At 41.1% G+C, this 288,358-nt stretch overlaps 1 protein-coding gene across 2 annotated transcripts; it reads left to right on the top strand.

Annotated features, from left to right (window-relative positions):
• The first annotated feature begins 75,171 nt into the window (after positions 1-75,171).
• SV2C (synaptic vesicle glycoprotein 2C) lies at positions 75,172-285,200 on the top strand. 2 transcript variants are annotated; one of them, XM_032848172.1, is made up of 13 exons: positions 75,172-75,426; positions 122,185-122,860; positions 172,325-172,505; positions 186,240-186,391; positions 250,480-250,613; positions 251,191-251,280; positions 254,401-254,511; positions 255,017-255,105; positions 257,584-257,742; positions 261,240-261,373; positions 263,300-263,503; positions 263,979-264,138; positions 284,309-284,492. In XM_032848172.1, exons 2-13 carry the CDS (start codon positions 122,284-122,286, stop codon positions 284,490-284,492), a joined length of 2,175 nt encoding a protein of 724 aa, XP_032704063.1. In that variant the 5' UTR covers positions 75,172-75,426; positions 122,185-122,283. The 2 variants fall into 2 exon arrangements, with proteins under 2 accessions (XP_032704063.1, XP_032704073.1); XM_032848182.1 differs by lacking the exon at positions 75,172-75,426 and having other exon boundaries at positions 122,284-122,860; positions 284,309-285,200.
• The last annotated feature ends 3,158 nt before the right edge of the window (positions 285,201-288,358 follow it).

The raw sequence follows: 288,358 nt of genomic DNA, 5'->3' as shown, positions 1-288,358 counted from the left end.
TGTTATCTAAAGTTACTGTGGTAATTATTTCACAGTGTATGTCCACTCAGTATGTTCTGTATCTCAAACTTATACAGTGTTGTATGTCAATTATATTGCATTGAACCTGGGAAAAAAAGTTTCTTCCCAATGATCAGTTTTTTTAAATCCAGCGTTTCTCTAAAGCTTTTGCTTATAAGAATAGGAAGAATTTCCAGCCCTGGTTTCTTGAGTGTACATCCTTGTTCCCTTTCCTTCAGGAGTCAGGATTGTCTAGGTCAAAAATGCTCACTGTCTGAGTTGCTATGTCAGGGAGGGTGATAGCATTTATTCCAGTCCTTTCATATGAAGTCATCCTGGCCACTTAATCTTTCAGTGCAGTGACACAGTGAAACCCTCTCAGCCTAATGGGTTCAGACACATCTTTCCTGGGCTGATAGCCAGGAATGGATTGATGTGCGGGTTTGAAAGGAACAAGAAAGCACAGAGAATTTTTCAAGCCAAGAAAGAGACCAGAGAAAGAAAGAAATACAGTTTCTGTCAATGGCTTTAAGTGAGGATTTTCCCTTAAAGTCCCTATGATGCTCTACAATGCTGTGAGTGATTTTTTAAGGCCAGTGAGGATTGGCTGTGCTTAATGGGGTCATTTGATTTTAATGCCTCAGATGGGACTGCTGCTATTTTTGGCCCAATAAACGAGTCTGCCATGGTACACATGAACAAATATAAAAAGGTAAATCATGTTTGTACTGTGATCAGTTTAGAGGGGAAGGGTCCCAAGAAGAAAGCAGGACAGAAGATGAGATGTGAGGTGTAATCTTAGACGAAATGCATAACATTCCCTCATCTCTGGGGTAAAAGTGCATAAAAGGCAGAGGCATCTATATTTATAGATGTTCTGACTTCAGCTCTGAGATGTAATTTAAGGAACTCAAAGACCTGTCTCATTGGATATCTAGCCCTTGCTAAGTTCCTGGACTTCTTACCTTTATCTCGACCTCTTAAGTCTTTATGGATCTACCTTCGATTAGCAGTATGACCTTGAGCAGACTGTCTTTTCCAGCCTCAGCCTCTTCACCTGTAAAGCCAGAGGATCGAAGAAGAAATCTAAAGTGTCTTTCAGTTCAATGGCTTTGTGACTCTCTAAAGTTCTTCATGAGAAATGCTTTTAATTGGAGGGACAGTTTCTGTCAATAAATTAATTTTTTTTTTTAAAGATTTTATTTATTTATTTGTCAGAGAGAGAGAGAGGGAGAGAGAGCGAGCACAGGCAGACAGAATGGCAGGCAGAGGCAGAGGGAGAAGCAGGCTCCCTGATGAGCAAGGAGCCCGATGTGGGACTCGATCCCAGGACGCTGGGATCATGACCTGAGCCAAAGGCAGCCGCTTAACCAACTGAGCCACCCAGGCGTCCCAATAAATTAATTTTTAAATTTGAATTAACCCCATCCTTGGTGTACAAAGTATTTAAGGTGACTTGCTTTCACTTTATTTCTCTGGCATATATATATGAGGAAGTTTCTTATCTTCCCAGCCCTACACATAGCTACCTTCAACTAAACTAAGGCATGGTCTGGGATTTCTGAGGTTTTCAAGAGTTTTTTATATTCCTTCTTTGATTGGCAGCACAGATTAGCACATTACTGAGGCAATTAAGATTTCCCTATAGAAATGAACAATATTAAATATATAACATTGTTCATACAATAGCCAGTTAGAAATGCTGTAAAATAATTTGTAATGAAATATGAAGAAACATAAACACTTATATAAAATAACTATCTTTGTGCTCATTTTAAGAACTATTGAGCACTGCCTATCCACGCTTTATTTTCATCTCCAGTGTAGGTAAAAAAACAAGCTTTGACACACTACAAATATTTTCTTATGATAAGAGTAAATTGGTTATATTCATAGCTTACGTATGGCTCAAACTCTCAGAGGCTTTAAGACAACTTGACACTAAAAGCTCATCCAGGACTTCCAAGTTCTTATAAAATAATGACAGAACTTCTAACTCCTAACTTTCCGTACATCTGCCAAAAAGCGTGTATATCGTAAGGAGAATAAATTCAATAACCTATAATTCAAGTCTACAACAATACTAGGAGACCGAAAATAATACAGTTCTCTTCAATTTATATATAGTGGAGAAATGAAACCCCAGCACCACCAACTACTGAGCTATGCCAGAGTGATGTGTCAGGCAGCTTCTAGCAGTAGAGGAATAAATGTAAACTTCTTCAAAAAGAAGTTCTCCTTGTAAGTGGAGAAACCCTAAAAACACCGTATGGCACCATACCAGCTCCTTTCATGTGATCACCTTGCATTTTATGTGCCCAGAAGTCATGAAAGGAAGGTATTCCACATCAGCTATGAGGCATCCTTGCTGTAAATGTTTGACCTCAATTGAATTCTAGGAAAGAGAAGAATCTGGAACGTGGCATATTTTGTAGACAACTGACCTGTACTCTAAAGAGGATTCAACGTCATGAAGAACCAAGAGAAGTAGAAAGATGGTTTCAGATTGGGGTCAGAGGATAATGAGGCGTAACAACCAATCACAATATAGGAGTCCTGCCCGCATCCTGGATGGGCATGCAGCTACAAAGGCCATGTGGCCCATGGGAGGGGAGTTGCAGTTCAACCGTGTGTGATGTGATGTTACCCAACGAAAGCTGGTTTTTCAGGTGTGGTAATGGTGATGTGGTTGTGTAGGAGAAAGTCCTTGCTCCCGAGAGATGCAAACTGGAGAATTTAGGGGTGAACTGCAAGGAAGTCTGGAGTCTACTTTCAGAGAGTTTGGTAGAAGAGGAGTGCAGCTACATGCACTGAGGGGTGCAGTGTGTGTGATCAGAAAGTAGCAGCTGGTGGACCTAGTGTAGGATAGACTGTGGTAGTGACCTTTCTGTGGGCTTTCAATTTTCCGAAAGAAAAGAAAATTTCGGGCCTCTGAGTTTAAGCCTTCGAGACATTGAACTACGTCCTATGCACTTTCTGGTGATGTTTCCCAGGGACTTCTCCGTGTGTGTGTTTATCCTCCCTATGGCAGGCAGAGAGTGCAGAGAGGAGTAAAAAGAAGCTCATGAAGACTCCCAAGTTCCCAGCTGGCAAGTGTTATGTCTGCAGTTTCTCTGGCCCAGTATTTCTGGAAGTGTAGTCTGTGAACCACTGCTGAGCCTACATGATATTGGGCCTGCCCCAGACCTGCAGGAACTCTGGAGGTGGGCCTCAAGAATCAGATTTATAGCAAGTACCCTGTAATTCTTTGGCCTTAAGAAGCCTTGACTGTTTAATCAGGGAGCTGTTTCATGCACTGCTGTTCCACCAAATGTGTAGTGTGGCCTCTGACACAGATCTCTGACTCAAATGCATTAAAAGAATCACAGCTTCCGCCTCTCCTCTTCCTGTACCTGATGTCATTCCCCCAATATGATTATTCAGAACATTGATTGTCATGTTTAAATAGAACAACAGTGAGTCAAGATTTTATATTAACTAGGAGGAGGACATATTAACTCTATACCATCCACTGCAATTGATGAAACTAGTACCTAAAGGAGATAAGATATGGGACACTTAAGCTTTGATGGGGGTTGAGGAATGCACAGGCAGAGAGAACATACTGGAGGTGTGGAATTATATCTGAGCCTGTTGGCACACCAAAGTTGGGGAGGGCCCTCATAAGCTGAGGACATGAGAGGGCTCAGCGTTTTGAAAGGGAGTGGCATCTTGAGAGAGTTAAGAGAGAGGAAGGGGTGCCAAGGGTGGGGCAGAGGGTCCTGGGAAAATTTGTGTACAGACTTTTGATGGAATTATAAAAACCTCTTTTCCAGTTTAGGAATGGTTCTTGGAAAGAAGAAAAGTTCTTAATACTCTATTTCCAAGTTATTGGGTCCATAAAGACGTGTTCTTGGTTGTGGATTGTGGTTGTGGCTACTGAAATGTCACCCTTAGCCATTAACACTGGAATGCCTCCTAACGTAATGCCTCTTTGGCCTCTTGGAAGAGAGCATCACTCCCCCAACCCAATCAGGAACATGTGGGATTGAATGAAAAGCTAATCAAAGGTGAAATACCATTTCTATACATTTTGCTGCTCACTTATGATGGGTGAGTTCCATGGGGAAGAAGAAGAAGAGGGAATGAAGTAGATATGGGGTGTCTTCGGGGGCTTAATGAAAGTTCTACCATTGATTGTGGTGGTGGCTGTATAACCCTGTGGACATAGTAAAAACCATTCAGCTGTGCCCTTTAAATGAGCAAATTTTATGGTATGTAAACTATACCTCAGTAAAGCCGTAACATAATTTTAAAAGTCACTGGAAACACATCTAGGTTTGCAAAGAACAGAACATTCTTTGTGAATTATAATGTGACTCTCTGGCCAAACATGGACAACTGTGCATCAGACAAACTAAGGACACATTGTAGGAAGCTTATCATCCAAGATGGAAGAAAAGTAATTAAGAAACTTTTCAAGAAGTATAGATAAAAATGATGAAAATAAGAAGATCTGTTTCTTTTGCATCACCTACCCATTACTTCTGTATTTTTTAAGTAGGTAAAGTAACCAGAGGGAGTAGAAAAAGGAGGTGAGAATGTGGGCATATTTTAGTTAAAATTTCATTTGCTATTATTTTTTAAAGATTCTATTTATTTTTTTGGCAGAGAGAGACCCAGCGAGAGAGGGAACACAAGCAGGAGGAGTGGGAGAGGGAGAAGCAGGCTCCTGCCAAGCAGGGAGCCCGATGCAGGGCTCAATCTCAGGATCCTGGGATCATGAACCTGAGCCAAAGTCAGACGGTTAATGACTGAGCCACCCAGGCGCCCCTCATTTATTATTTTTCTTAAGGGCACAGTGTATCTCAAGAGCTGACACTGAGATGATGTGGGTGGTTTGAGATGAGTGGGATTGCTCCTGTACTGTTGTTATAATAATTGAATTTTCAGAAACAGAAATTCATAGGCAACCATGACTGTTAGCCTGTACTCCTTGCTGCCAGTTAATGCTTTAAGAATCTGAAAACCCTCTGTGTTGGTTTGTTTGTGCTTGTAGGGCTCACAGACAGTAGAGTCTTTTCTTTAAGCCTATCACCCAAACACTTCAGGGTTTGGAAGGTAGGAGAAGGGGGCAGAAGAACAACAAAGTGTTACTATGAAGTAGTGAACCTAGTGGCCTAATAAGCCTCAGAAATTGGAACGAGTGTTGAGCAACCCTAGCTTCATCTGACGCCCCTCGGTGAAGAACGGGGGTCAGTTGGGGTATGCAGCCTAGGCATCTGGGTCAGGATGTCCCATTTCTCAGGGCTAGGCATGTGGAGCTGAGAGAACATCAGAAGAGGCCAGGCCAAGAGGGAGAATCAAATACATAGGCTCTGGAAAGAAACTGCTTGAGAAAAGAGGGTTGAATCAGGAATTGGAAATGGAGCTAAGAGGCAATTTCAGTCATCAGGTGGGATGAAGAGGGGAAAAGAAGGGGAAAGAACTGTTGATGGCACTGCCTCTTCCTTGTTCCATCACAACTCTTACAAGGGCTGAATCAAGTAGTTCCATCCACGAGCTAGGCAGTCAGGAAAACCTCCAAGGGGAAAAGTATTGATGTTTAAGGACCTCCAGAGTGGTTGCCAGATTGATTGCTAAACCACCCTTACTACCAAAAAGTTCTTCCTTACATTAAAATGCACAGTTGCTATGAGTAAAACCCATTTCTCACCTTGGCCACTTACTGGCTGGGCATCCACACGCAGCTGGTGAAGGTGTGAGAAGCCACAGGCTCTCTAAGGGTTAGTCTCCTCATTTGTAAAATTGGCATAAGGGTCTGTAAGGGTCTGCCTTACAGGGTTATTGGAGAGATTGAATGAGCTGAGATTTATAAAGCATATAGATTAGACCTTGGCACAGGGTATGCATTGCTTTCAGCATTAGAATCAGTCCTAGTGTTAGTGTTTCTCTTGTTCTTAGTACTACTGAGACACATATCCTGCCCTAAAAAAAAAAAAAAAAAAGGCTCCTATCTGACAAATAATGATATTTGTAAATTTCTTGAAAATACTGCTGACCAAAAAAACGTAATTACTGGTTTGCTGAGTGCTCAGTGTGTGATAGGCCTTCTAGTGTGTTTTATTTAGATTTTAGATTGTCTCTTTCTATCTGTAGGATGACCCCTTGAATAAAAAGAACCCCATTTTACACATTAGAGGACAACTTGGAAAATTAAGTGACTTGCTCACGGTCCCCCAACTCGTAAGTTGGAAGTGGAACTTGAATCTAGTCCTATATAACTCCAAAGCCTCTTCTTAAGATTGAGAGCAGCCACAGAAGCACAGGGTTGGTATTTTGCTCATACAGTGACCTTAAGGACACCTTGAGGGGAGATGCCTGAGGATGATGCACAACCTCAATCTCAAGGTTAGGGCGGTACTAACAATTCCTTCACTTTCCGTATAATTTGTCATGGGTCTATAGATTTGCCCATTGTGGTTTTTAAAATCTTCTGTGTTGGAGGCTACGGCATGGTTGGAGTCGTGGATCAAACCAGGCCCTGACTTGTGTCTCCTTTACTGTCCGGACGCCTTGATAAGGGGTCAAGGACAGGAAAGTTGAGCAACACTGAGAAAGGGTCCGTGCGACGTGTCGTGCGCTTGCCTACGTGACTTCCCATACCTCTCCCTACAGAAGGGAACAATGTGGTCAGGGTCATGAATTCTTAGTTGGTCCTTGTTGTTCCTGTACCTCCCATAACCCACTCCCTGGTTGATTGTTTTGCTAATGGCTTTAGCCGAGACTACCTGGCATCACGAGTTTTGCTTGTAGTTAATGTAAACTTATTATAGAAACTTGCGGTCATATGACTAGGTACTGATGTATTACTCCTTCTATTGTGGTCTGCCTTATAAATGCTTGTAAGATGTGGAATAAAATCGGTACTGTTGGACATCATCCTCAGTGCTCCTCCTGCCCCTATCTCTTTGTCTCTTAATTTCTTTTCACCATCCTCTTACCCTCAAGTTTCCTGGTCGATTTTTCGCGCCGGCCGCAACACTTCTGGAAGCATTCATGTTTTTAGTGTATACTGGTCTTTATATTAACAAATTCTCCAAGCCAGTAGGTTTTTAAATAGTGTGGGGTTTTTCTCACATAGCCTCAGAGGAGGAGAAGACCAAGTGGGTACCTTTCCTAGTCACACCCCCTGTCCACTCCATTCAGAACTGTTCCACTTTCTAATAGTTTGTATTTTAGGGTTCCATGTAAGGAAATGCCTTTTAAGAGAAAAGAATTTTCTGCAGCTAAAAATATAAATGCTTGAAAACCAAAGCCTCAAACTATTGTTGGTACTACTTGTATTTAGTTTTCTCAAAACAGATTGTTCAAATATACCCTATTCATGTCTTGCATTTTGAGATTTCAGGAACAATTGTCTTGTTTCTGCTGGATATACCCTTCATGGTTTCCTGATTAATAGTAATTTCTATGTTAGGCATGTTGATTTTTCCCGACTAATATGCTTTCCCTCTAATGATACCATGTACTTTTATGAGGACTCCTTACCCTGCCTTGGCTAGTCATGTATCCCATGCCACAGGCAAAATGACTCGTCGAGTAATTGATAAATGGCCGAAGCAGAACAAACTTGAGTCTTTTCCTAGTTCAGTATTCAAAGCATTAGCTGGTGAATGAAATAATGCAGGGATAAGCAAAGCAGAGAATAGAGGGAAAATTTGAATCCTGACGAAATTGTTTGAGCTCCTGGATCCTTTTGGACCTGAAACCATGTTCATATCTGGATTCTCCATTTAAATGAGCCAAGACTTCTCCTCTTCCTGGATGTCTTCCAAGACATCCTGGATGTCATCCAGCAGCTGTATCTGCTCCATCCCTGGCATTTAAGGCTTTGCACATTACTCATTTGTGCCTGTTGAGAATGCTATTATAAAAAACTGTCCTTGCAAAAAAAAAAACAACAAACAAAAAAAACCTGTCCTTAAGTTACTCCAAATGTAGACGTCATCTGTTTCCTCAACCAAGAAGCAAGTTCCTCAAGGAAGGGATCATTGTCTCAACGTATGTAGCCTCTGAGAGAGTCTTAATGATTTGAGCATTTGACTTTCCCAGAGGGTAGTAGTGCATTTTGTTTGGGAAAATCTGAACATTTTGCTTTTTTTTTTTTTTTAAAGAGCAAGAGAATGCATGTGTGCATGTGAGAGGGGAAGGGCAGAGGGAAAGGGAGAGAGAGAATCTAGAGAATCTTAAGCAGGTTCCATGCTCAGTGTGGAGCCAGATAGGGGGCTCGATCTCACAACTCTGAGATCCTGATCTGAGCTGAAATCAAGAAATCAGATGCTTAACCTCCTGAGCCACCCAGATGTCCCATTGCCTGTCTATAATACAAACAGGGACAGTCAGCTTTTGAAAACTCTGCCCAGTGGTTGGCCTCATGGACACATGTGTTGTAACCACGTCCTCAGTTCTGATCTTTACCATTTGCCTTCACATACGTATAGTTTTCATGATCTACATTTATCCACCAACTCCTTTAACCTGCTTTCAGTGGGAGATGCTGTATGAGGCAAAAAGATTTTGTCTTTTAATTCCAGTATAGTTAACATTCAGTGTTATATTAGTTTCAGGTGTAAAATATAGTGATTCAATAATTCTGTACATTATTCAGTGCTCATCATGATAAGTGTCCTCTTTATCTCCATTACCTATTTCCCATCCCCCCACCCACCTCCTCTCTAGTAACCATCAGTTTGTTCTCTATAGTGAAGAGTGTGTATTTTGGTTTGTCTTTTTCCTTTGTTCATTTGTTTTGTTTCTTAAATTCCACATGAGTGAAAACATAATGTATTTGTCTTTCTCTGACTGACTTTTACTTCACTTAGCATTATAGTCTCTAGATCTATCCATGTTGTTACAAATAGCAAGATCTCATTCTTTCTTATGGCTGAGTAATAGTGCATTGTATAGGGACGCCTGAGTGGCTCAGTCAGTTAAGCCACTGCCTTCAGCTCAGGTCATGATCCCAGGGTCCTGGGATCAAGTTTCGAATCTGATCCTTGCTCAGCAGGAGCCTGCTTCTCTCTCTGCCTCTGCCTGCTACTCTGCCTGCTTGTGCTCTCTCTCTCTCACAAAGAAATAAATAAAATCTTTTAAAAAAATAGTCTATTGTATATATATACCACATCTTCTTTATCTGTTCTTCTATCAGTGGACACTTGGGCTTCTTCCATAATTTGGCTATTGTAAATAATGCTGCAATATATATATATAAGGGTGCATATACCATGTTGTCATATTTTTTTCAGTAAATACCTAGTAGTGGAATTACTGGATCATATGGTAGTTCTATTTTTAATTTTTTTACAAACCTCCATACTGTTTTTTATGGTGGCTGCACCAGTTTGCATTCCCACCAACAGTGCACAGGAGTCCCTTTTTCTCTACAACCTTACCAGTACTTGTTGTTTCTTGTATTTTTGATTCTAGCCATTCTGATAGGTATGAGGCGATATCTCATTGTGATTTTGATTTGTATTTCCCTGATGATTTGTGATGCTGAGCATCTTTTCAAGTGTTTGTTGGCCAACTCTGCCTTTGGGGAAATGTCTGTTTATATCTTCTGACCATTTTTTAGTTGGCTTATTTTTTTGGTGTTGTGTTATATAAATTCTTTATATGTTTTGAATGCCAGTCCTTTAGCAGTTATGTCATTGGCAAATATTTTCTCTTTTTCAGTAGGTTGTCTGTCTTTTAGTTTTGTTGATTGTTTCCTTTGTTGAGCAAAAGCTTTTTATTTTTATATAGTCCCAATAGTTTATTTTTGCTTTTGTTTTCCTTGCCTCAGGAGACATATTTAGAAAAAGGTTGCTATGACCAATGTTGGAGAAATTACTGCCTATGCTCTCTTCTAGGATTTTTAGTTTTAGGTTTCACATTTAGGTCCTTAATCTTGAGTTTATTTGTGTTTATGGTGTAACAAAGTGGTTCAGTTTTCTACTTTGCATGTAGCTGTCCAGTTTTCCTAACACCATTTGTTGAAAAGACTGTTTCTTTCTTTCTCTTTTTTTATCTTAAAAATTTTTGTCAGAGAGAGAGAGAGACAGAGAGAGGTAGGCAGAGGGAGAAGCAGGCTCCCTGCTGAGCAAGGAGCTTGATGTGGGACTTGATTCCATTCCTGGGATTGTGACCTGAGCAGAAGGTTGACACTTAATCAACTGAGCCACCCAGGTGTCCCGAAAAGATTATTTCTTTCCCATTGCATATTCTTGTCCCTTTTGTCAAAGATTAATTGACCATATAATCATGGGTTTTATTTCTGGGCTTTCTACTCCATTCTGTTGATTACTATGTCTGTTATTGTGCCAGTACCACACTGTTTTGATTACTACAGCTTTGTAGTATAACTTGAAATCTGGAATTGTGATATTTCTATCTTTGTTTTTCAAGATTGCTTTGGCTATTAAGAATTTTTTGTAGTTCACTGCAAATATTAGGATTGTTTGTTTTAGTTTTGTGAAAAATGCTATTGGTATTTTGATAGAGATTGCATTAAATTTTAGATTGCTTTAGGTAGTATAGACATGTTATCAATATTAGTTTTTCTAATCCATGATCATGGAATGTCTTTCTATTTTATTATGTTGTTTTCAATTTCTTTCATCAATATTTTTTAGTTTTCAAAATTCAGGTCTATACTTACTTGGTTAAGTTTATTCTAGGTATTTTATTATTTTTGGTACAATTGCAAATAGGACTGTTTTCTTAATTTCTCTTTCCACTCTTTCATTATTAGTACATACAAATGTAACAGATGTCTATACACTGATTTTGTATCTTGCAAACTTGCTGAATTCATTTATAAGGTCTAGTAGCTTTTTGGTGGAGTCTTTGGGTTTTCTGTTTAAAGTGTCATGTCATTAGCAAATACTGAAAGGTTTACTTCTTCCTTACCAATTTGAATGTCGTTTATTTATTTTTCTTGTCTGATAGCTGTGGCTAAGACTTCCAGTACTATTTTGACTAAAAGTGGAAAGATTGGACATCCTTGTCTTATTCCTGATCTTAGGGGAAAACTCAGTTTTTCACTATTGAATATCATGTTAGCTATGGGTTTTTCATATATGCTTTTCTTTATTGTGTTGAGGTATGTCCCCTCTAAAACTACTCTCTTGATAGTTTTTATCATGAATGGTTGTACTTTTTCAAATGCTTTTTCTGCATCTATTGAAATCCTCATATGCTTTTTATCCTTTCTCTTCTTGATTGATGTAGCATGTTGATTGGTTTGCAAATACTGAACCACCCTTGCATCCCAAGAATAAATTCCAGTAGATTGTGGTGAATGAATTTTTTTAATGTATTATTGAATTTGGTTTGCTAGTATTTTTGCATTTCTGTTTATCACAGATATTGGCCTGTACTTCTTTTTTTCTGTAGCATCTTTAGCTGGTTTTGGTGTCAGGGTAATGCTGGCCTCATAGAATGAATTTGGAAGATTTCTTTCCTCTTCTATTTTTTTTTTTTTTTGAATAGTTTGAGAATAGGTATTAACTCTTCTTTAAATGTTTGGTAGACGTGCCTCCTTAGCGTAGTAGGCAGCACGTCAGTCTCATAAATGTTTGGTAGAATTCACCTGTGAAGCCAGCTGGACCTGGACTTTTGTTTATTGATAGTGTTTTGATTATTAATTCAGTTTCATTGCTGGCAATTAGTCTGTTCAAGTTTTCTATTTCTTCCTGCTTCAGTATTGGGAAGTTATATGTTTCTAGAAATTTATCCATTTCTAGGTTGTCCAGTTTGTTGGCATATAATTTTTAATAATATTCTCTCATAATCCTTTGTTCTTCTATGGCATCAGTTATTTCTTCTCTTTCATTTCTGATTCTGTTTATTTGAGTTCTCTCTCTGTCTCTCTTTTTTTTAGTTTCTATTTCATTTATCTCTGTTCTAATCTTTGTTTCCTTCCTTCTATTAGTTTAGGGGTTTTGCTGGTTCTTTTTTTTCCTAGGTCCTTTTGGTATAAGGTAAGATTGAGGTTTTTTTTTTTTTTTTTTTTTCTTTTTGAAATAAGCCTGTATTGCTATAAACTTCCCTCTTAAAATCACTTTTGCTGCATCCCAAAGATTTTGGACTGTTGTGTTTCATTTTCATTTTTTGTATTTTTTTATTTCCTCTTTGACTTCCTGGTTGACCCATTCATCGGTTAGTAGCATGATATTTAACCTCCATGTATTTTTGCTCTTTCCAAATTTTTTCTTCTAGTTCATTGCATTGTGGTCAGGAAAATACATATACCTGGATTCCTTTCTCTTGATTTTTTTGCTTATCTATTACTGATTTTTTATTTGTGGTTACCATTATGTTTATATGTAACATCTTATGCATATAGCAATAGTAATCTATATTAAGTTGATGGTCATTTAAGTTTTTGTTTTTTTTTTATTTTGTTTTGTTTTGATGGCTACTTAAGTTTGAACCCATTCTTTACTCCTCTCCTCCCCACTATGTTTTAGGTATATGGTGTCATACTTTAGATCTTTTTATTTTGTGAATCCCTTGACTGATTTTTATAGATGTACTAATTTTCTAATTTTTACTGCTTTTATGCTTCCTACTTTTCTTACTTTTCCACTCAGAGAGTCCCTTTTAATATGTCTTGTAGGGCTGGTTTAGTGAGCATGAATTCTTTTAACTTTTGTTTTCTGAGAAGGTGTTTATCTCTCCTTCTTTTCTGAATGATAGCCTTGCTGGGTAGAGTATTCTTGCCTCCAGGCTTTTTCCTTTCCGCACTTTGCATATATTGTGTCACTTTCTTCTGGCTTACAAAGTTTCTACCAAAAAAATCAGCTGATAGCCTTATGGAGTTTCCCTTGTTTGTAACTGCTGTCTTTTCTCTTGCTGCTTTTAAAATACTCTATCACTTTTTACTATTTTAAATACTATGTGTCTTGGTGTGGACCTCCTTGGCTTGATTTTTTTGGTGGATCTCTTTGCCTTCTGGGTCTCGATTTCCATTTACTTCCCCGGATTCAAGTTTTCATTTATTATTTCTTCAAATAAATTTCCTGCCACCTCTTCTCCCTCTTCTTCTGGGACCCTTGTAATGCAAATGTTATGTTTGATGGAGTTGCTGAGTTCCTTAACTCTATTTTTATTTTTATTATAATTTTTCCCTCACCTGTTCGGCTTGATTGCTTTCCATTACTCTTTCCTGCAAGTCACTGGTATGTTCTTCTGTTTCCTCTAGTCTACCATGTGTTCCATCTTGTGTATTTTTTATTTGTTATTGAGTTCTTCATCTGTGGTTGTTTTCTGTTTTCTCTCTTTTTGTTGAGGGTCTCAATGAGGTCCTCCCTTCTTTTTTCCAGACCAGTGAGTATCTTTATGACCACTACTTTAAATTCTCTCTTAGGCACATTCTTTATCTCCCTTTGATTTTGCTCTCTTGCTATGATTTTGTCCTGTTCTTTCATTTGGAACATATTCCTCTGTCTCATAAATTTGTCTAACCCTCTGGGTCTGTTTCTTTGTGTTAGAAAAGTCACCTATGTCCCCTACTTTTGCAGGTAGTGGCAAGAAGAGGTCCTTTGGTGCCCAACAGTGCAGTGACCCATCTTCACCAGAACCTGGCACTTCAGGGATGTCTCCCATGTGTGCTGTGTGTACCCCATTATTGTGGCTGAGCTGCTTTTTCCTTCAGTCCAGCTGTCTGCAATGGATCTCTTTGCCTGCTGTGAGCAGGGTTTGGTCTCTATGTTGTTATTGGGCCAGTCCAGGGTCACCTTGGGCTTGAGTTAAGTCAGACCAAGCATTTGCCAGGGATGTAGTAGCTCCAAACTGCAGGTCACTTTCCCTGTGTTGTCCCCTGAGAGTTTTCATTGGTGGATGGGGTCTGTAGTCATACCAGATGTTTCTTCCCACCACAGGGGTGCAGTCAGATAGGTGTGTGTGGTTATGTTCCCCTCTCCCAGGGTTGGAGCCACTTTGGAGTGGTGCTGGCCCCTGTCAGGTCTGTTTGCATGTTGCTGTGGCACTGCTTTGGCTGGGCTCTGGCCAAAGGCATGTTTGAGGGTACCTGCAGCTGCCCAGACTGAGGCCAGCCTGGCTGGAGGGGTGTGTCTTCAGGAGACTGTGGGGGTGGGGCAAACTGTTAGCAAGCTAAGTGGAGAACATTGGTGCTCTGCTGGTTCCCAGAGGTGTCTAGGCTGGGAGGTGGGAGGGAAACAGTGCCTGGAAGCTCCCTTGTTCCTGGAGATGTCTCGTCAAGTTCCCTGGCCCTCTGAGATTAGTAAGTAAATCTTATTCCTGTAGACCCCAGACATTTTTCAAAATGCTGCTTCTATGCTGTATCTCCACAGGCCTCTTTTTTGTGTTGTCTTTTTAAGGTGGAGACTCATTTTCTTCTCACCCTCCCATCTCTCCTGGAGCTGAGCCCACTGATTTTTAAAATTCCAGATGTTAATCCCCACTGATTGTGAGAACTCACAGAATTAGGCCCCTCTGGTTCTCAAAGCCAAATGTCTTCCCTATACAGGTTCCCCAAGCCTGGGGTGTGCAGTAGGAGGATCTTTTTCTCTCCCTTCTCCACACCTATGGTGTCCCTCCCTCCCATGGACAATTCTCCAAATCCCTCTTAGTGGCCTCTTCTATACATGTAGCTGTGGAGAGTGTGTTCTTCCAGTCTTTGGGTCATTTTTTTATTTACACTGACATGGGTGTTATCCAGTTATATCTGTGGGTTGAGGTGAGCCTAGGTCTTTCCCACATTACCATCTTCCCCCCGGAATGGTTTTTGATTAACTAATATAATTTCTTATACAGTGTGTAAAATGAGACAGTTGATAATGGTGTTTTTAAAATGTGCATTTTCCACATGTGGAAACGTCTCTGATGATAGCATTCACTGTCACAACTCTTCAGTAGCAAAAATTAAGGTTCAACCCCTTACCCTGGTATTAGTATTGTGATCCGACCCTAGTCTACCTTCACAGCTTCAGTCTCTTAACTGCTTATTCACTGGTGTTAGGGGTTGGGGGTGGGGGTCACTTTCCTGGGAAGGAACCAAATTATACCTCAGGCCTGGGGCTGTCATTTAACAAAGCACACCTAGAACCCTTTATGCATGTCACAGCATGGAGAATCACCAGTCTACATTCCAGCCAAACTCTGACTGTTTGTCCTCTGAGATTCTCCAATTTTCAAATCTTCCATCATTCTAGTTTCTGTGTTTGGAATTTTCCCTTCATTGTTACTATCCAAGTACTACTCTTTCTTCCAAGGCCATTTCTTCTCTGAAGCATTTTTGGAACTCCTCATCATCAATAGCACATATATGTTACTTACTATGTGGGTATAGCTATCCTCAGTCAATTCTCACAAAATGTTACAAGTTCTGTTAGTATTCCATCACAAATGAGAAAATCAAGGTAAGTAATTTTCCCAGGACTACACAGCCAGTATGTGGCAAAGAAAGGATTGAATTTAAGATGCTGTAGAGTCTGTGTTCTCAATTACTTGAATTTCTCATGGCTCTTCTCAAACTCTGTCTTATATTTTCATTGTATGTATATACCTTCCTTCTCCTAGTCTCTAAGCTCCTTGAGGACAGGGTATAGTGAAATGTGCATAGCATTTGAAAGCAGAAAGAATGAGCTTGAACATGTGATTTATGGAAATTAGCTGTAATAGTTCAAAGCATAAGTATTAAGAACAGTAATGGTTTGCTTTCCTCACCCTTTGTTGGCAGAAAGATTCTGTTAAGACATGACTGCTGTTCACTTACATGTGAAATCTGAAAAACCAAACTTGTAGAAACAGAGATTGAATTGGTAGTTTCCAGAAGCAGGAGGTGGGGTGTGCAGAGATTGGGTGAAGGCGGTCAAAGGTACAAACTTCTAATTATAAGGCAAATATATTCTGGCGTTGTAGTGTATAATGATAACTACAGTTAACAGTGCTGTACTGTATATTTGAAAGTTGCTAAGACAGTGGGTCTTAAGAGTTCTTACCACAATAAAATTGTAACTATGTATTCATCCTTTCTGATGCCTAAGTAATATTCCATTGTCTATATGGACCACATCTTCTTTATCTATTCATCTATTGAAGAGCATCTCGGCTCTTTCCACAGTGTGGCTATTGTGGACACTACATCAAAAACTAATGATGTACTGTATGGTGACTAACATATTGTAACTATGTAAAGTCATGGATGTGAACTAAACATTGTGGTGATCATTTTACCATATACACATATATCAAATCATACTGTACATCTTAAACTTATGCTATGTTATATGTCAATTATATCTCAAAAACTGAGGAGAAAATTACAAAGAAAAACCAGACTGCTGTTCCTGGGGATACGGGGACAGGGAAACTGCCTGGTCCAGGTCAGTGAGGGAAAATTACCAGTGGCAAAAAGGTTACCTTTCTATTTGCTTTTTTTCCAGGAGGGCTTAGGCACCCTTCTAGCTTTCTTCTAGATTCTGGCAGGGTCAAGAGCTGTGTGAATTTTCCCCACAGCAGTGATGAAGAGAAAATGCCTCTCTTGCTCATATTCTTTACAGAATGATTACATGGCTTTATTTACTTTTTCTTTCTTTCTTTTTTCTTAATGAAAGCGGACATCTAAACTCACATTTTCTCTTAGGGGGAGGTCATAAAGACAGCAGAGGCTTCTGAGGGTGCACCCTAGTCCATCTCAGCTAGGACACCTGTGGAATTCGGATGAGTTGCATCCTACATAGCTGGTGTGGTGCACTACTCTGTGCTGAGCTGGCCTGTTGGCTCAGCTGTTCAGGGGGGGTTAGGAGGCTCTAAGGATGACAAAATATTCTTAACCGACAGAGCCAGACAATTCCAGGAAAAACACACAGAACTGAGTTGGAGACCATTCATTCTCTCAACTAGCCTAATGATTCACAGTTCCAGGCTTGAAACTTTGGAATCATTGTGGACCCTTCTGTCACACCCCATGTCCACACCATAGGAAGTTATGCTGGCTCTACTATCCATACATCCATAGATCCAATTGTCCCTTACCTCCTTTGCTGTTTTCACTCGGGTGCAAACCACCATTATCTCCCATTTTGAGCTATTGTAGGAACCTCCTGTGAGACTCCCTCCTCCCATTTTTGTCCCTGTGCAGGCTGAAGGGGATCGGAATATGCTGGCCTAAATTATGCTACTTTGGCAGAAGGATTACTTTAAGCAGAAGCTAAGCCAAGGCATTTGAGATTCAATAGCTGCAGAAAGAAGGCTTCCTGGAGCTTGCCTTATCTGACTAGAACCAGAGACTCCTGAAAGACGCCTGCCCTCTGTCCCTTATGCTGGGGGATGTGTTATGGCAAGGAAGAAGGCAGAAAGTTGCCCCCCGCCCCACAGACCTACACAAACAACCTTGCTAAGAAAGCCCTTACCTCCCACCCATCTCTACCATGTACTACCTTCCCACAGCTTGCAGCCCTCAACAGCCTGAACACCTCTTTCCTTTGTCTTGTTATGTCTCTGTGATTTACTGCTCTTTGTTGAAAATGGTATATAAGCTCTTAGGCTCACCCAGTTCTTTGAGTCTTCACTTTTTTCCCGTGTCATGGAAAAAGTAACATCAAGTAAAACTTGTATACTTTTCTTCTCTTCATCTGTCTTTTGTCAGTAAAATTTGCAGAGCCAGAACTATTGAATAAAAGAGGGTAGGGTGTAGGAAAAAGATTTTTTTCTCTTCCCTACACAGGCATTCTACATCCAGAGTGATCCTTTTAAAACTTAATTCAAGTCATGTCATTTCTTTAATCAAAACTGTTCAGTGACTCTCCATCCCACTCAGAGTGAAAGCCAACATCCTTAGGGTGGCCCACAGGCCCCCAAGGACCTGGCGCCCATGACCTACCTGGCCTTACCTCTACAAGTCCTCTCCTTACCCCCTTCACCACGTTGGACTCTGTGCTGTTATTCCAGCAGGTCTTTCCACAGAAGTTTCCCTCTGCTTAGAATGTTCTTCCCCTAGAGATCTCCATGGTGCACAGCTTCACCTCCTTCAAGTCTTTTCTCAGATGTCACCTACACAGTGAGGCCCACCCTGTCCCAGCTACAAAGACTGTATTCCACTCCCTGACACTCCCAGCCCCCCTCCCAGCTTTTTCTATTAGAATTTATCGCTTTCTGTGCATTATCAAATACACTCATGTATTTTGCTTATTGTCTGCCTTCTACTAGATTATGAACCCTATCAAGACAGGGATTTTGTTTTGTTTTGTTTTGTTTTGTTATGGTTTGTATTGCTCTATCTCTAATATCTAGAACAGCACCTGTTACACAGTAGAAGATCAATACAGATTTGTTGAAGAGTTTCTTGTTTCATCAGAAGGAATCCATTTGCCACCCGGCCTGCAGAGTGAGTGTGTTGAATCAGGCTCTCCCCAGGTTGTTTTTAGGACACAGAGTTCACGATCACTGGGATCTCAGTTCTGGGCTTGACCATGCTTCCTGCCTACTTCTCAGGATGAGTGACCACTGACTGTATGCTCATCATTCAAGGGAAAGATGTCTGAATTATGGCATTGTAAATTGCGGTAATTTTCTTAAAATTGGTTAATGTTAGTGTTAGCAGGGATGAATCTTATACAATTTCAGACTTCAGTCTTATGGGACTTTATAGGAGAGGAGCTTTCATGTAGAAAGGAAAATGAAACCCCAAATTCCTTTTTAAGAAATTATCCTTCTCCTCCCTCTTTTAATTTTTGAACGTTTAATGTTATGTTTGACTTCTGAGGGACAGAATAGGAAATTGAACAAGTCAAAAGAAAAGGTCAGTTTCCGTTATTTTGATGACATTGAGATGATTTGGAACTCTAACACTAAAGTAGGATAAAAACTTGGAAGTTTCAGCTTCAGTGTATTTTCTTTGGCATCAATTAATTTTCCCTCCTATGCCAGAGGGAAAGAAAGAGTCTGAGTAGTATGTCTCAGCTCTGCAAGGGTCCAGGATAGGAGTTGGAAATGTCTCTTTTGGGGCAATTAATAGCCACACTGTGTAATGAAATTTAGGAACAGGTGGGAGAGATTGTAAAGACATGGCCTAATTTAGTCTGGAATGCTCATCTCATGAAGCGTATTTTACTGATGAGATCATTAACACCTTGTATTATGTCTGACCCTAAAGCAAAGTAGAAACACATTTCCAGCCTATAGAGCAGAACTGCCTGTTTTCAAAGAGCCAGCCTCTGAAGGCAGGTAAAAATAGAGCCATCCTTTCAGACCCACCAAGATGGCAGCCTGTGTGGGTGGAAGGTGCATTGTTAGTTGATGGCATGTGCATAAAGTAACTATTTTTTAACAGGAACAAGAAAGTGGAGAGATTAAAAAAAAAAAAAATCTCAGGGTTCTATGTAAACACACTTTAACAGCTTTTACTTTTCAAGCCGACTTGACAGGGCTTAGCTAGAATTTGAGGAAATAGAAAACAGCTCCCCGCCCCCAACCCAGGAGACTAGAGAAAAACAAAGAGAACCATTTTCTCATTATCACGTAAGAGCTCTAAGGTTCTGAGACTCTAGCTTCTGTATGTTTTATGTTGCATTTTAAACTCTATTTATAATAGTAATTTAGAATTAATGGCCAAAATTCATCGTTGCTTGCTTGCTAAAGGCCAGGCACCAAGCTAACCATCTATCTCCTTTAGCCTTCAAAATGACTGATATAACAGGTAGTATTTCCATTCTAGAGTTGAGAGACTTCTACCTGTGAAGGTTTAGAGTAGTTAAATTATTTGCCTGAGGTTATGTAATAGAACTAAGGCTTGGGCACAGATCTACTTATCTCTGAACTCTGATTTTTAAACATCATGCCATATTGCTAACACATTGCTTCTCAACCTTTCCAGATCCAATTCCTTCATAGCAGATATTTTAAATGTTCCTTTATTATCCAAAGATCAAATTTGTAAGCGTTATTATTGACTACTTCATAATTTTGAAGAACACCTAGCATTTTAAGTGTAATAAAAATGGAAGAAGAAAGAAAAATATTTTATAATAATACGTTACTACACTATCTCAATAAGCAAGCTTGACTTCATTAGAAGGTAGAGTTATGTCATCAGGTGCCTGTATGTTTGTGGAGAATAATTATGAATGCAAATATCATTAGCAGTGTTGTCATCGGTCACATGAATTTTTGAAATAGAAAACATTTCTTGGGGTGCCAGAGTGGTGCAGTCTGTTAAGTGTCTGACTCGGTTTTGGCTCAGGTTGTGATCTCCAGGTTGTGAGATCGAGCCCTGCATCTGGCTCTGAGCTGATTACAGAATCTGCTTAAGATTCTCTCTCCTGGAAAAAAAAAAAAAAAAAATAGAACAAGAGGAAATCAGAGAGGGAGACAAACCATAAGAGACTCTAAAGCATAGGAAACAAACTTAGGGTTGCTGGAGAGGATGGGAGTGGGAGGATGGGATAACTGGGTGATGGACATTAAGGAAGGCATGTGATATAATGAGCACTAGGTGTTATATAAGATTGATGAATCACTGCCCGCTACCCAATAGCACATTATATGTTAATTGAATTTAAATAAAAATAAATTTTAAGAAATAAAAAGAGATTTTTCTCCCTCTCCCTCTGCCTCTCCCCCCCTTGCAGTCTCTCTCTCTAAAATAAATAAATCTTAAAAACAACAACAACAACAAAAGAAACCATTTCTTTGTCAAACTCAGGAAAACACAGTGAAACCTCCCTTCTCTTTATATAATAGTTGCATTCTTAGAAAATTTAAAAAAAAAAGTCCAACACCTTCCCCCATTTTTTTCTGTTTATATGAAAAGCGTATTTTAATTATATAAGCTCAGATGATGATAAACATGAATGGTAATTGGGGCTTTCAAATGTCAAGAGGTGCAGGACTCCTACCTACTAAATGCCAGTAGGGCCTTCCAATTATTTTAATGGACAAAACCCAAAAATAAAACACACCACCACAGATTTTCAAAACATTCCCTAAGGGGCAGTACCACCCCTTTGAAAAACTACTGGCAAACTTTAGCCCACCTTTAGAGTTCAGACTACTTAACAAAGACAAAAATGACTGCCATCCAAAGCTTTCTAAAAATACATCAGAGGATTTCTTAAGTCACTCTTCAGGTGTACACATTGCATCTTCCCTCACATCCATTAACATGAGGCAGACCAAGCAGGTACTCATGTTCTCCTGAGACTGAGGATGGACACCCATGGAAACATACACACACACACACACACACACACACACACACACACATACATTCTTGCCCATTATCAGTTTAGGTTCTTCTGGCTACTTGATTAACTGACTAAAAGTATATTCATCCCAATATAAGTTACCAGATGTAATTACATACATTCCAAAGTCACTGATTATCTTAATGTCTACATTTACTGCAGCCCATCTGATTGGTATAGAAAGTTGCTTTTTGAAAAGTCTAAAAGTAATACAAAAGTACAAGATATACTTGTAAACATGATATAGTCACATATGAGTCAAGGGAGCACATGCCTTCCATTCCATTTCTTTCTGTTCTCTGGGATATCTGGATATCTGTTCTGGGATATCCAGATATCCTGGAAGATGTAGTTATTACTCACCAAATATCCCGTGTGATTCACTGTCATTTTTCAGCCTTTCTTTTAGCTAAAACTGGGCTGCATGACTAATTTTGCCTCAGGCTGGGAGCAGCAATGATGTATGTTGCTTCTAGTGTGAGTCCTTAACCACAGCGGTGAGTTCTTCATTCTCTCTCTTCCTCTGCACAGCAGATAAGGAAGCTGAGTTTTCTAGATGGCTCAGCTACTAGTCGGTAGGTAGAGCCTCCAACCCTGAGTGATGGTGGAGCAGAGTCCCCGACCCACACTGCACATTTAGCATGAGCAAAAAAGAAAGCTGAGCAAAAGCCTGCTGAAATCTGGGATTTTTGTTTTCGCTTCTTGGCCTCCCATGCCTGATACATGCACTTTGTGAAATATTAAGTAAGAAGGAGCTGGTAACGTGGACCCCTTTTTCCCTACTGTACTTTGGTTCCCACTGCACCTTGCCTATCCTTAGTATAGTCTATGCTTTAGAGTCACCTTCCACGGGCAGTTGTTAAAAGTGTTGGTAAATTTGGTTTGAAATATTATTATTTGAAATATTTTATATCTATGGTCTAATTCTTAGTTTCACAAAGCCTTTTAATTTATGTCATTTATTATAGGCTTTGATGAGGGAGGCAGGAAGGATAAGTTTTTAAGAGTTAAGCTGTTATTAATGTGTAATAGACTATCTTGAGAAATTTCCTGTAAGATTTTACAACATTTTCAAGTCATTTACCTTGTGGCAAAATTAGTCAAATGTTTTCAAACTCGAAATCTTTTCAGTGATTGAATAATCAGTTTTACAGACAAACTACAGATTTATTCATTTAATTTTAGAGAGAATGAGAGTGAGCATAAGCAGGAAGGGCAAAAGAAGAAGGAGAGAATCTCAAGCAGACTCTGGGCTCAGCGTGGAGTCTGATGCGGATCTGGATCCCACGACCCTAAAATCAAGATCTGAGCTGAAACCATGAGTCAGACACTTAACTGACTATACCACCCAGGCTTCCCTAATTTTCTTATATACCTGAAAATTACATAGGTTCTATGGGCTCTAGGATGTCTGGATTTAGACACTTGGAAGATAGCATTAAGACCAGTTTCTCTCCATCTCTCATCTCTGCTTTGTCCTCTGTTGGCCTCACTCTTAGCAGGCTGTCTCCTTTTGGTACTAACAGGTTATTACCCATTATGGACACATGCCATCAAAATCCCAATACAGCAGAGAAGAGAAAAAAATTCCTCTTTTATTTTCTCCAGAAAAAGCCATATATTTCTCTCTGATAGGCTGTGGTCATGTCATATGACATTTCTGACCGCTGTGCCCAGGAGGACGTGGTGACTTGGTCGAGTGTGCCTGGGTCCCATGCCAACCCTGGGAGTGGCAGAGTCAACCCAGCCAAACCACAGGAGGCCTGAATGCTAGACAATCAAAGCCAACACATTTCCCCTGCAAATGCGGCCATCTGAATTTGCAGCCTCTCAGTACATTACTGTCTCCCTGAGCTTGTGTTGGTTACTTATCCTTTCTGATCCCAAGGTTTTCCATCTGTAAATAGGTGTAAGAGGTAAAGAATGCTGGCTGTCCAGGGTTCTTATAATGATGTAATGGACAGAACAATGCAAAACCCCTTATGCAATGTGGATGGAAGAAGGTACTCAGTAAATGGCAGCTGAAATTCAGTTCACTCGATATTAAATAACTGCATGAAACATTGCACTGTTACAATTGCTATGGTTGTAGAAAACCAGCAGGGTCTGGCTTTCTTCCTGCTCCACCCCCTCACAGAGGGAATCTCCTTGCTGGTTCAGTAAGCCAAGGCGATGGATGTCATTAACATTACAAAAATGCACACCTGCGTTAGCTGCATCAAAGCAGCTGTGTTTATTATCATAATTCACCAAACTTTCCACAGTAATTTTTCACTCATTATTGAGAGGTGGCGAAATCTATTTTACTTGATTATAAATATACCCCTATAATTTCATCGTGAAGAAGTAAACTTGACATTTAGCCCTCCAGAGCTTTCATTGTCTTTCTCTGGCTCGGCTAAAGGCTCTATTGGCCTCTAGCTTTATCTTCAGCATTATTTTATTTTTCTACTGAATATGTAATCTGAAACTGCCATTCCATGGGGCCCGATACTTTATTAATAATAATGAGCTAATTTTTATAAAGTTATCTCTATCATTGAGTTTTTTTAGAATAGGATTTTAGCAGTGCCTCTTAATCTTTGAATTTCTTCTGAAACTTCATAGTTAGCCAACGCAAAAAACATTGAACACCCAACTACAGCCATTTATTTTTCTTTTTTTAAAAGATTTTATTTATTTGAGAGAGAGAGCACCAGCGGTGGGGTAGGGAGAGGGCAGAGAGGGAGAAGCAGACTCCCCACTGAGTGCGGAGCCTGAGGTGGGGCTAGATCCCAGGAACCCGGGATCATGACCTGAGCTGCAGTCAGACACTTAACTGATTGATCCATTCAGGAGCCCCGATAGCCATTCATTTTTAGGAACTTGTTTCCATCTCACCCCGCTGTGGGTTAAGAGGGTAAGGGGAGAGTCTACCTCCCTCCTATTTATTTCCTCAGAGCTAAGCTTCCAGGTGTGATTTAGGTTGCAGTCAGCCTCACTCATGCAAGATTTGGGACATGGCAGTGAAGAAAACACGAGGCTTCTGCTACTTCTGCTGGCAAGTCCCGTTGGAGGGTTCATGGTCCTGCTGTCCAGTTACAAGCTTTGTGGGTTTGGGGAGGTGGGGCATGAGGTATCCATTTTGCTCATATGCATGGTCATGGTGGCAGCTTCATGATTTTAGATTGCCGCCTGATTGTGGCAGTGGTGGCCTTACCCTGGAGCTGGTAGCTTTCTGTTTGTAGGAGAGGCAGCAGATCTCTGGGTGGCCCTATTCTATTGAGTGATTGAAGGAATTGTCCCTGAAAACTCGTTCAATATTCTCTTTAACCATCTCAGTGATTCTGAAGCCATTTAATAGGTTGTAATCAATTCTATCTTCCTTAAACTAGTAACAGTGGATAGGGTCTCTGCAATGTAACTATCAAATTTTATTAAAAATTTGTCTTCAGTACTCTCAGTCCTTCACCTATCAAATTGTAGCTTGAGTGAATTGATATTTCTCTTTCCTAAAGAGTAAGAAAAATTTCTCAGATAATTATAGGTCCTATGGTTCTCTTCAAATTTCAGAACTTTTTTTTTTGTTTTTAACAATTAAAAAAATTTTTTATTAACATATAATGTATTAATTTCCAAACTTTTGATCTCTGTAGACTCCTTAATGATAATGTGTAAAGGAGCCTTTGAAGGAAAAAAATAGACAAATCAGTATGCTTGTGAAAAGGTGTTTGTGGAATGGTCTTAATTAAAAGTGATCATGTCAGGTACTACTAAGATATTTGAATTTTTAAATCCAAATTCCACAACATTTAAATCATTGAGAATGAATCTATCATTTTTCAGTCCAATAGTTGACTTTCCAATAATGTGTCAGTGTGATAGGATACTTCTCCAAAATTAGTGATTTTAATGATTTAAGTAATCATGGGAAAGGTCAGAAGGAAGGAGTTCAGGGAACATTGTTAAAGAAATATATTGATATGTCAGTTTTTGCAAGAGCTCTGAGTATTAGTTCAAAGGAGAAATCCTATTTGTACACCAACCCTAAGAAGTTTTAAATCTGATAAATGATGCCCCAAAGACCAGATTAAGCTTCACACAGAAACTGGAGAGATAAGACTACTGCCATTCACTGTGTAGTGCTGTATAGATAGCTCACCCCGAAACAGGTAAAGGTTGAGGCTTCTGAGGATTGCTCAGGATTGCTGATCTGTAGCAGAGATCCTCTTTCGTGTGGTATCAGGGGGTGTCACTTGATTATGCTCTCACCTCCTCCTGGGGAATTTGTCCCAATTTCCTTGAGGCTGAGGAGGCTAATAAAAAGAGAGAAAAGCAAGTACCATTAGAGAAAATCAAGTCCATAGCTGGATCATTCTGTCAGTTCTGCAACAAGAGGAAGAGAGAAAAGCGGGACGAGGTTCTGGAAGTCGAGAACAGAAGTGAATGCAGCAGTTTGCGGACCATTTGGTGACCTTACAGGAATTTCAGTAGACACGTGAGAGCAGAAGCTATATTGCAATGGGTTGAGGAGTAAATGGAGTGTGAGAAGTGGAGAAATAAGTAGGTGCCATCCTTTCAAGATGATAGTAAAAGAATGATGGGGCAGTAGCTGAAGCATTGTGTTCAGTAAATGTGAGTATGTTCCTTCAGGGAGAAGAAGCAGTGAAGAAAGAGATAATAAACAGACAAGTGCAATGAGGATAGAAAATATTTCTGTGAGAGTATTACTCTCCTCTTTTGCCTCACTCTACCTTCAGTGTCAAATGTGGGTATGACCTGCTTCATGTCCCTACCCCTGCCACATATTGGGGCCTTGATATATAGGTTGGGCAGATTGGGTAAGAAAACTCAAGAAACTGGGATGAGGGTTTTGTGTTTTGTATGCATGAATGAAAGAAAAAAGAGGGAGGAGGGAAGGAAGAAGAAGGCCAAACAAACAGGGAAAACTAAAAGGATATTGGTAAAGAGCAGAGGGTAAAGGAGAAAGTTTAAAACCCGGTCTACTATGGGAGAAAGGAAAAGGTATTTCAAGAAATATTGCCATGGATTATATGTCCTTGCAAATTCTTTGGTGGGCACAAGTAAATAGTGGAATTACTGTTAAGTTTTTTGTTTTTTTAAGATTTTGTTTTTTTATTTGACAGAGATCACCAGTAGACAGAAAGGCAGGCAGAGAGAGAGAGGGATAGCAGGCTCCCCGCCAAGCAGAAAGCCCCGTGCAGGGCTCAATCCCAGGATGCTGGGATCATGACCTGAGCTGAAGGTAGAGGCTTTAACCTGCTGAGCCACCCAGGCACCCCTACTGTTATGTTTTTAGTGATGGACTCGAGGACAGAGGATGTATGAGCTGTGTCGCTGAAGGAAGTCTCAGTTAGTGTTAAAGTTACTAAGGCAATATACCAGGCCCAAACTTCATGGTATAAAATAGTCAAAGGTCTACTGAGGCTTTGTGGAAACTGTATTACTGAGAAAACTATGAGCTCAGAACAAAATACCTTGACCTTTACAGTTTTAAAACAACCTTTGCGTCCCTACGCTTGCACTGGGCTATATGGCTTTGTAGGACAATGTAGTCCTTGGTTCTTCTTTCAGACGTGGCCACGGAAGATGATAGACAAGAAAGAACTTCCTAAAGGGAAGATCCAGGGGCCATAAAGAATCCTGGATATAGGAGTGCTGACAATACTGATTCCACCTCTGGCCCTCTGTCTTACTCTTTTTTTGCCAGATGACTTCTCTTGGAGCTCTGTGTTCGGCCCCTTGGAGATTAATATATGTACTTTAGAAATGCCTGTGGAGGCTGGGATCGAGGGAGGCTTGCTTTAGCCTTGCATGAATCTATTAGAGATAACATGGTCTTTCCCTTTCCTGACACACAGGTGGTACCACAAGATCTAATTCGAGGTTAGCTGTCGTCAGGTGCATGCAAATCCTTTGATCTCCCTGCAGTGCCCTTCTGTGCATTCCCTCGATTTATAAAATCTGTCACCTAAGGTCTGGACCTGGCAGACCTTTAAGAATAACTGTGCAGCTGCTGTGGATCCTCTTCCACCAGATCCCCCCTCAATAAGTTACCCAGAATAAAACTCTGTGTATACTGGATGGAGTCACCTGCTTTGTTTTCTTATCTCAAAATGTCTTCTGCATTGGGAGGGATACTTCACTCCTTCTTCCCCACCTTGTAGCAGTGGGCAAGGGAGTTCTTTCAAAATGTAGAATCTGGCTCAAGTCAAGGAAAATAACCTAATTCACAAGATACCTCACAAATATTTGTAGGATTTCATCACTGCTAGGGACCAGAGACCACTGCATGTTTTCTGCTCTTCGCTTTTCTTTCTTTCTTTCTTTCTTTTTTTTTTTTTTTAAGATTTTGTTTATTTATTTGACAGACAGAGATCACAAGTAGGTAGAGAGGCAGGCGGGGCGGAGGTGGGGGCAAGCAGTCTCCCCACTGAGCAGAGAGCCTGATGTGGGGCTTGATCCCAGGACCCTGAGATCATGACCTGAGCTGAAGGCAGAGGCTTAACCCACTGAGCCACCCAGATGTCCCATCCACTCTTCACTTTTCTTGATAGGAGTTTTATTACAGTTCTGTCCCTGATCAACCATTGTATTTTGGAGTGGGGGGCATGGAGTGGCAGAAAGCCAGGCTTTAGTTCAAAGGCAACTGCCAGCCAGGAAAACTAATATTAGACTGGAAAGAGAGCAAAAAAAAAAAAAAATTTTACTATGTTAGGCCACTGAAATTTTAGAATTTGTTCAGCAGCTAATGTTAATTTAATTAATAGAGTGAGTATAGTAGATATATGAAGAAATCATTGGCCTGTTTCTGTGATTGGTTTGGTTTTCCACCTAATGGTCCAAGCAAGGCTTTTGATTAGGTATCTGACCAAAAAGACAACAGTGTCTATTTTTATAAAATTAATATGAAGATTAATTAGATTTCTTTGTTTACAAGCTTTATTTACCCCAGTAAACAATAATGCAACTTTTGTTAAATTGTTAGTCTTGAATTCATATATTTACCATGAATACTCAATTACTTAATTTTTTCTATTTTATGAAATTTGAGCATGTGAATTATATTAGCTTAAAGCAACATTTCCAAGCACAGAATGAAGAGAATATTTGATCATAACAAATGAGTTTTCATTCTAGAAACAAATCACATTCTGTTATTAGTAGCATCATTTCTATTCAATTACCATGATACCGATTGATTTTTATCAATCCCTTTAGCTGCCTTCCTGGAAACTCTAATGCCCCATCTTCATGCTGTTTCACATTTATCTGCTATTCCCAGTGCCTAGTCAGGCTTTACATATAGTAAGAGCCTAATTGATATTTCGGAAACTGAACTTGATTTGAAAAGTAGGAAATTACAAGTGTTACAGGACAAGTCCAAAGATCCTTTAGGTATTTATTTGTCCTAGTTATAACAGCTTTATTGCTTTCTTGGAAAAGTCCCTTTGTAATTGAAAAGACAGTTTTGCTGATGATTTGTTTGAAACTTTTATTTCATGCCCTTAATTCCTTGGAAGTTTTCAGTCGCATAGTTTAGTATTCACAAGTGCATGGATATTGAATCATGCTGAAAGTTTTAACTGGCTTTTTATTGCATTAAGATCTTGTAGGTGAACAGAAGTTATTTGATCTTGAAAATAAACCACCCTCATTTAAATCATTGAAAATAGTAATACCATGTTTTGTCTTCTTAAGCCATTTTGGCATCTTTTCTAGTCCTCATTCTTCAAAACAGCCATTAAAAATCCCATGGAACAGGACAGGAAGCCAAGGTTAAAATTATTCATTCCATGCCCTTTTGCAGCAGCGGCAAGGCTAGGCTGAGAGATGGAGGCTCAGTAGGACAGTGTCTCCACTGCCTCCCACTCTCTCCCTGGCGCCTAACGCCTAACAGCTCCATTCACTCACTGACGTCATTTAGTGCATGGAAAGATGACTTGCTTTTCTCAGCATGCCTGGAGCATCAACAGATGCCCTTTTGGACTTAAAATTTCAAAGTACCCTGACAAGTACCTGCCTTCCTGTGAGCGACAGGTGCTGGAAGAACAGAGCAGGACACTTGTCAGCATTATGAGGCCCAGCCTCTGACCCACCTGCTCTCTATTTTCTTTTACCCAAGTCATCTCCCATATTACAATAAATTGAGCCCCCCCTGTGGAGTGTTTTCACTCTGTCACCTGCTAGGACTATCCCGTAACAATTTCTCTGTCTGTCCTTTACACAAGCTAAAAGGTCATCTGCTGAGAAACTTCATGTTGTCTCAGAAGGCAAAGGCATGAAGAATTGGCCATGGCAAGGCCATTGCTATGGAGTAAATATTTGTGTCCTTCCCAGTTCCTATGTCGAAGCCCTAATCCCCAGTGTGGTGATTTTTGGAGGTGGGGCTGTTGAGAGGTAATTAAGGGTTAGAATAGGGTCATGGGAGAGGAGCCCCTATGATAGGTTTGGTGCCTTATGAAGGGATGAAGGGACCCGAGTTTGCTCACTTTCTGCCTAGTGAGGACCTAATGAGATTTTGTCAGGTGCCTCTTGAAAGCATTGTTCCCAGTTTTTAGGTGCTATATTTTTCCATCAACAGTATTATGCCATCAAAATAAAGTAACTGAGAGAGCCCTCATAGCAAGAGATACTTGCTAAGGACTTCAATAGAAGGCAGCTCTCTCTTTTCCAAAAGATAATTTTTGGGGGCAAAAACTCAAAACTTTTGAAATTTTTAGATCTGTGGTGTTTGAGGCAAGAAACCTGGATTTTGGGTAGGAAATACAAATATTTCAAAAGCGTCCCGTGTGATTCTGATCAGCCGTCTGAAACTGAAAGTATAGGAACTCTTGTGTGTCTGTTTGTTCCCAGTGTTACCAGTTTGGTATAAAGTTCCATGCTTTACACCATGCTCATGCAAATATATATATATATATATATATATATATATACACACACACACACACACACACACACATACTTGTTTGGAGTTGTCTCGTTTTTTTTTTAATGCAATATTATAAAGTAGTCTTTTTATTTAATATTTTCTCAGGGACTCACCTTCAGTGCATTTACACATACATACACACAGGTGTCTCAGGATCAGCATTATTGATATTTTGGGTCAGATCATTCTTTGTTTGGGATGACTGTCCTGTGCACTGTAAGATGTTTAGAGATATCCCTGGCCTCTACCTACTACTTGTCATTATCACTCACCCCCTCTTGTGACAATCAAAATATATCCCCAGGGCACCTGGGTGGTTCAGTCAGTTAAGCGTCTGCCTTTGGCTTGGATCGTGATCTCAGGATCCTCAGATAGAGGTCCCTCATTGGGCTTCCTGCTCAGTGGGTAGTCTGCTTCTCCCTCTCCCTCTGCCTGCCTCTCTCTCTCTGTCAAATAAACAAATTAAAATCTAAAAAAAAAAAAAAAAAGTACATACCTTAAATTAAAAATACTTAAAAAGTATATCCCCAGATGTTGCCTAATGCCCTGTGGAGACCAAAGTCATTCCTGGTTGAGAACCAGTGATACGAAATAATGTGTTCAACCATTCCTCCATCAGTAGCAATTTAGATTATTTTCTGAACTTTTTCTTCTCCCACTTAGCAATAGAAATCCACATACATGTATCTTTACATTGTTTCTGTTTCTTTAGGGCAGATTCCCACAAAGAAGGTTACTGGCAAAGTCAATAGGCACTGTTAAATTACTTTCTTAGCAGCCTATAGCAATTCACGTTCTCACCACAGTGTCTGCAAGTGTCCCTCCCCCATCCCCAGCTCTGGAGAGTGGCCATGAAATTTTTTTTTTTTTTCCTATTTGCTAGTCAGATGCATAAACACCTGATATCCCAATGTTGTTTTGATTTTTAATTTTCCTGACCATTTGTGAGCATGTTGTCACTTATTTATTGGTCTTTTGCTATTCATGTGCCAGGAAACCTATCAACATCTTTGACTCTTTTTGTGGATTATCTGTGTTTTTTATTTTCACCAGTTTGTTGGAGTTCTTTATTGGAGATATTAGTTCTTTCCCATAAATACTAGAAATGGTTCTTTTGGTTTTTTGCTTTTCTGAGTCAATAATTTGTCTTTTGGCTTTTTTAAAATGCAATTTTGTTTTCCATTTTCCATTTAATGTAAGGAAAGTATAAGGTGAAAGTGACTTGCTCAAAATAGCACCTTCAGGTAAAGGTAGAGTGGGGACAGTATAAGGATCTCCCCCAAGGGCTTTCCCTTTACCAAATCCTATTCTCAGGGAGTTGTACTTCCCACTCTACCCTCGTCCCTCCCCACTCCATCTGTGCGTGTTTACAGCAACTAGTAGAATCAATTTGAAAACACAGGGCAGCCAACGTATAATAAAATATCATAACACAGAAACAGCCCACGTGCTCTCAGTACATAATAATTTTTCTAGGTTGCCCTTTTATGGTTGTCCAAACACCTAAGCAGTATCTGGGGAGACATTGCTCCCCCTGGCACAAAGGCAGGGTACAAGAGATAGAGCAGATGGCTATGGGGCATTCCTGGTTGGGAACTCTGCCAGCAAGCATTCAGTAAGGAGGTGCATAGATAGTCTGAGCAAGACAGCCAAGAGACTAATATGTTCAGATGGCATAATGCCTCCTCGAAAACTGCTGGGTTGTTTAGCCATGGCAGACGGAAGCGAGGCTTTCAGAAGCTCTGCCTACTGCCTTCCGCATCATATCACATTGAAATCCATTCCCTAGAAGAGAATGAACATATTAGGAAAACGTTCCCTAAAATATCATCACATCTGGTAAAATTCTGTGGTTTTGAAAACGAAACATCTATGTCTTTATTCTCTATATTGAGACGTTAAGCCTGCTCATTTCTACACGTGTGATTTGAAACGCTGTTGAATACACCCTTACAGCTGGATACCCAGAGAGATGCAGTACAGTGACCCAGAGTTTGTGTGTTTAATAACACATTGGGAAAAATGGAAGTCAGATGGTCCATCTCTGTAGTATTGCTCCACTGGATGGCTTCGGGGAAGCCGATCGGATCATTAATGCTTGTTGTGCCTGACTGTTACAAACATGTCGATGTGAAATGAATAACCAACAATGGGAAATTTGAGCTTAGGTGAGAAGTGTTTTTTACAAAGTCGTGTGGGTGAATAAGGCAGTGATTTTCAGCCAGGATGGTGGGAGGTGGGTGGAGAAGGAATTTTAAAACGACACCTGTTGGCCAGGATTCTGATACACCCTTTTGCAAGGCATCCCATCCTCTCCCTCCCTCCACCCCCAACCTAAAGTGACAATTAGGTAAGCCAGTTACAGCTGGGAGTGATGAGGAACTCAGGTAAGTAGGCTTAGAAAAAGATTGGTAACACTGATCCACAAATTCAAAAATATTTTTTCCAGTGGGAATCAGCCCAGCAAATTCTCTCTCTTTCTTTCTCTCTCTCTCTCTCTTTCACACCCTGCTCCCCCCCCATCCCATGCTGCTATTAAAAGGAGGCTGTGGGTGGTACTGTGCTAGGTGCACTGAAGTGTGCAAATGAAGATTTTTCCCCATGTACTTTTACTTAATTTTTTTAAGATTTTATTTGAGAGAGAGAGAGACAGTGCATGAGCAGGGGGAGGGATAGAAGGAGCAGGAGAAGCAGACTCCCCGCTGAGTCCGATGTGGGGCTCCATCCCAGGACCCCAAGATCATGACTAGAGTTGAAGGCAGACAGTTAACCGACTCAACAACCCAGCTCCCCTCCATGTACTTTTAATTAGCCTCCAGCCAACAAACATTAGCCCAGCACAGTACCATCCACCGTGCAAATAATTACTGAGGCTCTATGAGGCAGGAGATTATGTGCTAAAAAGGGTAAGACTTGATCCTTGCCCTGTGGAGGCTTACAGTCCAGTGGAGGGACTTAGCTGAGGACACAAAGAGTAATAAAAGGAGGCAGACTCTGCAGCTGTATCCTCCCACTGGAAATACAGAAATACTGGCTAAAGCATAACGAAGAAAATATTCTTAAAGACAGCCTAATCCAAAAGAGTTGAAGAGAAATCTATGGCAGAAAAGTGAGGCAAGACCTTAAAGCAAGAGCAGGGCCCAGATGCCTGGGGATGGGAACGTGGGGCTGGACGAGTACCCCGGCAGCCCAGACTGGGCTCCAAGATAGGGCTGTTAGAAGTGCGTAGGTAGGAAAGGGTGGACTTGGGCCTGTCAAGGATGAAGCTGTACCCAAGGCTGTTCGCAGAAAGCTGGGACTCTTGGACAGTGTCCCCTCAAAGATAAAAAGCAATTCACATTCCACTGTCTCAGGGAAAAGATCAAGAAGTGTGCTTTTTCTAGGGCTTTCAGAGGAGAAAAAAAGGGTCCTGTGAGAAACCAAAACATTAATTCTGTGTCTCTAAAAACAAAACCTATTTCTAGGTAGGCGAACCCATCTGTGGTACTCAACAGAATCCAAACAAAAACTACTAAGCAAAAAAACTTTCACAATTTATATTCAACTCATAAAGAAAACAAAAAACAAAAAACAAAAGTGAATTCATAAACCCAAACTACAGACTACACAAAATAATGACTCATCAAAAGTGAGACTCAACAGAAACAATAGACTAGAGGGTATAATCCTCAAGATCCTGAGATAAAGAACATCGGGAAGGAGACCAGCTCAGAGAAGGAAAAGTGGAGGCTGTAGCTTGGGATGATCAGGGAAGACCTGAGCGTGGAGAAGGGGTGACTTTGGTAGGCAGAGTTTAAAAAGAGAGCATTTAAGAGTTGAGGCAGACATAGGGTTATTAGATTTAGCAAACAGAAATACAGGATACCCCAGTTAACTTTAATTTTAAGTAAGCAACAATTTTTTTCTTGTATAAGTATGCTCCATGAAATATCTGGGTAAAATTATATTAAACATTCCTTGTTTACCTGAGATCCAAGCATAACTAGAATGTTCTACGTATTAACCTGGCAGCCTAAATAGAAAGCCCCTTGACAAGTTATAGCTAAGTGTTAGGATTCTGGGGGTGCCTGGGTGATCAATCAGTTAAGTATCTGCCTTGGCCTCAGATCATGATCTTGGGGTCCTGGGATGGAGCCCTGCATTGGGCTCCCTGCTCAGCAGGGAATCTGCTTCCCCCTCTGCCCATCCCCTCTGCTCATTCTTTCTTTCGCTTTCTTTCGGAAATAAATAAACAAATAAATATTTTTTAAAAGGAGTTAGGATTCGGCTATTAAAGTTCTATTTGAGGGTGTTACTAGTGTGTAGAACCTAAGGAGCGAATCCATAAATTGCACATGTAAAATATGAGAGGAAGGGGTAACCCGGAATGGTGACTTGCCTGGACCAAATGGGGAAGCAAATAAAATTACCAAAACACAGATCAGGAATGGAAATTATAACAAAGAGATAAGGACCTGGAAAGGCCACTTAATTTTGGAGATGAGAAAGATGAGGGTAACTTTTGAGAAGTTAATCAGTGGACGACTGCAGGTAGGAAGCCAAATTACAGGTATTTCAAGAGTCAGAGAAGGAAGGGGTGGGGGTGATAAGCCTAGGTTATGTTTTTATTTTGAAAGCTTAAAATAAAATAAATAAAGATGGTATCTAGAGAGACCTGGGGATGTTCAAAGAAACAGCAGAAGGCCCTACAGAAGGTCAGATTGAGGACGTCACCAGGGAGGTGGGATGGAGAGCACGAGGGCTAAGAGAGGAGGTGAATGGAGAGCACAGCTGGCTGGAGGGTACAGGTGGACAAGCACATCTCCTGGAGGGTGGCTCCCCCACATTTGCATTCATCCCTGCTCAAAAACAGTTTCAATGAGGCATAATTGACATCCAATGCACTGAATATATTTAAAGCATACCATTTGATACATGATAACATGTCACACCTGTGACCATCCCCACAAGGTAAAGAACGAATCTGCCATCCCCCAGTTTTCTTGTGCCCCTTTGTAATCACTCCCTCCTGCCTCTATTGGCATCACCCATCCCCAGGCAACTACTGATCTCCTTTTTATCTCTGTTTATTGGTTTGTATTTTTAAAATTTTTTATAAAGGGAATTATGCAATATTCGTACATTTTTCTAATCCAACTTATTTCACTCAAAATAATTAAGGTTTATATATATTAATCATGTTGACCAGTAGTCCATTCCTTTTATTGCTGGGTGCTATTACGTTACATGGACAGGGTGAAATTTGGTTATCCATTCACCTGTTGATGGACATTTGTATTAGTTCCAGCATTTGCCTTTTACAAATAAAGCTGCTATATACATTCATGTACAAGTTTTTGCATGGCATATACTTTCATTTCCCTAGATAAATACTGAAGAGAGGAATGGCTAGATCATATGGTAAGTGTATAACTTTTGTAGAAAACGCCAGCTGCAAACAGAAACATGGAAAGATACTCAACGTCACTCATCCTCAGGGAAATGCAAATCAAAACCACAGTGACCTATCACCTTACACCTGTTAGAAAGGCTAGAATCAAAAGGACAAGAAATAATAAGTGTTGGCAAGGGTGTGGAGAAAAGGAGCCCTCACCTTCTTTGGGAAATAAATGTCTTTAGTAAAGTCTCCCTAAATCTTCTGCCCTTAAAAAAAAACAAGTTCTTTGCTTTCTTACTGAGTTTTGAAAATTATTTGTATGTTCTAGATACAACTCCTGTATGAAATATATGATCATAAAATATGTTTCTGCCAGTTTCTCATTTGCTTTTTCATTCTCTTAAGAGTACCTTCTAGAAGCCTACATTTTTAATTTTGATGAAATCCAGTTTATCAATTTCTTCTTTTATGAATCATGTTTTTGTTGTCACATCTAAGAAATCCTTTTCTGACCCAAGATTACAAAAGATTTCTCCTGTGTTTCTTCAAGAATATTTATAATTTTAGGTTTTACATTTAGGCCCATTATCCATCTTGTGTTATTTGTAATATATGGTGTAAAATATGGATCCAAGTTGATTTTTTTTACATACAGATAGCCAATTATTCTGGCATCCTAGACTGCCTCATTTTCTAGGCAATCTTTTCTCCACTGATTTGCCTCTATGCCTTTTTCAAAAATGTTTTCCATATTTGGGTAAGTCTATTTCCAGACTCTATTCACTGTCTTGAATATTGTAGATTTATAATAAGTCTTATGATCAAGTAGTGTTAGTTCCCAAACTTTGGATGGTCTATATGTAGATAATTACATAGATAGTCTTAATGATTATGTCCTCATGATAAAGGCAATTGTGCTTCTTTTCTAATCTGAGTGCATTTTATTTATTTTGTTTTCTTTTCATTCGCTGGCTAGAACCTTCATTCAGTACAGTGTCAAATAGAAGCTGTGAGAGCTGGCATGTTCCTGATCTTCGGGGGGAAACATTCATTGAACATGATGTTAGCTGTAGGCTTTTCATAGATGTCCTTTACATGGAGTTGAGCAAATTCCTTTCTAATCCTAGTTTGCTGAAAGTTATTTTCCTGAATACATACTGAATTTTGTTAAATGCTTTTGTTTGCATGAATTGAGTTAATCAAATGGTTTTGGTTTTAGTTTATTAATATGGTGAATTACATTGATTGATCTTTCTTTTTCCTTTTTTAATATAGAGTGCCTATGTGCACCTGAGTGAGGAGGTATGGGAGTGGGGAGGGGTAGAGGGAGAGGGAGAGAGAGAATCTTAAGCAGGGGGGATTAAGATGGGGCTCGATCTCACAACCTTGAGATCATTACCAGAGTTGAAATAGTTAGATGCTTAACCACTTGAGCTACCTAGGCACCCCAATGTTGATAGATTTTTAAATGATAAACCTACCTTGCATTCCTAAGAAAAACTACACTTGGTTACAAAAAAATTCCCTTTTAATATATTATTGTATAATTTCATTTATATCATCCATAGCTCTCCTTAACTTTTTGAACATATGTAATACAATTATAAGTACTCTTCATTTTCTTGTCTACTAATGAACACATCTGTGCCATGAGTGTTCTTGAGCTTTGCTCTGGAATGCAGCTAAGTACTTAGAAACAGTTTGATCCACTTGGGAGGTTGTTTATAGGATTTGTTAGGTGGGACTAGTCCACTACTCATCTGGGGTTCATTTTTCTTCAATATTGAGACAGGATCCTCTGTATGCTGGGCCCCACCTTCCATGAGGCTTTCCATGGAAAACAGGTGGGAACAGGCATGGTTGCATGTTGAGCGTGAGCCTCAGGTGCTCTTATCTCTCAGGTGGTTCTTTCCCTGGCCTCTGGTGGCTTCTCAAATGCAGCGCTCAGCTGAATATGTGAGGGAATTCCTTAGCAGATGTTTGTAACTTCTCTGTGAGGCCTACTCCTCTCTGGGACTGTTTCTGCAAAATGTAGCCACTTTGGTCTCCTTGAGCTCTGAGGAATGTCTCCTCAATTCCAGAAGTCTGCCAGTATCCCCACACCACAGCTTAGAAACTCTGCAGGCAGAAAGCTGGAGAGACAGGGCTCACGGCATTTTGTTTTCTTCCCCAGAATCACTGTCCTTCATTGCCTATCATTCAGTGTCTTGAAAACTGTTTTCTTTCTTTCTTTCTTTCTTTTTTTCCCCCATGTATTTTGTCCAGGCTTTTGTTGTTGTTTCAGAAGGGAAGGTAAATCCAAAGCCTGTTATGCCATCTTGGCTGGAAGTGGAAATCCGCAACATTTTTTAAAAGATGGTAAATTGTTTATTAAGTATCATCTGGACTCTTGCTTAATTGAGCAATGTAGAGATGATCCAAAAACAGTTTGGCAATATATCTTTGTTTGTGAAATCCTGTCCCTGGAGTAACCGTATCATGGTTGCTGGAGCCTTGTTATGGCACAGGTGAAAATTCCTTCTGCTTTTCGCACTATAAATCAGGAGTTGTTTGCCACTAGCCTCTAATTATCAAGGCCCACACATTTATGTTTCAGCTCCACTTTTGAATATAGATGCACATTTGCCACACAATTATTTGGAGGATGTGGGTATTTGCAAAGTTTCCAGATGATTCTAATGATTGGCTGGCTAAATGAATCGGTATAGTGTAAATCAGAGATTCTCACCCTAAGCACTACTGACTTTTTAGGGTGTAGATTATTTTTGTTTTGGTTGGGAAGAGCACTGTTCTATTCACTATAGGATGTCTGGTAGCTTCCTGGCCTTTACCCAGTAGGTGTCACCCCCCATCCCCAAACAAGACAACCAAAAATGTTTCCCCAGATTGCCAACTGTCCCCTGGGGGGCAATGTTGCCCCCAGCTGAGCAACACTCAGGCATATTAAGTCCAGACCTGAAACTGCTGGAGAACATAAACTGTATTTTATTTATTTCTATTTTCTTAACACGTAGGAGAATGCACTCAATGAATACCTGTGGAGTGAACAAATGAGTGAATAACATGAATGAATGAATATCATGAGTCCCTGTCTTATAGGACAAGTATTCTCAAATCTCACTGTTCTTATTAAAAAGTAGATTTTCTAGCTATACTCTCAGAGAGTCCTTTAGGGCATGAGTTGTGGCACGGGAATTGCATCATTTAACTGGCATCATCGAGATTTCCCAACTAGAATCTGAGTAACCCCTGACTCTAATTACAGTGCTAAAAGGTATTTATTAGAGGGGAAAAAAACCCCCACACTATTTCCCTGTAACTGTAAAGCCAATTACAAAGCCTCTGGCCATTTTTATCCACCTTACTCGATAAGCAAATTTAATTTCAGGGACACATAAACAAATATTTGGCCTTTCCACAGGTCCAAGAAGAATTTGCTTTAAAAATATTCTGCTTAGGGCGCCTGGGTGGCTCAGTGGGTTAAAGCCTCTGCCTTCGGCTCAGGTCATGATCTCAGGGTCCTGGGATCCAGTCCCGCATCCGGCGCTCTGCTCAGCAGGGAGCCTGCTTCCTCCTCTCTCTACCTGCCTCTCTGCCTACTTGTGATCTGTCTCTGTCAAAGAAATAAATAAAATTAAAAAAATAAAAAAAAAATATTCTGCTTAACCTGCAACAATCCATTATAATGCCATTTACCATGCAATGTTTCTTTGGGGATAAAAATCTGGAAGTCAGCTTAGAATTCAACCTGACATCTTTCAATGAACAAGACCTCTCAGTAAAACCATCAACCAGAGGCTCTAATCAGAGTAAGCTCTTGAATGGGTTCAGTCTCTGCCTCAGTCACTTCTGTTCAGAGGTTGATTGAACAGAGCCCTTCAGTTCCAGAGACCCATTCTGGTCCAGGAGACCTCAGACTTGGTTTCTATGGTGATTATATCATAGGGTAGATGGGTCAGGGAAAGCACTTGAAAGGTAAGGACTTTAATGATTATCTGTTTCTTTTTAAAATTCAAGTGAATTCGGACAGACTACGAGAAAAAGAAGACTTTATTTCTTAATACATGCAACTGTCAAGGGACTCTGTATAGGAAAGAATATTTACATATTTTGCTTTGGTTTCATAATTTTCCAGCAAGACAGATTGGTTTGGTCAGAGGGTTGGTTTCCTTTATTCCTGTAAAGTTCTTTTTGGAAAAATTTGTATTTTATTTATCTAAGGAGTATAAATTTTTTGCCTGCCCACCCAAGAACTTTCAGAGGAGAAAGGGCCGTGGAGCACTTCACATACTCACTGGTTCCAGAACATTCTAGAAGTAATGGATCAAAGATTCAAAGAGATAGCTGCCAGCTGGGAACTATTACCTTAGCAATGAACCTATAGGAGTAAGTACTACTGATTTGCTCTAATAATGATGTGATATGCATTATGAATGGATGCATTCTTGATCCACGTATGGCTCCAAGCCATCACTTTACACAATTCTAGGAAGCAGCTTGCATGTGGTTAGAGCATTGGCTCTCTTGGGGCAGTCTAGCTTAGAAATCTGCCTCCTTCTGGAGTGGGGAGAGCCACTGGACCTTTTGCTTGGCTTTAATCTGGGGCCTTTCCATGGGTGATATCCAAAATACATAACAATACTGAACCATCAGCTTGGTAATATGAATTAACAAGTAAGTCAAACATTAAAAAAATTATCTTCCATTCTCCAATTCTGCTAAACAGTATCACATACAATTGCTTACTAGGCAATTTTGCAAATTATTCACCAAACCTAATTTTTGTGAAATGATTTGTTGCATTGTAAATATTGGTGGTGTGGTCTCCCATCTGACCTGGCCGTCCCAGACTTTTAAAATATGCCCTGTCTAAGCTCCCGTTTGGTGAAAGGATTGCGTCAAACTCTTCTGACCCTCTCCGTGTTAGATTGGTCATCTTTTGGTGCCTTTCCCCGGGGGCTCCTCTGCAGGTGCGGTGCACATTGCCCACACATCACAGCTGGGTACATGTTTGATGCCAGTGCTTTCCATACAACGTGACTTAGAGCAACTGTATCTCAGATTCTGCCAACAGTAGCACCCCACTTTTCATGTCACCAACTCCTCTGACTGGGCTGACACCCCAGTAATGCTGGCTGGCTCCGAAATAGCAGGCAAGCCCTCATTGTCCCCCATCGTGATCTTCTCCGTGCCATCAGGGCTCCTAGCAGGCCTTGTGACCCAACTCTACAGCTGGGCACTGTCATCGGGTGAATCATATTCAGGAAGTATGAAAATGCATGTCTCTTTTGCAGTGCTGAATCCTCTGCAAGCACCCACTGATCAAACAGCAATTACGTTCCCAAGATGTCTAGCCCATCGAAGACCGCCCGAGATGTGAATAAATTCAATATCCCTGTTATTACCTAGGCAGCTCTGCAGCAGCAGGCTGTTAGCAGTCAGAGTGATGTTCTATGACATTCAGCTTGAATTAATGAGCTGACATTAGAAGTTATATCATTAATTGTATCTGTGGCTCAGTTCAGCTACTGTTAGATTCTCTACAACAGGTGTAGAAGTACTCCACTAGTTCAGCAACTTACCCTGGCCCTTTCCCAACTCTTTGGTTCTCGGCCTCCCAGAAGCCAATCTGCTGCCCTGAGTTCCTTGAGGTAGTGAGTGCGTGGACTGTGTCCAGCTTGCATAAGAAGAAAGTAGCTTATTTATCAGTTGGTAAGACCCACAGCAAATCTAGTGAGATGGGAAGTCTCCAAATGTATTTGTTGCCAGTTTTGACTGAGCCTTTTTAAGTCTTTCCTTTGGGATGACATGGAATAAAAGTACATATTATTAAGTGACATAATTAATTATGAATATTTAAAGAATGCAGCTATTATTAACAGTTATTATTAACTGTTGCATAGAAGAAAAATAATGTGACTTCTTTAGGGACAGGGACTGTATCTTATTTATTCCTCTTCCAGCACTGTGTATGTAAGACCTGGTATACTAATTGTGCAAATTGGGTGTTTGAATGAATGAAGGAATAATAGATAAACAAAAGGCTCTTCGTTAAGCTAAAAGTAGGGGGTTTGAGGGTTATGGGAAAGTGCTCTAGATTAGAAATAGCTTGGGTTTTGGAGCCAGGCAGATCTTAGCCAGAATCCCAGATCTCATACTTACGAGTCACGTAGCTTAACTTCTATGGACTTTTAAAATCTGGAAAATGAAGATTATATGGTGGCAATAATATTTATTGTTGCAGAGTTGTCATATAAATTATAAATAAGACACAAAAAGCTCCAGGCACATAGTAAGTGATAACAATGTGGAAACTATCACATTACTGGTCACTCACATCATTCACTGAAAACATTAATCTGAAAGAGCAATTGAACCTCTTAGTAGATAAAGAAAAAATATTCTCAATATACCCTGAACTGATGGCCAAAAGTTGGATGGAATGAAATCCTTTTATATTTCACATAATTCTTGGATAGCTTATGAAGTATCTGTGCAAAGATTAAAGCTTTCTGCGAGGCAGCTCAGACTACATCTATCATCTCCCTTTTGTGTTAATGAAGAACTCTGTAACAGCTCAGAGGAATCCCATAATTGAGTCAATATGCAGCTTTGCTTTGTAAACGCTCAGATAAGTGCATGAGAAACTTCAATTAGGTCTTTTCTTTTGCAGAAGAAACGTAGCACAGCTCAAGATCCTATATGAAGCTTCATTTTTCAAGGGCTCACATTTTAGTGTTTCTAGAGTGATATTGACTATTATTGTTATTGTTATTGTTATTATTGTATGTTGCTTTACATGGGGCTAGGCATTCAGGCCAGCAGAAGATATAGCCACACCCTGGAGAAAGAAGTGAGACTGATGAGGCCCTAAGTCTACTGCTCAAGTGTGGTCAGCACAGGCTCCTGTCCTGTCCTTCCTTTCCTGGTTAGCCTTCAACATTGATGACTGGCTGTTGCCTGTGACATGGCTCACAGACGGAGCTCCTGCCATCCCAGTCCTGGAGTTGCTCACATCTCTTCCATGGAGATGTTAACCCTCCTGGAGCAGGTCATATGACCAAGAGGGAAAACCAGAGGCCCTCTCATTTGCATGCAGTGTATTGCCTTTCGTTGAGTAAGTTTCAGTGCACAGAATAGAAAACATTACAGCTGGAAGGAATCTTAACTGGCCCAGTACCCTCTTTATACAGATAAGCAGTGGAGGGGTAACTACTTGTGGGGGCTCATGTCAGTGGTTAGAAGTATAGCCAGTCTCCCTGCCAGGTCACTTGGGCATATGCCCATTCTATAGACTTTTAGAACTTAAAGGAAACTGGGGAAGAGAAAATGAGTATCACCATCTAACTCACTGCTGACCAAAATTCGAGCTACATATGCTCATAAGAGTTATTAATAGTGATGACATCTTTTATACAAAAAAGCATAATATGATGGGTATGCATATACTAATAAGTTTATTTACTTGTAAGAAGCTGTATACACCTAGCTCCTTGTAGAAAAAAGTAACTAACATATAAAACATATTCAATAGAATGGCAAAAAATAAAGGTGAAATAACTGAGTTCAGTAGCATTTTGAGTAAGAAATACAGGAGATAATTGAATCAGGAAACTGGAATAAGGTAATTACTATGAGTAATATTTAACTCTGAGATTCTGAGCAGCCAATACAAAAAGGAAAAATAATGGGTTAAAAAGTCAATTGTTTACAGGAATCATTCTAATCCTTCCAGTAAAACAAACTGTTTTCTGGTTCTGAATTATAAAACACATTTATCAATGGGATTTTCTTCAAAGGATACTGAATAGTGCAACAAAAAATACCTTTGGTATTGTCAAGTAGAATATGCAGATCTGGTCTTCATGTGCAAATTACTCACTTACGTAGAATTACAGTATTAAATTCTCTGAAGCCTTTTCCTGAATTACATTTGTAGGTTTATAAAGGGAGTTGGCACTAGAAAGCAACCCTGGGGAGAAAGAATGCTGTGGTCCAGAGGTAACCGTTTGAAATCCTGGATGCTTCTTTGTAAGTGAGTGGGCTCACCTTCAGTGTGGAAGCCAAGTCTCCTTCAGCACGGGATAAGTTGGAGGAGTTGGTGAGATGTGGTGAGAACAGCTGAGTCCTTATTCATAGTCTGTAAGGTTGCAGTAGTGGCTACCTTGAAAAGTTGTGGGTATTATTTTGAATGCTGCTCTTCTTGACATGTTTTCAAAGTGAGCAACTAGGATGCAGCACAGTTAAAAATCATCTGCTTTGGGAAGTAAGGGAAATTATGGCAGCATAGTCTACAATGTAGGCAACATTCTACTCATCTCGAGGCTCATGGCCAAGAAATGCCATCGTCAGGCCTGGGGCACTGGAGTGTGAGGTACTGTCAGGCAAAGTGTCCAGAGAGTTAAGCTGGCTGGGGACAGCAGGTGGAATCATATCCTCTTTAAACCTGTGCCTGAGTCAGGATTTATAGGCCCCCTGTGGAGGGTCTTGGGCAAGAATACAAATAGAGGGTCACACTCTGTACATATAAATATTTAACAGCACAGACAGACAGATAATAGGTAAAATATACACACTCCTCCTACTTTTGTAAGTATACCTTCAGAATGAAACTGGAAGGTCAGGTTCAAATTGAGAGCCTCCAGTTCTGTAAGTTCTGTTCCTGTCCCTCATCAGTCCTTCTCTTTCTCATCTGGCTTTATCCCTCATTGCAAAGGGCCTCATGCACATGCATATGAACATTCTAGCTTCTGCCTCCAAACGACTTCAATATACCCTTCAGTGGCATATAAGATGGCAGCTTCTAGGCTACCCCTCAGCCCTAGGGGCACACCGGGCAGTGACAGCGTTCACCTTAGGAAGGAAAGACCCAGATAAGATGACTCTGGAGACCTGAAAGTAAGTTGAAGGCATTTGAGCAGGGACTTCTGGGATGCCAGATATTTAGAGTTGGGGAATGGGTTCCAGGTGGGCTCATCTCTTTGGTCTGGCTGACTCCTCATGTCAGGAAGAGGTCGTAGCCCAAAGAGGACGACAACAAGCCCTCTAGTCTTGGTCTAAAAGTGGGTGTGAACAGTTAAACACTAGTTTTAAGGGCAATCTAGATGCAGTATTTGTTGCCAACACCCGCTTCCTGACCTCCACTGGGCACCGGAGTTGATTCAGCTGATCTGGGTCTCTGGTGAGGATGTTGTCTTCCCTCATGGCTCTGTACAAGTTCTTCCTGAAGCTGCATCATTCGTCAAAGCAGAAAACACTGACAGATCGAGGAGGCTCTAGGGTCCTCCCCCACAAGAACTCCCCCAAATCTAGAGACTTCTCCTATTCTGCCTTCTCACCCAGGGCATCTCATCTAGCTATGTCTACCAGCTCCCTCAGCCCATGTGTATTCAGGTCTTCTGCCCATTTAAAAAAATCAGATTATTTGTTTTTTAATGTTGAATTGTATAAGTTCTTTATATATTTTGGATATTAACCCCTTATCAGATATCATTCAATAGGTTGCCTTTTGTTTTGTTGATCGTTTACTTTGCTGTGCAAAATCTTTTGATTGTGGTGTCATCCCAATAATTTATTCTTGCTTTTGTTTCCCTTGCCTCAGGGGACATATCCAAAAAATGTTATTATGGACTATGGCAGAAATTATTGCCTATGTTTTCTTCTAGGAGTTTTATGGTTTCAGGTCTCACATTAGGTTTTTAATCCACTTGGAGTTTATTTTTGTGTGTGGTGTGAGAAAGTGGTCCAATTTCATTCTTTTGCATGTGGCTATCCAGTTCCCCAACACCATTTATTGAAGAGATGTTTTTTCCCTATTCTGTGTTCTTGTGTCCTTTGTCATGGATTAACTGACCATATAAGTGGGTTTAATTCTGGGTTCTCTATTCTTTTGCATTATGTTTGTGTCTATTTTTGTGCCAGTGCCATACTGTTTTGATTACTATAGCTTTGTAGCATATCTTGAATTCTAGTATTCTTTTTTTTTTTTTAAAAGATTTTATTTATTTATTTGTCAGAGTGAGCTCAGGCAGACAGAGTGGCAGGCAGAGGCAGATGGAGAAGCAGGCTCCCGCTGAGCAAGGAGCCTGATGCGGGACTCAATCCCAGGACGCTGGGACCATGACCTGAGCCAAAGGCAGCGGCTTAACCAACTGAGCCACCCAGGCATCCCTAATTCTAGTATTCTGATGGCTACAGCTTTGTTGTTCTTTCTCAGAATTGCTTTGGCTATTTGAGTCTTTTGTGGCTCCATACAGATCTTAAGATTATTTATATTCGTTCTGTGAAAAATGCTGTTGGTATTTTGATAAGGATTACATTAAATATGTAAATCTACATATTTACATATGTAAATATGTTTTGGGTAGTATGGACATTTTAACAGTATTTATTTTTCCAGTCCATGATGGAATGTCTTTCCATTTCTTTTTGTCATCTTCAGTATCTTTCATTGGTGTTTTATAGTTTTCAGAGTACATGTCTTTTACCTCTTTGGTTAGGTTTATTTCTAGGCGTTTTATTCCTTTTGGTGTAATTATAAATAGAATTATTTTCTTAATTTCTCTTTCTGCTAGTTCATTATTAATATATAGAAATCAAGTGATTTCTATGTATTAATTTTGTATCCTACAACTTCACTGAATTTATTTATTATTTCTAACAGTTTCTCCATTAGCTGATGTGTGCATAGGCTTCACTGTTCCATCTTGTCATTGTGTGACCTGTTGGCCACCCATTCATGTCATTGCCTGGTTCTGTCCAGTGCTGCTCACATGGTCTTGTTATTCTGGATGTCATGGTAGTCTTGACTCCAAGCTGGTCCCTTGGACTCACCTCAAATGCCTCTTCTTAATAATACTGAAAGATTTCTTTCTCTTGGGATTTTACAATGATAACACCCAAATGAACTGTGAATATGAGGTTTCAAACAGACTTGAGTTCAAAACCCAGAATCTGCCACTTGCTAGACTTGAAAACTTTGGCAACTTACTCAAGTTCCCTAAGCTTCAATTTCCTCATTTCAAAAAAAAAAAAAAAAAATGAAGAAGGTATATTTATTTACTCTGTAGGCTTGCTGTAAGCATTGGAGGAACTGGGGCACCTGGGTGGCTCAGTGGGTTAAAGCCTCTGCCTTTGCCTCGGGTCATGATCCCGGGGTCCTGGGATCAAGCCCCGCGTCGGGTTCTCTGCTCAGCGGGGAGCCTGCTTCCTCCTCTCTCTCTTCCTGCCTCTCTACCTCCTTGTGATCTCTGTCAAATAAATAAATAAATATTTAAAAAAAAAAAAAAGAATTGGAGGAACTAATGTACGTAAAATCTTAGTCCTGTGCCTGGTACATGGTAAATGTTTCATAAGTGTTAAGATCCTTGCTTGTATATCTAAGGGCATCATTTCCTATGGAATCTATAGAGGCTCCTTCTACGTATAGGTTCTCAGTTTAGCATTCAGGGCCCTCTGGCAGTTGTCTCTGTCCTCATCTTTTGTCTGTCCCTGATGTGACTTTCCTATTCCTGCCAAGTATATTTCCATTCATGCCACAAGTGACTCATACAGTCTGACCTCCATGGCTCTTCTCCTGTCATTACAACTGCCTTGCATTTAGCCCCTGAACAGCTCTTGGCATTGGCCTTCCTCTCTACAATCCTAGGTCTCAATTTATGTCAAAACCCAGTTTGGTATTAACTTCTCCCAAAAAACCAGTGCCACTCTCTTGTTTGCATTCTCCTTTACTGCATGTTAGATTATTTTTAACAATACCTATGACTGACCTCTCTGATCCAATTACCCCTCTTGAAGTGTAACCTTGCCAAAGGATAGCACCTGCTTCTCCTGCCCTTGAAACTGGGCGCACTCTGTGACTTCTTGGACCAATAAGATGTTGTGAGGTGTAGCTTCCAGTATTCCTGAGCCCAGGACTTAGGAAGATAAGCAGCTTCCATATGCTTACCTAAAATGGTCACTCTGGATAAGAGGTATCATGTTGTTGGAAACCTGGTTACCTTGAGACTCCATGAAGTTTAAGGAAGCCCAAGCTAGTTACATGGAAGATCCATTTGGAGAGAGATACCCACCAGCCTCCAGCTGTTATAGCCATTTGCAGGAGCCAGCCTCCAGGATGCCCCCTACCTGCTGGTGTTCATAATCTTGTGTAGTCTTCCTATATTGTACTAAAATTGGTCTGTGTGGCCAATAACCTATGGCAGAAGTACTTGTTGGTATGTCACTTTGAAGATTAAGATGTAAAAAATTGCATCTTCCATCCTTCTCATCACTTGCTCTGGAGAAATCCAGCTGTCATGGGGCTCAGGTAAGTTGGAAAAATCACTCAGAGCTAACAAGTGAAGGAACCCAGATTCAAGTTCAATTATAGGATTTCAAAGCCCAGGTGATTAACCACTCTATCTTCTACTTCTCCCAGAATTCAGGAGAGCCAAAGATATACTTCTTACTGCTTAGTAATAGTTTCCAAACCCTACTTCATTCCCATACAGAAGCCAATGCATATTTCATTTTCTAAGCAGCATTAGATTTATTTTACTTTAAAATTTCATTTAGTGTTAGCCAAATACCAGAGTATACTCACTTTAATTATTTACTTTCATAGTTTTCAGTACTTTGTCCAAGCACTTTGTTTCATTTCTTTGTATGTATCTGCAGGCCATTATACTTCTTCTGTAGTATAAAATAAGCAAACAAAAAAGGAAGAAAGGTTCATTTAGTAACATTAAGTAGTTTCCTCTACTGGCATTGATTTATTTCCTTTCCTCTCATGTTTCTATATACATATTGAGTGGGTTGGCTGCAGTCTTAAGCCAAACAACACATTTAATCTATTGTGACCCAGAATGCTGCTTAGGCTAAGATGTCGATGCTCTTTTGTGCCGCTAATACCAAGGTTTTGTTACCCTTAACTTGATTGTTTAAATCTACTTTATGTTGCTTTTACCTGTGAGTGTTAATTCTGTGATAGCTTGCTGTTGTCTTCTCAGTTGCATTCTTCAGTTTGCAAAGCACTGTGTCATGCTCTGTGGAGGCTAGAGGAAGCTGTGTGGTGGAGGATTCCTGCCCTCAAAAAGTTTAAACCTAGTGATGATTAATAAGTCTACCAGGCTTCCTGGGTGGGACGGTAGGAGTGGTGAAAAAGAATTCATTCATTCACTCCCCAGATACTTTTGGAGTGTCTACAGTGTTGCAGGCATTATTCTAGGCATTTGAAATTCATCACTAAGCAAAACAGTAAGCATATAGAGCTTATACTGTTGCATATTAGAAGGTGATACATGTTGGCAGAGACAAATAGAGCAGGGTGAGAGGAAAATGAGCATATTCTTTTGGATTTCCCCTATATGCCGGATGTGTTATAGATGTTTTTGATCATCAAAATAACTCAATCCTAGAAAAATAGGAAAATCTAGAGTCAGAGAAACTAGGAAACTTTGATCTTTATAGTACAAAGGCCACCATACCACTATAACATGTTATCTCCCTTTAGAAATGCTAAAATAAACACACACACAAAGTTCAATAGAAGAAAATTAGAAAGCCATGAATTCTGAAAGGACTTTATGGAAGGCTTCATGGAGGTGGGTCTTAAAAGATAAGCAGAAAGAAGAGGGGGAAAGAATGATCATTGAGGGAACTCTGAATATATGAGTATATATATCTATTTCAGTTGGCTGTTCAGCTCAAACCCATTTGATTGAAGCTTTTGCTATCTCAAACATAAAACTCAAAAGGTTTTCCTACTAAATGAAAACTTGTTTTCTAAAAGCCAACTTACACTCCACAGCACTACAGTATTCAAATAAAATGCAAAGAACATAAACAGTACTCTCAGAATAAGGAACAGAGCTGCCAAGTCAGCATGTTAAAACAGAAAAACAAAAAATATATAAAGCAAACCTTTGGCTCTGAGCCAGAAAGATCTTTCCAGAAGAAAAAGCAGCCAGTCCCCAAGCCTTTCCCAGTGCTACTCTCACAGATGGCCTTTTGCCGGCATAAGTCCTCAGATCCTTGGGAAGGTCCGAATTGTGACCGTCCTTGTTCATTCATTTTATGTCACAGAGCTCTGCCAGTGGCTTTTCCCATTACGGAAATAGGGCTATTTTTTTTCCAGGACACATTTATTAACGGTAATGCTTTGGCTCTCTTCCATCTTCTGAACTGAGTGCTTATATGCATTCCACTGAAGAATGTAAATTGAATTTTTTCCATTATCCAACCCATGTTCTTCTTAAATCTGATGGGATTTTTTCCCAATGTTTCTAATAGTGGTTTTCTTTGTGTGTATTGTTGATGGAAGTGTAATATACGCATAGAGAAGTACAAAAATCTTGAGTGTACAGCTTGATGAATTGTCACAAAGTATACACACCTGAGTAGCCAGTACCCAGATTAAGAAAGAGAACCTTCCTAGCACCCGAGAAGACCCTCTCTCGGGACCTGTCTCACCCTCCAAGGGTAACCACAATCTGACTTCTAATAATAATAATTAGTTTTGACAGATTTGAACTTTCTATAATTAGAAATAGAATCATGTGGTATATACTTTGTCCTGTTGGGCTGCTTTTACTCTGTGAGATTCATCCGTGTGGTTGCTGTTGGCTGCAATTTGTGTATTCTTGGGGGTTATAATACTCTGTAGTGTATCCATAGAGTCAACAGATTACATTGTGTCCCTCTCTTTGTTGTTGATGGCATATAGGTTGTTCTCAGTATGGGACCAATGCACTTAGCTGATTGCTGTAAAAACATTTTATGGGACTTGCATGTGACTGATAATAAAAATTGTTATGCTTATGGATTAACCGATGCTCTATCATTGCAAGCAAAATTCAAACTTCAAAAAAATGTACTAGAGAAAATAAAGTGTATATCTTAGTCCCCGGTGGATCCCCAGAGCTGGTTTTAGGGTAGAAGCAGATAGCAGAGGGGTTCAACAAACATTTGTTTGACATATAAATCAACTTTACAAATAGGCAAATTCTACTTTTAGAATTTGAAGAAGACTGCCACATCAGAGGCCATCTTACTAATTGGTGAGCTATGTCAGTGTGGTGTTTCCATCAAGGGCTGAATGTTGTTAGCAGGATGATTGTAAAAGACTTTCTGCAGTGGGTGGAAGGCAGGTAGAACTAGATGACCTTAATTTTAAGTTGTTAGGATTTTATTTAACATGCTGTAATTACATAAATCATGTCACTCTGGGTGAAAGGAAGAACAAGGGAAAACAATTGTTTCATCTTATTTTTTTGTATTGGAGTTATTGGTTGGGTGGGGGTTTTTAGTTTTTGTTTTCTGGTTCGTTTTGTGTGTGTGTGTGTGTGTGCGCACGTGCACGTGCGTGTGTGTTTTCTGTCTTTCTTTTCTACATTATATACTTTCCCAGGAGCACCAGAGGAAGCTGGTGTTTCAATAACTAGCAGCTTTCACTATATACTTATTTTGCTTAATTTTCATGCTTATTTTGTAATAAAGGCCTCCATAATTATGTCATGTGGCTCTAGTGGTATTATTGCTTTTACTCAAGGCAGAGCAGCATTTTTGGACAAAATAGGACATCACACCACAAAGAGCAGAAATTCAGGAACCAGACAGCTCATGATGAATCCTGACTAATTCCACCACTTATTAACTGTGTAACTTTGAACCATTTATCCAACCTTTGGTTTTCTCGTCTGCAAACTGTGGCCAGGAATGGTACCAACCTCACAGAGTCATCATAGGGATTAATATATGTAAGGCACTTGAAATAAGGCCTGACACATAGTAAGCAATCGATTAGTATTTGCTTTGTTTGTAAGAACCATCACTCATATCGTAGACATTGGTTACATGTTACCCAACTTACTCAGTTAATATTCACTAAAATGTTTAGGGTTGATGACATGCTGTAAGTGTTATTTATTTGGTCTTAACACAGGGTAATGATGTGATCTCCCTTTTCTTCCATGATTAAATACATGGACCTTTGAAGGTAGAGGTTAGTGGGGAGGCGTAGGAGTAGTAGGTGCACCCAGCAGGCAGACTTCATTCTCAAGCAGAAGAGAGACTGTAGAAAACTCCTGGGGATCTTCACAGTCAGAGCCTTAGAGGACTAGAGGAGATGAGTCCCAATAAAAATAGAGTTTTCTCCCTGAGGACTAGAGAAGGCTAAAATTTGCATAGATAAGGCAGTGTTCCTTCACTTGTTTGTTCATTAGCCATTCATTCATTTCTGTACTCTTCTCTCTCTCTTTTTTTTTCCCTATAAAGGATTTACCACCTTAGTATTCCTCCCCCAATTCCTGATCAGAACCTTCCAGAGCATTTATAACTCTGGCATTTAAGTCTGTTAGTAAGAAGACCTTGCTCTCACTGATGCCTTTTTATCTGTAGGCACTGGAATTAAAGTATCAAAAGTGGCCTCTAATAATTCAGAATTGTACCAAGTAATAAATCCAAGATGAACCCTAAGTTTAGAAAAGTGATTTTCTTCCTGATCATCGAAGTGTGATAAGGTACTTCTGTAAGGAAAAGGCACTGAGAGGAAAGCATCTCTACTTTCCTGCTACTTCTCTGGATTAAAAAACAATAATAACCAATCTGGATCACAAAATAAAGTATAAATACATATATCTATATGCAAATTTAAAATGTTTGTAGTTTTAAAAATTAAAAGCATAATCAACACAAAGATAAATTGAACAATGGAAATTAGCAGCCACATAACATAACAAATTATGTTTTTATAAAAAAATAACAAATTATGTTTTTATAAAAAAAAACTCACAAATCATTGAGAAATGTAGACTTTGCTATTTGATAGGAATAAGAAATTCACAAAATGCCCTCTAATTACTTAGTTAATATATACCAAGAAAATGTCAGTAAAAAAGTAATAAAGAAATGTCAGTAAAAACACAAAATACCATTTCTCCTTATCAAAACAGCAACTGTTTAAATGATAATACTCAGAGCTGTTTAAGATGGTAGAGGTAAAACCATCAATGGGAGACTCAACTGGTCTTTAAGATTTAGATTAACAGTAGGTGTCACATAAATGTTTATTCCTTTAGATCCAATAATCCCACTTCTGGAAGTCCATTTGAAGTATTTAAAAATCTGGAAAAACTTAGTCAACAAAGATCTCCATCACAGCATTGCTTAAATAGCGAAACATTTAAAATCACACAAAATTAGAAGATGGATTATGTATTCCGTTCACTACAACAATGAAAAATAATGTTTACATAATTTACAATATAAAAGAGTTCTGTAATAATGTTAAGTGAGGGAAGCAGGTCATAAAATATAGCGTGATTGCAATTATATAAATACCATGTTAAAAATCTAGGCATCATACAAAAAGAAAAAGAAATATACCAAAATTGCACATAAAAAGTTGTTTCTGGGTGGTGGGACCAAGTACAAGGTTTTCCTCCTTTTGATTTATCTATGAGTATGTACATTATCCACACAATCTGTAATAAGGATGTTTATCTATTATATTAGAAAAAAATTTTTGGTAATTGAAAAAAATAAACGAGGAAAAGAAAATACGGGAACTTTCATTTTCTCTCCCCAGCAGAGTAGAACTATTTGTTTTCTCTGAATTGTGGCCACCTGTCCCATTTGTGGAGTGTAGAGGCTAAATCTCGTGTCCTCCTAGCCAAGGCTCTCCCTTGCGATAGCATCACTGGCCTGCAAGATCAAGCCATTTGAGGTCATATTAAAAACTAAAAGGGAACCCCAAACATTTAGTGCTTGGTTTTGTTTTTTGTTTTGTTTTGTTTTTTTGAAATCTGATTTTCTAGTCACACCTGAGAAATTTTCAAAAATTCGTTTTTCTAAAACTAATTCCAATTTTAGTTGTTTGGCTGATTACCTTATGCTTTTTGAGATCACCATGCTTGAGAAAGCTCATGAAGAGCAGTCTATCACTGGAAGGTAGATAAAGAAAGTACTGCAGTATTAAAGCTTATAAATGGCTAGCGACTCACTTGCAAAAGGTTCCAGGCTGACTTCTATGGCATGATGGGCTCTGGGTGTCATCCAAACCTCCTAAGATTCTGAAGCTCCAGTTCCATGGCTACCAGGACCTGGCATTAGGAAGAATACATGTCTGTTATGTTTCATCCTTCTGAGCCCATCTGACGGCCAGAGCACTGGTTAGGTCATGTGTTGAATGTGTCCAGCACATTATGCTGCTAACTTCCTGGATTCTGAGTAGGGTCCCAACCAAGGCTGGTCTTTACCGTGAGAGGCCCTTATTAAAACTCGGTCCCTGCAATTTCTCCCCTCTGCAATCTTTCTTCCAACAGAGTCCAATTCTAAAGTAGCTATTACTTTAAAATAAAATATAAGAAATAAATTTTGGCTGCATAATAATTCTTGTTAACCTCTCTTGGAGGGCTTACATTATTATAAATTATGTATTATACGTAATATAATGCTACACTATTATAATAGCATATAGTAATACTATGCCAAATTATTATAACCATGTGTTTAATAATACGCTAATTTAAAATATTACTCCCAGAAAAATAAAACATTTCAGTGGAATTTCAGACATCGTTATTAACAAATGGGGGAGAGATTTTAGGAGTCTGAACTTCCCATATATCCCATATCACAACCTAGCTGAAGGCTGTGCAAGATATCTTAATTTCTTATTTTTCAACATGGGCCAAAAAAAGAAAGGAACACTCAAGTATTTCACATAACTGTTGTGGATTCTAAAATCTCTAACAAGCATTCATGCCTGAAGAAAGGTGATCTTTTTTTGTTTCAGGTGTCATTTGTCTTTTCAGCTCAACACTTCAGGTCATGAGTATATGTCACATTGAAACTCACTGATTGACAGAAGCTCTGTGAAACAATGCTAGTCTCTAGAATTGAAATGAGAAAAATGTAGTTTTAGTCTGGACTGTACCAGTCATCAGATCAAAATAGCAGATATTTTGATTCTGTGGTTCAGAGGTCACCTATCATTCAGACCTCAGTTATAGACTGGGAGAAAGTTAATGATTGGTGTGTGATGGTTGGCCTCTTCTTATCTGGGCTCACCTAGTCAAAGACCCAACGTGACATTTTCATTATCCAAAATCCTTTTGCAGGAAATAATTTTATAATAGCTTTGTCTTTTACAATATCAAAAGAAATGGTTTCTATCTCCAGTTCTGGTCTGGAATTATCGTTTTGTCAAACATCGACCAAGTTTTTTGTTTTGTTTTGTATTGTGTTGTAGGTAATTCAGTTCTCTTTCTTTAATACTCATTCTTTGTCAATTTTGAGACATGCTTCGAGGAGGCAGTGCATGTTATGGAAAGATTACTGGATGCTGTAGACCCAACTTTGTGACTCTGGAAAGTTCAATTTCCCTTGTCCATAAAAAGAAGATCCCACCATCTGTCCTATAAATCTCATAGGGTGTGGTGAGGATCAAATGTAATGATACGTGTTAAGGTACTATGGAGATAGAAACTATTAATAATAATTAATCATAGGAAAGAAGTTGAAGGAACTTCTATATAAATTTATCTTTATAATATAACTAGAACGGCAATCCTTCACTCACATACTAAATATAGTAGGTTTCAATTTTGGTTCTGCTGTTGACTAGACATGTGACCTTAAAGGTTAAGCTATTTAACCTCTCAGACTCAGTTTCTTCCGTGGTAGTGCCTATTCCTTAGGGGTTTTGTGGGTGTTAGGGACTATAATGCATGTAAAACATAGAACAATGTATGTGATGGCTGCAATTACCATCATCACTGATGTGGGTTAAAGTCTCACCAGCCAGTCTAATAATTTTGATTGTGGTTTATGGCCATTTTGGAAAGTTATAGTAAGCAAAAGTATTTTTCCTTGAAACAGGGTTAACGTTCCTGAGTAATTTGAATTATTCAGTAATTATTTTTGCTGTATCCTTTATTTGACTAGAGAAGTATTTATAGGGACTGTTTAATGGTCAGATCTATATTTTAGAGAGAACATTTCTTTCAGGTGTGGTTAAAGTTTGTTCCACACAAAAGTACCATTGCAGTGTGTTTGATTTTTTTCTCTTGTTTGCATTTATTTATTTGATAAATCTTCTATGAGCCGGACATTATGTCTGTATTAACACCTGCAATGCAGGTGCAGACTGGAAGCTGGCTATGGTGAGAGGGAAGGTATTAAGGAGAGCCCCAAAACTGTCTCTTTGCCTAAGCGATTTTAGTTGACATGACTATGAATAACTCAGGCATAGTCTTGAGTTGGACGTGAGAATTATGCCCTGTTTGTTCCAAGGGCAGCCCATTTCAGGTCTTCGACCTCCCCAGGGGGTACCAACCGCCACCCCCACCCACCCACCCACCAATCATCTCAAGCTCTTTGGAACGCTTGGGTAGTCAACCGCCAGGACAACTCCAATCTCTCTCCTATTCAGTCCCACCTACACAACTGCAGCCAACCCAGAAACCAAGTCAGGATTTTTTTGGTAGAAATTCTCATTTCTATGGAGCAGCAGCTTAGCATGAAGAGAAATAAATGTTGGTGAAGACACGCTTTTAAAGTGCTCATTAGAATATAGACACAGACTAGGAACTTTCTAAGAGCTGAAAGAGAATATTCCAAGTACTGAACATTCTATTTTTTCATTATTATAAAATTAAATTTGGAACAGAATAAATTGGGAGATAATTTGCCTCATAATATGAGTGTGACTTGAAATTTGAAATTAGTATTACAAAGCAAATCTAATCGCAGTTTAAAATACCAATAAGAATACTTCTATTTCACTTCCAAATACTAAGGTAAGTACCTATAGATTTTATAAAACTCTGTGATAATATTCTTTTATAATATCCTACCACGATCTTGTACATCTGTTCAAATGTGGAGGCCTTAGTATGAATGTATTAAATCCTTTCTGAAGTTTTGTAAGTGATCATGCTGACTTGGGATAAAGAATGGAATGTTGGGGTCCATTGTTTTCTATTATTAACCTAGTGTTTTCCATTGCTTCTATTACCGAAACAAATAACTAAAATCAATTTCCCATATTATTTTCTAATAATTCCTCAAAGCCTAGATTTGTCATCTTTATTCCAGCAAAGAATCTACTTTGGTTCAGGAGATAGTTACATTAGAAAGAAGGTGATAAAAAGCTTCTCACTTCCCACCTCAAGTTGTATTCTATGTAAGATTTACTTTTAAATATGTGAAATAATAGACCAGGTCTTCTCCTTTTTATACTCTTATTTTTGGGATAGAGAATCACACATCATTATTCTTATCAGCTGATAGGTACTGACACTCTTCCATATGCAAGATTATATAAGATACAGATAGAAACCTGCCCCTTAAATGGTGTGCTACTGTGTTCATTCCCTTGAAACTTTGTTTCTAAAATGGATATTTTGAAATAAATGTACATCAAGAGAATTGCAAAAAAGGTCACGTAATCTACAGAAAGATATTCATGTCAAATACAAGGCAAAGATAATATTTTCTTTATGAGGAGTTGTGTACATTTTGGTTCATTTTTTTTACCCTCTTGGTACACAAAACCAGGAAGGGATATTTAACTGAATAGTTCAAATGTTCCTGAGTTTTCTTTATCCCTGAGGCTAGCAGCTTATTGGCCCCTAAAATATTTATAAAAACTACTGTCATCTTTGTCTAATAAAAGCTGGGTAAGTTTTTTGTTTGATGCAATTTTTAGAGTATGGGAAAAGAGGAGGGAGGGAGAGGTCTGATGGATGGTTGTATGAAATTAGGTATCAGGATTTTATTGTACCTGGGGGCGGGGGGGAAACGATTGCTATCATTGCTTTATAGCTCTTTACTCTGGTGAATTGGCAAAATATATTGAGAAGTAGGAAAGGCTCTTTATTTAGGACCATGTCATATGCTTGGGTCAATTTGAAGATGAAAGTATCAGAAGTGGTATTACGTTTCTCACCATGGCAGTCAGCCAAGTAATTGGAGTTGCTTTTAATTAAACCCTAATAAGCTCTTACAGAGGTGTACAGAGACCAAAGCAATATTTCTTTTGAATTGAATGGACTTTGCTGGCCAAAGCAGGCACTCAGATGTACACACTGTGGAGAGATGCAGAGAGTCATCCAACTTATCCACCTTGTTGCCCTGTGTCCCAACGTGGTAAGCCCTTCCTTCACACTATGTAGTTTCCTTAACTGTCTGAACACTTTATGCAGTCCAGTGTAATGACCTGCTTTGCAATGGATGATGATAAAATTAGTCCATGCCTCATCAAATATGATTGCTTGTATCTGATGAGGTGATTACCCCTCCACAGTACTCCTCTCCTTCTTACAGCTGTTGGAGTGTTTACCACTATTGAATGGTCTTGCTCTTTTGCTTCACGTGCTTGTGAGAGTCTCTCTATTTTGTGTTCCACCTCCCCTAGGAGGAAGCTAAAAACTCTTTCCCAACTTTCTTTTTTTTTTTTTAAAGATTTTATTTATTTATTTGACAGAGATCACAAGTAGGCAGAGAGGCAGGCAGAGAGAGACGGGGAAGCAGGCTCCCCGCTGAGCAGAGAGCCCGATGTGGGGCTCGATCCCAGCACCCTGGGATCATGACCAGAGCAGAAAGCAGAGGCTTTAACCCACTGAGCCATCCAGGCGTCCCCTCAACTTTCTTTTTAGCCAAGGCACAGGTATGTTTCCTGGGTTCTGCTGGTCCTAAGACATCTTTCTAAAGAAAGTGGGAAAGCAGTCCTAGCAATAGCCATTTCCTAGCAAAGACAGGAGGGAGCTAGCTTTTGAAGGCAGTGGTGGTGAAGGTTCTGGCCTTCCATCAGTAGTGTGGTTATGGAATCAGTGCCAGGGTTCGTAGCTATGAAATCTTTGCTGGAACATTCCATAGCCTAGTTCAGATAATAACTTCCACTGTGTAGGCTTTAAGCATGATCCTTTCATCTTCTTTCAGAGATACTGTAAACTACCTAATATCCTTTAATAGAAACCTTTTCTGTTTGAATTTTCTCATGCTCTTTTGTTTGCAACTAAGAACTCTGAGAGATTGAGGGATGGAGAATTTTTTAAAAAACAAGTATTTCTATTCAACACTACCATTTTATAACCCCCCCAGTGCAAGAGATTCACATTTAATGCTTAAAGGACTTCTTTTTTTTACCTTGTTTCTAAAACGTATTTGAAGAAATCTAAACAACTTTAGACAGTTTTATGTGAGGTTCAGAGAGTGATTCAGAAAGGCAGATGTGCCCTGGGTGACTATGAGCGCTGTTAATCAAAACATATATAAAAAACTTAAAAAAGAATAAAGTGAATAGTCCAGGAAGGGAGTGGGAAGATGCAGAAGGAGAACAACAGGACTGCATGAAGAGTGTTGCAACATAAATGTAAGGCTGTGTATTTTGTACACTGAATAATGAACCCTCAGTACTGCGCAATGTGGAGGGGAGATTAAAGCTAACATGAAATTTCAGGACAGGGGAGGATAGTGTGGAATGGAAATCTGAGAAAGGATTACAGATAAAAGTAGATTGCAAATCTGCAGGTAAAGGCCTTCTTCAGAGAAATCACTAGCTCAGGCTCTAGACATAAAAGGGAGCAAGATCATGTCTTCAGCAGGTCTCCTCCCAGAATGTAAGAGCCTTCCCTGAAGTGTAATCTTGCCAAAAACAAAACAACACACACACACAGATCAACAATATGTTCATTACACCTGTTATGTAAACAGCTCTTTCTTCCTGGAGTGAGTCCCTTAGCTTAAGGATCTCTTTTAGTTTTGTACATTGCATGTTATTTTCTCCATCCTCCAAAGCCTATATCCAGTTCTCCTCTTTGTGGGCTATTTTGCCACTATATCCAGTTCTCCTCTTTGTGGGCTATTTTGCTAGGTCCCACTCAGAGCAAATGCACATGAAATTTTTCCTGCCTACAAGGAGTTTATAATTCAGAGCTTAACGAAGGCCCCTCATCCTATTTCCTTCCCCTGATCCCTCATGGTAGAAACCTAGTTTATATCCTGGCAGGCACTCGATCGTGATGGTCGGAAAGTTGAGATCAAGCCTCCCCTAATTTTCCTTCCTTAAACACCAATGTTCTGAGAACATCAGAATGCTCTTTCACTGTGCATATTTTCTTATTGTTAGAGTGATATTAAGATGAAACACAAGGAAATTATAAAAATGACATACTTATGAATAATCAAAGGAACAACATTGAAAGCTATTTTCCCCTCTTCCTTTTTGTCAGAAGTATTTGATCTAGAAGAAATTTAAAAAGGAAAACAAACATTGTAATTTATTACTATCTTTGATATACAACAGGTCAGTTTTGATGGTGTTCATAGGTCTAATTTAATGCCAAACTTTAAACTTCACTCGAAGCGAAGTTCTCTGAATGCTTTGATCCCCCAGTAATATTGTGTAGAATAGAAAAAAGATCTCAAGGAAGAACAAAATACTGATCTAAATATTCAGGGTATATAGCTTTAGAAAATGAAAACATTTATGGATTTTAAAATATGTTGTCCTTTGCCTGATAACATTTTCTTAGAATACATTATCTAACAACAACCTGTGACTTAAAGTAGTAAATGGAATATTCTTTTTAAAAAAATAGTATGTTTAAGTGTCCTACATCAGAACCTCTAGGCCAGAGGACCAAACATTTGCCAGAAATCTTAAAAATCAAAGACTTATAATAAAACGCTTGTCCAAGTTCCCTACACATGGAAATTGACAGGTATTGAGGTAGGTACACAAAGCACAATCATTCACATCTGCTTAATAAGCCATCTGTCTTTAATGAACTTTACAATTTCTTTTTTCTTTTCTTTTTTCTTTTTAAAGATCTTAATTATTTATTTGACAGAGATCTCAAGTAGGCAGAGAGGCAGGTAGAGAGAGGAAGGGAAGCAGACTCCCTGCTGAGCAGAGAGCCCAATGCGGGCTTGATTCCAGGACCCTGGGATCCTGACCTGAGCCAAAGGCAGAGGCTTTAACCCACTGAGCCACCCAGGCACCCCATTATTTTTTCTGATTACAAGGAAATAGCTCTTACTCTTTAATGAAAGGATAGAAAAATATAAAATAATTTTAACATTTTACATATTTCTTTTTTATGATTGTATTAGACATAGAGTACATGTAGTTAAGATCATACTGTATATATAATTTTATACCACGTGTTTTTTCTTACTATAATGTAATGATTTCTCGATGTTTGTTCTCTGTGTATGTGTTCTCTGTGTGGCATACACACGTATACCACGGTGTGCTAAGCCAGTCTTCTGTTATTAGATATTTGGATTGTTTCCAGTTTTGTGCAATTATATATAATACTGTATTGAATAGCTTCATGGGTGAAGTTTTCTGTTTTTTAGAGTTCCATCTTAGGAAAGAGTTTGAAAGTGGATCATGGCATCACTTAGTGGAATGGTGTTAGAGCTCTTGGCCTGTACTGAAGATTATTTCCTTAAACCCTCAAATAGTGGTGCCAACTTAAATTGCTACCAGGGGCTTATCAAAAAGAACAGTTCGTGAGAATCTATTACCAGTGTCTGTGCTGTCTTATCATCTTATGCTCTTCCCCCTCTTAAAAAATTGAGGTTTGTATCAAGGTATGCTGTGAGGAAGAAAAATATGCAACTCTTTTTGTAGAGGCATTGTTGAAGACATGGTCTGTCACTTACTCCTTAGGACCACATAGGGAAGAAATTGCCCTCAGGTTTCATCGACAAGGAAAGCTGTGACACACCCTCCCACCCACCCACAAACAGCTGGTATTCATAGTCCCATGAAGCCCTGCAATGGCACTTATTTCTTTCTTGGACCACTAGGGGCTTCAGAAGCCGTTGTGACTCATTTTCTAGCCTCATGGAAGACTTATTTATTTATTTATTTATTTATTTATTTATTTAAATTCCAGTATAATTTGCATATAGTGTCATATTAGTTTCAGGTATACAATATAATGATTCAATAATTTTGTACATTACCTAGTGCTTATCATGGTAAGTGTACTCTTAATCCCCATCATCTATTTCACCCATCCCCCACTGACCTCCCCTCTGGCAACGATCAGTTTATTCTCTATAGTTGAGAAACTGGTTTTCTTTTTGTCTCTTTTTTTCTTTATTCACTTATTTTGTTGCTTAAATTCCACATATGAGTGAGAACATATGGTATTTGTCTTTTCTGGGTAATTTATTTCACATAGCATTATACCCTCTAGATCCATCCATGTTCTTGCAGATGGCAGAATTTCATTCTTTTTTATGGCCAAATAATATTCCATTTTATATGTATACCACATCTTCTTTACTCATACATCTATTGATGAACACTTGGGCTGCTTCCATAATTTGGCTGTTGTAAATAATGCTGCAATAAACGTCAGGATACATATATCTTTTTGAATTAGTGTTTTCATATTCTTTGGGTAAATAAATACCCAGTAGTAGAATTACTGGATCATATGGTATTTCTATTTTTAAATTTTTGAACTATCTCTGTACTGTATTCCATAGTGGCTACACCAATTTGCCTTCCCACCAACAGTGCAAGAAGGTTCCTCTTTCTCCACGTCCTCACTAACACCTGTTTCTTCTTTTTTATTTTAGCCATTCTGACAGGTATGAAGTGAGATTTCACTGTGATTTTGATTTGTGTTTCCCTGATGATGAGTGATGTTGAGCATCTTTTCCTATGTCTATTGGCCATCTGGATGTCTTCTTTGGAGAAATATTGTTCATGTCTTCTGCCTATTTTTTAATTGGATTATTTATGGTATTTTTGTGTTGAGTTATATAAGTTCTTTATGTATTTTGAATATTAACCCTTTATCAGATATGTCATTTGCAAATATCTTCTCCCATTCCATAGGCTGTCTTTTAGTTTTGTTGATTGTTTTCTCTTCTGTGCAGAAGTTTCTATTTTGATATGGTGTCAGTAGTTTATCTTTTAGAAGGCTTATTCATTGAACTTATTTTGGCTTTGATTTGATTTTCTTATCTTAAAAATAATTTTATGTCATTAATTGTATTTTTTAAACTGCTTTAAATTCTTAAATAGATGTGATCTAAGTTAATTATTAAATAGTTTTTACTTAAGGGGCACCTGGGTGGCTTAGTTGGTTAAGCAACTAACTCTTGGTTTTGGCTCAGGTCATGACCTCAAGATTGTGAGATGGAGCCCTGCATTAGGCTCTGCATTCAGTGGGGTGTCTGTTTGAGATTCTCTCGCTCACTCCCTCTTTTCCTCTCCTCTGCTCACTCTGTCTCTCTCTCAAATAAATAAAACCTTTAAAAAAATAAAAATAAAAAAATAGTTTTCTTTTTCCTTTTCTTTTTTTTTTTTTTTTTTAAGATTTTATTTATTTCACCGAGAGATCACAAGTAGGCAGAGAGGCAGGCAGAGAGAGAGAGGGGAGGAAGCAGGCTCCCTGAGGAGCAGAGATCCCAACGCGGGGCTCCATCCCAGGACCTGGGGATCATGACCTGAGCCGAAGGCAGAGGATTTAACCCACTGAGCCACCCAGGCGCCCCCAAAAATAGTTTTCACTTAAGAATTTGTTTGGTGATGAAAATACATTGTTGCTTTAAATTGTGTTTTATTGAATATTTATCAACTATTTTTAGTTCCCCCTTGGCAGTTTCCAATTTGTTCCCTTTCCTCATTTATCTCCTAAGGCCTTATTTTTCCCTTGTTAATTTGTATGACTATTTTGTGTAGTCAAGCTATTGGAGCTTTCAATCTTTTTCATAATTTGTTGAAAATAATTGCTAGTTTTCTTTCTTTCTTTTTTTAAAAGATATTATTTTATATATTTGAGAGAGGGAGAGAGCAGGAGCTGAGGGGAGGAGCAGAGGGAGAAAGAGAAGCAGGTACCCTGCTAAGCAATAAGGCAGATGCAGGGCTCAATCCCAGGGTCCTGGGATTATGACCTGAGCCAAAGGCAGACACTTAATTGACTGAGCCAAACAGGTGACCTCCTAGTTTTCTTTCTGATTTTGTATCATTTTTATCTTTAAAAAGTTCCCTTGCTATTTCATCACATTCTCTACAACAGGCTTTAGAAACACTCAGTCCATGAACTGATGGATAGTAGAATTGATAATAATGGTATTATTTGTAATTTCCTTAAAACCACTTATGGTCCAGTAGTAGTCATCTATTACACTCCACTGGCTTTACAGACTATTCTATGCCAATGCTAAACTGAATTAATTATTGCACCTTATTATTTTGGGGGAAGGGATGTTTAGTTACTGTCCTTTTGCCAAAACTGCCTAAGCAATTCTTACCTATTTTATTTTTCTGGGTACATTTAAAGTTATTTTGATAACATCCCCCCAAATTTCTTAAGTAGTATATATTTTATTAAATCTCTAAATTGACTTTGGAAGAATAGACATCTTTATAATATTCAGCTTTCTATTTAAGAATGTGGCTCCATGTATTCAACTTTTAAGTATTTTAGTAAAACTTTATGATTTTATTCATTTAGTTCCCACAATTCTCTGGCTAAGTTTACTCTTGGGAATTTTATATCTTCTCTTGCTTTTGTGAATAGAATCTTTTGCCATTATTCTTTATAATGATTATTGTCAATATATAGAATACCTATGGATCTTTGGATATTTATCTATATTTAGCCATTTTTCCATAATTTTTTTCTTTGTGTTTATACATATAGAGTCTTAAAAACTACATGTAATTATAGTTTCTTCTACTTTTTTTTCCCGTGATTATTTCTTAAATCTTTGATCCATATATTTTTTAAAGATTTTATTCATTTATTTGACAGAGAGAAAAATCACAAGTAGGCAGAGAGAGAGGGAGAGGCAGGCTCCCTGCTGAGCTGAGACCCCCCCCCCGCCTCATGTGGGGTTCAATCCCAGGACCCTGAGATCATGACCTGAGCTGAAGGCAGAGGCTTAACCAGCTGAGCCACCCAGGTGCCCCAAATCTTTGGTCCATAGTTTTATTCCATTGGCCAATACTTATAAAACCAAGGTAAGTGGTACTGATAATAATGGGCCTCTTTTTTTTTTTTTAACTCCTGATTTTAATGGTAATACCTCCAGTGTTTCCCCAATAATAATATGGCTGTTGGGGTGCCTGGGTGGCTCAGTGGGTTAAATCCTCTGCCTTCTACTCAGTTCATGATCTCAGGGTCCTGGGATCAATCCCCGTGTCAGGCTCTCAGCTCAGCAGGGAGCCTGCTTCCCTTCCTCTCTCTCTGCCTGCCTCTCTGTCTACTTGTGATCCCTGTCTGTCAAATGAATAAATAAAATCTTTAAAAAAAAAGAATATGGCTGTTGGCTTGATATAAATACATTTTTGAAAATGTATTGTCCTATACCTATACCTATGTACCTATACCTATTTTCCTATACCTATACCTAGATTTATAATAAGTCAAAAGTGAGTGTGAAATTTTAAGAATTAACATCTCATCATATATTAGGATACAATAGGACTTTCATACTGACTGTATGATTATTATTAAAAATTTTCTTTTTTTTTAAAGATTTTATTTATTTATTTGACAGATATCACAAGTAGGCAGAGAGTCAGGCAGAGAGAGAAAGAGGGAAGCAGGCTCCCTGCTCTGAGCAGAGAGCTGATGTGGGGCTTAATCCCAGGACCCTGGGATCATGGCCTGAGCCAAAGGCAGAGGCTTTAACCCACTGAGCCACCCAGGCACCCTGAAAAGTTTCTTAATACTAAACTATACTTTCATCTCGGTGAAACTAGTGACATGATGGTATACTCTTTTTCTTTTCATTGTGTCAAAATCAACTTGCTGGCATGTTATTCAAGATTTTTGTATCTATATCTGTGTTTGAGATCGATCTTTAGTTTTTGTTCTTTTTGTATTGCTGCTCTGAGGTTTGTATATCATGGTTTTCCATTTTCATAATTAATTGAATAGCTTCCACTGTTTTTTTACCCTTCAAAATAGTTAACATAGTAGCAATTATCTGATCTAAAAAGGTTAAGAAAATAATATTGTTTCTATTTCTATTTATTTGTACCCTGAAACACTCTAAGAAGAACTGTTTTGTAAAACCTATATAAGGGGATAAAGTATAACTAGGACAGAATAAGCATTTATAGAGAAGGATCAAACTTTTACTGATACTAAAAATGGAAAAGAAAAGTTCCCTTGAGATTGATCCAGTCACCACAGTCCTCACAACCACCCCACACTAATATATGCTGGATTTTTAAAAATAATATCCTAATATGACAGCTGATGGCATAATATGAAAGTACAATTAATAAAATTGGCAAAATGCAAAAAAAAAAAAAAGGAAAACCATCTCAGATATTTGCATTCTCCCACATGGTCTGTTGCAATACAGTAAGTATAACATTTAGAGTATCAAATGGATGCATTGCCTGCTCTTTGGGACCTTCATAAATACTATTTTATTAAAGCTGAGTTTTTTTTTGAGGAATGAGCAGTAAAACATTTGAAGTTGTAATCACTCTCTGCCAAGAATCTGTGGTGCAGATTTTCTGTACAGCTGCCATATGCTTTGAGACTCAACCAAGGAGGCGCAGGTCTGCCACCTTTTGCAGGCCACTTGCCTGACCTGTGGCTACTTGGTGGGTCTGAGCCTGGCCCCTCATTTCTCTGTCCTCACACCCAGCTGCACCCGTGAGAATCTGTAGATTGACTCTTGCATCAGATGACCTTCTACCTTGCACTCTCTAACTTCCATTCAAGCCCTCACTGCCCCTGTTTGTGATTCAGCTGCTCTGAATTGAATATCTCTTGTTTTGTCTTGCACGGAACCACTCCGCTCTTCCTCTGGGAGCCACATCCTACTCTCTTGGTGCTCAGTCACCCTTTCTCTGTGGTCCTGGTGGGCGTGTCCATCTGGGTGCCCTTGGCCCAGTCCTCCATGTGTCATGTGCCCCAGACTGTGCCATTCAGAGTCTCCTGAGAATCCCAAGCTAGTCACACAAGGGCTAAAGGCAGAGACAGCAGAATCATTCCAAAGACAGAGCCCTAAAAGAGGCTTCTCAGAGTTCAGCAATCTCCTGGCTCTTGTCTTTCCCAGATGCGGCCTTCAGTTCTTCCTGTGGTTCTGACTGACTCACTTTTCTTCCAGTCTCTCACCTTTTTTGGCCCCAGTTAGTCTCAGGTTCATTTTCTGTTGTTTACAGACTCAACACTGTCACAGGCCTCATATCTGGATTCCAGCTCTGTGTAGCTCCTTTGGGTTGTCATCCCAGTTGTTCTATCTGTTGACTAGTCAGTCACCTTGGCTGCATTCCCGGAAGCTGCCTGTCAGGTCACTCTCCATGCTCCACAGCTGGGAATCTAGTCCTGCCCCACATCTAAGACTATTCCAGGGCCACAGCACCCAAGCCCACATTAAGGCTTTTTTTCCTCTTGGCAGAGGAGACCAGGCACAGTGCCCCGAATTCCTAGGGTATTTCACCAACCTGACCTCTTACCACATCTCTGCTTCCTACCAGCCTGTGTTCTAAGTGGAGTTTTGCCAACTTGCTGCTCTTGTTCTAAGGATCCTCAACAAACACCTGGTTTATATGCAGATGTTTCCAGGTAAGAGGAAGAGGAGGTGCCCACCACAGAGACAACCAGGCCTTTAGACTCCTACCCAGGTCTGTTCTACAAGGCAAATGTCTACTGTCCCTGGGACCCAGGCCCTCTGCAAGAACGCATGTAGCAAGTTGTGATGGTGGCACTTAAGTATCCTTTTTTCCCTGGCAAGGATCTGTATGTTCTCTGTAAATAAGAATATGGAGGCCTGACTTCTCTGGGACTCTCAGGTCTCAGCACTAAGACCTAAGACCACTGCCCATTCCCACTGATCGATCTCTGAGCTGGCTGTCCCAGGGTGTCTGAATCTTGTCTTCTTCTGGAAAGGTGGTGCTTGGAAGGTGGCAATAGAAATTGTATTTTACCAAAGTGACATTTGGTCTGTGTGTTAAGTTGTAGCCATCTTCTTGTGTCTTATGAACACTGTGTTCTGTGACTCTTGGCTTAACCTATCAGGATGATATGCCAAGGAAATCTCTTCACTGAGCATTCTGAGAACCCATGATCTGGAATATCTTCTACCCATTTCTGTGCCATTTCTGCATTGCCTCTAGGAAAAGCTAAAGATACGTGTTTTGGGGATCTCTTTAAAGGAAATCCTGGGCCAACTTCTGTTCTTTCAAGGGGTCTCTGAGCCTACATCCCCAGGAACCCTTTAGAAATGAGCTCCTTCTTTTGAAAACAGGAATTTCATGGCATTAAGGTGACCTCTGAGGTGGTGAGTCAGAGGGACAAGATGGAGCCCACCATACTTATAAGGCACACCCTAAGAACCTGAATCTGCTGCTTGTGGGATGAATGAAAAGGGGGTGGAAAGAAAGGAAGAAGCTTCTTCCTCAGCAGGTCAGAGAGCAGACAATGGCCTCATGGCCCCAAATACTGAACTTTGGTAAACTGTAACTTAGTTCTTATGCCAAAATGAGACTGTCTGTTCCCTCCCTTGGGAATAACAATAGCCTGGGATGAGATTGATTTGAATTTTCATCAATAGTAGAGGTGGGAAGCTACTTTCTTGGTATTTAAAGAGTGTGTGAGGAAGAGACACTAAGCTTCACCTAATCCATCAGGCCCCGTTATTAAAGAACCTTTAATTCTGGGCTGCAACTGCACACAGAAATGAGCTTAAGTTTCAGTAAGGGAGATCAAGTGTCCATATAGGATATATCATTATGCAGGTTACTATGGCACCCACAAAACTCTTCTTGGGACTGGGAGTGGAACAAAGGCATGGGTAGTTCAAAAATATTTTTATCAGTATCAGCTTTAACTTAAGTGTAGAGCAAGAGAAATATGAATTAGTTTATTAATTCATGTTTAATACCATATGTTTCCATCATTAACGTTCATAGTGTTGCTACCTCTTAAAAGAAAAAGCAATTTCTGACCCAAAAGTTTGTCAGGACCAATAGCAATGGATCATGCTAAAAACAGAAGTGAACCTAACTTTCTGAGAGCTTACTACATGCATTTTTAATAGTTAGATCATATGGGGGAAATCAGCATGTCTATTATTAAAATTAAAAAGCTGAGTGTTAGAACACTAATTTGGAGCAGGAAGATTATACAAGACAAATTCTGAACATGGGGACAATAATTCTCCCTTGAGCAGAAAAATAATTTCATAGAATTTAATGTATTAACAAACCTGTGGGAGAATGTTAAAAAGGAAAATCCAGCCAGTGATAATATGAAAGACCCAATGGGAATATTCAGATTTGAGCTATAAATCATGTAGATACAAATGATCCATAGCACTTATTACAGAGCTTGGAGCAGCTACAGAAGTCAGAAAAAGAGCAGGAAAAATTTCAGAGAGATTACTTTTGCTACAAAGTAGGTGTGTTTGTGTGTGTGTGAGCTTTAACCTAAACCAAATTAAAATGATAGGAATGCTGGGAGTTTCTCATGGTATTGTACTATTCCCCCTCCAAGAGGTATTGCAAAATTTGAAGCTGTAAATCTCTTATACAGAAGGATTCTTAGTAAGTCTCATTTTGGAAAGAGATGTTCAAGACAGAATGTAGACCATTAATTAAATGTTTGAACAATTATTCAAATGTATTTAACACCTCTCATATGGAAAGCATTGTATCAGGGAGTTTATGAGCTTTCAAATGCTGTGGCACTTCAGGAAATGAGACAGGATACTTATAGCGAAGTTGGTAAGTAATGAGGCCATACACAAAGTAGAACCTAAAAGCTCTCAGTGTGCAGAGCTGATTATGTCTGCCTTTGCACAGTGGCTGTCTTTGTTTGGTTTAGGGTTTGATTACATGTAGTTTCCCTGAGAATCAATCCTGTGAAGTACAGTGAGCAGGTAAGAGGGGAGTTAAGGAAGGGAGGAAAGTCAGTGGCTTATTGACTAAAAAATTGGTTACCACTATGGTCAACTGGGGGCTATCCTACTGAAGATCCTCTGAGAGACTATATAGAATGTTCTCAGAATTGTCCCTTTGTGGGGCAGTACATATCTGTCCACTGCCATCCTTCAGTGGGTGATAGTTCCCCAGGCCCATTGTGCAAGCACCGGGACGGCTGAGGTCAGAGAATGACTAGGTCATCCTGGACACCTTGTGATTCAGTGCTTCCTCTGTGTCAGTCTCTCAGGTGGGCAATGACAGGAGACATATGGACAGGCTGAGGCATTTACACTTTACTCAAAGGCACTACACAGTCACTGAGAGACGTGGAGTGAGCGAGTTGCTTACTCACAGCTTTACTGTCTCCTGGGCATCCCTAAATTAATGGCCAGGACACCCCATGTTGTGTGAGATGGTTCCAGTTTTGTCTGCCCTGCCACCATTTAGGTATCAGGAGCTCCTCTTCCTGGCACAGAGACCTCAGGAACACAACACCCCCTCTGTGTCTTATCAGTAGTCACATGCACTGAGGTTAGACATTTCCTGAATGACAGATCTACTTTATTCTAGACATGTAGATACAGGGAGCAAACCGTACAGAGGGGGACAATTAGGAGCCCACAAAGTCTACCCAGGGTGCAGCCCTGAAGAGATTGATTACCTTTCATTCATCTCTCTCTTTCTTAACAGGAAAACTTTCCAAACATCAAATTCTGCTGCGTTTTACCCACAAAGTCTCTTGTGGACATTTCTCCTCCCTTCCCCATCTCTGCCATAGCACAGACTCCCAAGAGACATGTCATCTTTCTCTCTGAGCCACCAGGGGAAGCCAGAGACCTCTTGAGGCTCTTGTTTCCTGACCCTGCCTGGTGCAGCTCCTTCCCTGGCAGTCTGAGCAGAAAGTCTTCCAGAATCTGAGTTTTCACTGAGATTTTTTTTTCCTTTCATTTTCAGCCTTCCATCTGGACCCTAAAAACTTCCCTTGTGCTTACTAAGATCCTGAAGCCATTCTCGCTTCAAGAACATATTTGCCAAACACCTTCTATGATTTAGGGACCAACAGATGAAGACATCCCTCTTGTTTTCTCAGCAGAAATGAACTCAACACACAGCTCAGTTTAAATCAGTAGATATTTGTGGAGAATCTACTATGTACCAGACACTTTTTTAGAGTTGTGGATAATGTAAGAATGTTTTCAGCTGTGAGTAAAGGAAATCTACCCAGAAGCTAGAGAGAAAGGCATACACTTCAATCTTATAGTTGTTTTTTATAGATCTTAAAAGACCTGGCCAGGGAATAAAGGAGATTGGTAGCATGATGTCTGGCAGAAAAGGAGGGGACTGATGATTCACGACCCTGCAGCACAGAAGTTCTAAAGTGGACGTTATTTGGACATAACAAAACTCCTCCAAATCAGGTACAACCTTCTTCAGGACATATGGGACCATATTAAATTTAATTCACTACTTCTTGAATTTATTTTTCAGTCAGTAATTATTATGAATCATAATAATGATTATTGCCATTAAGTCTTTAAAGAAAATGTAATCCATCTAGTTAGGAGTTAAATTTGGTTATGCAATGGTATGAATTACATGCGTTTCTGTGAAATACAAAGAAACATGTTCTTAGAATTCTGTGTAAAATCATTTTTTTTGTAAAATCATTTTTTTAAAATATATGTGTACAACAACAAAAAAGATTGATTCCTGAAAAGAATCAAAGTTCTTTAATGAAGGAGGAAGTTGTGTTAAATGGGTGTGGAAGTTGGATTGAATGTTGGTAAGATAATCAGTAGAATTGGGTAGGTTTTCATGTATGATTGGTTATTCCTTGTAGTTTCCTATCACCTGCAAATATTTATAAGCTTGCCTTTTATTTTTCTTCAAGTAAAGGAAGGTGATTAATAATTCCAACATCTAAAGTCTTTTCTTGAAGAAGGACTGAAGTTTCTTCTGTTGTATCTGCTGACTCTCCTTCATGGTATGATCCTTCCTTGTGTGTTTAGTTTTGTGTGCGTCATCATTTTCTAGATTTCACTAAAAACTTATTTGAGGGAATATTTTTGAAGTCTAAGATAAAGGGGAGCTCCTCCAGAAAGTATTTGCATTTCCTCTGCCAGGGCCTTGGGAAGTTACCAGCCCAATATTAAACCGAGTTCATAGTTTCATGAAAATTTGGGGCTGCAAACCCAGCCACCAAAGGGGCACAGAACCCTTGCTTGCTCAGGACTAAGGGTAGTACTGGTTGGAATGAACATCTTATGTGCATTAGGTTTGTGACACTTAAGGTAGGATTAATGTTTAGGGAGTGACCTTGAATTAGGAGCTAAAATTGTCAGGAAAGGTGCAGAGTGACATGGAGGTCTGAGCATAGCAGCAACATTTAAAAGTGTACAATAACCTGATGAAGTAGGATTCAGAGCTGTAGGTTTTTGGGAGAAGGGAGGAACAATGTTCTGGAAGCAACACTGAGGAACAAGAAGCATCCACACTTTTATCTCCTGACACAGTGATACAAGAGCCGGAGGGGGAAAAACCAGTCATCACGTGTGAGGGCTGTGGAAACAGCTTTTCTAGGGAGAGAATCAGGCTTACATTAGAGCAGGAAGTGGAGGGAACCTCCAGCGAAGAGGCTGAAGATATAGGGCCTTTTGCTAATGGTGGATTTTGCCTTCCAGAAGGGCAAAACAGGTTCTAGGAGCTGGATAGGGAGAAAGGGTCATATAAGATGTGCTCAGTCTTATGAACATCAATATGTAGGAGATGAGAAATGCACTTGAGATTCTCGAGCTGCTTGTGGTAACCAACATAAATAGGCATTGAGGGCTTAATGAGATTAACACTGGTAGACTCAAGACAGAGAGTCTTGGGGAAGCTGTGAGCACTGAGGGTGAGAAGGTGGTCTGCTTTGTTACTGACCTCCAATGATGAAGGTGAGGAGAACTGAGGTGATGTAGCCTTGGTCCAAGTGCATGGAGGCTCTCTTGAGGTCTCTGTTCTGGAAGCAGCTGTTAGTTACCCTAAGCTTGCAGGAATATCTTATAGAACTAACACCCTAAGGCGCAGACTTGGGAAAACCTCACTCTGGCTACTAAAAGGGGAAGGGTATTAACATTTAATCTATGTCCACTGTGTGCTAGGCACTGTGCGTCTTATGTTGTGTGATCAAGTTTAATCACCACAGCGCCTGTACTTAGTATGAATTATTTTTACTGAATCCATGTTGCAGACGCAAAGATAGATCTCTGATGCTCCTTAGCTGTGTTTAATGGCTTACCTTCTAGCATGCTCAGCAGATATTGCACTGAGGAATAAAATTCCAGATTGGTAGGAGGGTAGTGACATCAGAGCACTGGGATTTTGTGGAGACAGTGCAGGTGTCCCCTTTACCCCCCCCATCAGCTCCTACAAGACAAATGTTTTTAGGAGAGAAAACACATCCTTATAATGAAGGTGTGAAGACTCTTTTGAGTGCTGTATCCAATAGGCCTGGGGTGCACCAAATGGGACCCTAAAGGGGCAAGTTGAAGAACCTTTGCATCCCATCATCATGAGAGAATGTTTGTTGTCCTCCAAAGACACAGCATTAAAATGTCCTTCTCTAACAAGCCGGTCTTAAACTGAACATTTCTCAAAAATACACAATTGGGAATTTTCCTGTTGGGGCTGTTATCTTCAACTGCATCAAGACATGAAAACTTGGCAGCTTGAAAAATTTTTACACTCCTTTAAATATTTTCCATGGACAGCACAAGGAAATGACTGAAGGAAGAGATAGCATGGCACAGGGCACATTGATCATTCATGGTTTTCTGAACATCTCTCATTGGAGAAGTAATCCATTATCATGTGACATTTGGGGGAAGGTTCTCAAGAGGGGACCTGTCTGTCCATTTGGAAACCCAGTGAATCACCAGCATGTTTTGCAGTTGAGAGATCAAAAGTTTTATGTGTAATATGCAGGTGATCTGGATAAGATTTATAATTTTCTTAAATTTCACAATTTCATTTCCAATGCTGGATTTATTTGGCATTCCCATGAGATATATTTTCCTTCTCATGGTAACAACACAATGATTTTAGCCTAAATAATTATTTAACTTAAATAATTTGCTTATGTAGAGGAATCCATGAAATGCAAATAAGCATGTTCCTAATTTTCATGTTTCCTGATCACCTTATAGTGCCACATATGGTTGCAAACTGCAAAGCCTTTAAGTCAAAAAAACCCAGGCAGGTTTTCAAAGACCAGTGTACCAAAGCAAGTGTAGGTTCAACAGGACAGGGGAATCATTACTTAAGAGTTCTTGAGTGCCTGAAATGGAGAGAAGGGAAAATTACAGGCCAAGGACTGCATCTCTGTCTTCCTCTTTCCACAGCATCATGCATAGTGACACAAACCAAGCCAGAAAGCTCATAGAGCAACACTGCTCAGAATCCAGCCACCTCATCCCCACCAGCTTCTCTGGGCAGGAGGCTGCCTAAGGTGCCTTCTATCTTTTCTTTCCAGCACAAGTACACGTAATATTTATATTTATATTTATATTTGTATCTATACACGGATCCATTCAATCATCCAGGCATATTTACACGAATAGTACACATTGGGCAGATAAGCCGCGCACACACGTGTGTGTGTGTGTGTGTGTGAGAGAGAGAGAGAGAGAGAGTGTGAGTGTACCACCCACTGCATCCCGCTCAGGCGTTGCGCTTTGTCTTGCCTTGGGCCACCCACCCCTAGAGCAGTGACCTTAGGAAAGACACCTGCTGGTGTGGCCGCTTCCCACCCTGCATTCGTTCCATGTGAGCGCGGAGCCGGCAGGGTCAGGGATTTGGGGAAGCCCAGCTTCTCGCAGCATCTGGGTGGCACTGCGCGAGATGGGGGTGACGGGTGGAGAGCTGGGGCGGGGGCGGCAGTCAGAGGCTAGAGGACGACTACGCCCTCCTCTACGGCGGTGGAGTGGCCGCGCCAGCCTTGGGTAAGGCGTCGCCCCAGTCGGCTTCCCGGAGACGCCGAACCCTGCTGCTTTGCATGGGGAAACCCGATTTGGGGGTCTCCAGCACGCCAGTGGTACTGAGTATACAAGTAAAATTCCCGTGCTTCCCTCTCCTTTTTAAATATTCAGTAGTTCCCCTAAAAGAGCCCCTTCCAATGTCTGCCTGTGGATCTGGCTGTCTGGAATCGGGCTGTCTGGCCCCACCTGGCATTAGGGAGACCTCAGGCGCCCAGCAAAGTTTCCTCCTGTTTGCTCTTGCTGCGCCCCAAGTTTCCAGTCGATTTGTATGCCCGTGCGGAGGTGGAGGGTGAAGGAACTGGTCAATTTAGCCCTCCCAAATGGCTCCCTGGAAGACGAGTTGACGTTAACAGATCAGTCCCAGACCCAGAAATAGGGGGCAAACCCTCCCTCCCCTGTCCCGCACTCAGAATTCCTTGGTGTCTTGGGGGACCAGACTAGGGGCGCCGCCCCCAGTACACCACTCAGAGTCACACTTTCCCCTCGCTGCAAACTCTCGGAGCCATGACTCCTCCGAAAGTACTTGCCACTTGGGGGTGGCCCCGCCCCTCCCCCACGCCCCCGGTTCCACGCTGCAGCAAGACCTTAGCACCCCGACTTCCCGGAACCAGTCAGCCCGCCCCGCACCGAGTCGTGCGCCGCTCCCGCCTCCCCTGCGCGCGGTGACTCCCTCCCTGCGCACCGATCGTACTCTCGCCACGCCGCCGCCCGGCACTGCAGCACCGCGGGGAGGAGGCGCAGGCGGAGGAGGGGGAGGAGGACCGCAGCGTGCAAGCCGGGAGCCACTTTCCCGCCCCTCCTTTCGTCGCTGACACGCTCGGAGGAGTCACCACTCCGCGCGCTGCAGGCGAGAGTGGCAGACGGAGGCGGCCCCAGGGAGCGAGCCCGAGCGACGCCCGCGAGGCAGCAGCTGCAGCACAGACACCACCTAGGGCAGGGGGTCCCAGGCGGCCAGAGCGGTGAGTGAGGGACCCCGGCAGCGGTGGCGGGTTTTCCAGCCGCTGCCTAATTTCCCTTCCGGACCCGGGAGCCGGGCGCTGCAGCGTGGGGAACTTTTTGCAGCCCTGTAAAAGCGCAACTTTGCCCCGAGTGCCCCTGAGGAAGCGGTTGCAGGTCCTGGTGCTGCCCCGGCGGGTGCTTTTTTGCTGGGGCGGGACCGGAGAATTCAGGGTAAAGCAGATGGAGTGACTCTCGGATGCCCAGGGTAGGTCAGGGGAGCCGGGCGCACTTTAGCCCGGATTCCCGGGGGAAGCTGGTGGGCGGCAGCCGGGATTCGAAAGCCGCGCCCGCCTTCCGTGGGGACCTCCACAATACTTTGCTTACGTGGATGGACAGGGAGGGTGAGGTTGAATCAAAACAAGCAGCTCCGAGCCCCAGCCAGGCGTCCCACCTGTACTCCGACCCCAGCTTTGGGCTCAACTTTCCGGCGGGGATCCCTCTGCAGACCTGCGGGTGGCGGGAGAGCAGAGGCAGCCAGCCGCATTGGACGCTGTGCGAACCTGAAAGAAACCCCGGGGCTTAAAAAACTATTCCACGGATATCCCCGAAGCCCCCGTCTAGTGTCTGCGCGAGAACCAGAGAGGGATGAGTACAGGGAATCCCGCGGGGCTGTGGCTGTTTGTAAGTGCCGCACTTCACTACAGACAAGACGCCTTCATTCAGCAAAACCTACTGAGCGCCCAGGTGCGGCGAAACCGAATGGCGTGAGGCTCAGGGCGGGAGAGGGGCTATCACCCATAAACAAGCTACCTGGGTCATTTCAGGTGGCGGTGAGAGCTGTGGCGGCGATCACTCAATACACTTGACCCTTTCAATTATCAGACTCTTTCCCCTCCGCCTGGGTTCTAGAACTGGGAACACTTTTCTCCAGCTCGTCGCGGGGACCTCCCAGAGCTGGGCCCATGAAGACTGCAGAATATGGAGATGAACTTGTGGGGCAGCGGGCACCCCGCCGTAGATGCACAAAACCCAGGGCCTTTCTGTGGGCGTGCGGGGACCTTAGGCGCCGGGCGCGCGGGGGTGGAGGGGGTGGGGCTGAGTCACAGTGGCAGGAGGGGCCGCCTGGACGGCTAGAGCCGGAGGTTGTTGGGGGGGGGGGGCGCTCACGTCACCCGCTGCGTGTGCTAGTGATGCAAATGCAGACCCGCGAGGGGCAGGCGGGGGTGGGGGCTGGAGGGGAGGTGGCGGAGTCTTGGTCTGGAAGAGCGCGCGTGTGCGTCAAAGTCTCTCGGGTGATGGATGCCCCGCAGCGCACCCGGCGCGGACAGCGCGCACCGGGCGGGGCTGCAGGGCGACTGTTGGAGGTGGGGGGTGCGCTGCGGCCCGGGCGGCGAGGAAAGCCCAGCAGGGCTGGGTCTGCGGGCCCGCCCGCAGCTCCGCAGTGCGCCACAGTGCCGGGAAGGCGCCGCAGCGACCAGGCGCTCCCCCGGGATCGAAAGATGGGGCGTCTTTTAAGGCGCCGCAGCGGGAATGCCCTGATGGCTTCGTCTCTCAGCAGACTGCCTTCCTAAATATTTAGTTGCTTGATAGCAGGAGAAAGTTGTTTCAGTTTAGCCATAATTCTGGAAGAGCATTTGGCATTCATCACTTTGCGTTCACGCGTTTTCTGGGGCAAGTTCCGAAAGGCCTCGTGCTCGTGGCAGGTTTTCATGTGAAAGCTTTGACGTTGAGGTTCATGAGATGCCATAGTGCTCACCCACACCTTCACCATTCTTCAGGTTTGTCAGGACACCTGGCCTCTAAGTGGGGCTTGAGAATGGCTTTCAAAACAGTGCGGCATTTCTCCTTTAGGACAGAAAGATGTGTGTTGAAAGCATTCCCTGGGAGAAAATAAAAAGCCCAATCTATGTATGTTTCATTTTATTTATTTATTTATTTTTTTAAAAAGACCCCACTTCTGGAAGCCTCCTGACAAAGGTTTTTCTACTGGCTTTGCTGAATGACTCCAGATTTGCAGGATGTGTGGCAAAAGGATTGAAAGGGGGGAGGTGGAGGGGAGGAAGGAAGGTAAAAAGGAAGGCAGTCATCAAAGAGCCCAAAGACAAAGATCCTAGTCCTGGCTTTCCCAAACATTATGTTATAATCACATTTGGCAAGTGACTTATCCTTTTGGGTTCATCCTCCACATTTGAGAAGTCTGAAAAATAGCTCAGACTAGCTCTTACTACAAAGTTGTTTTGAGGATAGAAGATGATGGTCTCAGCTTTGTGCCTACAAATTCTCTATGAATGGAAAATATTATGAAACACAGTCCCTTTAAGGGAAAAGGAAAACAATTTTATCTTTTAGAAAATTCTGGAGACATTCACCAGTGCTGTTCCTTTAATGAAATTTAGCCTTCAGTGTCAGCAAATGCAGACAATAGACTTTTCCTAACAGTCTTATATAAAATCAGATGCCATTAGCTGCTGTCTGGAGAAGGGCGGGGCGGGGGAAGCTCTGGATTACATCTGAGTGTTTTGGGTGATGTAGTAGAGAAGGCAGATTTATTTTTCATGACCTGATGACAGTCAGACTAGCTTCTCTGGTGTGAGCGGCAGACTAGCCTAAGAGCTTTTAAGTAAAAATTCTACTCATTATTAATCCAGTCATATTCCTTAAGTGTGGAAGGTGCCTCAGAAAACAGGATGCAGTTTCCACCCTTAAAGAGATGACCACAAAGGGTATCATAATGTGCAATGTATCACGTGACCACAAGTCTCAGAAAATCCATTTCCTATAATTAAGGATATTATCTCTTACTCTAATGTTGATAGTACAGTTCATGAATAAAAACATCTGATTTGTCAAAATGCCTTCCTAACTACTCACAGTGTTGTTATTTATGTTATTCATACATAATGCGGCATATCTATGAATGGTTAAAGTTAAAATGCCCTATTTAGCTAGTGTGGCTGTACCGAGGGAAAACTTATGATTCACCAGTGCTTCTTGGTTCCTTTGGTTCCTTGGTTGCTTTGGATTTTGTCTGTCCCATGGTTTACAACGTGTATATCATTGTCCATTTATCACAAACTCATCGTTTAGGTTAAGTCTGTCAGTAAACATGAGAGGCAGCCCCCTGTTTATGTGTGGTTTCCGTACAACATGGCTAAATTGTCTTTGTTTTTACTTCGATTTTTCCATTCCAGCCCTATTGAGCAGCCAGTGTAAAATGTTGCAGTGAATTGAATTTGGAGCTTCTTTCTTTACTTGGTACAGCTGTAATAATAATGGGGGGGTCAAATTACTATTTTAATTCTTGCTGGAAATATGTCTTAATGGTGTACAAAGACACTTTATTTTTATCACAAACACCCCTCGTAATTAGGGACACTTGCTACTAGTTGCATATTATCATAGTTTCCCCTGTTGGGAAGAACTGAACAAAAATAAATGGAGAAAGATCTGTGGATTGGGTAGTTTGGTACGTTTCTGGTTCTGATATTCTTTCCCTCTGTGAAATACAGAAATACATGATGAGTTATATTTTATTTTATTTCTTAAAATTTTAATTCCAGTATAGTTAATACACGATGTTATGTTACTCTCAAGTGTAGTATATAGTGATTCAACAATTCCGTACGTTACTCAGTGCTCATCCTGATCAGTGAACTCTTTTTTTTTTTTTTTTTACTTTTGTTTATTTATTTGACAGACAGAGATCACAAGTAGACAGAGAGGCAGGGAGAGAGAGAGAAGGAAGCAGGCTCCCCGCTGAGCAGGGAGCCCGATGCGGGGCTCGATCCCAAGACCCTGGGATCATGACCTGAGCCGAAGGCAGAGGCTTTAACCCACTGAGCCACCCAGGTGCCCCATGATCAGTGAACTCTTAATCCCCTTCAGCTATTTCACCCATCCCTCCGCCCACCTCTCTTCTGGTAACCACCAATTTGTTCTGCAAATTCAAGAGCCTGCTTTTTGTTTTTCTCTCTTTTTTTCTTTGTTCATTTGTTTTGTTTCTTAAATTCTACATATAAGTGAAATCACAAAACATTTGTCTTTCTCTGACTGACTTACTTCACTTAGCACAGTAACCTCTAATTCCATCCATGTCGTCGCAAATGGCAAGATTTCATTCTTTTTTATGGTTGAATAATATTCCATTGTGTGTCTACCACACCTTCTTTATCCCTTGTTGAGCTATATTTTAAATTTGAACTTTACTTGTAAGCAGAATATAAGAAATGTTTTTGTTAACTCACATTGCGATTTTACATGGAACTGTGGGCTCTGTTTTTGTAGAATAATTGATCTGCTAGATTTTGTATTATGCCATTATGATTATGGTTTAAAACATTTTTAAAAGACCAAAATTGAAAAATAATCTCAGGCTTACTAATCTCAGTCAAGCAGATACTCAGATGAATTTAACATGACAAGTTTTATTTTATTTAAAGATTTTGTTTTTAAATAATCTCTATACCCAATGTGAGGCCCAAATTTACAACCCCAAGATCAAGAGTTGTACATCCTACCAACTGAGCCAGACAGGCGCCCCCAACATGACAAATTTTAAATGCTTTCTGTTGAGCCCCCAATGCATACCATGGCTGCCGTATCATTTCCTGTGGACAGGATGTCCTGCAGATGATTAATACTGGAAAGTAAGAACTATATTATGGGCTTTCTTTTCCTTATAGCACTTGGGCCCTCTTACAACTCGAGAGCACAGTGAAATTTATGACTGATTAGACCATGTGCTTTTTCTTATTATTTGCTACTCTTTGAAAATCCTGTGGATTAGACTCCGTGTATAGCTGAACAGAACTATGATTCTCAGTAGTCCTGTGTATCATACTTTCCTGGGGAGCTGATTCAAATGGAGATGTCTGAGCTTCATCCTAGACATTCTAAGTAATTCTATGCATGGGCCCAGAATATACTGTTTACCAGGATCTGCCAAGTGGGTTATATGTCTTCAATAGGGGTCTACCCTTGCAGGAGTGCTTGAACTAGTACTTGACAGGCTGTGTTGTTCTCTTCAATATTTATTGAATCTCTACTTGAAGCTCTCAGGGAAATCACCTTCCAGCTGGCAAGACAGACTTCAAGAGGACCAAGTTCTGTGGTAGGAGTCAGAGGCAGAGTTGAGTGAGGGGGTGACTGGAAGAACCCTGTGGAGACAGTAAGGTAGATGGTATCACAGAAGCGAGGGCCCAGACAGAGGAGCAGCATTTGTGGCACGTTGCTCTGGTGCCAGAAAGGCTGAAAACCTTAGCATGGCCTTCACGGTCCTGGATGGCTTGGCCCCTGCTCACTTCTGTAACTTCACTTTGCTTAACCTCCAAACCTCTCCCGTCCTAGCAACCTTCAAACATCAGCGCCATGCTGCTACAGCAGCCTTATCACGTGCTCCACCCTACCTTCCCCATATTAACTCTTGATGTTCTTTAGACTTCCGTCATCTTTCCTTTCTGGGACAGCTTCCCAACCCTCTTGGGAGAGGAAAATTCTTTATTCTCTTACAGTGTTCTTTTCTTTATAAATAAAGTAGTTGGAGAAAAACAGGATACTCAGTAACTTTGAATGCAGATTAATAAAACTTCTCTTAATCTAAGTGTGTCTCAAATATTGCGTGGGTCATAGTTACAGTAAAATGTTATTTGTTGTTTATATGACATTTAAATTTATCTGGGCATCCTATGTTCTTATTTGCTGAATCTGGCAACTCTGTTTATAAAGCTTGTTAACTTTACTGTTTCCTTTTTTAAAAAAGTGCGATTGTTTCATTAATGCCCGTCTCTCGTGGCTGAACTACAAACTCCATGTGGCCAAGGACAGAATTAGAGATAGGTTATTGTTTGGTCTTGCTGTTTATCCCTAGTGTCTAAAACAGAAACTGAAGCATAGTAAGAGCTCAGTAAATTTTATCAGATGAATTAATGAGCTGCTTGAGAAAAATGGTGTAACCATAGACAAGTTTCTTTCTTTTTTTTAAAAGATTTTATTTATTTATTTGACAGACAGAGATCACAAGTAGGCAGAGAGGCAGGCAGAGAGAGAGGGGGAAGCAGGCTCCCCGCCAAGCAGAGAGCCCAATGTGGCCTCCATCCCAGGACCCTGAGATCATGACCTGAGCAGAAAGCAGGGGGTCAACCCACTGAGCCACCCAGGCGCCCCCAAGTTTCTTAATCTCTTAGAGCCTTAATTTCTTCAGCTGTCAGAAGATGATTTTTATATCTACTTTCTAGGATTGTGTGTAAAGGGTAAATGGAGAAAACATACATAAAGCTGCTAGTGTGTTGCTTTGCAGGCATTGTACTGTAAAAGATGTCTTTTCTCTTCAATCAGTATTTGTTTTGTAACATGACAGGGTTCCTTCTTAATGTGGGAAACCCTGCTTCCTTTTTATTATAATGCAATCCTGTTAGTAGTCAAATGTTTCCTGAATATTTACCTAATGCAAGGTACTCTGGAGACTGAGCTGTGCAATTCCTAAGGTCCTATTCTCAAGGAGCTCCCATCCGTGGAATGGTAACACTGAGGGCTTGCTTCACGGGCCCCATGGGGACCTCATGGTTAGAAAGCCCCTGTGTATGGTTGATACTCTGCCATCACCTCTTGAAACTTTTTGAACAAGGGGCCCCACATTTTCCTTTTGTCAGTTAGTAGCTAATCCTGGGAACCTATGTGTATTTGTATATACCTAATGCATGTGGATCATGTAGTCTTTATCATGACCCTGGGCCTCTCATTACTCAGAGAACTTGTGATTTTTTTCCCCCTTGTTATATGGTTTGTAATTGACTGAACCAAAATCAGTGTCTTTACCGGTATATCACGACGGTCTTCACCTGATTACAACCATCCAGTGTGGTCCAAATCTTTGAGTGAGCATCAAAAACTTTTAAAGAACTAGCTTTAGGGGGCCCTTGGGTGACTCAGTGGGTTAAAGCCTCTGCCTTCGGCTCAGGTCATGATCACAGGGTCTTGGGATCGAGACCTGCATCGGGCTCTCTGCTTAGCAGGGAGCCTTCTCCCTCCTCTCTCTCTCTCTGCCTGCCTCTCTGCCTACTTGTGATCTCTTATCTGTCAAATAAATAAATAAAATCTTAAAAAAAAGAAAAAAAAGAACTAGCTTTAGGTCTCCCATCCTTGGGTCATTTCCATGGACCTTCCCTCCCTGTCACCATTCTTGCAGTTTCTGAGAGACCGCAGCTTAAGTTTCTAGGTCTGCCTTTGTAGGAAGCCAGGAACACCGGCGATGTATTTCAGACTCTGTCCCCTCCAGTATTCAGGTTTCTAAATCTGTGGATCCACACAAGATAAATAGTCATCTTGGGGTGTTGAATTTGTTCTAAGAGAAATATCTGAGATGTTTGTTCTTTGCTTTAAATTACCCAGCTGAGTCACACAGCTCAGGAGCCTCTGCATAGGGAACAACTAAGCATTTTAGCAATGGGTAGAGAAGGTGACCCACTTTGTCATTTCAAGCTCTGACTGGTTTGTTTTAAAATATACTCATTGTAATATTACTCTCTGGTAGTGCTAAGTACACCGTTTTTTCTTTTTTTAATTTTTGTGCTTCTGTGTGTTTGTATTGAAGAAGCGACATTCTAGTATTTCCATTGGGACATTCTCATGTTTGCCTTCACACTAGTATTATTTTCAACGTGTGACAGCATGCTCTAGTTAATGCACATTAAACAAATTATGAGCTGCATTCAACATGAAAGTAATTTAAGTATAAAGGTAATTATTTTTTGAAGTATCCCGTTACATCTGCAGCCAGGGTTTCCTTTTAGCCACGTCAGTGTGAAGGTAGACATACAGGTCCACACTAGCATCCACAGTCACACCCCTGGTTCTATTCCTTCCACAGCTGTGGATTCCCCATCTGCTGCAAAGAGTCTTCACTACTTCTTTGAGCTCTCAGGGATAATGCCTGTGGTCCTTGCCTCTACTTCCCTGCAGCAGCATCCCATTGCCCAGAATGCCCGGCTCCAGTATTATCGAACCTCCTGATGCTACCATGTGCTCCTAATGTCCCTGGAGAGTTTAGAGGATGTGCAAATGTATTGTGCTGGTGAGAAACATTGCAGGTGACACCACGTCCTGTATTCACAATCCATTTTCCCTTCTGACTCCAACCCATTGTCCTAAGATCATAAATTATGGGTGTCAGATGGTCTTCTGCTTGGACTAAGCGCTTTACTGGGAGATTTCTTAGTCCTTCCCTTCCAGACATGCTCAGAAGTAGTAGAATATTAAGACAAATCATGAGAATTTTGCACAGGATGTTCTGTGCATATTTTTTGTGGTAGTGAAAAATTGGAAACAATCTGAATGTCCTTCAGAGGGTGATCAGATCAAATGTGGTTTATCTAAGTAATGAAATACTTCACAACAATTGAAAAGAATCATTTCCATGTACTAACATGGAAATATTTGAAGATAAGTTATGAATTAAAAATACAACAATTTATTGACCAGAATATGTCATATGTCTCTATTAAAAAATTAAAGTACATTAAAAAGCATAGAAAGACAAAGACCAAACTATTATCTTTTGGGAATAAGAGGGAGAGGACCTGATACTTTTCACTTTATATATTTCTGAAATATTTGAGTTTTTAACAATAATTACATATTACTTTTATAATTAAGGCATTAGTAGAATTGGTAAAAATAAATTTCAAGTTGCCCTTGTAATGATGTTTCTCAAATATGTCCAGATATTAATGTTTTAGTGCTAAAATTCAGTGTCAGTTTTTCCCATGGATATTTTTTTAGTTCATAGTACAGGAAGGTAATTGAGGTTGTGAGAACATAAATTATTTTGGTGCTCAATAAAGCTGTTTTCATTTTGAATGAAAAAGGGTAACTCACCTATAAACATCCAATACAGTGGACCCTGAGAGGAGCTGTGCATTGCTGACTTAGGTCATTAAAGTTGAGGACCTCTCCTCCATCTTCCACCTGTGTTCTCAATAAATCTTATGTGTCCAGTGGCTGTCAAAAGCCTGTATTGCTCCTCAGAATGTTTTGCTTTTAGGAACATTTTTCATCCTATGGCTGTGTACTTGATGGGATGGGAGGTGGATAATTTTTATCTTCTCTTCCATGGGTCTGGAATGTTCTCCCTCCCACCACTTACCCTACCCTGAGTCTCAACATATACCCATTCATGGAAAAGACTCCAACTTGCCTCAAGCCTCAGCTTAAAACTTCACACCCCTTCCTGGTAATTTGGGCCCCTTTCTTTGTTTCTCCCTTGTAGCCACCACCATCATAGTGCTTTTCACACTCTGTCATTGTGACTCTCTACATGTTTTCCCACTGAATTCTGAGTCCCTTGAACTTAAGGGAAGAGGCCAAGTCACTGAGATCTTTGTAACTCCAGGTACTTGACACATAGAACACATTTTAAATATTTATTAAGCCTTTTTAAGTGAAGTATAATATACGGAGACAAAAGTGTGCATATTAAAAGGGTATAGCTAAACTGATTTTCACAAACTGAACACATCTCTTTAACCAACACCCAGATCATGATAGGGATGATTCCCGGCACTCTAGCAGTACCTTGCATGTCTCTTCCAGTCGTAACCTCCTTCTGGAGGTGCCTAACAGTTCTCCCTGTCCTGCTCAGATGCCCATTGTCTGGGAAACTGCTTGGCAGAGCCTTATCACTGCTGATGGACTTGAGAATGTCATGACTGTGCCCCGAGAGGATGCTGTCTCCGGATGGCCAAACTCTCAGTCCGCCAGATGCCAGAGGCAGAGAAAGCAGTCCTAATTTGTTCTCTACTCTCCTGGGTTCCACCTGTGACCTGAGTCTAAGTCCCTCATGAGCAAATCTGTCATTTGACCTCCACTTCTATCAGTTTGGATACATTCACTTCTGTTTCTGATTTGCTAAAATTTCTTATGAATGTGTACAGAATTTCATCCAGTGCTTTTAAGTCTGGATGAAATTACAAGATTTCATATAAGATTGTAATGAATGTAAGATTCATTACAAAATGATTTCTTTTTATAGATAAATGCTCCAGAGTTTCTATTTCTTCTTATGTCCATTTTGGTAAGCAGTGTTTAAAAAAAAAAGAAAGAAATTTGTCAATTTTATTTAGATTATCAAGTTTATTGCATAGTTATTTAAGACCACTGGTTTGTTTGTATTTTATGAACTCTTGTGATTCTTATATCTAATTGTATTTCTTCATTGCTTTGGATACTTGAGTCAATTTTTTTGTATAGATTCTAGAAACTTCAGAGTCACGTGGCATTATCTGTAGATCATTAAAAATGTATATGGAATTATTTAAAATGCATTTCTATCTCATTGGAACATGGAATCATTGCCTGTGGTTATTTGCAAGTATTTAAGCCCGCTATTTCCTTTATCTACCATTAAATGGCTCTGAAAATATCAGAACATTAGTAACTATATAGAATGACAGATACATTTAATCAATTTTACAAATATATATATGATAGAAGCCAGATTTACAAAAGATTCCAATTTTTTTGAAAGCAAAGTTGTTGATAAAAATGAAGTACTCATAGACGTGCTATGATCTAATGGTTGTTTAGTGTATACGTGTTTATAATCTGAACAGACAAATGAACCATGATTTGAATTTTGATGACAAGGGTTTTATTTGGTGAAAACTATGAACCATATTCAATTCTTACTACTATTTACCTGCCTTTACAGTCTGTCAGACTGTGGCAGACTTTGCAGATTCCATTCCTTAGTGATTGTAGAGGAGCAAGCTCATGAAATTCACACTGGCAGGGTTTGTTGGAGGACTCTTCCATATCCCAGCAACTCAGATAGCTAGTGACTCAGCATTGCATGGTTTTTATAGTGCTGCTTAGCTTCTACCTTTTCCTTGGATCCCACTATTCCTTCTTTTTCCCAATATCCATCCATTCCCTGTCCAACATCATGACTTTCTCTTTTTTTTTTAATTTAATTAGCCAAGGTATAGTACATCATGAGTTTTTGAATAATGTTCAGTGAATTTGTTATTGATTTTTCTATCCCTCCTTTAACTGTACTTGCCTCCCTTATGCTGGGGTGGGGTTGGGGAGAGGAAATCTCATTTGATAACATCTGATATTTACTGCTACATCATGGTGCCTAACTGGCTGCTCTAAAATTTAGTGACCTAAAGCAATTTCTTTTTGCCCATGCATCTCTGGACTGGCAGGCTAATTCATATTGACCTTTGCTAGGTTTTCTCCGAATTACAGGGTAGGGTCATGTCTTTAATTCTACTTAGAATAATTGGCTACCCAGTTTATATTTTTTGCCTGGAGATGACAGAAGTACAGGAAGGGTGAGTGGAAACATGTGATGCCTCTTAAGCCTAGGCTCAGGGCCCATGCATGTCACTTCAGCCCCTGTTCCACTGACCAAAGACATAATGCATAGCGGAGTTCCACACAACAAAGTGTTGTCTCACACACTGTACACTGTTCCTGTGTCCCATCAGACATCCATTTAAGTAAAAATTTCATTTCTAATAATTCAAGTCAGAACTTTTTCTGTATTTTCTGTATTTCTGTAAAATACAAGTATTTTTTGCATAGTTTATATATATATTTTCTTTGGGGGAAACTACTTATCAATCAATCAAGGGAAGGCTATCCTTTGTTTTATTCAAAATCTTACCAAGAGTTGCTCACTGTTCCCAACAATCATGTCACCAGCAGTAGCACACACCAATTGTGGTATTTAAGTTGCTAATAAGCACACCTCTGTTTGTCTACATGGGTGTTTGTTATATTCATGGTGATTATACACTTAGAAGCAAGGATTCCACGTCTTCATTTTGTATTTTAGAGTTGTTACACCAGAACATTTACATATTTAAAAACATATTTTGTTATTTTTTTCTATTTCTTCTTGACACTTTATGTATGCAGGTGGGTTATTTTATTTATAAAAATTATTTAATAAGGCATTGCAAAATGTATGTTTTACTAGATGTTGTTGGATTGCTCTAAATTCTGTACATTTTAGTACCACGTGTAGTAAGCCTACTTATATTTGGGGATGAGAAGGTACAAGTCGTAATGCAGGGAGGGCTCTTCCATTTTGGCATTTTCTCTAAAGGGAGCATGCTCTTTCTGTGAAGACTGCCACATTACTCTCTCTGTAGTATAGGGATAGGGGTGATGTAGGAGCTGGATTTGTTTATAGATATGGTATGTCTGTAGAAAATATACAAGCCTTTATCATAATTCTTCTTCCAAGCCTCACCCGAAATGCAAGCAGTGGGAAGACTTGAGCTGTGAAGGCATGAATTTTTACTGTCTGCTCTAATCTTGATTAGTGATGGTTAAGGATGGGGAAAGCTAAAAAAATAAAAAAATAAAAAAAAAAATTAAAAAAAATTAAAAAAAAAAAAAAAGGATGGGGAAAGCTTACAGGAATGAAGAAAGAGACATTTTCAAAGATGGCTGCTCTAAAAACTGGGAGAGATGCCCAGTAGGAGTCTGGTGGTTTCTTTCTAACCCTGCTTTCCAAATAACAATTTATTGTTATTCTCTGAGGTTACTGCTAGACAATGTTTCCTATGGGATTCCCTTGCCTGTCTTCTGTGTATGAGGTGGGAGCCATCTCACTTGCTTCCACAAGAGACTGACAAAACAGGGAATGAAAGGTAGTTGACCTGTCTTGGTCTGTAGTTCAAGGATAAGAATATTTTTCTTATCAACAGAAATTGATGTAAGGGTAATTCAAAAGGGAGATATTGAAGGAGTGACCTAGAACTGAAAATGTATCCAGTTAGTGTGCCTTTTAATCTAAAGTTGGAGTATTGATAAGGGCATCACACTCTATCTATGGTGTGCAGAGGACACTGTTACTAGGGCAGAGCTCCAAACATTCATTACTCTGAACCTGAATATGTAATGATCATGCCTGCCTTTTGGGATACAGATGTGTGTGCACAAGAGGGCTTGATTATATTCAGAGGCAGTGAATAAAAAAAAAAAAAAATCCTAACCCCTAAAGGTTAAGATCCACTTCCCAGCAAGCCTGAGGAGAAAAGCCAGTGATTAATATAAGTGAATGTGAGACATGAATACAGGCCATCTTATAATTCCAGCTTTATTTAACATCAGGAGAATGATATAATTCTTCTTTAAGGGTGACACCAGTGGAACACACTGGTTGTGGAAGATTTGGAGTCATTTGAGCTCTGCCTACATTATACACTGACAAGACCTGAGCCAAAGTTAAAGGGATATTTTGCAATAGACAACTAATTCATTTACTCCCAAGTTTTTTACATTATGTACACCCTTATTATTACCATATTACACACCTGCTATGTTGACGTCCACATCAGAAATTTGGTGTAACATCATACTGCATGTAATAAAGCTCCTAAAAAATAAAAAAAAAATAGATTTCCTAAGTAAGATAGAAAATAAGAGTTCATACTCTGTCTGATCGTTGGCTTAGAAATTTTTTTCATTCAGTAAATGATTTTGAATTAGGGTAATACAAAATTTTAAAAAATCATATGATGGACCGTCTTTGCCTAAAGTTAAAAAGTGCAATGAACCTGAGCTCTGGGGGCTCCCAGTGATGCTTTAGAAGTTACATCTGCACCTCCTCCTGGCCATATTAGTGCTTTCCTTTGCTGGTATGTATGTGTTTGTTGGGCTACTGTGTGTGTGTGTGTGTGTCTTGTCTGCATGTCCTCTGCTGGTAGTGATGGGTTGTGACATCTTCACTCAGGAAGTTGTGACAATGTTAAGTGCTTCTCAGGGTTTTCTGATTGCATGGTGCTTTTCTGCTTGGAGGGGTTTCCTCTTTCCCTTGAAGGATAACTAACCATTGATTTTTTTTGGTCTGGCTGACATATGACAACACAAAACTCTTTGATAACAGTTTTCACTGCCCGTGACTGACAGCATTGGGAACAGGATGCCTAGCTTCAGTGTAACAGCTTCTCAGGTGAGCGCCTACACAAGCCCTTAGCCTGAAGGCCATTTGGCTTTACAGTCACGAGGGTTCATCCTACCTTCTAGTCATGGTGAAGGGATTTATGATGATCTTATCTGATCAGATCAGATTTTCCTTCTTTTCACCAAGCTGAGTTTTTCATTCAACATTCCAAACTGAATTCTAAGGACTAATGTGTGTCTGTGTCTGTATATTACTTAGGCTAATCGATTTCTTATGTCTCAGAAGAGATGAAATTAGGAGTTGATGGTCAGATCTGAGTTTTCACTCTTAGTTGAATTTTGTAAATGTGCCAAAAGCCTCTGCATGTAGAGCACTGTTAGCAAAATGAGCAGGCTATTTTATTTGTGAAATGCTCAGAAAATATTTATAATGTTGATGGACTGTAAAATTAGCAAATAGTTATTAACTTTGTTAAGTATTAAGATTATAAGAAAAGAAGGAAATTTAGATGAATCACAGCATGTATTACTAGGTCCTTACTTGTGTAAAGCCACATTTTAACTCAGCTGAGGTTCAAGGTTGGCTGTTCATTTACTTGTTTATTAGCTCAAAAGCTATACATATGTTAAGTGAAAAAATACAGCTTCCCTGTATGTGAAGAAAACTAGCATCCAAACTACAGTTAATCCAATATAGCAGTAGTTATCATTCTAAATGGATACTCTTTCCTATGAGAGCATAAAAGGTAGAATATATCTTAAGGATTTAAAGGTTCAATACACGAGATGGTTCTTACCTTTTCTTTTCTTCTTAATAGGACATAGGAGAAAGACTTGAGTAAATAACTGAAATGTTTTCAAATGAAATCAAAATTTCAATTCCATTTCAGTTAACAAATTGATCATCTTCTTTGTGCAAGGGATATGCTGTGATCACTAGGGAAAATGAGCTGGGTAGGATTCAGCCTGTGATCTCAAGCACACAGACCTGTGAGGGAGGGCTCAGATGGGTTATATATAAATTTTGTCCAACAAAGAGCAGGCGTTTGGTATAAGCAGTCCAAACCCCTGCAGTGGTTTGAACATGGTACAGGGACATTTCCTTAGGGGCTTCTCAATTGCAGCACTATTGACATTTGGCCCAGATAATTCTTTGTCGCAGGGGGTTGTGCTGTGCATTGTAGGAGTTAGCCGCATCCATGACTGATACCCACCAGATACCAGTAGTATTTTCCCCTCCAGTCATCACATTCAGAAATGTCCCTGAACATTGCCAAATATCTCTGGGTAGTAGAGAGTGTGCAAGATTGCCCCCAGCTGAGAACTGCTGACCTAAAGTATAAAGAGAAACTTCAAAAGCAATCACTTTTGAGGTGAGCCTTAAAGGGCAGTTGGGATTTTTTTCAGGCAGGAAGGGAGATGCAGGATATTTGAGGCAGAGATGGAGCAAGTCTAGGAAAGTGCAAGTTATCCTGCTGATGGAGTGAGAAGCAGTATGAGCTCTAGAACTTGGCTGTGGTGGGAGATGGAGAAGCTATGATGGGTGGGAATCTTCGAAGGTTAGATGAGTAGATTGGACTCAGTCAGAGCAGGGAGATGAATTTTAATCCAAGTGTACAATGGTTTAGGGTAAGGAGAGCCTTGAGGTAAAGATACCAGTTAAGAGTGGCTAATTTCAGTTACTTCACATAGTTGGCCCCCCCATTCTCCATTCATTCTGTGAGGCAGTTAGCCCATATGTATTTATTGTGTGCCTATTAAACACTAAGCACTGTTTCAGCTGCTGAAGGTAGAACAGAGAACAAGACAGATAAAGTCCCTATTCTCATGGAGATGACATTCTAGAGGGGAAGGAGACAAACGGTAAACAAATAATATGAAATGATCAAAATGATTTTAAGATAGTGCTTAGGGGCACCTGGTTTGCTCAGTTGGTTAAACATCTGATTCTTGATTTCTGTCTCAGAGTGTTGAGATCGAGCCTCACATCTGGCTCTGCGCTCAGCACAGAGTCTGCTTGATATTTTCTCTCCCTCTCCCACGGCTCCTCCCCCTGCTCATGCATGCACATGCTCTCTCTCTCAAATAAAATAAATAAATAAAGTCTTAAAACCTTAAACTCGATGAAGACAGTAGAACAGTTAATGTGATCTTCAGTGACTAGAAAGGCTGCTAATATTAGTGATAAAACTAATATTAGTGATAAAACTTACTGTAACTAACTAACACATTGAAACAATTTTGTTGCAATGAAATTGCATTTACATCAACATTTTATAGCAATCTCATTGCTAGGTGACCAAAAATAGAGAGGTAAAATAGAATATATAGATAATAAAATAGAATATATTTATTTGTAAAAATACGAATATTTTTCATAACCTCTTTGGAAAGAGGTTTCACATGGATGGCTACTGGGATATTTGGACAACTCCTTTTTTTTTTTTTTTAAAGATGTTATTTATTTACTTGACAGACAGAGATCACAAGTAGGCAGAGAGGCAGGCGGAGAGAGAGGAGGCAGGCTCCCTGCCGAGCAGGGAGCCCAATGTGGGGCTTGATCCCAGGACTCTGGGATCATGACCTGAGCTAAAGGCAGAGGCTCTAACCCACAGAGCCACCCAGGCGCCCCTGGACAACTCCTTTTAAAACAGTGGAACCGATTACAAGAGAAGAAGAAACAAGGCATCTAACAGGTGCTGGGTTCCTGGCATACACCAGCTCTATGTTTCTAGACAACTGTTCTTAGTTTTTATCACACCTGAGTCCAGGCCACTATCATCTCTTAAAACAGCTTTTAACAGGGCCTTTGGCCTTCATTTTGTCCCTCTTTATTACACTGTTAGTTTGTAAAACAAAAAGACTGTGTCTATTTTCGTTTTAAAAATCAGCAACGGCTCCACTTTGCCTTAAGATCATGATCATTTCCTTACTAGGGCCACAGTGAATTTCCTCTGGTCCTTGATAGCTCTGGTACTCTCTTTCTGCCTCTCCTGAGACTTCCTGCCTGCCTGGAGGCTCTCCCCTTCACCCTTTACTCCATAGCTTGCCTAATTAACTCCCATTCATCCTTCAGAATTTACCTAACAGTAGTTTCCTTAAGGGAATCCTATTCAATTTTCCCAGTCCAATTTAGACACCATTCCAATGTGCACCTTCTTCTTGTACAGTGATAATACTTGTTACTCTGTTTGGTGAATATTCATTTCTTTGTCTGGGTTCTCGAAGGTTAATGCTCGTGGACCCAGCAGATGACACAGGGCCTAGCATAATCACAAAATATTTTGGGAGTGCCTCAGTAGAAGGTAATGCATTTTAGATATTAAAGGACTGGTGCAGGATGAGCATAAGTTACTTGCTCAAGGTTATAGAACTATTAATAGTGAATTTATACCTGTGGGGCTTCAAAACCCAGGTACTCTCCATACACTGAGGGTATCTAGATATTCTGTGGAGCACTGTAAGAGCATTACAGAGACTTGTTTGTCTTAGATAGTTTCCATGCAGCCTTGCTGAGTGACGTTCAATAAATATTCATTATTTATCCAACAGGAAATAAGATCCTGACTTTAGCATTCTCTTTCATTAATGTACTTCTGTTATGATCACCAGCCTAGAATTGCCAAGGCTCAAGTCCTCTCTGTTCATAGCAAATGAAGCTTTAGCATTTGAAAGATCTAAATTTTGCTTTTCATTTGTTTGATTCATTAATATTCCATTACGCCCTTATACAAGTGATTTTGGTATGCTTCACTGTCTCCTTCCACCCCCATTCTGTAATAATGTAAGTCCGGAAAACCATATAGGAATATATAAAAAGCTATGTAGTATGTAATAATGCATAATTAAAACTGCTAAAATATTCAGTATGTTGTTTAATGTATTTCTGAAATTACTGCACCTTTGATTCATTATTTACCATTCATTTAGTTTTTGTGTTTTTTGTTTTGTTTTTGTAGTCACTGAAATGCAAAGTGGACATGGAGAGGAATTTTGTCCTATTATTTACCTGTATTCCTAATTTTTTTTTTTTTCTTTTTGAGAGAAAGCATGTGAGCAGGGGTGGGAGGGAGCGGCAGAGGGAGAGTGGGAGAGAATCTTAAGCAGGCTTCATGCCCAGCACATGAGGCTTGATCTCACAACCTTGAGACAATGACCTAAGCTGAAATCAGGAGTTGAATGCTTAACTGACTGAGCCACCAGGTGCCCCACCAGCATTACAAATTTTAAGCTCATTTCCAATTTTATGATTGTAGTAAATAGCAACATGTTTTTCTTGTGATACAGAAATTTAAAGAACAATAATGAAACAAAATGTTTCAAATAGCATAGTGCTGAAATTCTTTAAAATATTAATGGCTCTTCACGATGTATCTTAAATGGGTGTATAATGATTGTAGCGAAGAAACCCAAAGTTTTTTTTTTCTTTCAAAACTTCGGCTTTTAACATTATCAGTTCTGGCCAGTGGAGCTGGGTTTGCATGCCAGCCTGTGGCATATAATCTTCACTGGGAAGGTGCATTCTCATATACTTATTACCTGTATTAAGTTAGATTAATAGACTAATAATCGTGACAAATATTTGTTATTGCCTGGATTCTGCTTGCTGTAATACCTAAGCTATTTTCATATGCTGTCTCATTAATTCTTCACAATTCTATGAGATTGGTACAATTAAATTTTAATGTGTTTTTTGGTGAATTCTGCTAAACCTTTAAGGAAGAAATAATACTGATTCTACTAAGCTCTTTCAGAATATAGCAAAGGTGGATACACTTTCCAACTCATTTTATGAGGGCAAAATTACCTACTCCTAAAACTAGACAAAGATGTTACAGGAAAAGAGCTTCAACCAATAACCTTCATGAACATAGATGAAAATATCTTCAACATAATACTAGCAAATTGAATCCAGAAATTTATAAAAAGCATAATACATAATAACCAACTTTATCCTAGGAATGCAAAGCTGTTTCAACAGTTGAAAATCAATCAATGTAATCTGTCATATCAGCAGTGTAATAGATACAGAAAATCCATGTGATAAAACTTAGCTTTCATTTATGATTTTTAACAAACTCTCAGCAGAGTCAGAGTAAAAGGGAACTTCTTATAAGGGGCATCTACGAAAACATTATAGCTAAAATAATATTTAGTGATGAATGGTTGGATGCTTTTCCCTTAATACTAGGAACTAGGTAAGGATTTCTACTTTAACCATTCCTATTCAAAATTATATTAGAAACCATAACCAATGCAATAAAACAAGAAAAAGAAGCAAAAGTCTTACAGATCAAAAGAAAAAAACACAATTGTCTTTATTAACAGATCATATAGTCACATAGTTGCAAAGTCCCAAAGAACCTGCACAAAAAAGTTACTTAAACTAATATACAAAAGTCAGTCATATTCTTTGATCCTAGCAATAAATAGTTGGAATCCAAATTTTAAAAGAATTATCAATTTTAGTAGCACACAAAAAGAAATTATGAATCTAGCAGAATGTGCAGTATTTTTATGTTGAAAACGACAAAGCACCAGTGAAGGAAATCAAAGATCTAAATAAATGGAGAGCTATCCTGTGTTCATAGATTGGAACATGCAATATTATAAAGATATCAATTTCCCTCAAACTAATTTACAGATTCAGTGCATCCCAATCAAAAATCCTAGTTGATTTTTTAAAAAATATGTGTGAATCAACAAGCTGACTCTAAAATGTATATGGAAAGACAGGAAACTATGATAGCCAAAACTGAAAAAGAAGCTAGTTGGAGGATTCACATTACTTGACTTCAAAATTGACTCTAAATCTACGGAATCAAAGCAGTGTCATATTGGCAAGAAGATAGACATATGGAAAATGGAAAAGAATAAAGATTCTAGAAATAGACTCATATATATGACCAGTTGATTTTTGGAAAAGGTAGGCAATTCAATGGAGAAAGAACAAATGATACTTTTTAACATATGATACTTAATACAAATCTTTTTTAACAAATGATACTTAAATCTTTGAATATCCAAATGCAAAAGACAAAACAAATAAAAACAAACAAACAAAAAGATGGCTCCCTCAAAACAAAAAAATTCTTGATCTATATCTTTAGATTGTATGCAAAAATTAATTCCAGGAGAATCATAGAAGTAATTGTAAAACATAATAGTATAAATCTCCTGGAAGAAAATATAAGAGAAAATGCTTGTGATTTGGGGTTAGGAAAAGATTTCTTAAATATGAAATCAAAAGCATGATACATAAGAGAAAAACTTGACGCATCTGATTTTGTCAAAATTAAGACCTTCTGTTTAGACACTGGTAAGAAAATGAAGATCAAGCCAAAGACTGGGAGAAAGTATTGGTAAAATCTTTATTCAATAAGAGACTTGATTGTATAATATAAAAATAAGTCTCAAAACTCACAAAGTAGAAAACAACCCAGGAAAAACTGGATAAGATATTTGAATAGACACTTCATCAAGGAAGATATATGAATGGCCAATGAGCACAAGTAAAGATGTTCAACATCATTTCTCATTAGGGCAATGCAAATTAAAGCTATAAGTGTGCTTGTTGTCCATTTCACTCATCTAGATGGAAATTTATTGTATAGTGTTTTCATTTATGGGAGATTAAAACAGGAGTGGATTGAGGTTTACCCTCACTACCCTCAGTAAAAAACAAACCGACGATACCAAATGTTGACAAACTGGAACTGTTATACATTGCTGGTGGAAATGCAAAATGGTACTTTGGAGAACACTTTGGCAATTTCTTATAAGGTTTAACATCTATTCATTGTATGGTCCATTGATCCTGATCATAGATATTCATCCAAGTGAAGGGAAAGCCCATGTTTACACAAAAACCTACATATATGTGAATATTTATATGGTCCTTATTCATATCTCCAGAAGTTGGAAGCATCCCAAATGCAGCTAACATCAGATAAGACCATTTGCTGCCTCTCTTTAGTGCTAGAAAGCTTGAAGGAAATAGCTATATTCTTCTCTCACACACACAAAAGAAAACAAATGGGTTATTGTGAGAAGTTTCTCTTAAAAGTAATATTAATGAAAATGTTTTTCTGCTTCAGATATTAAATGAGAATATGACTTACAGTATAACCTTACATTGCAGGTTGGCAACTATGACCAAGTGGAAGTTGTTACTTTAAACACACACAAACATACAGATATAGACACATGCCCACCCACCCCCACACACACACCCTAAACAGAATCTGCCAGAAGTCCTTTTTCCTCCTTTAGATGATTTTCAAGTTTTACCAAATGTAGTGATTTTTTAGTAATGCTTATCAGCAAGCAACATACTATTCCAAAGTAAGATATCTAAGTAATTCCCAAGGTTGCTGTTTCTAACACTTTTCTTTGACTAGAAATATGTTCTAGAGGAATTCCAGTTAGATGAAACTTGCCTACATCTTCTGCATTTAGCACAGTGTAGAGGAAGTTCTGCTGGATGGTTTTGGAATCTGAAAAATAAATCATAAATGTAAAAAGTCAAATTGCTGAACATATAGAAACCTGACACAGAAAGTCAGGACTCTGTATATCCTCTTAGAGCTCAGTTACATTAGTGGCCCATCCTACATTGAATTATTAGGTGTATTCATCATATTGTTATCCCCTTTTATCAGTTTTAGACATGACTAGATGTACACTAAGTGCTTTCTGGTTCTGTTTTACTATCTATTTTGGACACACTAACTGGTTAATTCCTAAGAAAGAAGAAAATGTATTGATGTCAAATAAATTACAATTACAAATGTGAATTTCAGTATCTTAGTTTCCTGTTAGTTTGTACATTTCCTTAGCACTATCACTTTTTTTTTAAAGATTTTTATTTATTTATTTGAGAGAGAGAGAGAGCATAAGAAGGGGAAGGGTCAGAGGGAGAAGCAGACTCTCTGCCGAGCAGGGAGCCCAATGCAGGACTAGATCCCTGGACTCCAGGATCATGACCTGAAATGAAGGCAGTCGCTTAACCAACTGAGCCACCCAGGCGCCCAGCACTATCACTTTTCCATGAAAAATGTAAACCCTTTTATAGAACACCAAAGGGGTGATTTAGATATTGAAGTAAAATCTTCAACTAATTTCCACTATCAAAATTCATAGTAATTGCATAGTAACACTGATAACCATACATGCGACTTCTAGTAATTAGGTAATACAAGTCAAAGTGTGACAGTTTTTTAAAGATCTTTTATGCCGAATTTTTAATTAATAGTTGAAGAAAATAGTGCCTGGGTGCTCAGTGGGTTAAAGCCTCTGCCTTCGGCTCAGGTCATGATCCCAGGGTCCTGGGATCGAGACCCGCATCAGGCTCTCTGCTTAGCAGGAAGCCTTCTCCCTCCTCTCTCTCTCTGCCTGCCTCTCTGCATACTTGTGATCTCTGTCTGTCAAATAAATAAATAAAATATTTAAGAAAATAGTTAAGAAAATAGATCAAAGCTGTTAAAACACTTGCCTAACTATAAACTAGTTAGCGGCAAAGGTAGTCTTAAAATCCAAGCTTCTTCCTTCATAGTTCAATATTGTTTTTATATTGTCTCCTCATTGTTGTTATTTTGTATTGTATATTTTTTAAATATTCAGGACTTCAGCAAGTTTTATAAATTTTAATTTAAAAAAGAGCAGAAAATAATTCCAAAGTAATCAGTGAGGTATTAAGGATGCAACTAGGTCTCTAAAATGTGCATTGAGTTTGCTCCAGATTTACCAAAACAGTTTTTTTCCTGTGTACAACGTAGTAACTCAACAGTTATGTATGTTATGAAGTGCTCACCATCATAAGTGTAGTTACTATCTGTCACCATACAAACTTATTACAATATTATTGTTGAAATTCCTTGTGCTGTACATCTCACCCCTGTGATTTATTTATCGCATAAATGGAAGTTTGTACCTTTTAACCTCCTTCACCTATTTTACTCATCCCCATCACCCCCTCTCCATAGGTAGCACCAGTTTGTTCTTTGTATTTATGAGTCTGTTTCTGTTTGTTCATTTGTATTTTTTTAGATGTCCATATAAGTGAAATTACATGGTATTTGTTCTTTCTCTGACTTCTTTTATTTAGCATAATAATCTCTAGGCTCATCCATATTTTTGTGAATGGCAAGATTTCATTCTTTTTAGGCTCAGTAATATTCCACTGTGTATGTGTGTGTGTGTGTATAACTTTATTCATGTATAGATAATGTATATCTATAATAAATATATATCTTTATCCATTCATCTACAATGGACTGTACATTCTTCCATATCTTGCTGATTGTAAATAATGTTGTAATAAACATAAGGATGCATATATCTTTTCAAATTAATGTTTTCATTTTCTTTGGATAAATATCCAGAAGTGGAATTACTGGATCATATGGTAGTTCTTTTTAAAAAATATTTTATTTATTTATTTGGTAGAGAGAGACACAGCGAGAAAGGGAACACAAGCGGGGGGAGTGGGAGAGGGAGAAGCAGGATTCCTGCTGAGCAGGAAGCTCCATCCCAGGACCCTGGGATCATGACCTGGAGATGCTTAATGACTGAGCCACCCAGGCGCCCCTCATATGATATTTCTATTTTTAATTTTTTGAGGAGCCTCCTTACTGTTCTTCATAGTGGCTGCATCAGTTTACATTCCCTTCAATGCTGCATGAGGGTTCCCTTTTCTCTACATCCCCACCAACACTTGTTATCTCTTGTCCTTTTGATAATAGCCATTCTGACAAAATAATTTCTTTCAACTCCTTTGACCTGCTCTGTTACCCTCCAAAGAAATAGACTAAGGGAATATAAACACCTGCTTTCAATCATCCATGATATTTACTGAAATTACAGAAGTGGAGTAAAGGGGAGGGAGGGAAGCTGAATTTTCACCTTATTTTAGGTCTGTTGCCCAATTTTACTTGACAGGCCCCCTATGTAGTCTATGGACAACTCTGGGAATATGTTCATTTCCAAGGTGACTTTAACTCATATGCAAATGTAGGAATACATTTCAGCAGAGGACAGCGACAGGATATATGGTGGCTGTGGGTAGTAGCATTGTGAGCTTTTGCAGATGACGGTCTTCAGTTATATTGGTCATAATCGGCTGAACCCTTTAGAAAAGGAGCTGGCCAACGTGCTGAAATGACTGGCCAGTCTGACAAAAAGCCCTAGGACAGCACTCCTTTAACTTATTTGATCATGGAACAATTGAAGCTAAATTCAGTAAACAATGATCAATTATCATCTTTCATTACCTGTCAGCAAGCTTTTCGACATGGTTGATCATTACCTCCTTGTGCTATTTGTTAAGAGACTGTCTCTCAGCTCCAAGACTACCTTTCTCTATTCTGTTTGTAGTGATAGTGATGGGACTACAAGCTAGATTTCTGAGATGACGCCATGTTAGGTTCTGCCAATAGGAGATACTAGAGGGAAACTCAGAGTCTGGAGGAGGAAGAATGGCCTTGCTCCTTCTCAGTCACTTCCTGTGGCTTCCTGTCTACATGTGGTTCTCATGAGTGTCATGGCTTAGAAAAACATCTTCACTCCAGAAGTGACAGATTCTTTCTGTTGCCAGATATTATCCCAGTTTGTAGTTGTTCCAATACTTGCAGGACCTTCCTGTACTGGATTGAATAGTGTCCCTTTAAAATTCATGCTTTGCCAGAACCTCAATATGTGACCTTATTTGAAAATTGAGTTTTTGCAGATGTAATTAGTTAAGATGAGGTTTTACTTGATTGCCCCTAAACCCAATGACTGGTTTCTTTATAAGAAGACCATGTGAAGATGAAGGCTGGGATTGGAATGATGTGTCTTCAAGACCAAGGAATGCCAAAGATTCCTGGCAACCACCAGCAATTAGGAGAGAGGCATGGAATAGATCTGCCTCAGAGCCCTCACAGGGAGCACGCCTTAATGTCAGGCTTCAAGCCTCCGGACTACAAGAGGAGGAATTTCTATTGTCTTAAGCCACCAGTTTTGTGGTGATTTGTATGGCAGCCCTGGGAAACCACTACACTGCCCCATCGTAGCCTTTCAGAGACTTAAGCACCAGATGTCTGGCAGCCTCTTATTAGGAAAAGGTTCCCAGACCGCAAGTCCCACCTTTGAGCTTAGAAACGCCAGTACCTGTTGAGCAACACCTGCTTCTGCAGTTTAAGTTCAGCTCTGTAGGGCCCTTCCTCCAAACGTATTTAATAATTTACACACCATTTCTTTGGTCTCCCAGCCCTAAGGTTCGGTTCCTTACAGTACTATTTTTACCCTTTAGTTACCTGGTGTTAACAATTTCATACTTGATAAATATTTACTTTGACTTCTCTCAGTTGAGTGTCCTGATGGATCCTGACTGATACATACCTCTCTGACACTCTCATCATTAAATCTCAATGAAATCACACTCTCTTGAGCCTCTTCCTGCCCCATAGATCACCTCTCCATCTACTTTGCTGATTTATCCTCTTTTCTCCAACCTGTTAACCTTTCAGTCATCCAGGGTTCAATCCTCCCCCCCTTCCCTCCCTTCTTCTCTCTTCTCTATCTACATTCAGTCTCTTGGTGATCTCATCAATTCTTATGGCTTAAAAATCCCCTGTGCTGTTGACTCTCAAAAGTATATAACTTTGATCCAGACCTCTGTCCCCTGAACTTCAATTACATACTCAGCATTTCCACAGGATGTCTAATCAGCAGCTAAAATTTAATGTGTCCGAAACTTGAACTCTTGATTCCTCCTCCTCCCACACAATCCAAACCTGCTGCTTCTTCACACTCCCCCATGGCAGCTGATAAAAAAAAAAAAAATCATCTTTCCCTTCCCTCTCTGTCCTGTCACACTCTACATCAAGAAGTCTTCATGCCTCTGCTTTCAAATTTCATCTGGAATCTGACCGCTTCTCATCACCTGCTGCCTGCAACCCTTGTCTGAACCCCCTGAGTTACCGAAGTAGTTTCTACTTGGTATCTGGTTCTATTCTGGACCTCTAGAGTCTATCCCAGCATAGCAGCCAGAAAAGTCTCTTAAACTGAAGTCAGTTCACGTCCCTTCTCTGCTCAGATCCCTGCAGCAGTTCCTCTCATACTCAAAGCCAGAGTCCCTACTAATGTCCACAAGGCTTTACATTCTCTGATCCTTGTTACATTTCTGAGTTTATCTTCTACTTTTCCCTGTTGCCATTCTGTTCTATCCATTCTGGTCTCCTTGCTGTTCCTCTAATATGCCAAGCATGATCATGACCTAGGGATTGAGTTCTGTCTGCTGCCCTGAACATTCTTTTTCCATGTATTCTTTTTGGATGACTCTCACCTCCTATAAGTCATTGCCCCAATCTTTTTTTTTTTTTAATTATTATTATGTTCAGTTAGCCAACATACAGTACATCATTAGTTTTTGATACAGTGTTCAATGATTCATTAATTTCCTAATTATTACTTCGACTCACCCTCTTCCCACTCTTGATCCTCCTTGCCTTACTATTTATTTTTCACGGCATAGATTATCTTCTAATAAACTAGGTTATTTCTTTTAGCATATTTATTATTTATTGTCTTTCTCCCCCTGCTAGCATGAAAACTTCACAAGGCAGGGATCTTATTTGTCACTGTTGTATCCTGGGTGCCTAGAATAGTGCCTGACACGTAGCAGAAAGGCAACAAATACCTGTTGAATGTTTAAAGAATGAACGTATTTGCAGATCACTAATAGAAGCTCAAAAAATGAGTGAAACACTTGGGTTAAAGTAGACCACAAAAATGAGTATACCAAGGAATTAAATACTGCCAGAGATGACCAAATAACCAATGGAAAAATAAATAACTTACAACAGTAGGCTTCTTATGAAAATCAGTAAGTGATCCAAAAATAGAATAATTATGTTTTGAAGTATTCTAATTTGAAAGCAACGGTGTTGCAAAATCTGAGGATTATAAATTTTTACCCAGTTCCAACAATTTGAGAGCAATGAGGCCTTGTTGCTTTTGTGATTTCTGAATGTATAATATATTAGAACACCTATTAATATTTCTTCAACCTCTATTCCACAGAACATAGTTTAAGAAATGCTGCCATAGGATAATGGGCTGGCACAAAAATCCACTTTTGCATATACACAATTTAAATATAACAAGCAAATAACACCTTCGAGTTTTCAGTTTTCTTTTCAGTAATATTTTCATTCGCTACTGTGTTTGGCAGTTAAGAATTGATTCCATAAAATATGTGAGGAGCATTTGAAAATTCATAAAGGAAGCAATTTTCTCAAAAGAATTAATTTTTACAGTGTTTTTTTCAAGATCAGCCACTTAAAAATAATGTTTAATTCTTGAAAAACATAAAACATCTGAAGATCCCTTTAAACTTTACATTACACCTAAGTATGCAAAAAAACACATTTTTAGAAAAGGTCATGCACATTTAGTCTACACAACACAGTAGGCAAATGTTGAAGATATTTGGTTTTCAGGATACTTTTTTGGAGGTATTTGTCTACACTGAACCTAGAAAACCTTTGTTTTAGAGCCAGTGATCCAAGATCAACAGAGGGCAGGGAACTGACAGAAGATCATGTGATATAAAAGCAGCTTATGGATTTTTTTAAGCATTAGGAAAGCATTTTAAAAAATTCTTCCTTTTAAAAAAGTAATAAAAGACATGAAATTAAACAATAATATGAAAGTAATAAATTAACTTCTTTCTATAATGCGGTCTGTAAAAAGGGAGAACATAAAAGTGAGGTCCTCTATGTAGGTACAAAAAAGACATAAAGAAAGGGATTGAGGCAAAAGAGTTTAGAGGAGTCACACAGAAGGACAACAATAGAAATATGAGAACAGAGAGTGGTTCAGACACAAGCTATCAGAAACTAAAGACATGGGCAACATTTTCAGAACTTGCTCTAAAGACATATTTTAATTTCTATATTTTTACATAAAATTTTTAAGCACAGGGAACCCTGGGTGGCTTAGTCAGTTGAGCATTGGTCTTTTGATTTCAGCTCAGGTCACGACCTCTATATCCTGGGATCAAGCTGAGTTGGTCTCTGTGCTCAACAGGGAATCTGCTTAAGGATTCTCTCTTCCTCTCCCTCTGCCTCGCGCCCCCTCTCATGTTCTCTCCTTCTCTGTCTCTTTCTCTCTCCCAAATAAATAAATCTTTAAAAAAAATTTTTTTAAGCACAATTGTCCTTGAAATTCTGTTCTTCACCATATTAGAGGGGGAAATACCTTTCCGTTCTGGAAAAATAATGTATCTAGATCCCATAGAGGAAAAAAAAGGTTTCTTTTCACTAGATAACCTTAAAATCATTTAACTTTTGGGCCTACAAGACCATATTTTGATTTTAAGCTGAAGCTTTAAATTATCTGTTGCTACTTGACCTAGGGATCACACAGAAATAAAATGTGAGTTGAGTACTCCATCCTAAAGCAAATAGAGATAACTTGTTAATTTGGGTAACTGCAGTGAAAAAAAATTGATTTGGTTGTCTGGCATTGTGTAGACAAAGAAAAGATTGACTAAATAATGAGCTAGGTGTTTGTGTTGGCTTCTTGTTTTCACCATTGTCCTGTTGACTTTAGAGGCAAAGTGATTAGCCCCAGGAAATTGATATACTAATGAACTTATTGATTAGTTTTAATTGTTTTCTTGTGGAATTCTTAGGCTTTTCTCTATCTAGTATATAGGAAACTAATACAATGGTAAGTGTCTAGAAAAGATCTCTCAAGGGTTGACTTACATCAACTCTGATTTTTCATAAACACAGAACAACAGAGATTACATTTTGTTACGGACTGTTCTTCAGGGGAACCACTATCCACAGCGTTTTTAACCACCTAACAACTGTGAATAGTGTCTCTAAGCACCAAATAGTGAAGTGTTTTGAACACACCTGCCACAAAGGACTTTCTTTTATGTTTCTTGAGATCCTTTGGCAGGGAATACTGTTGAATGGGGAAGAAGCCATGTGAGCACGTTAACACAGCTGGAAAGGCCAGCTGGGAGCAGAGGAGGTGGGACAGGAGTAGAGGGGGAAAACCTGGGCCTGGCGTCTCACTGGTAGTGCTCTCTGCGCCTGCAGGAAGTGGGGCATGAACGTCCCCGGCAGTGAAGCATGCGCAGGAATACACTTGGGTAGCATTGCTGTGTTTGCCTGTGAAGCGAGTAGGCAGGGCATTCTCTCAAACCCAGGCATGATCCTGAAGGAGCCATTCATCTAACTCAGCAGACCTTCCGGGTATGTGGAGTTCACATTTGGAACTGGACAGTAAAGAGCAGTCCTAGGAGCCTCTGACTTGTAGTACCAATGCCTGTGGCTCACAGAGCTGCAAGGCTGGTGTGCTGCAGTCATTCCGGGACTGGGGCAGCCTGGCGGGCTGATGGCACAGATGCTGCTCTGGAACTCTGTTGGTCTCCGTTTGCCTCTTTCTGTGCGTTGGATGGAGAAGTTACAAAGTGAATTCTGAAATTCGGGATGGGATGAAACACACTGGAAAGTGGGTGCAATGTCTCTTGCCTGCCATAATGATGCTAAGACCGTGTTTGAAGTTCAGCACCGTTGGGCAGCTGAAAGAGCAAGATTCGGACTTGGCTTGGCTTCACATGTGTTAGGTCTGGCCTTCTGTGACCCTGGGTCATCCTAGTATGTCACTCAGCCTCCATTTCTTTGCTTATGAAATCCGAATGAGGATCCAAATGAGGCTCATATGAGATAATGTCTGTGCAATTACTTACAAATGTTATTGTACTATACAGATGATGCAGCATAAATGCATATTCCTGAACACCAGGGACGAGGGGTTGAATGCTGCCTGTACTGCAATTTCTGCAAGAGAGGAAACAAATATTTGAGGGGATGGGCAAAGAGAGCAGATAAACCTTATTGATTCTGCTTATAGTTAGACAATCTTTTAGGATATTTTAAATCATTAGGACCCAAAGCCCTCGCTTACATTAAAAAAAATTTCAGTTTAGAATATGATACCATTTTCATCCAGGAGGAACAAAATACACTTTACTGTGTTGTTTTCTGTAGTTATCATTGTTTTCCCTTGCAGACATGGTGGGTTAGTCCTCAAAACCCAGATGTCCCAAATATTCTATTAAAGCCCAAGGCACTGGTCATTTCTTAACAAGTCTATCAAAATCTGGTTCACACATCCACTGGCATTGCTTTAAAATAGAATCACCTCTAAGAGCCCACACTCAGCCCGTGGACCTTTCTGCCTTCTAGCAGGCTAGTGAAACGGACCCCTTCCCCGCTCCTCCTATCCTGGCCCTTTGTGCACAGCATGCCCCACAGTGCTGTGTATCCCAGCTAGCTGAAATGAGGTTGGAGTCCCACTAGACAGTGACTTCACAGAGAACAGGCTGCTCTTTCTTCTCTGTCTCCCACACCTCTCCCACCATCCATTCTCCCACTGTTTAGCTTTTGCTTGCCACAGGCACTCAGAAATATGGACTAGATTCAATGTTACCATGACCCAGGAGTGATTTATTTTTTTTAAACTGTCCTTTGAATGATAAGTTCTTTCACTAACTTTCTCTTTTTATCTAGATCTTTAAGAATCACTTCTCAGTCACTTAAGGTCGTGATTTCCTTATGACTATAGCAAATGTGATTATTGGAGAAGAATACTTAAAATTACTACCTGTAAATTATGAGGAAGAGATTGAGAGAGGGCACACTTCCAGTAAGGAACTGTAGTTTGTCCTCCTCCTTCTACCCTGAATATTTCCAGCATGTATTTCCATTTGAAGAGTGACTTGTAAGACTCTTAGAATTAGATTCCATTCTGCTGATGTAGACAGGAAGACAAAGCGAGTCTCTTTTGGCAGACCATACCCGGCCGTGACAGAAACAATTGACAACTCAGTGGTAGCATCAAACTAATTTGCCTTCCCAAGATTAGACCGAGAAACATCAGAATTAATTTATTTTCCCGGGATCCTACTGAGAGGCAGGGATATTCTTCCTGTTCTTGTGTTATAAGAATTGCATTGGTTGCAAGAGAAGGCCTCTGTCTTGCTTAAGGGAAACTTCTCTTGTTGGCAACACTAGGAAAATGTGTTCATCCCTGTTGCATCTGACTCCTGATGAGGGTATCTGAACACTTGTCCTGACATTGCTTGTTCTGTAACATATTTTGGGCTGCAGGGTCAGGTAAGTATGGGTGATGTTGCTTTTTCCACTTCATGGAGGAAGGATACACATGAAGCATGAGTGGCATGCCAAAGTCCCTGAGAAGGCCTATAAAAACAGTAAGAACAATAAAAATATTCAGTTTTGCTTATTTTGGTGTTCTGTTCAGGAATTTGTTTTACAAGTAATTTTAGAAAGTGTCAAGCATTCTTTAGAAAGTGATGGGAATTTAGCCAAGAACAAAATAAAAGTTCCCTTTCTTGGGGTACCTGGGTGGCTCAGTTGTTAAGCATCTGTCTTTGGCTCAGGTCATGATCCCAGGGTCCTGGAATCGAGCCCCACATCAGACTCCCTGCTCAGTGGGAAGCCTGCTTCTCCTTCTCCCACTCCCCTGGCTTGTATTCCCTCTCTCATTTGCTCTCTCTCTGTCAAATAAATAAAAAAAGTCTTTTTTTTTTTTTTTTCAAGTTCCCTTTCTCATGGAGTTTATAGTTTCTGGAGATCATCAAGTAATAAAAAAGTAAAAATTATATAACATGTTGTCAGATAATGAAAGATGATAAGAAAAACAGCATAAAGGGTCAGAGCATGATGATGTGGAAGGCACTGTCTTAGATAGTGGTCTAGGGCTCTATGCGGAGGTGGCATTGGTGAAGGGACCAAAAGAAAGTAAGGGAGGGAGGCCAACGGTTATAAGGGAGGGAGAAGAGCATTTTAAGCTCTTCTATAGCAAGTGCAAAGGCCCTGAGGCAGAAGAGTGGCATATTTTAGTAGGCTGGGGTGTGGTAGAAGATGAGACCAGAGAGGAGATGGGCTGGACCCTCTTAGGGAGAAGCCCCTGGAGGACTCTTAGCCCTGGAGTGATATTATCTGTCCTATCTTTGGAAAGGTTTACTCTGCCTGCTATATGGAGAAGAGCCTCTGAGGTCAAAGGTAGAAATGGGAAGACCATTGTAATGTCCAGGTGAAACAAGATGGTGGCTTGGACTAGGTGATGAGCACTGGAGGTTGTGAGAAAGTGACAGGTGTATTCCCATCTTAATGGTCCATAAACCTTCTTTTTGAGGAATACTTTTTAATATCTCTTGGAGTGCCTTTTAGAATATACTACCGTATGTAATCAGGTGTTGATCATGTATTTCTGTGATTTATACCTTCCTCCTTGGTGCTAATCTGTAGTGGATAACAATGTCAGAGAGATGAGACACCCAAAAGCTAATGGAAGAAATTGAACAATTTAATTTTAGCAAGTATGGTCAAGGTTGAGTTGTCTATTGGCCCCAGTGGCATGACAGTTACAGAAGTTACATTTACATTTCCAAAGGTGGAAATCCATTTTTGGTTTTGCTTTTGTTTATTTTGTTCTGACACAGGTACAGTTGTGCCAAAGGCTCTTGTACACAACATGTTTATTTATTTTTATTTTGATGTACACTGAGTTCCTACTATGGCCTCAATAAGCTAATTCCTTAGTCTGTGAATGCTTTACTTGTCTGGTCAAATCAGTTTAGATCTCACTGTATCTCAGATTATCAGAATAACATGTGCCAGCACATAGCTTTTATTACATTATAATACAATTATCTGTTTAGTGCTTGGATGCTCCACTAAATGGAAAATTCCTTGGTGATGAGGATCCGTGCCTTTAATTTCCGTATGCACGGAGTCTGGGAAGAGTCCAGATGCTACTACTGAGTAAGTGGAAGTATCTCTTAGTTGAATGAGGGTCTGGGATTGTCTTGGGGACTAAGGATCTGAGATGAACCCAAATAGTCTCTTCTTTTAAATAACTAGTAGTCTGGTGGGGTGGATGGATGAATTCTGACTTTACTGTGACTGTTGTGTTAGGCCCAGATCTGTTCTCATACATCGGAGGAATATTCAGTAATCCACTCGAGAGGTTTTTAACCAAGAAGTCCATCTTACCTCACCAATATTTATCTTATCAACCCAATTAGTGAACTTGGAATTCATGATTTCCACGTTTCCTTGAAATAAAGTGTTTAACTAAAAATAGGTCAGCAAAGGGAGGAGTACTTTAGGAACTCCCTAGCCATTTTTGTATATGTCCTGTGTGAATTATTGAGCAGCTCCTTTCCACATGGGCAACAAAGGAGAAGGTTTTGTCGGAAAAGAGAGGAGGGCACCCATTCTTCAGTGGCTACCTTGGTCACGCAGAATTATCTTGCAGTGAGAGAGTCCTAGCCTCTTATATAGAGAAGGAACCTATGGTCACCAGTGGGGAGGTGGGTGGGGAGATGGGTGAACAAGGTGGTAGGGATTAAAGAGGGTACTTCTTGTGATGAGCACCAGGTAATGTATGGAAATGTTGCATCACTATATTGTGCACCTGAAACTAAATACAATGCTGTATGTTAACTAACTGGAATTTAAATAAAAACAAAGCAAAACAAAACTTAAAAAAAGAAAAAAAAAACAGTTGGAAAAAAAGAGAGCGAGCCCTGGGCAGCAGATGGTACACTGAATCCATGGACACTCCATTCTTAGGCTTTGCCGATCACCACCCCAACACCTCTGTCCCAGAGCAGCAGCTGCATTTAGCCACAGGGCACTGGTGGAGGTGTCCTTGTAGAGGCCACAAAGCAAAGGGAACAATGAGAAGAGCATCCCTGGGGATAAAGCTCTGGGGAATTTATCACGTGCTCAGAGGCGCTGAAGTAAACAAAGGCAGCTGCCTTTGTAGCCATTCCCTGGGCAGCTTGCAAAAGGAGATATGGACAAAGAAAAAAGAGAAAATACACCGCTTGCAGACATGAAGGGGAGAATAGTGCAAGCCTGGAGGAGTCTGTTCCCTTTCTCCTGTTGACGTGAAGGGAATTACCTGAGGTCCTGGGAGAAAGTGTTTTTCTGTTATCCATGTGATAATATGAATGAGGCAGATTTGATAAATGTGGCTCTGCCTTTAAATTGTATGCAAACTGCAAGGACGCTAATCACATCACCTGACTAGCTCAGAAAAGACCAACAGACAAATAGACATTGCTCTTGGAGCTTTCCTTGCTGCCAGACCTCAGGGTGTGTATCTCAGTAACAGCCATCAACACCACGTGAGTCTCTCCCCAGGAAAAAGCACTGTGCTTCCTGACTCCCCAACCTGTGATTCATGGTCATTTTTCCTTTCAAAAACAGAAATTGCCAGCATTATCACTGCTGGACTGTGAATTATATTTATAAATGACATCCTTTTATACTTCTTTAATTTCAAGTACACTGGCACTTATTGAGGAAGTACCATGTGCCCAGGGTTGCCTTTGATGCTATTTTATGTAATCCTCCAAACGGGGCTTTTATCTTCCATTTTACAAAGAGCGTAATTGAGGACTAAAGACCGGAAGTGACTTGCCTAGTGTCACAAAGCTAGCAAGGCACAAAAGCAGGGTTGGAACCCAGGTGTGTGTGTGACTTACAAACAAGACCACAGTTTATGTCTAATCATTTAGGTCATTTTGATAGGTCAAGGACACCTGTTTGCTCAAGGGTTGCAGCAGAGTTTCTGTACCAATGTAGGAATAACCAGGTGTTTATTCCACTGACACAGTGTGTGCATTACATGACTCTTGTCATGTTCTGTCTGTGCATGTAAGTAATTGCCCGACACTGCTTTTTGGCTCCCTAGCCAACTTTTAAATATTAAGTAAGATATGGCTACCTAAGTTATAAATTGCCTGTGTCCACTTCTTTCTCTTCTAGTTCCAGTGATGGGCAAAGCAGAGGAAACGGAAATTAGTCTCATTTTACTGTAGCTCTGACGTCAGATTGAGTGAATGTGGAGAAGGGTAACTGATCACAGGTCCTTATTAAGTGTGTACTGGGTACATTGGAGGGTTGGGTTTTTCTCTTGATTGCTTTGTCTGTTCTGAGGAACTTTTTTTCCAACTGTCTTCCTCCTTCCTCAAACCTGTCTTTAAAAACATTTAATAAATCGTGCCTTTATTTTGAAGTTTTCCTATTCATTATCAGATGATTATAGCCAGAACAAAGATTGGAACAGATGTGAAAAGCAGGGCTAATAAGATACAGTAAAAGAAAAGAAAGCATTTCCAGTGTTTACATAAATAGGGTTTTATTAAGCTACCTTTTCCCTACCTTAAACCCATCCACTTAGAGTAAAACCCAAAATCCTTACTGTGGCCTCGAAGTCCTTGATGATCTGTCTCTATTCACTTCCCTTGTTGCCCCTCCCTGCTTCTACTCAGGCCCCTGGACTCCTTGCCTTTCTCCAGCTGAGGGCTTTTTTTTGCTTCTCCTGTGTCTGGAAAGCTCTGAGCCCCTGGAGAGCAGCCTGGCTTATCGCCCTGGCCGTAATCAGGCTTCTATTCAGTTTTCCTCTGTTCAGAGGCTCTCACCCAGACCACTCCTCTTAGAATAGCTGCCCTTCCTGCACACCCTAACCCTACCGTGTCCGATAGGGTAGCTACTCATCAGGTGTGGTTATTTAGATTTAAATTTTGCCCAACTGTTATTGGATAGCACAGATCTAGAACATCTCCATCATCACAGAGAGTTCTGCTGCTCCATCCTCCTACCCTGCTTGATTTTTATTTGTAGCCTTACCACTACACGAAATCATATATTTATTTGTTTGTTACACTAGAAAGAAAGCTCCATACCATCAGGGCTTTTGTATGTTTTGTTCAGACTCAGCTCCTAGCAACTCCTAGATGAATATCTGGGATATAGTAGGTGCTTAATAAATTATTCTTGAATGAATGATTGGATCTTTTGGGGGCCCTTTTTTTAATCCCAGAGGAGATAAGAAGAATTGTTGAGGGAAGTTGCTCTTTTCCCCCCCTGCTTTTCCCAGGCCTCGAAAGACTTTGTGTTAACCCATGCACTTCTGGAAAGAATTCAATTCCTGGCTTTGTTTCTCTTCAAGTTTTCTTCCCATGATCCTTAAGTTCTAGTGAAAGGAGAACTGACCTGCATTCACTCTGAGTGGTTATTGCCACATCCCCAGATGGTCCCTTTCCAACCTGGCAGCCTGTGTTTGATGCCAGGGATCTCATCTGCCAGAATGTCTTTGGTCGTTTTGTGGAAGAGAATATCTCATTCTTCTTTAAGAGTAGGAGTTGCATATGACAGAGTTGTAGATGATTATGCCTGATGATGTAGATTGTTTTGATGCTTGTCAGGCATCTGGCTTCCCCAAGGGGTGACAGCATCCTGATAGCTACTTCAGGACAGGAATATAGGATATTGTACTCATTCTGGGCTTCACTGAAGACATTCTGAGTCTGCTTACCAGTTCTCCTGCAGTGTTGCTCCTCTTAACACTTGACCAGAGATGGGCCAGGTGCATAGAAGGACCTACAGAGGACAGCTGAGATGGGATTGTCAGGATGGTTCAGAGGCTTTTCTCTCTGAGGTCTCCATAAGCAAGCCTGACCCAGCAATTGCAGTTCATCTGCTCTATTCCATGATTGAAATTCAGGGTGTTCCCTTCCCACTGAGGCCAATGTTTGACTGTGGGACAGAGCATACTTCCTGGCCCACTGAATGGATCTGATAGACACTAAACTTTGTGGCCAGGATATATGTCATGGTTCTGAGAAACCAATAAACAAATACACAAATGAATAAAAAGTTTCAAAATAGATATATCTACATATGTGTGTATGCATCTTGTTCATTAAATAACTGGCACAATGCAAGGAAAATGTCTAAACTTCACTGAGTTATGTAAAAGAAGACTTGAATAAATACAAAGATATATTTTTGGACGGGATGACTATTTTAAGACTGAGTTCTTCTAAAATTAATTTGCAAACTTAGTTCAATTCTAGTTGAAATTCTAATGAAAATTTTCTTGGAAAATGACTAACATAACACAAAATAAATAAATTAAAATAATAAAAATTTAAAAAGGAGAAGAATAGAAATAATTTGTTGTCAATCCAACTTTGATTAAATAATTTAACAAGCAAGAAGTAAGCTCATTTACTGAGCTAAAATTGTTAAATATTGATATGCTAGAGTTTGTTCAAAGTGTGTGAAGAGGCATTTCATCCAGAACATCACTATTTCCTTGCATACTCTTTAGTTATTATTGTGAAAGGAAAATAACAAGTATATTAATAATTCTCTATATTAATTGCCTGTGTATACACTTCTAAACATGTTTAGTGCTGCAATTCTTTGTAATTCTTTTTTCCCTTTTGGTTAAGTTTCTTCTGATTATACCTACTGAAATGCAGATTTTATGTTTGTTGAATCTAATAACAATAAATTAAACTTAGATTTTATATCTTTAAAAAAAAAGAAAATGACTAAGCAATTCTAAAGTTCATTTGGAAGACAAATTCGATGGGATGCAAATAAATATTTGCAAAGGATGAGTCCTGAGGGCTACATGCACTGATAGATATTAAATTTGTAACAAAGTGATAAAAATTAAAGCCAAATGGTATGGGGGCAACAAGAGACTGTAGAAAAATTCAAAACTCAGGAGAGACAAATGTACATAGGAATTTTGACTCTCATAAAAGGGGTGTTTTAATAAATGTTTCTGGGATATTTGTTTATTCATTTGAAAAATCCCTTCCTTGTATAATATAGCAAAATAAATTCCAGAACTAAACATTAAACAATGAAACTAAAGTCAGAACAAATATGGGTGAATTTTTTGGAGCTTCAGGAGGGCCTTAATACACTAGGGCCTTAATACACTACTGAAGGCAAAAAACATAAAGGAAGAACATTTTAAACAGCCTATGAAAACAGTCAATAGCTTCGCCTGGCAAAAACACCATAGATGAGGCCCTCTGAGACAAGTATTTATAATAGGTATGACAAAAAAGTTTGTATATAAATAGTTCTTAAAATTCACTAAGAAACAGATCTTGTGTTCTTTTCTTGAGGCTGCTTAACAAATTACCACCCTGGGTGGCTTGAAACCCAGAAACTTATTTTCTCACAGCTCAAGGTGGTGCAGGGATGCCCTGTCTCTCCCGAGGGAACAACCCCTCCTTGCCACTTGCAGTTTCTGGTGGTTCTGGACATTCCTTGTCTTGTGACTGCGTCATCTCCACCTTGATTTTCTCATGGCTTTACTTCTGTGTCTGTGTCTTCTCTCTTCTGTATTTTATAAGGACACTTGCCCGTGGAATTAGAGCCCACCCACCTAATCCAGGATGATCTCATTTCAAGATCCTCCACTTAATCTCTTTTCCAAAAAGGTCACATTCATAGGTCTTGGGGAGATGATTGTATTTTTTGAGGGGGCCACATTAAACTCACTGTGTAAATCTCGAAACAAAAATGAGCAAAAGATAAAAGATTTCCCAAGGAAAGAGAAGTTCAATTTCACTGGTAATCACATGCAATTTAAAATAATAAAACACCATTTTTCTGTAATTTGGCAGAAATCTCAACTCCTGAATTTTGGTAGGTGAGAACACAAGGAAATGGGGGCTCTCCTTCAGGTGTCTGAAAGTTATAAGTTGCCCCAGTCTTTATTTTTTTTTCTTAAGATTTTATTTATTTATTTGAGAATGAAAGAGAGCATGACGGGGGAGAAGGTCAGAGGGAGAAGCAGACTCCCCACAGAGCTGGGAGCCTGATGTGGGACTCAATCCCAGGACTCCAGGATCATGACCTGAGCCGAAGGCAGTGACTTAACCAACTGAGCCACCCAGGCGCCCCTAATTGCCCCAGTCTTTCTGAAGAACAGTGCGATATTATATATAAAAATCATCAAAACTAGGTTCTTCCTTTGACTTCATGAATTCTCAGTGAGATCTACCAGAAGGGTATTATTATTATTATTATTATTACTAATAATACTAAAATAGTAGAGATAACCTAAATGTCCAATGATAGGAGATAAGTTAAATGAATTATGGTATACCATAAATAAAAGTGGTAGAAGAATATTTAAAAATATGAAAAATTTAAATATAAAATATATGATTAAAGCAGGTTATTAAAGTGCCAACCTGTGGGTCAAGATGGTAGATTGAGCACAGGCTAAACTCTATTTCACCTACATGGATAATATATCAAAATATTATTTTGATAATAAATAGCTGACCTCAAAAGAAAGAAAAAGAAGTTTGTCATGTCTCAGAAATGGAAAGTGCAGACATAGCAGTGTGTGGGAGATGACACTGTGCCTTCCAAGTTGTGACCAGCACATGTCAGCAGGCACACACTGCCCATTCCCACCTGGAAGAGAAGACAGTCCACAACTGCCTGCTTTAGACAAGGCTTGGATTTCCACCTGAGATGGAAACCCTGAGCTTATTAGTATCTCTGGAAATATGGAAATCCAGAGCTGAGCTACTGATAGAAAAGTTCAGCCTTTTGTGAACCCTTTGGGGCTCAAGCCAGGGGCAAACTCAAAACCTACTGGAAAAAAAACAAACTCTCAAGGAAAACCTCTACATCTCCAGGTTCAAGCAGGAGAGGATTCCTCTAGAACCATAATTCTGAATTTGGTCTGGCCTCCATAACCATTTTTCACTCTTAAAAATTATTAAGAACAAAAGAACTTTCATTTTTGTTGGTTGTACCTATTGGTACTTAACACTTTAGAAATGAAATCCAAGGAACTTAATTTTATAACACAAGAAATTCCCAAGTACACATTTCATTAGAGCAATGATGTCACCACACACGTAACCTTTGGAAAATGCCACTGTACACTCGTGAAAAAGTGCAAGTGAAAACCTCAAGTAACATTTTTTCTATTATGAAAATTATGCCACTCCTCCTACTTGTGCATGCTCTCTCTCTCTCAAATAAATAAAATCTTTTTAAAAAATTGCATAAAAAGAATGTTAATATACTTAAAATAAAAATTTCCAGGTCTCTGAATGACTTACTTAAAAACATGCAGATATGCTAAATACTCTTTATTTTTGTAGCAAATATCTTAGATTATATTTTGTAAGCTTAATTTCAGTTTTGATAGACTTGAAATACTGTATTTCATTTAAAAATATTATTTTAATGTAGAATTTCTGCCTTTCATACTGTTTTTCTCCATTAATTTTAATTAGTGAGTTTTATGGTATTTTTTAATAGACATATTAGAATTTAGGTTTTGTTGTTGTTGTTGTTGTTGTTTTTTGACAGAGAGAATTCAAGTAGGCAGAGTGGCAGGCAGAGGGAGAGGGAAAAGCAAACTCCCTGCTGAGCAGGGAGCCCTACGTGGAGTTTGATCCCAGGACCCGGGATCATGACCTAAGCTGAAGGCAGATGCTTAACTGACTGAGCCACCCAAAAGTTCCTAGACATGTTAGGATTTAGAAGGATCTTGGCATTTATTTTAATACTGGACTGCTTGTTGGTGTCCTGTTGAGAGTGGGGACATTCTGTTGTTAGAAAAGTTTGGGAAATGGTTGGATAATACATTTAAACAAGGGTCTTTACAAAAAGCTTAAACTGTGTGTGACACTTCTAGAGAAGGACCTATTATGAGACAGAGACTTCCCAAATTTATTTGCCCATAGAACTTTCTCCACTCAGATCACCTTGTAGGTCCACATACTGCAGACTACACTTTGGGGGAAATGCCGATCCAGGCAAGTCCCTCATGAAGAAAGGGGCAGTCAGAGAGTTGGCCCCCTTATATTGCTTGTGTCCTCATTCAGTAACATTGCTTTATAGAGCTTTCTTTTACTAAGTTCTTGTTTTCACAGAGCTTACGTTCTAATAGGGAAGACTGTTGCACTCATGGATAAATGGAAGACATGATTGAATGCCCAAAGGAAACTATGCTTAACTGGAAGCTGTGATTAGGTTGAGAAATAATGAAAGGAAATCACTCAAAGAATAGGAATTTACACATATTTACAGATAAATTTAAAGGTTTGGAGACAAGCAGCATTCTTAAGTGAAAAATGTCTGATGTCGAAGATTTGGACAGGCTGGGATGATGGGTCAGTATATTCTTTATCTGCAGTGTCCTCTCCTCCCTCCCAAAAGCTTCTTTTCAGAATGCTGTCTCACTGCAGATATATATTTCTGAATTTTAACTCTGGTCACCTTCAAATAGTATTTCTTACACAAGGTTTGGCTATAGGTAGTAGTGGTGTAGACTTTTTCCATAATACCTAGAGCTCCTCCAAAGCCATACCCATTGTCTTATCTTTCTCCACCAAATTCCAGAGCTCAGATATGCTGATCTTTTTTGTTGACAGTTACTATAAGGTCCAGAGGTTTCAAGCCTGTGCGGAATGAGCATTTCAACCAACGTTTTCTGTCAGAATAAGCGTCTTCATAGTCTAGCTGGTAATCTGCTCCGTATCTGTTGCACTCAGTTCTTTTGGTCATCACCAGAGCATCTTATTCAATGTAAATTATACCTCGATGAAACTGATCTTAAGCCTTTTTAAAAAATCGTTATCTTTAGACATGTGAAATAGCTGTAATAAAGAGGTATCTAGTTGTTTACAATCAGCCCTGCATGCAAGGTGGGTGGTGAATACTAAGAATTGCCTTTCTTTCTGACACGAATCATAGATGAAAGTGCTTATTAGTTTGGACTAATGCATTATAGAGTTCCTCAAAATATTTCTGGACTTGTTGCAAATTTGAATGTTTATGTCACTGCATTTTTGTTTTAACAAAGCTCTATTTTATGACATTACTATAATGTCATCACATAGAATTAGTTTTATGTTCTGTCTCCTAAGAGATGGAAAGTGATAAGGCTCTCACTGGGGTGTCTGGTGTGCTTTGTTATAGTCCTGACCAAATTATATAGCACTGACTTAAGGTGAAGTTTTTTTTTTTTTATTTTTTTTTATTTTTTAATTTCTTTTCAGTATAACAGTATTCGTTGTTTTTGCACCACACCCAGTGCTCCATGCAATCTGTGCCCTCTCTAATACCCACCACCTGGTTCCCCCAACCTCCCACCCCACCGCCCCTTCAAAACCCTCAGGTTGTTTTTCAGAGTCCATAGTCTCTCATGGTTCATCTCCCCTTCCAATTTCCCTCAACTCCCTTCTCCTCTCCATCTCCCCTTGTCCTCCATGCTATTTGTTATGCTTTGCAAATAAGTGAAACCATATGATAATTGACTCTCTCTGCTTGACTTATTTCACTCAGCATAATCTCTTCCAGTCCCATCCATGTTGCTACAAAAGTTGGGTATTCATCCTTTCTGTTGGAGGCATAATACTTCATAGTGTATATGGACCACATCTTCCTTATCCATTCGTCCGTTGAAGGGCATCTTGGTTCTTTCCACAGTTTGGCGACCGTGGCCATTGCTGCTATAAACATTGGGGTACAGATGGCCCTTCTTTTCACTACATCTGTATCTTTGGAAGCTTTATTCCCCACTTCTCAACCTCTGCTCCAGTACAGGGATTTCCAGTGCTCCCCAGGAGAGACAGATGTGGAAAAACACTTGCAGCTTCTCCCTTTCCTACCATGCACATACCCTGACTCCTCCCCAAGAAAGAAGGACAAATTTCTCTGGCGAGCTGGGTGAAAGACTTTGGCCTGCTGGCCACAGCCCCAAGGAAGTGCTTACCCAGGTCTGCTACTCCTGCAGTGTGGAAAGTTCCCTGGACAGCCTTCCCTCCAGGACGAGTCCTGTGTGGGGCTGATTCCCAGGACTGGGAAGAAGGTGGGGCATCTGGGATGAAGTGTGGGCATGATTCTCCATGAGCTGGTAACTGATCACTATTTATCTACTCTGTTGAATGTTTCATTTAGATCCAAACTTAGGAGGGAAAGAGGGTTATTAGATAATGACCCCTCTCCCCAAGCCCAACATGCTGGAGACCTGCAAATACTTTTGAGTGTTTCTATCATCTGGGTGTGGCAGGTAGGGCTGTCTTCTGCCCCAGTTTTGCAGTATCAGATTTCTGTTACCCTCCTGGCTCCCAATTCTGCTAATTGCTGATAGTTGTAGTATAAGTGGTTAGGCCTTGAGGTAGGCTTGTGTAGGTGTGAATTTTTACTGGGTAGGTTTTGATTTTCCCATCTGTAAAACAGAGATTTAAAAAGCATTAAGACTGTTGTTAAAATTCCTGTTCTGTGATAGTACTTCTGAAGTGCATAGCACAGGGCCGACGTAAAAATGGGTGAGCTTTTATTATTACTGTCATTACTCTATGTGTGCTCGATGACTTTAAATCTCCATAAATACCCTTATTAAAAATAGTGGACTAGGGGCACTTGGGTGGCTCAGTGGGTTAAGCCTCTGCCTTCGGCTCAGGTCATGATCTAGGGGTTCTGGGATCAAGCCCCTCATCAGGCTCTCTGCTCAGCAGGGACCCTGCTTCCCTCTCTCCTCTGCCTGCCTCTCTGCCTACGTGTGATCTCTGTCTGTCAAATAAATAAATAAAATCTTTAAAAATAAATAGTGGACTTTCCCAGTATCTGGAAGATCCCAGAACGTTCTGGTGAGGAGGAGCTATCTCTCCCACATCTTTTGATGATGGTGGTGTTGAGGGCTAAAGCAGAAGGAAGGACTGGATGTTCGGGGACAGTGTGGGGAAACTGAGAGAAACATCTGTGTGTGTGTGTATGTGTGTGTGTGTGTGTTGGGAGGGTTGTGTGTCACGGGAACACGTGTAGGATGGTTTTGATATAGTATGTGATGTGAGTGAATGTACGCCCCGTGGCATGAATCATCAAAGGGAAAAAAAAGAACTGAAATTCTCTTTTGCCAGAATAGCTCTCATTTATGTGTACAAATTATTATTTGGGCAAAATGATTGTCACACACATGGAAATAGAGCTTATTTGTGCATGTCATTAAATATCTCAGATAAGCTGTGCTGTAAATATTATTCGGTTGTAACAGCCACTTCTGTAAATAAGGTTTTAATCAGCTGTGGGACCTATTGCTTAGCGTGATTAGCAGGGCATCTAAATAAGTAGTTATTCAATTCTTATTGCAGGAGATACTGTGACTGCTCTGCCTTGATATTCTGGGATCCCCTTCATTTTCTCTGCTCTCCTCCCCTGGCTCCAGTGGGCCTTTGCTTTCACCAGCCAGCACCTGTACCCCTTCAGAGGACCATCCCTGGGCCCTGAGGAACTGCCTAGCTTTGGGTGCAGAGAGCCAGAAGTGCCTACAGTCCATCCCTGCCCTGGGTGGCCCTAAGCCAACAATGGGTGGGAGTGGGAGTGTGAAAGCCCCACACCTTTGCCTTGAGTGGGAATAACTCTGAGCAGAGGCTGAAGCTCACCCCCCAGGATCCTACCTAAAACTGCTGTCTTGCCTCAGTTGTCCCCTCCTGTATCAACTCCTCTTAATAAATGATTCGTACCTGATTCCCTGCCCTGGGTTCTGTTTCTGGGGAACCTGAATTAAAATAATTTAATATATGCCAAATTTTCTCCTGGACACAGTATAAATAGCACTTATTAATCCTCACAACTCTGCAAGGTGGTTTTGTCATTATCCTTATTTCATGGAAAAGTACACCACCTTGAGTCACAGGGAGCAGGCAGCTGCACTTGACTGGAGGCAGTTGGGGGTTCATTGTTTTGCCTTCTTTCCTGCCCTTCTTGCCCGCTGACATCTTTGTCATGTTTGGAATGACTATAGGATTATCTTTTGAAGTACAGCTACCATGTTGGGATGGTTAATCTGAACCAACAAGACCATATTTTGGAATTATTACCCATATAAAGCCTATCATGAGTGAAGATATCACAGTAATTCCCCTTGTTTCAGAGCGTACAAGGTGATTTAGGCAAGAGGCTGTAAAACAATTTTTGTATAGGCTACCAAGGTATCAGAATGACCAGGAAGAATGCTACTGTGTTTACTAAGCCCTTAGCAAGAGTACTGGGTGAAGCAGGGATGGGTAAGGGTCAAGGCTTTGGGGTCAGAACCTTCTGAGTTGGAGTCCCAGTGTCTTTGCTGACAAATGTGATCCTGGGCCATTTACTTAATCTCAATAAGCCTTAATCTTACCACCTGTATAATGGAGACTATAATACCTATTTTGGAGGATTTAAGTAATAATTAAGTAAAAGAATTTAAAAATGTATATAAACTTCTTGGCATGATGTCTGTCACAGGGTATACACAAAATCAAGCTTTTTTTTATTAAAATGATGTCTGGCACATGTTCTGTGGTGTAACTCAGTGACTCATCCTGAAGCAGAGTTATACGATTTGAGTCTCTGAGCCTACATCCTCAAACTGTTTTCCAATTGCCTGCTCATCTTTTCTTAATTGGCTCATGGATCCTCCCATCTCTCCCTTCCCCTGACTCTCAGCTCTCCAAGAAAAAAAAAAAAAAAAGGCAGGGGGGAGGAAGAAAAAGAAAAAAAAAAAAAGGAGAACATAAAGCCCTCCATTAAGAAATTTGGCAAAAAAGCTCATAATCATATGTTTATTTTAATTTCACTTTGCCATCTTCCAAAACACAGGCCTGTGCAGAACCATGCTTCTGTTTGCCTCCTGGGCATTCACAGTTATTCAGTGGTAACGATGCACAGTCCATTTATAAACAAACATCTTTTTGTCTTTATTGCTGGGTTTGTTTGTGATGTCTGAATGAGCCGTTTAAGTATATGTTTGTACAGCTACTTATCAAGTGTTTTATACCAGGTGCAAAAAGAAGGTAGAAGTGGCTATTACATAACTCATGGTTTGGAGTGCTGCCACAGAGTAGAGCTTGGGGAGTTAATGATGGAGGAGAAGGACTCTCTCACCTTTATATCCTCTCTCTACAATGGTGGGCCACCAGAGGGGAGAGTTCAGTGGACAAGTGAAAGATCAGTTCCCATGTGTTCAGCCTGAATGTAAGCCAAGAACTAGGGTGCTCTCAGTGAGAAAGAAAACCAAATGGTGGGTCATGGGAGACCCATGACTCGGTATCCAAAACAGCAGTTAACTGGAGTGGCAGTAGGACAAGGGGTGTATGTATATGTGTCCAGAGACAAAGAAGATAAGAGACAAAGCCTGAAGTACTGACAGGGTGGGGTTGTGAAGGGACATGGCATGTGGCTTACCTGTCCCTGCTGGCCTGGAGGTGGCCTCTGAAAGGATAGACCCCGACTACACAAACCATATGTTCTAATCCAATGTTTATCAAAGGTATCTGAAATCATTTGATGAACTCTGCCCATTTCCCACTGATCTGATGGTTATACTAGGGGGAAATACTCAGTTGCGGCTTTGGGTGCCATATGAGTCTTTGTTATTTATTGGAAGGGGAGATAATGAAAGTAGAGGGGAAATGCATATGATTCAATAGCATCGTGTATAGGGCTGCTTGCCTGTGATTTTTTTTTTTTTTTCACTATTAGGAAATAAGGTCGGATAGGATTCTTCTCCTATTCTAGTTTTGCCTTTGCAGTGTGTGTATGTCTCTGAGCAATACTATTTTTCTCAATCAGAGTATATCTTTGTAACACTTTCAAAATGTGTTAGATGTACTTTTAGAGGTACCAGATGTCCTGTTTTACTCTCTGGGGAATGCCTGTGTATTCTATCAAAGTATCAAAGTTCTCAGGGGACAGAGTTCCTTAAACACCAAATAATAATAGTAATAACAACAGTAAAACCCATTAAGTATTCCAAGAGCTGATCACACCTGAGCAGAGAACTGTTGTCTGTTGCATGTGGACAGTAAGATCAAAGAAAGGAAAAGCTAATTCTGTGTCTTAGTCTGAGGGAACAGTGAAAAGAGACTAGGAAATAAATGGTAACAAAACATAAGAAAGGAATAATAATGATTTCATGTGGTTTTTCTTCTTTTGCAGTTCTGTTTAGACCCCAGTGTGGATGATGCAGTCAGGGCCGAACCACTGATCAGAATCTGAAAAATTCCCATCTTCTCGGTTGCCATCGGTTGAGATAAGATGGAAGACTCTTACAAGGATAGGACTTCACTGATGAAGGGTGCCAAGGACATTGCCCGGGAGGTGAAGAAACAAACAGTAAAGAAGGTTAATCAGGCAGTGGACCGGGCCCAGGATGAATACACACAGAGGTCCTATAGTCGGTTCCAAGATGAGGAGGACGAAGACTATTACCCGCCTGGAGAGACCTATGATGGGGAGGCCAATGATGATGAAGGCTCCAGTGAAGCTACCGAGGGTCATGATGAAGATGATGAAATCTATGAAGGAGAGTATCAGGGCATCCCCAGTATGAACCAAGGGAAGGACAGCATTGTGTCCGTGGGGCAGCCCAAGGGGGATGTGCACAAGGACCGGCAGGAGCTGGAGTCAGAGAGGAAAGCTGATGAGGAAGAACTAGCCCAGCAGTATGAGCTGATAATCCAAGAGTGTGGTCACGGTCGTTTCCAGTGGGCCCTATTCTTTGTCCTGGGCATGGCCCTTATGGCGGATGGTGTGGAGGTGTTTGTTGTTGGCTTCGTGTTGCCCAGTGCTGAGACAGACTTGTGCATTCCGAATTCAGGATCCGGATGGCTAGGTGAGTGTACCATGTCAATGAGACAAATTCTGAACCTGGATTATTTATTGAGCACAGTTAATAGATAGAATAAATACTTTCCCTCTAGAGCAGTGCGTTTTCCCCCAACATTTTCTTATGAAAAATTTTAGACATACAGAAGAATTAAAAATATTTTACAAGGATGCCCATATATATCCACCACCCAGATCCTAGAGTTTACATTTAATACCACATTTTCTTTACCGTCTGTCCATCCATCAATCCAACTCATATCTTTTTTTTTTTTAAGAACAACAAGGTTTACTAAAATGTACTTGCATTCAATTTATACATATATAAAAACATGTATATATGTAACGATATATGTAACCATAATGTCCCCAAGCTACTAGGGAAAAAAAAATTTTTTTTTTTTTAGTACAAATAAAATATTCAAGCCCCACCCCTTCTAACTAGTGCCTTCCTCAGTATTTCTAAGGATTGCCCAGTCTGTCCAACTCATATCTTTATGCACTTTAAAGTTAGAACAATAGATTTTAACTTACCATATTACAAATGTTTTATTGGTGTCTCCTTTATTAACTTCCAGAGATATGCCCTGGGAAGTTAATAAAGCTATTATGTGAAAACCTGTTTGAATAGTTTCCTAAATATAGAGATTAATTCTAGAAAATTCTGACAAACGTGATTTTACATTTCAAATTTTATGTAAAGTACTACAATTTAAATACTGTGGGGATCCTGCTAATTTTTTTTTCTATAATCTATGTGTATGTTTGCTTGTTTATTTTTTCACTTAGTCTTAGTCATAGAATTTTCTCTAGATGACTTTTTCTATCTTTTTCGAAGTTCATTCCTGTGTGCCTAAACTGGGAAGACTTCCTCATATGATTTAAAAAATCTCTTTCAAATCATATTAATATCTAAATTATATGTATAAAAATATGACCTCTCTATAAAATATCTAGATAGCAGATTTGATTTTTGCTTTAAAGTTACCACGGGGCAGCTGGGTGGCCCAGTTGGTTAAGTGTCTGACACCTGATTTTGGCTTAGGTCACAATCTCATGTCAGGCTCTGTGGCGGTAGTGGTGTCTGCTTGGGATTCCTTTGACCTCCCTCTGCACATGCTTTGCACACACACTCTCTCACTAAAATAAATAAGTAAATTAATTAATTGATTTAATTAAACAAAATTAAGCTACAAGGTTTACCTTGTTACAAAGCCTTAGTTAACGTTCCCACTTATTCCTTTGCTTGATCTCGCCACCCTGATCACGACCTGAGCTAAAATCAAGAGTTGGACTCTTAACAAACTGAGCCACCCGGGTGCCCCAGAATGCCATTTTCTAACCTGCTCTGTGACGTTGTGAGAGAGATAATCATGAATGAGAAAAGGATTTACATCTATTCCTTTAACAGCTGTTTCTTTATATCACTTCCTTCTAACATCTATTTTTTTAGTCACTTAACTGAGCGAGATAGATCTGTGGAAGCAGACTGTGAGGGAGAGGGGGTGTGGGGGAATGGGGCATATTTTGCATGTTTTTCCTGGTAGACTCATCTATGTGTTCAGCCATCAAAACGCAGAACATAATTCGGAGGAGGGTCCTTAGTCATTTGTCAAATTGATCCTTTCAGTGTATCCCTCGTGTATCTAGTGCTCCACATTTTGTCTTTGGTTTTTTCTTTGGTGGGCAGATAGATCTACTGTAAGCCTGGACATCAAAACCTTTTATCAAGATTTTGCAAAAGGAATACATCAACAGAACATATTAGAAAGCTAGAGCCTTAGAAATACATGCACACATATATTTAATAATTGAAAGCTAAATTTTACCACAAACATCTTTTCACATTGTGATCCTAGCTTTTATATTGGAAATGTTCCAGGAATATCTAAACTAAGCTTGGTGTGGGAAGGAAGCACAGTATCGCCCATGGTGCCCTGACCAGTCTATCCCAGAAACCTGCAAACCCCAATGATGTTACACACCCCCAGGTGGCACCCAGAAGTGCAGAGAATGCCATGGAACAACCACAGCACAGATATTTTCATCTTCTCATGAATGTTGGCTGTTTTAGTGAGTTAAAAATGTGTCCCTGGGAGTGTATGGTTTCACTCAATGTAGCGAGTCCTCAGCAGAAGCATTTTAATGGTTTTGTAACAGTGCCTCCCAGACTTGCATTTCAATTATTTTGCCATTGTAATTTCACTTATAATTGCATTCTAACAGAGTTTTTTGGGGGCAGGCATTGAAATTGTTTTGCCGTTTTCATTTCATCGAATAATAGCTTTGTAATATAATTATCACACCAAGTCACAGCAGTGGGATCAAAATACAAGAAAGATGCATGGCCCATGTTTAGTGGTGTTTGAGGTGTATAGATTTGCAAAATAATTTCTCATTTGCTACTGAGCGTTCTGTCATTTCCTGGAGGAAAGTGAGAAATGAAAAATAGGAACCAATTTATGTCTCAGTTATTTGGGAGATCAGTCATCTCTTGGTGTTTGCTAGAAGATTGACTTAAAGGGAGTTAAGAGCGTCTTGTGTGTGCATGTGTCTATGTGTGTGGTCTGTGTGTATGTATAACATTGTTAATTAGAGTAATATTTAATTATCTAACAAGTTACTCTTAGAGGGGATAAGTGCAGTCCATGCTTCATTGCCAAAGTCTATTTATTGAGCAATTATGTGCACAGCACAGTGTCATATCACAGGGGATAATAGGACAAGTAATGACGAGGCTTCTATGTCAAAGAAGTACAGTCTAGTACAGAGAACTCACAAATGCCTACAGGTTGGCAGTACAAAGAGGCGAGTATCAACAGCTGGGAGAGACATGTAAATAAGGAGACTTGAGGCTGAGAGGCCACAGAAGGGGTTAGGACCTCACCAACGTGGTGAGGAAAAGGCAAGGGTTTCAAGGCTATTCCAGAGGGTGGAGTCAGCAAGGATTGGTCCTTGATTAATTCGGACAGTGTAACAAGTGGACAGTTGATGGAAAGAAGGCGACTCATCTAAATAATGCAGAGTATAGGTCTTAACATGAGGAAGAAGGATGAAGAATTGGTTTTAGACTTCTCTCTGAGATCCTTGGGGGTGTCCAAAGAGCCTGTGGGCTACTCTCCATTTGGGCTGAAGCATAGTTGGCTGGTGAGCCATCTCATTTAAGATGACACTGCCAGTGACCTTCACCAGAGGGCTGGTGACATCCTGCAGAACACAGTTTACAGGGCTGGTGGTGGACTGAGAAAGAGAAGCCAAAGTAAGAGGAGCAGCCAGGAGAGAGTGGGGAGGCCTGGAAGTTGCTGGGAAAAGGAAGAGACCTGTAACTCTTGAGTGCTGCAATGTGGTACAGGAAAGGTTGCAAGGGGTCTCTCAGTTCAGGCAGTGAAGTTCTTGGCTATGCAAATGGCTCTTGAGACCCACAAAGTGAGCAAGGGTAGGTGAATAACAGGTTCAACAGCTAAAGAACGGCACAAAATTTTAAACGTCTTATCTGGACGGTCAGTGACTTCAGCTGCCACTCTGATGAGTAAGGATTGGTTCCTAATATGGATGGAGATCATGGTATTTCCCAGTGGCTGGTGCCTTAGGGATTTAGGCAGACCCTGTCATCTTAAAAGTGAGGGGAGGAGCTCTGGGCATGTGGGCGACTTGCCTAGTCCAGGGCTGTGTACTGGGGAAGGCAGACTGTGGAACACACTTCCCACAACTCATCCTGTGTTTCTTTCCAGTTCTCTAATATTTTCATTTGAAGTCCCCTTCATTGGGTTTACTCCTAAGAGAAGATAATATTCTCAATTACTAGCAGAAATATACCACTCTGGTATCTCAAGGGTTGATCTAAAATTCACTTTTTGTTTGTGGACTCCAACAGTGTAATCACCTGTTGGTATTAGACCTTTCTTGCCCTTTTCCAAAACCCTAATAGAGGATATTGTCTGGTTTTGTTTTTTGTTTTATGTCTTTTTGAATTTATAGACAGTACATAATGGTAACAGTCACAAATGAGAAATAAGATTTTCTCTTAGAATTAACATGTGAAATCAGCCCATAGTACAAAGTCATCTTAAAGAGGCAGAATAGTAGAAGTTAAAATAGAGGGAATGTAAGCCCCATGGGACCAGGGGCTTTTGTCTGTGTTGTTAAGTACTATTTCCCCCCTATCCAGATCAGTTCCTGGTACATATTAGAATCTCAACAACTATTTGAGATGACAGTCTGTGAGACCATTAACACGTTGAGACCTCATTGAAGATACTGATATATCCAAAGGAAGAATGTGTTGTTTTGAATGGGACTTCGTTAGTCGGGAAGGACCAACAAGAGGGAAAGTCATAGATGTACATGTTGGCAGCGCCCTTCTAAATGCTACCAGGGGTTGGTATTCTCCAATCTAAAAATTTTAACCTATGTGTTTTTGGGACCACATGTATCCCTATTATAAGGAAGACCACATTACCCTGGAGTCTGTAACGGCATGACTCCTGTAGCAAAGACATTTTGTTCTAATTCCATGCTCCATAGCACTTTAAGATTTCAAATTCAGCTTTCTTTAGAGTTTTCCCATTAGGAATGTGCTTGCCAAAGGATGCCAGTCTTTTCAGCAATTTTGGGCTTTTTTGTTTTAATTAACCAAATGTCCATTCTGGCTTTTTTCCATCTGTCTTGGTGAGGTTGACTACCGGGAGTCTGTTTCTGAAGATGGATCTGTTCAGGATGTGCTGATATGTCCAGTTTGGGAACATGTAGGACCGAGGTCCAGAGTAGGACAGGATAGAAGTAGCTGGCACCTAGGAAGCCTACTTGGTCCCCTGGGTTTCCTGGAGAAATATCCTAGGGTAATACTAGTTTTCTTTTAGAACATGCACAATATTGGCTGTTCAGTTGGCATATTGGGCAGAAATGGAGGTAGACCATGAACATCAAAGCATTGAGAATATATATATATATATATTCAGAATATATATATATTCATATATTCATATATATATGAATGCAATTTTACTTGACATTTTTTTCATTTTGGAACTCTTGGAAGTTTAAAAAAAGATTTGTAAATAATTCTAGAATAAATATAGATTTTTGTGAATTTAAGATATATTTTTGACTAGAAGTGGAGGGGTGATTTTCCTTTTAGTCAATACTTGGCTATTGACTGTATCAAGTCACACTATTGGCATTTGTATATCTTCTCTTGATAACTATAATGTTCATTCAACAAAAATGTATTGAGTGTTTACCAAGTGACAGGCATGATTTTAGATTCAAGGAATACAATGGTAAAAACAAACAAACAAACAAACAAAAACAAATTTCTAACAGGCCTGAAGCATGTTTTTTAACCTTTCTTTCTATAGTTTCTAAACCTAAGTGGTGGAATTCCTTGTAACATACAGTATTTCTCTCTCTCTCTTTCTTTTTCATTTTGTTTGCCACTTCTAAAAAGGGTGATTTCCTTGAAGGCTGAGCTGGATGGAGATGACCTGAACTACCCCTAGTTTCTCTTTCTCCATCCCTACATAGGTTTCTTTATTCTTTTAGGTATTAACAAAGGAAGATACATTCTTTTGAGATTTCTAACTCCTTTATATTTAGCTGACTGTATTTAAAAAACAAAACAAGCTTCAAGTTTCTGAGATACATTTTGTTTTAGGCCCCTTGACTACTGATTGCCACTAAACTGCAGACAGATTACAAAAGCTGGCTCACTGTTCATTGAATCAGTCCTTTCGTTCAGTGTGTATCAAGCATTCCCAGTGCTGTCAGGTAGACCAGTATATCCAAACTGATCATTCCCAGTGCTGTCAGGTAGACCAGTATATCCAAGCTAATAACAAGATGCAGTCTTAGCTTTAGTCCAAGCTTTGATCTTTTAGCATCTGGGTATACTCTATATGTTTTTCACAGTTTTATTGAAAAGTAACTGGCATACATCATTGTATAATTTTAAGGAGTACAGCATGATGGTTTGATTTACATATATTGTAAAACGATGACCACTAGGTTTAGCTAATGTCCATCTTATAGATACAATAAAAACAAAAGAGAGGGGGGAAAAAGGCAAAAAGTCATTTCCTCATCATGGGGACTCTTAGGAATAAGAACCCTCTTAGCAACTTTCTTAGGTAGCTGACTCTTGAATAAAGTGGGGGTTAGAGGTGCCGACCCTTTGCACAGTCAAAACTCCCCTTGTAACTTTTCACTCCCCCCAAACTTAACTACTGATAGCCTTCTGTTGATGGGAAGCCTTACTGGTAACATAATAGTCTATTAACACATACTTTGTATGTTACATGTATTATATACTATATTCTTATAATAAAGTAAGCTAGAGACAAGAAAATCATAACAAAGAGAAAATACATTTACTATACTGTACTGTAGCTATCAAAAAAAAAAATCTGTGTATAACCCACATAGCTTGAATCCACATAGTTCCCCATGTGTTGCTCAGGCATCACCTGTAAATCATACACCAGTGTTAGCTAGAATCATCATTTAGTACATTACATCTAGTACTTACTTATCTTATAGTTGGAGGTTTGCATCATTTGACTACCTTCCTCCATTTCTCCCTACTCCTTCCCCTCCCCCTCGGCCTCTGGTAACCACAGGTCTGATCTCTTTTTCTGTGATTTTCTTTCTTTCTTTCTTTCTTTTTTTTTTTTTAGGTTTTTGGGTATTTTTTGTTGTTGTTATTGTTGTTCTACATTCCACATATAAGTGAGCTAATATAGTGTTTTTCTTTCTTCATCTGGCTTGTTTCACTTAGCATAATACCTTCAAGGTCCCAACATGTTGTTGCAAATGGTTGGATTTCCTTGTGGGTTTTTTTTTTTTTTTTTAATGTCTGAATAATAGTCCAGTATGGTGTGTGCTTGTGTGTGTGTGTGTGTGTGTGTGTGTGTGTGCCATGCACCATAAGTTCTTTTTTTTTTTTAAGATTTTATTTATTTATTTGACAGAGATCACAAGTAAGCAGAGAGGCAGGCGTGGGGGGTGGGGGGGGGAATAAGGCTCCCCACTGAGCAGAGAGCCGATGCCGGGCTTGATCTCAGGACCCTGGGATCATGACCCGAGCTAAAGGCAGAGGCTTTAACCCACTGAGCCATCCAGGCGTCCCTGCACCATAACTTCTTTATCCATGCACCCATCAACAGACAGGTTGTTTCCATGTCTTGTTCATTGCAGATAATGCTGCTATGTACATGGGAGTGCAGGTATCTTTTTAATTAGAATTTTTGTTTCCTGTGGATATATTCCCAGAAGTGGAATTGCTGGATCATAGGGTAGTTCTATTTTTAATTTTAAGAGAATCCTCCATACTATTTTCCTCAGTGGCTGTACCCATTTACAGTGCCACCAACAGTGCACAAAGTTTCCCTTTCTCTCTGTGCATGCTAGCACTTTTTATCTCTAATTCTATTGGTGTCGGCCATTCTGACAGGGGTGAGGTAATATTGTGGCTTTAATTTGCATTTCCATAATGATCACTGATGTTGAGTATCTTTTCGTATGCTTGTTGGTTTTTCTTATCTCTTTTTTGGAGAAATGTCTATTCAGGTCCTTTGCTCATTTTTAAATCGGGTTATTTGGTTTTTAATGTTGAGTTGTAGGAATTCTTAAATATTTTGAATATTAACCCCTTATCAGATATATGATTTACTGATATTGTTTTCCTGGTTCATAGGTATTCTTTGTACTTTGTTGATGGCTTGTTTGGTCTGCAAAAGCTTTGTACTTTGATTTAGTCACAATTGTTTATTTTTTATTTTGTTGCTTGTCACATCAAAAAAACTGTGTCATATCCAAAAATCATTATCAAGACCCATGTCAAGGAGGCTTATTCATATATGTTCTTCTAGAGTTTCATGGTTTCAGGTCTTACTTAAATCTTTAATCCATTTTGAGTTAATTTTTGTGAGTGCTGTAAGTTATGGGACCAGTTTTATTCTTTTACCTATAAATATCCAATTATCCCAGCACTGTTTATTGAAGAGACTGTCTTTTCTCCATTGAGTATTCTTTGCTCCCTTGTCAAATATTAGTTAACCATATGTGCTTGAGTTTATTTTGATTCTGCCCCACTGGTCTATTTGTTTGTTTTTATGTCAGTACTACACTGTTTTGATGACTATAACTGTATAGTATAGCTTGAAATCAGGGATAGTGATGCTTCCCTCTTTGTTCTCCTTTCTCATGATTTCTTTGGCTATTCAAGGTCTTTTGTGATTTCATATTAATTTCAGGAGTGTTTTTTCTATTTCTGTAAATGTGTTCTAAGTTTTAAAAGGAAAGGCTTTGTATCCTAAAAGTGTAGGCTGCAGATTTCAGGATCAGCAGCTGTGTACCCTGCCTAATCCCTTTGTCATTGACATCTGCCTTGGCGTCTTTCTGAAGGGAGGTTTGGCGTCCAGGGTGTGTGTGTGTGTGTGTGTGTGTGGACGCACACGTGCGTGTATGCGCGCGCGCGCCCTCTGGATCTGTTTAGCCTCTAAGCTGTCACAGTGATTCTAATTGGAATTAAAAAGTTATTGGCTTCTAGAGAACATCCTGTCCACCAACACTAACAAAATCTTATTTGGATTCATTATTGCCAAATTGGAAAAGAAGACTCAATAATTTGTTGCCATTATATTCCTGGGTCTTATTTCCTCTGGTCATTCATATTCTTCTGAGAGAAGTGAAGTTTCTAATGTCCTAGTGGAGTTGGCCAAGTAGCCTGAGAAGATTCCTCCATCCCAAGAGTCTGTGATCCACTTTCACAGGATAGGATTGAACAGAAGCTCCATGCCACGTTCCTGAAACTTGCCAATAAGCAGCATTCTGGGATGGTGAGAGTGTGATAGTAAATGCCTTTCTGTCACCTGGAGGCTCATTGGAGCTTTTCCCACAATACGGCTTTGAACCTGAAAACTGGTCCTTGCATCCTGACGTCCTAGAACACTCCTGAATGAGCATTCTGATTCCATTGGTGGTCCTGGCCTTACGTATCCTGATTCAGCGTGGAACTCTCCCTGAAGTCTCTATAGAACTTGTTGATCTGTTGTCAGTTTAGAGAATTTGTTAATTGCAGGTTGGTTTAAATAGAGCAATCTGAAATGTTAATCACCTAAAAACTACAAATAATTAGGCTTGTAGGTTTGAATTCCAAACATGAAAATGCAATCATCCCCTTTAATGGAAAATCTAACCTTTCAATATTTTTACATAGCAAGAGCTTTTATAGGACCTAAGCTTCCTGCAGAATGCTTTGGAGAGTAGGAAATGGTTTGATTACATTCATTTTGAAGAGTAAATCTGATAAATTACTGAAGTAAGTATTCCCAGCCTGCATCTTTGCAAACTGATATACTTACTTTAAACTTAGAAAATTCTTATTGGCCTTTTCAAGATTGTGAGAGAAAAAATAAAAGAGGTCTTTGGGTATAGTTCTTATCTTTGATTTCAAAATCGAGATCTCTTGTCAAATATAGAATGATGAAGACACAATGAATTTTTCCAATTTTTTATATAAGTAATTTGCTTAAAAACAATATAATGATCTTTAAATTATTTTCACACCTCTCTGTTATCTATATGCTAAAGATGATAAATTTTGTCGAGTGTATTTTACTACATTAACAAATGCAATCTTAAATGAGCAAATATGTCCACATGTTGGAATATCGCTTATTTTTGTCATCAAGTTTATTTTTTCACTCTCAAGACAAAGCCTGGAAACAGAGAAGCTGACAGCTGAGAAATGCCTAACATCCTAGTGCAAGCACTTTCCATAGCCAACTTATACTGTGGGGCTGCTATGTACAGTTGTGCAAGTTGTAACCTGCCCAAAGGCACCTGGCAGGTGCTGGAATCCAGCCTTCCTTCTCCTCACCAAGCCATTCACCCTGGCTTGTGGCTGATTCCACCTGCCTATAAGAAAAGGTGACTTTTGCTAATTCTTCTACTCTAAGGAGATTCTTTTTTGTCATTTATCCACCTAGATGAGGACCTTTTTCCAATTAACATAGAGGAGCCTTCTGTGCCAAGAGGCTCCATTATTTGGGGCTCTACATCAGGTAGTGGGGAGCCTGAGGGGATTCAAAAGGAGGAGGAAGATAAGAAACCAAGGTCTTGCCCTTCCAAGAACTTATGGCAGGTTCAGATTACTCAGAAGAAGGAAGAGATCAAAGGAAAAGCATAACTGAGGTGCAAATATAATTCAGTAAACATTCACCCAAGCAGTTACAGTTGTTGGGTGCTAAGCATAGTCAAATCAGTATGGGCTTTATCTTAGAACATTATGTGCCTAGTCTCATTGACTTAAAATACTTTGGAAATGTTGAAAATGGAGGACTTTATGTTTGTAACAGCACTACATTTGAATGTCTCAGAACTACAGAAGTGGAGAGAGTAGATCTGGAAGGGACGCCATCATCAGAGGGCTTCAATCCCTCTCCCAACCAGCGGCATGCATGTATTTGTTGCCCAGAAATTGCTGAGTTTTGTTTTGGAAAAAAAGTAGGGAGCACAGGCCTCCTTTTCTCGTCCTCTGGAGGCAGGCTGGTGCTCCAGAGACTCTGGGTGGTGATGAGAGAAACCCTGAGGCTCAGAGCCCTAGGACAGTACAGAGGGGAATTTTCAGATTTGCCCTGATCCTAATCATAGCTGGGGTTTCCTGCTAACACTCCCTATGGGTCTGGCATCTCAAGGGCAAGAAGGGTAGCCAGCGCTAAAGTTAGCAGAAATGGCATATGAAAGAAGGGCTGCCCCTCAGCCTGGGATGGAAGGTCCCTGGACAGAGGCCAGGATGGGGTGCCCTTAGGCGGTAGGGGATCAAGCATGTTACAGGCTTCATACTCTGTCCACTTTATCTGCCTGTCTCACCATCTTTTGTTCACACTGCCTCTTCTAGTAACTTTGCGCCATGTCCTTAATAAATGACATCAATATAATTACCATTAAAAAAGAGAGAGAGAAAGAGAGAGAGAGAGAGAGAGAGAAGGCCCTGCTTTAGGACAACGGACTCTGCTAGCTATGCCTCTGATGAGGGAGTTTTCAGTCAAACAGAAGACCTCCTAATCTGCACTGAGGCCAGGCTGGGGCTTGGTGGAGTGGCCAACATGCATCCGTACCATCAGGTTAACCAAGGAACATCAGAGAAAGTTGGGGTGGGACGTGAAGAAGAGTGTGGTCTTTCCTGATGCCCAGGGTAGAGCTCAAGGAGAACAGGATGGAGTCACGCCACCTGGCACTTCTGAAGGGCAAATTGCCTTGGAGTTGCTAAGATGAACATTGCATCCACACAGCACCCTTGGTTTGTGCTTGGGAGAGCTCCTTTGATGAGTATAGCGTAGGATCAGGCTCTGAGAGGGGAAGTGAAAGGGGATACTTCACATTCAGTATGGCCCTTTGTGAAGTCAGGAAGAGAAGATGAAAAAGTTGGGCGTTGCTTTACCTAAGACAGGATGTTAATAAGATGCTTTCAAGTAAGTGTTGGAGCCCAGCATTCTTCTAGTAGACTAAGATTTCTGTGGTTCTGCAGAGCAGCCAGCCTTTGGGGAAGAGTTTGTAACATTTGAATTACCAACGATCAAGACACAAAATAAATTACATTCATGATGTCTTTGGTTATTTAAGTTTAGGCATTTATAGCATTCAAAGAGAAGAGAAAAAGTTGTTTTAAATAAAATCATTACCAAGAATAGCTTAGTTCTTGGGAGGGATTTGCATGAACCAAAGTGAGAATAAAATATGTAGCCCCTTTCTGCATAGAGGCTGAGGGTGTGTAGCATAGAGATCTGCAGTTAACCTATTTAATATACACATAATGTGCCTACAGAAAGAAGAGAACGGATGGTGAGAGGCCAGGTTTGTGACCCCAAACCAGGTAAGGTTTTAGGATGGGGTCTCTTTACCTTTCCCAGTGACTAAGTGAAACCAAATCTTCCGACAGGTGGTACCATGGTCAGGATGTGGGGAGCAGGAGCTGGGGCATATTTGGGAGAAGTTTGTGGGGAGTGTGTTTTTACCTCCAGAGTCAAGAATCCAGTTTATCTCTGTGACCTTAGGCTAGGACTTTCCTCCCCCAACTCTGAGACCATATTCTTATAGATTGCCATAGTTTACTTCTGTAGGCTCATTCATGGCAGTGTGGCAAAGATATTTCTAACACATACACACACACACACACCTTCTCCTAGGGATTCAGGTAGAGCAGGAAAGCACAATGTGTTCCAACAATGTGAAAAACAAGGCTACTATCCCTTGGGGATAATGCTTCCTGACAACAATGAGCTAAAGTCTAAGGAAGATACCACCTTGAGGTGGAGTCAGCATCTCCATCTTGTCAAGTTAAGGTAGGAAATGGATGGTCAGGAGGAAGCCGTGTGGTGGTTAGCAGTGCTCAAAGTTGGAAGGAACGATGACATTAAATAATCAGAAACCAAATGTAAAATCAAACAAGAGAAAACAAATAGAAAGTAAACCATAAAAGAAATGCTTAGAAGAAAAAAGATACAGCTTTGATACAGGTTGCAACATGAAAAAATTTTGAAAACCTTATGCCTGAGGGAAATAAGCCAGACACAGAAAGACAAAAAGGATTGTATGACTGCAGTTATAGGAATTATCTAGAATAGGCAAATACACACAGACAGAAAGTAGATTAGAATTACCTGGGGCTGGAAGGGAGAGGAATTGAGGAGTTACTACTCAAAAGTTAGAGTTTCTACTTGGAGTGATGAAAAACTTTGGGGAAAAATGGTGATGATGATTGCACAGCAGTGTGAATATACTTAATGCGGCTGAATTGTACAGTTAAAAATGGTTAAAATGGCAAATTTTGTGTTGTGTAAATTTAACACAATTCAAAAGGAAAAGGGGAAAAAAAAAAACAAACCCAATTTGAAGGAAGTTGTTTTGGAGGTGGTTGGGTGCTTGTAGCCATCTTCAGAGATGGCTGGAGTTCACCTGTCTCCTGTGTTTGAGGCGCTGCTGAGCCTAGCAGTGAGTCCTGGACGGACACAAATGGCTTCCCAGAGCAACTTCTCCAGCCATTTCCTACATTTTTCACAGGAATCTGGGTCTTGATGGGGCTTGAGTTCTTAGTAGCCTGCTTCTACTGGTAGCTTTCTTCCTGACAAATTACAGGCTGATTCTGGGCGTGGAGTTTGCCATAGTGGCTTCTTACATAAGAATATTCTAGGGGTGCCTGGGTCGTTCAATTGGTTGGGCAACTGCCTTCAGCTCAGGTCATGGTCCTGGAGTCCCGGGATCGAGTCCCACATCAGGATCCCTGCTCAGCAGGGAGTCTGCTTCTCCCCCTGACCCTCTCTCCTCTCATGTTCTCCCTCTCTTTCATTCTGCCAAAAAAGTAAATAAATAAAATCTTAAAAAAAAAAAAAGAATATTCTAGACTGCTAAATTCTTGAGTATCTTGGGGAATACTTGAGAGTGCAGGGAAGGATTTGGATATAGATGATTATGCTACTTAAAAATCATAAGGGAACAAGTAATATAACCTAGAATATTTTGTAGGCAATTTTTCAGTAAGCTTGGAGTCAAGATAATCATTAGATTAAAATGTGTGACTACACTATGTAACTTGTTTGAGAAATGAGGTAATTTTTTTAGGTAAATGAAGTTTACCTCCTCAAAAACCAAAGCTCTTCTTGTTTAAGCCCATTTCTTCAATGAAAATCAGAAGTGTTTTATATTATTTCTAAATTTATCTTCTATCATTTAAATATGGTTCAGGGTATTGATTTTTGTTCTTTATGTAATACTTTGGTTTTTCTTCACCCCTTTCTATCATCCTGTCTCTGCTGCCACTTTAACTGTCTCTAACTTATCCCCGATGTATCTGTGCTATGGGTTAGGAAACTAGATAACCAAGGTTGTTAAGAATTATCAGTTAAACAAGAGTAAATAGATTATGAGAAGGAACTGAGAATTATTGGGTAATTGCTTGACTTTATAAGTGAGGCTTTGTATCAGATAAGCAGGATGTCCAGAAGCCAAGCTCAGGTTCTGTGGAAGAGGCATTGGAAGGACAGGGGAAGTTTGGCTTTTGGTACTATTTGCTATTGTTCTTCAGATCATTCTTGGGGGAGTGGGGTGGAGGGTTTGGGTCACAACACATCCTTGATCAAATGTTTGCTGTTTGGTATATAGAGTGCCTTAAACTCCTGAGTATGGTATTCCAAGCTCTCCATAACCTGGGCCTGATCTGTTTTTCCCCTCTTTTCTGCTGCTCACTCCCCTCTCCCAGATATTCCAAAATCAGGATATAGAGTTGCTGGATAAAATACAGGGTGCCCAGGTGAATTTGAATTTGAAATAAATAACAAGCAAATAATATTTTTATAAAGGTATGTCTCATGCAACATTCGGGATACACTTAAAATATTATTTGTTTATCTGAAATTCAAGTTTAACTGGGCAGCATGTGTTTTTATATGCTAAATCTGGCCACCTTACTGGTAGTGGTGATAACAGCAGGAGGCAGAAGGACTAGAGTTTGTTCTTTGCCCTCTGTGTGTCAGACACCCCATCAGTCATTAAATTTACTATCTCATTTAATCACTATCACATCCGTCGCAGACTTTGTGAGTTGGTGCTAGGGGACGTGTGTATGTTTTATAAGCATCCCAAATGATTCTCATTCAAATGAAAGTTTCAGAAATACTGTGATAAGAGACCACTGCTTCTCAGACACAATGTGCAGATGTCACCTGAGGATGGAGGTTTTGATATAGCAGACCTGGGGTGGGCCTCAGGTTCCTCACGCTAAGATGAGCTGGGATCACAGGTGAGGCTGAAGGTGGTGATTATGAACCCCACTGTGAGTAGTGCAGTCTTGGACCCCCAGCCAAGCAGCAGCGCCATCCCCATCATTTTGATAGTGAAGCTATACGTGATACTATGATTTTAAACAATGGGGTGTGTGTTAATGTAAATTCACCAGCAACATTCATTACAGCAACATTCATTACAAAGGAACCTAATGTACTATTTTTGAGGAAAGGTTTCCTTTCCAAACAGTAAATCTCTCTCTTATTGACAGTTGAGAGTTGCCCATTTGTTTTTTCCTCCACCGAAATGGCTATTGACTTCTTTACCCCAGTTTTTCTCCTACACAGTTGCGGGGGAGGGGTGACATCACAGTTCCTAGCTGCATTTACAGCCACGCATCACAGAATGGTCCCCGGATGTGCAGGGCAGTGTGACTCTGCTTTGTGGAAATAGTTTCTCAGTACCAGAGCCATGGTGATAAAATTATAATGTGAATCCTTCAGATTTTTCCCAACTCCTGTGTAACATGAAATTAAATGACTTTTCTGAGTGGGGCTTATTGTCTCTGTAGAATCTAGTGAAATCAGAAGTATGAAAAGTACTGCTGTGTCAAAAAAACTGATTGGAAACTGGTAAGGGTTAATCAGACTGTTTCCAGGGACAAAGGAAAGCCCCACAGTGGGACTCAACCCAGCTGTTAACACACACACTCAGGCGGAAGCCGATTATATGTGTGAGAAGTGGTTGGCTTCTCAGGGCTTTCTGTCTGATCGTGCGGTTGGCTACTCATTTTTCTCATTAATAGGCCAGAGATGCCTGGCCTATTGTGGAATGTAACCTTTCAAAATTTAGCAGTTCATACACAGAAAGACACCAGCAGGGGTCCTCCACCTGTTCATTACTCAAATTCTTACTGACTTGGTGCAAGACGCTTGCACTCTGTTTTGTGGCAAATACAGAGATCAGCCAGATCAAAGCTTGGGCACAAGGCACTTCCCATCAAAATGGTCTGGGGACCAGAGGATGGAGAGAGATATTCTGTTTCAGGGAGGCTTGGTTTTAAAAAAGGTTTCAGGAGACCATCGTATTTGACCAGGCTTTTCATTGCGGACACAATGTGGACTTGCAAAGCCAAGGGTGGACAAAGGGGGTTTTCAGGAGAGGGAACAGACTGAGCAAAGGCAGTAAGGCAGGAAAACCACGGATCAGGTGTTCTGAGTAGATTGTGGTTCCATTTTGTTGAAGTGGAGCATACACAGAGGGGTGGGTGGGGACCTACCTGTTTATGGAGACTAGATGAGTTTATTCAGGTGTGGGTAGGGAGCGCTTGAGATATTAGCAGAGAAGTGATGCGGTGAGACTGCTCCTTTGGGAGACTGCTGTGTTTAGAATGGGTCAGAGATGAGCCTGTGGGATTAGCTAAGAATCATTTGCATTGAGTGGTCCAGACAGTAGGTGTGGAGGGCCTGATGGTGGGTGATGCACAGAGGCTGTTGGAGGAGAGGGGATTTCCCAGTGAATATCTGGACCCTCACAGCCCACTAGCTATGCGAGCAAGGGAGAGGAGCATACCAGAAGGCACTGAGGTTTCATGCCCTGGTGTTGTGTTGGGCAGGAATGCATAAAACATAAACTACAGTTCTGGCGTTGGTGGGGAGGTACCGGGAGCCTGTGTGTAGGAAGATGAATTTAGTTATTATAGGTGCAAGAATTGAATGTCTCAGTCACAGACTGCCCTTAGCCCAGTGATCACTGGTGCCCAGTGATTTTTTGCTGAGTTTGAGGTGCCAACCAGACTCAGGAGAAATGATCCAGGAGGGCATTTAGAAGTGGGTCCTGAGACTTGGCAGGGAAAACAACCCTAGAGATGGGTGTTGGAGACATCTTTTTTTTTTTAAGTTTTTATTTATTTATTTGACAGTCAGAGATCACAGGTAGGCAGAGAGGCAGGCAGAAAGAGAGGAAAGGAAGCAGGCTCCTTCCTGAGCAGAGAGCCCAATGTGGGGCTCAATCCCAGGACCCTGGGATCACGACCTGAGCCAAAGGGAGAGGCTTTAACCCGCTGAGCCACCCAGGCGCCCCTGGAGACATCTTTAAATAGAGATGCAGAGCCCACAGGAGAGGATGCTTGCTGAAAGAGAGAGCCTGAGGAGGAGGCGGGGCTAGTGACAAATCTTCAGGGAATGCTTAGGGGTGACCAGAGAAAAGTCATGAATAAATGGTAGGAAAAGTCTCAGCTGCCTGGAGGCCAAGAGCAGCCAGGATTTCAGGGGGAGGAGGTGGGTATAACCAAGAGTGCTTTGGGATGAGGGGAGGGGGCCGGCAGAGGAAATGACATTGGCTGTGGCAGTAAGAAAACTCTTCCAGAGGGTGGAAAGGACAGATGTCAGATTAATCACTAAACTGAGTTTTAATGTCTATTTTTAAAGGGAAGGAAAACAAATCAGCATTTAAAAATTGATTCTAAGGTACTGTGGTATATTTGTTTTGGATAATGCTTCTAGTAACATAATTATACCATAGATTGGAGCAGCTGAAAAAATATTAATCCTCTTCTGCAAAGGAAAATTGCACATTGGTAGCCATTATCTAGTGCTCCTATGTCCTTAGGTGCCAATAATCACATCCAGAATATATAGAGGAGAGAAATTGGAAGACCAGGAGAGAAGTGCGTTAGCTGCTGCTATCTCATTTTTTTAATTTTTCCAAATTGAAAACTGTATCAGTTACCGGTACCTCTGGATTTAACAATAAAATAAACTTTGTTGAAATGTTCACATTTAAGCAGTCAAATAGGAATGATAAATGTAGAGAACTGCCCAGCGGAAAGACAGCTCCCAGTGACCACTCCCTTATGGGGGTGACCCTCAGTGAGAGGGTCTTTCATGACTACACAGTACAGCTTTGCCCCCTGGATTTCTGCTGGATCAGTAAAGAAGCCTCCTGTCCCCTGCCTCTCCCTATCCTGAGCATACTACATTTGTAGTGTGATGGTAGCTCTTACAGACTCCTATGGTACATCACATAGTGTGTATGATCCCTGATCATATTTTCTCAGTCACAATGTGACACGTTGTTCCCACAGAGATGCAATTTCCCTCCTCTGGGAGAAATAAATTCTTACAGCTATGACACAGAAGTGCATCCCGGATGGCCCATTGTGGAAGCCAGGAGAGACGAGGAAAGCCAGGGGATGGCCAGCTTCTTCCCAGTGTGGGGAAGGTGCCTCCTCTGACACACACACACACACACACACACACACACACACACACACACACCCCAATGCAGCCTCCTGAGCTCTTCCTGTTTGAGATAGACCCTAGCACTTCCCCCAGCTTGGATCCTGAAAGGAGTTCCTGGGAACAGCCTCTTCCCTAAGCTTCCTCATATCACATGAGTTCAGTCTGGAGGCCAAGCCTAATGAAATGTTAACCACCCCCTCCTCTCTGAAATTGCATCTGCCTTTGGCTCCTTCTGGAGTGTCTCATTTTTCCCAGTACTCATTCTGCCTTCTTCTCTGTGCTCCCTGGAGGGTCTGCCCAAGACTCAGCCCTTGGAGCTTTGTTTTCTGTGTATGTGTTGTGATTCGAATTGCTTTTCTTTTTGCAATCATCCAACAAGCACTTACTTCCTCGGTGTGTTCCCTGCCCAGGTCCCAGACTGGATCCTGGGGTTGTAAAGATATGGTCCTTGCTCTCAGGTGCTTATAGGCCGGAGAGGGAGACAGACACATGGCAGATGAGGGCATCTCTGTGTTACGGATGCCATAACAGGGAGATTCAAAAGAAGGAATGGCTAATACTTTGAGAGGGCGGGGCTGGAATGATTTAATAGAGGCAACATCAGGCATTTTCTGATGATTTCCAGGCCTATACCTTCAAATGTCTAGTTATATATTCCCATTAGGATAGACAGGAAAGAAGCAGAGAAGCACAGGATGGACCAAGGACATTGTGTGACTTCGGGCAAGTTTCTCTAAGCTTCAGCAAACTAATCTGGAAAAAGAAAATAAATAGCATCTTTATCTTGTAGACTTTTTAAAAACTGCCAATCATCACTTTTCCAGAGCCTCTCATCCTTTGTTTCTGATAGCCTACAGCCAGTTGTAGGCTTTGTTATCTTTTGTACTTTTGATTAAAACGTCACCTTAGGGAGCAGCTGGTAGGATTTGAGACAAAGTATAAAAGCCTTTAGTACTAGAGGGGGCTGCTGGGCGGCTCATTCGGTTAAGTGTCCAACTCTTGGTTTCAGCTCAGGTCACGATCTCAGGGTCGTGGGCTCTGAGCTCAGTGAGAGTCTGGTGGAGATTCTCTCCCTCTTCCTCTTCCTCCCCTCATCCCCCCCCCCCCCCCCCCCTTTGCCCTCTCTCTCTCAAATCTTTTTTTTTTTTTTTTTAAGGTCCCTAGTACTAGAATAGTACTAATAAATGCATCCCCTGTCATCATCAACCTCTGCCTTAACACATTTTTAAGTGTGTGGTACAATATTAAGTGTGTGTGCCGTGCCTTACTATAGATCTCTAGGATTTGCTCGTCTTGTGTAAGTGAAACTGTGTATCCTTTGATTAATGCGTCTCTTTTCCCCTCTCCACAGCTGCTGGCAGCCACTGTCCTACTCTCTGATTCTCACCGTTCTATTCTCTATTTTAGGTTCCTGAAATAGTGGGATCAGATAGTATTTGATTTTTTTGTGTGTCTGACTTATTTTACTTAATACAATGTCTTTCAAGTTCATGTTGTGGCAAATGGCATGATTGTATTCTTTTTTTAAGGCTGAATAAAATTTCATTTTATGTACATATACCACATTTTAAAAATCCATTCATCTGTCATGGACATTTAGATTACTCCATGGCTTTACCTTCGTAAATAATGCTGCAGTGAACATGGGAATGCAGGTGTCTCTTAGAAATACTGTTTTCAGTTCTTGGCATGTACCAAGAAGTAGGATTCCAGATCATATGTAGTTGTTTTTTTTTTGTTTTGTTTTGTTTTGTTTTAGAATCTTCCATTATGTTTACCACAATGGTTATACCAAATACATTCCCACCAACAGTGTATAAAGCTTCCCTTTTCTCTACATCCTTACCAACATTTGTTATCTTTTGTACTTTTGATAATAGCCATCCTAACAAATATTTCTTGTAGTTTTAATTTGCACTGCCCTCATAATTAGTGATGTTTAACACCATTTCACATATGTATGGCCATTTGTATGTCTTTTTGGATAAATGTCTTTTCAAGTCTTTCGTGCCTTTTTAAAATCAGCTTATTTAAATTTTTTTTTTTTTTTTTTTTTTTTTTTTGCTATTGAGTTGTTAGAGTTCTTTGTATATTTTGGATATGAATCCTTTATTAGATGTATGATCTGCAAACATTTGAAAAAATCTTGAAAGCAGCAAGAATAAAACAACTTACCACTCATAAGGGAGAAGTCACTAAGGGAATAGTTTTTAAATGCAGTGAGAGGGGTGCCTGGGTGGCTCAGTTGGTTAAGCGTCTGCCTTTGGCTCAGATCATGAGCCCAGGGTCCTGGGATCAAGCCCCACGTTGGGCTCCCTGCTCAGCCAAGAGCCTGCTTCTCTCTCTGCCCCTGTCCCCCTCTTGTGCTCTCTCCCTCTCTCTCTGTCTGAAATAAATAAATAAAATCTTTTTAAAAAATATAGTGAGAAATCATCAAAGAAATATAATTTCTATATTAGAATACATTAGCTGAGTGAAAAAAGAAAGCAACGGGGAGAGACGTGATACCTAGAAAACAAAAAAATAAAAGAGCAGATGTAAATTCAACTGTGTATAAATGGTATTAAATATTTATGAATTAAACAATCCAATCAAAAGTCAGAGATGATCAGACTTGATAATAAAACAAGATCCATATTAACTGTTGACTTTATATCAGAAACAGTGGAGGCCAGAGATACTGGAATAGCATATTCAAAGAGCAGAAAGGAAAAACAAAAAACAAACAAACAAAAAACTAAACCTGTTAACCAAAAATCTTATATCCAGCAAAGGTATCTTTCAGAAATGAAAGCAAAATGATAGTCCTGGATAAACAAAACACAGGGAGGATTTATGGATAACAGGTTTGTTTTACAAGAAATACAAAAGGGAGTTCATCAGGCTAAAAGCAAGTGACCTCACCCAGTAATTTGAATCCACATGAAAAAAACAAAGAGCATTGTAAAATTATAAGAGATAGTAATATGAATGAATGTATCTTCTTCCTTCTTCTGTAAACTGATTTAAAAAGCAATTGTGTGTATATATACAATATATATAATATATACAATACATACACTTTATACACACACACACACACGTATGAAATAACGTTGGGCTTGTAACTTACAGAAATACAACATGCTTGCCGATAATAGCACAAAAGATGTACATGGAGCAAAACTGTACTAGGCTAAGAAAATAACTCCAGATGATAACTCCAAAACTCACAGAAATAAATACTTTTTTTACAAAACAAGTTCTTTTTTTCAGAAACAAAACAAAACTCTTCTTTAAATATTTGGTAGTGAAAATTCAGCAGTGAAGCCATCGGGGCCTGAGATTTTCTTTGTGAGTGTTGTTTTTTTAAAAATTATTATTATTAATTTAATGTCTTTTGTTTTTTAGACCTATTCATGGTATCTGTTGCTTCTTGAGTCAATTTTGGTAATTTGTCCTAGAATTAACTTTAGGCTTACACTAACTTAATTCCTGTGAGACAGAAATGTTACTCCTATATAGCTCTATTTCTTTCTCTACCTTGTTATGACGTTGTTAAACATGTTATAAGAGTAACAAACCCAACATTACCTTTTTACAGTTATTACATTATGGCGTCTTTTTTTACTGAAGCTTCTAGCTAAGGTGGTTAAATTAGAGAAAGAAACAAAAGGCATCCATATTGGAAAGAAGAAGTAAAACTGTTTGCAGATGATACAATCTTGTATATAGAAAATCTTAGGATGTCATTAAAAAACTATTAAAACTAATAAGCAAACTTAGTAAATATATTAGTTTTTAAGAGCTGTTCTGACAAAGTACCACATTGTGGGTAGCTTCAAACAATAGAAGTATATTTTCCCATGGTTGTGGAAGCTAAAAGTCCAAAATCAGGGTGTTGGTAGCCCCTCTGAGACTGAGTGGCATCCTTCCTTGCTTCTGCTAGCTTGTGTTTGTTGGCAATCTTTGGTATTTCTTAGTTTGTAAATGCATCATTCTGATCTCTACTTTCATCGTCTCATGGCCATCTTTGTCCTGTGTGTCTCTCTCCTTTTCTTATAATGAGACTGTCAAATGGGATTGAGGGTCTGTCCTTCTCCAGAATGATGTCATATTAACCTATTACATCTGCAGTGCCCCTATTTCTAAAGAACGTCACATTCTGAGGTATTAAGGGACTTCAGCTTATCCTTTCATATATATATATATATATATATATATATATATATATGTATATATTTTAGGGGGATAGGGGTCACAATTCAACCCATAATAGCAAGGTTGCAGGATATAAACTTCATATGCTAAAATCAGTTTTATTTCTCAATGCTAGCTATGAATAATGTGAAATGATAATTAAGAAAGCAATTCCATGTATATAATTTTGCCAAAAGGAGTAAAATACTTAGGAATAAATCAAACGAATGTAAAACTTATACACTAAGTCTAAAAAAAAAATGCTGAAAAAAATGAAGACCCCCCAATATGGAAAGATAGCCCATGTTCATGGATTAGAAGACACTATTATTAATGGCAATATTCCTAAATCTATTCTACAAATTCAACAACAAAACAATCCAGCTAGCTTCCCTATAGAAATTACATACCAATTCTAAAATTCATATGGAACTTCCAGGGATACAGAATAGCCAAACAATCTCAAAAAGGACAACAAATTAATTAATGAACTGTTATTTAAAATCTAGGAGCATTTATAATGTCAAGACTTACTACAAAGCATCAGTGATCAAAACTGTGTGGTAGTGACACAAGACTTAGACACATGTGTCAGTGAAATAGAATTAAGAGTCCAAAAATAAACCTGTATCTAATATTAACTGACTTTCAACAAGTGTTCAAGACCATCCGATGAGGAAGAATTGTCTTTTCAACAAATGGTCCTGGGACAACTGGATAACTGCATGCAATAGAATGAAATAGAATCCTTACTCCATGCCAAATGCAAAGATTAATACAAAATGGATCAAAGACTTAATGACAGAGGTGTAAGTATACAACACTTAGAAGAAAATGAGGGGCGCCTGGGTGGCTCAGTGGGTTAAAGCCTCTGCCTTTGGCTCAGGTCATGATCCCAGAGTCCTGGGATCGAGCCCTGCATCAGGCTCTCTGCTCAGAAGGGAGCCTGCTTCCTCCTCTCTCTCTGCCTGCCTCTCTGCCTACTTGTGATCTCTGTCTGTTAAGTAAATAAATAAAATCTTAAAAAAAAAAGAAGAAGAAAATGAAACCTTCATGACCTTTGTTTTGACAAAGGATTCTTAGACATGACACCAAAGCACAGGCAACAAAAGAAAAAATAAACAAATTAGACTATCAAAATTAAAAAGTTATACTTCCAAGCACAACATCATGAAAGTGAAAGGACAACCCATAAAATGGGAGAAAATATTTTAAATCATATATCTGATAAAGGACTTGTGTCCACAATATATAAAGAACTCTTACAACTCAATAGTGAGAAGATAACCCAGTTAAAAAAATGGGCAAAGGACTTGCATAGACATTCCTCCAAAGAAGATTTCCAAATGGCCAATGAGCGCATGAAAAGATGCTCAACTTAATTAGTTATAAGGAAATGCAAATCAGAACAAGATGAGATACCATTCCACCCCACTAGATTGGCTAGAAACAAAAAGTCAGATAATAAGTGTTGACAATGATTTGGAGAAATTGAAGCCCTCAGTACTATGGGGGATTTAAATGCAGGCACTTTTTGGTAAAAAGTATGGCAGTTCCTCACATGGTTAATAAAGTTATCATATGATCTAACAATTCTTCTTTTAAGCTATATACTCAAGAGGAATGAAAACCAAAGTCTATACAAAAGCTTTACATGAATGTTTCTAGTAATGTTATTGATTATAAAAGGTGGAAACAACTTAGATGTCTATAAACTGATGAATGAATAAATAAAATTCGGTGTATGCCTATGATGGAATATTATGTGACCATGAAAAGGAATGAAAGCTACAATCTAAATGAACCTTGAAAATATTATGCTAAATGAAATAAACCAGTCAAAAAGACCACATATTAAACCATTCTGTTTATATGAAATGTCCAGCATAGGCAAATTTACAGGTACAGAAGGTAAATCATTTGTTGTTTAGGGATAAAGAGGAGGAAGGCAATAGCTAAAGACTATAAGTTTTTTTGTTTTTTTTTTTTAGATAAAGATATGTTCTAAAGTTGACTGTGGTGATGGTTGCATGAGTCTATGAATGTACTAAAAACCATTGAACTTTATATTTTAAATAGAAGAATCGGATAGTATGTAAATTACCTCTCAAGTTGTTTTTAAAAAAGAGTAGACATGTAAGGTTGTTTGGCAAATTGACTGGCTTGCTTTGTAAAGTTAAGTCAAGTATGTGTGCAATGCCATTTTAAAGGCTATGTAAAATGCAGGACAGAAACAAGAAAATGGTGGGATCTTATCACCTGGTCCTCCAGTTTTAAATCAAACCTGTGACTCAGCTCTGTTAGCTATAGACTACAGTGTCATATCATTGATCATTTTACTGAAGCTCTTTACATTCTAGATGGATACTCTTGGGTAATTTGATTTAGAAGGGGGAGAAAACTCTTTTCAGAGTAATAAGCCCTACAAGCCTGTAGGTTAGTAAGATTATAGCAACACTGAAGATATAAGAAAACGTCATTGGCATGGTGATGGAAGTGACACCATCAGATAATGATATTTTTGAGACCCTACTGACCCTTTAGCTCTGGTAATACATTCTGTCTTTTTTACCTGAAATATTTAATGACTGCTTCCAAGGAAAAGGCCATACATTTTTTATTGTTTTTATTCTCATATAGTGACTTAGTAAGTTTTTAGCATCCACAGTACATACCTGTTGCATGGAGCACATGAAAGGCAGGTACTTATTCATTAGGGCCTTTGGTCTGGGATTCAGAGCCCAGGGTTTCTTCATCGTCAGGCCACAGATTAGTTTTGTCCAGACCCAACTGTGGAATCCAAAGATTGTGCCAGAGGTTTCCCAACGATCTTATCACCTCTGGCCTTCTAGGATGCTGAGATTCTATGAATGATGAGTTATCTCTTTGTATCTTAAGCAGAAGAAAGATGGTAAAAATGCTGCATATATGTTACATGGCATCCTGTCAGATATTTGGATAGCAGTGACATTTCTGGAGAGTTAGCCTGTTTATGTGGACTGAGCCTTCTTGGAATCTTTCATGGGACACAAAGTATCATTTGCTTGATTCTGTCTTTTTTTTTTTTTTTTAAGATTTTTTATTTGTGAGAGAGAGAATGAGCATGCAAACAAGCACAAGGTGGGAGCGGGAACAAAGGGAGAGAAAGAAGCAGACTCCCTGCTGAGCAGGGAACCCAATGCGGAACTCGATTCCAGGGATCATGACCTGAGCTGAAGGCAGCTGCTTAACCGACTGAGCCATCTGAGAGCCCTGAGCGATCCTATCTTTTCACCATGGATGCCTGTGCTCCCACACCTCTTTACCAGTCTGTAGTCTTGACAGCACTGTTTCCCAAGCTGGATCCTGTGGAAGTATTAAAGTCTTTGCCAGAGGACTTCTCACAGCCTTTCCTATGCAAAATTGGGACAATTAATACAACATTTCCAAAGTAACTTGGCTGTAAACCTTTTGTTTCATGGAGCACTTGGTCATACTTCAGTGAACGGGAATTCAGAGGAATACAGTTTGGAAGCCTCTACCTTGGATATCTGTGAACCAGTGTCAAAATTCACTGCCTCCAAGAAACATTCTCTGGTTGCTCTGTATTTATACATCCTTGGGTCACCAGTGCTGACCACATAGTTATTATTCAAAACACATTTGTGGAATTAGGGGCACCTGGATGCCCAGGTTGGTTAAGTGTCTGACTCTTGATTTTGGCTCAGGTCATCTAAGGGTTGTGAGATTAAGCCCCATGTTGGGCTCCATGCTGGGCCTGGAGTCTGTTTGGGATTTTGTTTCCCTCTCCCTCTACCCCCCACACCCCCTTACTCTCTCTCTCCTAAAGGAAAAAAAAAAAAACTGGTGGAATTAGTGATGGAATAAACAAATGATACGTGAGTATGTACATGGACCATACCCCACTATTCTCCCTTCTAGTCAGCATTTATGTAGTAAGCTTTGATAATATAAATGAGCTCTGCTTCTAGTGACTTTCCCCAGGAGTTTGGGTTTGAGATCTGAAGGATTCTGTCACCTCATTCATAACCCTCTTTAATGGTACTGTGTACTTCATTAGTTGTTGGCCTGAACTTGTCCCAACCCTGTTTTGGCTCTTCCTTAGCCCTGCAGTTCCAACCTCAGGAACTGATCTTCTCCTCTGCAAGCCCTTTCTCTCACACAGATCAAACAGTTGAGTTTCATAATGAAAGCCAAATTAGACCCATGATGACCACCATTGTAAATGTTCTACTGCAAGACCATCAGCTTCTCTGGACTCTTGAACTTCATGCTCTTCTCCCGGTCCTAAGAAGGAACGAACTATTTCAATTTTCTGTAAACTCTCACTCAGAGCATATGGAAGGAACCTCTGCGAATGCAAAGAAAAATTCTGGAGCCCTTGGGTTAGGTGTACCTAACATTAGGGCAGACACTGACATGGGGAAATGGTTCTGACTGGCATACCCACCTCCTAAAGTCTTCACAGTCTTCACAGGTGTGCCATAAGCACTTGAAGTTCACTATCTTTTGAGAATTGGGAAAAACGTGTTCCCCCAATGTTGCCTTTTCTCAGCAAAGATGGATACTGTCAACACCTTAACTCAATTGTCAAGTCCAAGTAAAAATGTCATTCACCACCTACTTTCTTAGAGCCCTCAAAGCACTCAGGTCACATGAGAACAATTATTTTTTTAAGGTGCCATGTTTTCTTTAAACACTCTAATCTTATTTAGAAGTATTAAGAGTTATATTACTGGCTTCTTTGATACTTTTCAGGAACTCATGAATTGTTAAGAGAATTGCCCATTCCTTTTTCAGATAGTCTCAAGATCACATTCCATGCAACAGCTGTGTACACCAAGGACTGGTGTTCATGTCAAGGAGAAATTATAATATGCATGGTAGTATAAGAACTATATCGTAGAAAATAATTGCCAAAAGAAAAACAGCCAGATTTGATTGATGTGACACATTGAATTTGCAGGTCACCTCTATTTTATGTGTCCACTGTTTGAGCTCTGCCAGTTGAAGACAGATCACAGGTTAAATCAAGTGACTTATTCAATTTTCTTTGGTTTTTCAATACAAAAACTTTTAAACGACACTAAATTCCATATGATTTTTTTCATTAAGAATGCGATGGAAATGAGTTCTTGTTTTTGCACTCTGCCTGTCATTTTTTGTCCCTTCTTGGGACATGTTGTGGCCGGGAATGGAAATCATGACCTTACTATTGAAGAGATATACATATTTATAAATCATTTTTAAAGTAGTTTGTGATCCATAAAAAGTTGCAAAAATAGTACAAAGAGTTCCCGTTTACCTTTCATCCTGGCACCTTTCAGTATAATATCGTACAAAAGCTCAATATATTATCAAAATAGGAAATAGACTATTCTGTGATACTGTTAACTCAGACTTTATTTAGGCAACAGGTGTTTTGGGGTTTTTTTACATCTATTCTTTATTTTGTGTTTGTGTGGGAGTATCGCTGTAAGAAGTTTTATCACGTGTATAGATTTAGGTAACCTCACCACACAACAGGGTCCAGAACTGTTCCATCACCACCAACAAACTGCCTCATGTTACCACTTTCTTGTCAGTCATACCATCTCCCCAGCCCAACTCCAGGCAACCCACTGATCTTTTCTCCATCTCTATAATTTGGTTATTTTGAGAACGTTATAGAAATGAAATCACGAAGTATGTAACCTTTGGAGATTCCTTTTTTTGTTTTCCACTTAGCATAATGCCCTTGACATCCATCGTTGATTACATGTATTAATAATTTGCGCCTATTTATTGCTGAGTAGTAGGAGTCATATCTGTTGAGCTAGGGAAGGTGGTGGTGTTTGTTTGTTTGCTTTTTGTTAGGTTAAGACCAAAGTCAAAAAGACCAGACCAGTAGCTGAGTAGACTCAGGAACTGGGAGCCAGTACAGTGAAGCTAAGGTTGGGCGAGAGGCAACAGGACAGACTGGGGCAGAGAGCAGGGATAGAATCAAGGCTTACAGCGAGAGGAATAAGGCCATGCTGCCAACTCCTGACCAGGAAAGCGATACCTGCAGCAGAGATGTGCCAAGAATCAAATCACAGTCTAGAACGAGGTGTGGCCAGAAGGAAAGCTTGGTGGGGGCAGGATGGGAGTGGGTAATAGTTCCCCACTGTCTCCTCCACCTGTCCTTGGCTGAGCCCAGAGCTTCCTGGCCACTGTTCTCCTTGAGTCTCCTGATTTTGTTTCTGCCCTGCAGTATCTTGTGTTCATATCATACCCAGAATAGAAATGAAGATAAGGGGTAGGGCGCAAATACCCGCATGGGTTAGAGTGTGAGGCTTTTTTTGAAAACAAAGGAAATTCTGATCAGTTGACCTAGCACTTAAGAACACAGCAGAATTCCACATCCCCACAGTGTGGAATCTGAGGTGATTTGGCTCAGTTTCCAAAACCTTTTAAAGGCAGGGAAGGTGAAAGAAGTGGAAACTGGGTTTTCTAATTCCAAGTTTATAATTAGAACCAACAAACGCCTATTTGAGTTATTAAATATCTTTGCTTAGTGCAGATCTGATAGGAAAGTAATAAAAGAAATGGGACTTGCAACAAATGAAAATAAAAGACATCTTTGTAGAAATCATCATTGATATTATGGTAAATAAATCCTGCAAATATCTGTGAGCTGGGGTCAAACCAATAGACACAGTTGTTCCTATTAAATGCTGCCTTAGAAAATGTTTCGTTGAGGGGCGCCTGTGTAGCTCAGTTGGTTAAGTGTCTGACTCGATTTCAGCTCTGAGCATAATCTCAGGATGGTGAGAGCGAGCCCTGCATTGCGTGCTGCTCTGGGCATTTTGTGGGTCCCCCTGTATGCTCCTTCACAAAACGATAGAAACGATTTGGCAAACAACAGAGCCCATGTTTTAGGCATCCAGAAAACTTGTTCTCTTTAACACCACAGGCCCACACCTACAGTGGAGTGCTTTTCCCACTTGAAGAGAAACTTGAAAAGAAACTTGACCATGTTCAAGGTCAAGTCTGTTAGTGTAAAGGGTTCTTCTAAGAGGAAATGATCAGGCATGGGGTTCATGACGTAGAAAGCCTCTTCCTTACTTGATACACATGATGTAGAATTAGTACATTGAAGGAAAGTCAAACCACATCGATTTTATTTGAATGATTTGTACATCATGGTTGTATCCCATGCTTAGCCAACCCCTACACAATTATTTAGTGACCCTCTCCTGTAAAGCTCAAGACGTTTTCACATTTGATCCTGCTACAAAAAGGAAAACAGACTAGGTTATCAGTAAACAGTGGTAATATTGACCTGATAAGTACTTGCTATTAATATGTGAATCTTCACACACTGGCAAGTTTACTTTATTGAATTCTACCCCTGGTTCTGTTGCTGGACTGACTCTAGGACCATAGAAAGCTTTAGCTATAAGTTTTCACTTGTAAAATGAGTGTTTGGCTCAATATCTCCTTCCCTTCTAGCTTTCTGTCCTTCTAGGCTTGTGTTTTGGTGGCCTTGAATGTGACTGATTCGTGTGAAAAGTTCCAAGTTGCCATGACTCTTTCAGAGTTGAGTGTGTGCATTGACATTATTTTTGTTGAGACAAAATAGGAAGGCAGCGTTAGCTTGTCTTTCCAAATGGGGAAATCCAGGATAATAATAATAGCAAATACTTACATAGGTTTTTACCATGTGCCAGAAAGTTCTGAGCACTATATAAGATTTAACTTGTTTTATCTTATTAGTAACCTTATGAGGAGCTTACTATTATTATACTATTATTATTCCTATATTGCAGACAGTGAAACTGATGCCCAGAGAGGTTAATTTGTCCAAGGTCACATGGCTAGTAAGTGTCAGAATCTGGATAAAAGAGCAGTCCCTCCTGCCCCATTGAGTGGTTGGATTTGGAATCAGAATTGGAATCAGAATCTCTATCAACTGAGTTATTCTTAAATCCCAATGTAGAGAATGCACTTCACACCACTTTTTGGTCCTAAAAGAATACAGGAAAGATAGGAGCTCAGTGTGTAGGACAGAGAAATCCTCATCTATTTTTGAGACAGGAATCATGGAACCTACTTTCATGGTATCTAGAGCCATGATCTGTATATCTGTTATCTAGCCTATGATTGCTTTCTTCTTGCAATGAAGGGCAATCATTTATAAGTCCTGGTGAGGACATTATTGGTGAAAGGGTCCCTCAGTTTCCTGCATAAATTCATGTGTCCAAACACACCTGGACTTCTTGATCCTGTACATAAACCATGGACTTCTGCACTAAAATCCATGGGTCCAGAGTCACCTGCTCCCAGGCAGGTAGAACCTTTCCTGGAGGGTTCCTACCAGTGCAGTCACTGTGGGCTCCCCCTGACCTCCAGGACTCTGCATCTTGGGGCCCTCTCTGATGCTCCCTGCTTTATCTGACTCACCCCCTCACATGCCCAGCCACCAGATCCCTCCTGCCCACCAGAACTCCTCCCGCTGGATATCACCCACACCTTGGACCTACCTCAGACAATGATGGGTAAAACTCTTTCATCTCCTGTAATCACATTGGCCAAGAACAAAAATAGGCAAGCAAAAAAGCAGACAGTAGAAGATGATTCTATAGAATTTTGGGCATGTTCATGGATGACAGATCCACAAACAGTAATTAAGTAAGAAAGTATTTTACTTTTTCTACTTTACTAAATTAGGAATTTACTAAGTTCCTGATCTCTTTTTGGAGATGGTATTGTAGTGGGTAGTAGCACTGTCTGACCAAATGCCCGGTGCCCCATCAGCAAGTATCCCTAGGAGGCAACTATCTCTATGTGCTTTGCACACAATGGCTTTTACTTTCATGTGCACTGAGGTGAATATATCTTCCCTTTCTTGGCAGCCCTCACCTTTCTCTCCTAAATTCCATTCTAAGTGTGCCTTGTAAAGTTCAGAGACCAAAGGTTCTCACAGATTTTCCCATAAAATATAAAACAATTTTCCTTTTGTGAAAATATAGAGGCTCTGGGCACTTAGTAGTTCTGAAATGACGTTCCAGGAGTGCTCCAGTGATGAATTTAATCCTGAAGAGAAAATCCCCTGCTTTGCTTCTTTTGTTGTTAAGACCGCCCTATTGACACCATTGCTTAATTTATCCTTCTGGTGTAACATTAATCTTGAGGAATTCCTTTGGTGCTAATGTAGCTGTGATAGTTACTCTAGCAAGATCTCCCTATTTTTCTGCTAATAACTATTTCACTATTTAAAGTATTGCTGCCTTTCCTGCTTTCCCACGGCAGGCATTTCTACTAACTGGGTGTGAAAAGAAACATAACAAAATAAAAGCATAAATATGTTTTATTGGACAGAGTAGATGAAAAATGAACAATTGTCCCATCAAATTTTGAATATATGGGGGAGAATTTGGAGGCATGTTAGAAATCAGTTAATCCGGGGACACTGGATATTCAGTAGTTGGTGAGATTCTGTTAGTGATTCCATTTAGACGTATTGTGATCCCCAGAATGCCTGTGGAAACCCCATGGCTGTCACTCCAGTTTATTGGTGTGACAAGATTGGCTCAGGTCTCTGTGACTAGTGTGTGGTACTTAGCATCCAAAAACGACGTGGTATTTGGAGAAACCTTAGTTCTGTCTGGAAACTGTGGCAGGGTGGTGGGAAACTAGGAATTAGAGGTATTACAAAGGCTTAAGTAGATGTAACTTATCTCAGGCTTGTCAGTTAAGATTTTCTTTATAAAGCTGAGAGGACTACTACAGCAAGGAAGATAGGACAAAAGCAACTGAGGCCTCATTTCCACCAAGGGAATCCATCAACTGCATCACACCATTGTCCAGTTAGTAAAAGTTTGGGCAAATCCTGTGTCGACAGAAAGTTGGTGATAGGAATGTTGCTAATTGGTGCCTTTATATGGAACCCATGGACGAAGCTGCCAGGCCCTCTGATGCTGTGGGGAAACCAGCAACAAGAGCACATGATGTTTGAGGGGCTTGAGAAAGGTGGCTCTAGGTGAACCTGCTTGCTAGGGAGCGAGACAATTTGGCTGGCTACAAAAAGCATGCTGGTGGAATAGTGCTGTCAACTTACAGAGAAAGTTGGTAGGAAAGAAGTCATTTTCTGAGAGTCAGAGGAATGTTCTGAGGACTGGAGGGCAGTTGGAAATCAACTGCACAAGAACGGTGGTCACCAAGTCCTTGCTCACAAAAATGTCGATGTGACCATCAGTCATCATCTCAACCCCATCTTATGAAAGAAATCTACCCGCATCTGGTGTTTATCCTGGGGATGGAAGTAAGAATGAAAGAACAAGATAATCTGCCCTTGTTCCATCAGGCCTGCCATTTGTGCCTCTAATGGAACAAGAGAAAGATCCTGAATCCGCTGTTTGCCATACTGCTCCCCTCCCCCACACCCTGATAGCACCCCAAGTATGGAGGATGCTGGAGAGCAGGGATCAGCAAGATTTTTCTGTGAAGGGCCAGATAGCAAATCCTTCAGGCTTCTTGGGCCACCTATGATCTCTGTCATCCTCTTCTTCGGGATAACCCTTTTAAAAATATAAAAAACCATTCTTAGCTCACATTCTTAGCTCCACAAAAACATCATTTGTTGATCCCTTCTATAGACCTGTACACACTTGGTTACTAGCTGAGAATGTGTCTTCAAATTTGAGCATGGTCTCCTATCATGATGAGCTGGGGTCCCCTTTGTTTGGCATAACACCAAGACCACAGGCAGGCTATAGCGGCCTGCTCTGTTTCTTCTCGGTCAGCCTGAAAGCTGACCCTGGTGATTGCTGTTGCTGTGACTGCGGAAGTCTTTGTCTCAGACCTGGAACCTCATGTCCTTTACCTGCATCCGTGAGACAGATAAGGAAACTTAGCAGCTTTCAGGCAAGGTAAAATCAGTTCCTGGGAGAAGCTAGAGGCAGAATAGGAGGAAGGGAAGGTTGTGTTGGGGCAAGAGGTGATACAAGAGCAAACTCTATATGTAATGGAAATGATCCAAATGAAGAGATTATTTTCCACCCCACCTACACTGGCCTCATTTTTAAGTCTCCAAAGTTTTCCACTTTGTCTTTCACAGAATCCGAACTCCTCTTCCTTGCTGGGTAAAAAGAGGGGGAGTCTTTGGCTCCCTCTAGAGGTGTTGTTTGCCAACAACAGTAGGGTCCCTAAAACACAAACTGATTTCTTTCACTCTTTGTTATAAAACAAAAAAGAAATCCAACGTTGACTAGATTTTACTTCCATAGCCTAGGGATTAGGCATAATTCAATTAGAAAGGGACTTTATCCGTTAAAGTAGGAGGATATATATACATATATGGTTAGCTATATAGATACACGCACACATAAAATAAATATATATAATTTAGTTTTATAACTATTATAGATAACTATATTTATAATAAATATATAAATTTGGTTAGATAATATATACATATATAATATATATATTTTGTTAGAATAAAAAATTGATAGTGAATATAATTGTGAATGTTTAGACATTAGTGACAATTATAATTGTTGAAGTGTAGAGAGAAAATTGGATCTAACACCAAAGGGTTAAATAGTAATAAATTTGGCCACATTCTTAGCTTTGTGTATGCAGCTTGATTTGCTGATGGGGTACTCTCTTTTTTTTTTAATTAATTTTATTTTTTTAAACATATAATATATTTTTATCCCCAGGGGTACAGGTCTGTGAATCGCCAGGTTTACACATTTCACAGCACTCACCATGCTGATGGGGTTCTCTTAACAGTAATCCTGAATGTGCTGCACTTTAGAAAAATTATTGGTAATTTGTTTTTTAGATTGCTAAACAATTAAGACAAGAGGTCTAGAAACCTATATAAAATTGATTATTTCCAAAAGTGGGACTTGGAACTTTTGAAATGAAAACTACCCACACAACCCAGAGGTTTATTGAATCAGATTCTCTTTGGGAAAGTCAGGGTGTGGGCTCCCTGAGAGAGACAGGGTTGGAATCAGCACATAATAGTCTCTCTCCGTTGGGGTGGGGCAGGTCTCAGGGGAGTGCAGGGCAGCATTGTCCTAAGGTCTGAATGAGAACGGGAGTTTAGCACAATCTGATCACTACCCCCACTGTTGTGCTTGTTGGCACCACAGCTGCGAGGCTCCAGCCTGGCCCCAAGAAATAGTTTGTTGTCTGTGACAACCCTGTGTACACGTTCTCTACCCCATCCTCCCCACCATAGTGAGTCAAAGTTTAACATGCTTAGTCAAATTTGTGCTGTGAGATTTAAACAATCACTGATTTACCATGTTGTGGAGCCTCAAGATGGAAAAGGTGGAGAGGCCTGGAGAATCTCAGTTTGGGGGAGGGTATCTAAATATAGAAAAACATGGTAGCCAGTCTGCTACCTAGTTTCCCAAGAAGAACTGTGGTTCCATCTCCTCCTGCTGCTGGGCTTTATTAATCAGCCACATTGTGGCAGGCACGCTCCAGAGCACATGCAATTTATGTCCTCGTGTTCTGCCCTCTAGGAGCTAATTAATATGCTATTGCTGGGGAGAGAGTGCTCCCTATGTGTTCCTGCTCTTGGAGTCGTGACCAGATCTCCCATCATAAAACCAAACCACCCACTACCACCACCACCACCCATAAAACACCGTCTTGCTTCAAGCCTACTTGACATTTACTTCATTCTTCTCTCCCCCCCTAATTTAAAATTTACTCATTAAAACAAAATAACACCCCCCCCCCAAATCTTTCCTGGAATTTCCTGGAAAAAGACAAGACTTGATAAGAGCCAGAGGGAGAACTTGCTAGCTTCATTTCTGGTTCTCCATTTAGTTTATGGATGGCAGTTAGCAGGGGACGGAGTTTCCCTTAATATTATTTTAATATCATATTCTTATTTTGAAATCATTTGCAGTGGGAAAAGAAATATTAACCATTAAACCACTTTGATCTTTCTTAAAATAAGTAGAAAACTGATTTCCTTATAGTCTGGGTATCCCAGTGAAGAAATGTCTTTAGAAGTGTAAGGACTGTGCTATTCTAGGTATGTGTTATTGTGTAACAAACTACCAAACACTTAATGGATTTAAACAATATCCATTTTATTAGATCTAACAGTTTAAGTTTTATTTTATTTAATGTGTTAGGAATTTCGAGAGGTCTTGGCTGAGTGATTCTCCCTTTTTCATGATGCTGTCAGAGGTCACTCAGTGGTGGTTTAGCTGGCACATGGACTGTTCTGAGGGTCCAAGATGGCTGACCCTTAGTCTGGGTTTAGCTGGGACATAGAGGATAGTGCCAGCATGGTATTCTCCGGGTAGTCAGTCTTCTTAGATGGCAGCTCAGGGATCCAAAAGCAAGTGTTCTAAGTGAGCGAGGTAGAGCTTACATCTTATGTAAGCTTTTATGACCCAGTTTTGGAAATCAAAGAGCATCACTTCTGTCATACTCTGTTGGTCAAGTGGTTGCCCAGAATCCAGGAGAGGAAATAGACTCCACTCCTTGTGGGATGAGTGCTGATAAATTTGCAGCCACGTTATATAATCATCTTATGTGCATGAAGAGACATCCCTATTGTTATGTGTTAGAAATTCATTTTGTGAGTCATGGTTTAGTATATTAATTTTCCCCTGTTAGCCTTTTTTCAGAGTGGAGGATTTCCAAAATATTGTTCCCACCATTTTGAGTTTATACTAGCGATGCTCAGTTTTGGGGATTTTAAAGTCCAATTTTTAAAAAAATGAGGATGGGCCAACTTTTTATTTTACTAAGGAAGGTGATTTTAAAATAATAATTGCAGGGCACCTGGATGGTGCAGTTGGTTGAGCAGTAAGTGGCAGACTCTTGATTTCTGCTCAGGTCATGATTTCAGGGTCCTGGGGTCTAGCCCTGCCTCCAGCTCTGTGCTCAGTGGGGATTCTGCTTGGAATTCCTTATCTCCCTCTGCCCTTCCCTCTACTCTCTCTTTCTGTCCCTCTCTCAAATAAATAACAGTTTAAACAGTAAAGATTTAATAAATCTTTAAAAATAATAAGAAGAATTGCAACAAAATACATCACTCATTATGCTATCAATTCATAAAACAAAAGGCATGTTTGAGGTGCCTAGCTGGCTCAGTCAGTTAAATGTCTGCCTTTGGCTCAGGTCATGATCTTGGAGTCCTGGGATAGAGTCCCACTTTGGGCTCCCTGCTCAGTGGGGAGCCTGTTTCTCCCTCTGCCCTCACCCCGCTCATGCTTTCTTTTTCACTCTCTCTGTCTCTCTCTAAAATAAATAAATAAAATATTTAAAATAAACAGACAACAAAAAACCCCCAAATCATGTTCACATTAAAATAATAGGAAGGACATAGCCTTAGAATAAAAGATCTTTAAATAAATTTATCTTGACAAAATGGCATATATTATTTTTTTCTTTTCTTTTCTTTTCTTTTCTTTTCTTTTCTTTTCTTTTTTTTTTCATTTCACTATAGGCTGGTGGAAGCTTTCTCATGAAGCCTATTCTGTAGGTGTGTGCATTTGAGTATCACTCTTTTAGACGAAAGGTTTCAACTATATGATTTATCACACTTATTTGGGATACTCAAGATCTTGCAGTCAGGATTTCTGATTTACTTAGTTCCCTCAGTCACATAGTTGTGTGTGACTGGTTCTAGGGTTTAGACTGGTTCTGAACTCCTGCATTCAGTTCAAATTACATCAACCAGGTTTTACTGATTGTTTGAAATGTGCCTAGAACAACATAGTGTGATGGAGTTTCAGAATAAGCTGTCCACGATATGGTAACTAACAGGGGTCAGATTACATGTTGGTTGTAGAGCTAAGACCATCACAAAGAGTGCGGATCAGATCATGGATGAGAATAGATAGAAGTTACTCACAAAAACCAGAGTAGTCTGGGTGTGCTTACAAAAAATGTGGAGGTGAAGTTCAAGGGACAGGGTTTGGATGAAAGGCAAGAGAAAGATGCCTCTGGTAAGGTTCATTGGGTAAGGGTTCAAAGAAAAGATTGACTGTAATGTGTTTGTGAAACATTGAGGCATTTGGGGTCAGGGTGATTTCTAGCATGTCTCCTCTTAGGTTCTAGAGGACAAAACAAAATGGATTCAACATTCTTTTGTTTTGTTTGGTTTCTGAGCCCTAATATAGTAATTGATTCAAGTTCTTGCTTTTTTCTTACTCTCAGAGTGGTCCCATTTTTTCCTTCCTGATCTAAGCAGATGGCTAACTGCTCATGCTAGACGCAAATCATTTATAACCATACCGAGAATAATGAGCCGCTGAAGAACAGCTTCAGTCCTGCGGGTCAATACCTGAATATTTGCGTGACCTTCCCTGAAATACCTAACTGTACTTCTGACAGTTGGGGATTGAGGAGCCCTTGCATGGCGTTTCATCACTAATGACAAAATAAATCTCAAGTGTCAGGAAGTGCTGCCCCGAATTCACCTCGGCTTGGCCAGGAGTAATGGGTTAGGACCAACATCCATTAATGCAAGGCCGATCCTGGTATATATTCACTTGCTGCTCTGGGCTGACAGCTCAGGTATCTGCCTGTTTTGGGAAATAAAAAGTCTTTATGGAGCATCTGAAATGGATTACTGAATTCTCCCTTTAGACATTTACTGTGATCTCTTATGATCTAGTCTGGTTTTCATGATGATACCTCACACCTTAACTTAAAACAAACAAACAAAAAACCCCATCAGCAACAAAGAAACTTCCACATTGCTTTCCGAAAGGGGTCTTGGAGGACTTGTGGAATCATTTTTCCAGTCATTATCGATCAAGCACGGTGTGATCTTTAAGTCTATTTTCAGACCTATTTTCCTACCACGCAGTTGCATCCCCAGTGTCTGGAAATGGCCTGAGTTAAGCTGCAGGAGCCCTTTCCCTTCAGGCATTTTGGTTACTTAAAATATCAAAAGATAGCATATGAACAGAGCTCCAAGATTATGTTCCTGTTCTGTCCCTCTAAAGTACCCCCTTCCTGTTAGATTTCTAGGCTTTGTTTGTTCACTGTACTTTCATAAAAGAGACTCCTCTGGGGGGAAAAAAAATCCTTTCATTGCTTGCAGGTAAACTTGAGATTAAGGAATTTCTCATAAGCCTGTTTTTCTTGCATTTTCTGGGAATGAGACACATGAGAGCTCTCTTCTTCCAGAATAGCCCATTCTTTCAGTAGCAGAAGCCCTCTGCTAGGCTCTTCGGTATCTGCGGCTGTGTTTCAGGACAGTGAGGTGCATGTTAATAGGCTTGATGTTTTCTTTATTTTCACCCCGAACCTTGTGTTTGCTGCTAGGTTTGCCTCCAGCCCAGCAACATCTCACCCCTGTGCTCCTTGGAGCTGCAGCTTGTTTAGCTACACCCCTGCCTGCCTGTCCTCACCACGACCCTGCTTCAGTTCTCCCCTGGTAACTGCCCCAGCACTGCAGTTGCCCCACCCCGAGACCCCTGGCGCCCTCTTCCAAGACAAGAGCCTTCTGGGCTCCCTGGAGCTGCCTTTCTGTTTCTCCCTTCCTTCTGACGTGCTTGCTGTCTCCTCCATCCACACCCTCTGCTTGTCTCCTTGCCCACACTTCTTCCCTTGGACTTCTTTTCCTTCACTCCCCATGGGTGTTCCTCAAGGGTTGATCCTGGGATCTCTGTCCTCTTTTTCCTTCATCCTTGTGGAGAAATCCCATGTTTCACAAGGCTCTGCTGCCGCCACTCACCCCCCCACCCCCGCCCAATCCCTGCCTTGATGTTAGGCTTTCTACTCTCTCCCAGGTACTTCCACTGGCCGGTTCAGTCCTTGCACCCCTGCTCCCCGTGCTGCTATAGGCAAACTTTTCCTCAGGGTGGGGTTTGCAAACTATAGTTGGCTCTCTGCCTATTTTTGTAAATAGTTTATTAGAATGCAGCCATGTCCATTTGCTCATGTATTTTCTGTGGCTACTTTCATGCTACAGCCGCACAGGTGAACAGTTGTGACAGAGCCCTGGGGAACCAGCAAAGTCCTAAAATGCAGTCCTTTCTCTCTGGCCCTTTAGAGAGGAAGTTTGCCAATACTGCTCTAAATGTCCTGGTCTTTTCACATTAGGGCTTTGATGGCCTTATTTCCCCACATAGGAACACATCAGTGGCTCCCCCATGGTCTATGTAATTAATTTTATCTGGGGGGGAAGGCTTGTAATTTAATGATTTTCTCTCACTTATCCTGCTTTTCTATACTTCTCCACACACCCAACCCAGCCACTCTAATCAAGTTCCATTCCCTCTGCTTACCTGCCCAGCCTTCTCCTGCCCTTTCCCACTCCAGAACTTTCCCTGCGCTATCATGTATGTCTGAAAGAATGCAAAAAGCCATCCTGCCTATCCTCTTACTCATGTTCTCCTTGTTCTTTGGACCCTCAGCTCAAGCCCTGCTCCCTTCATGAAGCACTTCTGAAGATGAGCCATCCTGATCATGGCCTTACTGATTTGCCTGTGTTACCTGTACTGCCCTATTTGGCCCGTTCAGGGGTAGTATGGTGAAACTTAGCAATGTGAACTCCCCCACACTTGTTTAAGACCCTGACCTGACAGGCCCACTCTCGTCTTGCAGTCCCTTTCTTTATGAATTTTACTATGAGCCATCCAAGTCCGTCTACTCTTCCTTGCTTTACCCTTCAGTGTATAAGAACTATGGACGCTGACCACTAAAAATACCCCAGCTGTGTGAATCTTCTCCAAGCCCACTGCCCCTCCCTTAGATCAGGTTGCCGTCATTCCTTCACAGGGCTACTTCTCAGCGGTATTCCTGAAGCTGGTCTTTTTTTCCCCTTGGAGGGAGCACAGATTTAAAAAACACTAATTCTCAGGGTCGCACAAGTACAGAGTTGGCTCCTTAGAGGGACTACTTCCCTGTATGTTGTGCTCCAAGCCCCTCGGGCAGCAAGTGCCTTGTCCTGGGCTGGATCCGTCCCCTCTATCCTTCCCCACTGCAGTTGATCCTCCCTGTAGTTTCTGGAATGATCTTTTCTGGCACTGATGATGGCCAGTCTGTTTTATAGTTTCCCAAAGGATAAAGGCTTTGGATTGACTCCAACTTGTCTTCCATCCTGGTCTCTTGCCACTCTTGTCCCCAAACATGAACTCTATATTCCCTTCATCCTCAACTACCAGAAGTTCCTTTGGTGTGCTGTGCTCTGACACAACTCCAGAGCTTTTAACTGAGCCTTCTCTCCCTGGGAACATTCCCCTCTTACCTGGAGAATTCTTACTCATTGGTCACAACCCAGCATGATCTACCTTCTGTGGGAAGTTTTCCAGAATTGTGTGGAACTAATTAAGTCGCTCCTTCCTTTTTTTCCCTTAAGCACAATGTACTCACCTTAATTAAGCATGCTTTTCATTTAATGGTAATTAATTTTCTGCATGTTTTTAATCTCTCAGGAAACCAAAGGTTCAAGGCCCCAGTTTTGTATTAAAACTTTCAAGAAGTTTTTTAAAAATACTCTTGCCTAAGCCCTACCCCAGGACCAGAAACTCTAGGGGTGACCTAGGCATCAACATTCTTTTTCTGGAAGCTCCCTGGATGACTGTGATGTGCAGCCATCTTCTGAAAGCACCATGCTAGGCTGTGAGCTGCTCAAGAGTGAGGACCATGCCAGTTTCATATTTGTGGACCTCTCCTCACCTCTCTTCTTCCCTTTCCCCTGTCCTCATACCTCCAAAGGTACCTGACTCACAACAGGAACTCAACAAAGAGCTGTGGACTTAGTGACTACCTCCTCATTGTTGACTCAGTGACTGGGATTTTGGAAGCAAGGGTTCAGTCCATTACCACTTCTCTTCCTCAGCACAGGCCTGCAGTGGGGGAAGTTTCCAGAGAGAGGGGTCTTGTTGGTGTGGAACTGATAGGTGATCTCATGGTGTACCATAATATGACTGTCTGTAATGCTCTTCATTCCTAAGACTTGTGTATTTAATGCTTTGATCACTGAAGGGGCTGTAATTGCCCTTTTTAGGGGTTTCTAGAGCTATCCATGTAAAATATATTTGAATATTTCTTCCCATTATCCAGTGGGTTGTGTTGGGCTGCATACTAGCCATTTGAGGAAGGATGTTAGAGAAGACTGGGCTTCCTTCTTAAGACTCTGCTTCTGCCTTTGGCTCTCTGGATTCGGCGAGAGTGTCTCTAGGCCTTCAGAAGCTGTGTTGTGCCCAGGGGGACTTAGGTAACAAGTAGTAAATGCTGCTCGATGCGGCCTTACCTGTCTGTACAAACAGCTGCAGCCATCTCTGCTCCGACCAAAGGACTTAAATGTCAGACTTCCCCAGTGTAAAAGTCAGAGATGGGCTGTAGACCGCTTCTGATATTTACAGTTCTTTCTAGCAAAGGTGAGCTGACTTTTGTTGCACATGTTCTCCATTGCAAATTAGGAGGATTTTTCTTTTTCATTTGTACATATGCCTTGGATATTATCGCTTTCCTCACTTGTATTTGATTTTGTGAAAGTCCACAGATGCATTCGAACACATGACAGCCCTTTCCTGTGGCTACTAAAAATAGTAATTGGAAAAAGTATAGGGTTGGGTAAGAGAAACCCATTAATTATTAATTACTTAAATTAATTAAATTTGAGCAATCACTTATTATTTACTCATTTGAATAGTTTAAAATTGCAAAAAAAAAATAAAAGTCTTTGAGACTTAAAAAAATTATTTAAGTCTTCCAATACTGTTTCAAGTGGTGTCTTTTCAGAACTTGAGCCGGGGGAGCCCAAAAGCTGTAACTGACTTTGTATACCAGCTGGAGCCCACTCTCTTTCATCCTGTTGTCTCTTTTCCATCATCATTTCCTTCACTTCTTTTCTTTCTCTTGCACCAGTAGTAATATTAGCATTTCAGGACCTTACACAAAAAGGGACCCTGCTCAAAATCCCAAACAAAGGCTCACTCACCTTACTAGAATCAGGAAGTCTGTATGTGTCCTCATCTGGAGGGCACCTCTCAGTGTTACTGGCCCTAGACACTTTTCCTTGAGTTGGTCTGGCCAGAGAAGATGCAAAGACCTTCAGTGTAAGAAATATTAGGCCAAATCCTGCTCTATTAACATGCTCCTCTTTGGTAAGTGGTACTTTGTGGAAGATAAGACTCCTGTGTGAAAAAGTTAGTTTACCAGCCAAAGTCTGAGATTATATCTAGAGCTGTCTTCCATCCAAGTATGGCAGCCAAAAAAAAAAAAAAAAAAAAAAATCTAAAACTTGATCATAGACTTCAGAAACAGTAGGACTTATCTGCATAAGTATCCAAATAACAACAGTCTGGAATCTGGCCTTTTCAAGTATATCCCTACAGAAACTATTACTAGGGCATAGCTATGGCCCAAGTCAGTCTTCTCTTTCAGCACAACTTTACTTTTTTTCCTTTTAATTGAAATGTAGTTGACGTACAGTGTGACATTAATTTCAGATGTACAACCTAGTGATTGGACAACTCTTTATAGGATGCTATGCTCCCCCCAAGTGTAACTACTATACAGCACTATTGCAATACCACTGACTATATTTCCTATGCTGTACCATTCATCCCCGTGACATATTCATTCCATAACTAGAAGCCTGTATTTTTGACTTCTCTACACCCACTTGGTGAGTATCCCTACCTCTCTGTCCCCTGGCAACCACCAGTTTGTTCTCTGTATTTATGGGTCTGTTTCTGCTTTCTGTTTGTTTGTTTGTTTGTTTGTTTATTTTGTTTTTATTCCACATATGAGTGAAACCAAATGACATTTCTCTTTCTCTGTCTGACTTATTTCATTTAGGATAATACCCTCTAGGTCCATCCATGTTGTTGCAAATGACACAATCTAATTCTTTTTATGGCTGCATAATATTCCTGTGTGTGTGTGTGTGTGTGTGTGTGTGTGTGTGTGTGACATCTTCTTTATCTATTTGTGTATCAATGGACAGCTATGTTGCTTCTGTATCTTGACTATTGAGAATAATGCTGCAATAAACATAGGGAGGTGCATATATCTTTTCAAATTAGTGCTTATTTTTATTTTTCTTTGACTTAAAAATTTGTTTTATCCTAAGACAACCCCCTTATAAAAGGTGACTATGATCATTACCTCATGGAGATTATTTACCATTGAATTCAGAATACTGCCACGGAATGATTTTTTTAGAAATCCAACTTGTAAATAAATAGTGCAGTGAATTTTAGAGTAATGCATTAGCCATGGATAACTGAAGTGCTTAAAGCAAATTTTAAAAACCTATTAGTTAAAAATTTCTATGAGAAAAATACTATATACATTTCTTAAAATTGTTCTGTTAAGTTTAAATGTGCTTTAAAATGGCACTACAAGGAAAAGATGGGCCCCCTTAGGTATTGTCAGAAAGGATCAAAAGCAGCTTATTAGCAGAGACAGAAATAGAAATGTGATATTCATCAGGGGAAATGAGGGTATGATTAAATAAATGGAATCTGTCCCCATGTTGGAAAATACTTTAATGAGGAAGTCATGCTTGAGGCCTCTTTTGGTCTTCTGAAAGACCGAAGGGCCGGGCTGGCCAAGCCTGGCCTGAGCCCAAGCTCTGGTAGGAAGAGTAGTGAAAGCCTCAGGTCACGTTCAACCTCCCAAAAGCCCAGCTGAATTAGAATCTTCATTCAGGTGGTATCTCAATATGGACTCTGAAAAACAATCTGAGGGTTTTGAAGGGGCGGGGAGTGGGAGGTTGGGGGAACCAGGTGGTGGGTATTAGGGAGGGCACGGATTGCATGGAGCACTGGGTGTGGTGCAAAAACAATGAATACTGTTACACTGAAAAGAAATTAAAAAAAAAAAAAAGAATCTTCATTCAGTTCATGGAAGGATCTGAGAGTCATAGCCTGGCCTCTCTCAACATCAGAGGCCTGCCTCTAGCTAGTCCTGAGGAGACATGTCCTAGGGGAAGCACAGAGTTCCTATTTGCCCTTTACATACCTGCAACTGGTATGGGGAGATCTTGCTTGTTCTGTGTCTTTGGAATTAAAATATTCCATAGCCTGCATCTCCTCCTATCAAATATGTATTAGACAAATGCAAACTTGAAGTAAAAAAATGTGTTAGAGAGATTAAGTGTTTTAATGGAAAGCACACCAGATTAAAATTGCTTTCTCTGAAATGCTCACAGATATGTGGGAATCTTGTCCAGATGCAGCTTCTGACTTCTGTAAGAGTGGAGTGGAGCCTCACAGTCTAAATTTCTAGCAAGTTGCCCTGAGTTGCTGGTGCTTTTTGTCCAGAGGTCATACTCTTATGGAGCAAGAATCTAGAAGACCTAATTTCAAGTACTGGCTTCTCACAGCACTGGTTTTCCTATCCTTATGGACTAACATACCTTAGAATTCTGACCATCAGCAGCGTCATGAGGAGTGGAGAGCAAGAGGGTGGTCTATGTCAAGAGCATGTATCGCTGCTCTGGGTTTTCCCGGAATCCCCATCAGCACACAGCGAAAACAACATGGAAACCAGCACACAGTGAAAACAACATGGAAACAAACAAGTCAGGAAATACAGCTTGTGTTCTGACAATCCCAGAGTGTTTCCAGTTTTACTCACTCTGTGCCTTTGCTAACATTCAAAGGTTTGTCTTTAATTAGGTCACACAGTCAATAAATGAATCTTCTTATTGTGCTGTCTCAAATAAGCTCAACGAGAGGCTGAATTCCTGTCCATGGCACACCCAGTGGGACAGGCTAATTACCAATAATAAGCAATGTAGCCTGGAAAGATTGTTATCTTTAGATCTGACACATATTCTTAACCAGAATAGAAGTGAAGATACAACTTGATACTGTATTTTGTTTTGGTAAACCTATTGTGTGTGGAGGAATTTAATACCATCTCAAAATCTTCCTTATCCTCCAAAGTCCTCTCAGATAGCCCCTTCTCAGTGAAACCTTCCCAGAGTCCAGTCAGAGTTACTGGCCACCTCTTGTTGCTTTGCTCCCACTTATGCCCTACTGGTGTGCATACCTCATGGCTGGGCTCCTTCTGTTGTGTGTCTGAGGTCTCCCTCACTGAATTATGTGCTCCTTAAGCCATTTGGATGGAATAGAAAGAGTTCAGGGACTTAGAACTGAGGTCCCTGGGTGTGCATTCAGCACTGCCCTATCCTGGTCATGTGTCCCCAGGAGGCCATGGAAGGTTTTGACCTGGCTGTTCCACTCTGTAATGTCCATGATCAGATGGGGTGTTGGGAGGGTGATGTGAAATAGTGGGTGTGCCACTGTCTCCCTCTTCTCCTGGCTTGGACTGGGCACCAGATAAAGGCTTGCTCAGGCTCTCCCTGGGTGAGCTCAGGGATCATGACTTATCAATCCTTGTATTTCTAGCACTTCAGGAAAAGTTAGGCCAAGTGCATGCTCAGTAAATTCTTTATAATTGAATTTGACATTGTCTCTTTCAAGGAGGTTGTGGTGTATTAATTTTAGGCACAGAAAAAATACAAGATGGAGAAATAACTGGTTTTCCTCTGGTAGCTGATAGTGCATGATTTTCTGAAATAAATGAAATGTGTCTTGAAGTAATTATTAAAATTCTGACAGAGATTTATTTCTAGTTTGCTAAGTTCATAAATCCTATATACAACAGGAGAAAAGATAAATATTACACAGAACAAAAACTATTTTTTTAAAGACTTTTATTTATTTATTTGACAGACAGAGATCACAGGTAGGCAGAGAGGCAGGCAGAGAGAGAGAGGGAAGCAGGCTCCTTGCTGAGCAGAGAGCCAGACTCGAGGCTCGATCCCAGAACCCTGAGATCATGACCTGAGCCGAAGGCGGAGGCTTAACCCACCGAGCCACCCAGGTGCCCCACAAAAACTATATTTAACGGGAAATTCATAAAGATTATCCATTTTTCTATGCAGTTATAGGTATAAACTTTTTAGAAGAATTAGAAAAACTGATAATAGTTACCTTTGGGAAGAGGGTCAAGGGCAGGGGAGAAGGAAATTTTCATTTGCTATATTTCCATGTGCTTTGAAATTTTGGCCATGTAGGCATATTTGGGTTGTAGATATACATACATAGAATATATATATATATATTCTATGTATATATATATATGTATATATATATATACACACATATATATATGCACACATATATATACATATATGTGAGTGGGTGTGTATTAAGAATATCTGGAGGAATGAAGGATGGGCCATTTTTATTTTAGTCTTTTATATATTAAAACCTCTAATGAGTGTAATTTGGGGGTGGCTTAAGTACAAAATGCTAATGATAAATGTGGGTGCTCTGCCCCTTGTCAAGTCACTGAACCCTCACCATCACAGAAGTTAAGAGCAAACTCGGCTCACTCAGCCCTTCCTTTGTCTGAGCTTTAAGAAGCTCCCAGGGTGGGGCTGTGTTCTCACACTACTGCCAGTTGGGAAAATCTAGAAACCAGTTATGAGTCCTTAAAGTGCTGGAATCATCACTTCATAAATCCATGATCTGGCTTAGTAAAAATGAGACTGCAGGTGACTGCCTAGAATAAGGAGAATGATAAGATACAGAGCCCAGTCCAACAGGAGTACCATCCCTCCTACAACCAGAAACGCAAGGGAGTTGCCCTAGTTGCCCTTCTTTGGAACATAGCATGTCCTTTTTTCTTTAGGGCTGGGTAGAGGGGCAGAGAGAGAAAGGGAGAGAGAGAATCTTAAGCAGCCTCCACATCTAGCTTGGGGCTGGCTGCAGGGCTCAGTCTCACAACCCTGAGATCATGACCGGAACCAAAATGGGGTTAGATGTTTAACCAATTGAGGCACTCAGGCACCTCCATAGCGTGTCCTGTTTAGTAAGATACTGGGTGTTCATTTTTCCTTGGCACCCCTGAGCTGTTTTCAGCATTGACCCGCTTACCTCCCACCAGCAGGTGGGGATGTGCCTACATGGAGTATCTGAGAACAAATGGCGCACCCCTTGTCATATGCTTGCGTAGAATGAAGCAGCATTTCCCTGTAGCTTCTGCCCATGATATTCAGCTACCCTGCCTTAACTCTGATTTTGTGAGTTAAGAAGGACACACCTCAGAGACCTTTCAAACAGTGCTTTCAGTTTTGGGTGGTACCACCACATAGGGGCCGGGGCAGACTGGGATGTTTTCTTGGCAGGGCATCCAGGACTATTAAAGGAATTGTAACCATGTTGCATGAAGAACTGCTGATGGGCTGGGATGTAGTCGCCACTTACTTTTCTGTGGTCAGATCGTTCGCTTCTCTGTGCGAATAAACTGGGTTCCATCGTATTAACCTCAAGGGAGTGTTGTAAGGAACAAATACATTAATTCATACAAACACTTAGAGTTGGTAAGGGTTCAGCAATTGCTAGGAACTGGTTTTTGTCCTTGGGGCTGGAGGTATAAGAAAGATTCCCACATCTTTGGACTGCAGCAGCCACAGTCCCCCTCCTGATCTAAAGGAGTTCACCTTCTGGTTTGTAGGCATTTTTTAAAGTCACAAATATTATTATGAGAAACTTAGCTATTGATTATTCTTCTGAGAGGCTTGAGTAGCTGATTTGAGCCCCTTATGCTATAAATAAGAGATTTGCTGCATATGCATTTCCCTGGGTGAATCTGTCTCCTTTGGGAATTCCTTTGCCTTATGCTGATACATTATTTAAATTGTCTTGTAACCATGCACTGGCCTTCGTGATATGAGTATCTTTTTTTTTTTCCCTTTTGAGAAGGATGCTCTGTGTATGGTTAGCCCCATAATAAAGAGAAAAATGTCGTTCCCCACCAAGGCAAAGGACCACTCACCCCTTTGCAGCGCTCCAGTCTGAATAAAAATGGCCTCTATTTTGTCTTACTGTACAATTGTGCCAACATTTGCCATTCACTATAACTGCCTATACTCATCTATATGCAGGACAGCATCCACATGTCATTGATGTCAAGGTCATCAGACTTTTCCAGGTGTTCTCCTTCTGGGTCTCGTATTGATCCATTAACTGTGTGTTAAGCAAATGAATTCAGGGTGAGTGTTTAAATAGGATATTTCCCAAACTGATCTAAGGCAATAAATCAATGTGTTTTTCTAACTTGTGTCTTAGATGCTGCTGAGTATCTTGAATGTGCCTTTGAAAAAGAACTATTCAAGTGGTGATTTGGTGAAGGTGGGGGAGCAGAAATGGATGAGAGGTGTAGTAATAGCTTTGTAAATACCTCACCCAGATATAACAAACTTCCACTTATTAATTATGTCGTTTCCCCTAGATATTACACACCCTTTTACAAACATCTCTGAAGTAACTTTTGCCATACCTAGTACTATTTCATCTTAAGAAAGATTTCGGACAGGGCTTCTGGGGGCCTGGTTTTTTAGATGAAACAAGTGAATTAGAAAATTCACAGGGCATCTTGGTGGCTCAGTCATTTAAGGGTCCAACTCTTGATCTCAGCCCAGATCGTGATCTCAGGGTTGCATGCTGGGCATGGAGCCTACTTTAAAAAGAAAACAAAAGGAGAGGAAAGGAAATTTGTACTCACAGTGACACCAAGAGGGACATTGATCTAACCCTTGATTTTCCATTTGTTTCCACTATGGAAGTAAAGCCAGCCATGATAAGTTTAACAGCTCCCAAACTGCAACAGCTATTTTTCTTCTCCTTAGGCTCCTCCTTAAGCTTCTGATGCCAAGAGAAAGTTTTTCCTTATAAGCAGAGTTTGAGACTATTTTAAGATTAACTCTTGTGATCTCTAAACCCACCTTCCCTAGCTTCCCTTTCTTTCCCAGGGAAGGGCCAGGGCTTTTAGGAGAGGCTAGGGAGAAAGAACCCATGGAATCTTCGAGGGAGCCTGTAAGAGTCTGGCCTTGGCCCTATCATCTTCTACAAGCAGAGATTTGAAGCAGGTTGGGGGATCCACTTTGACCAGGAAAACCTTGACTCAGTCTCCCATCTTGGCCTTGTCATGTGCTAAGCCGGGCATTTGCACGAAAGGCAACATGCCATGAGTCGAACTCCAGGATTGTCCTGTGTGGAGACTCCTTGTGCCTGCCCACTATGTACCCATTCTCACGAGCCAAGCGAGAATATCACTGTTTTTTCTTTTGCCTCTGTCCTTGGTTGTGACAGCTAAAGGTAACCCACAGAACTTACTTTCCAGCTTGAAAGGTGATTTGTGTATCCAGAGGATGTATTTTTTTAAAGGAATTTTTTCCCATGAAAAACGCTGAAATGTATTTGTCTCTTGTTCATTTGATAGAACATGCGTCATTTACTGCCAGTCTGACACGTTTCTCTGTTTTTTGTGTGTTGCAGGCAGCATAGTGTACCTTGGGATGATGGCAGGGGCTTTCTTCTGGGGAGGACTGGCAGACAAAGTGGGAAGAAAGCAGTCTCTTCTGATTTGCATGTCTATCAATGGATTCTTCGCCTTCCTTTCTTCATTTGTCCAAGGTTATGGATTCTTTCTCTTCTGTCGCTTACTTTCTGGATTCGGGTAAGCTTTTTTCCCTTCATATCTCATAGTAATGTTTATTCTTCATAATTGTACATGTTCTTCACTCATTACTGGGAAATTACCCCTTAACACACTTCTTTCCCTATCTTCACGTCAGCCTTAGGAACATGATACTGGTTCTTAGATATATAATTATCAACCGTAAAGGAGAACACACTTCTGTGTTCTTGTGGCTGATTCTGGTAGTATTTTTACTTCTAGGAAATGAGTTTTAGTTTAAGTGAAATCTTGTTTCTAGGGTAGAATGCATTCCTACGTGTACTTTTCTTCTGAAAATTTAGTTTCAGCAAGAAATAACCCTGGTCCTACCTGTTATGAGCTAGTATAGGTTCAAACTATTCAGGCTTGCTCTTAAGTACAGGATGAGTGTGTCTCAAGCAAATGTTATTTTACTGATCTGTGTTAACTATCTAACTTGGTAGGAAGCCTACTTCTTGAGATGTATCATGTTCCATTTGTAAGTTCTTGATTTTTGTTGAATTAATGGAAGTTGTGATGTTGGCCAAGTACAGTGGAGTAGTCCCATACTCTCCCCCTTATCCACAGGGGATACATTCCAGAACCCCCAGCAGATGTCTGAAACTGCAGATAGTACCAAACCCTATAGAAACTATGCTTTTTCCTCTACCTACAGACCGATGATAAAGTTTAATTGATAAATTAGACACAGTAAGACATTGATGGTAACTAATAATAAAATAGAACAATAATAAAAATAACTGTAATGAAAATTATGTGAATGTGGTCTCTCTTAAAATATCTTACTGAACCGTACTCACTCTTCTTGTGATGATGTGAGATGATAAAATGCCTATGTGATGAGATGACATGAGGTGAATGACGTAGGCATTGTGACGTAGCGTTAGGCTGTAACTGACCTTCTGATGATGAGTCAGAAGGAGGAGCATCTGCTTTGGACTGAGGTTGACTACAGGGGGTTGAAACCACAGATAACTGAAACCCGCGAAATTGTAGCCAGTGTTGTAATCATTATCCCTAAAGAGCTGGAATCACCTATTGACTCTACGAAGTGAATCCACAGCTGAGGAAAACCCAATAGCTTAATTAGGAGAGTCGAAGATACTCTGCTCTGATATGGAAAAAGTAAAAATACAAAATTTCTATTTGAGAACTTTATTTTCACTAGAAATATTCTTTCTGAGATATCTATCAGAAGATGAATCAGTAGGAATACTATAAAATAAAAGTAAATAAATGGAGAAGAGAAAGGAGACAGTCCTGGGTTATGAATTTGAGAAGCATATCAGTTGTGGTTGTTGAGAGTGGAACCCACATAGCAAAACACAGTTTGACCAAAAGAGAAGGTCAGAGAACTGCAGTATGTCTTCCTTAATTAGCTCCAGTAGTACTTCAAAATCAGAATTAAGATGAGAAGGAATATAAGCCATCATAGAGAAAGACCGTATGATCTGGTTACTTCAGGGGTACAAACATTTCTGCATGCAAACTAATGGATCACTTTTATAACTCATTCAAAATATTTAGAAAAAAAGTTTGTATTATTTTATGCCACAAGATGTAGTATGTGAATATTAAGATTGGTGGATTATTCACAGATTTTTCTGATGTGTCTTTTCATCTGTTTATAGCCCTTCATATGCTACATTCTGCACACAGTGGGCACTTGGCAAATACGTGACTAAGTTGCCCAAATCAGGAGCTTTCCTTAGAGTGAAGACATTCCCATTGACCAGTCCAGTAAACCAAGAAGGTTGGAAAGTCTGGGAAAGTGTAAAATTATTTTTTCCTTAGGGGAAAAAATGATCAAAATTAATAATTTGCTTTGTAATGAATAATAGAGAAGGGAGACTTTCCCTTGGTGCTCAGAGCTCTGTGTGAGATTGCCAAAATAACATGGGTGACCTGGGGAAGTAATTCAGATCATGGATTCAAAGGGCTACACAGTGAATTGGGGTGCCTGAGGAAGAACATGTGTTATTTGGGGCTATTTGTTAAAAGACCAGATTCTGAGGGTCCATAGGATAAGACATTCTTGCCATCAGGAAAGGCTAAACCTTCCTTTTACTTTCTCTTACCTATGTAATACCATGTCAGAAAAAAGCTTAACGGCCTAAATTCTGAACTTTCCAGTCCTTTCCATTTGCAGTTTTATCGAGGAAATTTCAGTGATATCCATAAACTCAAAGGTACCGGAGTGTGGTCAAATTATTACGGCAGTTTTAATTGCCAGTTCTGGATTGTGATGTGGTCAATCCAATTGACTGCAGAGAAAAGGGCCATTATGGTGGCTGCGGAACACTCCTAAACAAATGGACTGTCTAGAAGTTAATTCAAGGGCAGGACAGAAGCAGAGACTGCCTGGGTATATTCATGATATCATCCTCCTCCCCGTCACAGACAAATCATTCTTCAGCCAGCAGCTCAGGGCTGCTGACTTCTAAATAACGTAATCTACCTGGCAAAGCACAGACTGTGTCTTGCTAGCTCAGCTAGCCTCCATGAATTGTGATACCAGAGGTTAATGCACCATGCCTTTGCCAAGTTGGCACAAGACTGGGAGTCCAGAAATCCAAGTCCACCCTGCCCCTGCCCTTTACTAGGGACCCTGGGAAGGTCATTCGGGCTTTCCAGACTGATTCTTCTTTTGGGTTTTGTTTTGCTTTTTATTTTTTTTATGTATTTTTGTTTCAAGTTCGTATTTAAATTCTAGTTAGTTCACATAGAGTGTAGTGATGGTCTCAGGGGTAGAATTTAGTGATTCATCACTTACGTACAATACCCAGTGCTCCTCACAGCACCTGCCCTCCTAAATGCCCATCCCCCATCTAGCCCATCACCTGCCCACCTCCTTTCCACGAACCCTCAGGTTGTTCTCTGTAGTAGAGTCTCTTATGGTTTGTTTCCCTCTCTTTTTCCCCTTTCCCTCTGTAATCTGTTTTGTTTCTTAAGTTCCACATAGAGTCAAATCATAGGGTATTTGTCTTTCTCTGAGTGACTTATTTTGCTTAGCATAATACACTAGTTCCATCTGTATTGTTGCAATGTCAAGATTTCATTCTTTTTGATGGCTGAATAGTACTCCATTGTGTGTCTCCTTTATCCATTCATCAACTGGGCTCTTTCCGTAGGTCTTTTGGGCTCTTTCCATAGTTTAGCTATTGTCGGTAATGCTGCTATAAACATCGGGGTACATGAATCCCTTTGAATCTGTATTATTTTATCCTTTGGGTAAATACATAGTAGTGCAATTCCTTGGTCCTAAGGTAGCTCTATTTTTAACTTTTTGAGGAACCTCCATACTGTTTTCCAGAGTGGCTGCACCATCTTGCATTCCCACCAACAGTGTTAGAGGGTTCCCTTTCCTCCACACCCTCTCCAACATCTGTTGTTTCCTGTGTTGTTAATTTTAGCCATGCTGACTAGCATGAAGTGGTATCTCACTGTAGTTTTGACTTGTATTTCCTTGCTGATGAGTGAGGTTGAGCAACTTTTCATGTATCTGTTAGCCTGATTCTTCTTTTGTGAGAAGAGATAGAGATTACCAAGGCTGGGGGTGCAGCTGAGGGGGTAGCCCAAGTGACAAAACACTCAGTTTTGTGCAATCCAGGTGCTGAGGGAACCTGAGGACTGACGTTGTTAAGGAAAATGAACAAAGTTATCTCTCTTCCTCACCCAAGTTTATGGGTAATGTCACCTGTACACAGCACATGAGGCACTGTCTCCGTGAGAGAGGGCTTTTCTCAGCAGTTCTAGAGTTCCATTTGGACACACTCTCTCTGAACCTCTGGGGCGTCTCAGCCAAGGCTCTGCTTTCTCCAGAGATCTTGTTTTTTCTACTTAGTTAAGAGCTCCCTCTATCCACATCTGATCTGGGTTTTAAATTAAGTAAAACTGAATGGCCAAGGAAATAAGGCTTCAGAATGCTGGAGTTCTTCTGGTACGGGTACCTGGCCTCAGACACATCAATGCTCCATGTGTTTCCCAGGAATATTGCTCTTACCATCTTTTCTGCTTCAGAGGTTCTTCTCCCAGAGCCCTTGGCACTCAGGGCCCCAGAGAAGCCTATTCTAAGACCAGCCCTCCCTGCAAATACTTGCTTTTCATGCGTTTATTTCTCTCCTCCTCCCATTGTAAATTCCAAAATGCTGAGGTTTATTTGCTCAAGGCAGGGCAGGTTTGGTTACTTAAAGGACACCGGTCCTGCCGGGGGTGGACCTGTATGGCTTTGGCTAGTTGATCGTGGTGTTTTTGCCAGAAGTGAAATAGATGGGAAGTTTGCTGAAATCTTACTTGATCTGTATAAACAGGAGAATTCTAGGTCAAGTGAATGAAAGTTTAACTTGAATCATAAAAAGTCATGAGGCTCATGAGAGTCATGGCCCATCAGTGAATTCTGAGACTCAACTGCAGTCTGCAGACCCAGAACTCCTCAAATGAAGGGGAGGCTGGGTCCCTTGAAGGAGAACCCCCAGACACCACTGAAACTATATACCTTAGTCTTTCACTCAGCCTTTCCCAAGGGACTTACAACCTTTTACTAGGGTAGCAATCCCAAGGGGGAAAGGAGATAATCAGACTTTAGGGGGCTCACCGGTTCTGAACTGACACTAATTCCAGGAGACCCAAAATGTCGCTGAGGTTCACCAGTCGGCGTAGGGGCTCATGGAGGTTGGGTGATCATGGAATTGTAGCTCAGGCCCATCTCAGAGTGGGTCCAGTGGATCCCTGAATCCATCCTGTGATTATTTCCCGGTTCCAGAATGCATACTGGAATGGACATTGTTACGGATAGAAATCTCCATGTTGGTACAGCTCCTGTCCACCAGTTCCACATGCTGGGAGTTTCAGAGGAGGAAGAGAATTTCTGGGTCACAGACAGAGCCTTCATTTTGCAGATTAAGGTGCAGCGATGGAACCAGGAAGACACAGCGAGGACTTAAGTCACAACTGAGTCCTTTCGAACTAGCAAATTTGCACTCAACCGCATTATGAATCCAAGATCAAAATGCCTTTGTGCTGATTTTATTGCAAATGCCACAGGTTTCCAGCCATTCTGTCGTGTTTCGTGGCTGATGCGCCAGGAGCAGCGCTGTGTTAAATTCCTGTTACTGAGCCGAAGGGGCGCTGCAAAGGAGTGCTTCATTTAGCCCGAGGTCTACCTGCGTTTATGATTTCATTGCCTCTAAATGTGCTTTCCTCTTAATTTCCTACACCAAGTCACGAGTATATTTTGTTAGAAACATAAATATGTCCAGCTGCCGTATTCTGTGGGACTTTAAATATTTATTCAGTACGACGAATGATTTTCCAGCTGGGGACAACAGCGTGAGTGAGGACTAAGGCATCACCCATTATTCATCTGTCTCTCGCTTTCCTAAGTGAATCTCACACCAGGGAACAGACACTTCCCATCTCCTCTTTTGTTACAGAAAATTAGAAAGATGGGAAATAGAGTTGACACCACTGATTCATTTTCATTTGCCCCAGAATTAAATTATTTGTTTCCAGTCACTGTTAATTATGGGAATGGGAATGCTTCAGATGCTGGGCAATGTCAGAGTTGGGAGCTTCTCACCGAGGGTCTGGCACGGCTAAGCGTAAAGGTCAGGGGAAAAATATGACAGCAGCAGAAATTAAAATGAAATTTCTATGTATCTGTATATCATCATGAACAAAGAGTCATTTCTCCCTCTGCAAATGGAACCTTACAAATGCATACTTCATAGCTATTTGCTATATCCCTCTATTAATCATATTATAACCAGATTACCTTGGCTTTGTAGAAATGATTCCCCACTAATTGGAATCTTCAGTGTTTTATATTTAGCATGTTTAGGCCCACAACATTTTTAATAAATAGGTATGCAAAAATCGTACACTCTTTTTTTTTAAGTAGGCTCCAGGCCCAGTGTGGAATCCCATGCAGGGCTTGAACTCAAAACTCCGAGATGAAGACCTAAGCTGAGATCATGAGTCAGATGCATAAACTGACTGAGCCACCCAAGCGCCCCTATTATGCTTTTTTAAATAGAGGCACAGGTAGATTAAGTGGCTTCCAAATGTTCAATAGATCCTCCAGTCTTCTGAGTTTTGGTCTAGTTCTGAACTATGAGGTTCTCTCTTCAAAGTAGTCTTTCTCTTAGGATATGTTTTACTTCCTTATCATATTTGAAAAATGCAGACTTATTTCAAAATTTTCAAAATGTGTTTTATCAAACACCTATATATGCTTGCCCTATGAGAGATGCTAAGCACTTTATGATACTGACTCCTCTAAACCTCAGGGTTTAGAGGAGGAAATTAAGGCACAGCTAGGTTAAGTAATGGTGCAAGGTCACACAGTAAGTATTGTGGTCATACACAGGCAGCCTGGTACCAGAACCCATGCTCAGACCACCATGCTGTGCTATCTCAGATTCAATGAGAAGTATCTCTGATTTCATAGGACATACACGATAGGCACTAAATAAACATTTTGGATGGATCAATTCAGGAAGGTTTCTGACCCAGAGAATTAGGATGGAGAGCTCTCCCAGTATGAAAGATGAGAAAAGACTACATTACCCTTAATCTTTTTAAAATAGTCACAAACCCAGATCGTAAACAGGAGGTCTTTGTTTCCTTAGGTCTGTGTTTTTCAACAGGCGGCGCGTAGCTACGGAGCACTTGAAATGTAGCCAGATTGACATGAGCTGTAAATGCAAAATACCTAGCACTGGTTTCAAATACTTAGCACGTATGAAAGAGTGCAAAATACCTCATTAATAATTTATATATTGATTCTGTGTTAAAATGACGATATTTGAATATATTGAGTTTAATGAATATATATTAAAATTAACTTCACTTGAGGTTTTTGGGGTGTTTTTTGCTTTGTTTTAATATCTTTTCTAGAAAATTTAAAGTTATACATGTGGCTCACATGGTACTTCTATTAGAAAACACTGTCTTAGACAATGCGTTTTATGAGAATTTCCAACAAAGAACTTGACCTTTTGGGCACACATTATTTCCCAGTATGCCCTTTGGCAAAGGTGCTGTTGGTCCCAAGACAGAAGTAACAGAGCGAAATATCTTCCAGACTTACAATACGTAATTGTGGGAAAATGAACCATATGTACTCTTTAGAGTCTTTTCTTGAGAAAAGACTGTGAGCTCCTTGAGGGCGGGAACTTGGGTTCTTCTTGCCTACATCTCCAGCAACTGTGCTGTACCTCACCCAGAGTTTGCCTGGAGTGGGTGGGGATGAGGGTTGAGATGGATGGTAGGTGGGTGAGAGGGTGAGTGGAGGAATAGATGGGTGGACACATACAGCAAGTGTCTAGAGAAGTCTACAGGTTTTTGTTATCATTTCTTACAGATCATCTTAATGATCATCACTATCTTTATTCATGATGACACTATGTAGATGCTGTGGGAGTGGATTTTTCCAGCTCTCTCAAGAGTTCGATACAGCATTAGAGTCCTGATCTATGACTGGACCTGTTCCCCGTGGCATACTGTGCTGCTGTGGATACTATAGGTCTGGCGGCTTAGGGCGCCAACCTGATTGCAAGCAAGGGCTAGGGAAGTTGTATTGAAGCTGTTTTCTTAGAAACACAACTTTTACCCACACTGTGTATTTACATCTCAATATTTTTAAAATAATCGAGTTTCTACCAATTGTTCTATCCATAGTTCATAAAATATTGGGAAATAACAACTGCCCCTATCAAAGAATATGGTTTTTTAATCTGTGGCTTTGGACAGTGGGAAACTAAAGCTACCCAGACGACACATCCTTTAGCACTGCCACTGGGTCTGGGAGATTTCCATTCTTGATTTGGTGATTGGTTCGGGTACCAGTAAGTGTTCTCCTGTTTCTGTCTTGAGTACTCATCATGAACAGGTGGTACCTTCTAATCAATACTGCAATCTCATTTTCTGTGCAAACCAGCCCGTTCAGAGACAGATCTGTGTTCTTTTCTCTAAGCCTCTGTGATAGTCTATTTACTTTCGTGAAAAGGAAGTCACTGAAAAGTCCTTCTTTGGGGCTGGTGCTTTAATTGTTTATTTCTGGGTCCAATTTAAAACATAGTGAATTGGTTCTGAATTGCTATGCAATTTGCCTGGCATTTCAGTGTCGTTGATTTTCCTTTTTTGTTGATTCTGAGTGAGGATTAAAAGGATATTTTCATGCAACTTTTTTGTAATTGTTATTCCCAGTATAGACTATAGCATTCAGTGTTCTTTTTATAAACCCATAATACCCATCTTAATAAAAGCTGTCAGAGTCAGCTCTTGGTAGACTTTGCCCTCTGCCTATTATCAGTATAGAACAATTGACTTTACAATGCATATTCAACTTCTTCCTTAATTCTGTCCTCGCATAATGCCCCATTTCCCAATGGAAACGGGAGATGGAAGATTGAGGTGAGAGACTGACAGTCACATGGTGAAATAAGTTAGAATGAAAGTATTCTTTGTTACATGCCCACTACAGCAGAACAGAATCACTCAGGAGAACCCCTCCCCAGGACAAGAAGTCATCTGACATTCCACACTTTCTCCTCTAAACTGTCATGTTTCAAGCTATTTAAAGTCCAGCTAATCTTTTTTTTTTTTAAGATTTTATTTATTTATTTGGCACAGAGAGAGATCAGAGTAGACAGAGAGGCAGGCAGAGAAGGAGAAGCAGGCTCTCTGCGGGGCAGAGAGCCCGATGCAGGGCTCGCATCCAGGACCCTGAGACCAGGAACTGAGCCGAAGGCAGAGGCTTAACCCACTGAACCACCCGGGCGCCCCCTAGCTACTCTTTTTATCCACAGCCTCCCTCTTTTCACAGCAAAACCCTGAGCCCTTTCCTATCTTTGCCTCAATAGCCAGAGTAAGTCAGTATGATTTGGTACAGGGACAAACATAGTCCACCAGAGTTCCATATTAACCCAAGTAATAGAAGGTATGGCTGTGAAATTTGCAGTCTCCGTGAAGTTCATGCAGACAGAAATATTTGGCATTCTCTTTCATCCTACTATGCTAAAGGGACTTCAACTTATGTGTCTCACATTCCCAACAGAGTATTTGTGTTTGTAAATATGACACACCCTTTGCCTTACACCATATCCCACTTGTGAATTTGCCTTAGATTATTGAGGGAAATAAATACGTTTCATGATACTCACCAGACACCTAGGAGTGAGTCATATAGAGGTGTGTGTGTGTGTGTGTGTGTGTGTGCGCGCATACGTGTGTATATGTGTGTAGAATGGTTTGGAGAATGGTTCCCAACTTATTCTAGAATGTGTTTTAATACATTTTTAAGTTTCTTTATATTTCTATAATTAAAGTTGCAAAAATGTAACCTTGATCTTACTTGAGAATAACTCCCAACTCTGAAATTTCAAAGATCAGTGTCCTGTTTCAGTTGTATAAGTTTAATTATTTTGAATCTGGCTAATCTTCCACCTCTATAGAGTGTGGATTTCAATTTTTCCCTCTATGCCTCCTTTTACCAAAGATAATTAAGATTTAACCCTCTTTGACAGTTAATAAAATAGACTTAATATCTGATCCTGAGAAAAATTCTTTATAAACCACCCTCATCTGGTGGCTTCATTATGTAAACATTCCATCAAAAATGAACTTGAGAAAATTTCAACAGTAGCTAACTGATCATTAAATAGTGAACAATAAAAAGATCTCTATGCTAACTGGATTTAGAGATGTATTACATTTCAGGTAATGTAAAAGATAACCATTTCATGCCTTATGTTATGAATTTTTAGTATAAAACAAAGTATATTTTCCATATTAAATCCCTGTTACAAAAGTTTCTCTACCTTGGCACTATTAATATTTTGGGATGGATTATTCTTTGTTGTGAGGAGCTGTCTTCTGTATTTTAGGATTTTTAGCAGCATCACTGGGCTCTTCTTATTATATGCCAGTAGCACCTCCTGAGTTGGACAGCTAAAAATGTATCCAGACATTGCCTAATATCTGTTGGGAGAGCGGAGAACATATTCAACTGTATTTAAGAACCACTGATACGTGGGACTTCAAGAACAGCCAAATATTTGTTATTTCTTCATGTATTCTTAAAATTTTATCTTGATACAATAAAACAGACCAGGAAATGTATAGCCCTTGCACAAAATATTGAAATGTTGATGTAGAATAATAACAAAAACATTTCTTTTTTTTTTTTACTCATAAAAATGGGGGGGCAGCTTTTTCCTATCTTCAGTACTTAAAAGAACAAAGCCATATTGTGAGACGTGAAAACGTATGCTTCATCTCTTATCTAAGTTTTTATTATTGTTGATAGCATTCTGTAGCACTTTTCTGGAAGGTATCAAAGATTTTAGGAGTCCCTGCAGTGCCCAAGAGGATTGCACAGTCTTATGCCCAGGGGTTCCAAGTAGCTCTTTTCACCAAGATATCTGGTCAACAGGTGACTGTGCAACTCAGACATAGCGTGATTTCAAGAACTCTTTTGGGGCTCTGTTGCTACCGGGACCTCCATTCTAGCACCCATAACTTCTCTTATGATTACATTGACCCAGAACATCAGACGTGTGTTTCCATTCGCGGGAGATGTTTAGGTCCTCAGAGCAAGTTACTCTAGTCTGTTTGGAGTGGCACCTCCATCAGCAGAGAAATACAACTCTCTTGAGATGCACCGAGTGCGTGTCCAGTGGGCCAGATAATGGGGATTCAAAGATGAATGGGATATAGTCCTCACCCTCAAGGGGCCTTCAGTCTAGTGTGAACAACGTTTACAACCTCTGCCAATGTATAAAACACTAGTAAAAGTTAACGTGACAGCAGGCTGTAATGTTTGTTTCTGCTTAAAGCCCATCACAGTAACACGAGGAGCAATGTTTTCCCTAAAATGGGTGATCAGCCTACAGTGAGAAATATGAATGCCTACATTGTTTTGTAGGGCTCTGAATCTGAAGAACTTTGCAAAGGATTTGAAGAGACCCCTCACTCATTCTTTAGACTCATTTATCCATTGGTATTAGAGTTCTTTGTGATGTGCTTTGCAAACATATTGTGGGACATTGGTGCAAAAATAACCACCTTGAAAAAGAGGCATTGACTCAGAACCAGCTGGATTGCCTATATGCCCCTAAAAGCTGGTATTCTTTTACATAACAATAGTTTGTGTAAAGCCAACAAGCAAGGCTCTGATCTTCTGCTTGCCACTTTAGCCGTCCCAGAGTACATTTCTCTCGTTTCCGAGTGACCTGGCATATCTTACATGCAACTGTGCCTTCATGAAACGGGAGTGATAACTCTTATGTATGGAATGTCCAGAATCCTGATGAAACTTTAATTAGGATGTGGAAAGTCAGTAAAAACTGGGACTCTTTTTATGCATCAAGAAGTGAAGGCGTAGATATGAGACCTGGGGCTTTTGGTGCAGAGAAACAGATTCTTCACATCAAATGAAAAAAGCAGTAGCATTAAATGATTTATGACACAGCTGTTTTATTTCCTATTAAAATTGTGTGTTGTAATGAAACCATTTAAATCTGTTCAGGGCTTTGGGAATTTTAAAATTCAGCTAGTTGTTCATGGTTTCTGGTCCTTGAGAAGCTGGGCAGAGAACTGTGTGTGGGATAGAGCCAGCTCTGACTGCCTGCCATATGCCTTTGTTTCTTGTGTGTGGAGGGGTCCACTTGATGACCTTGGACTGCTTGGCTCCCCCTAGTGTGATGGCACCAAATGGCCACGTGCTGCATCTGAGGTCATGTGGGGTCCAGGAATTTTAGGTAGAACTGCCACATTCATAGCTCAGGCAAACAGATAGAGATGCTTCTGGCTAGTGTTTTTTTCAAGTCTTTGAACAGCAATTCCCATGAAGAAACACATTGCAATCCAATATACATTTTTATACATATTTATTTATTTGTTCATGTATATAAATTTATATGTAGACACGTATATGCATATACATGTGTACTTTCTACATTATAAATATTTTCATAATGAAAACAAAAGTTTCATGAAATGATATTTATCCTCATTACTTTAGTTGTGCTTAGCTCTTTTCATTTCTAGTTCAATTTTTTAAAAAATTCTGTTTATAGCTACTAAGTTAATTTCATAGCCCACAGATTGAAAAGCGTTGGCCTAAGTTGATAGGCCCGTGTCTCGAAGTAGATAACCATCATGTCACTTTAGGCAGGGGCAAATGAATGAAGTGGTGCTATATTTTGACCTACCATTTGATGCACAATGACATGATGGATCCTGCAATTGGATTGGGGCATCCAGTTGGCTACAGATAAGGCCTTTCTCTAAATTTCATTTGCTAAGGTCACTGCCAATACTTCTTTATCATATTAAAAGCTTTGAGGAAATCAGTTATTGCTAACTGCGTAAATATATGTTTTACTTCTTGATATAAAATGTCAATAGCTATTTACGTTACAGAAATCTGAGCATAAAGGAATCGGCACATATTTTAAAAAATGTATTACTAGGTGTTTTCTCTGCAACTTGCTCATGTATATTGTTGTACATCTTCCCCCCAAATTTAAGAATTTGTATACTGTTTGGGATGATGGTGAGTAATGTTTTCTCCTACGTCCCTACTTCTGAGGCTGTGTTTTTTAAAACTTGGGGGTCAAAACCTGTTTGAAATGCAGATGAGATCTAGGGCCCATCTGCCTATTAGGAACAAAATATTTATTCTATAGACCCTCATTGGAGAAGCCTTAACCTGAATGGAAGTCACTATTCATGTCAAGATGTCTTATAGTTACCCTACCAGAAGGAAGCATTGTACCCTATTCTATTGGTATGGAAATCAGCGGCGCCTTATTTGATTCAACCAGTGTGCATACATACACATGTACTCGGGCAGCAGTGAGATCTACTGGGTCGAGACCAGAGCAGTCCAAGAAGCAACCTGGTTGGGCCTGTGTCCCTCAGCACAACAGGCTGACCAGGCTGCAGGACCAGCTGCCACCAGCTGCAGGACCAGCTGCCACTTTTAGCCACAAGTAAGCCCAATGGCAGACAGCCTCCCAGAAGTGTTTGAAGCTCGCTCTTTCTCTCTTTCTTTCTTTCTTTCTTTTTCTTTCTTTCTTTCTTTCTTTCTTTTTCTTTCTTTCTTTCTATCTTTCAAGATTTTATTTATTTATTTGACAGACAGAGATCACAAGTAGGCAGAGAAGCAGGCAGAGAGAGAGGAAGGGAAACAGGCTCCCCCCTGAGCAGAGAGCCCGACATGGGGCTCCATCCCAGGACTCTAGGATCATGACCTGGGCCGAAAACAGAGGCTTTAACCCACTGAGCCACCCAGGTGTCCCTTGAAGCTCTTTCTAAAGTTACCATGTCTTTGACTAGGACATATCCTAGTACCTCTTTTTAAAAACGAGTTCATTAAAATATTCACAAGATTAGACCCAATACTGTAATTTTTGCAAATGTGTAGAACATTCAGTCAACCGGAGCAGAAACCCCTCTGATCCTTAAGCAAGGGTAAGCTCTATAAACCCCATAACTAGGGCACTACTGCCACCTTTTGGTGACATCCCTTAATTACAGGTTCTATATTTAACAGAGATTATAATATTAAAGTTACAAAATGATAGAAAAATGATAGAAAATATACATCCCTGGATATGCTGGGGTAAAGAGAGAGTGTTGTTGCTAAAGCTTGCTTTGGTTTTGCCCTTTGCATCTCCCACAGCTGTCCTGGCTCTGATCTCATATAGTCTTTGTCGCTCTTGGCAGGATCGGAGGGGCCATTCCCACGGTGTTCTCCTACTTCGCGGAAGTGCTGGCCCGAGAGAAGCGGGGGGAGCATCTGAGCTGGCTGTGCATGTTCTGGATGATTGGCGGCATCTACGCCTCTGCCATGGCCTGGGCCATCATCCCGCATTATGGTAAGAGGCTGGCCTGGCATGAAAGAGGCATCACCTTCTTTGACTTCGGCCTCCCTTCTGTCCCTTTCCTGTCTTGTCAGTGCTGGTTTGAGAACAACACTGTCATGATCAAGTTTTTGCCTTTTGTTTATCTAGGATTTTCTCCCTTGTACAGAGATCTGTAGAAGGTAAGACCATGCCAAGGGTCCTGTAGGAATATTGCTGCATTTTGCTGTGTTTCAAGGGATCACTTTCATTGGCTTTCTATGTGCTATCAACTCTAGGCTCCCCACCCAAATGGACATCAGGGGAGACACAGGTCATAATCGGCATAGAAGTCAGCATGACTTACCATTGTTCTGGGGACTATCATACACATCAGGCACATACATGTGCCTTTATTCGTCCCCTCTAGGTCTAGTTCAAAGCTCAACCCCATGTCAGTCTGCCTCTGCTGGCAGCTGAGAACTGGGATGAGAGCAGGAAGCATCCTGTCTTGTCATGGAACATCTATTTGTAGAACTTAAGAGATGACTCAACTGTCCTTGCTGGCCAGATCCTTCCTGAGTTTCTTCTAAGCTGTTCCTGCCACCTCTGAACACTTTAAGGTCTCCTGTTTCTGGGCAGTCAGCACTGTCCTGCTTAGAAGCCAGAAACTTCCAGGTGCTTCACCCACAAATAGTGAAATGCAGGGAGAGGTTCATAGAATCCGGGAATCAAATCCAATAAACAAGACAGAGGGGAGGGGAGGTTTTCTGGTTGTGTGTATGTGTGAAAGAGAAAGAGAGCAAACATGTTGAAGTTTGCAAATTATGAATACTATGTAATTAAAACCACATGTGGACTTCAAAAACTCACTCTTTGTTCAACCTAAAATCTAATTGATCATTGGGTGAAAAATTAGATTTAAAAATTTGCTTTTGGATCATTTTCTTTTTTTCCTGCTTTTGTTTTAGAACAGAGCAATTTTGGCTATAAAGCCTAGGTTTGTTAGGGAACAACCCTGAGTGAATTTGATCCACTGTTAAAATCAAAGACAAGATGTAAACTTTAGTATTTGAACTCATTGTAATTTGCTTTATCCTATTGAGTTACAAAATTCATGCATGTCACACTCTTTTAATAAACCTATAAAGTTACATGCAAATCAATGTTGTATATAACAATAACAAGGAAGGCATAAGGAATTGGTTACTTGGCCTAAAGAGAACTTTTCCTTGCCAGACACTTAAGTTGAGTGTGGCGTGCCAAGTGCAAGTGGTGGGTTTTCCTTTTTTGGACTTTGGTTTGTTCAGGGCCAGAGATACCCTCCCAGAGGTACTAACTCACACCCACCATAAGGCTTGTCGTCTCCCACCATCCAAGGAATTACAGGTGATTCTCCTTCTCTGTCTGGGCCCTGAAGACCTCAGCCACCCTCAGAACTAGCTCCCAACCCACTTAGCTGGCCGTTTGGAATGGAAAACCCACTTAGCTGCCATGGAAAGAATTGCTTCAGTATGCCTGGATGGCTCAGTCAGTTAAGCATCTGCCTTGAGCTCAGGTCATGATCTTAGGGGTCTTGGGATCCAGTTGCAACTTAGGCTCCCAGCCCAGTGGGGAGACTGTTTCTCCCTCTCCCTCTGTCCATCCCCGCTCCCCCTCTTTCTCTCTCTGACATAGAGAAATAAAACCTTTAAAAAAGAAAAAAGAAGAAGAATTGCTTCTTAGGAGCTCTGCATGAAGAGACAAAAAGGAGATGCAGAGCCCGGGCAGAGTCCAGCTTTCCTCAGCATTGGTCCTGGAGCCGCCCTAGTCCATAAGCAACCTCTGTATGAATGAAAATTAGCTGCGTCATACAAGTGGACACAGGGGCAGCCCCACTGGCCAGCTCTGCCAGATGCTCACATAGCAAGTCACTGCTGACCGCTTCACTTGGGAGCTGGATTCCTTCTGAGGCCAGCCTCTTTCTAACCCCAGATGGCGGCACAGCTCCTTGGCTCCTGGATGTTTGCTGACCCTTCTTCCTGGTCCCCTTCCCATCCTGTAGAATTTCTCTAGCTGGTCTTCCTAAACTCGGAACTCAGATTGGCTTTTGCAGTCTGCACTTTTCCACAGGCCTGGGCGTTGATTGGTTTTGTTTTTTGTTTGTTTGTTTGCTTTTCCTCACTGGGTATTTAGTTCTTCAGACTCCTGCCTTTCACACATCCCTACCCTTGAGCCATAGTGGGCTCCAGATTTTGCCTCTGGACTCACCAACCATCAACTAGTGGCTGACCCACAAAAAATGAGTGTAATTCCACCTTTATTTTTCTCAAGCATACATAAGATATTCTTTTTTATAGCAAAATGGTCTGCCTAGTCCATACATAACTGGAAAGAGCTGAGGCTGCGAATCAGAAACAATTCATAAAAAGTTTACCAAAAAAACCCCAATGACAATGTAACAAAATTAAGTGTATCTGAGGCTGGCATTAATTCTATGTTAAAGGAACCTTGAGAAATAATGACCTGGTTAAAAAATCAGTAACAGAATATTGAAACGTTATACCCATGCTTTATTGAAGGCTTTCCGTGGCCAGAAATGTGGCCAAAGCAACAATTATTGCAAACAAGCCTGTCTGTATGGTTTTATCAACAGGGGAGATTTTTAAATACCCTTGCTGAGTTCATTGCTATGCTCTTGCAACTTGAGAGCTCTAATTATCTCAAAAGAAAAGAACTTAGTTTTAAAAATCCTGTGTTGAGGCTTCTGGGGGGTTGATGATGTTCTCTATATTGGTGTGGGGGAGGGTGTTTCAGGAGTATTCATTTATAAAAATGCATTCAGCTGGGTACTTAAGATTTACATATGTCACCATATGGGAGTTACACTTTTTTTTATAAATATTTGTTCATAAAATTTACCACTTCCGTTACCCCCTGAAAATACCCACGCTTGGGTCCTACTCCAGATCAGTCAAATCTAATTATCTGGGTTGGGGATTCTGCATAGATGGTTTTTAAAGCCATTTAAAGCTGGTTCTCTGCAGCCAGGTTTGAGAATCTTCAGCTTCCTATCTCTGCCAGGGGGTGATCTGGGAAGCCCCTGAGGCTTCACCATGTATGCACAGAGATGGGGACTACAGATGGGCGCAAAGCGAAGCGTGAGCCTGACTGGCATGGTTGACTTATTCAGTGGGCGTTTAGGTTTCCATATTGTTGTATTCATCCAGGCTAAAGAACTTTCCCCACTCGTGTGGCTGAGAATCACTTACAAAGTAGCTTTGACATCTTGCTCTGTCTTCTTTTCAATGCTACATCTTTTGACTTTACTTAAAACGGATAAGAGCTGTTAAGTCCATCCACTTTCCCTGCAGCCTCAGAAAAAGTGAGAAGATTTCTCTTTTGCCTCTGAAATTCTGCCTAGTATAAATGGTGTCACAGCTTATAGAAAAAGGAGAGTATGCGGGCCCTGGGCCTCCATCCTCTTTCATTCAGGAGACCCCTGAGCACCAGCACCTGGACAGCAGATGGAGTTTTCACCCAGCAGGGGAGGAACCTGGGAGCATCGTAGAACAACTCAGAGCCAGGTACTGGCCCATCTCACAACAGTAACAGGATTTGTGCTAGAGGGAAAGAATAAAAACTGGCATCCACACCACAAGCAATTCAAATAAGTGATGCAGGTAAGAAGGTGTCTGTGGTGTACTCTTTCTGCGTTTTGTGGCTGTCAGTGCACAGAGCCCTAAGCCTTCAAGAGGCTTGAATTCTGACTCCCAGACAAACTTCTTATGCAAAGACACCATGAGTGGTCACTCAGGATGGGCAAGGAAATCTGGAAGGATTCTTCGGAGGTTAGACAAGGCCAGGAAGGGGGTTTGGACAGCTGCAAGGGCTCCTGAGTTCACATGCGGGCTGTGTCCAGGGTCTGCTGACCGACAGAAGGAGCCACCCAGCTGGCCGAGGCCTCGTCTCTGGACCAGCCTCGGATCATGATGGTGCTTTACCTTCACACTGTTGCCGGTGGGGATGAAGATTTCCCTGCAGACGGTCTCCAACATCTGAAGGTTCCCAAGAGAAGATTACCTCGCCCACTCTGACACAGCCTTAGGAGGCAGAGTGTTTGAACGTCATAACCTTTCCTGCCAGCCACCTCCCCTGTGACCCACTCCTTTAAGCAGCTGCGATCCCTGTGAGAGAAGAGATAGCACAGGGATGACCCTTTTCCTTCACCCTCCCTCCCCTCAGTAATCAGGACAAACACTGCATTAATGGAAGCCCCTGGGCCTCAGGGGAAAATGGAACAGGTTGCTGACTCACAGCACTTTCCCTCTTCCGCTGAGAGCTTGCACGTTGGCCCGGGCTTCGGAGTTGCCCTGGGATTACAGCACTGTCTGCTCCATTAAACCCTCCCACGTCATTTTCTCTTTGAAATTCGTGTGTACATCAGATGAGGTTTGTCCCTTGCTGAGGGGCACCACTGTGCGAAGCAAGGACATTCAATTAGCTAAGTGGGAATGTTCTCCGTTCAGCACAAAATGCCTCAGCTCTTAAAGCCCAGAGCGCATGGGGCTGCCCGCTGCACTGGAGCCACCCCACAGCCTCCATCACGCCCCGCCCTTCACCGCAGACCTCCCAGGGCCAAGCTGGGGGCACCCTGAAGGCCAGGCCCATCCCAGCACCCCCAGCTCCCCCACCAGCCGCATCTTGAGGTCTGGACTTAAAACCTCACATATTCCTGACCAAGATGTGCCTGCTTCCTTTAGTTCTGTGATGTGGGAAGCTAATACATTTCTACTCCCTCATGATAAAATGGGGTGAAGGGAGAACAGTCTAGTCATAGTCTAATGACTGTCTGGCTGAAGAAGGAAACAGGCGAGGGTATCACGTTTTGTTCATGATTGGAAAAGCACTGTGGCCAAGGGAAGGGATAGGGGGAGTGAGTGCTGATCTCGAATCCCTGCCACACTGCTTCTGGGTATGACCTTTGTCAAGCTTTTCAGTCTCCTGTCCCATTTTCTGCATCGTGCTGGGGGTTAAGCATGACAGTCATGTTGGAACATCCAGTGCATAGTTAGTGCTCAAAAACTGGTAGCTCTTTCTGCAGTCAGGTTCACCTACACGGGCCCCAGACTCCATCAGCGCAGTCCAGCACGAGCTCCAAGCTACAGGAAAAGACGGAGAAGGAGCCGAGGAGTGCCAAACAATAAACCTCACCTCGCAGGTGAGGGGATCAGAGAAGTCAGTAGAAAGGAAAAATCAGGAAAAAATTTAAGATAATGAGAGAGATTCAAGGAAAAAAATAATACCATAAAACCTGGATTACCTGGAACCCAATGAATCCATATCTTCCATTCAGTTATTGGTTGGACGAATTAATATTTGAAGAACACAAACTATACAAAGACCCACCTTCAAGGCGGCAGGGCCGCTCTCGCCAGGTAGAAGGAACAAGAACCTGGCTGTCCTAGCCTGCCAGCAGAGATGCTGGCCAGCCCAGCAGGTTACAGGGACCTTGGCAGAGCCATTGCTGTCTTGGGGAGAAGGTGTCCTATCCTCTGGACCTGGTAGGAGGCAGAGTGGTTCCTGCATTGGGATTAGATCTAAAGCATGCCTGGTTCCAAGCCGGCTCTGCCATTCTCTAGTTTTGTCACCTCTAGGACGGTTACTTGGGCTGTCTCGTCCTCCGTCTCCTTGTCTAGAAAGCAGGCATTCTACCGCATAGTGTTGCTGCATTCAAGCACTGTGTATGGAAAGTGTTTACACCGTGCCTGACACGCATGGCCACTAAATGCGGTCTTTTATTTCCACAGATGGAGCTAACGTTGAGGTAAGGGTATGAAGAAGGAACTGGAAGAGTGAAGAGACCATACTCTCCTTTTCCTGACCATATTCTCTCAGTTGTGTGCTTATCATTTGAAGGTTGTGGAGGTGGATAAGAAGGGGGAAGATGCGAGAACAGAGCTTGTAAGGCATGCCAAGTATTCTGCATCCACTCCAGGTGACAGGTGACAGCTCTGTCCCACTTACCCACCCAGCCAAGTGCCCCCAGCCTTGCCACCCACCTTTGCCATCCCTCATTGAATGTCATGGCACTGAAGATTTTATGCTTAAGTATCTGAGTAAGACATTGCAAGGGGAATCCCCTTGGTACATCAGTGTACACGAGTGTTATTTCTTAATTTGTCCATTTTAGGATGCATCTAATCTTTGATTTCAACAAAATGACTCTTGGGCTCAGATTTCCTTCACTCTATGACTTAGTTTTCCTCAAACGTTAAGAGGATACATCAGCCCCCAAAATAATAACGATAAAGTCTTTATTTAAGAGCTTAAGAAACGGATATGAGGCATTCTCATAGTCAAGTGTATGGCTATGTTTTTAGTGAGTGTGTGCCATTGTTCAGGTGTTCTGGATGCCTCCTTTCTTAGAAACACAAGCTCTTCCACCCCCACCCCCAGCCCTCCGCCGCTCTCCTCATGGGAAGTGCATCACCTGGGGAAACATGTGTCTGCTTGGGTACAGGTAATCCCCCACCTGCCACCCACCCCACCCCCTGCCAGTCCCGCACAGTTCTGGGAAGTGCTTTTCAACATCCTCACTCTGACCTCCGAGGGATGGAGGAGTCGCCTCTTCTATTGTTCATTAAGCCAATTATCATGGTGCTCAAGTCCTCCCACTGCCATTCACGCTCCTCAGAAACAGAGGGGCAGCAGTCATTTGTTGAGAGCCTTCTGTGTCCCAGACATTGTGCCAAGCACATTGATCTTAAACTCACAGTCTGAAAACAGAGATAGGGGCTTTAAAAATATGACAGTTTTCCCATTCACATGTGGGCAGGCAAGGCTGCAGGTGCATATGCTGCTGGCGGTGCTGGGTGACCCCACACAGCTGGGCTGCTCGTCCGTCCCTTGGGCGGCCACTGAAGCCTGCACACCTCTTCTCAGAATAATGCTTTTAAAGGCAGAAAATTAAAAAAAATAGGATTCTAAATGAGACCAGTTGTTAGCAAAATGAATTGGCGTATGAAATAACTACAGCTTAGGGGTGCCTGGGTGGCTCAGTGGGTTAAGCCTCTGCCTTCGGCTCAGGTCATGATCTCAGGGTCCTGGGATCGAGCCCCGCATCAGGCTCTCTGCTCGGTGGGGAGCCTACTTCTCCCTCTCTCTCTGCCTGCCTTTCTGCCTACTTGTGATCTCTCTCTCTGTCAAATAAATAAAATCTTAAAAAAAAAAAAAAGAATTGAAATAACTACAGCTGGTATCAGACGTAATAGCTATCTTTATTTTTAAGTTGATATGGACATAGAAGCTAGAAGTCAACAAATCCTTTCTCTTGGCTCCTAGGAAACCACTGGTCTTTGAGTTCTCCCAGAAACCCACATTCCATTCTTTACCATCGCTTAGTTAAGATTAGGATTGACTAAGGGGAGAAAAAAACATTAAGATTGATGGATATAAGAGAAAAAAAAATCAACAGAGGCAGGAACAAGATACAAGCTTGTTTTATATTAAAAGAAGCCTGGATGGGGGTTGTCTAGTACTGGGATGGTAGTTCCACCCATCAAAGGCCCAATTCCTTTTAACTCAAAATTCCTTTTATCCACCATTCTTAGTGCATTTCATCCAGTAGGTCCACATTCTAGGCAGGACAAAGCAGGAGGGATCTATAAAGGTACACCTGTGCTGCCATTAAGAATCTCTGTGGAAATCTCACACAAATCCACTTAAATCTCATTAGCCAGAACTTCAGCAAGTGTACCTAGCTACAAGGGAGTTTTGGAAATGTAATCTTCTATAACCAAGCAGTAAAGAAAACACAAATAAGATAGAGTGAATATTGAGAGACAACTAGCCATCTCTGCTCTACCATTTCATTCTTCTTCTAGAAAGTCTTTTTAAAATGTCCATATGGTTCTTGATTTAAATTTTAGTGTGGCCTTTCTGTATTGGGCAGTTTTTAGATGCACATAATGGAAAGCAAGTCAAGCTAACTTAACCAGACCAGGAATTTATCACGAGGCTATTGAGTAGCTCATAGAATGGCCAGGAAGGCTAGAGAACCAGTCTCAGAAAATGGCAGGAACCAAGGGAATCCTTCCTTAGATGGCTGGCATGGCTTGTGAACAAACTCAAAATGTCAACACCCAGACTCAAAAACCCCCGCATACAGCCTAAGAGAAATTAGCTCAAAATACACAGCTTCAGTTTCCAGTGCACCAAGGAGTTTTGATAGTGGTTTAATTGTTCTTCAAAGATGGTGGAGTTTTCTGTGCAAGATTCAATCATGAGGGGTGGCACCTGCTGTTAGAAAGGCATGATTACCAACATGTGACATTCTAGACAAAGTATCTTGAGGCCCTAGTTAGGATAGAGCACTTCACATGCAATAATATGTGTCAGGCAGGAGAATCTGGGTCCATATGAGGCAGGTATAGTTTGAGCTAGTGTGTCCTTTACATGTTGGTTACAGAAAATTCAGGACAACACTCTAAAGAGCCCTAGCCAATGCAAATTCTGGGCATCATTCCAGCAGACCAGACATCCTTATCCTCAGATTATAGCTGACTAGACCCCTGGGTTCTTCCCAAAGCAAATGTGAATCCCAGCCTAATCACTGGACTAGATCTTTCATAAATCTTGGAGAACTTGATCTCCAGAAGAGATAAAAGCACCTATATTTACAATAAATAAAACCACAAAAGTTGGTTTCACTTACTATAGATAAAGATGCCTTCTCCAAGAGCTGTTGACATTGAGGTTTGCCTTGGGAACAAATAGTATAAACATTTGATAGTATAAAAAATTTATTTAACAAATGAATGGTGATACTGAACGCTGATAAGGATTCAGAGAAACTGCACGTCTCATACATTACTTGTTGCAAAATAGCGCAGCCACTCTGGAAAATAGTTTGGCAGTTTGTCTAAAAAGAAATTTAAACACACCTAACATATGACCCACAATTGCACTCCTAGGCATTTACCATCACCCAGAGAAATGAAAATTTGTCTACACGAAAACTTGCACATCATTGTTCATAACACAGAATGCTATAACTCATCAACAAAAGGAACTTGATAAATAGCTTGAATAGGCCTCGAGGCATTTTGCTGAGTGAAAAAGGCATTCTCAAAAGGACAAATAACAAACTGGAAAAAAAGTTAATGGTTAGCAGGGGTTAGAGGGAGTGAGGAGAAGGGGAGCAGGCATGACTACAGCAGGCTAGCCCCCAGGAGATCTTGGAGTTGATGGAAGGGTGTCTATCTTGAATATGGAGGTGGTTACATAATTCCACACATGTGATAAAATGACGTAGAGCTACACATGATCCCACTGCCAGTTTCCTGCTTTTAATACTGTACATGGTAATTTCAGAACAAAACATTTCTAAGCATTGAGGGAAACTGGGTGAAGAGGACCATGGGATCTCTATTATCTTGCAAGTATCTGTGACCCTAGTTCCTTCAAATTAAAAAGGAAAAGGCAAATTAATAATGTGTTTTTGGAAAGGCAGTTTTATATCTATCATCATATTTATTGCAATTACCTTAGAAACAAGAGCAACAGTAAGTGTTACTCCCATTTTTTTTTTGAATGGTGAACCTGTTGCATAGAAAGTTCATCATTTCCCAAAGAGACTGAGAAAATGGAAGATTAGAAATTAGAACCAGTTTTCTGATCATCATTTCTTCAAAATGTCTTCCAGACGTGTCAAAGCTAAGAAACGTCTCAAAGAGCAGCCCACAGGGTTGTTTGGAGCCAGACGTTGTTTGATGGTCTCTACAGTGTGCATATACAACCCATGTGACAAATACTGGTCCCCTCTCCTGTCTGGGTAATGCCTGCCGTCCCAGCCCCTTGACAAGCATTGCAAGACTCATGCCTCCATCCTTTGCCATAGGAGAAACCATTTAAACCCAGAATTCAATCATTTAAAAACTACCTTACTGGGCGCCTGGGTGGCTCGGTGGGTTAAAGCCTCTGCCTTCAGCTCAGGTCATGATCCCGGGGTCCTGGGATTGAGCCCCGCATCGGACTCTTTGCTCAGCGGGGATCCTGCTTCCCCCTCTCTCTCTGCCTGCCTCTCTGCCTACCTGTGATCTCTGTCTGTCAAATAAATAAATAAAATCTTAAAAAAAAAAAAACCTCCCTTACTGCAAATGTCATGAAAGACAGAAGAGGTTTTTTCCATCACATGCCTTATAACCCACAACTTCATCAATCTTTATGTGATACTTGTGTGCCTTTGAAAGGCTGCATTACATCTTCTCTCTCTCCATCCCCCACAGGATGCGACTTCACTGGCTAGTCTCCTTCCTCCAGGAAGCTGACTGAATTGCCCACCTGCTTTCCTTGCTTAGGCAGAGAATTAGCTCTGCCCAGCTTCTAGCTCAAAACATACATACCCTACCTGTGCTAGTCTGCTTGAGCTGCCATAACAAAATACCATTGACTGGGTGGCTTAAACAACAGAACTTTATTTTCTCACAGTTCTCAAGGTTAGGAAGTCTAAGGTCAAGGTGGTATTTGATTCGGTTTCTGGTTGGGGGCTGTCTTCCTGGCCATCCTCTTGCTGTGTCCTCAACGTGGCAGAGAGACATAGATCTCTTTTTTCTTATGTTTGATCAGGGCCCCACCCTTTAGACCTCAGTTACTTCCTAGAAACCTATATCCAGATATAATCACATTAGGCATTAGGACTTTAATATATGTATTTTGGGGAGACATGGTTCATGTCATAACACCACCTCTTATGGTTTTAGCAAACAGGGAACCTTCTAGTCATCAGAAGTACATGCGTATTCACCTACCCTTTAAAGTCATTGGAAGCTAAGATTTTTTTCTAATGTTTTTCTTGTTAGGCCCTACTGCAAACTTAACTCTGTAACACCGATCTTTTTTCCTCCCTTAAATAAGGTCTTATGATATCCTTATGTTTCAAAAGAACTGCCCATCTCACTTCTCTGAACATTTGTATATTCTGAACTAGACAAAATGCATGTGCGTGTGTGTTTCCTTGAAAAGAGCTATTCTGAGAATATACTTGCTGGGCTGAATTCATCATTAACCTAATTAGATCCTTTTTCCAAGGCTTACAATTAGCACCATTACCAAGTCTTGATAACTAATTATAGTGCTTCTAAATCAAGCTCCACCTGGAGGGACATAAAAATTGTAAGCTTCTAAAGTGTTCCTTGTTTGAGGAGGTGACCATTTCCAAGATTTCTGTCAGTAATACTGAGCGGGCTTAGAGGGCAAGAGATATATTCACAGTACTATGGAGAGGTAGAGAAGGTTTCCTTGACATCTTAGGGTACAAGCTAGAGAACCTGGACATCACTTTTTTTCCAAATGCATAGTGAGGTCCCCAAAATGTGTAATCCCTCCACTGGCCCAGATGGTTAAGATGAAAGGTTGTAGAGCTGCCCATCTTTTTTTTTTTTTTTTAAACAAGTGCAGTATTCTTTCATTTGTAAGAAGTAAACTGGACTTTAATTTTTACATCAGAGGCATTGGTGCTGAATGACCTGGAAGTTCCTATTCTCTTATGGACTGACTTAGTATCTATATTTTATATAGCTGTCTCTGTCAAAATTGAGTTTAGATTTACTCTGAGTTGCTTTTAGAATGTCCCAAAGCAATCCCAGTTAAAGATCAAAGGTGTGGCATCTTAGCAAATGTGGCCATTTGGCACAACTGGACCACAGAAAGGATACCAATGTAACTAATTTCATAAGATGCACAATTAATGCCTGGAATGGAACCTTAGAAAAATAGATGATTAAGCAGGACAGAGTTTAAGGTTGAAAGCATGATGAGGGGAATCTTACTATGCAACGAAGTATTTCCTAAAGGGATCCTTCTCAAGTATGGGAGGTACTTCTTCTTCAGGAGGTGCCTGATCTTTATGTAACATTGGAACACGCCTCCAGTTAAGGACAGGTTGGGTTATACTGTCCACTCTTCCTCACCCTCCTGCCCACCCCTCAGTGAGCTGTTTGGCTGTGCTGTCCATCACATTGTTTAATATACAAAACAAATGGTGGTCATGAGGCTTGAAAGGGATACCTGCAAAGAACCATGTGCCTGAGAACTATGTGCTGGGAAACAGCAGTGGCCAGGCTCTAAATTTGGCAAAATTAAAGGAGACCAAATATGGCAAAAGAAAATGTGGGTGAAAACAGAGCAGGCTGGTTACCATAGATGTGAGTCAAATGGACCATCCTGCTAATGAGAGGATGTTCTTGCTGGTTGTGTGATTCAGTCGGAGTGAAGAGATGTGCTGTCACAGCCATTTGCACGTTCCCTCACCCAGTCTTCTCAACAACGGGAAGCATGTCTTAATGAGGGGACTGGCAAGGGTTGGGAAACTGTTTGAAGGTCATGGAACCCATTTATTTTTCCCTAAGCCTAAATTATCCCACGAAGAAGTGGCTCCTAGAAGTGAATCCTCATTACTGCTAAACTAACAGAGATTGAACCCTCATTGAAATTACATGATGAGATGTAGCACCGTGCTTTGGGTGTAGCAAACATTTGGGGGGCATCTACCCTGTGACTGGCCCAGTGCTAGAAGCTGGAGAAGCTTTGAGGCTAAGGTGGAAGTCTACAGAAACATCTGGTCTTGGGTAACAAAGAACAACCTTGAAATTGAGCTTTGCTTCCAGTCTTTCCTGTTGCAGCCTGTTGGCACAAAGCGCCCCTTTCTCAAATACTGTGGATTGGGGAGTTCAGCCTTGCCCCGGCCACTTTGAATTCCATGTGTCCTTTAACATACAGATCGTGTTACAGTTTAGTTGGAGGGAATACATCAGCCTGAAGGATTAGGTGGAAGCCTGGGGAAACCTTAAGTAAGAAGGGAAGATGAGTTGTGAAAAGTTAGAGACTCCTGGTTTCATCCGATTCAACAGTTTACTACTGAAGTGACCAATTTAAATATCATAGTGCCCAGGCAGGCGATGTGTATGCATGAAGCAGACAAGAAAGGGAATGGAGGCAAAGAGAGAGTCCATGCCCTCTGTTGAGGGTTGGCAGCTACTCAGCCCTAACAGATTTAAGCCAACCAGTTATTGATGCCTAGTGTGGCCAGATTTACTGGGAGAGAGCAGAATTCTGGATAGTTACATGAATTCTCTCCAATTTTTAATCTGTCAAATTTTAAATTATTTTTATAGGGCTATAACTTACCTGTGTGGTAGGCAGAATGATGGTCCCCAAAGATGTCCACATCCTAACCCTCTGGACCTATGAATGTAAGAGTTTCCATGGCAAAGGATAATAAAGGTTGCAGATGGAATTAAGGTTGCTAATCAGACCTTCAAATAGGAAGATGATCCTACATTTTCCAGTGGGCTCAATCTAATCACAGAGGCCTTTGACAGCAGAAGATGGAGTAGGGAAGAAAGATGGAGAAGTGACAGCATGGGCAGAACTCAGTTTGAGGTTACTTGCTTTAAAGATAGAGGAAGGGGGCCATGAACGAAGGAAAGTGGGAAGCCCCAGGAAGCTGGAAAAGGTAAGGAAACCTGTTCTCCTCCAGAGTCTCCATGAGGAAGGCAGACCTGCTGATACTTTGCTTTTAGGGCAGTGAGATCCATTTTGGACTTCTGACCTGCAGCGTTGTAGGATAATACCTTTGTGTGGCTTTTAAGCCAGTGAGTATATAGTAATTTGTTGCAGAACAATAGGAAATGAATATCACATACAATAAAATCAATCCGTTTTAAGTGATGAGATTTGACAAAGGTTTACAATTGTGTAACTACCACCCCAGTTAAGATACAGAACACTCCCATCACCAAAAAGATCCCCTTGTACTCCATTGCAGTCAATTTCTTTGTACCATCCCTGGTCTTTGGTAAGCAATGATATGTTTCTTTTATAAAATTTCTTATACATGGAATCATGCAGCACATAATTTTTGTACTTGTATTCTGTTTGGGCATATTGTCTTTGAGATTCTTCTTTGTAGTTGAGGGTTTGGGGGTTCATGTCTTGTGGTTACTGAGTGATATACCACGGTATGGATGGGTCACAGCTTGTTGAACCTTTCCCCAGTTGATGGATCTTTTTGGTTGTTTACAGTTTGGCTATTAGGATTAATTATGTACATTTGAGTACAAGTACAAGTACTTTCTGCAGTGGAGAGAGGGCAGAGGACTACTAGAAAGGAGAAAGGAAAGAAAGACTGTAGACAAGGGCATTTCCCCCTTTCTGACCCAAATATCATACCCCTGGGCCATGGTGCCTCACACGCTCTATGTGACCAGGCACAGTTCTGCCTTCTTCCACAGCTATAATTTATAGATTCAATTAAAAAAATGCATCTTTCCAAAATACCCTAAGCAATTTCTGGACTCTTTGAAGCCAAAGATCAATTCTTAGTCATCTTTATAATCTCCATGGTACCAGAACACCATGCCTGCCCCGGACTAGCTCACAATGAGTGTTTTGTTGAACTGAGTCACCAAATGACCTGGGCAGGGACGTTAGAGCCCTCTTCACATCTGATCTAACATAACCACATAGTTTTACTTAGTTTTATTAAATAAGCTTGTGCTAGGAGGTTATTTTTTTTTTCCTTCGTGAATCAAGGTCTTAGGAACAAGTTCCCATCTTGGTGATGGTTGGGGCTGATGCGGCTTAAAGGGGAGAAACTGGCTGATGTCATCCTGGTTCACTCCTTCTGAGCCCCTGCAGGAGCAATAGCTTAGAACAGGGAGATGAGAAATAGTTCTCTGTTGCCTAAAGTTCTGTCACTTAACTGCTGCTAAGTTACTGGAACTTACAGTGGTTCCTGGGTTGTTTCTACACCTCCCCCACCCCCACTCCTCTCCTTTTATCTTCTGGCCTCTGACGCATGTTTGGATTCTAAAGGACTATCTCAGTAGCCTTTGCCGGCTGCTCAGGGGATCCAGACTGTTGGGTTTATTTATGGCATCAGACGCTCATTAGGCACCACACTGTCTGGGAGATTTTCCCTGCTATTAACAATCCACTCCAGTCAAATCTGGTCCACTTGGGCGTTTCTCGAAGAAAAGCCTGTGCATGTGGTCATGGTTTGAAGAGCAGGAAGAGCCTGATTGAGGGGTGACAGAGCAGAAGATGTGCTACGCTGATCTGAGAGTTTGCGGCTCTCAGCAGGGGCATGTCACAGTGGAGACACTTTGGAAAATGAGAAATGGGACTGTCACTCTAAGGAGAGCTGGCTTGTTCTGCATTCCAGGAAAAGTTGGCAGGAAAAGTGGAGAGCATGGAAAAATCTAGAACTGAGCAGCTAGAATGTTAAGGCATAAAACTGTTTGCCCTTTTTCTGCTAAGAGAGGGTGAAATGACGCCCCCTGGAGGAGTGAGGATGTATGTCAATAGTGGTGCACGTGGACAGTCCCCATATTCCTGTAGGGATCAGAGACAAAGGCCTTCCTTGTGCAGGAGACAAAGCCTTCCTTCCACCTCAAACCCATGCTGAGGTGGGGCCTCAGTGACTAAAAACTGAATGCAAGGGAAAACAGGAGGTTTGGGGTGGGAGGGCCTTGAACTGAGAGTCTTCTAACCTAGGTAAGGAAGCATACTCTGGTAGAGACATTCTGGAGAGTGGTCAGATGATGCTTGTCAAAATGTATAAATAAATACCTTCTGACATAGCATACTCCTTCCCTGGTATATACCCTGAGGAATGCATACATACATGCATCAGGGGCCATACCGAAGGATGGTCACAGCAGTACTGCTTGTGAAAGGAGTGTCACGGCCGGTGGGACAAATCGACCAGGAACGTGAGGGTAAGAGGATGGTGAAAAGAAATTAAGAGACAAAGAGATGGGGGCAGAAGGAGCACTGAGGAGGATATCCAACAGTGCTAAGTTTATTCAAAGCACTAAGGCCATATATATAGTGATAATAGGAGAAGCAATACACCTGTGTCTAGTTAAACAAACACGAGTTCCTCGTGACGCCAAATGGCTGATGCCAGTGCAAATACAGCAAACCTGAAAGTAATTTATGGGCTGTACTAGGGCAGCAAGGACCAGCCATGAACTTATGACCCCAACCGAATTGTTCTCATTTGTGTAGCAAGCATGTGGGAAGTCACGTAGGTGAGCGCACAACACATAGCACAGACCCTTTCTCAGTGCTACTCAACTTTTCCCGTCCTAAACCTTTTGTTATTCGGACTTTTAAGGAGCCACAAGTCAGGGCCTGGTTTGGTCCTCGTCTCAAGCCTTATTGCGGCCTCCCACAAAGGAGTAAGTTGGGGCAATCTGTCCATCCATCACTAGAGGGTGGGTTAGTGAAAGGTGGTGGCACTCTTGGCATCAGTTAGAAACAGTAATGGCGACATGATACCACACTGAGTGAAAAGTAAGAAAAAATTGAAGAACCTAGCATGTTGACATTTTGTAAATTAAGGGACCTCCTACTTGTTTTACAAGGATTTTATTCAAATTTGAGTCAACATTGGCTTTATCTTTTTGAATTACAGTTTTCAGGGTGATTTTTTTTTTTAATAAATTCCCAGAGTGGAATTACTGGAACATTTAGTGTATCTATTTTTAATTTATTAAGAAACCTCCATACTGAGTCGTTGTACCAATTTACATTAATGGATAAAGAAGAAACTGTGTGTGTGTATACAATTCGATATTACTCAGGCATAAAAGAATGAAATCTTCCTATTTGTGACAACGTGGATAGATCTAGAAGGTATTATGCTAAGTGATAAGTGAGTCAGAGAAGGACAAATACCATTTGATTTCACTTGTATGTAGAATCTAAAAAACAAAACAAATGAACAAATAAAAATAGAAATAGACTCAAATACAGAGGGTAAACTGGTGGTTGCCAGAAGGTAAGAGGATGGGGGGAGGGGATGAGTGAATTAGATGAAGGGGATTAAGAGATGCAAACCTCCACTTATCAAATCACCAGTAGGAAAAGGAAAGCATGGGGAATATTGTCAATAATACTGTAATAATGTTGTATGGTGATGGATGGTAATCACACTTACTGTGGTGATATACAATATATACATATTGTATACAGTTGTCAAATGATTACATTGTGCTCCTGAAGCTGGTGCAGCATGGTAAGTCAACTGTATTTCAATAAGAAAAATTTCTTAAAAAAAAAACAAACCATAGAGGCGTGGGGGTGTTAGGGGAATCACTAAGAGAGTAGGGAATGTTGATAAAAGGGGGAAATACACACATGATTCCCACAATCCTGTTGAGACTGTGGTAGTTGGGAGGGTCATTAATTCAACCCCCTGCACATAAGATTGAAAAAATGTCAAGAGTTTTATTGGAGTTTATTTAGTAAATAAATTAAAATGTTTTCTGAGCATAAGCTAAGTGAGGAGCAGAGCTAAAGTAGCAGAGTGTTCCGGAATAAGAATCAGATAACCTGGGGCGCCTGGGTGGCTCAGGAAGTTAAGCCTCTGCCTTTGGCTCAGGTCATGGTCTCAGGGTCCTGGGATCGAGCCCCGAGTCGGGTTCTCTGCTCAGTGGGGAGCCTGCTTCCCCCTTCTCTGCCTGCCTCTCTGCCTACTTGTGATCTGTCTGTCAAATAAATAAATAAAATTTTAAGAAAAAAAAAAAGAATCAGATAACCTCTTTTCTTACTTAAACTCCCATGCCCTTTGGTTCTCCAAGCCTCAGTCCCTAACACCCGTGCACTAGAAAGCGTGCACCTCATTATTAATTCCAATGTCCTATTCTGAGGCGCTATCGCAGGTCATTTGTAAAGGCTGAGGGGTGATAAGGAGATCTCCAAGGGAAATCTCTGTCCAGTGCAGGAATCTGCAGGATTCATTAGCACCTGTGAATATCCTAGAGTCAGAATGATTGCCAGGGTTCCAAAACACCTGCCATCTGGTCTGTAAAGACGCCCGTGTTTGTGAGCTGGTGCTGTTGCTGCTCACGGCTGCTGTTCTTCTGGTCTTGGGAAGGTTGTTACCGAAATCGTTTTTATGTCACAACAGTGAAACTGCATTAATGCACGACATAGAGGGACAAGTTTTATTAGGAAGGCTTCCATATGTATAATTCTTCTAAACAAATGCTGTTTTGTTTAAAGTGTTGGGCACTGTTATAAGCTGGGATGTAAATGGGCCTATCAGTTTGATTGGTGTGACCATAGTAGGCTAGTCAATAAATATTTAAATTTAATGGAGCTAGTAGTTTAGAACCACCTACTCTGTTTCTAGAACTGCCTAGCCATAGTAATTTGTTATGTGTCCTTTTTGCCACCAACGAAATTGTGTATATCAAAAATTCACAATGAGTGAGTCTTATATAGTATTCTTCAGAAAATTATTCAAATTTTAAAGCCCAATTCCAAGTGACTCACCCCTTTTACCAAACCCAGGACAGCATATTTCAAGGTCTGCCTGCAGTGGTCTTACATGAAAAATGCAGTAAATTTTCAGAGGAAAACTAATTGGGGGTTTTAACTCAAAGAACCAAATGCTTTGTGTCCATGGTGCTGTGATTTCCAAATTGGAGGGATCCAAAGAGACAAGGTTTGTTACGATACATCATCTGCTTCCTCAACAAGGCAGCATTTTGAGCAGCAAGTAGCAACCTCATTTCAGGCTTCTGTTTTCCTTGGTTGCCCAAGTGAGGCTGTGGCCTCTGCCCGAAAAATACAAGCATCCTGGCATTCTGTAAGAGCATCATAGATCATAGTTTTATTTCAGGGAAAAGATGATTGATTTGCTCATTTATCCCCTTCTCCCTCTGGTTCAGAGTTCAGTGGGAAATTGGAACTTCCTTTATGCAGTATAATATGGCCAATCATAAGGGCAGCCTGCGCTTACCTGATTTGTAATGGAAGGTGACACGGGTGAGCGATTTCACACGGCTCCTCCTGCAGTAACTGTAATCAAGAGATAAAAGCTGGAGAAACTACATAGGCTGGCCAGACTTTGCCAGAATTACATACTACATTTCCTCAGACCGAGATGTTTGATCAGTTGAGGTGGAAGAACAAACGTAGGTAAATGGCAAGACATTCGTTTCTCATTTTTTCATTTGACTTTTACAGCCGGCCAGTGTTTTCATTTTCCTGTGGTTATTAATTTGGCCTTTCAGGATCAAATCACCTAGTGAGATTAATTTAAATGATATTTTTCCATAGAAGAGTCAGAAAAAAGACAGAACAAAGGGAGTTTGGTTCAAGGAGAAAGAGGGGAAGAAAAAGTAAATAAGAAAATGGTGATGAGACATTCTATGATATTTTAAAAGATACAGACTCAAGGAATAAATGAATATCCTTAGTAAAATGCAGAGAAGCCATAAAATGTTTTGGCAAGGCAAACAAGGCTTTGGTAGATTTTTTTTTTTTTTCCTGTTACACTGTGGATTTTTCTAAGACATGACATACATATTTGGTAAAGGGAAACACAGCTTTCTGTGCACTGTGCTGAGTGAAAACATTCCTAAGTTGGGACAATTGTAATATGCTAAACATATATGGAAGAAAAGATAGAAATTATAAAGAAAAATAATAAAAATCCCTTCAGTATTAAATCTTATATATAAACAGTACTGCAGTGCCACTGTTTGCAACATGGCAGAGACTCAAGACATAAAATCTTGGCTTTGAAGTGTATTGTGAATGCTTATGTTGGAAATCTCAGGCTATCGATTTCACATGGGATTTGCTTAGTGCAAAAGATAAATCAAGATTAAAAAATAATAAGCATAATAAAATGGCATCTGACCCATTTTCAAATCCAGAGAGAAATATCATTTTACAAATCCACATTTGTTTCTTTATCCTTAACTTGCAGATACACTTAGTGTATTTCATTAATTGTGCCTGCTATAGATGACTCCGCTGGTGTCTAAATTGATGAAAGTGTCGAAAAACAGGGTGATGTGAGCAATCTCCCCCAGCCCCATCCTATACAAAATCAAAAGATGCATGTATTTTAAAAGACAGATCTTAATCTAGAAATTGCATGCTGCGGAGTTGAGTGGTATGACCCTTGTTTTCCTACAGAGAAATCCCTTGTCTCAACTGAGCCTTTTTTTCTCTAGGATGAAATGGATCACTTTTGGTAGCAGATGTTCCACTCACCATGTCAGCAGTGTGTCCAAAAACGTTTAATGTAACACCTGGTAATCCAACAAAATGGTTATAATGGATGATAATAAAAAATTGTTCTATGTCCTGCCCTCCCCACCCTCCATTCCTTCTCTTCAGGAACAACTACTTTTAACAATCAGAGTTGTTTCCTCTGTATCTGCCTCTTTTTTTTTTTTTCCAAATTATGTAGATACACTGTTTTCCCCTTAATGTGTCTGTTACACATTATGTGTTGACTAGCATGGAAATAGACAATATGTGTTTTTACTCCCCACCTCCAAATTCTTTTTCTCCTATGCTGTCAACACAGTAAACTCATAATGTTTGTTTAAGTCAGTAATCAGAATTTATATCATTATGAGTTCTGCAGATCCTAGTAGTATTCTAGATGATTTCTTTCTTACGTACCTTTTACTTTTCCTGAAATTAGTAATTACATTGCATTTTCATTTGCCTGGCATTCTATGTGTTTGATGAAATCTTTGTACATGTACAACCTCTCAATGTGGTTTTCAACATAATTAAATATATCAGATGACCTATCATTTCCACTACTTAATGCTGAAGGCCTTTCTTCTGGGGTTCTTTGGTTGTTGTGTTTCTTGGGTCAGCTATATACTTGTCATCCTGGGACTTCCTTTCACAGCTCTCCTTAATTGCTTCCCAATTTCTGGGACCCATAGACTTCTTGACGTACACAATCTTTTTTTTTTTTTTTTTTTAACATATGCAATCTTTTTACCTTCTTTCTTCCCCTCCCCTCCCTTGCCCCTCCCCTTCTCCTTATCATTCCATATACCAGATTGATAGTATGGCTGATAATAGAATTCTAGGTTGAAAATCATTTAGTCTTAGAATTTTTGATGATGCTGCTCCACTGTCCTCCAGCATCCAGAATTATGATAAATCTGATGCCTTTCTGATTCCCTTTGCTCTATATACAACCTGTATTTTCTCTCTGTAAGTTCTTCTCTTTATTCTTGGTGTCAAGGTCATAATATGCCTTCATGTGTCTCTTTTTTCTCTTTTTCTCACTTTTCTGGGACTTACAGAGCCATTTCAATTTAAACACTTAAGTCCTTCAGTTTGGAGAAATTCCCCCATGAGATTTTTCGCCCAATAATTACTTTCCACCACTTTTTGTGTTCTAACATTCTAGAATGTCTGTATATTGGGTGTTGAACTACCTAGACTGATTGTCTAATATTTTGATTTCCCCTTTTGTTCATCTTTTTGTCTTTGTTCTACTTTCTAGGCACTTTTTCAACTCTACCCTTCAACAATTCTGTTGAGTTTTCATGTCTTATCTTACTTTTTTTTTTTAAACTAAGAGATTGGCATGTTCTTTGCCCTTTTCTGTGCAACCTTTCCATACTGCATGGCTACATTATGTTCTCTTACATCTCTGAGGGCATTGGCTATGGGATTTGAAGGATTGGAGTTGGCAGTGTTTCTCCTTACATTACCTGTTTTTCTGAGATTCTTCTGTTCTGGTCTCTCTGATGTTGGAACTTTTCTTAAGTATCTGGAGATCTTTAGCTCTCTGTTCCTACTGAAGAGTGAAGCACCAGAAACCTGACTGAATATTTTGTGTGCAAGAGGAGCTTGTTGACCAAGGGTGATGCGTGGAGGTGGCTTGGCATAGCATATCCTGGAAAAGGGTAGTCTTTTTCATCAGAAGACCCCCTAAATCTTAGAATCTATTTGTCTTTTTTCTTTAAGACTCTGTTTTCCCAGAGATTCTCTGTTGCTCCACTGCAGCACAGAAGTGTGGCACATGTGGGAAGGAATATGCTCTTGTTTCTGTGCCAACCCCAGTGGATTTCTGGTCTTCCACCCCAAACTGAGCAATTAAGTGGCAGTTCCATAATGAATTCTGCCTGAAGCAGATGTATTTTGTTCCCGGTCCACATCCCCAGTACCCTTACATCAGTGTCATGTAGACGGTAGGTAGACATCACCTACTGTCAGTAGGTGTCCCGCCACAAATACTTGCTATGGGGCCTTCTGATTTTTGGGCTCAAGGCTCTTTTCAAAGACCTCTAGGTCCCACACAGATGCAGCTGTAAAATGCAAGGGAGTTTATTCTCAGAGGTCAGCCCTCAACTAGTAGGCAAAAGGAGGTGGTGGATAATTGCCTTAGCTTCACCTCCTGTAGAGGGACCATTCTGTGACACTTTCTACATGGTGCCTTAGAGACCCCCCAGTGGGCCTGAGCTCCTGTTGCCCTAGCAGAAACCACTTCAGCAAGGCATCCTTTTTACACGTTTTTTTTTCCTTCCCTCTCAGTCTGCCTTCCTTCATATCAAGGAAGGAAAGTATACCTCCCAAATAAACTACCTGCACTCAAGTCCTTATCTCAAGCTCTTTTCAGGTGACACCAAACCGTGACACTACCTCTAAACACAGGAAGCTTTTGTGAAGTTCCATGTACCCCAGAGAAGTAATATATAAGTGTAAAATGACCAATTTTTTAAAGTATATTAATTCTACCCTACAAGTAGATGCTAAATAAATAATATACTGATTAAATATTTGTACTTCTTATTGAAAATGCAGACTCCAGACCTACCCCAGTTTGTGCTTTTATAAGGACTGCTGGACATTCTGATATAGGTAGATCCTAGACCATATTTTAAGAAACACTGGACCTTGTGACTTCAAGTTGGACCCACTTTTTTTTTTTTAACCGATGTGAAACAATGCTCTGGCATCATGCAGTAGTAGGCGTGGAGCTGGAATTCAAATCCAGGTGTTGCTCACTTGAAGCCATTCTGCACTGACCATTTGCGATACCTTGGAACATTTTGTTTCTTCAAGAAAAACAAGATGGTAGCATCTACTCATTGGGTAATTAATAGAATTTAAGATGACTCCTATAAAATGCTTGGTGAGGAGGAAGTCACCTTAGCAAGTGTTCAGAGAATGGTAACAGTGTGTGTATGTAGGTATGTTTGCACTACAGAAAAGCACTGAATTGAAAAAAAAAAAAAATACATGTCTTCTAAAACCAGAATGAGTCTGTCAGCCACTGGCAAACATCCAATGGAGTGTTCCACAAGGACTCCTAAGTCAGTTCTACAGTCAATATAATACTAAAGGGATCTTACTACCTGATGTAGCTGAAAGTCTTCCTCTAACACGTCCTCAGCTGAGGCAAAGACAAGGCTAGGAGCAAAGTGACATTCCTGCATGAACATACTGTGGGCTCACCGTGACATTGTTGGCTGAAGAATAACTTCTTAAAAAGATGGCTTTTAAAATGATGATTGTTTTCAATTTGTAGTAAGATACTAAGCAGATTTAACTTGTCCTCATTTCCTGTTGCATGTACCTCGAGATGTTCAATAAATTGCTATTGATCAGTACCAGAGTCTCCTAATGGCTCTACTTCCCCTTCGTGCTCTCCAGTCTATTCTCAGTAAGGCAACCAGAATGATCCTAAAAATGTAGGTCCATTTCCCATTTCCTGCTTTTGACCTGCAGTGTCTTCCCATCACACTTGGAAGTCCTTGCCTTGGCCTCCCTGACCTACCTGGCTGAGTCGCTGACCTACCTCCTATCCTACTGCTCTCTCTTGCTCATGGTGCTCCACCCACACTGGCCTTGCTCAGCTCTGTACATGTCAAATATGTTTCCTTCTCAGTGTGTGTGTATGTGCCATCCCCCTCTTCTGGAATGTGCTTCCTTCAGATAGGGACTGGCTTCTTGCCACACTTAGGAGATTTACAGCTGAAAAAAGTAGATTCACACTCAAGTTCCTTGAAACATACTTAACAATTTTCTAATAACAGAGTCAAGCATCAGTTTCTTCATTTAAGTTTATTAAAATTAAGTAAAACTCCTAATTCAGTTCCTTAGGCACATTAGCCAATTTCAAAGGCCTAACAGCCATATATGGTTACTGGTGCCATGTTGGCCAGCATAGGTCTATCGGGGTATGTAAGGCATCTAAACATACAACGTGAATATACTTATGAAGAGTTCATGTAAAGAACAAATGCAAGGTCTGAACACTGTCTTTGCACATACCTGTTTCCTAACGAGCATTTGTCATTCTTAGGACTTAACTGATATATCAACTTTTCCCAGGAAGCCTTGTCAGATACTCTCAAATGGAAACGAGTCCTCTCAACTGTAAGCTATAAGAGCACCCTATATGTCTCTGTCTTCATTTTGTCATGCCTTGTTCTAACCGCTATCTATATAGTTATATTTTTATATCTCCCTAATTTGTCCATTTCCATGTGGCCAGGAAGCTGTCGTCATTGATTCTCCAGGGCTTGGCCCTCAATATGTATTTGTGGATTGATTAAATTATTTATGAATTAATTAATTAATTAGCCAAAACTTGAAAGAAAAGGAGGTAGGGCTAACCCTGTTGGAACAGAGATGCCAGGGTGTCAAAGGGGAACCAGGATGGTGCAGTGATGGGGCAAAGACAGAAGCTCAGTTCCTGCAGGATCTGGGGAGTCAAAGAGGATGAGCTAAGAAAAGTACCAGGTTTAGTAACCAGAGGATCATTTTATGGGAATCCGCAGAATCATTTAGACAGACCTAAGTTCACAGACAGCCCTGATTTAAGAATGGTCGATGCTTCAAATGTTGTGAGTAGGATTGGATTCTAGGGCCATTGCCCAGTCTTAAATGTTGGGTCAGCTGTGCTCCTTCCACTGACTGTAGTTCCCACTAATGGCAGCTGTTAAATCTGTATGCTAATTGAAACTGTGAGTGATTCATCGCAGGCTTGGGGTGCTGTGTGATTGATAGGCATCTGATCTAAAGGTACTTAAATGATGGAATTATTGGAGCCAGGAAGAGATGTGATTAATCAGACCAGACTGTTTACTAAGTGGCCCCACTAAAACACTACAGTGAAAAGCAGCAAAGAACTTTGGTTCCATCCATGAGGCAAGAGGGGTGTGTGTGTCAACATGTACACACAGGATGTTAAAGGGTGATTTTCTAGCCTATAAGAGATTGGGGTTGGGGGATTTTTCAGGACATCGTTGTATATTTATCTTTTAAGTTTGTTGACACTCCCCATCACCATTAGCAGATGTAGAGGGCCTAGCTCCTTGTTTGCATCACAGGAGTCCTGGGGGTTGGGAGAATGACTATAAAAAAACAATACAATGAGTAGTTCTTTTATTTATATTCTTAAGGCCCCAGTGTGAGTCTAAGCCTTTCTGTTTCCCTGAAGATTCCTTTCCTTTTGTTGCACTACAAGGGGCTATGGTTCCCTTTGCCAATATGACTAAACCAAGAAACCAGGATGCAAGTCAAAATTCCCTAATATTTATGTAGAAAAATGACAATAACATAAGTACTTGTCTTGAATAATTGTTAATTTATTAACATCAGAGTTAATTGAGTCTTGTGTCTGGCCTACCCAGTAGACAGTCTTATTTATTGTTGAACACTTGATCCCAACAGACACCTTAGACGTATTACAGCTTAGACAGCTGTAGACTATCAGAAGACCTGGTCAGGATTGTTTCTTTCAAGAGAAAAATTGGAGTCATTGTTGAGACTGTGGAAACAGACCTCTTCTGGGTGCATGTTCCCTGAAGCCTAAATGCTAAAACCCCCCACCCCCAACCGTTTCATGGGTACCTTAACTGCAGCTTGGGCAGGGTGTAAAGACTTCTATAATGCAGAAGAGACACTCTGCTTGAAAAATCAGGGTAGTAGGGGAGGGGAAAAAGGGAGTGCTTTGAAAGTACTCTGTAGGGACCCCATACACCCAACTAAGAAAGCTGTAGTGGTTCTGCTCCCCTCTCATGAAGACTCAGTATCCCCACCATTTTCTTGGCTTCCTCACCCCAGGATATACACGTGGATGAACAAACACTTCTGTTTTCTGCTCTAATGTCACCTACTTGTGCAAGCAAAATGGTTTTAAGAATTGGATCCCAAGTTCATGAAACACTCACAGAATTAGGACCCATGGATAATAATTAAGGGCAGAAGCCTCAGGGAGCATCAAGTGACATCCTTACTTTTGAAACTATCTAGCCAGGAAATGATTCAAAATGATTCATTTGCTGAGAGGTGTAGCTGTGACCTTTACAGAGTAGAAATTGAAGAACCAGACTTGAAAAATAATAAACTCAGAATCTTTAAGTGCTACTGTCCCAGTTTCCTCAAGGGTAAGATAAGAGCCTGAGATGTAGTCACGACCTAAAAAGGGATTCACTCATTGTCAGAGTGCTGAGTGACCTAAGAACATGCTACCGATGAGAGGAAATAGCCGAGTCAGAACAATGATTGTGTCCCATGAGCTGCTGTGTATAGCAGATGAGACCCTGAAATTATAGGTAAGTATCTTAATGGAGTCATAGTGTTTCATGGGCATATCGTGATTATTTGTAGGCTCCTTTTCACTCACCATGTTCACTCCTTACCAGTTGATAATTGTTGCTCAAAACCAGCTTCCTTTTCACATGTAAGGATAGAAGTGTTTACTGTGAACTGTGGACAGAAGTAGAAAAAAAATTACCTTTATTGAGCACAACTCATTTTTTCTTGTGAGGTGATTATTATCTGTATGCTTATTTCAGATAATGAGTTATTACTGCTGGTAATGCCTATTCCTTCTTCCATCTGCTATGCCTTGGTGCACGGAAGTTGATTTTTAAAATTGCTACATTTCGGGGCACCTGGGTGGCTCAGTGGGTTAAAGCCGCTGCCTTCGGCTCAGGTCATGATCTCAGCATCCTGGGATCGAGCCCCACATTGGGCTCTCTGCTTGGCAGGGAGCCTGCTTTTCTCCTCTCTCTCTCTCTGCCTACTTGTGATCTCTGTCCGTCAAATAAATAATGAAAAATAAAATCTTAAAAAAAAAAGAAACAAAAATCAAGTTAAAGAGCATGTTGGCCATTTTATTTTGTTTTATTTTTTTAGAGACAGCATGCAGGGGAGGTGCAGAGGGAGAATCTTAAGCAGACTCTATGCAGTGCACAGCCTAATGTGTGGGGCTCAATCCCACCACCCTGAGATCATGACTTGAGCCAAAATCGAGAGTCAGACACTTAACTAAGCCGCTTAGGTGCCACACCATTTTATTTTTAATACTAGTTAAGTTTCAATTTTTCTTAATATTGTAAGAAAAGCAGGACATGAAACAAAAGAACAGCCACAAGAACATGGAATGGAGAGTGAGACAAAGATGAGGCATCTGTTGACTTTTCTTTACCAATGAGGGACCGTCTGAGACAAGGGTGTGTAAATAGAATTAAAGTTATCAACCATTCGGTTTTCTCAGCTGACTTCTGCAATTCAGAGAGAGTGCCTTTGAAAGAGAATGGAGAGACCACGCCATAAACCAAGTATTCAGAATAAAAGCCTTCAGTTGTGTAGCAAATGGGACAGTAACCCACTGAGGGTTAATAGTAAGGTGATTCCATTGAAAAGTATCTCATTATAAGGATTGTGACGAAAAATTGAGCAGCTGTATGGTTGACTGATTGAACTGATAAGGAGACTACAAAGATTTATATGCCCCAAGGTTCTGCAGGGTCTTCGACTGGGTCTAGCACAGTGCTACCAGGGACACTGTACAAAAATCCAGCCATGCGCTTCATTGACACACCTGTCATCACTGTGGTAACAGCAGAGTAAGGCAGTAACATCCCCGCGCTATCTTATCACATCAAAAAGAAATTTGTACAAACGGACATCTTAATAACCACATGAATATATTTTCATTAAAGATAATATTTATAAAATGAATCACTTTTCCAACCAAATAAAAGCAGCTGCTGGTATTAACACAATTACTTAAAAGTCTCAGATCATATTAAAATGCTATCCAAATTGGCTTTAAGTTATGTTACAATATTTTTCAAAACCAACATTGAATATTTAATGGGTAATGGGACTGCATCATGCATCTTTTCAATTTGTGTTACTTTCTTTTTTAACTTGGTGACTAGAAGGAGAGCATAAAATTGATAAATGTTTTGCATCTGGCATAAGACATTTCCCATTTGTGTGAGTGCATTAAAAAGAACAAAGTAGACAACATCCACTAAAGGGCTTCCAACCTCATGTTTCATGTACTCCAAACAGCTATTAAGTGCTTGCATCAGCTCAGAATTCTAATGCAAAATGGAAGTCATCTTAGAGATTTCCTGTGTCCCTCTGAGAGAGGATCTCCAGGTCTCTTCTCCTTGTCTTTTCAGGGCTGATCCCAAATTTTATTTTTCTTCAGGTAGAATCATGGTATACGTATTTTTAAAAGCTGATAGCAATTTTCTGAGTGACCCAGTTGCAGCCTCAACATTGCTATGCTTTTTCTCCTAACACGTGCTCCCTCCTCTCAGCACAGGGACTTGGGGCTCACAGTTCTTTGTTTCAGTCATTCAACAATTACTGACTGAATGTCTGCCATGGGCAGGGCACCAGGCTGGAAAGATGGCCGCTGCTCCCGGTTGATGGGGTGTCACCCACAAATCCCTATGTTGAAGCCCTAACACCCAGTACCCCAGAATGTGACTGTGTTTGGGCACAGGACTTTTAAAGAGGTAATAGAGTTAGATGAGGTTACTGAGGTGGGTGCTGACATCCTTAGAAGAAAAGGAGATTAGGACACAGAAAACACAGAGGGATAACCATGTGAAGACAGAGAGAGAAGTAGGCCATCTAGAAACAATGGAAGGAGGCCTCTGAAGAAACCAAACCTCCCAAGACCTTGACCTCAGATATTTAGCCTCCACAATCATGAGGAAGTAACTTTGTTACTTAAGGCCAGACTCTGGCATCTTGTTATGGCAGCCCTAGGGAACTAATTCAGCTGCTTTATGTATATATGCTAAGCTCCTGAATTACCGCAGATGATTACTCCATACAGCATGAATGTGGAAGGCCAGAGCACACAATGACGTGTTCTTCTCTTAAGAATATTACCAGTTCTGGGGTGCCTGAGTGGCTCAGTCATTAAGCATCTGCCTTCGGCTCAGGTCATGATCCCAGGATCCTGGGATAGAGTCCCACATCAGGCTCCCTGCTCAGCAAGGAGCCTGTTTCTCCCTCTGCCACTGTCCCTGCTTGTGTTCCCTCCCCGCTATGTCTCTCTCTCTCAAATAAATAAAATATATAAAAAAAAAAAAAGAAAGAAAATTACCAGTTCTGAAACCTTTTTTAAGGTCAATACAACATGTATGTAACTTGGTCATTAGAAGTCCTAGACCAAGAACCTTCCACATTTTGGGCAATTTTCTCTCTTCAGTGTGGCCTTGCTTGTCTTCTTTCAGGCATTTAATAATCACTGGCATCAAATATCTCTGCAGGTGGGGAGGGACTGGCTGAGCCCTGCCTTGATTTTTTGCTTTGCCATCTACTTATTTATAAAGTACCAACATACATGTACTGTTTGATTTTCAAATTTAGTCTTAAAAGCTAATGATAATGGCATTGTCGGTACTTTGGGTAATTTAGCAGTGTTCAGGTTTAATAGAAAAAAGAAAGACCACTTTAGGTCCACAATTTTATAAGACTCAAATTTATATTGAGAATTCAAATGTTTTCTTTATTTTCCATAGATTGTTAGAATAGAACTATCTCCCAGATGCTGTTCCTGTTCTTCCCTTGGTATGTAGCAATTTTATCTTTTGTTTTTTAATTTTTTAAAAAGATTTATTTATTTATTTATTTATTTATTTGACAGACAGAGAACACAAGTAGGCAGAGAGGCAGGCAGAGAGAGAGGAGGAAGCAGGCTTCCTGCCGAGCAGAGAGCCCGATGCGGGGCTTGATCCCAGGACCCTGGGATCATGACCTGAGCTGAAGGCAGAGTCTTTAACCCACTGAGCCACCCAGGTGCCCCTTGATTTTTGTTTCTTATATATGATGTCAACGAAAACACTCCTTGTATTTTTAAAGTCCTATATCTTCTTTCCCCCATTTAAAAACAAAAAACAGGAAACAACAAATTGTTTAGGGCTTTCTTCCCCATAAAAAAACAAACAAACAAACCAAAGTCCTATATCAAAGTCAACCTATCAGAGATACTATGGCTGAAAGCTTGCTTATCTTCTTTTTTTTTTTTTTATAATTTTATTTTTTATAAACATATATATATATATATATTTTTTCCCCCAGGGGTACAGGTCTGTGAATCTCCACGTTTACAAACTTCACAGCACTCACCATAGCACATACCCTACCCAATGTCCATAACCCCCCCCAACCCCCCTCTGCCCAGCAACCCTCAGTTTGTTTTGTGAGATTAAGAGTCACTTATGGTTTGTCTCCCTCCCAATCCCAACTTGTTTCATTTACTCTTCTCCTACCACATTAACCCCCCATGTTGCATCTCCTCTCCCTCATATCAGGGAGATCATATGATAGTTGTCTTTCTCCGATTGACTTATTTCGCTAAGCATGATACCCTCTAGTTCCATCCATGTTGTCGCAAATGGCAAGATTTCATTTCTTTTGATGGCTGCATAGTATTCCATTGTATATATATACCACATCTTCTTTATCCATTCGTCTGTTGATGGACATCTAGGTTCTTTCCATAGTTTGGCTATTGTAGACATTGCTGCTATAAACATTCGGGTGCACGTGCCCCTACGGATCACTACGTTTGTATCTTTAGGGTAAATACCCAGCAGTGCAATTGCTGGGTCATAGGGTAGTTCTATTTTCAACATTTTGAGGAACCTCCATGCTGTTTTCCAGAGTGGTTGCACCAGCTTGCATTCCCACCAACAATGTAGGAGGGTTCCCCTCTCTCCGCATCCTCGCCAGCATCTGTCATTTCCGGACTTGTTGATTTTAGCCATTCTGACTGGTGTGAGGTGGTATCTCATTGTGGTTTTGATTTGTATTTCCCTGATGCCGAGTGATATGGAGCACTTTTTCATGTGTCTGTTGGCCATCTGGATGTCTTCTTTGCAGAAATGTCTGTTCATGTCTTCTGCCCACTTCTTGATGGGATTATTTGTTCTTTGGGTGTTGAGTTTGCTAAGTTCTTTATAGATTCTGGACACTAGCCCTTTATCTGATATGTCGTTTGCAAATATCTTCTCCCATTCTGTCAGTTGTCTTTTGGTTTTGTTAACTGTTTCCTTTGCTGTGCAAAAGCTTTTGATCTTGATAAAATCCCAATAGTTCATTTTTGCCCTTGCTTCCCTTGCCTTTGGCGATGTTCCTAGGAAGATGTTGCTGCGGCTGAGGTCGAAGAGGTTGCTGCCTGTGTTCTCCTCAAGGATTTTAATGGATTCCTTTCTCACATTGAGGTCCTTCATCCATTTTGAGTCTATTTTCGTGTGTGGTGTAAGGAAATGATCCAATTTCATTTTTCTGCATGTGGCTGTCCAATTTTCCCAACACCATTTATTGAAGAGGCTGTCTTTTTTCCATTGGACATTCTTTCCTGCTTTGTCGAAGATTAGTTGACCATAGAGTTGAGGGTCTATTTCTGGGCTCTCTATTCTGTTCCATTGATCTATGTGTCTGTTTTTGTGCCAGTACCATGCTGTCTTGATGATGACAGCTTTGTAATAGAGCTTGAAGTCCGGAATTGTGATGCCACCAACTCTGGCTTTCTTTTTCAATATTCCTTTGGCTATTCGCGGTCTTTTCTGGTTCCATATAAATTTTAGGATTATTTGTTCCATTTCTTTGAAAAAAATGGATGGTACTTTGATAGGAATTGCATTAAATGTGTAGATTGCTTTAGGTAGCATAGACATTTTCACAATATTTATTCTTCCAATCCAGGAGCATGGAACATTTTTCCATTTCTTTGTGTCTTCCTCAATTTCTTCCATGAGTACTTTATAGTTTTCTGTGTATAGATTCTTAGTCTCTTTGGTTAGGTTTATTCCTAGGTATCTTATAGTTTTGGGTGCAATTGTAAATGGGATGGACTCCTTAATTTCTCTTTCTTCTGTCTTATTGTTGGTGTAGAGAAATGCGACTGATTTCTGTGCATTGATTTTATATCCTGACACATTACTGAATTCCTGTACAAGTTCTAGCAGTTTTGGAGTGGAGTCTTTTGGGTTTTCCACATATAGTATCATATCATCTGCGAAGAGTGATAGTTTGACTTCTTCTTTGCCGATTTGGATGCCTTTAATTTCTTTTTGTTGTCTGATTGCTGAGGCTAGGACTTCTAGTACTATGTTGAATAGCAGTGGTGATAACGGACATCCCTGCCGTGTTCCTGACCTTAGCGGAAAAGCTTTCAGTTTTTCTCCATTGAGAATGATATTTGCGATGGGTTTTTCATAGATGGCTTTGATAATATTGAGGTATGTGCCCTCTATCCCTACACTTTGAAGAGTTTTGATCAGGAAGGGATGCTGTACTTTGTCAAATGCTTTTTCAGCATCTATGGAGAGTATCATATGGTTCCTGTTTTTTCTTTTATTAATGTGTTGTATCACATTGATTGATTTGCGGATGTTGAACCAACCTTGCAGCCCTGGAATAAATCCCACTTGGTCGTGGTGAATAATCCTTTTAATGTACTGTTGAATCCTATTGGCTAGTATTTTGGTGAGAATTTTTGCATCTGTGTTCATCAAGGATATTGGTCTGTAGTTCTCTTTTTTGATGGGATCCTTGTCTGGTTTGGGGATCAAGGTGATGCTGGCCTCATAAAATGAGTTTGGAAGTTTTCCTTCCATTTCTATTTTTTGGAACAGTCTCAGGAGAATAGGAGTTAGTTCTTCTTTAAATGTTTGGTAGAATTCCCCCGGGAAGCCGTCTGGCCCTGGGCTTTTGTTTGTTTGGAGATTTTTGATGACTGTTTCAATCTCCTTACTGGTTATGGGTCTGTTCAGGCTTTCTATTTCTTCCTGGTTCAGTTGTGGTAGTTTATATGTCTCTAGGAATGCATCCATTTCTTCCAGATTGTCAAATTTGTTGGCATAGAGTTGCTCATAATATGTTCTTATAATTGTCTGTATTTCTTGGGTGTTAGTTGTGATCTCTCCTCTTTCATTCATGATTTTATTGATTTGGGTCCTTTCTCTTTTCTTTTTGATAAGTCTGGCCAGGGGCTTATCAATCTTATTAATTCTTTCAAAGAACCAGCTCCTAGTTTTGTTGATTTGTTCTATTGTTTTTTTGGTTTCTATTTCATTGATTTCTGCTCTGATCTTTATGATTTCTCTTCTCCTGCTGGGTTTAGGGTTTCTTTCTTGTTCTTTCTCCAGCTCCTTTAGGTGTAGGGTTAGGTTGTGTACCTGAGACCTTTCTTGTTTCTTGAGAAAGGCTTGTACCGCTATATATTTTCCTCTCAGGACTGCCTTTGTTGTGTCCCACAGATTTTGAACTGTTGTATTTTCATTATCATTTGTTTCCATGAATTTTTTCAATTCTTCTTTAATTTCCTGGTTGACCCATTCATTCTTTAGAAGGATGCTGTTTAGTCGCCATATATTTGGGTTCTTTCCAAATTTCCTCTTGCGATTGAGTTCTAGCTTCAGAGCATTGTGGTCTGAAAATATGCAGGGAATGATCCCAATTTTTTGATAACAGTTAAGACCTGATTTAGAACCAAGGATGTGATCTATTCTGGAGAATGTTCCATGTGCACTAGAGAAGAATGTGTATTCTGTTGCTTTGGGATGAAATGTTCTGAATATATCTGTGATGTCCATCTGGTCCAGTGTGTCATTTAAGGCCTTTATTTCCTTGTTGATCTTTTGCTTGGATGATCTGTCCATTTCAGTGAGGGGAGTGTTAAAGTCCCCTACTATTATTGTATGATTGTCGATGTGTTTCTTTGATTTTGTTATTAATTGGTTTATATAGTTGGCTGCTCCCACGTTAGGGGCATAGATATTTACAATTGTTAGATCTTCTTGTTGGACAGATCCTTTGAGTATGATATAGTGTCCATCTTCATCTCTTATTATAGTCTTTGGTTTAAAATCTAAGTGATCTGATATAAGGATTGCCACTCCTGCTTTCTTCTGATGTCCATTAGCATGGTAAATTCTTTTCCACCCCCTCACTTTAAATCTGAAAGTGTCTTCGGGTTTAAAATGAGTTTCTTGTAGGCAACATATAGATGGGTTTTGTTTTTTTATCCATTCTGATACCCTGTGTCTTTTGATTGGGGCATTTAGCCCATTAACATTTAGGGTAACTATTGAGAGATATGAATTTAGTGCCATTGTATTGCCTGTAAGGTGACTGCTATTGTATATTGTTTCTGTTCCTTTCTGATCTACTACTTTTAGGTTCTCTCTTTGCTTAGAGGACCCCTTTCAATATTTCCTGTAGAGCTGGCTTGGTGTTTGCAAATTCTTTCAGGTTTTGTTTGTCCTGGAAGCTTTTAATCTCTCCTTCTATTTTCAATGATAGCCTAGCTGGATATAGTATTCTTGGATGCATGTTTTTCTCGTTTAGTACTCTGAATATATCATGCCAGCTCTTTCTGGCCTGCCAGGTCTCTGTGGATAAGTCTGCTGCCAATCTAATATTTTTACCATTGTATGTTACAGACTTCTTCTCCTGGGCTGCTTTCAGTATTTTCTCTTTGTCACTAAGACTTGTAAATTTGACTATTAGGTGACGGGGTGTGGACCTATTCTTATTGATTTTGAGTGGGGTTCTCTGAACCTCCTGGATTTTGATGCTTGTTCCCTTTGCCATATTGGGGAAATTCTCTCCAATGATTCTCTCCAATATACCTTCTACTCCCCTCTCTCTTTCTTCTTCTTCTGGAATCCCAATTATTCTAATGTTGTTTCGTCTTATGGTGTCACTTATCTCTCGAATTCTGCCCTCGTGGTCCAGTAGTTGTTTGTCCCTCTTTTGTTCAGCTTCCTTATTCTCTGTCATTTGGTCTTCTATATCGCTAATTCTTTCTTCTGCCTCATTTATCCTAGCAGTGAGAGCCTCCATTTTTGATTGCACCTCATTAATAGCTTTTTTGATTTCAACTTGATTAGATTTTAGTTCTTTTATTTCTCCAGAAAGGGCTTTTATATCTCCCGAGAGGGTTTCTCTGATATCTTCCATGCCTTTTTCGAGCCCAGCTAGAACCTTGAGAATCGTCATTCTGAACTCTAAATCTGACATATTACCAATGTCTGTATTGATTAGGTCCTTAGCCTTTGGTACTGCCTCTTGTTCTTTTTTTTGTGGTGAATTTTTCCGCCTTGTCATTTTGTCCAGATAAGAGTATATGAAGGAGTAAGTAAAATACTAAAAGGGTGGCAACAACCCCAGGAAAAATATGCTTTAGCCAAATCAGAAGAGATCCCAAATCGTGAGGGGGGGGTGGGGAAAGGGGATAAAAAGAGGTTCAGAAAGAAAAAAAAATAAAAGAAAAAAGAAAAAAGAAACAAATAAAAAAAAGAAAACCAATAATGAAAAAAATATAAAAAGGAAAAAATATATATATATTAGATAAACTAGTTAAAAAACGTTAAAAAAGAAAAGGGTAAAAGTTTAAAAAAATTTAGCAGAAGAAGAGAAAAAAATTGAAAAAGAAAAAAAAAATTAAATTAACTGCAAGGCTAAAGAATCATGGGGAGAAAGCCATGAGTTCCGTGCTTTGCTTTCTCCTCCTCTGGAATTCCGGTGCTCTTCTTGGTATTGAAACCGCACTCCTCGTAAGTGAACTTGGTCCTGGCTGGGTTTCTTGTTGATCTTCTGGGGGAGGGGCCTGTTGTAGTGATTTTCAAGTGTCTTTGCCCCAGGCGGAGTCGCACCGCCCTTACCAGGGCCTGGGCTGAGTAATCCGCTCGGGTTTGCTTTCGGGAGCTTTTGTTCCCTGAGCGCTTTCCGTAGAGTCCGGAGGACGGGAAGGAAGATGGCGGCCTCCCAGTCTCCGGCCCGGAGGAGCCGAGAGCTCGGGGTCCCACTCCTCAGTGCGCCCTCAGGGAACAGCGTCCAATTACTCCCGTCTGCCTGGCCTCCGGCCGCGCTCCGAGCCGACCGAGCCTGCGACCCGTTCAAGGTAAGCCCGAGCTGTGAGCTCACTCCTCGGCTCCGTCTCTGTAGCCGGCTTCCCCGTTCTAATACCTGCGAGCTCTGCGACACTCAGACACCCCGATCCTTCTGTGACCCTGCGGGACCTGAGGCCACACTGGCCCCGCGTGGGCTTCACCCCAGTTAAGCCTCTGGAGCGATGTCCCTCAGCGGAACAGACTTTTAAAAGTCCCGATTTTGTGCTCCGTTGCTCCGCCGCTTGCCGGGAGCCGGCCCCTCCCCCCGGGGTCTCTTCCCGTCCCTTTGGATTCACTTCTCCGCCAGTCCTACCTTTCAGAAAGTGGTTGATTTTCTGTTTCTAGAATTGCTGTTCTTCTTCTCTTCGATCTCCCGTTGGATTTGTAGGTGTTTGCAATCTTTAGATAAGCTATCTAGCTGATCTCCCGCAACCTGAAGTAGTCTCAGCTGCTACTTCTCCGCCATCTTGACTCCTCCCGCTTGCTTATCTTCTTGAGTACACTGTGGTTTAGAGTTGTTGCTGCTGATTTACTTTTTCATTTGTGCTAAGTAAGCAACCTGTGCAAACAGCATCCAAACACCATTAGCACCAGGAGCTCTGAACCACTTCTTCCAATCCATTTTCTAGATGCATTAAATACACTGTATTGGAAGAAGACAGCTGTATGTCTATTTGTCCAGCTGCATTCTTCCTATAGCCTATTGTGCCTGTGATGGAGGCTGTCCGATGGCAGACTTCCTGGGGCAGCGTTAGGAACCTTGTGATGGATGGAGGAGGGCCCAGCTGTCCTGACGCAGCACTGAAACAGGAAACAGTGCTGTCAAGAACAAAACACAGTTCTTTGTAGCCAGGTGAGCATGGCTACATCTTCCTTTAAAACTTCCATGGATGGTTTTCTTCTTAATCTGTTTCTGTAGGAAAGGGAAAACCAAGTGGACTTCTTGTCCTTACCCACAAGAGGAGCCGCCATTAGCTTATGTATTTTGAGAGGTCTTCAATTATATTCTGAAAATGGTGTAGACATCAAGCAAGTCTCCTTTCCTGATGGTCCTGTGGTTTACCCTGACTGATGGCAACAAGGCATCACCTGTAGAATGGAAGAAAGAGCACTTCCCACCTCTGCGACATTTGGGGACGTGTTGATGCAGAACTAGTGCACTTTAAATGCTTCTTCCCATCTTCTCATGCCATCTCCTAGTAAGGTAATCCAGTATGATTCCTCACACAGAAATCATCCTGAACAGCAAGTGTTCTCAGACTTTGGCACGTAACAGAGTCACCTGGAGGGTTTATTAAAATAGAAGTTGTGGGGCGCCTGGGTGGCTCAGTGGGTTAAAGCCTCTGCCTTCGGCTCAGGTCATGATCCCAGGGTTCTGGGATCGAGCCCCACATTGGGCTCTCTGCTTTGCGGGGAGCCTGCTTCCCCCCCCACTCTCTGCCTGCCTCTATGCCTAATTATGATCTCTCTCTCTCTCTGTCAAATAATAAATAAATAAAACCTTAAAAAAAAAAATAGAAGTTGCTGGGTCGCCATCCCAGAGTCTCTGATTCTGTAGGTCTGTGGAACCAGGGAACGTGCCTCTCTAACAAGCTCTCAGGTGATGCTCAGGCTGCAGGGTCAGAGACCTCACTTTGAGAACCAGTGCTATCGAGTGTTAGAACTATCCATGCTCCTGTTGATTAGCATCACAGGTTTGGGAGACTGGTGTTTTGAACTTGTTAACAAGATTTTCATATTCCTGGCATTGATATCACTTGTGTACAAGACCCCAGGTCCTAATTTGTTAAACTTGAATCCCTGGTATCAAAATAGTAAGGGAAACATTATCTGACAGCGACGTAGAATTTTATATCTTTACTTCCATTATCCCATCCATGTCTCCAGACAACCCCAACACTGCTGCTGCTGCTGGTAATGATGATGATGATGATGATGATTGAAAAGTGAGGTTCAGAAAGAGCAAGTGACTTCCTTCAGGTCAGTGAGATAGTAGAATTAGGTCTGTTACCCGGCTAACTCCAGACTTTGATCTTCACGCAGAGGTGTGCGAAGTCACTGTCCAAAGAGGACATGCACAACGTTAGTTTTTAAAAAGGCAATTTTAAGCAGTTCTAGTTCCATACACAGCCCTCCCTTAAGCTGATGTATCCAAGAGAGGTGTAGAGCTCGCTCAGATCCTCAGCTGGGAAGCTCTAGGTTTTGAATAAGGGATAATTCAAAATGTTGGTGTAGGTGGTTGGAAAATGACTCTAGTGAGCAAGGAATAAATCCTTTGCAGTCAAGTGCTTTCTAATTCTTTGGTTTGAACGAGGTTGAAGAACAATCCAATCAAATAAGCTGGCAGGCCATTAACAATGTTTGACGAAAACTGGGAGACGTGAGAGTTCCCAGCATTGAACCTTGTAGCTGAGAGTCAGACTCCCTCCATTCACATTTACTTATTTATATGAATAATAATTAATGATAAACTCTCTCACTTTAGCAATACTTAATATTCACCCATGGTTACAGAAACCATTGCGGGGAAACCCTCCATTTCCTGTTATTGAAAGATATACTTCAATAAAACCTTATTTTTTAGTTTAAAATTGTCAAACTTAGGGGCGCCTGGGTGGCTCAGTCATTTAAGTGTCTGCTGGTTTCGGCTCAGGTTGTGATCTCAGGGTCGCCAGATTGAGCTCTACCTCTGGCTCTGTGCTCAGCATGGAATGTGCTGGAGTTTATCCTTTCTTTCATTCTCTGTCCCTCTAAGCCCCCATCCGCTGCACTCTCACACTCTCTCTCTCTGTGTCTCTCTAAAGCAAGTAAATCTTTTAAAAAACTCTTAAACTTAAGAACTAAAATATATTTTGTTACATTGATCAATTGTGTAATAATAGTATAATGTTCTTTATCATTTAGAAAGCTTGTGGTCAGGGTATTTTTATATTTTAAATTTAGAACATGTGTTTGCAGAGAGGCCTAATAAGTTGGTCAGTCAAATCATAAATACATGATTTATGCATAACGATATATTAAATAAGGTTAGAACTCTGTGGGGTAAGTGGAGTGGAATTTCCAGTTCAAGGAGAAAAGGAGATCATAAAAAACTGGAGCGCTTGGTCCTGTGGCTAATAAGTGGCTGATGACTGTTCCAAATTTCTATGGCATTGAGATTCCATTGGCCCCATTTTTAAAAGTGAAGGCCTGGTTTTATTTAAGGTTTCCATTATTTACAATATGCCAGAAATTTTACCCATCATAATAAATATATCCAGAGCTAAGATGAAAATATAACTGTTAATTTAGAGATATTGGTGGAGGGGATGGTTTCTGAAAATTCTATGGAATCAGATGAGCACGAATTTTGGTTCTATATCTATATAGATATTTGGTTCTATATCTATAAGAAATAGATATTTGGTCTTCCACTGGGTTTCTGGCACAGAGGTCCCCAAACCCTTAAAACTTCCTTGTTGGTGACAATCCTGTCTTTTGTTATGTTAATGAAGTGATTTAGGAAACACCTAAGGATAAGGGTTGGTTCCTAGTAGAGCCAACCTGGTAAATGGAACTTTGAGTCCTCTGACTTTCTGGGGAGGGCAAGGGACTGGAGATTGGATTGAAACACCAATGGGCAATGATTTAATTATTCATGCCCATGTGATGAATCCTTTGTAAAAACCTGAAAGGATGTGGCTTGGGGAGCTTCCGCATTGGTGCACATGTGAAGATTCAGGAAGAACAGGGCTCTCAGAGAGTATGGACTCTCCCATAACTTGCCCTGTGCATCTCCTCCATTGGACTGCTCCTGAGTTAGCCTTTATAATAAACCCATAATCCAGTAAGTACAATATTTGAGTTCCCGTGAGTCACTCTTGCAAAATATTTGAACCCAAGGAGAGAGGTCATGGGAACCTCCAGTCTCCGGCCTAGGTCAGAAGTGCAGGTGACAACCTAGGCTTACATTTGGTGTCTGAAGGGGCAGGGGGCGACAGACAGTCTTGTGGGACTGCCCTTAACCTATGGAATTTGATGCTGTCTCCGGATAATGTCAGAATTGAACTGAATTATAGGACACCCAGCTGCTGTCAGAATTGCTTGGGTGCATGGGGAAACCCCTTTTCCCCCATCGGAATGGGTATCAGAATTTTCAATCCTCAGTGGAAGTCTTTAGGCTTTACCTACAGGCATGTTTTAATTTAGAAACAATTCTTGCCAACTATTATTAAGAAGTGAAAAAACAACTTTCCTCCTGTCGTAAGATGAGAAACTACTGAATATTCCCACTGATTTTCTAAAAACCTGAACTTTCCTGGGGCACCTGGGTGGCTCAGTGGGTTAAAGCCTCTGCCTTCAGCTCGGGTCATGATCCCGGGGTCCTGGGATAGATCAGGCCCTGTGTTGGGCTCTCTGCTCAGCGGGGAGCCTGCTTCCCTTCCTCTCTCTCTGCCTGCTTCTCTGTCTACTTGTAATTTCTGTCTGTCAAATAAATAAATAAAATCTTTAAAAAAAAAAATCTGAACTTTCCTCATCAAATTTGGCAGGAGGTAGAAACGTAACCCGTCTACAAATCTAACAGGGCAGCCTAAGAGCACTAGGGTGCCCTCCTTTTTCTTTCATGCCTCCAGAGTGGTGGTGGAAGATGGTTTTGAACACCCCAACTGGAATGAGACATAACGTAAGCATTACTTCAACCTCCATATTTAGCTTTATGATGTGTCTCTTGATCTTTCTTCCGCCCCTTAGGAACTGCCTGTTTTCTATGAAAGTGTCCAGGTTTAAAAGGTAATGTCTGATGCACATAGGTCCAGATATTCATTGTGAAATATGCAGATTGCCTCCAGTATACTGTGAACCAAGATTCGTGTTTCAAAATCTTAGTGAATGAAACTCCTTTCCCAAGGCTCTTGGGAAATCTTCTCATGACTTAATACTAATAAGTGCACTAAACCCCAGATATTAATTATGTTTATCTCTGGGTGCTGAAAGGTAGGGTCATTTGCTTTCTTTTAAATTATATTCTGTATTGTTTCAATTGCCACATACGGGTGTATTGTTTTTATAGCTAGAAGACGACAATAAAACTGCTCTCCGAGGGTAAAGAGAAATGAGCAAGAGAATCCTAAGCAGGTGAAGTGAATCAAATTCACCCCCTTCCCAGGTCAAACCAGACAAATGAGATACTCAGGGTTGATTTTTCTTTTTATAAGACTGTCCCCTCACTCCAGTGAATTTTAATTTTGTCCACAGTTTTTAATACTCACTGTTGGAAAATTCTCAGTTAACCAAAAATTTCAGGCTTTTCCCTACTATTGTGGCCTATGGAAAGAGGAAAAACAGCTGTTTGATACAATGCTAATCATTCTTAATAGCATTAAAGACAATTCTGAAGTTCTGTGATGCTCCATACTAATTCCTAATAAGTTAAATTGACCAGAGGGTTTTTTTTCACCCCCAGATCCAAGAAAGGTTTTTTTTTTTTGGTTGTTTGGTTTGGTTTGGTTTTGGCTTTTTTCTGCCAGGAAAAATCAGAACCACTAATGCTTTACCTCTTAAGATATGTTTCTAGCTCGATCTTTTCTGTTGAGTTTCTGTTTTCCCAATGATTCACCAATGTATTCTGCTGTCCTGTGGTTATAATTATATGAAGCAGTAGGGAACAGGACGAGACTGCAGTAGTCTTGAGACCCTGTTCTCATGTTGTCCATTTCTCCCGTGCCCTGGCCCCACCCTCCTCTGCCCCAGCATGTCTGCGGTACCCCTTTCCCTCATCCCTGTCTCAGAGTCCTGTTCTCATAACCATCCTTGCAGACTCACACTTCTTTCTTTACTGTGATCCCAGAGTTGCCCTCAGGCCCCAGTGTCCTAGCTTGGATCTCTGTTTACGTAGCTCAGCATTCCTTTGTTCCATCAGACTATTCCTTTTCAAATCCTGGAGAGTAAGTTGGTTTCAAATAACCCCTAAACATCTGCAGCCCATACCTGTTAAAAGCAAAACCCCCTCACCTGGTGGAACCTACCAGGGTGGGCATGCCAGGCCAGCCCCAGCTCACCCCTTGGGTCTGCTGAGTCTCAGAGCCACCAGAAGAGCACTGCGTCATTTCAGCCCCTCATCCCTCAGGCCACCTCCCAACAAACTCCAGAATCCTTTGGTCCTTCCTGCCTCTTTTCACCTGGGCTCCCATCTAGGCCCTTCCAGGAGAAAAGAGTGCTTGGGTTCTCTTTTGAACCTGGTATAGGAATGAAATACACTCTCAGGTCATTTTTCCTAATCCTTTTTTAAAAACTCAAAACCTGACAAAAGGAGGCAGGTGCAGACTAGGTCTGGGGGACGTTTTTACAGAATGGTGGGGAAGGATTTACTCTTGAAACAGTTCTGATCCTCTGTACTTGCTCCAAAGGCCTTGACCTTGTATCATGACCCTCAGGGAGGCTGCTTTGTGCTCTGGCTCCTTGTGACTGGGTCTCTCATCCTCAGGGCTGAAGGGCAGGCCCCTGCCTTTCCATCTTTGTATCTGTCTCCCAGGGGAGCCTTGCCAGGTGCATTTAAGAGTGTAGCGGTTGAATTACAATTTGATGAGAACCTTGGAGGAAAGAAAAAGCACAACAGTTTTTAAGCCCTAGTCTGAATTGTTTCAAGCTTCCCCTCATTCTGGCAAGTGAAAGTCACCAGGCAAGAGGCTTTTAAGAGCGCCTCATCTTTGTGTAGCTTGTGAACCCAGAGTGCCCCCCAGTGTTGGTTAGTATTAATCACAGCTCACCATTTCTTAGAACACCCTAGAATGGATGAGGGAGATGCATTTTGGCTTGGTGATTTGCAGTCAGTCCTATTTTTCTGCCAGATGCTTCTCTTGTGTTCGTCACGAAGTTCAGTCTTTCGGAGGGCTCCTGAGGTATTTTGAAAAAGTCACTTTGATTTTCCTTTGTGTAAACTGGACTCTGAAAAAGGGCCATTTCTACAGAAATTCATTTCCTAACCAGAAACTCTCCCACTCCCCAATCTTTTTTTTTTTTAATATGCCTCCTTTTTAAAAATGCCATTGTAATTTATCTTTTCAAGACATCCGTAAAACTGAAAAACCAGTCAGTTCACATTTCTACTTGGCCCTCGGAAGGCAAATACTTGACCAACAAGTTTCTTCTTGTTGATCAGAATTTTAAATCTCTACAGTTGCACTTGAACTTTTTCTACCAGTCTCCTCGCAAATGCAAATGACTTCTAAACTTCTGCAAACTTTTTATCTTCATCTAGAGTGTATCAAAGCATGCCTCCCGTTTTGTTTAACCAGCTCGGTTGTCAGACCTCCCAGCGCACCACCTCCAGCCATCTGCAGTGGTTAGGAACCTTCACAAGTGTTCTGTGCACCAGACTTTGAGAGCCACTGAATTAAGCAAAGAAATTCCTTGCTTTTCCTCCTTATTTATTTATTTATTTATTTATTTATTTTTAAAGATTTTATCCATTTATTTGACAGACAGAGATCACAGGTAGGCAGAGAGGCAGCCAGAGAGAGAGGAAGGTGAGCAGAGAACCTGATGCAGGGCTCAATCCCAGGACCCTGGGATCATGACCTGAGCCGATGGCAGAGGCTTTAACCCACTGAGCCACCCAGGCACCCCCCTCCTTATTTATTAATCTTATTAATTAAACATCTAATTCCTTCAGCTCATCATTTTTGCTGCCTCTGGGGCTAAATATTCTCTGTAGTTCCAGCGTGTATGCGTATGTGCGTGTGTGTGTCAGAATTGTGGTTGTGAGGGATAGGGTGGGGGGCAAAGAACTTATTGAGACACAAAAGTCAAAACTACCTGTTTCTGTGGCTTGAACCCTTAGCAACAGTAATTCTGCTGTCATCCTTTGGATTGCGTGGTGCTGAGGCAGAATGTAATTTTTATTTGATTCATCTGATTGACTGCTAAAGGCGTTTTTAGGCAGCATGATCCTAGTCAGATGGGTAACAGCCTCAGGAAATCTCCAGTTGGGAAGGAGGAATGGCCCCTAAATGGCCCCTAAAGCTCCACCTTTAGGATTTACCTTAGTGCAGGAGAGCCCTGCCAAAAGGGGAGAAGGAGCTTCCTCTGGAACCTGAGCCTGACCTGACCTTTGCTGTGAAAAGCAAAAGAGAATGTTGTCTGTTAAAATGCAGGCAGTTGAAATAGTTCTAAACCCAGAGTAATACAATTTGCATGGCTCCAAATCAGATTAGTTGATAAAATAGCTAGTGCTTCGCCTGGAGCCCTGGCGTATTACTAGGATTGTAATCTTGGGGTGGTTGTCCTGAGATGACTCTTGCTTAAATTGAGATTGTAATTTATATCCCAAAAGATGCAAGAGTCTTAAAGGTACAGTTCAGTGGATTTTGATGATTATATACATCCCTGTAACTGCCACCAAAATCAAGATAACACAACATTTCCATCCTCCCCAGAAGTTCCCTCTCACCCGTTTTCAGTCAGCCTCTTGACTACTCACCCTAGAGGCTACCACTGTTCTGATTTCTGTCACCAAAGGTCAGTTCTTCCCAGTTCTGAAATGAATATAAACACAGTATGGAACATTCTGGGTTTTTCAGTCAACAATAATGTTTTAAAAAGACCTCCATGTTGTTTTGTTGCATGTATTAGCAGTTCATTTCTTCATTATAAAATAGTCCCATTATATCAACACATCGCAGTGTGTTCTTCTATTCTCCAGTTGGTAGATGTTTAGGTTGCTTCTAGTTTTTTGTGGGATTTTCTGTGTATGTGGAGAGAGAGGGGTCCATTTTTAGCTTTCTGGTCATTCTTATACAGGTCTTTTGAGCAGCCTCAACTCGGTTTAGGTTTTCATTTCTCTTGGATAAATTATCCAGAAGTAGGATTTCTGGGTCATATGACAGATACATGTTTAACTTTATAAGATACTGTGGATTCTCTAAAGTTGTGCCATTTTACACTCCCACCACCAACGTGTGAGAGTTCCGCTGGCCTCACACCCTTGCCAACGCGTGGTGGGCGTGAAATGGTATCTCCTTGTTTTAATTTTCATTTCTCTGAAGACTAGTGATGTTGAACAATGGTAACTCAAAGTTAAGGCTGTTTTTAAAAAGAATCTTCACTTTTTTAATCTTGAAAGTGTGATGGAGCAATGTCACAGGGCAGCCTAAACTGAGTGTGTTATCTTGAGCACATCTGGGAGGCTGGTCAGGGTGTGCTTGTAAAGACTGTGACCATCCCCCTTCCTTGGCAGGGGAGAAGCCCCTGAGGGAAGAAGACAGGAAAAGGAGCCAAAGAGACAAATCTGGCCCAGCCACCCAGTCAAAGAGAAGGACCTATGAAAATTGTACACTTTCTCTTCCCTCAAATTTCAGCTCAGTCAGAGGGAATGGCAGATGAGCTATAAAAGATGTCCTTGAAGGAATCTTTTGAGCTTGATGGGTGAAGGAGCCTTTGGGTCCAGGCCTATGAGTAATGATGGCAGGGCCAAGTCTGGCACAAAGAGTAGCCTTGGCAATGCACAGCACTGGTTTTAATCCCATCAGACTAATCATTACAGCAGCCCCTGCCTGCGTCTCCAGGCCCTGGTGCACAGCCTACCGGCCCCCCAGTCCAGCTCTCTCCCTTCCACTCATGCCTTCCTTAGACCCAGAAGGACAAAGCTCAGACATCCGGAGACTAGAGGAGAAGGGAAGCGAATGGGAGAGGCAGCTTGATGGGTTCTGTACAGGTTGAGTTTCTAATAGGGATGGAGGGCTGCTTACTCAGGAACCTGAGGAACTTGAGCAGGAGAGGAGGCAGCAGAGCAAGAGGACCCCAAGATCTGCCTGCCCTCCCTTCAACCTTGGGAGGCTGAAGGAAATGAAGGAAATGAAGAACAGAAGACCAGGCCACCAGCTGTCTGGCCTCAGCCCTTCATGCCTTAGCAATAAGCCCACCTCCCTCCCCACCCCTAGGCCATGGCTGCTAGGTGATTTTCAGTATTTGTAAGCATCTCAACAGAACAATAAAGCATTTGGTGTAAAAAGAAGGAAAGGAAGAAAAGGAAGGAAAGAAAGAAAGAAACGGAATCAAACGGTTAAGTCCATATGGCAATTCCTCCAAAAACTAAACACAGAATTATCCCATGATCCAGCAGTTCTCCTTTTAGCTCTAAACCCAGAAGAACTGAAAGTAGGTACTTGAAGAAATATTTGTACATCAGTGTTCATAGCAGCTTTATTAACAATAGCCAAAAGAGAGAAACAACCGGAGCCCACTGATGGATGAATGGATAAACAAATGTGCAATATATACACACAACGGAATATTCTTCAGCCTGGAAAAGGAGTGAAATCCTGACAATAAGATACCACACCGACAAACCTTGAAGGCATCAATGTAAGTGAACTAATCCAGATACAGAAGGACAAATACTGTATGATTCCCCTTAGATCCAGTACCTGTCTTAGTGAGATTCATAGATACAGAAAGTGAAGTGGTGGTTCCCCGGGGCAGGGAGTGGAGGTGGGAAATGGGCCATCACTGTTCACAGGTATAGAACTTGCGAGATGAAGAGTTCTGGAGATGGATGGTGATGATATTTGCCCAACAACATGAATATATCTTATGTCACTGAATTGTACATTAAAAGGGGTTTAGGGACGCCCGGCTGGAAGAGGGCACGACTCTGGGGTTGTAATTCCAAGCCCCCATGTTGGGGATAGAGATTACTTAAAAATAAAATCTTTAAAAAATTAAAAATAGTAAAAATGGTAAATTTTTATGTTGTGTGTATTTTGCCACCATGAAAACCCATAAAAAAGCAATTAAGTGGCTTGCTCAAGGTCTTACAGCTAATAACCAGCAGAAGGAGGATTCCAGTTTAGGGGGTCTGATTCACATCCTGAATTGTCCACCCCTTTGCAGAGATGCTTCAAAGTTGTGCAGTGGCAGGTGAGCAGGGCATCCTCTGGCTTTGCTGGACACTGAAGGCCTTTCTGTCTGTCAGTAGGTTCCCAAAACACAGAAACAAAGGACACCACAGGGTGATGGCAAGCCTGTATTCATGGGTGCATCTGAGATGTTCCCTGGGCATCTCCAGATGTGGTAGCAGAACACCTAGACTGCTCTTAGTTAACAGGTGGGAATGAATGACTGATACGGATCTTATAACCCAATTAAAAAAAATCTGGTATAACTGAGAAGTATATGGACAGATATGTGATTTACAATAAGGCATAGATGTGCAATCCAAGTACAGTAGGACTTTTTAAATTACATGGCAAACTATACTCGGCATACCTTTTCGGCTGTAGAAGTTATACCAAAATCTAAAGTACCCTTTTGTTTATTCCTTTCTGCTTAACATGATCCAACAGATTAAATGTTCTACTTCTGGAATATGGCAGAGAACATGCTATAAACAAATACGTGATAAATGCTGGAAGAGGCAGGATGTGTAAATCACTGTAGGAATACCAAAGACAAAGCTGTTAATTCTGGGCAGTTCTGTTGCATTCACGGGGAGGGCCCAGAAGTACAAATAGGAATTTTGCAAGCCAATGATAAGGGTAAGAAGGAAAGAGCCGAGCTGAGGCACTAAAGGGTGTCTGTCACAGGGGGCTGCAACCAAGACCAGGTGATGAGGGAGTCTGGAAGCTGGTTTTCTGAGGTGTAATGCCTCCATGAGAACTGCCTGGGCTGCTGTTGGAGATGCAAGTTTTCAGACCCACCTCAGCGCTCCTAAATGTGGATTCTTCCAGGAGCGGAGGCTGGTAATGTGCATTTTCTTTCTTTCTTTTTTTTTTTTTTTAAGATTTTATTTATTTATTTGACAGAGATCACAAGGAGGCAGAGAGGTAGGTAGAGAGAGGGGGGAGCAGGCTCCCAGCCAAGCAGAGAGCCCGATGCAGCGCTCGATCCCAGGACCTGAAGGCAGAGGCTTAACCCACTGAGCCACCCAGGAGCCCCATTAATGTGCATTTTCAATACTCTTCCCTGTGATTGCATTGCCACTAAAGTGTCAGAGAGAGGAGAGCAGGTGAGCTGTGCAGAGGATGGGCATGAGTGCTGTGAGAAGCCTGTGAACTTGGACGATGGTACGCCGGGGCACGGTGATGGACCAGACCAGAGATGGATGCCAGGAGGCTGGAGCCAAGAGGGGCCTGAAGAGGAGGAACACTTCCCCGGGTCCTCAGTATAGGTCTTGTGGAACCCCATGTGGGCCTTCTAGCCCTGACTGCCACAGCTTGACTGGTGTAACCTGGTGGGGACATGCGGTTGAAGCCAGGTTCTTTTACTAAGGATGCTGTTTCCCCATTCCTGAAGATTAGCAGGCAATTTGAAGAGGAAACCTCTCCCGCCCTTATGAAACAAGAATATAAATCCTGCAGGAAACATTTGGTCATTACCTTGTTGGTGGTAATAACCACTAATAAGCTGCAGGTGTTCTCAGAAAGCATTTGAGGGACAATGCTAGCCTTGGCCAAAACCCCAATGGGTGAGAAACCTTTCTTGGCTCTGTTGTACTATGTGCTACCTTTGTTTGTCAGGGTGCATTTAAAAAGTATGTAAGGAGGAAAATGACGACCTCATAGATCAATTGTATAGCAGAAAGAGCTTATAACTTTATAATGAAAACTAATACTAAGCAAAATGCCTTCATCAGGAATGAAATCTAAAGTCTTCACAAACTCTGCTTCCCCATATCTGTTTGAAAACAATCTTCAAACTACCTTTGTCAGCTCTGTTAACTTTGAGTCCTGGTAACACAGACAACACCAGTGACTAGTTGAGGGCGCTGCTGATATTTTGGACTGGGTAATTCTTTGGGGGTGGAGGAGCTGTTCTGTGCATTGTAAGATTATTTAGCAGTATCCCTGGCCTCTGCCCACTAGATGCCAGTAGTAACTCCTCCTGCAAGATCATGACAATCAAAAATGTATCCAGACATTGCCAAATGTCTCCTGGGATATAGTTACCAGAATTAGCACAACACACACACACACACACACACACACACACACACATGCACGCACGCACCAGGGCTCTTAGTTCAGTGTGAGTTTCACATAAGCAAACACATAAATTTTTTAGTATAAGTATATCTCAAATATTGCATGGGACATACTTATACTAAATTTTTTTTTTTAAATCAAATCTGGTGGCCTGCCTATTATCCATTCACCCAATGGGAGTGAGGGGGTGGTGGGGAACAGGATTGTTGATGTATTAACCAAGGAGATGTGTACGAGATGCCTGGCGAATGGTGGGCATGCTCTAAATATTCTGGGAATATGCGACAGGCCATGAATCCGCTCCACCTGTGTCCCTCTTGGAGGTCGCAGCTGGTACTCAAATCTTCCTCCCTTTTACCAAAACTGTCATCAGAGTGGGTATACTGTCCTGAGCAGGAAGGGAGCCCACATAGGAAGCTCTCAGGGCTGGGAAATAACATTCCAGTTGAAGCTGGTTTCCTAGCCTCCTGTGCGGGAGCGGCCACCAGCCTGGGCTCTGGTGCTTTGTCATCGTGGGCTCCCTGAGTTATTAGATCATTTCTCCTCAGCAGCAGCCACAGAAGGTGATAGGGAATGAAAAACTACTGCATTTGTCCCAGACTCAGTCACTCTGGGTTTGATTTTTTCTGGCGCCACAGCCCTCGAAAAACATTCCCTGGGATACGCCAGGACCAATCCTTTCCACAGTCAGTAGCAGCAAGGAGCTGCTTTCTGGCCCAGGATTAATGACCCAAGCAGGCAGCCTTTCCAGAAAGCAAAGGTGAAATTTAACTCCGGGTAGATGCCTGACATTTTGAACAAAAGGGAAGGGGCGAGTGAGGAGAAACAGCATTTGTATGTCTCCTACAGGTTATAAATCAAGGATGGGCAGAAGTGAATTGGGTCTCTGCCAACTGTTGAACTGATGTGGGCTCCTAGGTTTTGTTTTCAGACAATCTGAATGGAAGCAGGCTTTAAAGATGTATTGTCTGAGGTGTCCCTTTGGGTTAAATACCAGCTTATTAATTCCTGAGAATTTTATTTTTCCAAATGGAAATCCAATTTGTGTGTGGGCTGTATTAATTTTGTCCATGAGAAAATACATTCATTGCTGTAGGGGTAAGCCCCCTTTCCTATCTGGCTTGTCGGGGAGACAGACCATTAGAAGCTGGGGAAATGGGTCAAAGGCTTGTACAGTTTTCAGTGAAAAGGTGAATAATTTCTGGGGATCTAATGTCTAGAATTCCATATATATCATGGTGACCATAGTTAATAATCCTATATTGTATACTTGAAATTTGCTAAGAGGTTGATCTTAAGTATTCCCTCCACAACCCCCCCTGCAAAAAAAGGTGAGGTGATGTATGTGTTATTTAACTTATTTGTGGCGATCATTTCACAAGGTGTGCACACATCAGATCATCCCATTGTACACCTAAAATATATACAATTTTATTTGTCAGCCATACCTTAATAAAGCTGGAAAACAAAAACAAAAATGGATCACTCTGTGCACTAAAGCAAGTTCCACCATATCTCAAAAACCACCAAGCATACTCTCTTACCACCAGGAAATCAATTAGATATCCGTTACAAAAACAAGACAAAAACAAACACCCTCCTATATATTCCCTAATTTAGAAATTAGGGAATAGATAGGTTTTCAGAAAATCACTTTGAAATGTTCTAGGCAAACTGATCATAAAGGAATCCAGGAGTGGGTTCTTCATTGGTTAATTAAATAAGCTTTTGCTGAGTGACTACTTTTTGCCATATTTCATACTAAAGATGAATAAGACATGGCCCCTGGCTTCAAGGAACAGACTTGCAGATAAAAAATCAGTCTCTCCTGTGGCTTTTCTGTCAGTCACTGTCTTAAGCGCTATGGGAATTTACAGGATACCAAGAAAACTCACTGGAGGAAGTGATTACCTTTTAGTGTGTCCCGAAGAATTTTCAGAAGTCATTTCTCTCTACTTGGTAAATAGAAGACTAAAATAAAGTCTAGGAATTCTTCAAATTGATATGGGTGGGGAGTGGTGAAGATGCCAAAGTATTTGCAGATTACATTTCTTAGTGGCCAGCTGGACATAGAGAAGGAAAAGAGTAGAGGCTGACTCTCCCGTTTCTGGTGTGGAAGGCTGCAAGGAAGGTTGAGTGCCTCCACTTGGGCGGGGCCTTTTAGGAAGGATCTGGTGTCAGTAAGCTAGGAACCTGAGACCATGTGAAGGGTGTGGTGTTAAACTGGATCCATGTGAACCACAGCTGGCGACGGGACTTGGAGGGTGGACATCTCCAGAATTGCACTGCTGTCCACTGCACTTGGAAGGGGCCCACGATGTCCCCTTCCTTGAGGCACAGCCCCGGAAACCAGAGCTCCCAGGTCATGTTGTTGCATGTATTTCCCAGCCCATTAGAATGGAATTTCTTTGACATAAATGGCAAAGCTCTAAGGGTCATTTTGGGTCTGAATCATGAGCTAAGCAGCTGTTTTACTTGTCAAGTGTTAAATGATTTGTTCTGGATCAGAGACTACAAGGCAAGAAATGGGGCCAGAAAAAAGGAGCAGGTAGAGGGGGCAACAGTTGGCAAAGACGTATGAGTATGACCTTTGGCATCAGCAACAAAGAGCACTCGGGCTGACCTCTGTTGTCATAACACAGGAAATATTATGGCCCTCTCTTTATCCCCACCCTGGGGAAATAACTTTCACCTAAAAATGGTTTCCATTAGTATTTTTGTGTCATATCATTGAGAATCTTTAGGGAATAGATAGAGAGCTTTTGTTGATCACGAGCGAGATCTTGCTGAGGCCATATGCAAAGAACAAAAAGAAATCCTGATCTGGAATAAAAGAGGAGCCATGAAGTTATACAGAGCACAGTTTAGGGGGGAAATAAAAGTATTTTACTTACACCATATACAAAAATAAACTCAAAATGGATTAAAGACCCAACAAGGAGACTAAAACCCTAAAAACTCCTGGAAGAAAACATAGGCAGTAATCTCTTTGTCATGGAGCAAAGAAGGATTTTTCTAGATAGGTTTTCTGAGCCAAGGGAAACAAATATAAAAGCAAAATAAAATGGTTTTGCATAGCAAAGGAAACTGTCAATAAAATGATAAGGGAACCTGCTAAATGGGAGGAGATATTTACAAATGATATATATAATAAGGAATTAATATGGAGAACTTACACAGCTCAAAACCAAAATAAGGGGCACCTGGGTGGCTCAGTGGGTTAAAACCTCTGGCTTCGGCTCAGGTCATGATCCCAGGGTCCTGGGATCAAGCCCCGCATTGGGCTCTCTGCTCTGCGGGGAGCCTGCTTTCTCCTCTCTCTATGCCTGCCTCTCTGCCTACTTGTGACCTCTGTTGGTCAAATAAATAAAGAAAGAAAATCTTTAAAACAAAACAAAACAAATAATAATAATAATAAAAAGAAATGGGCAGAGGACCTGAAGAGATCCTTTTCCCAAAAAGACATACAGTTGGCTAACAGACATGTGAAAAGACCCTCAACATCACCCATCATCAGGGAAATACAAATCAAAACCACAATGGGATACCACCTCACTCCTGTCAGAATGGTTAGTATCAAAAAGACAAGAAATAACAAGTGCTGGCGAGGATGTGGAGGAAAAAGAACCCTTGTGTACTGTTGGTGCATGTAAAAATGATACAGTCACTGTGGAAAATAATATGGAGATCCCCCCAAAACTAAAAAAATAGAAATATCATATCCACTAATTCCAATATGGGGTATTTACCAAAGAAAATGAAAACACCAATTCAAAAAGATAGGTGCACCCCTGTATTTATTGCAGCATTATCTGCAACAGCCAAGATATGGAAACAGTGTGTAGTGACAGATGAATGGATGAAGATGTGGTATATCCATCCAATGGAATATTACTCCACCATAAAAAAGAATGAGATTGTATCATTTGCAACAACAGGGATGAACCTAAAGGGCATTATGCTAAGTAAAATAAGTCAGAGAAATACAAGTCCCACATGAGTTCATGTATGTGTCATCTGAGAAATAACGAAAAACAGAAACTATTAAATCCCGGGAACAAACTAATGGTTGCCAAAGGGGAAGGGAGAACAGGGATGGGCAAAACAGTTGCAGGGAGAGGGAAATACAGGCTTCCAGATAGCAAATGAATACATCATGGGGATAAAAGGGACATCACCGGAACAGAGTCAGTGGTATTGTTAGAGTGTGGTGACAGATGTTAGCCGCGCTTGTGGTGAGCACAGCCTAACGAGCAAAACTTGTCAAATCACTATGTTGCACACCTGAAACTAATGTATAGAACATTGCGTGTTTACTGCAGTTAAAAAATAACTGAACAGTATTCTAAGGACAGCTACTTTAAAGGCAGATCGACTGGGTTGCTAATATACAGAATAAATATCGTTGTTTTGCCGCAAGTCCTTTCTCAACCTTTGGGCATTTTTCAGAACTAATGGCAGTTCACAAGTTGGTTTAGTTTTATTTTGTTAAGTTCTGAAAGGGCTCCATTTCTTATCATGGAGCTATTCTCCAGAGAGAATTTCTGATGGCTTCATCTGTTCCAGACATAAGGTCTTAGAATCAGAGAGGAACTTAGAGCTTTGGAGTCTGTTAGTCCAACTTTCTACCTGTTGGAAGAATTCTTAATATTTAGTTATGTTTGCTTTTCAGTTTCCTAAGCCAGGGCATTAGCTTATGCAAGAGTTTATGTATTAATATAAACCTGCAATGGGACACCTGGGTAGCTCAGTGGTTCAAGCCTCTGCCTTCGGTTCAGGTCATGATCTCAGGGTCCTGGGATCGAACCCCACATCAGGCTCTCTGCTCAGCAGGGAGCCTGCTTGCCCCTCTCTCTCTGCCTAATTGTGATCTCTCTCTGTCAAAAAAAAAAAAACTTAATATAAACCTGTAAACATACACAGTTGTTTTTAAGTAAATATTTATGTAGGATAGAGAAGGAAAGTCAATGTGTCCCTATATATGCTATAAGATAATAAGTGTAAGTATATAAAATGTGTAGTTACAAAGTAATGAGCTGCCTTTTTATGCACTTATGATATAAGCTTCATTTGTATGTGGTCAAAATTTACCAATTCTATAGGCTACTATAGTATATAGTTAAAATCTTTGATAAAATTTTAATTGACCTACATTATCATAATACTAATGTTGTACTAGTGTCTGTCTAAAAAAGAAAATCCCAAAGAATCTTTGTTGAAAACAGAAACACGTATACACACTTCTTATGCTATCCGCTTTCTTCAAACCCTTAGACTCTTTCTTCCAGTGGAGTTTGGGAAGCACCATGCTTGAATGAGTCATTCATGCTTGCACCAGGAACTCTTTCTGGAAAGGCAGTCTTTTTCACTCTTTCCATATTTGAAGCCCTCACAGAAGATAATCCAGAAAAAATATTCTTTAAGAATAAGCTTCTGACTTTCAAAAGCCACTAGGAAGTTTCCTTCTTTGAAAGCATGGTTAGGATGACAAGTCACACTCAGGAACCAGGGGTATAACGTGACTTCCCTCTGCTGTTGACCACTCACTCTGCATTCCCAATGGTAGGACCAGAGCTCAGAGACAGAAAGAGAAACTAGCAGGAAAGATGAGCTGGTTGCTCCGGCCTGCTCTTAGAGACAGATGCCTCCCGCAGCTATGTGGACTTGGACCCTTGGGCCCTTTCCCTGGGGTGTATAACTCCAGTTGAATTGACTCTCTCTTTTTAAAGGTATGGTTATGTGCTGTGGGCAGATCCCTGCCCACTTTTTTTTTTGTAAAGATCTGTTTATTGGGAGAGAGAAAAAGAGAGAACACAGAGGGCCAGAGGATAAGGAGAGAGGCAGACTTCCCGCTTATTGCATAGCCCAACACCAGACTGGATCTCACAACCCTGAGATCATGACCTGAGCCAAACTCATGAGTTGGATACTTAACCAACTGAACCACCCAGGCACCCCCCTGCCATTTTTTTTTTTTTTTAATTGTGATTGCTTTGTGTGCCAGTGTCAGCAGTCGTGCTACATGATCGGCTCAAAATGCACCTGGCCTCTGCCCCAGGAATCCAAAATTAGCCTACAACTAGAGTTACCGGTTTAAAATCAAAGGTCTGTGAATATTGTTTTCTTTACGACCTGGAGACGCCAGGGCAATCTCTGGCGCTTTCTCATAGCTAGCCATCAATGAGCACTATAGTGTCAATGTTCAGATTCATCATAATCGGAATGAACATTAGTTTAGTTTTGAGAATTGTATGGAGACTGAATAGTATCAAAATTATCATCCCACTTTCCTTATCCTTTCTTCCCGTCACACTTTGTACTGGAGAAAAATCAAAGTCTTACAACTCTTCAAAAAAGTTTTTCCCCCCTTTTCATTAAATAGTATACAAAGGTTATAGAATACTCAAATAATGCCAAAAGTGAAAGTCCCCTGCTAGTACCCACCCTGTACCCTGAGTAGCCATTTGAAATAGCCATAATAAAATAGTTAAAAGAAAAGAACTTTTTTACTGAGCAAGCAGTGTAACTTGGACATTTCCTTGATCAGTTCAGAAAGATCAACCTCATTCTTTGCCAGTAGTTACACGGTGTGCTTTTGCATGGCTGTATCATAGTTGATTTAACTTTTCCCCTCACCCTGCTTCTTTCTCTTATTTTTTTTTTAATTTTTTATTTTATTTATTTATTTATTTTTATTTTATCTTTTTATTTTTAAATTTTTATTTATTTTATTTTTTTAGCAAATGAGGAGGAGGTGAAAATCTCTGCTATCAGCATCAGGGACTATCTGGCTGGTTCTGAAGTCACCGATGACATTAGATCCAGGACACCCTGAGTTTCTAGCCAAGCGTTAATGTTTCACATTGATTAGATAGTATATATTTTGTAAACCAGTGACCTGTTGAGGGGATAAAATTTTATTTCTGTAAGAATAAAATCAGAAATTTATCTGATCTTGTTCCCTTCCTAAGTGTGTTGCCACTTGAGAAAAGGGATTTTGAGCTACTTTTCCAAAGAGAATTTTGGTTGTCACTGACATATACAGGCAATTTACTTCTTAGCTACTAAAAACTCATCTCACATAGATTTATTGGTTATTAATACTGTTTGCTAATGTTTAAGAACATTGAATCTGTGTCTCGTGCCTAAAATCTGTCCTTTGGGGGCTCCTGGAGAGTCCCATGTCGGGGGTCCCGGTTCAGTGGGGAGTCTGCTTCTTCCTCTCACCCCTGCTCATGCTGTCTCTCTCTCTCTGACCCTGTCTCTCAAATAAATAAATAAATAAATCTTAAAAAAAGAAAATCTGCCTTCTTACCAAAGACTGTGTCCCACAAATATCACAAAACTGGTGCCCAGATATAGATTGGTAAAGTAGGTGCTCATTCACGACTGCATCAGCCACTAAGCCCCCCAAAAGAGCGCAAAAGCCAGCATTCTTCTTCCACATGCATCACATACCTCTGCCTTGGCTCTCTGAAAAATTTCAGACAGTCATGCAACTGGGGAGGCAGCTGGTTTCTGCAGTCCTCCAGCACATTGGCTCAAGGCTTGTAAATGGCCTTGATTATTATGCAAGACACATAATGCTCTCATTAGCGCCATGCTGATGAGCGCTGTGCAGGAACTGCTTTCTGTAATACCCTAACTAAGGTCCTTCCTTGTGTGGAATTTACATTATATGTAGATAAATCTCTCAGTATGACATTTTAATGGGTATTTTTTTTTTAAACAAAGTCCAAAAGACAATTAGAACCACCACCCACGCAAGAATCACTTTTTCTTTTTTTTTTTTTTAAGACAAGAAAGGCATGGTGCCAACAGTGGGTTCATTTAAGATGATCAATTTTTCTAAGTGCAGATGAGCATCTAGATGCAACAACCCACCTTCCTGGATGCATGTGGCCTGGTTTCATATGCTGGCCCTTCACTCCTATTGATGTCTCCCCGCTTCTTGATGTTGGTGATTTAGGTTTTCTATCATTCTCAAATTCAAATGTAAGCCATACTGAAATCAAAATGGGGAGGGGTCCCAGGAATTCATGGCTGAACAGTTATGGTGGCCACTTCATTCTTTTGTTCATTTTTAGATCCAGATAATGGTATTTAGTTTATAAGAACATCTGCAGGGCCATTTCTCAGGACTGTCACTGAGTCTGTCCCTCATCTGGGCCATAGAAGATCATCCATCAGTCTTTGACCCCCTTTCTCAGGAGCCATGTCCTAAATGGGGAGTAGCATTGGTCTCCCTTTCTAGGACTCCCTCCTCCCACTCAAGGGCTGTCCTCCCTTTCTCCAGGTCAGAGGGTTAGAAGGAAAAGGTTAGGGACCAGGTATGGCACAACCTGTCATGGCTACTCTCATCGACTTCTTAAATATTGATTTGAATTGTAGCTCTAACTTGAGTGTTAGGAACTTAAGAATTCACTCTTCGTTCAGGACCCAAATCAGAAAAGAAATTTCGCTAGGGTTCTGGAGAAAATACTCTTTGGGATAGATACCTCTGTCTCTTCTGTACCCCACCACACTTTCTTCATAAGCTGTTCCAGCACGTGTGGGACTGTTTGTTATATCTGTTAACTAATTTACCTCTTCTCCTAGACTAGAAATCCTCGAGGACGGAAAAGAAGTCTTATTGACCTCCACATTGTAGAGCATTGTGACTAGCATATATAGGTACTCAATGAAAATATGAATGAATAAGCAAAGTAAATTAAGATGATCACTAGGCAGTAGGGAAATGCAAATTAGAACCATGATAAAATACCATTACATACCTATTTGAATGGCCGGGGAAAAACAAAACAAAACAAAACCTTAAACTGCCAAAACAGTGGTAGGAAGGGTCTGAAGGAGCTAAAAGTCTCTCACACTACTGAGGGGAATGTAAAAACATACAGCCATTGTGGAAAATAGTTTGGCAATTTCTTATAAAACTAAACATAAACTTATCCTATGACTCAAGTAGCCTACTCCTTGGTGTTTATCCAAGATAAAAGGAAAACTTTGGGACATAAAAATATCTGACTGAAATGTTGACAGCTGCTTTATTTATAATCCCCTAACACTGAAAACAATCCACTGTCCTTCATCTGGTGAGTAGGTGAACAAACTAGGACCTAGCCACACAAGCCAGTTGTACTCGGCCGTGAAAAGAAACAAACTATTGATAAGTGGAGCAGTCTGCGTGGATACATTCATCTAAGTCTATCAAGCCAGATTAGGATTCCACTTAGATGACATTCTGGAAAAGACAAAACTATAGGGACAGAGAAAAGACCAGTGGTTATCGGTGGTTAGGAAGGGAGGAAAGGTTGATGGATAAAGGTCAGCGGGAAGGAATGTTTTGGGCTGATGGACCTGATCTGCCTCTTGATAATGATGGCGTCCACATGACTGTGCATTTCTCCAACTCATAGAACTGGATACCTGAAAAGGTAATAAATTTTATGTTATACGAATTACTAATTTAATTTGGTAAAGTAAGTCGAGGTTGTTTTGCTGTTAAGTGTGAATGTAAAAAACATCAGAAGAGGGGCGCCAGGGTAGCTCAGTGGGTTAAAGCCTCTGCTTTCGGCTCGGGTCATGATCCCAGGGTCCTGGGATCGAGCCCCGCATTGGGCTCTCTGCTCAGCGGGGAGCCTGCTTCCTCCTCTCTCTCTGCCTGCTTCTCTGCCTACTTGTGATCTCTGTCTGTCAAATAAATAAATAAAATCTTAAAAAAAAAAAATCAGAAGAAAACTAGGCTTCCAGCCTCAGTGATCTAGCACATGTTCATATACTCCCAGAGGACTATATGGCACTTGCTATAGTCACTGAGACTATATTGGTGAGTAACAAAAACAGAGTTCCTACTCTTCTGGTGGGGAGAGGGACAGAGAGAAAACATGTCATCAAATCAATGCAGTTGATGGGTTTGGATAGCCGTAAATGCTGTGGAAACAATAAGATAGGCCTTGGTGACAGAGAGTGGGATTGAGGGTTTGGCCTCTCTGAAGAGATAACCTTAAACCTACAGGAAGGTGGGAAGGAGGTATCAACATATACAAAACATATGCAAATATCAACATATACGGAGCAGTCCTGGGAGAGAAAATAGCAAATGCAAAGACTCTAAGGGAACTACAATAAGGATGAGATGGCCTGAAAGACACTCTCACTTTCAAACCTCATAGAAAGGACAACTAAAATAGAACAAATGACCCTAAGATGAAATTAAGCTTTGAATGTTCAAAGAACTGTGAGCCGGTAGGTAGGGCCTGAGCAAGAGGGCAAGGGGAGCAGCAGAAGATGAGTTCAGGTAAATAGCTAGGGATCTGTTTCTGTTGGCTCCATAGACCATGGTAAGGCATTTGGAGTCCGTCCAAACATCTGGGGAGTCATTGAATGCTTTTAAGCAGCAGAATGAAGTGCTCTTGTTGACATTTTAGTTTAGTTTATTTCTTTTTAGTGATCTTTACACCCAATGTGGGGCTCAAACTCACAACCGCAAGATCAAGAGTCATGTGCTCTTCCAACTAGGCCAGGCAGGTACCCCTCAATTTTGTTGAAGTAATCTCTACACCCAATGTGGGGCTTGAACTCATGACCCTGAGATTATAAATCGCGTGCTTTACTGACTGAGCCAGTCAGGCACCCCCTCTTACTAATGTTTTAAAAGGGTACGTCTGGCTGCTGTTGGGGGAGTGGCCTGTGGTAAACTGGGGTGGGGGGCCAGGGAAAGGAGAGTGAAGCTTCTGCTGTAGGTCAGGGGTACAATGCTGTCGACAAGGGGTTTGGCGGTGCCAGGGAGATGAGGAGAAGTAGGTGGCTTTGAGTTCTGTTGGAAAGAAGGAGCTTGCAGAGAGATTGGACCTTGAGTGTGGTGAGGGGAAAAGAGGAATCGAGGGATAAGGTCTTGGTTTTTGGCATGAATATCTGAGTGGCTGGCAGTGTGTCATTTGCCAAAACAGGAACATTGAAGGAAATGTGAGAGTTTTCTTTGGTAGCAGAGCGAGAAATCAGAAGTTCCATTTTGGACACAGTAACTCCGAGATGCCCATTAGATACCTCTGTGAAGATGTGAATAGGCAGGTGGAGATGGGTTTCTGGAGCTCTAGAAAGAGAAGAGGCTATGTTTCAAAGATCCTGGCCTATAGTTGTTGCTTAAAGTCATGGAAATACAGGAGTCTGCCTAGAGAGCACCTGAATCCAGAGAACAGGACTGACAATCAATATTTAGGATACACTGACTTGGGAGAGCTAGTGAGAGAAAGAATCACATGAAGAAACTGAAGGAAAGCCAGTGAGCTGAGAAAGAAACTAGCACATGTAGTGATGAGGAAGACAAGGGGAAAAGTTCTTCAAAGAGAAGAAAATGACCAACTATATGGAATGATTTAGACAGCTCGAATAAGACGAGGACAGAGAAGTGCCTCTTAGATTTGGCAAGACAGATGACCTTGACTGGCACAGCTTCTGTGGTTTTAGGGGCAGAAGCCCATTTACGGTGAGAAAGTGGAGACAGTTGCTCTAGACCATTCTTTTGAGAATGAGGACAGAGGAGTATCAGTGCAACTGGAGAGTCCTGTGGGGGTCAAGGTAGGGTTTTTTCTTAGATGGTGGAGATGGGTGTGCTGATGGAATGACCCATCGAGTAAGATGAGAGAACACCATGAAGAGGGCCAGAGAGGAGGGACAGGAGATTATAGTTCTGTCCTTGAGAGAGAGAAGGAGGAGTCACGAGACAGATTGGCTTTGGACTGGTTACAACAGGCCAACTGCCAATGATCCTGAGGGAAGAGGGAGGGTGCAGACAGCTGCAGGTGGATGGGAGATTCAGGAGCTTTGAGAAGATGAGAGGTGTGCCCTTCTCTCTGTGTTTGTGTTCTCAAAACAGTAGGGTGGGGGTCAAGTGCAAGAAATAGAACAGACTGCTAGGGATTTGAAGAGAGACAAAAAAGGGGTACAACAGAATTTTGGAGCCTGGGGAAGCACATACTGCAAAAAACGGAGAGAGAAGAGTGGACCCCACCCCCTTTATATAAATCAAGAACACAGTGCGTGTGCACACGCACACACCAAGCAGGGGCCTGAGACCACTTCACGGCTGATGAAATACAGAAGGGTGTGAGCCGCCATGATCAGGCTAAACTTAAGCTGCTGGACAGAAGATGATACCCCTGAAGAAAATGCATTTTGAGTTGGCGACTCTGACCTGCTAGCTCTCCTCCGGGATTGGATTCTGTTTGTAGTTCAGTGTCCTCCGTGGCCTGAAAACTGCTCAAATAGAATCACATTGCACTCAGTCTCCTCCCCCACTGATGTGATGTTCAGGAATAGTGAGAGTGAAGGGCAGTATTTCTAAGACCAGCTATCAGAAAGGAGAAGGAAGTCCTAGGCGAGGCCTGCGGAGAAGTCCAGGCAAAAACCAGGAGCCGGAGGTTTCATAGAGCTGAAAATCTCCAATTTAATTGCTTTCAACCGTTGAAGCAGCAGAGCTGTGTGGCTTTCTTAATGCTGATGTAAGAAATCACTACAAACTGACTGGTTTTAGACCACCACGTAAGGTTGTTATCCTAAAATTCTGGAGGTTGGAAGTCTAAGTGAGTTGGTGGGGCTTGTAGGGGCGGGAGCAGAGAAGACAGCCCTCACCTTTTCCAGCTTCTGCAAGCCTCCTACCTTGCTTGCCTGTGACTCTGGCAACTTCTTCATAGCCCGCACTGCAGCACCCTCAGATCTCTCTCTGAGCTGACCCCTGACTTCCCTCGCCACATCTCCTCCTCTCCCTTTCTCTTACAAAAAGGCTCTTCTGCTTCTGTAGGTCGGCTCCGCTCTGTGGCATAATCAGTCTACCTCAAGATCCTTAACTGAATGCCCCCTGCAAGGTCCCTTTGCCATATAGGGTAACAAAGTCCCAGGTCTGGGCATGCGGTCGTCTTTGAGCAGGGAGGGAGCCCTATTCTAGCGCCAGAAGCTTTCAGCTCCATCCACTGGTGTGATGTCATCCTGTGCTTAGCTTTGCATTTGCTTCATTCCACCACCCAAAACTTTTCTTTTTTATCCAGCATGTCAAATAATAGGACCTAGAGCTTTTTAAAAAGATATTCTTGGGCGCCTGGATGGCTCAGTCGGTTAAGCATCTGCCTTTGGCTCAGGTCATGATCCCAGGGTTCTGGGATGGAGCCCTACATCGGGCTCCCTGCTCGGCGGGAAGCCTGCTTCTCCCTCTCTCCCTGCTTGCATTTTTTCTCTGTCAAATAAATAAAATCTTTTAAAAAAAGATATTCTTTGAAACAGACTTTCTGATCAAATGTGAAGTGAACAAGGCATGTTTTCTCTGTTCCATCAATTTTTTTTTCTGTGTTTTGGAGATTTGGACTTTGGAACTCCTGCTCCATAAAACCCTGTGAGGAGACATCCCCTTTTAAAGTTCATGATGTGGTTAATTTACCAATTCACATAACCCTCATGTATTAAATTCCCAGAAAATGTTTATTAATCTAGGATTGATGTAGTGTGTCATTGACATTTATGTCATTTGTCAACAAATTCTGTGTTTATGAGCAAGTGTACGTGGACACGAGGCTGGGGTGTGGTATATGACTCTGCCTCAGATCCTGGTAGAGAAGATGCTGTGGCTTGGTGGCCCTGAGAAAGTTACATCAGCCTCAGAATCGCACTTGGCTTCTGGGTAAATAATGAATAAGTACACTGCTCTCCTGGGGATGGGGTATAAAATACCTGACTTTTGGTCACAGAACGCCGTCTATATGCCAAGTATTGCCAAAAACTGAAGTGTTGCCTCATGTAATTCATCTATATCTCTATACATTTCCTTTCTGTTTTCAATTAGATTTTATATCCCTCATTATTTCTCATTTAGAATTGTGTTTGAATTTAGCCATCATCCATTTTATATTCATGCAAATATCAGCTTCCTTTTAGTTCTTTTTTTTTTACCTACTGTTATTTAAATTTTATTAAAGTTCTTTTTTACTTGTTATTTCATTTCAGCTTTTATTTACTTCTTACACTTAGCTATAACTAGGGGACTATGGCAGTGGGATTCCTGGTTATTCTCAGCAGATTTTCCTTTTAGTTCTTAAAGAGATTTCTGTTTGCATCCCATTATGCTTGTTTTTTATTAGAGTAAAAACACTATTTAGAAACGATAAATTATCTTAATCTATTTTAGGACATGTGCATATGGAGAGATACCACACCTGCCATTTCTTCACAACTGTACTGCTCAGGGATGCCTGGGTAGCTCAGTTGTTAAGCAGCTGCCTTCTGCTCAGGTCATGATCCCAGGGTCCTGGGATGGAGCCTTGCATTGGGCTCCCTGCTCAGCGGGAAGCCTGCTTCTCCCTCTCCCACTCCCTCTGCTTGTGTTCCCTCTTTTGCTGTCTCTTTCTTTGTCGGATAAAGTCTTTAAACAAAACAAAACAATCAGTACTGGTCAGGGTGCTGGCAGGAAACCAAGGACACCCTCATAAGGGATCACTGAAGAGTCACTTGGAAACAGTGAAAAGAAACCCAGAGGGAATAATAAAGCACCTAGGAGCTAGCTGCAGGAGAGTATCTTGTACCTACCTGTGCATCAGAGGGCACCAGGGCAGAGGGATTGCTGAAAGCTGACAAGAGCTGTGGCTGTAGGAGAAGGTCCCAGGGGATGGGCATACCCAATGCCAAATATCCCCCAGCCAAGGGAAGGGAGAAGGGAAGCAAGGGAAGGAAATACCCTGAATGCTGCTTCTACCCTCCCAGACCCAGTGGAAGCCAATGCACAAGGGAGCCAGTTGATGGCCCCATAGCAGTCCATTTCCCGGCCTGCAGTGGTGGGGAGGGAGGAGGGCAGTGACCAGGAGGAGCAAACAGAACATGCTCCAGCACAGGGGTCTGTTGGAAAAAGTATTCCAAATTAATTTATCATGGCCTTTGGAATTCGGTTGTACAGAAACACACGTGTACCCCATACTTAAGCCCTGACCCCTTTGGTTTCTTTCTCTCACCACTGCTATTGGTGTTTGTAAAGTTGAGTTGGTCACTGTGGCTAATGCCCAGATCGGCTCAAGACTTAACAATACATTTGCTGTGGAGACACCCACAGTGATTAGGGGAAGGGTCCTCGCTTTCCCAGCAGGCCATCTGAGAGGCGCTCTCCTTCACGCTTCCATTCTTGCTTTTCTAGGATGGAGCTTCAGCATGGGGTCAGCTTACCAGTTCCACAGTTGGCGTGTGTTCGTGATAGTCTGCGCGCTCCCCTGTGTCTCCTCGGTGGTGGCCCTCACATTCATGCCTGAAAGCCCACGGTTCTTACTGGAGGTAATGTGTATTACTATGAAGAGTTAAGGGAGCCACACACATTGGAACAAGTTCCTTGTTAATTCTAGGAAAGTGTGTGGACGTTTTCCCTTGCTGCCATGGGACCATAGAGGGATTGGTTTCACTGAGACATGTTTTATTTTACTTTTTTCATTATTATTTTTTTATTGTGTTATGTTAGTCACCATACAATACATCATTAGTTTTTGATGTAGTGTTCCAAGACTCATTGTTTACATATAATGGAGACATGTTTTAAAAGACCAGTGTGTGAAAAAGCTGCCTCATGGCCAGAAAGCACTAATTTCCTTCTCAAGCAAGTAACTTTTCCCTCAATGAAGAGACTTTGTCTTGCTTTTTTATACGTGAACTTTTCACAGCCAAAGATAGTTCTAGTCACTAGAAATAGTTCTAGTCACATCCCTTGAACTGCTCACATACTTGAGGCTGTCCAGTGGGATAACCCATTTGTGCAATTACACCCAGCTTGCTTTTACAACACAAGATGGTTATTGGAAAATCGGGGAGAATAAGTGTTTTACCTTCTAGCCCTTCAGTGTCTGTTTACATTTCTTAGGTTGGAAAACATGATGAAGCGTGGATGATCCTGAAGTTAATTCATGACACAAACATGAGAGCACGGGGTCAACCTGAGAAAGTATTCTCGGTAAGTACCTGCTTCTCAGCAAATCATCTATGCCAGGTGCAAGGAAACATTTTCTGAAAAGGACAGATTGTAAATTTTTCTCTCTACACCAGCTACGCTTATCTTTTGGTTCCTCATATTTCCACTTCACTTAGACGTATTGCTCTCACTGGCTCTGTGCTCACTGGCTCTGTGCTTGCTGTTCCAAAAGATGGAATGTTCTTACATCTTGTAGTTACCAAGTCTACTCTCAGTGGGGAAAGCCAGTCTAAATTAACGAAAATTGGATGGATGGAATTTTTTGGAAGGAACAGTGGTTTAAATTTTTTTATATAGGCAGTCATGCGATTAGACTAATGATGTTTTGTCTCAAATAGGTTTAGGCAGACATACAGTAAGACATAAGGGAGACATAAATAAGATCTTCAGTGTCTTATAAATAACACCAAATATAGGTGTTAAAACATATGAAATAGTTCCTTATTAAGCAGTCTGTTGACACCTTATTTGTTTCTTTTTTACTTAGGAAACAAATTTTTCATATTGTAAATATATACTTAAGTTTGGCCTTTATCTACATTACCACACATTCTTCGTTTAGCGTATTTCTTTTCTAATGCAATGTTATGGAGAAATGGAGGTCAGTAATGGATGTCTTCTATTGAGGACCTGGAAATGTCTGAATAAACCCTTCTTTTAAGCAGATGCACAACAGAGGAGGGATTTTTTTTTAATGAAACAATCAGAAGGCTGGAGGAATCTTGAGGCATCATTTAGAGACTCCATGTCACTTAACCCTTCTTAGCCACATGAGGAAAAACGCTTTACCAAGGTGATCTTCTGAGGTGAATCTCTCCAGGGCCTCACTGTGCTACTTACCTGCTTTTTCTTGTGGAAGGTTTGAGTTACCAAATTCACAAATGGTCATCCATGTTGTTACTACATTATGTGAGAATATGAGGGAATACTTCAAAAGAATGGGTAATCTCAGAGTCATTTATTACGTGACTTTCAAAGTCATTACATCATTCCAACATGACAGCTTTGTCCTTTTTCCTGTTATGCCCACAATACAGCAAATCTGCATGCATTCCTCCAAAACCTTCTTTTCAAGCTCTTCTTCTTATGCCCCTACCTTAAATATTGTTTTCCAGGACACTCTTTTTACCTAATTTCTCTTTTAACCTAATATTCTTTCCTTAGCTGATTCCAGCTCTCCATCTCCTAATGGGCAGTTCTCCTGAGCTCCAAATACACATGTTGAAGGACATTATGGACATCCTTCTATGTCCTTTCAAATCTGAATTTCTAAGTCTGACTTCGCATCTTAAGAGACTTCAAGCTTCTTCCTTTTACTGAATTCTATCAGAAGATACCACCAGGACCATGAAACTGGAAAACCCTTAAAACTACCCTGTTTCTTGTTTCCCTTTATCCCCATAATAGTCAAGGACTCACTCTGTCCTAATATTTCCATCCTAAATATCATTCCTTTTTGTTCCTTACTTTTGACCCTACTGCCACTGATTTCTTTCAGCCCTCATTACTCACTGCCCTCTGCCCTTGGACTGTTCTTCAGGAATCTAAAACTCTTTGTAGTTGTCCAGTACCTTGTTTTCTCTCACAACTCGGGATGTTTGCACATGGTATCTCCCATGCTTGGAATGGCCTCCAAGTGATTCACATACATGGCAAATGACATACTTCTCCATAAGTCCATGAAGATTTCTCTCATTCCCAATTCAACTTGGGTGTTCAGTAAAATACATCTTTTTCATCTAATAAATATTGATCTCCATTAGAGGTTTTTTTCCTTTGTATGGTAATTTGTTTTTGGAACTCCATAGTCTAGTGCTGAACCTGGTACCCAGGGAATTCCCATGAATGAATGAACAAACATTGGTGAGGAGGGAAGAAGAAGCCTCCCACAAATAGTATGTTGAGAGATAAGAACACCTCTTTGATTTAAACAATCTAGAGTATCACAAAGTAATGCCTCCATGGATTATTTTGAGCTGACTCTATTTGGAATCCCACATTTAACTCAGACATTATTTTCATTAAATACAGACCTCTTTGTTGGCATAGCAGGAAGAGGCTACTGCTTACCTCATATAATTTGGAAGATGCTGAGGGTTCCCAAATCACCACTGTCAAAAGACAGTGTACCTGGATTCTCACAGTAGAAGTCCTGCTTTGGATATGGACAGAATCTCCAGAAAAAAAAGGTGTTTAAAAGTGACCCCTGGCAGGGGTAACATTTGTGCAATTGTCTGTGTTCTCTCTAAAAGTTGAATGAATGTTGACTAACAGGGTAAGATGGGACAGGTCCACAAAAGGAACCTTTTTTTTTCCTTGTTTGTTTTTTTTTTTTTTTCTTTTTTTTTTTTTTTTTTTTTCTTTTTTTTCTCTTTTCAGGCTTCATTCTCTTTGTTGAAAGCATTGCCTTTCCCATGTCTGGCTTCTTTTCCCAAGCAGAAGAGGCTAATTTAAGTCCTAAATGCAGCCCTTCCCAGTGATCTCCCATCATTTATTTCCCCTCTGTCACTGCAGAACCCATGTTAATGCTTCCAGTCAGGGCCCATTCTCTGGACTTTGCACCGTGCTTGCCCGTGGCTATTTGCTGACCAGCCGCTGTGGGTTAGGTTACAGGAAAAGGAAGAAAGGGTCATAAAATACAAAGATAACTTGTAAGAACACAAGTTGAATGAGGAAGCTTTAAGAACTATGTTGAGGGACCAAATTCAACAAATCCATGGGCTCCGAAGTAAAGTATGTACAATCACTTCAGTCCAAGCAAAATAATTCTTATTCCAGAAGCTAATCTCTCTGAATGTTTTATCTGTGAAATGTTTGCCTTTATGGTTATGCTGCAAAGAAGGGCATTTTGGTTTTATATTACTCTATCTCTACTTGTTCTTCCCCCTTTCTCTATAGTATTCCTTCCCATTCATTCTTCATGCAGTTCTTCCAAGTGGTGTTGGGATCCATATATTTCTATGCTCATGGTCTAATGTAAGAACGGAATGATTATCAGATACCTGCTTGCTTTTTTGGAAGTTGGGCTTTGCTCCTTTCAAAACAAATGATAGGCCTTCAGAGAAGAGAACTCAGCAATTGGCACTGTGTTGCTCTCTACAGGTCCACAGAATCAAAACCCCCAAACAAATAGATGAGCTGATTGAAATTGAGAGTGACACAGGGACATGGTACAGAAGGTGTTTTGTCCGGATCCGCACGGAACTCTATGGAGTAAGTAACAGACACCCCCAACCCTCGCCAGCGTGTGCTGGCTAACATGGTGGCTTTAAGGTTGGTCAGAAGCAGGGTGGATTATGACCATTCCATGAGTGAGCCTGTGCCCCCTGCTGTCCAGGACACCTCATTTTCCTGCACTGGGACCAGGTGAAAGGACTCCTCTCCCACCCACCCCCACCCCCCCATCCCCGGGACAAGTGGGCTAGCCAAGACATTCATTCCAAAGACATTCCATCTTTGGGAAGGGAAGTGCTAGGCAAGGAGTCTTGGCAAGGCTGAGACACACAGAAGTTTTAAGTTACTTTGTCCATTGGCTTCCTGGAAGCTAAAAAAGTGAAACTTGCAGGATTTGGTTTCCTAGAGCCTCCAGCCTTGACACTGGAAGTTCCAATGAATCTGGCTCAAAGAAAAGTCAGTGTTTTAATAACTGGTGAAGGCATTTGGGGAGTGGGTTCACTGCATAACCGCATAAGAAAACTAACTGTTTAATATTTTACAGATCTGGTTGACTTTCATGAGATGTTTCAACTACCCTGTCAGGGAAAATACAATAAAGCTTACAATAGTTTGGTTCACCCTGTCCTTTGGGTAAGTAATATTTCAGTTCTTGGTGAGTGAAATCTTTGTATTTCCACATGGTAACTCCCAGTCCCATGGCTCTCCTTTCTTAAACTCTTTGATGCTGTTAATATGTTAGGAAGGATTTTTTTTTTTTTTTCAGTTTAGGTTTGCTGGCCCTGACAGTTTTTATAAATGACTTACTTTATTTTGTCATAATGCTGGGTGGCAAAACCAATAGTCCTTGGAAAGTCTCACGAGACCATGGGTGATTTGCTCCCCTTGGCTTCTCCACCCTCCTCTCCTTTGCTCGCCACAGCCACAGCAACCTTCTTGCTTTTCCGTGAACATGCCAGAACGTTCCCATCTCAGGGAACTGCCTTAGCACTGCTGCCCAGACATTGCCCAGCTCATTTCCTCAACTCTTTTGAGACTTGGCTCAGATGTCACCTTCCCAGGCTCATCTTCCTTAAGCATTTACTTAATGGCAGTCCCTCAGCACTCCCTGCCCCCTTCTCAGCCTTATTATTCCCCCAGAGCACCTTCTGTCTTCAAATATACAGAAAAGTTCTTTATTCTATACAGAGTAAAGCTCTGTCTTCCCCTCTGTGGAAGCTCCGTGAGGACAGGGATTTTAAACTGTCTTGTTCACTCCTGTATGCCCCTGGAACATAGTAAGTGCTCAATAAGTAATTAATGAATGAAGTCTCCATTTATGTGTACTAAGAAAAGAGATAGAAAGAAAATATCAGAATTTTATTAGCTAATAGCTTTAGAATATTGTATCCAACTCTATTTTGCACAATTTACTGTTTAAAAGAGACAGTTAGATAATACCCTATACTTTCAGGTCTGTTGGCTCTTAATGCCCTATTAGAGCCCAGCATCAATGCTGCAGGTTCTATCTGCAAACCTCCCTAATGCAAACAGGCGAGTGATCAAAGACGGTCAGTCTTTCATAGTGCCATGAGGAGTAGCAATGGGAGAGACAGGGAAAGTGTGGATCAGAAGACCCAACACCTTCCTCTGCTCTGTGACTTGGAGATACTATACCAAGTTTTATTTCCTTATTTCCAAATTAAGAGGGATGCTTCAGATTATGTAAAGTAACTCCCACTCAAGTTCTAGGAGACACATTAATCAATGAAGGTAGACAAAGCTGAAAAGTACCTACTATGTACTAAACACCCAGCTGGGCACAAAGGTAAGTAGTCAAAAGTTCTCCTCTTGATGTGGAGATTTACATGGTAACATCTGGTTTGCTGATATTTTGTTATTTATTGCTGACCACATTGTAAGCTTTACAGATTCCTTGTAATGTCCCTAAAATGTTAAAGAGTGCCTATATTTGGTGGATATTCAGGAAACGTTCACTGAATAAATGAAAAATTAGGTGAAACTCCTCCATGTCATGATGATGTATGCTCCAGGCCAACTTGTTTCCCTCATTGTTGCCATTTTCAAAGATTTTTGTCCTGAGTATATGAGTTGAGAGCAGGGTAATGGATGTTCAGGGTGCATGTATCCTTTAAATGAATATTTTACCCCAATTGTTGGATCATAGGCATTTTTGCAAAGAAGGCCTAGGGATAGCCAACAGACATATGAAATATACTGTCACAGCTGATAAGGGACATACAGATCAAGACTACAATGAGATATCACCTCACATCTGTCAGAATGGCTAAAATCAGCATAAGAAACAACAGATGTTGGGGAGGACACACAGAAAAGGGACCCTCCTGCACTGTTGGTGGGAAGGCAAGCTGGTGTAACCACTCTGGAAAATAGTACGGAGCTTCCTCAAGACGTTAAAAAAAAAAAGCTGCCCTATGACCCAGCAATTGCACTAGCCACTTATCAACTGCACAGTAGCCATATGTGGTTAGTGGCTGCTGTACTAAAGAGCACAGAGTGCCTGAGCTGTTCCCTGCTGGAATCATACCTAAGAGAGTATAGCAGCAAGTGGAAATAATCTGGATTTTCAGATAATAACCCGAATGACCCTTCTCCCAGCCTTGAACCCCTTGAGAAATGGGTCTCTGCCCTTGAGCTCTGCTACTGTATCACAGTAGTGTAGGAACCCAGAAATAGTCCCCATGAGTAAAGAGGTCATTCTTTAATGGTACTCAGAGTTTGGGGACCCCAGGATTTTGTACCACCAGATTAGGAGATGGGGTTCCTCAGTGAGGCCTAGGGTGATGAGAAGAGCATCAGGGTCAGGAAGCCCTGTGTTGGTATAGGATGCAGGTCCCTGTCCAAAAACAGAGGGCAGAACTCCTCCTATCCATGGGGCTTCCCAGGCTGGCTCTCTGGCATGATTTTTGCGGGCTGATGCGTTTTGGGAAGATGGCTGCTCCATGATTCCTTCTGTAGCAGGGAGCGGATCAGAATCACAGGTGCTTCTCCAGGAACCCCTGCCTCTCTGAAATTATCACTTGGCAGGGGTCGGTCATTGCCACGGGCATGCGGGCACCCATACAAACTCCTGTGTCTTTGTCTTTGCAGGTACTATGGATTATCTGTGTGGTTCCCTGACGTCATCAAACATCTGCAGTCGAACGTGTTGCCCATTGAAAAGATTGAGAGAGAAAAATTTTCAAATTTCAGTGTTAACTTTACAATGGCCAATCAGTTGCACATGGGAGCAGAGTACGACAATGGCAGGTCCAGAAACTTTGAAATAACTTAATCTGCTGTCTGTTCTGAAAAAAGTCTTTCTTCTTAGCCTTTGCTGCATGGAAGCATGCACTGCTGTTTGCTTGTTTGTTTGTCTTAGTTTGTACATTAGTCATTTTCAGACTGAATTTAAACACTTCCAAATGGGCTTTAAAAAAAAAAAAAAAAAGGTATATGTGTATCAGTCCTTGACTTAAAACTGCTTCTGAAACTGCTGCTTCACATTTGTGAAGTAGCGGAATTAACTGGTATGAAAAGAAAATTTAAAGAGACCCTGGAAAGCAACAGAAATAAGTCATGGGAGAGAAGAGGGAGGAGTACAAGGCAATAAGATGGTTGATGGTTGGGACGCAGTTGGTTGGACGACTGCCTTTGGCTCAGGTCATGATCCCGGAGTCCCGGGATCTAGTCCTGCATCAGGTTCCCAGCTCCACGGGGAGTCTGCTTCTCTCTCTGACCTTCTCCTCCCTCGTGCTCTCTCTCACTGTCTCTCTCTCAAATAGATAAATAAAATCTTAAAAAAAAAAATTTAAAAAAAAAAAGATGGTTGATGGTGCTACTTAATTCAGACAAGAAATCCGTAGTATAACATGATGCCTGTCTCTTACCCCTGAGAAGGAGGACCACTTTCAGAAGCCCTTCCTTCTCCACTAGGCTGAATCTGGAAGTGATGTTACATTGTACCAGTAAGACTTTCCCTTAAAGAACAGAAATGATTCCCCAAAGTACAGGGCTTTGAAAATACAGAATAAGTTAGCAAAGGACTTTTTTGAAGATGGACTCTGAAATGCCTCTTGGTATGCACAGAGAACTGGCTTAGGAACGTGGTTCCAGCACATTCTTTCATCGGGGGAAAGGAATAGACGAGATCATTTCTGTTAGTTGTCATCTGGGTAAATAATGGCTGGTGTGTGCTCCTGATGGTTAAAACATTGTTCTTAGGAAATTGTCCCAAAGGCAGAGTAATTTTTTAAAAGTAAAAAATTTTTAAAAACTGGACCAAGTTTTCCCAGACAAAACCGCTTTGGAAGGATGAAAAAGAATTCTGTAGGATACTTATGGTTTATATGATGAAAGGGAGAATTATGAAGTAGGAGATAATTGTTTAAATTGGCAATTCCACAAGGGGCTTAATCCTTATGCAGGCCATGTAGGATCACCTTCATTCTCCCACATAAAATCCCAACCCAAGCCTGCACTTGTCTTTCTGTGGAAACTTTGGAATGGCAGGGTAAAAATTTACTTCATTGATTTTTAAAATTGTTGTTACTCCATTAGACATGTCTGATATGTTTGTGTCTCTGACCTATTTTTTTTTAAAGATTTTATTTATTTATTTGACAGAAAGAGATCATAAGTAGGCACAGAGGCAGGCAGAGAGAGGGGGAAGCAGGCTCCCCACCAAGCAGAGAGCCCGATGCAGGGCTCAATCCCAGGACCCTGAGATCATGACCTGAGCCGAAGGCAGAGGCTTAACCCACTGAGCCACCCAGGCACCCCCTCTGATCTATTTTAAATGATGCTTGTTAAAGTTCTAAGCCAACTCTTTGGTCACCACCAGGAAGTTTTTTACATTAGCAAGATAATTATTAGCCATTTTAATAGTATTAAAATCCCTGTAAAACATATATATTTATTTTAGAAGGCGATAGAATTTTTATCGATTTTCATTTATTTGTCTTTCAGGGAAATGCCGCTAGCTAACTCATTTTTTACAAAGAACTTTCCTATTCAATACCATAAAATGGCATCTCTCCTTAATGCCATGGTACTGATCTGGAATAGCCTCTGGGGTAGACTGTCACCAAACAAAGCGAAAAGAGTAGAATTGCGTGTTTTATTTGCTAGCACTCCATAAAAAGAATGCTCCGAAGAGCACATGAGAAACTGGCCACATTGGCCACCTCCGGACAAAAGAACTGGGAGGCTTAAGGTTGGCTGGGAAAAGACTTATTTTATCCTTTTTCACTGTTTTCAATTTTGTACCTTGTGAACTCTGTGTATATATTATCCATTCATAAAAAACCTGAAGTTGTTTTCCCTTTCTAAATTCACTTCTAGTTCAGAAAATTGATAATATTCTTAAAATGTGCCATTATTGGGACATCTGGGTGGCTCAGTTAGTTAACGGTCTGACTCTTGATTTCTGCTCAGGTCCTGATCTCAGGGTTGTGAGAGGTCGTGCTCCGCCCTCAGTGTGGAGCTAATTTCGGATTTTCTCTCCCTCCCTCTCTCTCTCCTTCTGCCCCTTCCCTGCTCACTCTCCCTCTTTTGAAAAAAAAAAAAAAAAAAAAAGTACCATTATTTACCCTTCTTTAATGGCAAACTTACGGTTTAGATGGATTTACTCTTGACCCCTGGAGTAGAGGTTGAAATGAGATTACTTTTTAAGAAGGTGTTATGTTAGGCCACAGAATTTTGAGCTGACAGATATCATCAGGCATTAAGGTGAGAACAATTTTGGAAGTATTGAAGAGGGTATAGCTTTTAAGCCGGTCAGCTTGCTTGCCTGGGAGGCTCAGACCCTTTCTGCCCCGAGTGGTATTTGGTGTAATAACTTATTCTCCAGTTGAACAAGCATTCTCCTCTCAGTGCCTGGCTAAGTATCGATTCATGATCTCTTAATAACTTACCAAGACACAATGATGACTATCGATCCACGTCTTCTGGGAGACCTTATCAACACAGACAGATCTGGTCGTAGACTCTTTTAAGATGTTAGGATCATCATGACTGTTATTATCTTCACCATCTAGAACCCTTCACCCCTTGCAGCATTCAAAAAGGTATCTGCGCAGGTTTCATCATTCTACACTTTTCCAAAAAACAGGCAGAGCTCTCATCACTCTGCTTGGTTCAAGGAATACCAGTTGGCTTTGACAAGAAAATTATTCATGGAAATGAGGGTGACCTATGAGTTTCTTCCTTTCTATGAGCCCTGAGTCAATTGTTCCTCATGTAAATGAAGTCCAATTCTCATTGTTCTCTACCAGAAATCCCTATAGGAAAATGAAGAAGCCTTGAATTTTTAGCTTAGGAAACAGACTTCTGTCAAAAATGAGCCTGGGAGCACATTCTTAAGTTAGAGTCATTAACCTCAAATAAAGAATTTTCAAATAAAGGCATATGATCAAGAGCAAGAGGATAGGATTGAAAAATAAGAAATCGGTAGCCTCTGTTAGTCTCCAAACTACCTTCATTAACATACCCTACAAAATCTTTTGCCAACATTGCAAAAGCTAAGTGAAGTTTTCCTGAATGCCATCTCTTCTGTTGGAAAATAATATAGGTGAGCCGGGAGATAGCCAAAGGACAGGCTACGTGAAGAAGTGGGGTGGGCAGTTAAGAACCTAGAAGATCCAGAGGCTAATGTCTTTATGGAGAGTCCATAGTGGGGCATCAGATCTCTAAACCCATTTGACTTTACTTTGAACCCTGATGGACACAGTCATTGATAAGAATTTCTGTGTGTGTGTTTTGGGCAGATTTCTAGGGATGAAGTTCAAATCTGTAACTTTCAAAGACTCACTTTTTAAGGCCTGCGTCTTTGAGGATGTGACTTCAGTCAACACCTACTTCAGGAACTGCACATTTATTGACACTGTTTTTGACAACACAGGTAGGTGTGCTCCTTCGCCCTGCCTGGGGCCTCTTCAAATGGCCCAGTTCTGGGCAGAAACCTGATACCCCTGTGATAGTGTGGGCAGAGGCGTATGGGGAAAGTAGGTATTAAAGTATAAAGGAATGGATTTCCTTAATCAGATTTGATCATGGTTAAGCTTTTATTATTTCTCTCTGTCAGATTTAATGCCAATAGGACTTGCTGAAGTTCCAAGTTAAAAAAAATAAATCCTTGAGGCGCCTGGGTGCCTCAGTAGGTTGAGTGCCTGGCTCTTGATATCAGCTCAGATCATGATCCCAGGGTCAGGGTCAGGAGGTCCCAGGGTCAGGAGATGTCAGACTCTGCACTGAGTGTGGGACCTGCTTAAGATTCTCTCTCTTTCCCTCTGCTCCACACCCACCCACTCTGCTCACATGTGTACATGATTTCTCTGTCTTAAAAAGAAAAAATACCTTTGAGTAATTTTTTAAAAAGATTTTATTTATGTATTTGAGAGAGAAAGAGCACACAGGTGGGGGGAGGGGCAGAGGGAGAAAAAGACTCCCTGCTGAGCAGGGAGTCTGATGCAGGACTTGATCCCAGGACCCCGGGATCATGACCTGAGCCAAAGGCAGACCCTTAACTGACTGAGCCACCCAGGTGCCCCTCCCTTGAGTAATGTTTGAAGAAAAGAATCGCCCCTCAGTTTGTTTGTTTATAATCCTGGCTTCAAAATTTGATGTCTACCTAAGTGATAATGCCTGAGCTGCAGCGAACGGAGATGGACTACGCATGGCTATGCTTAATCAGACAGTTTTTTATCCAATCCTGGTAATGGAGTTTGGAAAACTGCCCAGGGGAAAAGAAGAGTTGCGGGGGGCGGGGGGTACTGATTGAGCACCTACCATAGGCTGGTTCCTACTTTCCATCATTAGGCATTCATTATCTCATTTCATGAGATAATAGTGGAGACTTGGAAAAAGTAATCTGTCCACATTCATAGACCTGGTAACAGCTAACATTTGAGACCAGTTTTATCTGATTCCCGAGCCCATGCTTTCCCACCCCTGCACTCCGGTGTGTCTGTCCTATGAGTCCAAAATAACAGCCCAGCACAGGGAGGAGTATAGCGCTACCTTGGGCCAGCGCGGCCTTCTTGGTGTTCAGACAGGAAGCAGGTCTGCCCAACTCCCAGTGAGAGCGGAATCAGGTGTCTTCAGGTTTTTTTAAAACAGTGTTTTCACTGCCTTCTAACCCATTCAACCTCAGAAGACCAGCTTTTTAGGCACGTTTTGATCAGTAAGGGACAATAACGGTTGTGATTCCCACTGTCTTTTAGCAGAACCCACCATTCCTTTGCACCTCTCCTTGGATAGATCCAAGTTCAAGGAAAACAAAAACAACAAAACAAAAACAGTGAATGCCAGTGACCTTCCAATAAGGGCAACTCTTACTCCTTTGTGCCTTCCTCCACTTTGACCTCACCTTCTACATTCAGCCTTATGGGTCCAACAAAAGGCTGTTCCTTCTCTTCGTCTCAGAGTCCCATAAAATAGCAATGATAAGGCTGATTCATCTACATTTTGAAACAATTTGTTTTTGTAGTTGTGGTATGGAAGCTATTAGTTCTATAATAATAGTACTTATGTAACATGATAATTAGAACAAAGTAACATTATAAAGGAGTAAGCAAGTAATATAATTAGCAATGGCCAAACAGAAAAAATCAGAGGATAACTAGACTCTAATGTATTCTTTTATTCAACAAACCTATCCTTCATTCAGCTACTTTGTAATGTGAGGTTCTAGAGCAGCCCCTGTGTGTTGGCCAGGACCTGAAGCCCTCAAGTTTACAATACCATGTTTCTTTTCTGAATTCTTGACTGGCTTTCTTCGACTGGGGCACAACAGTAAAGAGCCTGATGAATGTTTTTGTGTCCACAGATTTTGAGCCATATAAATTCATTGATAGCGAATTTCAAAACTGCTCATTTTCTCACAACAAGACGGGATGCCAGATTACCTTCGATGATGACTATAGTGCCTACTGGATTTATTTTGTCAACTTCCTGGGGACATTGGCAGTGTTGCCAGGGAACATCGTGTCTGCTCTCCTGATGGACAGAATCGGGCGCTTAACGATGCTGGGTATGCGCTTGGTTTTATGTACAATAAAATAGCTGCCCTTGCCATCTCTGGGGAGCCTGGTTCCCACTGTACTCCCTGCCCCCTGAGGGATTTGCATCCCACAGAGATGAGGAGAAATCCCTTAAGACCCTTCATTAGGACTAAATCTCAGCAAAAATTATGTCTAATTACATTTCATTTGAACAGTTTCCATGAATTAACAGACTGAAGAACTAATTATGTGTGGCTGATGTATATTCTTCCACTTAAGTAGCTGAGTAATTATTGACGATGTGCATTTCCTGCTTGCTGTGTTCAGAAGGCAGTTGGAGGGGCAAACCTTTATACAGGTGAGCCTACCTGTACCTGAGCTGTTGGAGTCCAGACCACAGCCTCCCCGTGGGATTCAGGTTTGCTGAGAGATGACAAGGACCCAAGGATTATTCTTTCTAAGATGGCAGGAAACATGGCACCCTTTTGTCTTCATCGTTGGCAGGTGGCTCCATGGTACTTTCGGGGATCAGCTGTTTCTTCCTCTGGTTGGGCAGCAGTGAGTCCATGATGGTGGGCGTGCTGTGTCTGTATAACGGATTGACCATCTCGGCCTGGAACTCTCTGGATGTGGTCACTGTGGAACTGTACCCCACAGACCGCAGGTATGTTGAAATGGGCCTCTAGCAAGAGGTGCTCTGAGCTCCTTGGGACTCCTGAAAAGTCATAGAAAAATAAGCCTAACTGTCATTTCCCAAAGGACGTGAAAATCCAAAAAAAAAAAAAAAAAATTGGTTTATGAGGTCATAGTTTTCACTCATACATTTTAAAAAGAAAATGTCAGGGAATGTAGTTGCTAGTAGGAATAAGTAATTGGGCAGTGAAATTAGTGAAGAAATTTACTTGTGTCCATGACTTGGTTTGTTGGTTGACAGTATGAGTAGCCCATACTGAAGTCGTGAGGGGAAGGGTTTGGACCACATTTTCAGCTCTTGGATCACATTTTCACTAGCTAATCAGTCCTGAGAGGACTCTTACTTTCCTTTGTAAGTGTCTGCATGAGCTCTGTATTAAGCAACCACAGAGAAGTCTCTACACCATATCTCTTGACCTTCCTGGAAAGGTCAAGGCCCAAATATCTTGGGAAAGCCCAACACATTTCCAGTTATAACAACAACAACAACAACAACAACGATTGCTATTAGAAGAAAGTTATGCATCAGTCCCAATGTGGAGATAAAGACTTTGCATCTTATATCAGAGAATGGACAAAAAGTTAGTTTTGGGGTCAAGCTGTAGCAACTGAATAATTAAAATAATAAAAGCCCTGTTTTTCCATTTGACATGAGTAAAGACCAATGGCCTTTGCCCTCTTTTATTTTGTGTATACTTTGTCACCATGGAAACCCTCTCTGCTGAAGGATGGGGTCAGTATTTTCTGAACTTTGAAATGGAGGAGGGATTTTTCTAAGACTATGCAGAAACATTTGGGATGAGAATTTTCAATAACATCTATCTATTACTGAGCTTATAGGAACGTTATAGGAACTATATACCCATCTCCCACAGAACATCTCAAATTCTGACAGATGTGTGCTTATCAAATATTCTACTAGGCCCTCAGTAACCTCCTGCTGAGTATTTAGGCTCTGAAAGGAACCATATCCTCCAAATACAGCACCTCCTTTATTCATTCAACAAACATTAATTCTCTTTTGTGAGCAAGCTCCTGGGGTAGATGGCACAGGCCTTGGGATGAGGGTGCTGCCAAAAAGAGAGAAAGGAAGGAAGGAAGGAAAGAAGATGAAAGGAAAAAAAGAAAAGGAAAGGAGGGAAGGAGGGAAGGAAGGGAGAAAGAAAAAGGAAAGGAAAGATTAAGACTATGCAGTATCCAGTGAGCATTATTTTATCAACCTTCTTCCTGCAAATAGGGCCCAGATGTGGATTAAGCTATACATTTAAAATAAACCCCTTAAAGGGGGCGCCTGTGTGGCTCAGTCGTTAAACGTCTGCCTTCATCTCAGGTCATGATTCGAACCCTGCATGGAACCCCGCATTGGGCTCCCTGCTTGGCGGGAAGTAGGCTTTCCACTCTGCCTGATTGTGTTCGCTCTCTCACTGTCTCTCTCTGTCAAAATCTTTAAAAAAAAAAATTTAATAAAATAAAATAAACCCCTTAATGTTAAAGCAAGGCTATGGCATAGCCAGATACCTTTTTCTTATCCATGTAAGAGTTTGATACTATTTTAGATGAATCAGCTGCTTATCCCTCTACCAGAATGGATGAAAGGATGAATATTCCTCTATGGCAAAATCTGACTTGAAAAACAAAAAACAACGAATTGGGCAGTTTCCTCCAATGAGAAACATGGGCATGCTGTAATTCTGTTGTTAAAATTTGATATAATTCCAACGACAGAATTTGTTAGTAAAAACAGAAATTGCTATTTGCGTTTGCTTGGGTCCTCTGAGAAGCAGAGGATAGGACAGAACTAAACGTGTACAGATTTTAGTAGGAGACATGGCTGTGTGAGAGAAAACGGGGATGGAGAAGTCTGGGCATGCTACAGGGAAGCCTGGGCCCGAGGGAAGGAGTAAGGAAGGACAGTAGGGGGGACTGCCCCCCACCTCCTCTGGCAGTCTCAGGAGGGTTTGGCAAGACAATGGAGGGATGGAGCCGGTGCGGGGGCGCAGGGTGACAGCATCTGCTTCCAGCAAGTCCTGTGTGTCCCAGGAACCGGCCAGTAGTAGTACTCCTAACATGTTCAGTTATTAGAGCAGCAAAACGTGGGGATGAATTTCTGAGCTCAGCAGCTGGGGCAGCGACTTGGATGTCCACAATGTGTGTTTTTACTGCAGCCACAGATCTGCTGGTGGACATTCTGCAACTCTTACACAGATATGAGTAGATAACATGCAGGAAGTCAGTTTCCTCGGTGATGGAGAGCTAACTGGTCCTCCAGAGCATTTCTGCCAGGGCCCTAGTGGGAGAGCCAGTCCCATCTCTTCTGTTATAGGCAAAAACTTGCTCTCCCGTGTCTGCCATGCTCCCCTGGGCCACAGAAGGAGTCTCCATGGATCTCTGGCTTAGCTCTTAGAGGAAAACCCCAACGGTGCTGAGTTCAGGCATCCTGTGGCCTCTTCTCCCCATGAAAGCAGAAAAGAATACATCTCGACAGGAATTCTGACTAGAGGTGGTGATATTTCATATCAGAACTTTAGCACTGCCAACTTCTTGCCCAGTTTCTGGAATCTCCTTAATGATCAGAATAAGACACTCTGATACCAGGCCCTGAGCTTAAAAAAAAAAAAAAAAGTAACCTAGGGAGTCAGTTAACAGCCAGCTCCTATCAAAATCCCAATCAGGGGCACCAGGGTGGCTCAGTTGGTTGAGCATCCAACTCTTGATCTGAGCCCAGGTCTTGATCTGAGGGTAGTGAGTTCAAGCCCCACATTGGGCTCCATGCTGATTTTTGTTGAAAACAAAAAATCAAAAATCCCAATCAAAATGATTCTATTTGGGGAACATAATGTAAGGTATAGTCTAAGTGCTGTGATAGTTGAAATCTACATTTGTCAAACACGTTATAGATTTTACTTTTTATGATATGCCTTTGACTTTTACTGGGGGCTACATTTGCCTTTACTGTGAAAACCCCAAGGAGGACAGGATACCATGAATTACAGTGCACACTTCCCTCCGTGCAGAGGCTGCCCCCCCAATATGCAGGGAGCTCTAGGGCCCCCTTCTGAGAAGTTGCTCTGTCCCTTCCTTTCATGTCATAAAAATAGGTAATTCTTCACATTTCATTCTCCGTTATGCAGGGAGGAGGCCTGTCTCTGCTAAATCTGCATGGTCTGGCTATTTGCTTTGTTCTCATTCTGATTTATTCTCTTTTATTCCTATTATATTAATTTTTTTGTTGTTGTTTTTTATATGCTACCCTAAATTTTTTCCTAGAGAGGCAGGAAAGTTCAAGATTAAAATTATAATATACTGAATAGCACTTTCCTGTGCTTAAAAAATGAAACCAAAAAAAGCAATAAGCACTTTTTGTAAAGGAAAGCTCTGTTTTTCTATTGAAAGAATAATATTTCTCAATATTATACTTCTAGCCATGAGGTGTGGGGGGGGTTCTTAATTTTCTATAATTCACAGCAAACACCAGCTGAATGTCCTTCAATTTAACTCAGTTCTGACAGTATTTGCCTGGTGACAGCATCAGATGCTACAGGTTAAGAGCTCAGTTCCCACGAGATTGTCCCCATTGCAGATGCCAAACACAAGTCAGGTTATCACCTGCACTTCTGACCCACTGGCCATAAATTGGAGTTCTCATGACCCTTCCTTGAGTTTGATCATTTGGTTGGCTCATAGAACTCAAGGGAATATTTATTTACATGTACCAACTTTTTATAAGAAGATACAGAAAGAACCAGGAAGAGCCAGATGGAAGAGATGCAGAAGTGAGGTATGAGAGGAGGGCAAGGAGATTCCATGCTCCTCCAGCTGCAGGGCCTTCCAGTACTTCCAGTGTTGACCAATCTGGAAGCTCAGCATCTTGTTCAAGATTTTTTAATAGTCCACCCGGCCATCCTTCTCACTCCTTTGCAGTTCCAACCCTCTAATCGCTTGCTTCTTCTAGGTCAGCCCCCTCCTGAGGCTTTCTAGGCACCCCCCAAGTCACCTCATTAGCATGAACTCAGGTACCATGAGAAGGGTGCCTTATGAATACTGAAGGCATGCATGCCTCTCACTCACATTTTAGGAGCTGGGAACCAGGCCAGAGACAACATGTATTTCTTAGACTGTACCTTTCTACTGTGTCAATGTCACTATGATTCTTCTAGCCTCAAAAGCTCAGCATCAGAGTAAGCATAACACAATGATTGCCTGATGACATTTCAGCTTTTCTCCCAGGTTAGAAAGATCATGGACAGTCACGGCACCTGACAATTTGAGGGGCACAGAAGGGGTTCGAAGGACCCTCACAAATACACATCTTAGTAGAGTCCTTATAAGATGCAATTTACTTATGGAGACGTGAGGGAATCCATTTTTTGGATAAAGCTCGAGGAGTATGTTCTTTGATACTCTCTCACACCAAATATATGGTGTATTTCCCAACACCAACCGACGCTCCGGTTCCGACTCTACGTGGAGCTGGTATCGGATCCTGCAAGTTAAAGAGCTCAGTCACACAAAACTGCCTCTATTTCAGATGCACTCCGAAATGGGGTACCCAGGCAACTCACACTTCTGCCTAGCCAACTTGTGACTTTCCACAACCCCAAAGAGGTTGGGCCATGTTTACTAGACAAAGAAGTGTCCAAGGTGAGGCACAGCAGAGTCTGAAGTGCATAAGCCTCTGTTCCCGTGCAATTAGGGCACGCCACCACCCGCCGTCCGTGGGGCTGCACTCTCTCGTCTGCAAGCTCTCCAGATTTACAGAGGTTTCATCACGTCGGCGTGATCAGTTAAACCCTCGGTCATTGACGACTGAATTTAATCTCCAGCACCTCTCCCCTCCCTGGAAGTTGGGGATTGGGTAAGAGGTTGAGATTTTAACTCTCTCTACACATGGTGGGTTCTTTCCAGAGACCAGCCCCCATCGGGAAGCTATCTAGGAGCCCCTCAAATTAAAGCAGAAATGATATGAAGTTTTCTGTTATTGTGCAGAAAAGGTGAGGTTTTAAAGACTGATACAACTCAGTCTTACCTGGAGCAGGTGAGGGCAAAATTGCTGCTCAGGGAATTCTGGAAACATGTACCACTTGTTCAGAAGGTGGGAATCTAGCAATCTCAATGTTTTTCCCTATAGATGAGGGTTGTTTCCTTTGGCTGCTTTCAAGTTTTTCTTGGTCTTGGCATGGATTTCTTTGGCTTATTGTATTTGAGGTTTACTCAGCTTCTTGGATCTGTAGGTTTGTGTCTCTTGACAAATTTGCAAGGTTTTCAGCCATTACGTATTCGAATATTTTTCTCTTCTTCTGTCTGAACTCGAGTGACATGAGTATCAGACCTTTTGTGATCATCCCAAAGGTCCTTGATGCTTGGTTAATTTGTTTTTAGTCTATTTGCTGTTTCTGTTCTTGGAAACTTTCTATTATTCTCTTCCAGTTCACTAATTATTTCCACTGACTCCTCCATTCTGCTGTTGAGCCCAATCACTAAGCTTTTTTCTATTTTTTCTATATGTTTTCTATATTTTGTGTGTTTCAAGTCTGTTCATGATTGCTTATTGAAACATTATTATCATGACTACCTGAGAATCTTTGTCAGATAATGCTAACATCTCTGTTATCTCTGGGTTGGCCTCTCTTAATTGTTGTTTTCTCAGTCTGTTTGATATCTTTCCAGTTGTTCTTAGAATGAGTGATAGTCAATTGAAAACCAATCTTCCTGTTATTGTATGAGACCTCAAATCTCTTATAAACCTCTAGTTTCTGGACACCTGCCTGTGGGGAGAAACGGATGCACTGCTTTATTATTGCCAGGTGGAGGTAGATGTCCAGTGTCCCACTCTACTGACACCCAAGAGGCTGGGTATCTTCATTATTGCTGGCCAGAAGTGGGAGTCAAGGCTCCCCTCATGATCATGATATGATGGAGGGAAAGAAGGAAGAAGGGAAGGAGCTCATTATTGGCCAGCAAGGGTGAAAGTCCCAGCTCCCTTCTCAGCCTCCTCTATCTAATACCTCTTCGGTGACAATATGGAGTCACCTCATCACAGTTTTGTGAGGGTGGAAGTCAAGGGTCTCTCCTAGGCTTTTGCTGGTGGGTCTAGCAGTTGGGCTATAATTTTTCTTATGTTCATTTGGAGGAGAGAGATTATTATCTAAACATTCTCTGTCTGTCTTGTCTGCCCTATCCTGGTCCTTTGGCTAGAGAGAACAGGGTTTGTCGGGGCTTTTTAAATAATCTGTAGCTGGTGATATTTCCACATTGCCATCTTCAGTCCGAGTCTGAGATCGATGCAGCAAAAGAAAATGCAGGCAACTCCCCACTCCCGAGGTCCCTAGCTCCTCTGCCTTTTTTCTGTCTTTCAGAGTCATCTTATGTTTGCTTTTTAATATCTAGTATCTTTAGCTATGGTTAGTAGGAATGCTCATGAAAGTATGACTGCTCCATCTCCGTATGAATTTTAATATTGTTCACTTACTTAACCTTTTTTTTTTTTCCTCTTTTGAGTGCCTATGATACAACCATGAATAAGTCATTTGTGGCCATTACTCTCACAGAGCTTATGGCAAGTGAACATCAGGTACAATAGAATGAGGTCAGTTCATTGTGAGGGAAGTACATGGTGTTGTGAAAGCAGAGAAGAGGGCTTCTTGAAAGAACTGACATCTGACATCTGAGCTGAGACTGGAAAAAAAGTAGATGAGAGCTGGGCAAAGAGATGGAGAAGGAACATTTCAGTCAGACAACATACGAAATACTATCTGAAAACCTGGGGAGGTAAAAGAGTCAACAGAGGTAAGCAAGGAACAAATCAGGAAGGAGCTTGTAAATTGCATTATCCTAAAGGTGATGGGGAGCCTTGAAATGTTTTAAGAAGAAGAGAGACAAGATCAGGCAAGGTCTGGTTTACTCTGGTGCCCAGAAAGGAGGCAGGAGGACTGGTTAAGATGCTGAAAATAGTAATGTGAACTAGAAAAATGTGGGTAGGAAAGGAGCAAAATCAACATTCAGCATGTTCACGGTATTTAGAGATATAATAAACAAAACTTCATGGTAAGTTAGATGGTGGGGTAAGGAAAGAGATCATCAGAGATGATTCCAGTTTCTGCTTGTGCAGTTGAGGGAATGGTGATGGTCATTTTGAGACTGGGACACAGGAGGCAAAGAGACAGTTTGGGCTGGGGTCAGGAAAATAATGAGCTGCCATTGTGGACATGTTGGGTTTTCATGTGAACGTAACATTGTCTGATAGGCATTTGGATAATTTTGTTTGGATGGCAGAAAGACACCTGAGCTGGGGATAGAGTGTTCATTCACTAATTCTTTAAACAGATGATTTTGGAATATGTATCATGTGGCAGGAGTTATTCTGGTTCTTGAGGTAGAGCGGTGAACAAAACAGACAGAAAATCCTGGCTTGATAGAGCTTATGTTCTATTTGGGAAAAGACAGTCAATAAATTAAGTAAAGTAATACATCAAATGGTCCTAAATGCTATAGAGAAAAATAAAGCTACGCATGGGCATAGAGAGCATCGGGGTCTGGGGAATTATAATTGTTAACAGGATGGTCTAAGAATATGCAACTATAAAAGGGAACATTTGAGCAAAGATGCAGGAAGATACTTGGGAAGACAACATTCCCGGCAGCAGCAACAGTGAGTGCAAACGTCCTAAGCTGTAAGTGCAGGAGACCAGTGGGAGGAAGGGCAAAGAAGCTTGTCACATTGGAGCAGCCTGAGCAAAGTGGACGGTAAGAGGCAATATGTCAGAGTAGACATGAAGGACTTCAAACTTCATGAAAATCCATGGGAGGGTTTGGGGCCAAGTAACGACATGATCTCATGTATGTTTAAAAGGAGAACTGGCTTTTGTGTTTGATATATGCCACAGACGTTGGGGCGCCTGGGTGGCTCCGTTGGTTAAGCAACTGCCTTTGGTTCAGGAGTCCCAGGACGGAGTCCCACTCAGCAGGGAGTCTGTTTCTCCCTCTGCCCCTCCCCGCCTCATGCTGTCTCTCTCTCTCTCTCTCTCTCATTGTCTCTCAAGTAAATAAGTAAAATCTTTAAAAAAATATACTACAGAGGATCTGAAGTGGAATCAGGGAGAGTAATTAGGAGTGCACTATAACAATTCTGGCAGGATACAGTAGTGCTAATGGACGTGGTAAGAATTGGTTAGATTCTACAAATAAGTTGAAGACCAACAGGCCTTGCTAAAAGATTGGATGTGAAGTATGGGGGCTAGGTGGTGGGGGGAATACTCAGAATGATCTCAGGGATTTTGACCAGAGCTACTGAAAGCCTGGGGGTGCCTTGGCTGAAATAGGGAAGACTGTGTAAGAAGGAAGTTAAGGAGGAAGTATCAGGAGCTCAGTTTTGTTTCTATTAAGTCTGAGATGCTATGGAATATCCAAATGGAAATGTTAACTAGGCAGTTGCATGTATGAGACCAGAATTCAGAGAAAGGCCTGGGTGTAAGGTAAAAATTTGAGTCCTTTCAGGGTACAGATAAATTTTAAAGTCATGATGTCAGATGACACCATCAAAGGACAGCGTATAGGTAGAGAAGAGGGGAGTTTGAGGACTTAGTCCGGAGACACGGGAGAATTCAGAGGTCCAGTTGACGAGAAGTCAGGAAGAAAGATTGAGAAGGAGCTAGGAGTGAGATAAAGAGAAAAGGCATAAGTTAGGTCCTGGGAGCACAGTGAAGAAAGTAGTTCAGGAGGCAGTGATCAGGCGTGATAGATGCTGGTGATGGACCAAAAAGATGAGGGGAATTGATGACTCAAATTGGGGTTATGGCAGCAACCAAGTTACCAACGTGACCGTAAAAATAGGGTCCTGCTTACTGGTATCACAGCAAAAGCCCAGTGGCCAGACTGCCATCCACACAACAAGTGATCCTGAGGGAAGCCCTGGATTGACCTACCTTGAGGTTTGGTGGACCTCTGCTCCCCAGACTGGGCTGAATCCACAGGTGGGAGAGAAATGACCCCATGTGTAGAGACAAGAGGGCCTTCGGGACAGTCAATGAATGTACACATGTGCATGTTTGAAGACAAGCAGCTATCCCTTTGTTCTTCTGCCTTCTTGTGACATCACTCTTCTGGCTCCTGGGCTGGTGACAGTATGTGGACTATAGGATTAGAGAGGCCTGGCAGGTAGTACAAGGCAAAGGAAACAGAAAACAGAGGCCTTCAGAGGAATGTGTCTGAGAGGGCAAAGGGACTCTTCTGGGGATAAATCCATCAAGGTAAGCGGATCCAGAGTCACCAGAGCAGGTAATAATAGAGGCCACAGGATTAGTATACAGGCTAGAAGATAAGGAGGGGTTCAGTGGGCTGGAAACTCAGGCCAGGAGAATAGAGAACAAAAACCCAGCCTGTCCACACGTGGTCAAGGAGGTAAGAAGGAGGAGGCATCATCACCTTGCAAAAATGAGGCCTGACACCAAGGAAAGGCTGCGTAAGTTAGAATTCTCTATATGCTCTATGCTTAGTACAATGGGACAATAATAGGCAGCTGATTCTCACTCATGTCCATTGGACTGTCTCTTGCCCAGGGCCAGAGCGAGCTCAGATACAGGCAGAGGCATCAGAACTCACTGCATGGGACTTGGAGGAGAGGAAGTTGCCTCTCTGTTCTCACACTCACCATGGCTGACTACCTCCATCTGATCTTCTCTCTTCATCCCAACTCTGCACTGACAGCTGGGGATCCTTGCAGAGGCTGGCTTCCCAACAGCCCCAAGCATCTACCGCAGTGACTGGGGCTCAGTGGTCCATGCAGCATGCGTCTTCCTCCAACTCGATTCAGAAGCGTGACCTTGAAGGAAAGAGTAGTACTTGCAGATCTGCAGGGATCCCTGCTGGGAACTGGGAATGGTGGAAAAAGCAAACGGAGTTGAGCGTGTGTCCATGAGGCTGGGAAGTCAGGATAGCTTTGAAAGCATGATAAGGGAAGAAATGGAGAGAAGAGCAAAATGATAGATCTTTGGAGTGTGAGCATTACTGAAAATACAAGTTGCTGTATAGTATTTTGACAGCTTTGAGTCATCCCTACATGCATCAGCCCTTGTCCTGTGTCAAAAATAAGCAGGGATCCCATTATCTGTAATGGAAACAATGGGCAACTGATGAGAGATTCTTCTAGTAGATGGGAAATAGGACAGCAGCACTGTGCCGAAGAGAGAACAGATTTTCCCAGCTTGCAGAAATCTAAAAGGGGGCGCCACCCACTGGACAGATTGGTCCAGGGGAGTTTCCTTTTTCTACCATTTCTCCACACCCAGGTGCTGCCACCATCTAAACTGTCTCAGTCCTTCTTGGGCTGGGAGATGCCAACACCAGATCCCATCCATATATTGAGTTCACTCAGGGCTGGTTGGAGTCCAGCCCCTGTATTCTAACAGTGAAAAAAAATAATGACTTTTCCCTCATCTCTTCGCATCTTCAAAGAGTGAGCAATATGTAATGATAGGTTGACCTGGATTTACCTAGGATTTGTTAACTCCATCCTTTTGCTCCCTTCTTTTCCTCCCCTCCTTGGTTAAGGTTTTAGACCACCTAAACATAGCCACATGATGTAAGAGACACAGGCACTGGGTCATTTGGGTTCTCAGTTCCGGCCTGTCATTCTGTGTCCGGGTGGTGACGTCCTACTGCCACCCTGTGGGGGTGACAGAGCTCCACTGCTAACACTGCCTGTGTCTTTACAGCCCAGTGGCCGCTGTGACCCTTTCTCTGTGGAGCTTGGGGTAAGGAGCTCCCACCTTATTAAGTGGTGAAACCTAAGCTGTCCCTGAACCAGCAGGTCTGTGTCCTGGGTATGCATCCAACAATGTGCTCCTGCCTTCCATGGCCACCAACCCCCCGCCTTTCTTCCCCCTTGCACATAGTTTCAGACATGACCTCAGAAAGCATTTGAGAGTCAAACTCTGATTGTTCCCACCTGCTATTCCCTGCTCGTCCTGAGCAGATGCTGCTGTCACCCAGTGCCGTGGGATGCTCCTTTTCCTCTGTGAGCAAAACCAAAGCATACGCCCAGAATTCTACCACCCGAAGCCCCTCTCCATGAGGACTGTGTGTAATGAGACAGAGTAGTTCCCCATCCCCTCCCCAGTCTCAATCCTGAAGGTCTTTAATCCTGGATCTCATAGTGACTAGCTGGGTGACCTCAGGGAGACCACTCAGCAAAACTGTGCCTCATTGGTTTGAGATACAAAATGACATCCCACATCTGTGGTTATGAAGATGAAGACCTCATTTAATTTTTTTTGAAGATTTTGAGATGAAATATTCCTTCAACTCTCTTGTCTAACTTTTCTATCATTTCTACCTTTATAGACCTTATCATTGTATTATATATGTCTCCGTTTTATGCGACCTGAGTCATTTTGGCCATTCAGGCAATGTCAGACCCTTTTTGTCTCTGGCAGTGAAAAGTGGAGTGGGGGGGGGGAGTGGATGTGTCTGTCACCCACCACCTCTCTCCAAGGTGGTGTGTTACAATGGCAGCAAATTCTACCAAATGTGTGCAGACGGGCACAGCCGGTTCTTGACCCCAGGGAACACTATCTCTCTGCCCTTGGGGACTAAACAAGCCCTCACAGGAAAGGGCTATGGGACCATCATGAGTTACAATCGACAGCAGGACCATCAGCACTGGGGCTGGTCAGGCCTTTAAGTGTTCAGGTACAGGACCAGCGGGCTCTAGAACCTGAAGTCTCAGCCAAGGGTACCATTCCACCCGTTTGAAGTTGCTGGGATGGGAGGATGCTTGTTTATCCATGGTGCTACAAGGGCAGAACATTCTTTCCAGTCAACTGCATATCAACCACTCCATTCACCAATGAAACATTGTCTCTGTGTGCATTAACAGACTTTCTCATGCAGATTTCTAAACTGATGTGTAAAGCCCTAAATAACTTTCTCTGGCCTGATAATTCCTGATTAACATGTTTTAAATTCTAGAGTGCAGAACAACTTCTCTTTGTACTGAAGTGCTTTTAAAGCAAATTAGCACCAGGACATGTAATGATAGAATGGTAATGTGTGTGTTTGTTTAGTATCTGTTTCCCACTAGAATGTGAGCTCCTTCAGGACAGGACTTCGTTTTCCGTATTTATTAGCATAGCTCTAGGTGAATGGGAGAAAGGGAAGAGAAAGGGATGCCTTTTAAATTCTCCTGGTTATGGGCTACAGTTTTTCCTCCTCATGTGGGATCTAGCACTGCATGCGTCCTCCCGCATCTAGGTAAGCTAGTTAGGCCTGTTGTGAGTGAGAAGCATTCCTCTTGCCTTCCCTCTGGCTGCCCTCTGCACCCCTTTCCACTTCTGCCAGCCAGAGCCTGTGACCTTACGATGCTTCAGCCTTCAGCTCCCCCTTGGCCACACAGCACTGCCTACTGGAAACCCTCCTCCTCTTCGCTTCACCTGCCTCCATCAGTAGTCAAGTGGAGGCCTGGCATGGCCAGAGAATAGCTTAGATCAGTCTTTTAGGCTTTCTGGAGCTTGGTTTCCTCATCTGAAAAATGGAGGTGAGTCAGGCTTGGTGCCAAGGATTGGTGCCAAGGATTTAGGTCATCTAATTTAGCCATATGTGATTGTCACTCCAAGCCTACAAGAGTAAGGAGTCTTACTCTATTTTCTAGAGAGGAAAATGAGGCACAGAGAGGGGAAGAAACTTGCCTGGGTCACTGAGGCTCAAACTCAGCTCTGTGACTCCTCGGTGCTGCTACCAGCACAGACCTACCTACCCTTCTCCTAGCCAGTCTGGGTGGAGCTCTGGTAATTGGCTTCGAAGAAACTCACCTGATAATTGGGATATCCAGTCATGTCCACAAATGCTGGCCTTGGATGAACTCCAAGTGGCTTCCCAGTGCTTGCTTTCCTTCCATCATTATCTACTCTGGTCCAGGCGTTCAAGGACTTCCTACCTAGCCTCATCCAATATAAGGGAAGACACAAAGACTTCCATTATGGCCTGATGGTGAATATTTGCATATCAACAGCACAAGCAATGGGAAGACCCTTGGTGCGGATGGGGATGGGAGGGAGGAGGAGGGCTACTTTGGGCCCAAGGATTGCTCTTGGCTCACAAAAAAAAAAAAAAAAAAAAAAAAAAAAAGTCCTTCTCTGCTTGTATGTACAGCAAGGCCTGCTTACAGTGCTCTAGGCGCCATCTTCCCAGGTTAAGGAGGACACATGAAGACCACACACATATACACACTACTTACTTGGATGAGACAAACTTTCTCTTTCTTTGACGCTCAAGAAAGTAATTGAATTCAGTTTTTTCTGACTTAAGAATGTGAAGTTAGAGTTAGACTGGAATCCATAAGTAAACATGGCCTGACTAAGGCCCATTGGGATGCCCTTTACAGAAATCTGCTTCTAGCCTATTTTGAAGATGTCAGGAAATTCCTTAGTTCCTTCCACAAGTAACTTATGTGTCATTGTGCCTACCCTAAAGGGGCACCGATGAATGAATGGAAAGTCTCTCCAATTCTGCCATAAAGATTAGGCTGAATCCAGACAGGTGAACCCTGAGCTTGTACAAGCCAGTTCTTAGTGGGGGAGCAAGAAGAAGGAACTCCTTCAGCAGGGAGAACCTCCATGGTTGTCCAGAGTTCAGCCTGCACAGCGGCTACATAGGAGTTGGAAGAGAAAGAAATGATTCAGGTTCTGTGAGAAACGGATTGCCTCTGGGAGAAATGAGCTGTGAAAAGTAGCATAAATAAGAGAACAGGAGCAGGGACGGGGAAGAAAAGAGATTGGATGAAGCCTTTGCCCCAGATTCTTCTCCTGGGAGTCCCACTCCCCCCGCCCCCGACCCCAATCATATCATAAACATTTTCCCTCACCTATGTTACACTGCCTGATATTTCCTAATGAACACATCCAAGAGAATGAGGTCTTGAATGTGAAGGTGTTCGTTGTAATAGCATTCATGTTCTCCCAGTTTGGAAAGCTCCTAACTCTCCCTATGGTATGGTTACAGATATAATGGTTATATGCCTCATCATTTCATTTTCAACAAAACATAAACAACATGGAATGGTTTTATTAATGATTGGGGGAAAAGCAGAAGCAAAACTGTATAAATCCTGTGATTTGTAAAAATAAGGATATGACTGGAAGCACACTAAAGGGAAATCAGAAATGAAAACCATGTTTTTGGAGGGGTAGAATGGATGTTTTGCTTTTGTAATTTCATGTAGCATATAATAGTAAATCCAGATAAATTAAAAAATGCAGTTATCTCTGGAAGAATCCAGGGTCATCAGCCCTGGATACACCTCAGAGGCATGCAGCACCGTGTTCTAAAAACTATGCAGGTGATAGTATGCACCCAGCTCTGAGCAGCCCTGGGTGAGACTCTGGTCACACGGGGCCATGCAACCGAGTTCCGCCAGATTGCTCTTCTGACCCCACCTTAAAACAGCTAAGGAAAGGGGTGCCTGGGTGGCTCAGTTGTTAAGTGTCTGCCTTCGGCTCAGGTCATGATCCCAGGGTCCTGGCATCGAGGTCCGCATTGGCTCCCTGCGTGGCCAGGAAGCCTGCTTCTCTCTCTCCTGCTCCCACTGCTTATGTTCCCTCTCTCGCTGTCTCTCTGTCAAATAAATAAAATGTTAAGACCAAATAAAACAGCTGAGGGACTGGGACACTTGTGTGGAGGGGGAGGCATGCCATTTGTTGTGCAAGAAGCCTCTGTGGGGGTGTCTAAGACAGACTGAGTGGGGTACCACAGAGCTAAGTTAGAGACATAGGAGGGTGTTTGGAGAGTCAGAGAACACCTTTGTGCACATTCCATCCTTCACCTGGTGAACTCTTCTTGCTCCTTCAAGATGAATTCTCTTCTCATCCCTCCCCGCTGAGGAGTCTTCCCTCAGTGTCCCCACCCTACCCTGAGATCACCTCTGATCCCCTGCACCCCTGTAGTACCCTGTGGCTAGCTGTACTACTGTCCTGAGCATGTTGTGTTATCACGATCTTTTTGTATCTATCGTAATGCAAAAGGGGACTTTGTCATATTAATTTTGGGCTCTCTGGTGCCTAATGTAGTGTGTGGCACATAAAGCTTAATGATTGTTAAATGAATAAATACACAGAAGAATGTATAAATTAGGACTATAGTAAGTATCATTTTGCTTCTTAGGCAAATATTCAAGGGGTTTCTAGTGCTCTTCGCATCACAGTCCAGTAGCTCAGATGGATTCAGTGGTGAAATAGCTTTTTTAGATAAACCTGAGAAACGTGCCATCATCTGTAATGCTGTTTCCATGAGAAAAAATGAAATTCATTTTGTTCTTTCAAGAGCCAACTTCTGGATGAATCACTAGGTCACAAGTTACAGTAGTTCCTCCTTATCTGAGGTATCCTTCATGCAGTTTTGGTGACTGACTCATGTCCCCCTCCGGTCTGGAAGCAGATGATCCTCCCCCTGACACAGCATCAGAAGGTCAATGGTAGCATAATAGCACGTCCCAGCACCTGCGTCACTCACCTCACGTCATCTCCTCATGTATGCATTTCCTTGTCTTAAGCCATCACAAGTAGTGTGAGTGAGGACAGGGGTGCCTGACTGGCTCAGTCGGGGGAAGCGTGGGACTCTTAATCTCACGGTCAGCTTTGTGAGTTCAGGCCCCACACTGGATGTACAGATTACTTAAATTCTTTTAAAAAAAGAAGAAGAAGAAGAGTGAGCTCAGTGTAATATTTTGAGAGAAAGAGAGATCACACTCACCTTTTATTATGGTATATTATTATAATTGTTCTAGTTTATTGTTAGTTATTGTTAATCTGACTGAGCCTAAATTTAGAAAGTAAACTTTATCAAAGGTATGCATATATAGGAAAAACATGTATATATAGGGTTCGGGACTATCTCTAGTTTCAGGCGTCACTGGGGGTGTTGGAACATCTCCCCTGCAGATGAGACAGGGCTACAATATTGCCAATTGAAGAACTGCCTGTACCTGCCAACATGCTCCTTGCTGAGCCCTTAGTATTTCTTTTCTTCTTCTACCAATGAAAATACAAATGAAAACAAGAAGTTTTCAACTTCTACCAATGATCTAAGTTGTCCAGAAAATGTTACTTCTAAAAGTTTAAGCAAAGGGAATGTTTCCATTTTATCCCTTAAGAGGTAAATTCCATGAGCTGAGTCTGGATCTCCCCCATTTCAGGCCTTTTCAAAATGAACATCTAATTTATTTTCCTGATTTCAGCAGTCAGTGGGACAGATCCTTCAGCCAGTGTTGTAAACCATGGCTCCCAGGGGCATGGCGCCCACCATGTGCCACATGGCCTACAAGCTACTATTATTCCGCATCCCTTGCTCTTCCCAGGAGCCCCATAAAACCCACAGCTGACCTGCACTGAAGTCAGAAAAGCGAAATTTAAGAAAAAGGCCAAATGTGAGGGCAAAACTTTCCTCACTCTATCCAGGATGGTGCCAGTGGTTTCCTTTTCCCAGCCTCTAATCCAAGCTAAAAATGATATAAATGAACTGGAACCCACTCCAGTTGGAAGGCCCTGGATAAACCACAGTCAGACCAGCCTCAGGAGGGATGCTCTGGTGGCCACACCCCCAGCAGCAGAGTGAGCAGCTCTCCGCACTAGCCCTGGGTTCTCACACAGAGGGGGTTAGTGATACAGGACAAGGCCACCTTGATAATATGTGGAACAGGGCTGCCGGGGTTCCAGGGTAGTGTTTGGGGAAAGAATTACCATGTAAAAGAGTTAAGTAGGTCGAGCAAGAATTGAAAACAGGGGCGCCTGAGTGGCTCAGTGGGATAAGCCTCTGCCTTCGGCTCAGGTCATGATCTCAGGGTCCTGGAATCGAGCCCCGCATCGGGCTTTCTGCTAGACGGGGAGCCTGCTTCCGCCTCTCTCTCTCTCTCTCTCTGCCTGCCTCTCTGCCTACTTGTGATCTCTCTCTCTGTCAAATAAATAAAAAATAAATCTTAAAAAAAAAAAAGAATTGAAAACAAAGGATTCTGGCTGGAGAGGTAGGGGAACAAGGGATGGAGTTCACAGAAAGATCACAGTTCATTCAACTGAAAGATCAGTTCATTCTTTCTCCTTGATACTTGTTGGTTAAGAGAAGGCATGGAACATCTTTGGTCTGAAAAAAAAAATTCAGTAGCTTGTCCTGCTATTGAGAAGTCAGCAAGTCAAATGCTGAGCTCTGCAAACTCTGAGCTCCCACCCTCAAAGGACTTAATGAGCATGGGGTGACTTATAGTTTGTGTGTCTCTAGAAGTTCATGGCTTTCCGTTAAGTAAGAGCAAGGGAATAAATGAACTCATAGTTTACTTACTTTATAAACAGACAACCAGCAAGGGAGAGCCACTTTGAGAATGATTTTGGTAACACAGCTCTGTGTCTGATACATGGGAAACCGTACCCCACAGCTCACAAGTATTTGAAGAAATAATTTATTTATCCAAGGAAAGGATGGTCACATTTTCTTGAATGCCAATGCTAACTTAAGGGGGTTAAATGCTTTGTATCCATACCAGATTTTCGTGTAAGGAACTGCCTCGACTTGGTAAATGAAGATGGAGAGTCATAGAATATAAAGATTTGATCGTTCGGAGTTTTTTTTGAAGCTTCAGATACCAGATGCTCCCGATACGTGTCTCTTCAGTGCTGTCCAGAAATCTCAGAAAGTTGTCCATACCATAAGAAGACAGCCACACGTGTTTTATACACTGTTCAGAGTTACGGCTTGGGAAAATGCAGTTATTTTAACCCAGCTGTAAACTCTGCTTGGGTCATTCTGCAGTTTCAGCACCAAGAGACTTCTTCCTACGGAAGAATGTTTTCCTCTTATCGGCACCATACACACTAGCCATTTTCCCCACACCGATACAGTTTATCTTACTACCAGAAGATGTATTTGGTAATTTATGAGCCTAGAAACTGGAAACTAAAATGTGGTTTTTTTAAAAAAGCGAAGGAGGTCAGTCTGAAAGGCTACCTACTGTAGGACTCCAACCATCTGACATTCTGGGAAAGGCAGAATTAGAGACAGTAAAAATGTCAGTGGTGGCTGGAGTTATTGGGAAAGAGGAGGAATAAGTAGGGGGAGCCCAGGGACTTTAGGGCATTGAAACTATGACTCTTATGATACTGTAATGGTAGATACATGGCATTATACATTTATCAAAGCCCACAGAATACAAAACACAGAATGAACCCTGACTAAACTATGGGCTTGAGTTAATAACAACATACTAATCCTGGTTCATCAATTGTAAACCTGTGTACCACACTGAGATGTTAAAAATAGAGGTGCAGGGTGAAGGGGTATATGAGAACTCTCTTTGCTTTTCACTCAGTTTTTTTAAAAAGCCAAAAAGTACTCGAAAAAAGTGTTAACGAACAAACCGAGTTCAGCCTCGTGGCCTGTCAGTGAGGTGGGGAAGGCGGTGGATGATGACGTCATTCTCCTGAAGTCTTCCACAGTCCCCAGCATGTATCCTCCAGCAATTTCATTTGAAAATAACTCTCAGTATATTAAATCTTACCTTTCTAGTGGTCGTTGCTATTACTAGTCTCTTTATTTAAAAACAAACCAAAAAGAAGAAGCTTATAAAATTAGCTTACACTCTTCTCAAGAAGTTCCTGTTTTTGGGGCGCCTGGGTGGCTCAGTGGTTAAAGCCTCTGCCTTTGGCTCAGGTCATGATCCCAGAGTCCTGGGATCGAGCCCCGCATCGGGCTCTCTGCTCAGTGCAGAGCCTGCTTCTCTCTCTCTCTCTCTGCCTGCTTCTCTGCCTACTTGTGTTCTCTGTCTGTCAAATAAATAAATAAATAAATCTTTAAAAAAAAAAAAAAAAAAAAAGAAGTTCCTGTTTTTTTGTCAGAGATTGTGTTACACGTACCCTTCCACATTCCACACAGTTGGTAATTTTGCCACACTGCCAAGACCTGCTTACTCTACCTTCTAGGTGTCTTGGCCAGAAAGAAAGTTGGTGCTTGCTACCTCCTTTTAGGTCTGTTCTGACCAGTCACTGGCCCTGGACAAAATCACAGGCTGAGTTCTATAGGAACTCAGTGTAATCCTCTCTGTGGTATGGGAAGGAGGGGAAGGGTGGATAATAACCACAGTGAATATCTATCCTCTGTAGAAAATGGCATTAGGAACAGCTCAGATACTGATGAGTAGTTGTGACTTGTAGAAGGAAACCCAATACTTACCCATTTTCAAATCAAAGGAAGAGGTGTACTAGATGCTGTATTTTATAGCGTATAAAATGCACTTCCCTCTGGAGGGGAAAAAATGTGTCCAACAATAATCTTGTGTTCAATTTGCCTTGAACACACAGATATATCCGGTGACAGACAGGAAAGTGAACTGACATAGAGGCCAAGGGAATTCATATTATGTCACGATGTCTGTGGTGTCAGTACCCTCATGAACAAAATTAAGTTTCCTACCTATAAGTGCAGAGTAGAATCACAATCAAATGCCAGCAGAAGGAGCAAGATCTTCTCTACTCTAGGCTGACAATCCGATTCTCCCCTATAAAATTTTCCTGGACGTGATTTTCCACACAGAACTCTGATGAGAATGGAAGGAGTGCTGTTAGCTCATGGTGGGCCACCAAGTTCAGCGTTCAGTGTCTGCCTGCCACCAAAACACGTGTGAAGACAGCGTGATAATTCACCTCTATGGCACCCAAAAGATGAGGAATACAAACCAGTCATCTATTTTCTCTGAAAATTCCATTACTTTAGCTACTTAGAACCTTACATGTTAACAAAGCTCTGAGGAAGGAGGTAGGGGGGAAAAATGAAAGAAATATGTGATCCTGTATTCTAATTTACCTCTCGAAGAGAGAAGAGACTTTTCGCCCTGGAATGTTCTTCCTTTCTGTTCATGGTAAAATGGAACGTCTGGGCAGAATAAGAATCAGTTGAGGTGAGGAGAAAATCAACAGAGGGCTGAAGGGACAGTACCAACAGCTGAGGTTCTCTACCTCCAGACGGGCTAGCACGCATTTCATTACTTGCCTTAATGAGACACAAAACTCTTCAAGAAGGCAATCCTTGGAAAATACCTCCTAGGACATTTGTGTCTAAGGTTGCATCTGGGAAGTCACTTTATCAACCCTGTCTTGTGTCTCTTCCCCTTGCAGGGCGACAGGCTTTGGCTTCTTGAATGCCCTGTGCAAAGCAGCGGCCGTCCTTGGAAACTTAATATTCGGCTCCCTTGTCAGCTTCACCAAATCGATCCCCATCCTGCTGGCCTCCACTGTGCTGGTGTGTGGAGGACTGGTGGGCCTGCGCCTGCCGGACACACGAACCCAGGTCCTGATGTAATGGGGAACAAGCCATCCGTATACTGCATCTCTTTCTTCTGCCCTGTGTCGACCCTCCGGACTGACTCAAGGCTTCAGATTTTTTCAGATCTCAAAAGGTGGTAAAAGATCGGAACACTAACTCTTACTGTGACTGAAATGTAGATGCGTACTGTCCTGCCCCTTAGATGTGAGTTTGCAGTGTTTTTCATGCCTTCTTACCTTTCCTAACTGGGATGCTCCCAGCTCCCAAGAATCAGTCCGTGGAAGCATTATTTTAAGTGTCCTCGTCAGCCAGGCCTCCCTAAGATTCTGCTCACTAAAGGCTGAGGAGCCTGGGCTGCCGTAAGAAATAGATCCTGCTTCTGACTTCACATTCACGAGAAATGTAAGTTGGCATATTATTGCATTTGTGCTGAGGAGAGGGATTCTTTTTTTTTTTTTTTTTTCAAACAGAGTGATATTTCCTGTTTACTTAGAAAAGGACACCCAGCAATTCTTGCTGTGACAGCAGGGCCTTTCAAAGAAAACCATGTTGTACCACACGGAGCTGGGTGGAGCTCTTTGAGGCCTGACAGGGAAGGTGGCCTGCTAAAACGAGAGAGAAAGGCTGTGCCGTGAGCAGCAAAGATCTGAGTGAACGACAGAAGCCGGATTTCTGCCCCATTCCAGTCCTGAAAAATCTGAGGAGGGAGCTGGGGTAGAGTTTATGATTGTGACCTATGGGCCAGAATGTTAGAACAGAGACAGATCTTCTGCCTCTGTTTACCACATGCCCCGCCACCACCCTCCCCCTGCTGTCTTCTCCCCACCCTCACCCCAGCTGCCCTTGATCTTGCCAGGGAGCAGATTCCAAGAGAGAAAGCCACTTTCTGAGCCCTGGGTCTGCCTGCCTGACTCTGCCCTTCATCCAAACTGTGTTCAGTCTAGAGATGGTCAGTCCTCTCTGTTACTGTAAATTGCCCATGAGGAAGAAAGTCCCCCTCCCCCCAGAACCATTTGGAAATGCAAAATGCTACCGTGAGGGTGCCACCCTTTGGTGCCCCCACGCCCTTGACACTGGGCTTCCTCACTGGCAGTGCTGAAGTGGGTTTTCTCCTCTAGTTTCCACTGGTCTGGGCGTTCCCCCTTGTCTGGCTCTTTGCAGAATCCCAGCCTGCTTAGTCCGAGCAAGGGGCCCTCTGGCAGGCAAGGGCAACGTCTCTGGTGGTTTGGGGCTGCTTGCTTTACCTCTGCAATCTGCCTGGGCCTGGAAGACAGAGGTCAGCAGGACATTCCCATGGGCTGTCAGCTATGTGACCTTCTCACCCCTCGGGCCTGCCCCTCCTCCAGGCTCATCCTTTTTACTCATCTTCTTTGAAATCTGAAGCCTCCTTATAGACTTGCAACAGTGACCAGCAGCCAGGAATAAATCCCATATTAAAATAATAATCCTTTTTTTTTTTTTTTTTTAACTCTGTGTTGTCAAAGGGTTATCCTTGTTATAGTCTTTCCAGCAAACCACAGCCCTGGGGCCCCGGGAAGGGAGAGCCTTTGTTTCCAATAGCCATTCCCTCCAAAGCCCCTTCCTAAGCCTGAAGGCACCCTTCCTCCCTCTCCCCTTCCTAATGGTGCTCCTGGAGCTCCAGAGTACAGAGTTCCGACTCTGAAATGTTTCTTCCATTAACGTAGCCATGGATCAACTACCCCCTTGAAGTCATTCAGGTCTGTAAAGGGGACAGCGTGGTGTGGGAGGCTGGCAGGAGGAGGGTGGTTCCCTGGGAAGGCCGGCTCAGGGCCAAAACAGCAGCAAAACGCCAACCCCAAACCGCAAAGGTGTCAGGAAGAGGGAGAATCAGTCAAGACTCAAAGGGATCTCTTAGCCAGATGCCAGCAAATCAGGGAAAGAAATGGAACCGACTCTCACTTCTGCCTCTGTAATATTACTGGAGAACAAACCTAGCATTCACACAGCCCAGGAAGGTACCCTGTATATTATCCGTCCATGTGGATTCATTTCCCTACCTACCCACCCCTTGATTCATCTTCTTAAAAAAGGCACATGTAGGAACCCGAGCGGGTCATTTTAGCTGAAGACAGCATGTACAATAACCACTACCAAAGTAAGATGTGTATGTTCACCAGCCCATTCAGAAGCAAGAGAAATGTGCATGGATGTCACTGTCTCTAGTCTTCTTAACTTTCTGGAAGTCAAATTAGTCCAGTAAGCAAAGTTCACAATCATAAATGTCTCACATGTCTGTTGTAGCTCTAAATGTGTAGGAAATCTCCTGAGCTGCTGAGCATAGCAGATGTAGAGTTTTATTGGAATGCTGATTGGGTCAGAATGGGATAAACGAGCCGAACCCCACTTCGTGAGACCTGACACCATGCATCCCCTTCAAAAGGACCTTTCTGGGCCTTCCCGTCACCTTATCCAAGCCTCCCAGGTGGCCCAAGAGGGATCTATTTTAATCTCCTGGACAGTCTGTGGTCACAAACCTTCTTGGTCACCACCTTTTCCACCTTCCACGCAGTTTTCTCTGCCTCCTTTGCATTGTTCCTGTTGCCTTGATTTTCTCTGAGAGAGTTCGAGTTGTTCCCAAAGTATGTGGTCGGGCCTGTCTGGCTTGTTGTGGGGTTAGCTGGATTAAGATAGAGCCCTGCGATTGATTACACAGGAACTCAGCTCTATCCACGGAGCAGCCCGCTGGCGCCAGGACCAGTGACCAGAATCTCGTTTCACCCACAAAAGGAGGAAAATGAGAGTATGTGCCAAAAGGGAAGCCTAGGAAACCACTCCGCTTGCTCCTGTATTTCTGACTCCTGTTCTGGTGAAAATGTCCTCCTAGCTCTTTGGGATCAATTCAGAATGCCAAACCCGCTGGCCGGGGATCACCTTAACACTCAGAGTAGTGACCCTGGGAGAGAAGATAGTGGACCCTAGCTGCCTCTATCCTGAACATTACCTCCTCTCAGTGCTGGTTTGACAGTTATCATTGTCTGTTCAGGAAAGGGACACACCCGGTCACATGTACAGGGCTAGAAGACTCTCTTGTCACCATGCTATCACAAAGGCTTTGTCCTGTAGCTGTCCCGACTCCTTCCTCCCTTTTGCTCTTGAAACAGGAAGATGTAGGGCTGCAAAAACTGAGTTTTGAATGGATACCACCTAAGTTGGCAAATTCACCTCTGCTTCAGATCTCACCAAATCAGACTTCAGGTGCCAAAACCTGCTTTGCTACTTCTCTGGATGTCTTTAGATATCATGGGAGAGGTGGGGAAAGAATGTAGTGTCAGCAAGAGAGTCCAAGATATTGCTGAGAAGGTTCCAGTGAAGGGCACACTGGAGACTTTCTAAATGCTGGGATCATTTCAGAGTCATTTCGTGGGAATACCTTTTGATTCCCTTTGCCAACCAAAATAGAATATGATAGTCTCCAGTTTTTTCTATTGAATATCAAAGTGGTCTTTATCTGTTTTTCATCTGTTCATGCACTAAAGGCTCTGAAGTTGGCAATGTCTGAATTTGGCTTTTCCCTGGTATCGTAGAGAGACAAGTGATTGGTTGTCTTTGGAAAGACAAGTGATTGGTTGAAGGTGTGTACTGGCTGTATGTACATTTGGTTTTCCTTTAACCCCCATGTCATGCTGCACTTAGTCCAGTGACAAGACCTATAGAAACACAAGTTAGGTGGCAAAGACAGAAAGAAATCTATACCATAGGGCACTCTGAAATGAACTATTCATTTCTTACAGTTTTCGGTTTCTGCCAAACAATGTACGTTTTGAGGAAAGTTTTCCTCACAATCTGTATGATGTAGACAAAATTATCAGTGTCTCCTAGACATATGTGTCCCTTTATTGTTCCGGGTATGGAGTGCCAGTCCTCTGTGTAATGTTCTCTTG

The sequence above is a fragment of the Lontra canadensis genome, unplaced genomic scaffold, assembly GCF_010015895.1.
Source record: "Lontra canadensis isolate GAN:19392208 unplaced genomic scaffold, GSC_riverotter_1.0 scaffold4, whole genome shotgun sequence".
Taxonomy (NCBI): Eukaryota; Metazoa; Chordata; class Mammalia; order Carnivora; family Mustelidae; genus Lontra; species Lontra canadensis.
The sequence above is the reverse complement of the archived record's forward strand: the minus strand, read 5'-3'. Positions and strand labels throughout refer to the sequence as shown.

Bases quoted from the DNA above. Each gene is read 5' to 3' on its own strand.
- SV2C (XM_032848182.1), top strand. From the start codon at position 122,284: ATGGAAGACTCTTACAAGGATAGGACTTCACTGATGAAGGGTGCCAAG. The intron at 255,106-257,583 runs GTAAGTAATATT...TTGTCTTTGCAG, and splicing joins TGGTTCACCCTGTCCTTTGG to GTACTATGGATTATCTGTGT. The intron at 257,743-261,239 runs GTCCAGAAACTT...TGTTTTGGGCAG, and splicing joins GCAGAGTACGACAATGGCAG to ATTTCTAGGGATGAAGTTCA.